Consider the following 278,460-nt stretch of genomic DNA (forward strand, 5'->3'; position numbering starts at 1 on the left):
ATTATTATTAATAACAGAATGTATTTCAGTGCAAACAGTCCATGCTTTTGTGCTCAGCAATCTGTCCCATTCCCTACACTTGTACATACCCATCTGGAGCAGGACCTGGCCAGTCCTTTCCCCTAGAAAGACGCTGCTCAGGTGCCTGCCTACAGCTTCAGAGCCGTGAATGACACACTGGATCATCAGAAACCCCTAGAGCGGCTGTTGCAGCCCACGGGCCCATGAATGCCCCAATTAATTTTTATCCCCCTACTCCCTCAGCCATGAGTCTTATTTCTGCTTTGAACTAGTCCAGCTGCAGCTTGCAGCTGCTGGGCCTTATACACAGACATGGGTCTGGCTGTGCATCCACGTCTGGCTGTGCGTCCAGGTCTGGATGTGTGTCCAGGTCTGGATGTGTGTCCAGCTCTCCACCAGCTCTGGCCCCCATCGATGCAGCCAAAGATCCATCACCCTCCCCAAAACCACAAAGAGGACCCTCCAGCCCCACCCTGAGAAGGTCCCTCAAAAACCAAGGCTGACACCAGCTGTTAAAACACCTATTTGGGTATTTATTACAACACGTTGTTCCAAAATACAAAAGAAAGGAAAAGAAAGTAGAGGGTAGAAAAGCACTGCTGTTTACAGCCTCTGGTAATAAATAAATAAAGACGAGGCAGGGGCAGGGTGGCTCCCTGGCTCCAACGCTGGCACTGGCCGAATGGGCAGCAAGGAAGGGAGTGTGGTAGGGCTGATGGCCAGAGCCTCTCTTCCCTGCTCGGGAGTCCCTAGGTACGCCAGTGTGGGTGCAGACCCCGTCCCCGTGTTGTGCTTGCTGAGGAAGGGCCTGATCCTGCAGGGACAGGGGCAGGAGCTGAGGGGGCTCAGCCCCAGCGTGGCTGGGACCTGCCTGTTCCCTCCCCGTCCATGGCTGCCCCAAAGGCAGGTGAGGTAGGAAGGGTGACGCCGGACCAGGACCCCAACGGGGGTCTGCCAGGGTCCCCTGAGAGAGGGGTGAGACCTGAGCTCTCTGCTCTCCGGTGCGGCCTCAGAGCAACCTCGGAAATGAGTTCAGCAAAGCATGATGAGAAGGACCCCAACCCACGGTGAAGCAAAGTCACAACAGAGACAAGAGACCGTGCCCAGGCCACTCGGAGAAGGATGGTGTTAAACTCCGCAAACTAAAATGACTCCTCATGGGGCTGGCGCAGTACAGAGAGTGTTTCGTACCGCGGTACAGACGGGATTCCTCTTCCCTTCCCCTAATGTCTCCTCCTTCACCTTACAGTCATCTGGAAACCTCCAGGTTATACAAGGAGCCCAAGTGATGGGCGCGAAAAAGCAGCACTGGACTCTGTCCACTTATGACACCCCGATTTATCAGTGTTGGATAAAGGCCGTATCCAGTCCCATGTTGAAAGCCATTCCCAGCCCCTTTCTGAATCCCTCCAGGTACCGGAGGCCGCTCACATCTCTCCTTGCTGCTCTGCCGCTGGTCTTGCTCTAACACTGGCCACGTGTCCTCCCCAGGTGATGCTGTCCCCAGGCAGGGCAACCTCACCGGCATGCGGAGGACACTCAAACCAAGAAAGCCCAGGGCACCTGGCTAAAACGGGGTACCAGTGCATGGGTTTGGCTGAGCAGGGGGAGCTTCGCAAACCACCTGCGATGGCAGAGCAAGAAGCTCCTGTGGGTAAAGGTGCAGCCTGTAGGTGCAGCCAGCAGAAGAAGGTGAGAGGACCACAACCTGGAGGGAGCTGACTCCATGAGCTAGATGCCTGGCCAACATTCCTTAAAGCTGTTACAAAAGCTTTAAGGTTTTGCCATTTAATTTTCCGTTCTTGGTGCCAGTGGGTTTCTGCCTCTTGCAAACATAAGCGGGCACCTGTACAGGAGAGAGGAGCTGCAGAAAGGGAAGGGAAGAGTTAAGAGAGTGGATCTGCCCCAGGTTTGGGTGTCTTTATACCCTTAGGAAGCACCACCCTCCAGCTCCTCTGACAAGGGTTTGCCTCTTGGGGCTTGGGACAGCCAGGAGCTGGGCCAAGCACAGCCTCAGCTGGGCCGCGGGGAGCAGAGAGAAGGTGTGATGGGGCCTTGCGTTTATTCACAACAGAGAAACAAAGAGCAACGTACAAAGAGTAAGAAGCAAAAAAGTACAGAATCATAACCATAATAATCATAATAATAATCATAAATACTCAAATCTATCATTCATAGATTGCAATGACAACACTGATAGCTTATTATCATTAGTATTAAGGGTGGGAGGGGGAAGGGGACAACAGGAGGGGGGTCTGGGGGGCATCATCTCCTAAGGGGCAGATGTAACAGGAATGGACGTCCAAAGAAACAAGCAGACAAAGAGAAGGGCTGGGAAGGCAGCAGGGGCTGGGGATGCTGCTGCCGAGGCTGGGGATGAGCCTGCTCCGACTCAAGCCTCTGGCTCAGTGTTGCTGACCTGATCACTGCCCCCCTGCCGGCTTCGCTCATTCCCCCAAAAGGCAGCCCGGAAGGAGGTGGCTGGGGGGCTCAGCCCCAGGGACAGGCAAGGGCTGGAGGGGAAGGTGCAATGTCCCTTCTAGCCTGAAGAAAAGCTGTGGTTTGCTCTGTCCTTTATGTGGTGGAAAGCTCAGCCATTGCCACCACCGCAACTGTTGGGCACTCAACAGCTTTGTTGGTTCCTCCCTTGAAAGGAGGGAGCTTTCCTCTCCTCTGCTCACATTTCTGCCTCTATAGATCCCTACGAATAAATGCATCCTCATCAGATCAGCATGGAAAGACAATTTTTGGTTCCAGTGAGGCTTTGGGTTGGGTCATCTGGCTGTGAGACCCCATAAAAAGACTTGGCTGACACATGATGGGGAAGGGTACCAGCTGGCACATCCATCCTCATGGTAGCTCACAGTCTCTGATTCATGGACAAAATGGTCTATTAGACAGAGTCTGATTTTTAAAAAATAATTTAAGTTAATTGCAATGCACTCAGTGACCCTGATGGCTTTGGGTCAGCACTGGCAGGAGACACTCAGGCAGGGTTGCTCCATCAAAGCTTATTTTCTGGATGTAGCCTTAAAATATTGCACAAAAGAGGGCTTCTAGCGCACATGCCCAATGTAAAGGGGAAGGATGAATGCAAAGTACATCAAAATAAGGCTGCAGAGATGGGTCATGAATATCTCTTGGCAGTTATGATCTGCTAATCTTAAAATCTACTTCTCTTTGCTCTGGTTTCAGAGGAGAGAGGAGTCCATAGCGCCTAAAGGCTTAAACATGGCTGAGGAGCATCCAGGGGATGGCAGAGTGGAGATGACAAAAAGCAAACCACATATCTGCTTCTTTGCAGACATTCAGAGTCTCATTCACAACACGTGCCCTCTCCTTCCTGACTTACTCCAGCTGCTTTTTGTACTCATAACGCACTGTGTCAGCTAACGAGATGAGTTACACGAGAGCTTGCCAGCACCTTGTCTCATCTCCCCACCTGGCTGTGGCAACCTGTTGTCCTCTTCTTATTAAATCCCTTGGGAATTCATCTAGCCCCCTCTCCATTGCCCAAAGCTACACCTAACCAGCTCCTGCCAGCAACGTGCCTGACCTGAGCTCAGCTGATCTGTGCTGGCACCAACCCTGGAGGACTACGGGATGGGCAGGAACTGAGCAATACGGAGCAGAGATCAGCAGGCAATGACCCCTGGCGTGCTTGGGAAGAGATGCCACTGCTGAGGGCAGCAGGAGGGGAAGAGGGACCAGCAGCGCTGCTTGGGCAGGAGGCAGGCAACACTAACCCTGGGCTTGGGTGGCTTACCGGAGGGAGGATGAAGCCTTTTTCCCTCCCTCCTTGGACTTGATATCAATGCCCATTTAGGAGACCCTGCTGCGAGTGCAGCTCCTGAATAGCTGCCTGCCTCACAGGATGGACCCAAACGCTTATTGGAATCTAAAAAGAGAGCTTAGAAAATAGTGTCTTCATCCTTTCATGGCCAGAAGGGAGAAATGTTCAGGTTGGCAACACTGAGCTGGTTTGAAGTGGTTGCTGGAGACAATGATAGGTGGCGGTGGACTTTTGAGGGATGACTGTGAGATCTCTCGCCCTCATCAAAAGCAATGTGGGGAGAGAGGCAAGTGGTCCCTGGCTCGCCAGCCACCCCCTCCCTCCCCGCCACACCTCGGAGAACCAGGCAGGAGCATGCGGGGGTCCCCAGCATCTCACCGAATGGCCCCATGGAAAATCAGGAAAACTAAAGCTGGCCTGAAGAGAGCAAGGAGCCTCCAGGGAGACTCGCCTCGACTGCGGACACAGAGGTGGTTGAGGAAACAACCAGCTGAAGTGAGCAGCCCCTCCTCACATGATTGCAGCTCCTCATGCCTCTGCTTTGTGTTCAGTTTTAAACCTGAGATCATTTGGTTTTGTCACGTGTAGTTTGATTTAAAGATAGACATGAATGACAAGAGGAGGAACAGGGGAAAAGGAGAGAAACCGTGTGGGCCCAGAAAAGAAAAAAACAATACTCCAAGGATGACACAGGACACAAACATGCACGAACGGAGACCCCTGAGGTATTAGCTTTGCAAACTAGCGCAAGACGAGGGAGAAAGCAAAGACAGCCGCAGGGAGAGATGTGCTTTGCAGCGGAGGCATTTCAGTGCCTACAGCTCCATAAAGCAGCTTCTCAGCAAGCCTGATGTTGGGGTTTGGGGGCAAGAGCTTGGCTCCCCACCGGGATGGGGGGAAGCAGCCAAATGCCTCTGAAAATAAGTCAGTCATGCCCTCCCTGTGCTTACAGAGTTTCGTGTCCGGCTGGCTTATCACCTGCTGGAAGGAGGGGAGCCAGCCCAGAGGGGAACAGGGCCGGGGGAGTCCCAGCACCTGCAAACATGCTCCCCATGAGTTTCTCGGATGTGAAGCAAAGGGTGGGGGAAACCTGAAAAACCATGGAAAATGGTGCCCATACCTCCCAAGCAAGGTGGCTGAGGCAAGGGGGAGCCAAGGGGCTGGGGTGGGTAGGCAAGACACCCCCCGACAAGAAATCCCAACTACCACCAGCCTCCCCTCCCTGCCTCCACTGCAGCAACCTCTGATGCCTTCTCTTTCTCCATGCAGCTGGAGGTGGCACCTGGCACCCTTCCTCTGCTTCAGGTGACTCCCTCCTCACCCTCTCCAGCGAGGATGGGCAGCCCAAGGGGAGGGGAGGGGGGCATGGCTGGGATGGGATGACAGCCAGGATGGGGACAATGGCTGGGATGGGATGATGGCGGGGATGGGGGTGATGGCCAGGATGTGGATGAGGATAATCAGAGACCAAGGGGTGAAGAAGCGGCAGCAGCTTCCAGAAGAGTTTTCTGGCTCAGTTTGTGTTGTAAGAAGGTTTTATGGTTTGCTCGTTCCCTTGTTCGTTTCTAGAAAAAGTGCCCAGAAGAGTCTCCTGTCCCCTTGTCGCTGTGCCCAGAGGGAAGGGGTGGAAAATCTTTGTCATCGACATGAGCTATAGAAGGAGCCACAGGCCTCAGATATTGCTTAGAAACTCGTATTTCAGATTTAAATACCATACACAGTAAAAATAGAGCTGAAAGTACCGCCCCACATTGTCTGCAAATCATTGCCAGAATGAACAGCTTCAATAAATTAAAAACAAAACAAAAAAATTGAAATATTATTTACGTCTCAATAAAAATTGCAGTAAAACCATTTACCTTTTCCTTTGTGTGTGTGTTTTCATTTTTTCTTTCTTTATATTATATATAATATATATTTATATATGTATAGGGCTGCTCCAGTGCAGCATTTTTAGGATACTTAGCCAGAGAAACACAGGGGAGCATGCTTAGTGCTGGGTGAAGGGAAGGGGCAGCCGTGGTCCCCCCCCACAGGCGCTGTGCCCCATCCTCGCAGCCAAAATTGCGACCCCTGCCCCTTCCTGCTCGAATTTTATGCCCAAATTTCGAGCGTGTGTCTCCGAGGGCTGGGACCCCCTGGGGATGGGGGGAAGGACCGGGGTGGGTGCAGGAGGGACACTAAGCATCCGCCGTTATGTTTCCCGACTCTGGAAAGACTCATCCACCTTTCCTTCGGTTTCAGCGCGTGCGCTCCCGAAAATGCACGCGCGGGTATAAATACTCCCCCAAAACCCCGCCACCCCCCTCCCCTCCCCTCTCCCCCCAGCTTAAATATCCCCCCGCCCCATCTCTGTCCCCACTCTCCAGGCGTCCCCGGTGGGTGTCAGGACACCTCGATGATCTCCATGCTGCCCGAAAAGCTGGACTGTTTGCTGATTTTGCCCAGCTCTTCCCGGGCCCTGCCCTCGGACATGGTCTCCTCGAACTCCATCTGGCAGCTCCTCCGCTTGAACTGCTTCTCAGCGCCGGCCTCCTCGTGCCAGCTGTGCCGCCCGTCCCGCGGCTCGGCCCGCACCTTGTCCCTCAGTCTGATCTCACAGCCGCCTGCCACGCTGCCACAGCTGAACGGCGGTGGATACGGGCTGGTGCCAGCAAACAGGCTCCCGCCGCTCCCGCCGGCGCTGCCGGAGTCCGTGCCGAAGTACCAGCCGGCTTCGCCGGAGGGAGTGCTGGGGGACTCCAGGTGCACCCCACTCCAGGCGGCGGCGGCGGCGGCGGTGGTGGCGGTGGTGGTGCCGGGAGCGGTGGCCGGCTGGCTGAGCCGTGGCGGCAGCCCGTCCTCGGCGCCGGGGCTCTTGCGTGTGGCGCAGGCCCCGCCAACGTTGAGGCTGAGCCCGTGGGCGGGCGAGCCCGCCGGGTGCCGGTGCTTCCGCCGCTGCCTCACCTTGGCCTCCAGCAGGAGGTCGGGCCCGCTTGGCCGGTCGGGGCTGTCCACCCCCGGGGAGAAGGGGCCGAGGCCGCCGGGGCCCGAGGGGCTGTCCAGCTTGCAGAGTTTGGGGGCATCCCCGGGGCCAGGGGGTCCGGGGGGGTCCTGCCGCAGGCCGGGGGAGTAGGCGGACTTGATGTCCAGGGAGAAGGAGCGTTTCAGGCGGTTGGTGTCCTGGATGCGCTCGGAGGAGAGGTGCAAGCCGTTGAGCCCCTGCTGCAGGGTGGTGGGCGACAGGACCTTCGGGGTCCCACCTTGCCGCTCGGGGTCGCTGGGGGGGGACACCGAGCCAGTGCCTCTCGGCACCTCCTCGGCCTTCTCTGAGGTAGGTGGTGGGGGATGCCGGCTGCCCTCAGCCGCCTCTGCTGGGTCTTGCTGGGCGTCCCCCTCGCCCCGGTCGCCCTTTGACTTCAGGGCTTTGAGGAGCTTCAGGCTCCTCTCGTACTCCAGGAGCTGGCCCAGGAAGTTGAAGTTGGGCGAGATGGACGGGCGACGGTCCTTAACGAACCTGCCAAGAGGCACAGAAAGCGCCGGTTGGTGCTTGGTCCTTCAGCAGGCCACCCCTACTCTCTCAGCCTCTCTGGGGAGAAGAGGCATTGTCCAGGACCTTCTGACCAGACCTTCCGGAGAAAGGGGTCTTGGGGAACCATGGGGCCTTGGGATGCCCGAGGGGTAGAGCTGGGACTGACTCCTCGCTCCAGTTTACCGCTCCCAGCCACTCCTCACTGCATGCACTTTATGAAGGGAGGTTTGGTTTGGTTTTACCAGGACTCAGTCAAGCCAAGACAGAGCTTCAAGGAGCTCCCACCCTCTCCTTCTGGGCTCAGCCTGCTTTCCTTCCCTGGAGTGAAGCATAGCAGTGTAACTGCTTCCTGCCCTCCAGGGAAAACTCACCTGTAAGCATCATCTGACGACATACCCATGGTCTTCATGATGTAGGCGATGGCGATGGTGGCTGACCGGGAGATCCCGGCCAAGCAGTGCACAATCACCTGGCAGCTGGACACCTTGGCCTTGTCTGGAGCATGGTAGAGGAAACAGAGAGAAAAGCATCAGTGTGGTCAGAGATGGTGAGCAAAATGACTCCAGCCTCCCTCCCCAACCCTCAACCCCTTTGTGTGAAAGGACAAGGGATGCTGGGAGTAAGACCATGAAGGACAGAAGAAGAGTTCAGGTTTTGAAGGCTGGGAACTGAAGGGTCTGCAACCTTTGTAACAAAAGCTCACCAATGAATTCAATTGACTTGTCCAGCCAGGGAAGCAGCTTCTCACAGTAGTTGTCATTGACAGGAATGCGCATGAAGTGACTATCACAGATGAAGTCTGGCTTGGGACAGGAGTTGCTGGCGTTGAGGACATAGCTTATCCCATTCTGCGTCATCAAGTCCTGGTGGGAAAGAAGTGATTGAATGATCGGCTGAGTTCAGCCAGCACTGAGTGCTGAAGATCTGCCTTGCCATGTACTCCCTGCCTTTTCCCATCCCAATATTTTCTCCTGTGGGTCTCCCACTGCTGCCTTGGCCTAGTTGATGGTAGTACAGCAGAGACCAGCTGAGAAGGTTGTGTCAATTTAGTCGACACAGGTTTGAACCTCAGCAGATCTTTACTTTGGTCCAAGTAAAAATAAGCAAGACCAAAGCAAAACCCAAGAACCCCAGTATGAGAGGAATAGGAAAATACAAGAAAGAAAATCAGCAAAAACTCTGGCTGAAAGCTTTGAAAGTATCAGCTAAGGGAGAGAGGAGGCATCTCGCCAACAGAGTGGGGCAAGTCATTGGTAGTACCCTATGTTAACCAATGTCAACCCATGCCTTCTCCCACATCCCTCAGAAACGCAGCAGGAGTTCTCACAGATTTGTTAGTTGTTCATAGTTCTTCACTGTGAACATACACTCTTGTGTTGGGACATAGGCAGGTGGCGAGGGGAACCATCTCTTCCCTCTTTCTGACACTGAAGTGAACCTTCTGTGACTTTTCTGCTTTGGCCACTCAATGCCCATATTTCTGACTCAATAAAATGCAATGGCACGAGGGAGACCTTAGGTAAATAGCGTCAGATGAAAAACTGCAACGAGGGGGGTGAGGTTCGACCCACAGGAACTGGCTTGCTGGGCATGTACTGCTGCATCCACACCAACCTCCATTCCTTCCCTCGCAGCACTACAGCCAGCTTCACCTATATGCGGTGCTGACACCAAATTTATGGCTTGTCTGACCCCTGTCTCTTTCCCTGTCCCATCAGATTAGGTATCACCTGTACAGCTGGGGGCAGGTTGCTTATAAAAAATGGGGGAACATCCGTGCCAGCTGCTGGGTCTCAGTGCCTGGTCTGCACTAATCCAGGGAAGACCCAGAATTAAAAGGGAGGAGAAAACATGGAGATAAAAGAGTCCTTCCACACGTCAGAGTGCATGGAGCTGCCATGTGGGATCTCTCCTCTGCAACATGCTGGAGAAGAGAAGCATCACCCATGCACAGCCTCTGCACTTGACCCCGCTCTGCTGCCTATGAATAGAGCATCTTCTGGCCACATCATGGGGATGGCAGAAAACACAGCTCCAAAAGATGAACAAAACCCTCTGAAGAGGCGGGGAAGGAAGGAAACCATCAATTTCCCTGCCTGACATTGGCTCCTCAGGAGACCGCACCGGGATTTTGGCCCTGGCTTTCCAGCGGCCCGTTCCTGCCCACCCCAGCAGGCTCTGCAGAGCCCGGCCTCGGCTCGGTGGAGCCAGCCCAGCTCCCGGGCTCACATTCTTGGCATTTTTCTCTTTCATTTCCTTCTACTCCCTGTATATAATTTCTCTCTCCCTCCTTTCTGTCTCCAACCCCCCTCCGGTATCGTGGTCCCTCTCCCCCCTTGCCTGCCCTGGGAGAGGACGCCCGTCTGGCTCCCTCCTGCCCGCAGTAGGCAGGCGCCCGGCGGCATTTTAACTGCAATTCCTCTTTCTTTCTTCTCGCAGTTATTTTTCCTTTAAACAAAATTCCTTCCCTGGTGTGACATCACAGCACAGCCCTTCCAGCATCTTTAAAAGGGCACTGTCCCTCTTTTCTCCTCTCCCCCCACAGCCAAACTTTGCTCATTTTGTTCACCTTCTGAACAAGCCCCTGCCCCTGGCCAGAGCTGCCTGTCCCCACACTGCCATGCTGAATACCCCAGCTTGGTCGCACTCTCTCTGGCTCCCAAGGGGATTGCAGGGTTGCTGAAATTGGTGTTATCTGGCAGCCTGGCTGGCAAGGTGGGTGGGAGCAAAGCTGGCTCCTGCCTCACATCTCACTCCAGTTGGGGTAACTGCCCCTCCAAGCCCAGGTGTTTTCCCAGTTGTGCTCCTCCTGCCTCTGAGTTTGCTACAGGCACTTGGGAAGAGTTTGACCACCCCAAAGCTCATCAATATAAGACATCTCATCCTGTGACCACCTTCCCCAGTTCTGCCAGGCTCTGCCTATGCACTCCCTGACTTCAGCCTCCTGGTAGGTTCAGACCAACCAGGCATGGTCCTCCCACTGGACAGGAGAAGAGTCCTTAATGTCCTCACCCTTCTGCACGGCTGGGGTCCCAGATGGGACAGGGCAGACGTGTCCCCTCGACAGGGCCATACCTTGTTTAGAACATCTTTCTGGGAGCCCAGGTAGAGATGCGGCAGGATGCGTGTGGGGCCGACGTTGGCCACGGGCAAGCATGGCTGGGAGATGCTCATCGGCAGGATGGCAGCTGGTTTACCCTCGCAGAGGCCCGGGAAGCAGGACGAGAATGTGGCAAAGCCTCCTGCGGAGAAAATGGGGACACTGAATTCATAGCAGCAAGGTCGAGACCATCAGTACCTGGCACCCTGAGGCCCAGGCTGGGGACAAAGCAGTGATAACCCTCCAGCACTGAGAACAGATCCTTGAGGAGCAAAAAGCCACCAGCCATCGCTAAACACTGCAGATACATTGTGATGACTGTGCCACACACATGGAGAAAGGAATGAAGACCCAGCTCTGATTTTTCCTGCTGCAGCTGGGTCTTAACGCACACGTGAGGCATCCCACACCCCCTCCTGCTCTTTGCAACTTCATTCACACAAACGACAGGAAGACAAAGTCCTTTTCTTGGCTGCCTACTACTCTGAGGACAACCAGGGTCACTTTTAAATAGCAAAACCTGCCAGGGCAGAGTGACGGCAAGCAAGTCCATTGAGGTGCAAATCTCCCCAGGTTGGGGAGGTCAGCCCAAACCTTGCCGCAATGGCTGCACTTACACTTTGCGGTTTCTGTGAGATGCCCCCTCTGCCCAGTCCCACCGAGCCCCTGATTTCCGCCACATCGGACCGGACCAGCACGTCAGTGCCTGCAGGCCATTGCCGTTTTTCGAGCTCTGACCTTACAGAATGTGACAGCAAGCAGCACACAATTTACCGCACCAAGCTGCTGGGCAGTCATACCCAGCTTGAGCATCAAGAAGCCTGATATTAAGAGAAAACCCCTGGGTGGGGCTGTGGCACGTGGCATCTGACAGCCAGAGCTATCGCCACGGTGTCTGGTATGGTCGAAGGCACGGTCGAAAGCACGGTCCAAATGTGAATGAGTCTGCATGAAAGCCAGTCCCCAGTTCAAGCAGCAAGAACACTGACTTGAGCAGGGCAGCAAGTGTTGCCCTGCCTGCATGGTGGCCAGCTCAAGGAGCTGGAAAACCCCCAGTGCTGTCGTACATCCCGCGTGGTTGCATAAGGCCACTGGTGATCCTGATTTGCTCTCGCTCACTGATCCCATTCTCTGGGGTAGAGCTGGGTTTGGCTAGTGGTGGCCCAACATCACTCCCCTCCAGCTGAGGACATCTGGGTGGCAGCTTGGTGCAACAGAGAGGACCTCGGGTCATATCAGCCCAACCAGTCTCCCTTGAGGTTTTCCCAATCATGCAAATGAGCAGATGCAGCTTGACATCACCCAAAGGGCAGAGAATACTTTTGGGCTTGACCGCCTTTAACTGTCAGAGGGACCAGGATGCCCCCACAAGATCCTTCCGAAAGTCCAAGTCTCTGGACTCAGCACCATGGCAATCCCTGGCCCATTTCCACAGCTAAACAAGACCTTTTCATGAGCCTTTGGTAATGACCTTTCCATTCAGTCTCTCTCCCCTTTGGAAGAAGAGCAGCCTTGGCACATTCTCAATTTACCTTCTCCAGCACCTTGCCAGCATTTCTGCTGATCCTCCTGGAGCACCCTCCTAGCTGCTGTTGTGGCACTGAGGCTCTGGTGGAGTATGACTGGTGCTGCAGACAACCCACCTCACGTGTTTGGGAGGTGAAGGTGATGGAGAAGCCAGAGCAGAGGACAAAATCGTGCTCGCACCACCAGGGAACATCCAAGGTCCTCCATCACCCTCCATCTCAGCAGCTCGTGGTGTCAGCTCCCGCTGCCCCAAGACGAAGGTGTCCTCCAACCAACCTCTTTCCTCCTATCTCTTATGTTTTCCTGGCTGGCAGCTAACACAGCTCCCAGCTTCAAAACCCGGCCAAGCCAGGAGGGGTAGAGTTAAAGCACCTTATCTTCTCCAGCACTTCCTTTTCTCTGGCTCCCTCCAAAATGACATCACCTCTCAATTGGGACATTAAATCAGAGAGAAAGCAGGAGGCCCAGTGCAGGTGCAGCACAGATCCAGTTACTGCTCATCCCTGTGTTGTGTCCCCATTGCCAAGGAGTGTAAATCACCAGCCAGAGCCTTGCATGGACAAGTGTGACCTCCCTGCTTTGCCCCGTGCTTGGGCACATGCCGCTGATGCCTGGGGGATGCTTGAGCAGAAACCCTGCGGGAGGGGTTTCCTTCAGCTGCCCCCAGAGAAGCCTGCAGCACGTGGGGTTGAGTGGGGCGCAGATTTGACCCCTGGATTCATGCAAAACAGCATGGGAATTTTTCCAAACGGACCTAGCACATTTTTGGGGAGCAGGGTGCATGCAAGTGCAGGTCCCCAGGTCCCCCACCTCTCGCGCTTCACTCATACCCATCAAGAGCCGCCCGGGGCCGTGTACGACTTGGTATCACTCTTTAAAAGCCGGGAGCGTGGGGTGATCTCATAGCTAAAGCAGGTCAGGGCACGCCGCTCTCTCCCCCTTGCCCGCCTCCGCCGGCACTCGCCCGGCAGCAGATCCTCTGCCAGCCCTGCCCAGGGAAGTCCAGGCAGGGGCAGAGGGGGCTGCGAAGCAGGCGGGGATGTTTGCAGAGAGTGGCAGCAGCATCCTCAGCTGTGGTGCCTACACCAGCACACTGCCAGCAACTGGAGGATGCTGGCACCTGAAATGATGCCCATAGCTCACCCCACTTGTCCCAAGCAAAGCTTCAACCCTGTATCTGGGAGCCCGGGCATGCTCCCATCCCGCCTGTCCTCATTTCCCCCATGCTTGCAGCTGCTGAGGGCAGCCCAGGCTTGGGGGAAACCCTAGAGTTGGGGCCGGGTACCCAATGCCATCCCAACCTTGAAGCGACGCTCACCCCACCCCGTGCCGGCTGCTCTAGCATGCCTTTCATTTTTAGAAAGTGAAGCAGCTCTTCAAAACAATCCCAAAGGCAGTGAATGTCCCTGGCTGGGCTCCAACCGATACCTGGACTTTCCCCATTCTATACCCTGGGCCATGGATCCCAGCTTTTGCTGGGAGAGAGTGGCAGAGCCCCATGGGGTGAGGAGCCAGGGCAGCACTGGGTCTTTCTAGTCTTTCCTCTTTTATTCTCAGTGCTGGTGCCGGGAGTGCCCTTGCCACGTGGGGAATTAAGCTCAGGAAGGATTTGTATCTGACGTGGAGCGAGTGCTTGGGGATCTCTGCTTTCTTCTTGATGCTCCCCTCGAGCCTGGCAAGGGCTTGCTGGGGAGGAGCTGGTCCCTGCCTGGCATGGCCCCATGCGCTGCTCATAGCTCCAGCACTCCTGAGGGCTCTCAAAACCATTCCCTGGAAAACCCAGTGTTTTCCCGCCTCCTACAATTACCTGAGGCAGAGCTGGAGGAGGAGAGGGGGGATGTTTGGGCACAGGGAACCAGGCCAGAAGTGGGGACACCTTCACTGCTCCTGATGAAGATGGAGGAAGGAGGAGCCAAGAACCAGCATCAGGCAGGTCTCTGGGAGGCCTGGGGGGTGAAAATCACCCCCAGCTTTGGGGGGTTCATTCAGCAATGCCCCCAGAGATATAAAAACCCTTAGCAGTGTCCAGCTCAAGGTGGGGCTGGAGAGAAACGCAGCTTTCGTGAGGGAGGGGAGTGCTGTCACCCCCCCAGAGGAAAGAGGGAAACCGAGGCACGGGGTGTTGCAGCAACTTAGTGCCGGAAGAATGCAACAACTGAAACCTCATTTCTTCCCCCATCCTGGGCTTCACTCACGGGGTGCTGACCACCCTTCCACCTTCTGCTGTGCCCTGCAGAGACCCCTCTGGGCCAGCCCCCAGTCCTGCTCTGCATGGCCCTGGCAGCAAACAGAGGAGGGGGAAAAACCCCAGAACTTCTCCCCTACCCCCATCTTCACCAGGCCCTCCCCTGTGCACATTTTCCAGCTGAACATCTATGACAACCTCCCAGAGAAACTGGATTTGTTGGGAGCACAGACACCGCAGAGGGAAGGCGGCCAGCCTGGGAATCCCTCCTGAGCCCATCCATCAGCCCAGGAGGAGATGCCAGTAGCATCTTTGAATAAGCCCCTGTGGTACCAGCACTGCTGCAACTGTTGGGGAGCCCTGCGACTTTTCCCCTTGAGCAGCAAACTGCACAGTGAGAAGCCCCTTTGCCAGTCTCTTTTTGCACCAGTGGCTGTGTAAGACCCTGAGATGGCTATAAAAAAGGAACAAAAAGCTCCAGTGCTGGTGCTGGGCTGATGGGCATGGAAGAAGATGAGAAGATGGAAGGAGAGAGGCATTGGACTTCGAGCTGGGACCCTGCTGCACCTGGGGACCCCTCTGCTGCCTTGGCTGTCAGCTTCAGGTGGACTCTGGGTACATCCAGCTGGTGGCTGGGACTCTGACAACACCTCAGGCATCACCGATCACCTGCAAGTTGCGCTGTTCCACTCTGCCAAGGCAGGGCAGCAGTGGTGGTGCAGGGAGGGTGACGTAGAAGGTGATAAAGTCCTGGCTAGGGACAGGGTTGTGGTGTGGCATCATTTTCCTCCTGGTGGTAAGCCGCAGCTTTGGGTATTTACAATCTGTTGAGCTGCACGGGACCTTAGGGGAGATGCTGCTGGAGATAAAAGGGAGCTGTGGGGCACATTAAGCAGGGCTATCCCAGCTCCCTGCACCGAGGCCATCTTCTGAGGCTGGAGGTGTAAAGTGGAGACAGGGAAATGATGGGACTTGAAAACCCTCTCATGTCTCACTCTGATGGCTGCAGACTGCCCATTCATCTCTGGCCCCATGGACTCACCTCCTTCAGAGTCCCTTGAAACAACCCAGCAGCTCTAGCCTCGATGCTGCGCCCCACTGACTGCAAGAAGCTGTGAAAGGGCTGCCCAGGGCACCTGCCTCACCCCAAAACCACTCTTCGGGAGAGCCACATGCGTCTTGAACACCCCCAGCCCCATGAGTCTCCTACATGCCCCCTCTGGAGACGCACTGAGCAGCAGGGACACGACCTGTTCTCCAGCCTCCCAAGTGCATGGTGGAGCATATCCAACCCAAAGCCCCCCAGCAGGAAACAGGGAGGAAGAGATGATATGTCACCCCGCTGTGCCATCGGTCTGTGGCAGCAAGGAGGAGGAAAACAGGCACAGCCAGAGCTGCAAACCCTCCCTGGGCCAGCAGCCACTGCACCCTACCTCCTCTCCCACCAGGAGCTGGCAGGACACCTACCGGGGGCATTAAAGAGGTGGTTTATAGCCAACCCTCATTGCTCCTATAATGAGTGTCAAAGAGCAGCAGCCAGAGCTGCTCAGAGACCGGTTCCCTGTGCAGGTACTGAAGCTTTTGCGGCAGCCCGTGGCCCCACCAGTGGGTTTTGCACCTGTGCTTGTGCTGGAGACCCTCTGCCCCGCTAAAGCTCCTGGCGGCCGAAGGGACTGAGAGAGGCCAGGCTCTGCCCAGCTCTCATTAAAATGCCTGCGGTGGCTGAGAGCTGCTGCCAGGGCGGCACGTGGTGAGGGGCAGCGGGGCATGCAAGCGAGCACGCGCCTCGGCTGCTGCTGGAGCAGCCGCCGCACCAGCATGGCTCCCCCACTGCTGTGCCGGCTCGGTGGCCAGGATGGTGCCTGGATGCCCGCTCCCCATCACCCCAGTCCCCCGGGGACATGCTGCTCCCAGTGCCCCGACACATCCGTCCCCAATTGTTAAACCACCTTGCTGAATTGAAGCATGGCAGGAGATGACAAGAGCCGGAGGGACCTGCAAAACCCCAGCCCTCGCCTGCATCGTGCTCAGCATTAGCAGGGCAGTGAGCCCAAGCGTTCGGCTGAGCATCTCTGCAGCAGGTTGAATTGAAGGAAGGAAAGTGGAGGGGCCAGGAACGCCAGAGCTGCTGGGAAAACCCCTCTTTGCAAAACACCATCTCCCTGGCTCTCGTGCTGGGTGGGAGCCCGTTGGTGCCGGCAGCTAAGCCGGGCAGCGTGATGAAACACTGCTTACTGCCACCCTTACCCACTGTGCTCCAGGAAGCTCCGGGGCTTTGTCAGCACTTCCTGCTGCCTGGGACATTTCTGAGTTTTTCCCCTGCCTCCATCCTCACTGTTCCCTTCTCAGCACTGCAGCCCCTTTTGCTTTTCCCAGCCCTGCCAGCAATGTCCGATGCGAGCAGCCCACTGGCTTGCATGCCCTTCCCACCCGCCTGGCTGAAATGCCAGTGCTCCGCAGCCTGGCCAACTCTCCCTCTCCTGGCTGATGCTCTTTTACTTCCACCCATTTCTCAGTGCATTGGAGAGAGGTGTCCGGTGCTCGCTTAGTCCCCTGTCCTCCCCCCCCACTCCCCTGCCCAGCCTCTGTGCTCTCCCCCAGCCCGGGTTTCACCCTCCCTTCGCTCGGCACCAGATTTCATCACCCCACTGCCATATCCTTTTTTTTTTCCAAGCAGTGGGGATGAGAAAGCCGATGAATCAGCCCTATTATGGGTTCATGTGAATTCCCCATTTCTCCAATGGTCACCCTGAACAGCCTCTGCCCACCTGCTGCTACATCACCCTGCTGCCTCCCACCCCGTCCCAGCCTCCCCTGGCCTCGCAGGCTGGTCCCAGACCCCCCTCGCATTCTGCCAAATGAGCGGAAAACGTCCTTGAAAAAAAGGAAAAGCAGCAGAAAGGAAGCCCTCCACCCACACAACCATGGACATGCTCCCAGAGCTGCTGGGCTTGATTTTCCTCTGGTGACTGTGCCTGCTTTGGACCAGCCTTACTCGTTCTAAGTAAAGAAAAATGTGTCATTTCCAGGAGTGACTTATTACTAATGACACTATCACTGGGTTATGTGCTTCACGCCACAAAAACCTGTCAAGCACTTTTAGCAGGCTCCCATTTTAACTGGTGATGGAGGGGAAGTTTCTTGATTCAACCCTTTGGTAATCTAGGTCATTCCAGGCTCGGCATATTTTTAAGCTGCTCCAGTTAATAACCCCTTCCTCTGCTCGCCCTTCACCCTGGCACTGGGGGAGGTGGAAACACTGCAAACCCCCTTTCTGAAAGCAATCGCCGAAGATGGGCAGGCAGCAACGGCGCAGGTGAAGTGAAATGGCTCCGTCGGGCAGCTGCCTGGCTGCGGGCAGCAGAGCAGCGGTCTTCAGCCGACAGCTCCTTGCACACCTCGACGCCCTCCCTCGTCCTTTCCCCCCCCGCACGCTCCTTTGCCCGGGGCGCGGACGCGGTGACCCCTCCAAACCGGCACCCGAGGGAGCAGAGATGCTGGCGGCGGAGCCTGCCCTGCCTCCCGCAGCCTTCCTCCTTCCCTCCTCCTCCTCCTCCTCTTCTCCCTCAGCGCCCCCGCCAAGGGGACGGAGAAGGGTTCAGGGGACCCCGGAGCGGTGTCGTCCCTCCCACCCCCTCCCCGGCCAGGCAGCCTCACCGCACCCCGCACCGGGTGGGAAAGCTGCCGAACACCGGGACCGCTGCAGGGGACCCCTGCTCGCTGCAGGCAGCCTCTCACCTGCCTGAAGGAACTGCCCCCTCCGAGCAGCTCCTTTCCCGCTGCTGCCGCCGGCGGGACCAGGCTAGCTGCCTCCGCAAGCCCTTCCTCACGTTGCCGGTCGCTGGGAACTAGCCACCGCTCCCCCTCCGCTCGCCTCCATCTCCCCCCGCTCGCCAGCATCTCCCCCCGCTCGCCAGCTGCCTGCGCTCTTTGTACCGGCAGCCATCCCGCTCCGTTCCCCGCCGGCCGCTCGGCAAAGGCCATTCCCGTCCCCCCGCTCCGGGCAAAGGAGGGCTCGGGCGGAGCAGCCCCCTCTTCCCACTCCGTCCCCATGGGAAAGAAAGGAGCCGGCTGGCTGACAAACCTCTCATGTCCCTGCTCTCCTTCATCCTCCGCACCCTTATTTTCAGCTTCATCTGCCCCTCGCGCATGTCTGTCCAGAACTGGTCCTCGGAGGGAGCAATCATTACATCCACGGGCATCCAGGCAGCTGGGCTGCGGATCGCGGGGGGCGCCTCTTGCCTTAGCAAAACAACAGCCGGCAGACAAACAAAATACTAAAAAAATCCCGAAAAACCCCCAAAGCCCCCCTGCGGCAAAGCACCGCCAGCCTCCCCCCGGCTCCAGCCTTCAGGCTGAAAACATTAAAAAAACCCCAACCAACAACAAAACCCGAGCGGGGGGGGGGGGGGGCCGGCGTAGCCCCCCCTTTTCCCCAGCCGCCCTCCTCCTCTGCTCTCGCTCCCTGCGTGCGCGGCTCCCGCTCCAGCCTGAATGAGCTCAGCCCCTGAGCAGCAGCCCTGCTGAGCCATCCGCCGCCGCGCTCCCAGCGCTCATAGCTAACGGGTCAGGCATGCGACCGCATTCCTTACTCAGCACACAGACACGCAGGAGAACGCCGGGCCTGACATATGCTTCGCTCCCTGCTTAAAGGCGCAACCGCGATTTTCTCGCCCGCCCAAAGCATCCCCCCCCCGACACACGTCGCAGCGAGCAGCCGCGGCGGGAGATGGATGGCTGCACCACATCGGATTTGGCCCCGCGGAGTTAATCTGGGGATAGGGAATTGGAGGGAGGAAGCTAATGTCCACACCTCGTTTTAGTACCAGCCAGGGCGGTGTGTGATCAAAGCCCCACGCCGAAGGGGATGCGGCAGCGCTCTCCATCCCTCCTCCCTGCTGCCCCCCGCCGTCCGGTGACGGGCACCCCACGGCTGCACCCCATCCTGCCCCCTCCCCACAGCTGCTCCTGGCAGGACAGACGTGCATCCCCTGGGGGATGTTTAACCCTGAACCCCAGCGCCAGGAAGGGCAATGCCCCGATCTCAGGGGAAACTGAGGCACAAAAGATTCAATAGCTTCTCCGGGGTTCTCTGCTGCAGGGCAGAGCTGGGGACCAAACAGCAGGTCCCTAACCACCAGCTCATCTTTTCTCTTGGTGTCTCCACCGAGAGCACCACCCAGGAGGGATGCTCATCCTGGAGTGGTTTCAAACAGCTGCAGGCGAATGGGCCCCAACAGCTGGTGGGGAAATGGGCCGGCGCTAGGCTGCTCACACCTGCACACGGCCGCATTGGATGGAGTTATCTGCCCAGGCCCAGCGGAGCAGGACCGTGGCCTGGAGGAGACGCACCCTCCGCCAAAGCCTTCTCACGTGCAAAAGTCCAGCAAGAGGGGACATGTAGGAATGGGCTTTCCCAGTCCCGCTGGGGTCTATCGATCAGCGGTGGCTTCCGAAGCAGGTGGGGGTGGATGTGTTTTCTTCTTTGCATTTGTCCCGGGGGAGAGAATTACTTGTCCCCCCCTTCCCACCCGTGGGACTCCTTAATATATCTCCACATAGCTCCTCACAAGTTTATTGGTCTGAGCCCAGGCCTCCAGAAAATCATTCAGGATTATAGTAAGCAGAGGAGCAAGGGGGGGGCATGTATTGTGCCTTTGAAAATCTGAAGCTTTACGGGCTGAAAAACCCCAGGCTGAGCCATATGTGAGTGACTTCAGTGTTTTTCCTTTGAATGACATCACATGAGATGAGGTCATTGGCATTAACTAAGTGCTCTCCCCTCCCCCCCCCCCAGTGGAGCCAGCCTCCTAACGAGCCTTGTTGTTGTAACAAATATGGTTTGATTATTATCAGATGTGGGTCAGAGGTTGGATAAAATTCAAAGCGTGCTCCAACTAGGCTGGAAGAGGAGAGAGGAGCAGCCTTCCCCCAAGAGCCACGCTTGGGAAGCGGCTTCCACAGCAGCTCCCCAGGGGCTCCATGGTCCCCCACATTTGCCACCTCCTTCCCTACAGGGGAGGGCACACGGTGCTAGTGGCCAGCACCAATGGTTCCTGGCAATGGAGATGCCTCCATCTCCCACTGCCGCTGTGCCAGTAGTGCTCTACCCATGCTGGTGGGCAATTCGGTTGTGACCTGCTCTGTCGGCTGTGGTTGGGGCTCTGCTGGGGTGGAAACCAACACTGGGTCGTGCCAGGGCAGTGGCTGGCCAGCTGCTCTGTGCTAACCGAGGGGGATGCTGCAGGAAGCACGTGGTGAATTAGGGGGTGCAATCATCAACCTGCCCCCAACCCAGTGGTGCACAAGCATGCATCTGCCTTCCCTCTCCGCCCTCTGGTTGCCTGATTCCCTCAGGCTTGCAAGAGCCCTCAGCACAAGTTATTTTGGTACTGGCAAGTTCCTTCAGGATGTGTTTGGACCAAGTTTTCAGTTCAGGGCTGCTGGGAGCCCCAGCTGGGGGCTGGGCACCACACCACCAAGCAGCCCTCGATGCAGGAGGCTCACCGGTGTCCCACGTCTCTCTGCCCCCCAGCAAAAGACGAGCGAGCACAGGTAGTCAGCAACGCCCTTCCTCCACCAGTGTGAGGTCCAGCCACATGGAGATGCTACCTGCAGCCACCATTCCCCAGGCAGCACCCTCCTCCCCGCTCCTTCCTCATCTTCTTCACCCCTTTGCCAGGACCAGGGTAGGGGTTGGGAGCTAGTGCTGGGGCAGGGAGGAGCTGGCAAGTAGAGAGATGAAAAGCAATATCCACAGTGCAGAACTACATCCCACGTATCAGCTGCTGCCCCTTGGCCCCTTTCCCCAGGTGCTCCTCCTGGCCAGGCTGTCGCCCATTCACCCCTATTTAGGAGACAGAGGTGCATCATCCCAGGGAGAGATGGCCAACCTCGCCAGCCCCACTTTGCTCTCATTGCCACAGCACTCACTGGAAAAACATCTGCTGCAATGGGTCGGAGAGACTCTTGCAACACGCCTGCAAGAGCAGGGTGCAGAACGAGCCCCTGTTCAGCACCTACATACCCGTCGTGACAGTACCTATAGCCTGGCACGTGCCCAGCTGGGCAGTGGCCAGCGGTTCCTCTCTCCACCCAGTGCTGGGATGTTATAATCACTGCCAGCACCAACCTTTTGCAAGTGTGCGGCGCAGGCCCAGGGAAAAGGGGAGGTGGATGAGGGGAGGCAGGTTTCTCAAAAGGAAGGAAACCATAACTGGGCACTGGCTCCTGCCCATCGGGATCTCTTACTGGGGAAGTTGCCTTCCTCCCGTCGGCTTTCCAGAAATGAGAAATGAAATTACACGGCGGTTTTGTAAGTCTTGGCACCCAGACGGCTGCTCTTCCTTAGGCCCCTTCTCCTCCATCCTTCTCTGCCTTCGGCCCTTTCACTCGCCTTTTCTGGGTCCGATGGTTAAAAACGCGGCTGGAGGGGGAGGGGAAGCTCCTCGGGGTAATTATAGAATCGGGAAAACAAGTTGTCTGACGACAGTGTTGCTAAACAGGGAGGTTTAGAGCATAGGTCTGGAATACAATCAGCTCACACATACGTGACCTGGCTTAACCCCTCCCAGGGATGCAGCCACCGGTCCCGCTGGGGCCAAAACCTTCCCAGGCATCTCCTGGTTGTGGCGGAGGGTGAGAAGGGGGCACCTTACCCCGATGTCACGCCTCAGGCTGTGCAGACTGGGAGCACTCCCTAGGGCCAGCGCCAGGCTGAGTGGCTGTGGTTGGATGCTACTGGGTGGGGGTTGGAGGGCTAGAAAACACGGTCCTGCCCTGGCCAAAGTGGTCCCAGACAGCTTTGCTGCAGGAGAGAAACCAACTCCTCTGGTGCCGTGGACCCAGTGATGTTTTGTGTGAGAGGGAGGGAGGTTTGGAGAGTTATCTAAACCTCCAGGGCTGTAAAAATCACAAATCTTGGTGTTACCATTTGATTTTTAAAGCAGCACCTCTCCCACTAGGCTGGCAATAGCACCCTACCTCCAGCCCTCTGGACAATCAAAAGAAAAGCATCACTGCAGGTAATCTCCCTGTGCCCCCCCACCTATGGCCTGAGAAAAGCTGGGCAGAACCCCCTCCACAGCACTTCTTACCCTTCTTCCATTCCCGAGCATCACACGGGCAGTTTGTAGACGAATAACAACCAAGGATTCCCATTCACATTATTTGCAAAGCTGGTTCTTCAAAACTCCCAAACCTGGGAGAAGCAAGAAATTGCCCACGTGAGCACTCTTTCCCATTTCATCCCAGCCCTGCACCCTCCTTATTCATACCCACACTCCTGCCAGCCCAGAATCTGCTTCTTTTGGTTCATCATGGTACGCTATGGGATGGAGATGTCCCTGGGTGGGCAGAGGTGCTTGTGGAAGGTTCAGAGGCAGTAGACCACTAGTGCTCCCAGACCTTGCAGTCTGAGGGTACCTGAAATAGCCCTAATGCTTGACCTACGCGTGCGTCTTCAGGCCCGTGTACTGAGCAGAGGCTCTGCTGGAGTCCGAGGACAAAGTCCACCAGCTAGTGCATCCTGCACATGCTATGTCCCAGGAGACACACTCACATACCAAAGTCATCAGATGAAATTGTGATGCTGTCCAGAGCAGGCGATGAGAATGGTGACCATCAAATAAGCAGCTGCAGTGGGGTCCTGCTTCCCTACTCCCATCAGACAGCTTCTGACTGACGACCAAAGTGCGGGTGTTTGGGGTATTTTCTTTCTTAGGTTTTTTCTTTTTCTTACATTGGGTTTGTAAGGACGCCTCAATCCTGGCTCTGGATCCTGCTAAGCTTCTAGCTTCAGCATCAGCCATGACAAGCTTTGCAGATTTCATTTGCATTTTTCCCGCCTTTCGGATGCACATGCCATCTCCAGCCCCTGGGACTCTGACTAAAAGCAAGCCCCCTCTGCTCTGCCCTGCCTGTGTGCTACTTTTGCACCTGTCTAGCTCGGCTTTTTTCATTCATCTTCTCTTTTCCTCTAAAACAGCCCCAGCCCAACGTGTTTCAAGGGGAGCAGACAGCATGGGAGATGTGACGCTGGCACATGGCTTCTTACTGACATGACACGCAAAAGCATCACGGTATTTTCAGCCAAGGATAAGCAAAGTCACATTCAGCTGCCCTGATGTTTAACCTCCTTTTAGGACTGTCCCTGTGCAGAAAAAAAAAAAAAAAGTGCTTTTCCTTTTTTTTTATTAAAATCATCTGTCCCTGAGTCCTTGTTTCTAAAGTAATTCCAGCCAGTGCTGAACCCACTCACGCCTGGGCAGCCCAAGTCAGCTCCTGCAATGGAAATCCCCTTTCCTTTTTCACTACTTCATTTTGTCCGCTCTGAAGTCACCTGCCTTTGGTAGATTCCCCCAAAATCCCCCAAATCTCAGCCCCCTCTGGATCACCGTCGCCGCGCAATTACAAGTCTCCCCGGCCGCGCCGGCTGGTCATGGCAGCTCCGGGATGGAGAGGACCTGGGTCACGGCCAGCGCTGCCGAGGCCAGCCTGCTCGCTGAGGAGGATGGCGAGTGGAGGCCTGGGAGGGATTTCTCACTGATGATATTGTTACATTCTTTCCGAATCCTGGGAGTAAACAGACGCTCCAAATTTAGAAAGAACAGGACTGGAAAATTTAAACATTCCTTGAAGAATTGGTACAAAAAGGGAGAGGGGGGAGGCTGAAGATGATCTCACACGCGCTCCCGAGCCAGATGAAAAGCTCATGACTTGAGTTCAGAAAGCAAGCGAGGGGCCTGTTTCAGGTCTGAGCGCGATATCACGATGATAAAACTCCCCCAGCGCATGAAACTGCAACAAAAAGAGCTGCTGCCATGCAAGGGGGGGGTCCCAACCTCAGCAGCTGGGGCTGTGGGTACCAGCCGCTGCTGGCCACACTGCCACCCTGGTTTCGTCTCCGGCTGGCATATGGCTTTGGGCGCAGGAGAGAGGAACCTGGCGCTTGACCCAAGGACCAGGATGGGTGCCTGAGCATCATCTGGACAAACATCCCAAGCCCTCTCGGCTGTCGCTTTTAGCTGCTGAATGGGAGCAAAGGAAGATCTCCCCACCCTCTGCTGCAGCTGGACAAACGGAGAGGAGCTGGTGAAGCTCAGCACCCAGCAGCTCAGCACCACGCTATGGCTCTGGCCGGGCTCCAGTACAAGAGCTGGCATGCGGGAGCCATCAGGGAGCGATGGAGCCAGACCGCTGCTGCTGCTGCTTCATAAAGAGATAAAGGCTGTTAATAAAAACCAAGCAGGAGTTTGCAAAGGGGAAGAAGAAGGGGGAAAAAAAAGCAAAGTGGAAAAAAAAAAAAGGCAAAAAAAGGCAAAAAAAGGGCAAAAAATAGCAAAAAAAAAGCAAAAAAGCAAGAGTTTGTGCTGAAGTAAACAAAGGTTAAAGAACAGTCAGGCTCCTGCAGGAATAGCAGAGCTGGGCCGAGAGGGAGGGAGGGGGCATTACGTAATGCAGGAAAAATGTTGGCTCCATTCAGTTTTCCACCACTTCATGTGATGTCAGGAAAACCATATAAATCAACAGGCCTTCTGCTCCCACGGATGGAGGGCAGCAAGCAGCACTATTTATACTTACACAATTAAAAAAAAAAAAAAAGGGGAAAAAAGAAGAGAAGCTGATGATTTCCAAGACTGGGAATAATTGACTCAGATTCCTCCTTCCCAGCCCCACTGGAATTGCTGCTTCTGGGCTGTTAACCCTTGAAGTGTCCCTGTTGTTGCTCTTGCCACCCCCGGCTCCCCTGTCCTTGCCCACCAGCCTCCATCAGCTGCTTCAAGGGACGGAAGGACGATGGGCTGCATGCAAGCAAGAATGGCCGAGCACGGTGTTTGCGTGACATGGGGACACCAAGGCACGGACGCGTGTCACATCTGTTGGGGCTGAGGAGAGCTGGAGAGCACGGAGGGGCTGCGTCGGGCTGCCACACCAGATTGCGGACCCTCAGGACAGGGTTCCCTGGGGTGCTGGCATCCATTTAGGGACAGGCTGAGATTTCAGGACAGGACCCTGAGATTTCAGCAGCCCTCGTCAGCCCAACTCCCTGCTGGGGTCACAAGCCACCTCCAGGGAGGACCCAGGCTCCTCTTCTGGGACACAAGATGGGTTGGGGCAGGACAACGTGCCTAAGCCCGGAGCGGACAGACCAAGGGGTTAAAGCCCTCCAGGGTGAGGGGTCAGAATCAGGCCCGACCCGCACATCCCATCCCAGACCTCACAAGTCCTGCGGAGCTGCCTCTAAATCAACCCGGCTGCTCTCCACACTGCAGGCAGGAGGAAGCTGCGCCTGTCGGCAAGCGTGCCCAGCCTCCCCCGGACACTCTCTGCAGCTGCTTCCAGTCACGATTTCCATGTAAAACACCACTGCCATGACCCAGTGTTCTACGTTTTGGTTCTCGTTTTTTCCACCCGCTGGTGGCCTGCGTTCCACATCAGGCTGCGGCCCTGCGGCGCTTTTAATTAGGGAGGTTTAAGCTTTCCTTGGCACCTAGCACAGCCATGCTCCCGCTTGGGGGTGTGGACTCCAGCAGCCCAGGGGGATGGAAATGGCCGCCCTGAAGATGGAAGATGCGTGTGCCCAAGCGGGGTGCAGGTTTGCTCACGGGGGGGCTTGGTGGTGGCAATGCTGATGGCCGGGGAGGGTGGCATGCCACCGGTGCTCACCCAGCATTGGGGTGCACTGGTACTATGGGGGTCCCCCAAGCCTCCCCTCACTTTCCAAGGTGCCCCTTGCCCAGCCCTGGGAAGGTGGCAGTGGGTTGGGGGGTGCTGGGGTCACACCGCGAAGGGTGTTTCCTGACCCATCCCGGTGACTAAGCAGGTTCCTTCCCAGATGCGACTGAATCCACCTTCTCTTTCTCCTGCACCATGTGCCAAGCCGTGCCCTTGTTTATGCCGCGATGACCTTGGAGCCGCAGGCACGGCTGCTGGGGCGGGCCAGGGGCTGCCGTAGCAAGCTCATGGTTGCATCCTCCAGCTCTGGCATCAGCAAAGCTCCTGCAACCCGGGCCACGTTAATTAGCTTTAACATGATTTTGTGTAGTCCTTGCTTGCTTTTGAAACCCTTGAACCAGGGGGTTTATTCCTGCTGTTTCTCTGCTCTATTCTCCCCATCACAATGCAGCTGCACTAATCCAACAGCACGTACCCATGCCTTGCGTGGGCAACGCCCCCTGAATGCCACTTGCTTGTGCCACCTTCCCCATCACAACTACCCCTTCGCAGGGTCTGTCATGCTGCTGGATTTGCAGGGACGGCTGCTCCCTCCATCCCTGCAATGCCTCGGGGACACAGAGGTCGGTACCCTCCACCTCAGCCCCAGAGCAGTACCCAGTCGCTGCAGGATGAGGATGGGCTTGGGGAACAGATGATTCCCATCTCTCTGCTTTCGGCACTATCTAGGGGCCTGGCTGAGCTCAGCGGGACCATGGGGCTGCGTGGGGCAGCCCCTGCCCACCCCTCTGAAGGCAGAAAGCTCGAAGGTGGGCAGCCAGCCAGGCAGACACCCGGCTGTCCCAGCCATGGGGAATTAAAGGCAGCTTTAACTCTCCCTTCGGCAGCTCACTGCCTCTTCCTCTCTTCTGGGTCGGAGCATTTCATTCATCGGTCACCTGCCTCCCATTTTGCTCTGCAGGACTGTAATTAGGGCAGCCTATGCCTCCTCCTGCCTGCGTGCTCATGCTTGGACAGCATCATCTCCAGCAGACCCTGACTCACCCAGTAATGACCCTCTGCCCCTGCTCTCCTTCCCCTTCCCCTTCCCAGCACATCCATGGATTTCCTCTCCTGCCCTCCCTTTAACAGCAGCGAGAGGGAGCAGAGCACTCGAACCAGGTCTGGCCCTTGGCACGTTCACCGGGGATGAAGCAGCACAGGGATGGGGGAACGAAGGGCAGCTTTTGGGTGGCTGGATCCATGCCACTGCAACCCCTCCATACCCTCCTCTCTCATTCACCCTGGCTGGTCGGCGCAGCAGTGGGGAGCTGGACGGTGCAAGGAACAAATGCACGGGGAGGACCCAGTGATGCCAGCGTGGGTCAATCCTTCTCGGTCTGTGCGCAGGGCTGCCCTCTGCCACCACAGCCACCGGTGGCCAGGAAAGCGGGTGCAGATGGACACGTGGGGCCACAGCTCCGTAACTCCAGACTAAAGGCACGAACACCAGGTGAAGTGGTAACCCAGGGCTCTCCTACCTGTGAGGATGGAGACGCTGTGGAAACAGCTGTCCAGCTTGCCCAGGAGGATGGAGAGGAAGCTGTCAGCGGCCAAGCCAGTCACGTCCCGTGTGCTCTGGTCATAGACCACCACGTCCTGGTGCTCCTCCGCCTCCACCTGCAGGGGAACGGCGAAAATCCGGTGTCAGAGAAATAGGCTGAGCACTGAGGATGCTGCTGCCCATACCACCATGGGAAGCAAAGCTGAATTTCGCAGTCACACAAGTGGGAGAGCCCAGCTCCATGCTGTCCCCACGAGCTGGCTTTGCTCACCAAAGGAAGGGTCCAGCCAGGCTGGGGGTCTGCTCCACGGCTACAAGCAAGTGTGTCAGTACAGATGCCTGTTGCAGCAGCCCCACCAACTGCGAGTTCTTTTGAGCATCCTACCCGCAATAGGGTCACTCCTCCCCATCGCCCACCCTCAGCCTGCCATTACTTAACTGCATCCCAGAAGTCGCCGCGACTTCTTCCACCGCTTCCTTCCCACACAACCTTTGCCCTCAGATACTCCTCTGCAGGCTGGCTGGTGTCACAGGGATTTGGGGGTGGTTCTAGAGGCAGGGGTGCTCCCAGTACAGCCCTTGTGCTGTGGCTGGAGTGAGCGGGGCTGGAGAAACAGCTCTTCAGGGCTCAGCCTGGAGACACCGTGCTCAGCACAGTAACACCTCTGTAGGTACTACGCCTCTGGAAGATCAACCCAAACCTGCACATCAGTCCTGAGGGCTGAAGGAGAGGGAAGGAGATGTTCAGGGGGGTGCTCTTTCTTCTTTTTGTAATGCGTGGCGGGGCTTGCACACTGCAGAGATGTGCTGGGGAGAGGGAAAGGAGCTCCCGGCCTGCTTTCACATGACTTCATGTGCCACAAACAGCACCCAGCCCTGTTGCCCACTGCTGCAGGGTCTCCGGGGTGGGTGAGATGGTGGGGTATCCTGCAGGCAGGCAGCTGCCTGCAGGCAAGAGTCCTCCCATGCCTGGTGATGGCTAGATTGCAGCCAGAGCACTCAAGGTGCAGCCAGCCATTCCTACACCTACCTGAAGGTCCATGCATTAAAAGAAAATAAAAATCCTCGCACAGGCACAGCTCAGCGCATCTGCTGAATAGCCGGGCAGATGGCATACGCCTGCCTTGTGAGCACCTGCCCTCCCAGCCAGCAGGGTAAGGCACGTTGTGGGAGGAGAAGGATGCAGCGGCAGGCAGGGAAGAAGGGTCTGCGCCCCCGAGCCGCTCTTGCCTCTGGCTTGTGTTGGAGCTGCCCAACGCCCAGTCCCTGCCTGGCCCTCTCCAAAATCTCTTTAGGAGACCACTTGAACTAGGAACCACTCGTGGGCACCTGGCTCTTTTTGCTGTCTCACTGCCATGCCCTATCTTACCACCAGAGCAGATTTGCTTGGGGTTGCTGTTGATATTAATGCTGCTTTCACACCCTGCTGCAGGTGCTTCCCTGCTTGGCAACGTGAGCACCATCCAAATAAAACTGCAGGGTGCACTGATTTAGCTGAGCTCATCACGTCTCCTCCCCGCAGCAGAAGGATGACCCTGCACTGACAGAAATCCTTGCCGGGACACCACATGCAGCTCTGCACTAGGAAGGGGGGGCTCAAAGGAGCTGCCTGTCCCCAGCCCAGCACCAGGCACTGGAGAGCAAAACTTGCCCCACAGGTCAGCAGGATGACAGGAGGGATGAAAAGGCCGTGGCAGGATGAGAGGGAAGAGAAAAGGACACGGGAATTTTAAAATAAGACACTGAAAAATGACGGAAGCCACCTGGGGGTAAGCCAGCTAAGGATCTACCCCAGCATCTCTTCCTTGGCCATCCCTGAAGCAGGACTTTTATGGGAGGCCATCCCAAGCACAGCTGGAGGGAAACATGGTGGCTGCTGAGCCAGCTCGGAGCCAGGAGCCTGCCAGTCCTTAGCAGGGCCACTATCCTTTCAAACCCCCCTAGCACATTCCAAAATCCCAGTCCTCAGCCTGAAGCCCCATGCCAGCGAAAGCTTCTTCCCCAAAAGCACGGTGAGGCAGGCACCAAGCTGCGGCAGGGCAGGGGCTCGTCCTGGCTGCGTGGTCCAGGCTGGGATGTCTGCATGGGAGATACCAGCTCTGGCCGAGCAGAATTATCCCACAATAGGATTTAGTGTTCCCTCTGCACGGGTAGGCTTTGTTTGGGCCATTACTGCAGGGTTGCTGAGCAACGGCAGAGATGTGCGACACGGTTTACATCTTATTGAAGTTATAAGGTTTCACTCAATGTAAATGCCAAACAAGCACTGGCCTCGCATGGCCTGGCTGCAGAAAATAAATGCCCGGCTTGCCTGCCTTGAGGATGCCTGCAGGATGGTCCTGAGGAGCCTTCGTGGAGCACACAAGGAGCCTGCACCGGCATCCCAGCTCCTCGACACAAAGGGAAACGAGAGGGAGATGTTTAATCAGGTCTGTGCGTCTCCCATTAACCTCCCGCACTCCTGATACGCAGGGGAAGGCACAGCCCCATCTCTGGCCTTAAATGTACGGAGGTTAAAAGCTAACTGGGGCACAAAAGGAGGGTAAAGCTGAAGAGATGCTTGGGGCCAGATTCCTGCCTCTGCCAGGTGCTGGCATAGGGCAGGGGCACGGCTAGCAGCAGAGGAGTCCCTCTGAGGAGCAGCACCTCCACAGTGGGAGCTCTCCCATGGGGGTTGCCCATCACCCCAAGACTGCTGAAGTAACCAGATCCCCAGGCATCGCCCTCCAGAAAGGGTCCCCAAATCCAGCCGGCAAGGGACAGCAGGGGGGACCAAGGCGCAGCAAGTCTTTTGGCCACAAGCAGATGTTGAGTGGGGCTTGCAAACCTGTGCATGCCTTTGAAAAGCTGCTGGCCCACCCCAGTGCTGGAGGTGCCCCAGGGCATCTGTCCAGGGACAAACCTCCTCCCTGCCAGCATCTCAGCTGTGGGGGATGGCCAGCTTGGAGCAGGGACCACCCGGACAACAGCTTTAACCAAATCCCAGCTGAGATCATCCATTGCCTTCGTGCCAAGCCCAGTGCTCCCCATCACCCTCCCCAGCTCTGGCTGGAGGTAACTCCCTTATGGATATTTGGTCCCAGGCACTGGGTGGTTCAGCGCAGTCCGGGTCCCTGCTCCGCCTCTCCCTGGCTGCCAAGCAAGGATGAAGATGCTCTACAGGTGATCCGGGCTAAGATAAAAAGCGAGCTATTCTTATTATCCCAATTACTACCGACACCTCAGTCACATATTGTTTCAAAACACAGTGAATCACCCCACTGAAATAACAGGGCTTCCATCAACATAAAGAGCAGCCAGGCACACAGCTCAAAAATAAGTCCCGGCTTTCCCTCAAGCAAAACAGCTGCTTGCAGAGCCGTGCTCCTAACACAAATAAATAAATATTCCCATTGCCCGAAGAGACCCTTGTCATGCCTCAAACCGTGGCTATAGCTGGTTTAATATAGCTACATTTCAGGAAGCGAGAAAAGGTCGAGAGGTGGAAAGACTTTCCAGGGGGATCTTGAAGAAGTGAAATTTTCAACATTTCCCTCAAGAAATGCTAGTGAAAACCCCAAGCAGGAATTTCCCATAACCTCTGCTCCCGAAACTGCACCAAGGAGCTGAATTATTCCAGTTGTTATTGGAATTTATTATTGGGAGAATTTATTATTGTTAGTATTGGGAGAAGGGTTCAAAACAAAAACAGAGCAATATATTGGTACCATTTTTGTGTGGAGGGAGACTATTGCTAATTAGGAAATGAATTGCTGCTGCAGTTTTTCCCAGCTCAGGCACCACAGGAAGATAGTGCACAAGGGGGCTCGGGGAGCAGTAGCTTAGCTATGCCCACGATCGTAGGCATATTTAATTGAAAAAAGAAAGGGATTTTTATTTTCCCCATTTCTTCTTTCCTACCAAATGGTCCTTTCCTTTCTTTGCCCCAAAAAAGCCACGAGCTGCTGTTATCCCACAGCATTGCTCCAAACCACAGCATCCAGAAGCATTGTTAATGGTACCCTTCCTTAACAGTGGTATGGAAAAGAGGGGTGCGAGCACTGGGAAAAGCAAATTATACAAATGCTCTCATTCCCCGTGCCTGCACACAGGTGGGAGGAGGGGAGGGGAGACCCAGGTGGGGTTGCCCAAAAGCTTTGCTCTGTATCAGCCCCTGCCTCCTTCCCCAAAAGGCAGTCGCCACCCGGGGCATCGTGGAACTGGGATGCGCAGGTCGAGTTCTCTTTGCACTGGGCAGGCGAGGAGGAGCGGGATGAGGTGGGGGCTCAGGGCTGCCCTTCTTCTGCCCGGGCAGCCCCACGTCGCTGCCGGCCGCCTTTGTCTTGGCAGCCCAGGCCGGCCAGGAGCAGGAAACAGGAGGAGGGCGGGAGGCCCGTCAGGAGGAATAATGGGGCCGGACAATCGCGCCACTGATGTCACCCTTCCTGCCATCTGCTCTCAACACCAGCCGTGCCCCCCTCGTGCCCCCCCCCACTTCGCCCCACTGCCTCCCCCAGCCCTGGTGCGGGGAGCCAGGGGCAGAGCAGGGCCGGGGCAGGGGGGTTGGCCAGTAATGGCAGATGGAGACAGGGAAACGATACGGGGGTAACAGAGGTCTAAACCAGCTTTCAGCATCCCCCTCTGAGGGTCTGTGCACCTCGAGGCAGCAGACCATACTGATTTCTGGAGGTCCCAAAATACATCCACGACCCAAGTGGCTGAAATCGGAGGCGTGGGGGAAGGAGAAACGGGGAGAGGACAGTTCATCACCCCAAAATGCAAGCTTGCAGGTGCATGCACAAAAAGGCTTGGACAACCCGAGCCATGGCCACCACCCCTGCTTTATGTCAGATGAGGATACGGCTGTGACCCCCCCGGCCTCCCCCATCCAGCTTCCCAGGGCAAGTGGCTTATCCTCACATGGGTACCCTGAAGCTTAATTAATTCCTGGGCTGTATGCACTGGGAAAGCCACCATGCAAGTGGCGAGGACGGCAGGGGCTGCACAGAGTGGCAGTGGGGGCACGCTGCCTCCTGCCCGGGATGCACCGGGTGAGATTTCAGGAGAGGAGAGGAGATTAAAAAAAGAGGAGAGGAGAGGAGAGGAGAGGAGAGAAGGGGAGAAAGGAGAAGAGAAGGGGAGAAAGGAGAAGAGAAGAGAAGGGGAGAAACGAGAAGAGAAGGGGAGAAACGAGAAGAGCCGCGAATTAAAGACGGTGGCAACGCCTCTCCTCCGCCCCCCCTAGCATCCCCGGTTATAATCACGTCCCCAGCCGGTACCTGGACCATTACGCAACGATCCAGGAGCGGGGAGGAGGCGATTGCTCCTTCTATGGGGACAGAGCAGGGACCGCCAGGACGGACCGGCCCCCCCGCCCCCCCTTTGGGAGCCACCGCTCCTCTGCGGCCGACCGACGAGCTGCAGGTTTGCGGGCGGACGGCGTCAGCTGACGTTAACTCTTCCATGCTTCCCCCCCCTCCTCTTTCCCCATCGCCCTCCTCTTCTTCCTCCCCTTTGCGCATCGCTTTTGCCGCTGCCGCCGCTCCACGTGACGGCGGCCACCGCAGAGGTGATCCTCGCCGGGAGGAGGCTTGCGAACCCCCCCCCCCCAAACCCTGATTATTCTGCTTTATTCTCCAGGGGATTTCAGAGCAGCTAAAGCCGTTCAGGAATCAAGTCTCCGCAATCCCCTCCAAATCGCCCAGCCCGCGGCGTCACCGCAGCTGATTGGCGCGAGGCCGCCCCCCCCGCGCGCCGCCAGTCCCCTTGATCCCGGCGGGGTGATGTCACCGGCAGCCAATGCGGACAGCGGCGGCTTCGCGGGGGGGGACGACACCGCGACACGCCGCAGATGGCTCCAGCTGGGCCCAGCATTTGATTAATCGCCTGAATTACCCTCGCTTTGCCATAAAATGACAAGACGGGGGGGGGGGGGGGGACGCGCCGGTAAAAGCGAGCCGGCGGGGGGGCCGTGACGGCAAACCAGCCCCCCCCGGCCCGGCCCGGCCCGGCCCGGCCCGCAGCCCGGCAGCCACCGGCGCTGCCCCCCAGCAACCCCCCCCCCCCCCCCCCCCCGGCAGGCCTATGGCACGGCGGGGGGCACCGGGGCTCCGGCCCAGCTCCGTGGCTCAGAGCCACCTCTGTTATTTAACCAGGAGTGATAGAGAGAGGAGCCTGGGAGAGATAATATGCCATGACACCGGATAAGAGCTGCTGGCGTCACAGGGGAGGAGGATTACATGTCCCTGAATGGAGTTAGAGATGACGGAGGGGAGGGGAAGAGTTTTTAGCAAGGGATTAAGTTTACAGCTCCAGGAAGGCTTTGGGGGGTTGTTCGCTGGCGTCAGACAAGCCCTGAGGCTGATATACCTGTTAGACTTGCCTGGGGAGGGCTCCTGGAGCAGGGAGCCACGTCACTGGGGTGGCGGCAACAAACAGGTCCCCAAGGACAGCCCTGTGGCCGCGTGAGCTCACGCTCCAGCTCTCCAAAGGGTGCCAGAGAGATGCCGGCAGATACTGGGGTCAAGGGATGGACGAGAAGGTTGCACATACCAGGCATAGACCGGCTCTTAGGCCAGTCTGCATCCCACCCCTTTCTACTGGGGCAGAGGGTGTGAACATCCACCAAGAAAGGTGAGGGCCAGATCCCCTACCTTCATCTTGGAGGCAGGCTGGATGAGCTCCGTGATGGAGACCTTGTCCTGCTGGAGCCTCCTCTTGACAAGCTTGGAACAGCAGATGTTGACGGAGCTGAGGACGTGCCAGGAGTTGTACTCCACGAAGGAGCGGCTGTCGATGACCAGGGTGCCCTCTGCTCCGTTCCTCAAGAGGCTGGCCAGCTTCTTTGGGTCCATCACCTTGCGTGGGAGCCTGTCCCCAGCCATAACGGGCCCGTCCCCTCTAGAGTCAGTAGGGGGAAAGGGGCAGAAGGGCAGGGCAGGGACGCCAGCACCCGTCTCCCCGAGGGGAACGAGCAGGGGGGTAAGGGGTGAGCACGGCAGCACCCGTCCTGGACTCCTCACGCTGCTAACACCCAGGATGCCAACTCATTGTGCTGAACCTGGAAAGAGAGGAAAGGAGAAGATGACCGGTCAGCTGGGCAGGACACGACATTCACCTTGGGCCAAGTCCCCAAGGGCTTGGCCTTCAGAAGAGTGTAAGAGTGCAACAAGCCACACTTTCTAGGTACGTTTGGCCAGCCCACGGGCATCTGTGGCTCCAGAGCTGCCCAAGCCAGAGGTTTTCTCTTGGTATTTAATAGCCCTCAGCAGAGCTTTCTTCCATGAATTTGCCTAATAGCTTTTTGAAGCCATGTCAGCTTTTAACAGGCACAGTGGCCGGTGGCAGGGAGCAGAACAGTTTGCCAGCTACAGTGAAGAAGTCCTTCCCCTGGTTTACTCCAAATCTGCTAACCGATGGCTCCTCCGGCTGACCCTTACTAGTTGCACTGGAAGAGGCCATGCATGTCCCTTCCCTAATCACCTTCCCCACGGTTCTCACCACATTTAGACATCGTTTAGGAGCCTTTCAGGTCAGAGCATCTACATAGCCACCTGTTGTACGGATGCCTTTTGCCACCCTGGCCAGCCCCAACACACCATGTTTGAGAGGCAGGCACACTGGGGACCTGCATGGGGCAAGATGTCTCCTCCGTTCCGTGTTCCCAGCCCAACAGCTCCTCACACTCAATTTGCTTTTTCTGACCCCTGCCGAGCACAGAGCTAATGGTTTCACGGAAGCAGCTTAGCTCAGCTCTAAGGTTTTGCTGCCGCATGGTAATAGCTAGTTCAGGGCCCATCAGACACATCACCAAATCAGGTTTGCTCACCCAAGTCCATCACTTCACATTGGATTTCACCTGCCTTTTTATCAAAGCCTGCTCACAGGTATCTTACCAGCTTGCCTCCTGGCAAGTCAAGAGAAGATGACCTCTCTTGGAAGCCAAGAAGTCAAGCTGACCTTCACTCCTGCCTTCGAGAAACAAACCAGGCATTAGGGCAGAGCAGAGGCCCTGGGAAGCTGTACTTGGACTGAGATGGCCCCGAAGTGGCTACTGCTTTCCAGCATCTAACTTGCACAGACTTTGAAAGGGGGTTCATATACAGGGGTACATATCTGGGCTCCATCTTAGGAGCTGAGGAGGGTCGAGCCTGGTGCTCTCTGAAGTGCTACCAGAAGAACAAACTTCCTCCACGCCCCTGGGGTCTGCAAGAGCAATAGGCAGGCTGGGGGACATTCAGCTCAGGGTGTCGTCTTAGGTTTTAATGGCACACATCATTGCAAGCATGTTTTAATGGCATTAGGTTTTAATGCTGCTGCAGTCATTCAGAAAATAAGCCTGGGCTACTATCAGGCTCCTCTTGTTCCTGCCAGACAGTGTTTTAGAGGGAACCCACAAGCTGTTCCATGGAAGCTCTAATGCATCTGAATTAGGAGGACTATGAATACCATGCCTGAAAAGGCCAGTGTAAAGATTTTCATTGACTGCTGCAGGGCCAGGATTTGGTCCATGGACTAGAGGAGGCTTATGAGTCACCATGATCCGAGTAAGCCAGCAGTTCTTGGAAGCTCCTACGCTTGAAGCCCCTGTGATGCGGGCACCTACTGCAATGGTAGCTCAAGACATAAAAGGGATGCTTGAGTAGGACACACTACTGGGTAAAATGACAGGGACCTCAGTTACCAGTCACCAAACCTGGAGGACACAAGCAGCTCGCAGGAAAAGGATGGAAAGCCACAGAATATGAGGATGGGGTGGGGGTTCCAGCATTTTCTCTGGCTCATGACTCCAGCATTAACAGCCCCAGCTTCCCTGGGCTATCAGACCTGCCTCACAAAGCAAGTAGTAGATGTCCCAGGCTTCAGCCTCAGGATCCAAGCTCCCAATATGAGGCCACAATAAGATGTGCAATCCTCCCCTGCCCCTGTATCACACTCCTGCTACCTCTGCCAATGTGTTAGTTTAAATTAGTGTGGGGGGAAAAAATCCCTTAAAAGCTGCAATAGTGATGGTTTCTCCTGGCACAAAGCATTTTTGGCAGCCCTGCGGCACTATGGCATCGCTGTTCCCAGCCCCACGGCGAGCTTGTATCGCTCTGTGGCTCCTCGCAATGACTCCAATTAGAGCTGCCCCCTCGGCAGGCGGCTGGCGGTCCCCCTGCTGCAGGAACCCAGCTCTCCCCGCCTCTCCCCAGCACTCCTCCAGGGGGGCTTAAAAATTGAAACAGTTCTAATTAGGGGGTCTGAGGGGGAGCGAGGCTGGCTCCTGCTGGGATATGACACACCTCATTACGTCGCTACCGCCTTGCCAGAAGACCCCCTGCTGTACCTTGGCTATAAAGCCAGGGCACTCAGAAAGGATGCAAATTAGCCAGCTTTTCCCCTTCGTCTTCCTTTCACACCCCACTCCCCAAATCACTTTCTGCCTCCCTTCCCCATCAGGACACCAGGCTGCGAATTCTTCTCGGCTCTTTCAATTACATCCAAGAAATAAAAAGGCGATGGAGAGAGTCGACAGACAAAAAAGATGGGGATAATACCATGGCAGAGGGATGAGAATGAAAGACTGAAGTGGGAGGAAGGAGTGATCCAACATGCGGGGACATATTGCACAGTACCTCTGGAGATAACATGGTATCTGCTCTCCAGATAATGAGCAAGGGGTAAACTTTGGGTGTCTCAGACACAAATAGAGGGGTCTGGGAAAGATAACAGATCCTTGATCACCTAACTGCTCTGAGAGAAACCCACTCAGAAGAGGCCTTCCACGCCTGAAGCTCTGGCAGATGACTGGGAACTTGGGTGGAAGAGATTGGAGAAGACAGACGAGGAGGTTTCCCAGCTCAGCTAATAGCTGCCCTCCTGCGGGACAACCAGATAAACGTCTGCTTCAGCACGTCCAGGTGAACCTACCTGGTGGCAGACATGTGTGACACATCAGCCAGGTGCCACTCCCAGCTCCACCTGAAAGATGTAGGAGAAGGCAGGGCAAGTTTTGTTCATTCTGCCCCTCTTTCCAGGAGCCTTTACGGGGGATGGAGATGACCGACCGAGCGCAGTCATAGGGAGCTGTAACCTTGGCATTAGACCCAAGACAGAGGGACTTGTCTAAGAGTATGTCCAGCCAGGTCAAAGGCAACGAGCCACTTCTCTGCCAGCAACCACAGGACATTTTGAAGCCAGACTGAGGGGTGGTGGGTTCATCCCCAGCTAACAGGTGCCCAGGTACCAGCAGAGGCTACGAGACCTTCACAATACCTCACAAGCTGTGTGTGAGATGGTCTCTGAGAAGAACAAGCTCTAACACCTCCGTACCTGGGAAGGCTACCAGAGAAGGAAGGAAGATGTCTTTCTGCTTCTGCTCAGATGGGTCAAAAGGAAAACTGAAGCAACAGGCATAGCCATGGAGCACTGCTGAAGTAAGAGATCTTCTCACCATGGTGACAAGAGACTGGGGAAAAGGTTAACCTGGAACCTAAATTAGGGTTTCAGAAACATAGCTGTGTCCCTCTCTTATCAGTTTATTAAAGCCATCATAATCTTCTTGAGTGTTCCTGAAGAACATTACCATAATCCTTTAATCCCACCTCTCCCTGGAGTGCCTGTAATGAGGAGATGGGCACATGGCTTAGCTGAATGGGAACAGCCAAGCAGGAGAGGCCACAGTGCAGCCAAGGGACAGAAAGACAGGCAGACCTTAGCACACAGGCTGGGCCAACTGCCTGCTCATCGGGACTCTGTCCCCGGCGTCACCTCCACGGACGTGCGTCAGGTGAGGGGTGCTGGCCACAAAAGTCATGAGCGTGACAGAGATGGACGCAGCAAGCCGGGCTGAGGGCAAGTGGTCAACCTGGCTGTGACCGACCCTCTTCTGGTCAGGCTAGGCAAGAGAGCAAGAAAATGCAAAACACGCCCTAGCCTGAGTCTGTGTGGCACAACGGATGACGGGAACTCATCCCTGTGCTAGCCCCACACAGGTCACCAATGTGGAGGCCACTTCCCTAAATTTCTTGTCCTGCACAAGGCCCCCAGCTGAGAGACGTGGTAGAGGAAGGGCACTGATCCGGTTTCTCTTGTACTGGAGACATCAACTGGGAGGCCAGCATGTCTCTGTAGCAACTATAAACCTCAGTAACTGGCATGTCCACTCTTTGCACCAAGATAGTAGTTGTGTCCTGGAGAGCTCTACCCTCCACACACGGTCCAGTTGAGGAGATGCTCCCCTCACTGCTTCGGGCAGGCCAGCTTTGGTGCAGGAAGCAGCTCTGACCCCATGAATACATTTCCATCATATAAGTGAGACTGGATCTACAGCACACTCCCTGTGATGCTCAACCCAGGAGCATGCTCTTCTGGTGGCATCTCCAACTTGAATTTACCAAGGGATAAGAGCACCACAGAGAAATGCCAGCTCATTTGTCCCCCGTAACCCATGAAAGCAGCCGTTCCCAAAGAACTGCCATCTCCATCAGGGACCCAGCACCACTGAGCTAAGCGATCTGGCTTTTCCCCTCGCAGTCCATCAGGGGAAATATCCACGTCCTCCGAGCACTGCAGTGAGATGCTGCCTGGCCAGGGCTCCTCCATCCATCCAGGTCAGCCTTGCCACCAGCCCCAGGCTTACCACTGGGACACTGGCAGGACCCCAATGGCCCTTAGCTCTCCAGACACTTATTAAGATGTAAAATGCAGCACTTTAGCCAAGCCCTCCACTTTTTTTTCTTCCCCATCCCCTCATTTCTTTCAAGTGCTTCGGCACTTAGCAAACTCCCCTCAGCAGGCTCATGCTGTTTGAGGGATTCCTAAATCACAGGCCTATTACTAATTTTTATTATTTTGCAGCAGCAATCAGGGACGCGGGCTCATTAACAAGTTAGCACCTCTGGTTTCCCTGGAAACCCGCAGCTGCCAGGCAACGGCTGCGTCTCCGGCCCCAGGCGATGCTACTGCAGCGCCTTCGGCTCACTCCCGGAGAGATGCTCGGGTCCTGCACGGGCTGATGAACCCGGCTTAGCAAACGGGATGGGGTTAGGAATCTCCAGGATCTGTCCCTCCGCTCTACCCCATCTGCTGTGAACCTCAGCCCATCTACTGATACCCTTCGGCCACTCACAGCACCATAAACTGCGTGGCGGCTTCTCCCTCCCAGCGAGAGATGCAGGCTTTCTCCAAGGGCAAGGAATTTTGAGCACTAATGATCCCCCAGGGTGGGAGTGGGACAAAGCTGTCAGGTGCCTGCAGTAGCCGCTTTGGAGGTGATGTAACTGCTGATGATTTCTCAGCAGCTACTCAAGGTCCCTTTAAAAGGCAGCACAAAAGGTTTCTCTGCTTGACGATGGAAAAATGGAGTGTTTTTTTCTTTTGCTCCTTAAAACGAGGCTGGGAAACATCACTAACCACATCCACTAACCCACATGCAAAGTCTGCTTGTCCACCTTTCCCCAGTGAATCTCAAGGGCGGGGAGGAACTACATCTCCCAAGCCCCAGCAGCATGAAGATGTAGCGGAGATGGCAATGCAGTCTGCTGCCTGCTCTAAACCCCCCAACACCCCCAGGGGGTTCTCCCAGGGCAGACAGAGGAGTCCTCCCCAGCCTCATCCATGCTGATCTCATATCCCCATCTCGACTCCCTACACACTGCAGGCATCCTTCCACCCCGGGACAGAGACTCTGCGCACCCCCTCCATGCAGGGAGGGCTTCAGGAAGGGGGGGGAAGGGGCAGCCTCCCCTTCTTCCCACAGCACATCACCGGGAGGCAACCATTGCACCTTTGCCAGGGTTTCAGGCCCAGCTGCTTGCTGATCTCACGATTTTTTAATTTTTTTTTCCCCTCCTCCTTTCTGTGCCACAGTCTCCTTTCAATTCCCGTAGGCTAGAAGCAGCACGGTGAGGAGCCCTGCAAGGAGCTGCACGCACCCGAGCAGCACCAGCTCGCCTCCCCATGCCTCTCATTTCACCTCTGCACCTGCAGTCCTTGGGCCAGAAGGTGATTTCCACTGGAAGATGTGGTTGAAGGACCAGGACGTCCTTCAGCAAAGAGCCAGATGGTGCATTCACACTGGATGAGGGACATGGTGTGGATGCATGTGGCAGTGCTAGCATGGGGGTGGTAAGCCTCAGGTACGTGGCTGGGGGCATGGGGCAGCTCGGGGGCTGCTCACGCTCGAGCCACAGACAGAAACACAGGGATGAAAGGAAAGAGGACAAGTCATAGCCAGCAAGGGAGTCTTTCCCATGCACCCGTCACCCTGAAAGGCAGACTGGCCCTTCTGGTTGCAGCTGAGCCAAGCAAAGGGGTCCCTCATCCCCTCCCACCACCTGATGTTGTGCCAGCAGCTTTGGATGGGCTATAACTGCAAATGCAATCGCCTCCTAGCCCGCTTCCACCAAAGTCACCCAGGTGTAGTTAAGGATTTGCAGACTGGCTGTTCTCAGAAAAATTTCTGACTGCAGCCGCGGTGGTCAGTCTGGAGATCCAGTCAGGAAAAGCCAACAGGAACAGCAGGGAAGGGAATGTACCCAGAGTCTGGATGACAAGGCCAGTATCTCCTCCTCTTAGACTTGTGCTTTTAACATGATTTGTATGGTTTTCCCCTTTCGTATAAAAACAAGCTTTCATTTTAAAGCCTACAAAATCTAAGACCAAAGGTTATCCATGACCAGCCAGCCATTTAATCGCTGCCTTTGCCTGCGCTGAGGATGGAGCTCCCAAGCACGCTGCTTTCTAATACCAAAGCTATCCCATTTCCATCCTCATCCTGCCAAGCCAAGAGCTGGCCAGGCTCTCATCTCAGAGCTGAAAGCACCTTCTGCTTTGAGCAGCTTGGCACACATCACAGAGGACATGTCACACTGGAGAAGGGAAATCTAGTCTTATTGATGCTTCAAGGGTTCTTGCTGCCCACTGCCTGATATCCCCATCATTTGCTGCATAACCCCATGAGCCCAGCAGGCTTATCTTGGGGATCTCCATTAGCTTGTTTGCTTTTTTGCAACAAGGGCAGACAGAGGCAGCCCAGAAAGGTATGCGGTTAGATACTTCTGCAGGGCTGGTCTGGCTCTCTCGTCCTGGGACACCAGACACCGTAAATAACTGCTGAGTGCATTTGCAGTCTCCTGCAGAAAGGGTCTCCAGGACACATGTACTATTTTCCCACAACGCCTACACACTAAGTGAAAGAAAGCACAGGATTAAGCTGTGGTTCTTCAAGGCTGCAGATAAATACGCCAGCATTTCACTTCTTAAGGACAATCCCAAGCGACATGAGTTTGTCCATCTCAGTAGAATGCCAGGGACAGTCATGGGTGAGGCCAAGGCTGGTGAAGCAAGCACCTAGCAAACACAGGGGCAGCCTGCTGGCACCTGCCCAGCACAGTGTCATTAGCCCCCACATATTTAAATGACAAATAGGACCCCTGGCCTCACTGAAGAACAACGTTGTTGCTGCCTCCTGGCAGGTTTTATGCAGGTTCTGACAATAACCGGTGCAAAGTGAGGTGCAGATCCCAGCACAGGTTCCCAGCCAGCAGAGGCTAATGTCCACAGTTATGCCACCATACGCCCACTGAAACTCTGGCCCTCCTTAGGAGACCCAGAATTCAACCCAAATGCAAGGGGCTATGCTGGTTTTCCATGGGATGAGACACTCCCCAGGGCAGTAAATATGTTTTGCAAGACTTTTCCGACCTGGTTCAAGGCTTGCTGAATTTCCTGTATCCACACAATAGCCACATTGCTTACAGGTTTGGGATGAATTAGCACTTGTCAGCTCAGGCTCTACCTCTTACCACAGCCCCAGTGAGGAGGCACCAACTCTGGGTTTCATAGGACTACCTTTATCTAGAGAAAACACACAAGTCAGGCAAAGCCCAAGCTGATGTTCCTGCCCTGCTCTCTCCTTTTCCCTTGGGGGCTGTCATTCATTACCAGCTTGTTTTGTCCTGTTAATCTGAGATGACACGGGGGTCAAACAAAGTGTTTTGCAGGTCTTCCTCCATCCTCACCACCCTGGACAAGCATGTGCCCATTGACCACACCAAGCCACGGCTTGCTGGTCAGATGCCATAGCTCTTCATCTACGAAATCCTACAGCCTGGCCTCTTTACTGAGAGCTGGGTATTGCAGCATTTTGTAACATGGGCCTTCTCTCTTAATCCGTCTCATCATTGCTATTGTGGGTGGCAAACTAGATGAACTCCTTCACTGGGGGAAACGAGCAGCAATATTCCCCTCACCAACTCCAGGCAGACATTGAAGCATGATATATATTTTTTTTTCAAAAATTTTCAAAAAAAACCCTAGAGATATATCATGACATCCACCCAGAGCTTCAACACCCTCCAACTCATTTCCGTGCCAGCAGGTCTCACTCATCCCTGCTTCTGACCACGCAACAGAAAACATGGGTGATCACACCAAGCCTTGCCCCTTTAGGGTTGCTGGTTGACCCCCAGCTAAGATCAGTTCAGTCCTCCTCACCTTCCGGCCTGTCCTGCTAGACTGAACAGAGCTCACACTTTTCTTTGTATCAGTTACTGCTGAATGAACCTTGCTCAGGTGCCAGACAAAGAGGCAGCCAAGCTCAAAGCAGAAGGGATTGCGAGGATGACACAGAATTACAGGCATCAGCATTCAGCAAGCAAGCGGAGAACGCGCTGATCTATTTTTAATGGTACAATGCAAGTGCTTTACAAAAGGATGTGTCTGGGGAGATTCTGCCCAGTCAGAGATTTGCATTCGGGTTTTTTGCAGCAGTCAACTTCCCTTGGTGTGCGGGAGGCATTTTGTCCCTTCACCGCCCCACAGAATAATTCAGAGAGCCCTGGCTCAGTTTCGGCTGGAGGCTTGTCCCTCTGGGTCACCTTCCTGCCCTGCCACATCCTTCTGACTTACCACCAGAAGAGCCGAATCTGAGGTGAGCAGCAGTTAAGGTGTAAAGGAGAGCTCCAGGCTTGCTTGGCTTCTGGGTCTCAGCCCTGCCGAGCTAGCAAAGCTGCCGGTGGACAGAACATCTCTGCAAGGTCCACCGACAGCAGCAAAGCGGTTAACGTGGTTTTTCACAGGCTAGCTCACAAGTCAGCAGTGCTGGCACCCTCTCCGCACCAGCCCTCTACTCAACAGCCTCAAGTGCCAAGTGAGGCTCAGGCTGTGCCCGCCCGCTCCCCATGCAGGGCTGCCGGCCAAGGCAGATGAAGATGGCATGAATAACTCCACTCAAGCTACAGCTCAAGGAGGACCAGGCTGCCATCGCAAGCGTGGAAATGAGGGTTGTTAGAGGCAACGCAAAAACAATCGGATGCTGTAGATACTTCTTGGTTGCTTCTTTTCAACAGCACAACCCAGAGACTGATGGACCCTCTTTGTTTGGAGCAGATTGCCTGGCGTTACCCAGGAGGGGCTGGATTTCAATGGGAGATGTGTGATCTAAGCAGATGCAGGTTTAATGTGTGGGAAGGGCTTGACTCGCTTGACAAAAAAACCCCTGCAATCACCTAATAAATGGACTGAAATTTCTACCAGAGCTTCTGCTGCATCAGCTGAATTACCAAGTGCTAGCTTTAGACAGCCGCACTCCTCAAAGAACTAAATCCCCTATTAAAAAGAAGAAAAAAGGCAAGATGAAAAGCTGTGGATGCGGGCACACCGCACACCTACATGCCGGATGAGTAACGCGGGTCGGCAGAGATGAACCGGAAAGACGCACTGCATCATTAGCAGGGCTGGAGGACGCGTGCTGTGGAGGGGAGGATGCCAGGGTCATGCTGTCATTGGAATCTCCATACGGGATCAAAGTAGTGGTCCACCTTGTTTCACATCCCCTCACCATCACTGCCTAATAACAGGTATTTTACGAAAGCCTGGGAGAAGCAAGGCAACCAATAATTTAGGTTGAAAGGGACCTCAGGAGCTCATCTGGTCCAACTCCTCTCTCCCTTAAAGGAGAGCTAATGTCAACACCAGAACAGGTTGTCTTGTCCTTCTGGTCACCAGATGACTTGTTCCCAGTCATCAGCAGGCTCAGAAATTATGCTCCCCATAACTCAGCATGCAGAAATGCTACACAGAGACCCTCTTTTGCAAATTGCTAGAGCACCCTGAAGGGCTCTGGAGAAATTCCTGAAGAACACAAGGTCTCTGCCCCAAGAGACCCGAAGGCTTGGTTTAAAAAAGGTACAATGAAGTCAGACAAGTCATTCATGCACACATCGGGGTGGGCAAGCAGGAACCATGAGGGCTTTCCATGCACAGCAAACAACATGGAAAAAGGCATAAGAGGAGTGGGAAGAGAAGAGGGAATCAAGGAAGGATTTCCAGCCCCAGATAGGTTGCTGGGATGCTCTTAATTTAAGTCAGTGCAAAATGCATCACTTATTTCACCTTTATGCAACACAGTCCCTGCATTTCTGTGCTGTTATTGCTCCCTGTTTGCACTAGGAGACTCTTCATGTACTGGACCAGTTTCCAGTGAGCACCTCCAGGTTCTCCTCTGATCCCAGCCTGGGCTACCACTGGACCTATCTTCTAAAATACTGATCCTTCCAAGGCACCATGCAAACAAGCACTACTTGTCGCTTTTGGAAACTGGAGGTCCAGAGCAGCAAAAAAACCCACAGAAGCTCTGGGCAAAGCAAAGGAAGAAGCCCCCTGCACACCAACCTAGATTACCTTGTCCAGCTGGGTCTAGAAAACCTCAGAGGAAAAGCCAAATAGCAGAGAGATGGAGCAAGCTGTCCTACAGGAGCCATGGCAATCTGCAGCGTAGGCTGGGCAGGGCTCTGTGCTGGGCACAGCCCCCCAACATGGCCCTCCTTTACTCTTACTGTCCTTGCTCGATGTGGAGATGGTTGAGAGCCAAAGGAGCCTCTCGGATAGCATTGACCCAAAGGCTTGCGGTAGAAAGTCTGCAGACATCTCTTGGAAGAGGAAGAGATAAGACCCTGTTTTCCTTTCTGTGACCTCATGCTAAAGAAGAGACAGGGTGACCAAGGCACCCGCCGTGGCCAGAGCTTGTTCCACCATAGTCTCAGTTTCTGGCCCGATTCTGGCAGACCATCTCTCCCATGGGGATGTGATGCATGCCATGGTCTCACCCTCCATCAGAGGAGCAGGCGAAGCCATCAGGCCATCGCCAGGGTGCAATACACCACCCGTCGTCCCCGCAGGAACTGCACTGCCGCTAATCACTGCTGCTTTGAGGGCAGCCCCTGATGCCATTTGTGCAGAGCATCTTGGCACGGTCAGTTTTTACCCCCCTCACGATCCCCTGGCTGTGTTACAATCCTGCAGGAAGTAGGCCCAGGTCTCCTGAGCAAGCTTGAGAAAATCTTGAGCTGAGAGCTCGTTTAGCTTCTTATCTGATGAATGCTCCCAGGCCACTCACCTCCCTTCCCCAAGCCTGCCCGTAATTACGTCAGGTGCCTCCTTCCCACTCGGCATCAGGCGGGACAGGTGTATCTTCAGAGAAGAAACGTAAAGCTTGAAAAACAGGTTTTAAAACCCAGAGGGCATGGGGATGCAGAGGAGCACGTTGAAGCTTTCCCCACAGGATGACTGCATCGTCACTCTGGCTGCAGGAGTTTCTCTGCATAGCAGCAAGGAAAAGAGCAGGGTGAGACCCAGCGGCTGCGTTTGGAGGAGCGGGAGCACCCGGGTGTTTCTGCAGCCATCTCCCCCTTAACACTGCCATTAAACCTATGGCAGAGGGCAGAAAGGTCTACAAACTCTCCTAGTGCAATCTCCTAGCTGTCCTACCAGGCAGAGAGGAGTCAGCATCTTCAAGCTCCTTTTCTTTCTCGCCTCCTTCTCTACAAGACTCAGTCTGCCAGAACTGTTTCAGGACTGCAGTGTCCTATAAGCCTGCACCATAAATCAAGGCTGCCAAGCACTGGAGTACCTCCTTTTCCTCCTTCCATCCCTGACAGAGTTAACATGCTCTGCACCTGCCTGTGTCCAGGGCTTCAGGAGCCGAGCTGTGCACCGGAGCAGCTAACCTCTGATCCCTGAGAACAGCCTCGCTTAAAGGCAACGAAGCAAATCCAAAGAGGAAAAGCACCTATAATGCACTCCCTATCTCTTACGTAAATTAAAGCAGCTGATGCAGAGGTAAGGGGTAGGGATGGAGTGGGTACTCGCTCATATTCATGCCAAGAGAAGTAATTTCAGAAATCCAGAGCCACAACAGGTTTCCAGCCTTTGGGGAGGTCTTTTTAGGGGGGACGTGGCTGCAGGGGGAGAATGTAGATTTCTCCCACCTCCCAAGATCCAGTTTGGCGGTATGGGACAGACACTACTGCAAAGTCCTACCCAGCCCTCGGGGGTGTTTTGGTAGTAATAGTAGTGTTGCACTTAATTTTAGGTGAATTTAAGCTCTCCAAAGGCAGGCACCTCAGTGGCTTTCTCAGCAAGGTGCCTGGCACCCAGCAAAAACACGCTCCACAGACAAGCACAGTGCAGTATTTGCAAGAATAATTTCCATGCAAAGCCCCCCGTGAACGCTCCTAAGGACTCTGGCCACTTGCTCAGCTCTCACTAGCGTAGCTGAGGCTAGATTTTAAACGGCAATGCTAGATCCAAGTTTTCCTTCACGACTCCCTACCTTGCGTCAAGGCAGGGACAACTGAAAGCCATGGGGGGTAAATCTGTTGGGTTAAAAGCCTTTTGGTGTGAGATGCTGCCATCTCGGCTTGGAGACCCTCCAGCCCGACGTTTGTGCTGCTTGAGCGTGTTGCCGATGGGCTGAGGGCAGGAATTTCTGCTTACTGCCATAGCAAAGAGGGGTTTGGGCATCCATCTGCTGCTCATGCGCCTAACTGTCCTCTACGGTCCCAGCCATTCGGACAGTCCTACACGTCCAGGTTCTGCCAGTATGGCTGTGCCAGGCAAAACTGGGGACAAGTCACCTGCAAAGCCCTTGCAGGCATTTAAAAATCCCCAATACCTCCAGCTACGGCCAGGAGGGTTTTCTCAGTGCTGCAGCTTATTTTGTTTTGGGAACCGTTACAAGCAAAACCAAAGCAAGCACAGGAACCCCCAGCCAGAACCGAAACCCCAACAAACCTCTTCCGCAGAGAGAGTCCTCCCGGCACGGACACCCTCCGACAGCACCAGCAAACCCCGTCTGACAGAGGCAAGGCCAAACCCATAAGCGCCAATTCCCATGCATCGAGTCCTTCCGAAAACAAAGCTCTCCGCAGCCACGTTTGGGCGCGTAGGCAGCCGTGCCCCGAGCCTTTTGCCTTAGCGCAGGAGGATGAGACAATGCAAGTGAACGTTAAACACCGCTCCACGGGCAAGCTGCTTTCAAGGTTAACATGGCCCCTGGATTGCCAGGCGCAATCCTCATCGCTACCTGTTCAGGGCTTCTTGGATATCCTGACCATCTCCTTGAGGGGGGTCCTGCCTTTATACCCCAAATTAGAGGGAGATTGAAACCTCCAGCAACTATTCCCAATGCATTTGTCATCACTAGCTGCTTGGGACGGGGACGGTCTCTTCCACACATGCTTATGCAGCACCCAGTTCCCACCAGGGAGCTGTTGATAACTACCGCAATATGAAGGATAAACGCATCCGTGCCTAGAAAAATCCAAATATCCTTAACAGAACAGCACCGCACCGCGTCCTTCCTTCTAACGAAACCGCAAATTACTGACCTGTGCACAGAGCTCCCCCAATGCAAGCTGAAGCACTGACATCAGCTTTTGCTGTTGCTCAGGAATTTAATTCTGGGGGAGGAGAAAAGGGAGGGGGGGAGCAGGAAGGAAAAGGAACTTATTTATCAATAAGGGAAATAACCAGGAATCTTTAAAGACCAATGCTCAGCACAGAAAGCAACATTTATCACTATATAATAACTGGAGGGGGGGTGTGGGGGGGTGTGATCAATCGGTCCATGCACATTAGGGGAGGTGGAGGGAATTATTTTAAACAGGCAGCTTAACTCATTAATCGCTAGCAGCGCCTTTGGAGCCGCAGCAGCAAAGTGTTGCGTGAAAACCCCCGCTGCCGAACACATGCCGGCTTCGTTTAAACGCCAAGGACACGGGGCGACACTCCAACCTCTTTCATCATCAGAAAAACCACAGCTCTGTTAACACGGCTTCCTCAAACCCCAGCTCTCAGCCCCCAAGAGACACCCCCCCCCCCCCATACGCGACGCCCGGCCCGGCAGGACAGCGGCTATTCCCCGGACCTTCCCAAACCCCCTTCTCACCTGCACCACCACCGCCCGGCAACCGCACACCGCGAAGGCACGGTGGGATTTTCAACGCGCCCCCCCCCCCCCCGAAAACAAGCGCAGCGTCCCCGACATGCGCTGCCGCGGAGCTCCAGCCCCCCCCCCCCATCCCCGCGGCGCAGCCCGCTGCAGGGCTGCTCCTTCCCCAGCCCCAGCATCCCCCCCCTTTTTTTTTCCTTCCACCAGAATAATTCCAATCCCGCCTTGAAGCCCCCCCCAAGCCCTGTATCTACATATACATATATACACGTACATATATAGGTATATGTCTTCGCGCTGTCCACCGTCGCTGGGCGCGATACCGGCTCCGCTCCGCACATGCGGACGCGCCGCCCCCAGCCCGTCCCCCCCGTCCCCCCCCCGCGGGGCGCACAGACCCGGCGCCTATAGACATCTATAGGGGGATGCACTGACCCGGCGCGGCGGGCGCGGACGGCCGCGCCGCTCCGCGGGCTGTCCGCTGGCGCGGCCGCTGCCGGCACCGCAGGGCCCGCATGCCGCGGCGGGCGGGGGGGAACCGGGGGGGGGACGGGGTCGGAGGCGGGGACGGGGGCGGGGGGGGGAGGGAATCGGTCCGCTCCGCGCTGCTCCGCGCCGCTCCGCGCGCCGCCGGGAATGCGCTGGCGATGAGGTCATGCCTCGGGAATGGGGGGGGGGAGGAAAAAAAAAGGGGGGGGAAGACAGCGTTGACGTCACCCGCAGCCAATCATCGCGGGCGGCGCAGGGGCAGGGTGACGTCAGCCCCGCGGGCGCGGAGCGGCGCGGAGGGAGCGGGCGCTGCTCCTCCCTCCCCTCCCCTCCCCTTCCCGCCCGGCCCGGCTGGGCGGTGCGGAGCTCCGCGGGACTTACGCGGCCCCGGCGCAGCGCCGCGCAGCGCCGCTGCCCGCCCCCCCCAACCCCCCCGGGGCCCGCGCTGCCTGCGCGCATCCCGGGCAGCCCCCGGCCCTGCCCGGCCGCTGGGCTGCGTGGGGTCTCCCACGCCCGGTGGTTTTGGGTGATGCCCACCCCGCGGAGAGCGCGGCCTTGAGCAGCGAAGGGCTTTTCTGGGGGGTGACCCTCCTGGCCCCCTTGAAGTTCCCAGGGGACACCTCCAGTGCCGCGCTGCTCGCGGCAAAAACCCCACGCTTTCATGTAATTTTGGTTCATAGATGGTTCCCGGGCTGCCCTTCTGGCCTGATGCAGGCAGCGGCGAGGCCGGAGCTCTCCCGCAGGTAGAGCCACCCCTCCTGCCTGGCAGTGCACCCTGCCTGCAGTCCAGGTGCCGGCTCTGCCCCCCTCAGACACCCCGTTGCCGAACTTGGAGCAACAGGGTGGCTGCCGGGATGGCCTCACAGGACTCGCTCGCTCTGAAGCGTCCAAGCTGGGGAAGGACAGACGTAAACGCAGCGCAGTCTTGGAGGCTGGCATGGCAAAGAGCGGCCTAAAAACTGGGGGTTTAGGGGGAGCCTGGCCCACGGGTCGGCTCCTGGCTGGACGGGGTGGGCTCACCTCCATCCTGCTGCAATGGCACCAAAGAGCCACGCGGCTGGTTTGGCTAATGCAGGAGGGGTTGTTCTCTGTCCTTGGCCCTGGCCTGGCAGCTCCAGCTTAGAGAGGGATTAAGGTTGAGCAGCTTAGGTTTTGCTGGCGCTTAGGAAATCAAGGGAACCTTCCTCCCCGCCGATACGGATGCCGGATGTTTTAAAATTAACTCTCCTCTCTCCGGACACACAGCCGGCAGCTTGCTCAAGAAGGGTGTTGAGCTACCACAGTTACTGGCGGCAAAAGCTTTCGCAGAAAGGTAATTTCTTGTAGAACACCAAAGATATAAACCCCTGGGATGCTAAAAAATCTCACTCTCCCCGTTGCATAAGCAGTGTGGAGTTCATACCCTCTCCTACAGCAGAAAATCAGCCATCAGCAGGGAAACTTCTGCAAAACAAGGGCTACTCTACCTAAACACCATGGATTTCGGCCCAGTTACCATAATCGGTGGCAAGATGCTGGGGTAGCACGGGCGCTCACTCCTCAAGTGGCTCTAGAGCACTTGGTCCTGGTGGGAGTGGGAGCAGGAGCACGCCCAGCGTGGCTGGAACGAAGCTGGCGCCCTTCTTTCATTCTGCCTTTCCTGCTGGTTTTCCTGCCCAGCTCCGTCCTCGCAGCCATGCGGAGCACCCTGGCTGGGGAAAAACTGAGAAAGACTTGTCTTGTTTCAGCTGAGGACTGTTTCCTCCCCTACCCAACACCCCTTTTCAGGGGTAAAATAGAAAATAAAAGAAGGGGAAAGGAATGAGTTTGAAAAATCCCAAAGCTTCCCCGTAAAAGCTATTATCTAGGCAGAGAGCCACGAGCTCACAAAGCCTGCTGAAGGAAGAGGATTTCAATGGTTTCTTTCCAAACCCCTGTTAAAATCAGTGTTTCCAACTCTGGGCCTGGCATGCCGCTGCCAGATGAGCATCCCAGATTGGCTGTCGGGGAAGATCGCTCCCTGGCCGGCCGGTGGCACCGCGCAAGGGAGGAGTGCAAGGAAGGAGATGGGAGAAGGATGCTGGGCTGGCAGGAGGCAAGGGATGGGGAGGTGATGAGGAAGAAGCAGAGGATGGGGTGTCCCGAAGGACTGCCAGACACCTGCCTTGGGCTGTTCATTCCAGCAAGAGGCTGAGCTGAGCTCCCTCTTGAGCTTCCATCTCTGACAACCTCTCCTCAGCCACGCCACAGACCCCCTGGTACATCCCTGGGTGATGGGACACGGGACATTTGACCCATACAAAATCCATAATGGCAGCAAACAAGAGGAGATGCTCCAGCAGGGCCAGGGACCAGTGGGACACCGGTTCTCACAGCCAGCAGGAGAGGCTCCAGCCCATGAGCCGTGCATCTCTCCCACGCCCACTGCTTCTGCTGCAGCCAGGCGCCTGGTGGGGAGAAACCAAAACAAATGATTCACTGCTGTTAAACTGCTCCCGGGATCGCAGGGGCTGGGAGCAGGCGGCGACGGAGGCTTGCAAAACCTCACCTGCGTCCCAAAGCCGGGAGCTAACTCTATTGGGATCCCAATCCCGTTCAACCTGAAATTCTGGCATTCGGGTGTGGACCTCTTGGCTACGTGGAAGAGGGCAGTCAGCCTGAGGGAAGGCAGCACTACAAGCACACCCGCTCGGTTCTGGGTGGCTCGGGCGTGCTGACCGGGCGAGCAGCATCCCTATTTTCCCCGGGGGAAATTAAGCAGGGAGAGCTGGGGCAATGCTGTTATGGTCAGGCAGGCAGAACAAAGCAGCCTCACGCTCTAAGCTCCCATTTACCAGATGCGAATCTATTGTCTCATCCCCCCTCCTCATCACAACCATCATGAACCCAGCAAAAATTATGCAGCAAGTTGCTTATTGCTAAAGGAAAGTGCTTTATTTCAGGTAAAGCACATAAAAATAATTTGCCCCACTCTGTTTTTTCCTCTTTCCCAGGTTTCAGGCGCATCCGAAGATGGATTGCATCCCAGCTACGTGTTTTGAATGCGAGTTACGCTTGTACACGTAATAGTTCTTGCTAAAACGTTTTCCAGGCCCCCTAATTGCCATGGCAAGCCAAGTGCAGAAGAGTGCAGTGGAGCCTCCTGCATCCTACAGGGATTAAAATCACAACCTGATCATGAAGGAAAGTCAAACTAGGAAAAAGAAATTGCTGCCAAACCAACTTTCTTATCCATCAAAAAGGAGAGACTTTTTGCCAACCTGCAATTACTTTAAATGGACGAATAATATTTTTTAACCTTGCCTGGCGTTCAGATGCAGTTCCTTGTGCCAACGGCCAAGCCAGCCTCCCGTTACCCTTGAGCTGGCAGCGCTGGCTGCGGTGCAGGGCACTGTATTCCCACTGCAGGGTGTATTGGCACCTTGAAACTGCTGATGGCTGAAGCCGGAGTCGAAACCTTGGGCTGACATGGCTTCCCTTCTACCGAGAATGGTTGTTTCTGCCACGCGCGTGCCTGTCGCCCTCACCGTGCTGTCCCAGAGTGGGGCACGCCAAGGTGCTGGAGGAAGGGGTTTGCCAGGCTCCGTATCACCCCATTTTGTAAAGAAACATATTGACTGCAGTGAACTGTGCATCCCACCGTGGGAAGGACATCACTCTCCTCTTTGGCTCCTGCCCATGTGCTCCCTGGGAGCCAGGTCTCCAGCTCTCCTACCCCAAGGCTGGGATGGAGCCCAGCAGATTCCCAGTTAATCCCAGCACGCTGCCTTCCTTCTGCAAAGCTCAAAATGGTGTCACTCCATTAGCGAAGAGAGCTGATGTGCTTGAGCAGGCAAAAGACACTTGCAGCATCACCAGGCAGCTGTGTTTCTCACGCAAGAGGCTGCCCCGGATCTGTCTCCATTTTCCTGATAGAAATATCTGCCCGTGCGCAGTGGCTCAGTACTTGCAGGGCACGGAGCTGCGCGTGCATGTCGCAAAAACAGCTACTGAGCAATTAATTGCAGAAGTAGCAGGCTGGAGGGCTGCGTGCTGTGCCATTCAGCTCAGCGCATGCTGCAGAAGCATTCATTCTGCGGCTCCGACTGTGCCATGAGGCGCTCCTGCCAAAGGGAAACAGGAAAAAAACCCCCATCATACATTGAATAAATTCCCTCTGATTCCCTCCACCCCAGACGTGTCTGAGAAAAACTGGGCAGGAGCATGGAAATGTGCCAGACGCAGGGCACAGTTGCTGAGTACCAGCATGATGGGTCAAAGTCAGGGGATGGGAGGGACAGAGGAGCAGGACCTTTGCACTGGCATGAAGCTATCACGCTGGAGGAGCTGAGGCCGGTGGCAGCAGCTAAGCCACGTGGAGGCTTTGCAGTAACACCCCCCAGGTGCAAGAAGTGTGCCTGCTCCTTCGCCCCCAGTGCTGAGACAGCATGCCATGTTGGCATGCATGCAGGTTTGCTCTGGGCAGCGAGGGTAGGTGAGTGGTTTTGGTGTGCCTAGAAGCCGTCTGAGGTAATATTCACTCCTCTGAAGGCAGTGGGAGGGGGACAAGAGAGAGGACAGGGATGGGGAAGGGGAGAGGCACCAAACGGTTTTGTTTCAGTATATCCAAGTCTTAAAAAATAATCACTGCCTAGGGCTCCAGGACAAGGCGAGGTTTTTCTTCTCCGTATGAATTGGGGATGGGAAAAACATTACCCTGGGCCAGAAGGCAGCACGGAGTGCAAGGGGCCGTTGGGTCTAGACCCTTTTTCTCTACCCCTGTGCTGGTTTTTGTTAGGCTGCTCACCAGTTGCTAGGGTTTTTTTGTTTTGTGTTTTGCTTCAATCATTTTCACTGATGATAGCATCTGCTGCCATCTGTGCCTCCCCCTCCTCCCCCCAGCAGGGCTGTGCACCGCCACAATCTGCCTGCAGAGCCGGGTGCTCTTCCCTGTCCAACCTGCCGCACATACCCTGCACAGGCCTGCCAGCGTCCAGGGATGGAGAGGAGGGAAGAGGCAGCTCCGTCGGCACCCTGCTCTTCCCCCTGTATCCGCCAGCTGTATCTGGGCACTGCTGCAATTGCACCGGTCGTAGGACGCCTGTGGTACCAAGGTCCCAAGCAAGCCCCGGACCTGGTGGCACTAAGCAAGGCTGCAGTTCCTCCTCTGAGAAGCCAACAACCGATGAGAGAGTGTGGGAGGGGAAAACACAGAGGTGAAGGGACTTTGGTGAGGTCACCCAGGACATCAGCACATGGCTGCGAAGAGAGGCCAGAGCTGCCACTTGCTTCCCACGGAGCACCTGGGAAGCAGGGTTATGATGCTACAGCTCAGTGTCGGGCTTTGCTGGTGGCTTACACACCTCACAGAAGAATAGAGGTTGCCTTTTGCGTCTCTCTCTGACTGTTAATTTGGGTATCCAGGCCGAGGCCTGCTCCAGCCCTGACTCACTGTGCTTTGCCTGCACGCCTGGCAGCTCACCCCCGGCGTGGGAACGGGCGAATGCCGGTGCGGGGCTGGAAGGTCATTACCTGAATTAGCTCCAGCTCGCCATGTTTATTACTGCCAGCCCCTAGATGTAGGAGAGCTGTGGGGTCGTGTTTACTGACCAAACCCAAACCGGTTCACCCCAGCCGGGATTCGATGTGCCATTGTCTGCAAACTGGCTGGGCGGCATTTGCACAGGGGTGGCATCACTGGGCCCTGCGTGGCAGCCAAGGCAGAGCCCCGAGTGAGTGGGGAGGCTTGTGTATCCGCGGCGGACCCCTGACACCCGCCCCTGGCACTGCTTGGCCCCCAGCCACGTCTCCCTGCCAGCGTGGGGGGTAAATGTGTAACGGCGCCCGGGTTCTCGCGTGTGACGCACGCATCCCGGCTGGCACGAAGGGTTACATCCCTGCGGGGGGCTGGGGCTGTTGCCTCACCTCCACCCGCTCCTGGCTGGTTTTAGGGCACAGGAGCTGCCCTCACCCCACATCTGCTTCTTGCACAAGCCAAGCGCTTGCCCTGCCTTGGGGCTCGCATCTCCCCGGCGGTGGGGCGTGGGCGGGGGGGGAGTCCCGGCTGCTCGGGATGAGCAGAGATGGATCCCTACCGCCTGCGAGGGGCAAAGGGCCCGAAGCCTCCCGGCCCGCCCAGAGGCCGCGGAGATGGGCGGCGAGCTGCGGTGGCGCGGTGTAAGGTCGCCCTCTGCCTGCCTCCTGCCGCACGGCTCCTCGCTCGGCTCCGGCATCCCACTCCCTTCCTCCGTGACCTCCTAGGTGCTGGGGCTGCCGTCAGGTTCGTGTGTCGTCGTCCGCCCCCGAAGCCATTTCATCGTCCGCCTGAACGAGCCCCGTTCCCGCAGCACCTCCTCCCCGGGCAAGCGTGCCTTTCCCCGCCCTCACCCCAAACGCCTTCCATGTACCAGGGGCACAAACCCAGCAGCAGTATTTTAAGCACAATCTCACAATGTCGACTAAAAGGGAACCGTCACACCCCCCTTCCCCATTTCTTCCCTCGAGCTAAAGAAAAAAGCAAAAAGAAATCCTCATCAAGCTGTCAAGCTCAGTTTCCTGAAGGAATACAATTAAATCTCTATATGGCAACGCGACCGTCAGTTCTTCTCCGTCTCAAAAGATGCTTCTCAAGCAGCATTCGGCTGTTCCGCTCTTCTACCCCCTCCTCTCAGTTTTCCTTCCCTCTGCTGAGTGCAACAGAGGCTGCAGCTTCGCAGCCAAAAAAAGGTGCGATTTGGAGAGTGCAACGCGACGCTGTGAGTGGCAGAAGTGAAAAGGCAGAGAAGCAACCCTCGAAAGCCTGCCTTCTGCTGCATCGGGTGTCAGCCCTGGCAAAACCTGAACTTCCAGAATTTTCTTGCAAAATTAAAAAAAACCCAACAAACAATTAGAGGACCTGTCAGATTTGGCTGCTGCTTTTCTTTCCCTTGTTCCCTCAAAATGAAAAAAAGTTCTTTCTTTTGCTTAACAGCACAGTCGGTGCACTCTGGGATGTACCTGCCTGCCAGTATATGGGGATGCAGTTTTGCAATCTCAGTTTGGAGTTCCCCGACACTGACAAGATGAAATGAATGCTAAGTACCTTGATGCTACTGTGCTTGGAAGACCTCTGCATGAATAAATGACTTTTTTTCCTAAGCAAGCCTGGAAATCTATGTCTCCCGCTCATTTTCCCCATTTGGGGGGTGCTTTCCTACTGCTGTGAGTTTGGAGGGGCTCCATTAAAATGAAGGGGGGGCACTACAAGAGAGGAGGGGAGTGCTGCTCCCAGCCCAGAGGCTCCCAGGTCCCAGGGCTGTCGTGGAGCTGAGCACCTGCTTGGGGTTGACCATCCCTTCCTCCAGCCACGGTGTTACTGCATCCTCCTCCGCTACCCTGTTCTTGTCCGAGGCAGGTCTGGGTGGACCTCCAACCTGCTGCAGCACAGCGATTTCAGTGTTCACACCTCCTACAACCTGGGCAACAAATAATAAATATGATGGTTCCTAATAATAGCCCACCCTCTCCATCCCTGATGGTTTATGCATGCAAAAATGCTGCAGAGTCAGTTCACTATTCCCCCCGGTTCATTAAACCAGCATCTATTCTCCTGCAGATAAGACAATCCGTCAGGGGAAGGGATGATGGTAACTCATTTGTCACACTTGTTAAATGTAGGAAAGGCTGGCTTTGGGTCACTTCCAATTTTATGTCAGCTCTGCCTTTATCTGAGCAGCCCCATGCCTGCATGCCAAGCAGGGCGGCTCTCTCCTGTGTGGCACAGGAGATGGGGACGTTGGCACTGTCCCCGCAAGATTTTGCGGAGTTGGGGGGTTGTGTCCAAGTGCAAAAGCACTTCCAGTAAGGCTTCAATGAGTCCCAATGAGTTATTGCAAGACGTGCCAGGCACATTGGTCCCACAGTGACCTAAATCTGTGGCTTCGAGCCCCTGGCACTGCAAGCAGTGTCACCCTGCATGAGTTATCCCCTGAGCCCATCCTGCTGGGCTTGTGTTTGGACTGCAAAGCTTGAGAGGTACGATGGGTACCCAGATGATGAAGGATATTGAGCCAAGACCTTGAGAACAGCCAATGTGAGCTCAGTGCAGGTACATGGAGAGGGAAAAGGTGATGTAACCTCATCTCTGCGCTCCTCCTAACCCTAGGAGGATTTTGGGGTGACTACTCCAGGTCATGTCTAAACTAGCACCATCCCAGCAGGCTTTAATTTGCTCCTATTATCAGGGTAGCTGCAATGTGAGTCATTTTGTCTGCACCTTCTTTGGAGGCATTGCCATTGTGACAGGCCACCTCCTTCCTCTACCAGGGACAAAGACTGGATACAGCCCCTAGATATGTTAGGATAGAAATGCCAATGGCTATGACTCCCCAGATCTTGCTTCAGGGAAGGGAGCAAGAAGTAACCAAGAGAGGTTGAGAAGAGTCTTGACCTCTGGATGAGTGATCATAGAGCAGTTCATGGCCGAGACACTTCCCAGGGCACCATGTACTGCACTGCTAGTGGAAACTTCAGTGCAAACAGACCTTTGATCTAATCTGGTGGGGAAATGCCCTCCAGCGAGTGGGGACCAGGTAGGATTGCAGGGCCTTCTGCCTGTAGCTTCCCCCATAAATGAAGCCCAGGCAGGGGTGAAGGCATGGGGACCTGGGCAGGAAGGAGGTGACATCTCATGAGGCTTTCAGGGAAGCATCCTCATAGTCTGTCCCCATGGCTCATTATGGCACAGCCCTCACTGAGCACAGCCCAGAGAGAGCACATTGATTTAACCACGCACTCAGCAGCGTGTCCCACGACAGCCTGTCTGCATTCCCCATCTCTTGCTGCACCTTCCCTTTCGTGGTGGATGCTGTTGCCTCCTCCTGGCTCCACAGCTGGTCTACAGCGACCAGTCTCCCTTGGCATGAGGTCACCTTACAGCTGGAAAAAGATGAGGCAGCTGTGGCATATGAGATGAGATGAAGGGTCAGAGGGACTGAAAAGCTGTATTTTAGTCCTGGTCTTGTCATTCATCGGTGCTGTTTTCAAGTCAGGGTGTGTTGATTTGCAGCACCGCAGGCAGCTGCAGGCAGCTATCGGGAAGGGCTCCGAGCTCCTGCCTCATTCAGCAGCAAACACGCGGCGTCTCCGAAATCTGGCTCTCAGTAACGACCCTGGGAAGTGCAGCGGTAGCAGCAGGTTCAGACTGCGGCGATTTATTTCTGTCTTCAACGTTGGTCCTAGCAGAGGAGGGGGGACCTGCCCACTTGGCTGCCTTTGCCTGCTTCCCATTGATCGACCATCACAGGCGTCACTGAGGTCTCTGCTCTTAAATCTGGATCTGCGCCCTCCTTCACAGCTGCATGCTGCCCCAACCTGCAGCAGCATCCCTCACTCCTGATTTAAATCTCTCCCAAGCAGCTGCTGGTGACATGAGCTTTTTCTCTTGCCAGCCCGTAGGGACCAGGAGCCCAGCCCTCCTAAGGAAGGAATTAACCCAGCAGCATCCGATATCAGAGGTATCTTTTATTGACCGTTTACAGAAATACAGTAGCACTCGGTTTAGGGGGCTTGGGAGAGTTCTCCAGAAGGTGCCTTCCCTGTCAGCATTGCCAGGAGATCCCGAGGAGAAACCTGCTCTTTAATGCTTTGGGGTTTCTCTGGAGGCTTTGGGGCTCCCTAGCATGAACTTCCTAACACCCTCAGCTCTCCAGGGGTTGGGAGTTGTTTGAACCAGTGGATGAAATTCAAGAGAGGAAAAGAATAAGAAACCCCCATACATTGGGGGGTGGTGGGGTGGTCTGAACACACCTGATATGTTGTGAGCCAGCCCTGCTGTGGTCCCCATCCGTCACTGCACGTGCCTTCCACTCGGCAGGACCCCACTGCTCCCCAGAGCTCAGCTGTCTGCCGCTAGGCGTGTGTTGCTCTGGGCTTTGCATGCTCTTGTCACATGGCTTATTGGCCAGAAAATAAATATTTCTTGGTCTATTTTTCTCCTTGTGCATGTATATAAGAGTGAGACCCTTTCCTACAGCAGTTCACATACTCTTTGGGGGCAGGAAGGGTATGCTCAGCTGGGCTGATAAACTAATTTAATTTTTTATGTATGTATTTAACTGGCTTTTTATTTTTTGCAATCAAGGTGTAGGGTTTTTTTTTTTTTTGCGTCCTTGCTACAAGAAACGACTGCAGACACTTCTGGCATAGAGGCATTTTGGCGGCGGCTGCTGCTGTTGGCCTCACTCTAGTAGTCAGTGAGGGGGTATCGCAGGAAGATGAAGATAAGGATAATACAGAAGGTGGCAAGGGCTGAGCTGGTGATGTTAAAAAGCCGGGCTGTCTTGGCATCTTCAACTGCTCCATTTAAGTCATTGAGGAGTTTCTTATCCCGGACCTGAGACCCAAAAAAATAATTAAATAAAATGACTGGGAGATGTATAAAAGATATAACTTGTTTCAAGCAACACCCACAAAACCCAACGCACTTGTAGGGTATGTGTACAGTGGATGAGGGCTGGGCTGTGCCTCTTTGCATTTGAATGCTTGGGGTGCCATAAAACACCCCGAGGTGAGATTTGCACCCCAGCTCTGCAATGGGTTGAGCTTGTGAAGCCAAGCCCTGTAATACCTGTAGGCTGGAAGCCCCTGGGAGCAGAGAAGACCTGGAAGAGTGATCCGTTGCTGTTACCAACCAGGCAAACCAGGTCCCTGTGGCCTCTGGAGTGGGGCAGTGTCATTCTGAGCCAGAGGGTGCACAAGGGAACTAAGGTGCCATTGTGCATCCCGTGCCTGTGGGCACTAAAGCATCCTTCCCACCATGTCATAGCCCCCTGGCCCTGCAGCACTGGGCTTTGGCTCACCCGGCCCACAAACAAGAAGGCTGGCTGCGGTTTTGGTGTGCATCCCCATGCCTCTGTCTGCGTTGAGGGGCTGAACGGGTGAAACCTGGTACGGCATCCTACTGCAGCTCCGGGGCTGCGCACGAGCCTCCAGCATATTAAGCAGTCCTGGGTTAATGAGTTCCTTTTGCAGGTCTTATGCGGCTTGTGTAGCATCTCTGCCACCGGCAGTTTTCAATCCTGACAGCGTGGTCTGCTCTCTTTATCCTGCGGGCTGGGACTTTCATGGGCTTGCTTTGGGACAGCTCTGCAGTGGGTAAGGATTGTGCATGTCCGTGTCAGTGGCATGTCCCCACCTCCTCCAGGCTGCCAGGCAGCAATGGTACCAGCAGGCAGTGGATGGCACAGCTACGCAGCGGATGGCACTGCAAAGCAGCGATGCCACTAGCAGGCAGCAGTGGCATGACCAGGCAGCGGATGGCACTGCCACGTAGCAGATGGCACAGCCAGGCAGTGCATGGCACTGCAAGGCAGTGATGGCATTGCAAGGCAGCAGATGGCACAGCCAGGCAGCGATGCCGCTAGCAGGCCGGCATGGCACTACGAGGCAGTGGATGGCACAGCCAGGCAGTGCGTGGCACTACCAGAAAACAGATGGCATCGCCAGGCAGCAAATACCACTAGCGGGCAGTAATAGCACTGCCAGGCAGCAATGGCATCATCAGGCAGCAGATGGCACAGCCAGGCAGGTGATGGCATTGACCGCCAGCAGCAGCTCTGCAGTTTGAGCCCAGGGTGTGTCCCAGTCCCCAAACTGTCCCTTCAGCCAGCACTCAGCAGACCCAGGCATCTGGAACCACGAGGATATGGGATGAAAGGACCAGGAGAATTTACCCCTCTTCCCTTTCCCGTATCCGAGCGGGGTACCCAGGGGCTGGCACGGCATGGCAGCGCCTGCTTGGCTGCCCGCTTTGGGGCTGGCGGCTTGCAGGCCACGGGGCCGTGTGTCCTGCGCAGCCTGCCTTCGCTGCCGGCGGCATGAGCCCTGCCAGGGCACTGCCGGCTCAACGCTAGATGTCGGTGGCAGGCTGCGAGAACCAGCCCCAGAGTCCTACCTAGAAATGTTAATACGGCTTTCATCGACCAGGAGCTTTCTGAAAAGACTCTGTGATGGATTCAGACCACGTCTTAGTGACTTTTTCTCTCTCCCTCCTGCAGTGCTTACCCACGGGGCTGTCCTGAAAGTCTTCTGCGACTTGCTCAATATGGGGAAGGGTTGCTGGATCCCTCATTTCCACTGAGCCACGCTGGTTCACGGGGCCTCCAAAACCACATCTCAGACACTCAAGCAATGTCCTCTCCTCCGTCACACCAGTGAGGACTTCTCTGCACAAGCACCACCTGCTCTTCATTAATCCTGGACCGTGCCTAGGGAGGCTGCTTCTGGCATGAGGCCCACGGGAGCCGGCACTGGCAGGCACATAGGCAAGAATGAGAGCTGTTTTCCTCTTCGTATTAAACCGTGCCATGCCATGTCCTCAGCCTCTGTTGTGCCCCGCTCCTGGAAGCCTGCAGCTGGAGCTGGGGCTATCGACCCATCACCTTGCTGCTGAGCGCTCGGCAGCTACAGGGCATCCTTCTGGGAGCAGGGACGGGGGACAGTCACAAATCACACATGGCTCTCTGGCATGCTTGGCTGGTGCTCCCAGCAGCGGAGATGACATCTGGGAAGGCGGCAAGCTGGCAGCCTGGGAACCTGCACGCCTTTTTGTGTCAGCAGCATGTCCGGGATGACTCACCTTTGAAATTATTTGGCAAGTTTAGCATCCTCCCCAAAACCCCTGGGTGCAGCAGCAGCCGGCACCTCCTCACCCACTGGTGAGAAGCTGGAAGGTCCCAGGTCCTTGCAGCCAGAGCCCCAGGGGCGCTGCATTCGAGCCAGAAATACCACTGGCTGCTCCGGGTAGGCTCTTTGAAGCTTTCATGCGAGGCAAACCCTGTGTAGAGCAAATGCCTTTTGCCCCTTCCTCCACTGTAACCCAGCCGCGGCTGGGAGAGGTTGCTCTCTGCCGCAGGCAAGCTGGTGTTTGCCATCAGGGTTTGCCAGGCAGACAGCGGTTTCTCCAGCAGACCGGCGTGGCCGGCACACCAAGCTCTGCAACCCTCCCACAGCTGAGCTGCTTGCTTTGCCTTTGTGGGGCCAGTTCCTCTTGGCCCCAGGACCTCTCTCCCACTCTCCTCCTGCTCCTCCTGTCCCCGGGGCACCCTGCCACCCTTATTTCTGTGCCCAGCCCTCTCCAGTGCTCCCAGCAGCCTCTCCCACCTGACACCAGCTCACACTCATGACTGGTGCTTCAGCTCTTCCCACGGTGCACTTCAGCAGCGCCTGTCCTTGACTTCCCCATGGCTCTCCCTTTGGCCCTGCTCCAGTCCTGCCGCTGCTGAGCATCTCCAGTGAGGGGCACCCAGGACTGCCCTCTCACCAGTGCCACCATTTCCTCCCAGTTCCTTTTTTGTCCTTCCCATCTCTTCTCTTTCCTGCTGTTTGGGCCCAAACCATGGTACGACAGCCACCTTTGACTCCTGCCAAAGGGGCATCCAGCTGCCTCCTCTCCCTGCCCCTCTGGCCAGTTCCACGCCCCCATCTCCTGCCAACCCCTGTGGCACACGGAGCTCTGCCTGCATCCCCTGTCTCTGGCAGTCCCCTGCCCTTTCCCTTCCCTAGCGCTCCCCCAGCTCTCTTCTGGCTGCTCTGGCCTTGGTCACCTGGATCCCTCATCCTCGATGAGTCCTTGGTCCCCTTTCTCTCCTCCCTTATTATTTCCCCATACACTCTATGGCTTCAGCAGTCACCCTCATGCAAATCATCCTTTATTGTCCATTATAATTTATATTGCAACAGAGCCTCTAAGAGCCAGACAAGTGCCAGGGCCTCTGTGGCACGCAAGTGCAATGAAAAGGAGTTTCTCCTTCCAAACCACTCGCAGCCCTGGCCTCCTGCATCTCTCCAGGGCGGCCTCGCCTCCTCCTGCCTGGCCTTGCACCCCCAGATGCTTCCAGATGTCTCCCTTTAATGTCCTGCTGCGGCATCTGAGCCAGGCTCTGGAGGAGGAGCTCTCCTGGAGAGCAGATAAGTGTTTCAGCTCCTTCCCCGCTTTGTCCTTAAGGAGATGCCGGTGTCTTTCTCATAGCCCAGCCTCAGCTTTTCCTATTTTCATGCTCCTGTAGCCACCACCACCATAATGTGCTGGCAGCTGATGCATGAGCTTCTGGGAGCCCTGGAAGCTGCTTCCTTCCACAGCCGAAGAGGTAAAGCACAGTGAGGGACAGGTCCCTAAGGTCACAAGGCTGAACACCACCCAGACCCAGGTGTAGTGTTTCCTTAGCCACAGACTCTTTTCTCATCATCATTTTGACCCTTCTCACCTTGCCTAAAATTAGATGGGATTTTTGGCCCTGCTTTGCACTGAGATGACTGGTGTGTAAGGATAATTACATCTGCTGACTGTGGGGTTTCCCCAGGCACTCCAAAGCACTGTGTGGTGGCCCCTTGGGAGATCCCACCCTGGACAAGGCAGAGGTCACCTCTGGTCCATCTTGGCACCTTATATGGTTCCTTTCCTCTTCCATGCCTGGCCTTCCATGAAAGACAGCCCGCTTTTGTGCTTTAACGTGCCACCTGTCACCTCCCTGCTGCTCACCTTGTTCTCCACCATCTCCATCTCACCTTGTCCTCCAACATCTCCAGCGTGTGGGTGCCCAAGGGCTCTTTCTCTCCTCCCTCTGACCACTGTCCCATGCCCTTCCTCCCCTTGGGGTTTTGCCTTCAGCTTCCTCTCCAAGCGCTCCCCTTGACTCCTACCACCCTGCTCCTTCCCGGTCCCTTCCCCAGCAGCCACCTCCCCTCTCCCTGCTCATTTCTGGGAGCAGGGAACTTGCTGCATGAGTATGAAGTGCTGCCTCAGCTTGCAGGAGGAGACGAATGGTTTATTGATAATGAGCCTAATGAGGCTGTATTTAAGGCAGCCCGGCTTTTAGCATGCAGCCCACAGCTGGTTGTCTGTAAACCCATTTCTGTGCAGAGCTCTGCATCCCTACACATAAGGAGCTCTGGATGGGGTCCTTGGATTTATTTGCTCTGTGATTTGGTCAAGAGCTCTCCAGCCCACGTACCTCCACCACATTGGCACTGGTGTCATGGGGCTTTCGCCCCTGCGTTTCACCCACCTCCAGAAACTGTTGCTCCTCCCAAAAAACAGGCTGAGAGCCTGCCTGAGAGGTTGGGTGCCGCAGCCTCTCTGGTTCTCAGGGTTAATAAATAGCAATGAATTTGTGCTGGTCTGCTTCCACTTGAAACAGGGAAGATCAACAAGTGGTGAGAGGAGAAGGCAAACAGCCGTGCCCGGAGCTGTGTGCTAAGGGCTGGGCAGAGAGCGAGCAGGAGAGCTCAGGTCTCCTGGGGTGCTATCACACCGCATATTTTGGTGGCCTCGAGGGGCAAGAAAACTCTGCAAGCAACCCCACGGGCTGCTGCTTGAGCTTAAAAAGCCAGCAGGGCTTCTTGCCATTTTCGTCTCTATACAGCCACAACAAGGCATCCGTGCCGCGGCTTGTCTCACATCTCAGCTCCTCTGATCTACCGCCTCACGGCATAATGGGTACTGAGAAGGACTTGGCTCGCCCTGGCAGTCTCCGGAGACAGACCTCCTAACGACTGAAGCAAGATCTCCTGCCACCAGGCACTGATGTATCATTCATTACTGCTTGGAGCTGGGAAAGAGGGAGGGAGGGAGCTGCCGAATATCAGGCCACGGCATTTGCTCCTGATCAAACCCAACTGAATCCAAAGCATTGCTGTTGGAGCAATCCTCGCATCTGTGCTGGTCTGGGGTTAAGGTTACTTTAGGGTTTCTAGCTTCCCTGATCCTGCTGTTTATCTCTTCTTCCCCAGCACCAGCACACACTTACAGGTACATGTGAGTGCCTTGCTTGCGCTCTGGGAGGCTGACCTTGAGAAGCCTGAGATGCTAGAAATAACCCCCCGAGGGATACATGAGCCCGTGTGACTCCGTTGCAGCCCAGCAAGCTGTGTCTGCTGAGGATCTGGCCCGCTACGGGTGTAAATAAAGATAAGGCGTGCCATCACACTCGTATTCAGAGCCCTTGGCTAGGATGTCCGTCACACAGAGTACTTGGCTTGGATGTCACGGTCTCCAGCCTCACCTGACTTGATGTCTTTCTTTGAATAAGAGCATAAATTCTTTGGGGCTGGGGTGTTTTTTTGGCATTTTTTGGTAAATGGTGGTCACCATGAAATAACATTTCCCTGCAGAAAGAAATCTAGAAGGCTGTAGCTCATGTGCAAAAGGCTAGGCAGACATGGAGGTAGTTTTCCCAGCTGTGGCTGAAACCAATAAAAGTGGGCATGGGGAAGGAGACAGCTTTATGGTAATATTCAAGTGTACGTAGGCATACATCTGGCTTCCAGTGTGGGCATTATGCTGCTGAAACCAGTGGAAATACTAGGATGAGCTAAGATATATAATGAAACATCTCATGGACTTGGGGCACGAAGGAGCTACTGCTTTATTAACAGTATGAATCTGGCAAAAGCAGATGACATTTATGGCAGGGTATTGAAAATGCTATTTCTGATAATGAAAACGATGATTTCTGAGGTTGCTAGATGTTTCAGTTATTTAAAGGAAATGTAAAAACTTTAACCCAGGAACCGTTTAATGCCATCAGTGTGCTGATGGCCCTTCAGCCAGGAAACCTGTGCTCCACTGGCTGAGGGCTCTGTCATCAGAGGTCCCAGAAGGGGCTCAGGGAGGGGAAGATGTTGCTCCCCTCCTCTCCCTCCCACAGCACCTTACTCAGCCTCTGCAGAGCACAGACGTCCTAGAAAGGCTGGGATTTAAGTATCTCCTGCTCAATTGTCCTTACATTTAATTGCAGAGGAACAAGAGAATTCTGTTTAAAGGGGCATCTGTCCTCAGGGCATTTCTTGCTTCTTCTTTCTCTGAACTTCTGGGAAAAACCTTATTGACTGTAAAAGAAATGAAAATAATAGGCTTCTGGAGAAATAAGCCTAACATCTAGCCTGGCTGGGATGTTGTGAAGGTCTCTGCAGTAGCTGTGAGTGAGGAAGGATCCCGTCTGTCTTAATGTCCCTGTGGTCTTCCCCAGGACAGACCTTCTGCTACTGCCCTACCATCCCCATTGCTTCCCACCACCCATCCCAGCAGCAGCCTGCAAGGGCACTCGCCATCCCTTCAGCCACTTGCTAGCTCTGTCCTGTGCCTCTGAGGGACAGTTTGTTTCTATTTTCCCCTGCCACAGAGTCACAGCCACTGGGGAGCTCCAAGACCAGAGCAGGGTTATTTCTACCCCCTCCACGTCTGTTTGGGCACCACCATTACATCCGATCAGCTACCGCCTCCGCAGTCCAAAAGCGCAGGCTGGTTTTTGCCAGCCATCTTCTATTTTCCTTTCCCTGATTTGGATCAAATTTGCCCTTGTAACTACTGGGCTTTGCCCTTCCTTCCACCTCATGTCAAGGATAGTGAAGGTCCAGCCTTTAAAAACCTTGTAGATGGCAGACCCTACTCCATCCTGTCCCCTAGGGATGGGTCTGCCTGGTCCTCAGGCTGTCCTGCCTGCTGCTGGCTGCAGAGGGACCACATCTACCCAGCTACCCACTGTAGCTACCATTGTGTCCCGGTGACGTGACACCCTTTCTTAGCCCGCTGTAACCATGCCTCTTGCACAGGAAAGACACTGATCATTAAAGGCAAACTCAGACAAGCAAAGGCATAAAAAATAAGGAGGAAGCCAGTTTCTTCCCTCGCTGGCTAAAAGAGTGGGGGGTGTTAAGGGACTCCCTCCCCCCACTCGTGTTAGCTTGCTGCTGCCTGGCTTTGCCCTTGGGGCAGTCCCGCTTGTGATGATGCTCAGCCTTGGCACGATTTAACCTATTAAGTGCCTTGCCCAGGCAGCAGCGAAGCCTGCTGCATGGGTGGTGGATGGGTGCTCATCTCCCATCTCGGGTAAGGGGAAACTGAGGCAGACACCACGGTGCCAGTGCTGGGTGAGCTCAGGGCACAGGTCTGCGGACTTGTCCCAGAGCCTTTCTGCCAGAGACCCTGACGGGCACAGGAGCAGCCTCCTTGCAGTGCTGGGCACTCGCAGTCCAGCTCACGGGAGCTGGATGGGGTTAATTGATTTGTTTCTGTGACGAAGCCCATCTGCGCCCTGGCCTTCCTCTAAATGCTGCCTGCCAAAACAAATCAGCTAGCTCCTCTCCGGGGCCACCCAGCCGCCCCGGGCTCTCTGCACATCCATTCAGTTAGTTTTGCATCTGGCGGGCAGGGAAGGGGAGGGCAGCCCAGGCCCATCTCTCCCAGCCTTGCCGGGCTACTCCCCCCTGCAGCTACCAGGAGTAACCTGGTCCCATTCCCATCACGGGCTGTGCTCCACGCCATCGCCCTCTCCATCAACACGGCTCTATTTCCCCCCCAGCCCCGACACTGTGTGAAGCCCCCCTGCACTCTCTTCCACCTCCTCGGCTACTCGGGGCTCGTTCCCACAACGCTGGCTGGTCTCCAGGACTTGCCTTGGGATTTATAGGGCTTGGGGCAGCGGGGGTGGGAGCTGGCCACCAGCTCTAGTGTTAGGGAGAGGGCAAGAAGGAAACAGGCAGGATTGCCCTGCACCTTGGCAGCCTCTCCCACACTGCAACTTGCCAGGTGTCGGCTGATCCCGGCCGGTTGCTTCTTACTGCTTCTGCCCAACCACCCGACGCTGCTGGATCCTACCCTGACGATCTCTAACCGATAGGATCCCGAAGAAGGGGCAGAGTGCTGGGGTGCCTGAGGGCGCAGCATGAGCCAAGCCAGCTCTGTGTTGCCTGCCCATCACCCTGCCGCCACGGTACAGCGGAGGCTCCGAGGGTACCGGAGCAAGTGAAAGCGCCTCCTCCCCACCAGAAGCAACATCCAAATCACACCTCGGCTCTCCCCATGCCCAGAGGCTACAACCTCTCATTTGGGTGGCAAAGATGTGATTTACCCTCAAATGTTCCCCCCCTCTCTGGTCACCCCTTACCCCGTGCCTCACGCTCAGTACTCACTTTCAATGAATAGGCCAAGGCGATGAAGCCGAGGCAGCAGAAGTTGAGGTATACAAAGTTGAAGATGGACCAGAGATAGTAGTCGTTCACCTCGGTGGTGTCCGGGTAGATTTCGATGACGGTGGTGGGGTTGGTCATCGTCTTCTTCTCTACCGAGTGCTTGCACGGGACTGCTGGCCGCAGGCTGTCCCCTTTGCAGCTCTTGCTCTCCATGAGATAAACGGCAGAAGAAGGAGACAGGATGGGCGAAGCTTGCCGGACAGCCGGGGGCTTGGCGATGCAGGCGAAGCAGCCCTGCGGGGGTCCCTGGGGGGGTCTCGGGGTCCAGGCCACCCCCTCGAAGGGGCACGGTGGGCCCAGGGGGGGGTCCTGTGTCCTCTCCGTGGTGGCTGCCGCGGCGTCACCGCGCTCTGCCCTGGCAAAGCAAAAGGCCCCCTGTGAAAAATGGGGGTGAGGGGATGGAGAGGCCGGGGAGGGGGGGGCTGGAGAAGAAAAAGGGGGGGGAAGGAGCCAAAAAGGAGAGACGTGGGGGGAAGGCAGGAGAGAGAGAGGGACCGGGAGAGAGAGGAGAGAGCAGGGAGAGGAGTGAGGGAGTGGGCAGAGGAGAGAGGGAGGGGAGGAGGGCAGGCAGGAGGGGGAGGAGGAGGGAGAACCGCTACACCCGGGGACCACGAAGCCGCCGCCTCGGCGCGGAGCTGCCGCCGGGTCCGGCCCCGCGGCGGGGGGCAGAGGAGCGGGCAGCAGCGGGCAGCAGTGGGCAGCATCCCTCCCCCTCTTCCTCGTCCACCCCCCCCGCTGCCCGCTGTCCTGCGTGACCCGCGCCCGAGGCACGAGAGGGGAAATAAATAAAAAAAAAAAAAAAAGAAGGAAACAAATAAAAGCAGAATGAAACACTTGGGAGGAGCCGGGGGGGGGGTTCGGGGGAGTTGCCAGCCAGCCGCGCTGCATTCCCCCCTCCCGCAGCTCTCCCTGCCCGCCTGTCGGTCTGTCTGTCTGTCTGTCTGTCGGGGCCTTCCGCTTTCTGTCCCATGCCGGGATGGGAGCGGGTCGCTCGGCTGCGGAGCGGCGGGCGGAGCGGCTCTCCCGGTGCGGCAGAGCAGCCCAGCCCCTCGTCCTCCCTCCCTCCCTCCTGGGGGTTTTATTTTTTTGGGTTGGTTTTTTTTTTTTTTTTGGCTGAGTCCTTGTCTCTGCGGGATTCCAGATGGGATTGCATTTCCCAATTCCTTCCACCTGCCAGCAGGTTACCCCCCCGCCCCCCCCCCCCCCCCGTTTGGGGGGGAGAATATCGTCGCCGGAGAGGAGGAGGAGGAGGAGGGGCAAGAGGGGATGAAGACAGGGGATGGCGAAGGGGATGTAGGAAGAGGTTCCCCCCTACCCCGGCTTTGCAAATAGAGGAGACTAGTCCACCTCTGGCTGCCCGTCCGTCCGTCCATCCGTCTCCTCCGAAGGCATCAGGAGGAGCGAGGGATACTCACAAGGAGGGATGCGGGGAGTCGCTGCATATCCGGCTCAGCACTGCCTCCGGCTCGGCTTCCTCGGCGCTGGAGTTGCGGGAGGAGGGGAGGGCAAGGGGGGGGGGAGCACCCATGGGCTAGGGGTGGGCAAGGGGGGAGTTAGGGGATCGGAAAGTCAACCTGCAGCCCCCCCCCCCTCCGAACAGGAATGCTCCTCCGTGTCCCAGCCCTTCTCCTCGTGTCCCCCCCCCCCGGGGACGTCACCTCCTGCTTGGAGCATCCTGGTAGCACCCCGCTGGAGAAGGGCATCTCCTGGGCCCCGGCCGAGAGGCTTCCCCGGCCATCCGGAGGGGATGCTCAGCCCGACTCTCTCCAGCATCACCCAGAGAGACCTTGGCAGCGGGGACTCGCTGCAGCCTGGGTTGTGGGTTCGCTCCCATGGGCCTGGGCAAAAACCTAAAGTGAGCGTGGCAGGGGTGTGTGGGGACGATTGGGACTGCGTGGCAAGGGGAGGTGGCGGCGATGCAGCGCCGTGGGGAAAAAAAGTGCTCCGGTCGTGGGGGATGAATGGAAAGGGGATAAATCCTGCATGCAGGGCGATAAATCCTGCCGGCACTGAGCAAATCCCAGTGCGGGCAGGGGCAGGAGCACCCCAGCAGCAGGATGCAGGGCATGTAGCTGCTTTACGGGAGGGAGGTGGCGATGCCACAAAGGATGGACAAGCCTGGGAGGACTTGGCTGTGCCCGGGCTTGGCACAGGATCAGGGAAATGCTTGCTGCCTCCTGTTGCCAACTGCCCTGGGAGCTGCATGGAAACGCAATTTTGGGGTGCTGCAGTAGCACACCCCCCCCCCAGGGACGCGATGCTGGAGAGCAGCTGGTGCCGCGCAGGGACAGCTTGCAGGTCATTCGGGAGGATGCAGCTGTGGCATGGGGAGGGTGAGGACATGAGGATATGCCGTGTCACCCCGCAGTGGCAGAGCCCGGCCCGGCGCAGGTGGCTTTGAGGCAGCAGCCAATTTGGCTGGGGCGCTGGGGAAGGGGAGCAGAGAAATCCCAGAGTACTGGAAACAGGCTGGGTAAAACAAAAGTTTGTGCAAGCAGTACCTGCAAGGGAAGGGAAATCCTCTGGAAATGCCTTAAGCCTAGCCACAAAGTGCTGAGCTAAGAAATAAGGATGGTAATTCACTCGACTGTTCACAGGCAGGTTTGGCTCCTGTGTAGGGGCACCCACCCCGTGTTCATCCCTGTGGGTCAGTGTGATGAGAGGGGACTTCTTGCACAGCCACAGCGCTCCCAGGCAAGAGGAGTGTCCACTTTCCACGAGGCTGGTTTAATGCTTCTGAAAGTGCCTGTGCTGGTTAAAAAAGGACAAATTGCCCTCTCGTTTGGGATTTATCACTGCTGGAGTGGTGTTCGGTCCTGCCAAAGTAAAGAGAGTTTTATTAGTGCTACTGCTGCCTGTGACGAGACCCAGGTCTCTCTCCAAGAAGCTGCTAAGAAGCAGAAGCAGCGCTGGGGTGAGAGTGATGTTCCTGCGGGATTAAGATGTTTGCAGGAGAGGCAGAGCTGCGGTCAGCTGTCGTCAGCTTTTCTGAAGGGCTTGGACAAACGTGGGCAACCCACAGCTGTGCAGAGCATCCTTCCCAGAGGCTCAGGAGGAGCAATGAAACTCCTTGGATGCAGATTGCTGCCTGCCGTGGGAGCTACTGATGAGCCTGCTGTTCATTTGTCTGGGGCAAGTTGTGTAGGTAGGGCTGCTCCTCTTCTTAACATCAGGCAGGGATGGAGGGTGAGCAGAGAAAAAGATCAAAGAGGGGGTCTGGAGGTGGCAAAAGGAGGCAGCAGGGTGGTGGAGGGGAATGTGGGATCAAAAGACGTGGGCACATTCCCTGGTGTGAATAGGGTTGAAAAGTCAGGGACGTTGGATGGCTGCTTTTTCTCTTCTCCAGGTACCAGGTCAATCCTACAGTTTGCAGAGCACTTTTTGGTCTTTGGGTTGGTCATTCATCATCTTTCTCAATGCTAAGTGTGAGCGGTGAGAGGTTTATTACTGTCGAGCACAATGGCATATATGCAGCATCACCAGTTCAAAAACCATTCATGTGACCCTTCAAAATTAGGGAACTGGCTTAAAAAGTAATGACACAAGGAATAAAAAACCTCAATACTCTGCATTATTTTAATCCTCCTCCAATTTTCTGGGGTTCTTTAAAGGTCATGTGTGCATGACCTCAACCATAAGGTCTAGGACCACCTTTCTTTCAAATAAAAGCTGGGGTGAGTATGAATAATTGCCTGTATTACTGTGGCATCAAGGCCTGCATCCCCTTGTGCTAAGCATGGGACAAACAGAACAGGAAGATGTTTCCTGCCCCAAAGCAATTCTCCTGTAATTGTGTTAGAGACATGTGGGCTGTAGCATAATCAAGCGCTGTAAGAGCCGTGAGAAAGTCTTCCATCTCAAATCCTACTCCAGCTCTCCAGAAAATCATTAGCAGGACCTGCCCCTGCTTTTTTTCCAAAGGAGAGAGCCCACAGCCTCCTGAATGCTCTTTCTTGTTCCCTATAAAATTCCTCAATGGGTTGTTAAGCCCCATAAGCAGTAAGGTGGCCTGAGGCTTGGGGGGGTAAATCCTATCTCCCCACTCTCCCTTGATCTCTGTCTCCTGTCCTCTAAGCTTTCAGTCTGCACTCCGCTTCTTTTCCCTCCCAAAGGAACCTAAAAAGAAATAAATCCAAGAAAGAGTGGAAAAAGAAAAAGCCACCAGCGCCCAAAACAACGTGCTTAGTCATTCATGATGAGTTAAAAATAGTTTCCCAAACAAGCAAATTGCTGAGCCAACCAGATGAGCGTCATCTCCATAAACAAGGGGTCTCATCCTCCCTCTCCTTGGGCAGGGCCTTGTCTGAATGGGCTTTTGGCAAAGCCCTGAGCAGAGTTGGTTGGAGAAGGCTCAGGCCCATGAAGACAGCCCTGAGGGTCAGGGCCAAGCACCTACTACTCAAGGGGATGTGTAATGAAAAATTTTATCTTCTTTGCATCAGCAGAGACATTTAATAAAGAGTGAGTTATCAAATTGTCATGTGCACGGAGTTCTGCAGAGATGGTGCAGTAACTGGGAGGGTTGCTGTAAACCTGAGGATTTGCTGGGCAAGATAACATGGGGCCGCATGCAGGATGCTCGTGGGATGGGGGGGAGCTCTTCTCCCTGCTAGAAAAGCATGGGTGGACAATCCTGGCTCTTGGGTTCTCCAGCTCTTGGCCAAGATCAAGCCTGTGATTGTTCCCACTGAGACGCAACGTTCAGTACTCACGGCACGTCTAAAGGCTTAGGCACAATCCCCTCAGCAGAAACAACGCCCTCATATTCCAGTCGATAAATATTTGGCAGCAGATGACTTGTTCTTCCCTTGGGCTATTGAGGAATGGTGGGCTGCTTGATCGGTTTTCGGGACCCAGCCAGCTCTTTTGGGTTAAATCCATCTCTTTAACATAGGACAACAGCTGATTGGGCTATTAAGCCATCCTGGGGGAACAGAGGCTCGGGTCATGCCAGTGGGGAAATCAGTTAAGCTCTCTGTGTGCTTAGATCTGCACTCAGAAAATGGGATGGGACTTGGCTGCATCCATCTTGCTTATGTAGATGATGCTTTTTTCAAAGTAAGGATTAGCTCTTATCTTCCACCTGGCACACAGGCCCTTCATTCTGCATTGGAGTCTCCAGCTCCCATACGTACAGCAGCACTAGGACTAAAAGTCACACAGGCAGGCAAGAGGGATGGATTTTTCCTACATTTTTACCCCCCCCCCCCTCTGTTCTTCATCACTGGGCTCTGGGAGCATACACTTCACATCCCAGTGGGTTTTAAGCTGGACTTAGAAACTGGAGTCCCACCTTGGCTACTACAGGACCACTCTGTGTCCCAAGTCAAGCAGGACCTTGTCCTAGCTGGCCCAGAGGACCAGGGGACAACCTGAGTACCCTTGCTGGGTCCAAGGGAGGACTACCCTTGGCAATACTCAGCCAGGGAGATCTGGCTCCAGGAGGCGGCTGTAGGCTAGGAGAGATGCTGGGAGTGCCTGCTGCCCCAGTGGCATTGGGTCAGGCAGGTGACACTGTCATGTCACCCTACAGAGGCTGGGTTATGTTTTAATACATTGAAAACACAAACCCGACAGGCTCCCAGCATGTTTCATTATCAGAAAGAAGGGAAGGAACCCTTCTGAAACATAAGTCCACATCTGGGCGACCAGACGTACTGGGACAACAGGTCAGGGAGACAGTCTCTGGCGACTGAGAAAGAGTTTGGCATCTCAAACTGCTTAAGGAAAGACCACTCTCAGAGTTAAGGGGGGAAATACTGTATTTTCTTTTCAGTTTTCTATGATGAGACAGTAATTCTGACAGCAAATTAGATTAAAAAAAACCAGTCACTCGGTTAGAGTTTGGTTTAAAAATGCAAATAAAAGAACAAGGGGAGGAGGCCCATTCAGGGAAGACTACAATGAACTGCTCCTCCAGCCTCTCCTAAGGTGTGTCACTCGGGGCATCACTTTGGGCTGTGCTCTTTCCCCTGGCTGCAGTCTCCTGCCTGCCTGAGGACAGACATTAGCACAGCCTTGGGTTACCGCGGAGGCTGTAACACAGACGGCATAAGGCATTGCATGCCCAGCAGAACCACGGCCCAATGGCTTGTTCTGGGACTGTGCTGCATGTCCCACTTAAATCTGATGCTGAAGACGTTGAAAACCCACTGCCAGCTCCACGTCAGGCTTCCCCTCCGCATCAGTTCTGATTAGCGGGTACCTGAAGGTCTGTCTCTGTCTCGCTGCGCTGAAGAAATCCTGCAGCTGGGAAATGATGTAGCAGGACTTGGAGGAGCTCTGGGCACTTAATTGGTGTGAAACCGGGGCTCTCCAGAGAAGTGCTGAATATCTGCTGATTTTGGAGTACCTGTTGATGATTATTTTTTTGGTAACATGCTACTGTTCTCTAGCCAGTCTGCAACAGATGTCCTTAGGCGTCCAGATGCAGGATTGCAGGTGAAGATTACTAGCAGGCAGAAGGAAGCTTTGGGAGCAGCATTTGTCACATCTGGGGTTGCAGGGGACAATGCACATGACCCAAGTGCGCCCAGGCCTGTCCCCACCGCCCACGCCAGACCCCTCCAAGAAGTGAGGCATGGTTATAAAGCCAAACTGATCAGCTGTAGCAGGTGGCGACAGGGGATCTGCAGGCTATGCACTCACTGTTCTCCCACAGCTCACCTCAGGACCTCTTCCCCACCTTTGCCTCTGATGCTCGTGGTGAATTCAATATTGGGGATGATGTATATGCATTTCACTGGCCATAACCATCTATTCACCCACTGCCCAAAGACCTTTCTTGGGAACTTCCTTGGCCCCACCAGTACTTCTGGCAGGATTATCAATGAATTTTGGGGTGCCAGGATTTCACTGTCTGTTTTGCCTGGTCTGGGGTCACAGCTGGTGCTTATCTGGTCCTCCTGCCACCCTCAGCTTTGCGCCTCACCTGCTGCCACTCCCTAACTTCAGGACCTGATCCGGTGCACTGGGAAAGCAAAAAGAGTCTTTTACTCCCAGCACAGGCTGGGATTCTTGGCAGATTCTCTTCTGCTTTCCAGTACTGCTTAAAACTCACTTTATCATCCTCCCAGCCCCACCAGTGTTTGCCTACTGACACCAGCCCAGTGAAGCGAGCGGCTCCATATGCGCAGATCTCGGCTCTCCAGGAGGATCTGTGAGCACAGCTAAATCAGTTACAACCTCTCCAAAGCGGGATTGTGCCTCGCACTGTCTGCAACACAGGGCGGACATGAACAGAGCTCTCATCAGCATTAGTAAGGTGGAAAGCAGGTAAGGAGGGTGTTAAAGGCAGTTGGGTTTCAGGACAGCGCAGAAGGGAAAGCGAATGCAAGTCCAGCAGCTGCCACAGCACCCTCCTGCCCAGGAAGCTTGCTGGGTCTGCCAACTGTCTCTTGAGTTTTGGGCAGTTCAAAATGCTGTGAGTAATGTTTCCAAAAGGTCTTATGTGGCTGACAAACACCTACAGATTTTATCAGTGTGATTTCGGCTTGTAGATCACTTAGTTGCTTTAAGAAACATTATTCTCAACTCACTGGCTGCAGATGAAGCTGAGATCTGCGGTTTGGGGAACCTGGGAGAGGTTCACCAAACTTGAGAGAATCCGTGTCAAGTGACTTTGCTCAGCAGAAAGCAGGGCCTTCGTGGCCATGAATTCAAGTGACCTCTATTAAATCCTATCTTGACCCCCTTTATATTCGTACTCCCTGAAGAGTCCCACCGGCTGCAGCCCCCCTACAAATCCCTGTCCTGTTAGGTCAGGCACACGGACATCATGCCTCCAGCTCTCTCGCTAGTGCCATCACTACACAAAAACACACCACCAGAGCCCTTGGGCTCTGAAACTCAACGCTTGGGCACACTACTGCGATTCCCCCATTGCTCCAGCCCAGCACGTGCTCTCCTAGGACCAAGCCAGCACAAACCCACTGAGAAATGACCTAGCAGTCACTGCCTCAACCCATTGTGGAGGGGTGATGAAGATGGACTCTCCCCCATCTCCCACTCCCCCACTTCATCAGTGAAAAAGCAAGAAGTAAATAACGTGCCAGACAGCCTTCCCCATCCCTCTCCCCCAGTGCAGAAGCCCAAACCCAAGACCAGCCACACAGCCTCTCTGCAGGAACAGAGGCGTCAGGGGCTGGATCCAGCCAGCTGGCCCCCCAGGAAGGAGACGAGGGCTGGGAGACGTGAGAGGGCCTTGTTCAGCTCTGAGAATCATTCTTAAAAACAAATACTGGAACACCTAGCAGTAAAGCAAGGGGCTACTCCAGCTGGAGTCGTCAACTAGAGACCTCCCAGCACCACTTACTCAACGGAGGGAAAAAAGTAGCTAGCAGGGCACTAATGACTATTTTCCATGTAATTTTAAATCTAGTTCCATTTCTTTTTCTTTTTTTTTTTTCCTTTCCACTCACTGGGTTTCTAACCCTGGTAATCTTTCTCTATGGCTCCTGTGTGTGTGTGTAAGTGTGTGTGTGGCAGAGGCAGTGGGGGTCAGGCGCTTAGGCACATTTGGCAAAGCCAACAGAGTCGTTATCACGGTCAAAGACGGTGTAGTAGGGACCGATGAAGACATCTCCCAGGATCCAGAGTGGGCCCCCGGGGGGTGGGACGTCCAGGCCTGAAAAGCCGCTCAGGCAGATGGTCTCTCCTTGTACAGAAACCTAGACAGAAAAGTGAGAGCTTCAATCCGAGGAGGTCCTCCCTTCCCTCAACCTCGCAAGCTGGGCAATAACACCTGCCAATGCTGGCTGCGCTTCAGCCTCTCCCAGCCTGAGATCCACAGCTTGCAAAAGTAACTCCCAACCCACTGCTCCCATGGCTCCAAACTCAGCTCCCCCTCCTAGAGCCCTTATGCAGCAAATCATCAAGCAAAGCCACACACCCCCATAAACCTCCCAGCCCACGCAGCTCTGAATTAGAGCCATTATTGAAATTCTGCACAAGATGGTCCTTGCAAGTTGACTCTGATGGCTCAAATGCCAGGCTGGTGGCCTCTGCTATGGTAAGGCTTCATGGCACCAGAATCCATCAGGAAAGGGCAAAATGTTTGTAGAAAATGATGCAACAGCCTGCCTGCCCTTCCTCTCCCATACTGCTATCCCTCATGAGCATCATGCAGGGGGTCTCATTTCCCCAGGACTTTGGTGAGGTTGCCTGGGTCTATCATCAGTGCCACCAGCCCGTCACCCCAACCTTTCAGACTTTTTCCCAAGTGCCAGCTCCAGTCTTGCTTTTGCTGCTCTTGCATTTTGTGTTTCATGGTTGAGATTTGAGTGGAGGAGGCAAAAGTTAGGCCCTGGGGGAGAAGCATAGGGCTGGCAAAAGCTGCCTGGACATACCTTGAAGACATACTGCTCTCCAGTGAGCTGGTAGGGCTTCCCTCCTAGTGTTAGCGTGACGACAGGCAGAGATGACACCTTATCACAGGGGATCACGTACTGAAACAGCAACAGTAAAGGCTTTAGATGGCAGCTGCCACACCGTCAGGAAAGGGCACGGTCTCTCCCGGGCACAATCATGTCTTTGTTGTGGTTTTCCCCAAAACCAGCTCATCTCAGGGTGCAGAAAAGGCTTGTGCTGGGGTAAGTAGGCTGCTCCCTGCCCAGGGCTGCAAGCTGAGGGCCCAGAGGGTTTTAGGGATAGGGCCAAAACTTTTGGCTCTGCTGAGCCCCAGGGCCCAGCACCCGATGCAGCAGGGCTGGAGGTCTTTCCTCTTCCACAGGAGGGGGAGACGTGGCTCAGTACAGCCTAGAGACACAGACAGGGACTCGCAGTGTGATGAACAGACAAAGCTGGTTTAATTAACACTGGCAAGTCTTGGGGAGGGTGGCAGGTCTAAGTCAGCTGTTGCTGCAGCATGGGGTCTCCGACACTGCAGAAAAGGCCTACAAGCATTCATGGCTCTGTGATTTGGGAGGGGTTTCAGAGCAGAGCATCCTTCCCAGAGGGTCCTTATAATACCTGTTGCTCCACAGTTTCAGGGAGGAGAGGTGACCTTGTGAGATTAACTACGATGGTTAAAAACTTGGCAGGGGAGAGTTGTCATTTGCATTAAATATATTTGTATTAAAGTGCCTCTGAACTCACATTAACGTGAATCCTTGGCCTCAGCTGCAACTCATACCCCTTCTCCTCCACCTCCCAGAGATGGGTGGCAGAAGTGACCCAAAGCTTCCTGAAGTTCATGGGACCTGGCCCTCTACTGAGAGCATAAGCAGGGCGGTGAACACTACCCGGGGTCAAAAAACAGAGGCGTCCCTGCTATGTCAGGGGCTTTTCCAGGAGCAAAAGCTGGGAATAGAGAGCAGAGGGAGCAGAAGACCGGGGTCTCTAGAAGCATCTGGGTGCCGCAATGGCCACGGACTCCCACTTTCCCAGCCTGGCCTCACCTGGCCTTTGATGAGTGGTTTTGCACCAATGGCTGTCTGCAGCTCCTTCACTTCCTTGGTGGGGCCAGTGATGAGTGAGGTTCCTGTGTCCACGATGGCCTCGCAGCCCCCTTTGCACAGAGTCAGCCCGTTGGCAACGTCCACCCTGGGGAGAGATGTCCAGACATAGACAACTCTTAGAGGCCTCCCAGCGAAGGCTGCAAGAAGCAGCAGGCAAAGAGTTGAAGATGGCTGAGCCTGGGCAGTATGCAGGCATGCAAGGGAGGGCCGCAACAGACACCCAGGAAGGACAGATGCTCAGAAATACTGATGCAGCACTGACTTAGTGCACAGACCCCCCGGCTCCCTCTTGCCTGCTCCTGATTGAGCGGGTGTCTTGAGGTGTTACGGCATTTCTGCAGAGAGCCTGGACTGCTGCCTGCGTACCCTGCCTGCTACCTGCACTCCAGAGCAAGTACTGCAGCTAATGGGCATGTGAGTGAGCCAAGGGCAATGCATTAGGGACTCGTATGACCTGTGCTACTGCAAAAAGCAAAGGATTAAAGGGGTGGTGTGACAGCTGAGAGGGTCATGGGCAAGGGAAGGGTTTGTGTACATTGAAGAGGCAAGACAGGAGCTGCTTGGCTTCCTCACCCACATCACGTTTCACAGCAGCGTGGACAGATAAAGCCTTCCAGCTAAGGGTCTGCCACACTTTGCCAACGCAGCAGGGCTGGGGGAAGATGAGAACTAAAACCCTGCGCTGGGGAGGGATGCAATCCCTAGGAAAAGAACACACTCTGATCACAGGCCGCTTTTAAGTTCCCATCACGTGGGAGAGCTCAGAATAGACTGGGGGGCTGACGGCCGGCAGCTCAGCCCGCTCTCCTCCCCTCTGCCTCCAACAATGCGCGCTGATTGCCACGCCGTGCCCTTCAGTCAAGGGCTGGCTTCCTGGGGCCTCATCCTGCTCCTCCGGAGCTGCGTGCAAGTGAGCCACGCAGCTTAGGCCTCACTGAGAGCTGAGCAAAGCCTCAGCAGGGCTCGCCCTGCCTGCAAGAAGGACATGCTGCTGTTTTTCCCTGCTTTGCAAGGGTGCAGCAGGCGTTTTCAAGGGCCAAGCTGTAAACAAGAGGTAAAGATTTTGCAGAACATCTCCTGCTGTTTTCTGCCTCTCCTCCCCTTCCAGCAACAAACAATCCAGCCTTAGGGCGGGATTTTAATCTGCTTTTTTTTTGGTGTGGATGTGTTGCAGGGATAGAGATGATTCCTTTTCGGGGAGGGTCTCAGCCCAGCCCGAGGCGTGAGCTGTCTGCACACATGTCCCCATGCATATAGTCAGGTGGAGGGGGGGACTTACGCATCCATGTGGACCTGCCAGTAGGCCTTGCGCGTGACGTTGACCCAGCTGAAGTCGCCACTGTAATACTTGGGGTCCGTCCCTCCCAGGAGCAGCTCGCCACCAGGCTGAGCTGTGGGGTCTCTGAAAAAAAAAAAACCAATCCAAACGCGTGAACATCAGAGGCAGGGCGGAACAAACCCCTCCATGTGCCCCCAAAATACATGCCGGGGTGCTTGGGGGTAAAGCACAGCATTAGCAGCATTGGAGACAGATGACTGACTTACATCATGCTATAATATGTCAATATAAGGACAGATACTGTGAGATAGGCTGGGGTGGGGACATCGGAATGTTTTGGCCCAGCCAAAGCATCTTGCAGTTTTTTGCCTGGTGCTTTCTCACGGCCACCTGGAGAAACTCACTGCAGAGAAGGAGGATGGCAAAGGGGAACTGAGCACTGACACAGGGGCCCCCCAAATAATCAGCTTGTAACAAACACCCGTGCAGGGTTGGACATGGCTGATGCAGCATTAGGTTATCTGCACTCGACTCCGCACCAGCCAGCAGCCTCAGAGCCGAATCCTCAAGGTTACCGTCAGATAAAAGCTCGCTGCTGAGCAGATGGAAAGAAATATGGTGATGGGGGAGGGCTGACGCTTGAATGGCCAGCAGCAGCCCTCTCTGCCCTCCCTGCTCCTGGCGTGCTACTTTTGGGCTGAAGTAGTTCAGAGTCCCCCTTTGGTGCCAGGAGGGTGATGGGGTGTCCTGTGGGGAGGATCAGTGGGTGTGAAGGCACTGGGAGCTGCAGAGGAGGATTTCCTGGGGGGTGAGGGAACGTTAGCCCCATCATTAGTGACAACCTGTGGGGGACATGCCTGCCTGGGAGGTGACATGGTGGTGGCTACGTGGCTCATGGATTTTGGCAACAGGCTGGGGCTGTGTTTACTCCCCTCACCGGGACTGCACTAGCAGCTTGCAATCTCATGATCACAACCCTGTTTATTTTTATTTCTCTTTCCTCTGGAAACATCCTCTGTCTCTTAATCAGTTAAGAAATCCAGTAGTAGATCTACCCAGCTTTTTATCAGTAAAATGGCTGCATTTCTGCTTCCCTTCTTAATTCAAAGCAGTAAACAGAAGAGATTTTGGCCTGACTGCTCCAGAAAGGAGACCTTGCTGAGACCTCCCCAACAGTGCTGGCCAGGGTGTAAACCAGCACACAGCACGAGGTGCTACCAGGAGACATAGAGAAATGCCCAGCTGGGCTTGCCCTTGCAATGAGAGGTGCGGCACCAAACCCAACATTACCTGTTCAGGTAGAATGAGAAGATGTTTTTCTCGATCAGCTTCTGTTGCATGATGTTATCGAAGAAAGGGGTGACCTTGTCCACAGAGATCCTTGGGAATGCCATGCCCAGGATGCCATCAAACTTGGCAGCGATGAATGTGATGCCTGGCTGCTTCACGGCCTCCCCGAAGATCTGGTTCTTGATTTTCAAGTTACCGAGCTGAGGGGAGATGGGGAGGGAAGGGAAAAGCAGATCATAAAGAACACTGGCTTGGGGGACCAGGGCGGAAATGGGATCTCACTGAACACAGGCTGTAGCGTGTCCCTCAATACACTGCCACGCTTCTGCCTCCTTTTACCCTTGCATTTGTAGGCAGCTGCAGAAACCCTGGTGCCACTCTCCTCGGAGTGAGGGGTACAGGGCACTCTGGCCACATAGTGGCAACTCCTGAGTCCCTGCAAAGCCCAGCGCACCCCTAAGGGCAGGAGCCCCCCACTGCTCTTTGCTCACCTCACTCAGCCTTTCAGACTTTTGCTGGGTCCCAGCACTGGCCATGCCATTTTGCAGCTCCTCCTCTTTGCACAGAGGGCCCTATATCACTTTGTCCTCCCTACATCCCTTCCCCTGTCGCCTACTTCATCCTTTCCTCCCAGTCTGAAAAGCTCTTGTGCTGCACCTTTAATCCTCCTCCCCACTCTGGACAACTTCTAAGTCATGTCTATGTCCTACCTCCTCGGGTGCTGCACCCGTGCCCCGGTTGGGAGCACAAATCCCTCTCACCTCTGCCAATGACCCCTGCGATCTCCCCTGCATAAGAAACATCCCTAGGATACTGCTGTGTCTCCCAGAAGAGCCACCAGCCTGCAGAGAGCTCCTGTGGGAGGGGAGAAGACCCAGCCAAGAAAGTGAGGTTGAGCCCGAAGCACAAAAATAGCAAGCAGAGTACTGTGAAAGCAAAGGTCACCTCTCTTGCCAGCCATGAGAAGGACTGGTGTTCCCCGCTGGAAAGCTGAAACGCTTCGCAAGGGCAGATCCCCGGAAAGAAGGAGATCACGGAAAGCAAGATAGCTCTGCTGACGGGGAGCAGGATGTATCTGCTGGCTCCTGGCTGTAGCAGTTCAGGAGGTTTCTGAGCTTCTGGCTGACGACAGGCAATTTTAGAATCCGTGCTAGGACAATTTCAGCCTCTCAGCCTGCAGCTAGCAGCCCGGTAGTGAACCAGGCTGGACTGAAAAGCTGGCCTCTCCTACCTGATGGCAGATAACGATCCCTGTAAATTACTAATATCTCCCCAGGGTTAGACAGTGCAAGGCTAGGTCGGGCGGTGCTGGCTTTAATGGTATCAGAGACTTGCACTAGGAAAGGGCAATCGAGCCTTGCAAAAGCTAAAAGCCACAGGACAGGATGTGGGGCGAAACAGCTCACAGCAACACATCCGCTCGCCGGCGCGTGGCAAGTGCCCCCGTTGTATGCCACAGGTTTACAAAAGCCACCACTCCACCACTTGGCACAGCTGGTCCTGCAGCAGCTCAGAAAGTTCAAAAAAGCTTCCACTCAAAAAAAAGTAAAATGCAATGGACTGATAAAACTGAGCGCCAGGTTTGTTGAATATTGTCCTGCTTGCACATCCCAAGAGGGAGGCAGATATCTGCTTGGTGGTGGGGTCTCAGCAGACCCTGCCCACACTTGGTCCTCAGCGGGACTGAAAGCCAAGAGCATCTTTAGCAGAGCACTGGTGCCAGGTGACAGATCCTTTGTCTCTGTCCCTTGGCTGGCTCTCGTCCAGACACAGAGAGACCAAAACTCATTACTAGTGGATGGCTGTGCGGTGGCTGCCCTTCAGCGCTTTGCAGACAGGTGTCGGCACCCTGCAGCTCACTTGGCCTCCCTGTTAGTGGCCTCAGCCAAGCGGGCAAGCGCCGGATGGCAAAGGCAGACTAGAGGCGAGGGCCTCCGTGGCACGGTTTGGCACCAGGGCTTGGGGCTCCCCTCTGCAGAGGCACAGGGGAGAGGCGAGGAGGGGCATCTCCTGTGTGGCATATCTGCACTGCAGCCCTAGGAGAGATGGGGCCACATCGCCATGTGCCCCACAGGCAGTGATGTCTCCTCTGCTGTCCTTGAAGGACATCCCAAGGTCAGACTGCAATAAAGGGATGAGATGCCTGAGCAGCAGAGGGCTGGCTGAACCCGCTGCTCTTCGGAGAGCGAGCAGCACTGGGGAGTATGGTGCTTCAGGGCATCATTCCTCCACAGAAGGAGGCAGGATGTTCGACATGAGCTCGTCACTCTCTCCAAAAAAAATTCAGGGCTGAGGGACTCTGGACCACCTGCCAGGCAGCACCTTTTGGTCAGATGCCAGTGCTTACCACAGGCTGCTGTGGCTGCTTCCACCCATCGAGATGGCTGGAGCCGAGAGGGTCACCCTGAAGGCTGTTTCAATGTCTTGTCTTTCCAGACTACACCCAACTGGGAGCTTGCCTATGGGATGTTGTGCATCAGAGGAAGCATCTTGGCGTCCAAGCTGAAGGTCCCTGACCCTCTGAGTTGGCCCTGCTCCTCCTGTGTACTGCAAGCGTGACACTGCTCAGGCTCCACGCAAAAGGTTTCTCTTGCTTCTGCCCAGACAGAAACCAAATGCTACAAGCTGTGCCAGCTGCCAAGAGCCATCCCCACTTCCCGAACAAGCTCAGGAACAAAATCCTACCTCTGAGTTGCGGGGAAGTGGAGAGCTAATTAGCAAGCAGGCATTAGGGTGATAATTACAAACGAAAATAAAAAAAGAAAAAGCTGCAATTTTCCTTCTGACTCACTTCAGCCCCTGCATTAAGCCGGAAAGCGCCTAAACCAGCCCACACTTTCACAGGACAATGAAGTTCACTGTTTGCCTTGCTGCCCTGCTCTATTACTGGGACAAATGCAGATGCCTCCACCTCCATCTGTATTTTGCAAATGTAATGTAAGAGAAACCATTAATGCTATGTACATGGTGCCTTCATTTGGTGAGAGCTGTGGGAAGGCTCAGATGGGTGGCTTTTTTTGCAGCAGGGTGATTCTAAGTGAACCGAGGGATGTGGGAAATAAATGGCATGAAACAAAACTGAAATGGTCCCGAAGCTTGGTGGGCTGCAGGAGGCAGAGAGCAAAACCAGAGGTGCAAAGCTGCTGGCAGCCCCTGTAGCTCTCCCTCACAGCCTTGTCTGCACTGATTTTCAGGGTTCACGGAGCCCATCAAAAGCCCTCTCCCCCAAAGAGGGTCCTGCACCCAGCCTGAGCTGCTGGCGTCTTTGGATGCAGCACAGAGGCAACGGCTAGCCTGAAATTTTCCTGCTATAAGGATGGGCTAAAGAGTGCTCCTTGCGTAAGCCACCCACTTCAGGCTCCTCTTGGATATTTTTCTTTTGATCCTGATGAAATTGGTAAGCCAATACTTTTCAGCTGAACCTAACATGGAAAACCCCAAATCCCTAGATTTATGTGCTTATTCAACACTTTTGCTTTGTCTCACCCCTGCAAAGCAAACATATGCTCTTATCCCTGCCAGGAGACCAAGTAATCTGGGAGCACGTGTGCCGCTGACCTTTGGCAGCTGGCAAACGCTCATGAGCATCTGTACCTGGGAGGCAGTCGTAAAAGGCACCCGCCATTCACAGGACAGAAAGCTCAGCCTTTGCTCACTGAAAAGGCAATGATGGAAAGCACCCACCAGCAACCCGGCTACCTCAAGTTGGGCCCTGAATGCTGCTGGGGAACCCCCCCCCAGGTGTTACACAGCCTTTGCAAACATAAGCACCATTTCTTGACACGAGACCAGGACGGGGCAGTGAAGAGCCCATTTCTGGCCAGTATTTGGGCAGCTTCCCATGTGGACATCCACTACCGCATGGATATTGGCCTGGAACAAGCTGGGCACCACCAGCAGCCTGTGCAGAGGTGCTGGCATGCACTTGGGCTAGGAAATTTCTGGGGTCAGGAGGAAAAGGGTTGGAGGGATTGGCCAGAGACCATGTTTGCAGGGCACCACGTGTGCAGTCCATGCTCCTAGCCGGCTGACCTGCTGACTAATACCTTCCCCCTTCTCTGCCTGCCTTGGTCATTGTCAACTCCTCACATCATCATCACCACCTCATTTCAAAGCAATTGGAAACATGGCGCTGAAGCATGCTTTATACAAGTAGGACACTTAAGAAGGGAGACCTGTTGAAATCAAATGGCTTCGAGCACTCTGCTGAAAGCAGGCTGGGGCAGCTCGGGGCAAGGGCAGTTGTTACTCACTGTGACGGTGTCCTGACTGAGGTACCCAGAGAGGCTCCCCGTCCCGTAGTGGATGGCGAACTCGGTGCCGTTCTCCACATAGGTGCTGGATTTAGAGGCATCGTACTTGTGGTGCAGCACTGCAGCCAGGGAGAGGGACACAGGGGGACATACAACATTAGTGCTCCATGATACCTAGGGCTCACCGATACCTAACCCCACACCACCTGGCTCATCAGGACAAATGGACACTCAGCAATGTTAAGGTGGGCCCGAACCCAGCATTTGCCAAGCCCAGACTGCTTAACAAAGCATTTCCGACGTCTGGGGAATTAGGTGGGCAGATCCAATTTGGCTGTTAAATCGGATTTGGCCAAGGGGTATTAAAAGCCTAGAGCCTATGTGGCCGGTGTGTCAGGGTGTGTTAAGACAGCAGAGTGAAACGTCTCCCCGTGCCACGGAAAACCAGGGTGGCTTTAGATATAGCCTGCTCTGGGCACGAACATTTTTAATGGATTTATCTGTTTCTTTTGCTAAGACTAGGTGGAAATTTTTTTACATGGTGACTCTTTTTTGCGCAGAGAGGGCTCAAAATATTCTTTTATTTGCAGAGGAGAAGGGCTTTCCCCTAGTCTAAGCTGCTTTTCCTCTTGGAAGGGTTGGGAACTGTAAGATATCCCTGGTTTTATGGCCAGGCAGACACCTCCTCCGCAGATTCCTCCCGAGTCACGAGTTGGGCAGCGGCCTGTGGCAAGCTCGGCCAGCCCAGCTCCACAACTGCTTGCTGAGCGGGGCAGACAGCGGCGGAGGACGAACCAGCCGAGCCCTATGGAAACCGACACACTATACAGGGACTTCCCCAGCTGGGCCGTCTGGATCCCAGTCTGGCAGAAGGTTAGGCTCATTGCATACTCATAAAACAAGCCTTTGGTCCCAGCACCTCCCGCGCCACTGCCTTGGGAAACCAGCTCCCTGCTACAGAACAAGAACCCCAAGACAGACTAGGTCTGGACCTCACCACCCTACTAGCGTTCTAGATCTCATTTCACGCATGCAAAAAGAAGGTCCGTCTCCCCTCTGGGCGCTACAGGACCATACAAGAAGTCCAAATCTCCTCCCTATCCTCATTGAGCACTGTGGGTTGCCTTTCACGGTTGCATTTGTTGTCTCCACAGGTTTCTCTGCTCTGCTTAAGCAGCACAGACAGTGGCTTTTAAATGGCATTTTGCCATAGCCGGGTTTGACACCTTCAACTGTGGAGGTTTATTGTGTAGGAACGCCACAGAGCAAAAAAACTTGTAGTCCCTAAGACGTTCTCACCTCATCGTGCCTCCCTGGCTTTTGTTAATTATAAATCCATAAACATGCATGCACATGCTCCATGCGGCAATAAAGCAGAAACTAGGACAGTTTGTATCAGATCTGGCAAGAGGCTGATTTTTTTTCACCAGCCTTGCGCAATGGGGCAACAGCAGTGTCGGTCTATAATTTGGGGAGAAACATCACAACCTGTGATGCTGCTCCCTGGCTGCAGGGCCGAGGCTGTTGGGGAAGGTTTGAAGCAGTGTGTGGGTGACGCAGAGGGGAAAAAACAGGAAGGGAGTAATGAAGGATTGATGTGGGAGGTTGGGATCCTATTTCCAGCTCTGACTCTAAAGACCCCATCAGCCTCTGGCAAGCCCTTTCATGCTGCTGCCTCAGTTTCTCCTCTTGCAATGCCAGGATCTGCATTTTGCAGGGAAGAAGAAGCTGTTGAGCCGTGGCTGCCGCCAGCGACACTTACGGCAAGCGATGTCCAGCAGGTGACAGTGCACAGATGGCACCCAGAGGTTGGAGGAGCCAGTGTCGAAGACCACAGTGAACTTCTGGGGGGGGGTTCCGATGCCGATCTCGCCGTAATACTGGGCCTGCAAAGGAGGAGAAGGGAGCCATGAGCTGAGGCAGCCAGCTGAAAACAGGGATTAAAGACCAAAAAAATCTCTTAGGATTGAAAAAGGGACCAGTTTATTATCTAGACACTGCCCTCCTCTTGTTTTTTGGCAGTAATGGGCTCCTAGCCTTCCTCCTCTGGAAGGGAGGCTCCCCTTCACTGTTCACACCTCATTACAGCGGGTGTGAAAAGGATAAATTGGGGAGGAGAAGTGGGATGGGTGCTTGTGGGGGAGGACTTTTGGGGCAGGGAGACAGGGCAGAAGACAAGGGGGAAGGTCTGCAGGCTGGCATGCAGTTCACTATACGGAAGAGAAAAAAGATGGGAGAAAGCCAAGCAAGACACCTGCGTTATTGAAAAGCTGAAACTGGCTGGGAAGCTGCTTTGCTGGCGAGTTTGCAGAGGAACTGTGGGTTGCAGCGAGCAGCAGCTCTGCCTGCGATGGGTGGAGGTACTGCTGCTGGGGCTTTTGGTGTGTGCTGGTGAGCCCCTGGGGTGGGGAGGAATAAACAAATGCTAAGTCGTGGGCATCGCAAGACTTTGGAGGAGCTGGAGGGAGAAAAGGGCATCAGCAGCACCGCCAGAGAGGGATTTAGGGCTGCGGGGTAAGAGTTTGGGAGAAGTCCCTGTAAGCGCAGGTATCTGACGGATACCCCTCTGCTCTTCATGCATCTCTGCTGGGATTGGAAGAAACCTGAGTGGCTGAGGTGTTTGCAGGGCATCCCTCTATCCAGAGGGGAGAGGATGAATGGGGAATGCTTGGCAGGTCCTGGACGGGCCCTTTCTTCCCCAGCCCTCCCAAAGAGGCAGAGAGCCATGTCATGCTTGGAGAGCAGCTGGATCAGGGCCCTGGAGAGAAGGCTGAGAGCAAGGGAAGTCAACCTGTGGCCTTTCCAAACCCGCCATGTACTTAATTAAGGGGGGAGGGGAGAAAACAGGATTATCAAAGCTGCTCACCTCCTGTGCGCTTAGTTTGCAAGGGTTGCTCACTGAGTAATTAATAATCCATTGCAATTAGCTGTAATGGGGAGGCAGCACTTGCTGCCAGTGATTCTGTAATTATTGCTGGGCCTTGAAAATTAACCCCCGGTATAGGGGCCCCGTACATCATATACACAGACCCGTGAGGGGTCCCAGGGGCTGGTGGGGACCATACAGGGTGGTCTAGGGAAAGCTGTGCCTTTCATCCCAACAGCTCCTCTGGCAGCAAGAGCATTTTTGGCCGGGCTGGGAGGGGTCCAGAGGTCCCTTATCTCCCACTGCAGGTTGCGCTAGTCCCCCTGGGACAAGTGAGTGGAGTCCTTCCCCAAGTGGCAGCCTGAGCTGCAGTTGCAAGAGACAATGCCGTGGCGCAACCGCTAGCGCCCTGGCTTTCAACACCGCTGATTAAAACACCGGCGGCCCTTCCCAGCACAGGCCTGGCAGGATGGTGCTGGCTGGGTGACAAGAGCCCCTGGGGAAGGGGAGCAGAGGGGAATATCCTGAATTAACACCCAAATACCTGGCGCCAGCTTTATTCTGCTGGCCAGTGCTCACATCCCACCCCCCAAGAGCCACGAGGTTACCTGGTGGGGAACCCAGAAAGAGGAAACCCCACACATGTCTGGCAGCTGGGCAAGGGCAAACCTCACATCCTTTACCTAGCTTCTCCTTTTATCGCTGCTTCCACCACAAAGGTCCCTTTGCTCCTTAAGCCGCCGAGAAGAAGGCGGAGGTACAGGGTGGCTTTTCCCAAGGCCGTGCAAAAGATGAAGGATAGCAAGAGGAAGCATCCTGCATCCCCAGTCCCATAGCAAGCTGGTGCCCAGTCTGAGCCCTCTTTTCCTACCCCATGCTCATTCTTTTATGCCCCAATGCCACAAGGAGTGGAGCATGCTTTTTATGCCCGTCTTGCAGAAAGTGGAGCCCAAAGGGGCCAGAAAATGCTAGGAAGGACCGCAAGTGAGCAGGCCCCTATTTACGATCATTACTTAGTGACAAAGGGGAAAGGAAATAGGTCACAGAAGCTGCAAAGCTCCCACTTGGGTGGCAGTGGGTTGTTTATTATTGTTATTTTAATTATTAGTATTAGTATTTTTAGTTTATCAACTTTTGGCAACCACCCACCAAGCTGCAGGGGTGCATGAATCTCTCCTACAGGATCAACATCTCTCCCTCTTCCACTTTCCTGGCTGTGGTGGGACGGCAAGGCTGGCATGTCCCACCACCCCCCTGGGATGGGTACCCCCAGAAGTGACAGCCAGGCGACTGGCATCACGCTGGGGTCCGCTGCAGTTGGGGGGTGGTCGGCAGAGGGGCTGTTACTCACATCCATGTAGTTCTTCAGGATCTCTGGAGTGGGCTCAGCCAGGTCAGCGAAGCCCAGTTTGAACTTGAGGAGCTGGGTGAGGGCGTTCATGTCCGGGATCTCGCTGCCCACCTCGTTCAGGACGCGCCGCATGGAGGGGAACTTGGTCAGGGGGATCCTGCAAGGGGAGGGCGAAACGCCCACGTGTTAATGGGAGTGTGTGTGTGGAGGGGTCACCCCGGGGAGGGGGGCCACATGGCTCCACCGAAACCAGGGGACCCGCCAGCATGGAGTGGGCGAGGTTTGGGCTCCTGCCAGCCCCCCCCCCGTGCTGGATGTCCCGTGCTCGGTGCTTTTCCCAAAGCTGGAAGATGGGGGGAGGGAGGGCAGCGGCGAGTGGCTACCAAAGGTCACCGGGAATAGGGGAAGTCGGAGCGAGACCCCTCCATAGGCAGGGCATCAGCCCTGAACCCCCATCTGGGGGGGTCCCAGCCCTTCTCCCCTCTGCTTTAACGGTGGGAGAACAGCACCGGGGCGGGGGGGGGTGGTGGTGCCTGCGAGAGGAGCCCGGAGGCCACCATTGCACCAGCACCTGGGGTGCCTGTCCCACGCCCCCCCCCCATCCCCACCAGACCCTGAGGGACCCCTCACGGCTCACCTGATGAGGGCCACGCAGGGCCCCGCCAGGGTGAGCAGCAGGAGCAGGCCGCGGGGCCCCATGGCGGCGATGGCGGTGGCGGTGGCGGTGGTGCTGGCGGTGGTGGTGGTGGCTGGGGGGGGCACCGAGGCCGGAGGGTCCCGCTGCTGGCAGGCCGCGACGCCGCCGTGCCCGGCTGCCTTCCCTGTTTTTGTAGGAGCGGCGGCCCCTCTCCAGGGATTTTTCGAGTCAGCTGACGGTCTAAAATTGCAACCAGCGGCGTCACGTGAGGGCGGGCCGGGGCGGGGGCTCCCGCGTGGGGTGCGGGGCCGTGGGTGCTGCCTCACGCCCCCCCCCCCCCAAGTCCCCAGGCCTGACCCCCGGTGCCTCGGCCCATGACTCAGCCTCCGGGAAAAGGGGAATAAACACCATTAAAAAAATCACGAGGCGCCCCGCCGGCCGCGCGTGCTCGCTTTTGTTCTGTCTGTAACTTCCTTTTTTTTGGCTTTATTTTTGTTCTTTCCAGGTTTTCTGGCTTTTCTCTCTTCCCTGGGGAGAGGGGCACCCCCCCCAGGCCAGCAGCCCCCCGAAGCCCTGCTGAGCGCAGCCCCCAGCCCCAGCCTGGCACGGCGAGGGCTCAGCCTGCCAGAAGCCCACAGCTGCTCAGGGACCTCAGCCACGCACCCACTGTCACCAGTGGGGTTTAATTTTGCAGCCAGGCTCACCGGGACATCTGCACCCCCCCGGCCAGGGGGGCCGTGGCAGCCCCCCGGCCCCATGCTTCTCCCTGGCCCCAGGATACCCCCAGTTTGGGGGGATTCATCCCTCCATGCTGGGGTTTTTTGGGGGGAGATGGGCATATCCTGGACCATAGCTTGTTTGGGAGGGGCTGGGGGGGAGGTTGCCAAGCTAGATGTGCCCCCCCTCGAAATGCCACCGTGGCAGTACTGGGCCGCTTAACAGCCATCGAGGATGATGCTGGTGCCGGGCGGGAGCACTGGAATGGGCTCTTTTCTACCTCCTGACTCAGAGGTGCCACCCTGCCAGCTTGGGAGGTGGCGGATGGAGCTAATCTCTGCCCAGTTTGCCCTGACCGAGCTCTTACAGAGCCACGAGACCAGCTGGAAAAAAAAATACAAATAAAATCGGATTTACAGACACTTTCCCTTCCAAGTCCTGAGGGCTAGGGGTGTTTGTTTTCTGCTCCTGCTTGTGCCCAGCCTCGGGGATGGGAGAGCAGCAGCCCATGGGAAGAGCTGGGCACTGCTGGAGTAGGGGACCCCTGGCTTCATGACGGGGTCCCTGTCCCTTGCCCGCCTCCTTCATCTTCATGCAACTTCTGGAAAATCACTGGGTCATGTTGCTAGCACCTTGCTTGCACCATCTCCTCCCCACCCTCCCTGCCTGAGTCTCTTCCATCTTCCCACAGCCTCACGCAGCATCCCGCTGCCCCAGGTCTGTGCCTCCCGACCCTCAACTGTGGTCTGTGCCGAGTGTTTTTAGGGGGTATTCCTGCCCTGGGCTGTGGCTTGTCCCACTAGCTCTCCAAATTGCTGTGCCTCAGTCAAGTGGGGGGTATTGGGAAACCTGCCGCCTCCCTGGGGGACATGGCACCCATTGGGATGCGGTTTTCCAGAGCGATGGCTGGAGGCATTGCTGAGTCTGCCAGCTCCCGTTATTTCGGCCAGCCCCCGCTTCCCTCCTGCCCCGCGGGCGTGTGGTCAAGGCGAGTGCCACTGACCCTGAGTCAGCAAAACCCAGCGCCTTCCTGGCCCCGCGGCACTACGTGACTCAGCAAAACCCTGCGTGGCTCTTTTTGGGAAAGGGACCAAGGCGTGGCATGTCCCCAGCATCTGTAGCCCAAGCCCAGAGGCATCGCTGCTGCCGCGGGCTCCAGCTTGGGGGTATCCTACTCTTGTCCCCCTGGCTACCAGCAGCCCTGGCACTGAGTGCCCATGGGTGGGAGTGGGTCAGACATAAACTAACCCAACCGTGGTCCCACTCAAGCAAACCCGCCCTCCCCAAGGGCTCTAAACCCCTTTGCAAATACGCTTTGCAGACAAAAAGGATAGTCCTGATGCTGGGCCTGGGGCTTCCCTACACCCTTTCAGGCTCTCCCGGAGCCTGCGGTGGAGCTGGGGAGGTACCAGCCCTCCTCCCTCCTCTTTGAAGTGGTTGGGAAACCATAGCTGGCCAGGCAATGTGCACCTGGCCCCCGGGCTGGGGCACCTACGGCACCTCCTCTGTGAGCATTTCCAGTCCAGCCAGTCTCTCCCAGCATCTCGTGGCTACAGAGCGGGCTCTGGCGTGCAGGGATGGGCTGGTGAGGACAGCACACCATGCCAGCCCTGTACCATCACACGGTGCAGAGCAAAGTCCTTCAGCAGGGTCAAGCAGTCTGGACCCAGTCTGTGTCTGTTTTTTTAATTCTAAGGGATTAAGGGCAAGCTTTGCTGTTAGCAAAGTTGTTATGAACAAGCCTTAGCTTGGGCTTCGTGGTAGCAGGGCTTGTGTCTGCATCCAGAGCTGCTCTCATACCAACACAAGAGAATCGCTGCTTTTAGACATACTTCTCTAAGCAACTTACGTGTCCATCGCACCGGTCAGCCCAGACGCTTCCCAATGGTTTATTGGGAAAAAGGGAGGACGGGGCTGTGTCAGGGAATGTTACGATACTGATCCTTTCCTGAATGCTCACAGGCTGGGAAAAGGATGGGGGGCTTATCTCCAGGGTGTTTAATTTGGCTCCAGCCCTTGGCACCAGTGGTTTTGGAGCTGACATCACTGTGCTTGCGTGCTGGGGGACCAGTGGGCCCAGCAAGGAGCCAGGATTTCTGCATTTGGGCTCCCTCAACACCTCTGTGGGATGTTTGCCCTGATGTCAAAGCCTTGAGAGGTACAGCGGGGATGTTTAACCAGGAGGTGGGAGCACGTCTGGGTATTTATAGGCTGGGACCATGAGAGTTGCACCATGTTATCTTCAAAAGATAGACTGGCATGAGCCTGGCCTTAGGGGTTTTTACACATTTTTCCTTGCTTGTGGAGCAAGAACCTGAGTGCCGCAGCTGAGGTGTCTGGAGCAGGCAGGGATGTGCAAGAGATGGTCAAGGGACCTGTCCCTCCTTGCTGCCATTTTCAGCACGGTGGATGAACCCCTTTCCTTCAGGTCTGTCTCCCTGGCCCCCCGTATCTCCCCAGCTCTGGTGGGTGAGCCAGAACGCTGTACCCCGTGGCCATGGCCCTGGGTGTGGGGGGACGCGCTCCTAAGAGTGGGTCACGCTTTCGCAACCTCAATCCCTGCCAGAGAGGATTCCCAAAGGTGGGGGGGGGCTCGAATGACTCAGCCCCAGCGGCTCCCGCGGGGAGGAGGACCCTGGCCCCAGGAGATTGGGGTCCTCTCCGCGGGTGATGCCAGGCTGTCCCACCTGTGCTTTGCCACACGGCCACGGACCTGATGCTGCTTAGTTTCAAACTCTTTATTTTTGAGGGGGCTCTAGCAGCTCCCCCACCTGCAGTCTGGCAGCACTCTGTCAAGGATGCTATGGTGGCGTCTTTCTCCTTACACATGGCTGTGCGTTTGCCTTCACCCTTTCCTTGATTTTTTTTTTTTAAATTTATTTATCACAGTGGTAGCCAATGCCCTGAACTGCAATGACATAATGGGCAAGGAAAGCTTCGGTTCAGAAATGCCGATTATTTTTTGGCCAAGAGGTGTCAAATGCAAAGCTGCAGGTGGGATTTCTAGAGGACAAACATCTTCTTTAAATTCAGAAAAACGGGTTCAGGATTTTGCAGCTTGTTGCTAAAGGATAAAAGAGAATTATTCCTTGGTTTGAACTGAGCAGAGCCTACAGGTGCACAAGCCTGGGCAGGTCTGGTTGCAAACACCCTGACTCCAACTCAAGGTCCTGGCGCCAGTGTGAGCTGCTGGATGCAGCTAATCAGCAGAGCCTGATTCACCAGCCCTGGGCCCCCGAGCGAAGCGGTGGTAACTTTTTCCTGGTGCAGTGCCAGGACCTCACCCACTCCCAATGCCATTTCCTAAACTGATGCACAATTTGCAAGGTGAGGGTACGTTTTCCAGTGGCACCGGCACATCCCAAATTATGTCCTTTTTCTGGGTGACACCCGCAAAAGCAAACCTGAAGGTGCTTTAGTAGCAGCTCCGGCTGATGGGAAACCTGGGAGCAGGGGAGGGGTTGCACTGAGCATGGCAAAGGGACTCATCCAGGCCGTGGCCACCATGTCCTAGCACTGTGGGCACTGGGGGAGGTGTCCTGGGCATCACGGGCAGTGACAATTCCCAGCCCATCGGTGCTGGCTGGCTGGGGCTGGTTTGGAGGCAGAGCTGGCCAGCAGCCTGCTTAAACATTTTTTGGCTTCCAGCATGGGCTGCAGTGACCTTGGGGAGATGCTAAGTGGAGTTGCAAAAGGCTTAGGCTGGGTGGTAATTGTTCCCTTGGTGTCTCTGACATAGCAAATCCTGATCCCGGTGGCGGGTGAGGGTGGCTTGCTGGCAGCTGGGTGGCATGGCTGGCTGTCACGATGGGCAGGAGCCCTGAGCATGGCTCCATCTCCATCAGGGCCGTTTGTAGCAGCCTGTGAGCATGGGGTGCTTTCACGCCAGTGGACCTTCTTCATCAGATCCTGCTCTTCCAGCCTTTCCCCTAGCTATTTAACAAAAAGAAAGGCTTTATGCAGCAAAATGCTTATGGTCTTTAAGCCTGTGAGCTGCCCTGGTGTCTTCACTAGGGCTTACCTGTACACCGCCTTGCCTCGCTGGGCTGCTGCCAAACTCGACATCGCCCGTCCCCATGCCCCACGCCCTCCGTGGCCCTGCCCAAATCCCCGCCGCCCCCACACCACCTGCGCGCACCTGACCCCGCTCGGCGTCGGACGTCCTTCCGCATCCCCCGGCCTTCCTCCCCCGCGGCCGGGGACACGCCTAGGACCCACCTCGGGGAGGATGGGACCTGCCTCACTCCGGCTGTCGGCCCCGTCCTCTCCTCGGGGCAGGGATCTCGTGGTGTTTGCCTCACCGGAGTTATTTTGCAGCAGGCTGAAATTGCCGGGGATGGGCAACAACAACCCCGGCAGGCGCTGGCAGCAGGCAGCGTGACCGGCGGCTGACGGGATGGGGTGGTAAGTGGCAACGATGGCATCAATTCATCGCCTCCCACGCCAGGATGTGATGGGGAGCACTGAGACCCGGCTCACCTCATCGCCCGCCTTGAGCAATCCCTGCTGCGTTCCCTGGGGCTGCACGAGCTTGACTTGGGGCAGGGGGGCTATCGGCTCGCCGGTGGGGTTTCCGTACACAATGCAAAGATGTGCCTCCAGCCACATACAAGCACGCCATCCATCTCATTTTCTTTGCCAGCACTAGATGTCATTTAATTATTTCCTTTAATTTCCAGCTGAAGCTGCCCTGAGAAGACCATCATTTATACAATCACATCTCCTCCATGTGACAAAGTACTGAAGCATTTGAGCCTTCTGGTCCTGGGAGAAGGGTGGGCTCAGAAAGGCGAGGGTCAACACCCCATGGTGACCCAAAGATTGGCTTAAAATTGCAATGTGTTTCCTTGGAGGGGGAGCAACCACCCAGCTTCCACTGGTGATTTGGTGAATCAATCCTGACCTCCTGGGGCGGTTGTTGCTGTATGAGTATGTCCATAAGGCTCTTAATTCCTACCTATTTATCGTTGCCTTTCTCCTAAGCTCCAGCTTCACTTGCTGCCGCAGCCAGCATTTTCCAACGTGCCTGCCTAGGGTTAAGATCTTGAACCCACGTTTAAGCACCTTGGCAAACGCAGTCTGTGGCTTTGCACACCCTCTCTTTGAGCTTCTGCACACAAAATACCCTGTTAATAATTATTTGCAGCGTGGGACTTGGTATGTCAGTCTCTCTGGCTGTGAACCCCTGAGTGTTTCCCAAGGAGCTCTGCCACCAGGGTGGCTTAGGGTTAAGGTTATGGTCAAAAATGTGAAGATGCTTTGCCCCGTGCTCGTGGCCAAAGGCACTTGTAGGTTATGGGTGGAGGGAGGTGTGGGAGCATCCCTGGCGGACACGGCAGCTGTGCCCGGGTCCTGCAGCCTCCAGCATCCTCTCCCACTGCAGCCAGGAGTCAATAAAGCTGAACTGCTTGGACACTGCCAATGCAGATGTCTGTTAGCAGCTAAATACCTGCCAATCTTCCCTCCCTGCAGCACCACCATTTCATAAAAAATTTTTTTCCCTCTCATAATGCTAAGTTGTTTTTTCTTCAGCATTGCAACCCTAAATTGGCTGGTGCAGTGAGTGGGGGATTAAGGGCACGCTCCTGGGCAAAGGTTTCCTGCAAACTCCTCAGGGCTGGCTGGCTGCAGCCTCTGATCCCTGGGGTCACGTGCCCCCCCCCCAAAAAAACCAAGGGCTGCTTGTTCGGCACCACTGGCAGGGCTGGGCTCAGTGGAAGAGGCAGCCAGCCTGCCTGTGGCTGAGCAGAGTGGGGGCATTGCCCGCTTCCCTCCCTGCACCGGGAGGGTGTCCTGGGATTGTCCCAAGCAGTGGTGGGTCAGCACCAGGGGGGACCCCGACACCAGGCAGCTTTGGCTGGGACAGCATGGGGTTGCTGGAAAGCAATGGTCAGAATCAAGTGGAGGTCCTCAGAGCCCCCTTTGCACCCATTCATTTTTTTTCCTGGAGTGGAAAGGTGTGAAACTCAGCAGTGCTCAAAGGGAGCCTGTCCCTGTGGGTGGCATGGCAGTGTGACCTGCTCTTGCCTTGCCCTGGCCTGCAAAATCTGAGATGGATATCAGAGAAGCATCCCATGACCAGCCCCAGCAGCTAAACCCCCTTTGGGCTGTAACAGCAGCAGGAGACCCCTGGGCACCAGCAACCCCTTGAAGGAGGGAGATTAAAATGCCTCAAAAAGCCAAGACCTGAGGAGTATCCACATCATTAATGAACTTATTACAGATGCCTCTAAGACAGAAACAACAAGTTTGCCCTTGCAGCAGGGGGTGGAAGTGGCAGTATTCCTTGCCAGAGGGTGGTTTTGATGCTCCATCTTCAGAACAGGGCAGAAAAGGGCAGGTTTTGATGCCACATCTTTGGAGTAGGAAAATAAAGGGCAGTTTTGATGCTATACGTTTAAGCCATGGCCTGAAGCAGCTGCCCTTGGCCCCATAGGATGCAACCCCACAAACCCTGAGTTTCCTTCCTTTTTTCCCATTTTGGGCATGTTTTGCCCTGTCATCCCCCACTGTGCTGACAGTGCTGGAGGAAGGCACGCGGCGCCTTCCCCCTGCCTCAGCAGCTCGTGCCCTGCGACGGCTCATGTGGGCCTGTCCGCACCACCCTTGACTCAGCTAATTCCCCCTCGCCCGAGGCATTGACCAAGCTCCTGCTGGCGCCATCCAGGCATTAGCAAAAGCGATGGGTTGGAGCGGCAGAGGATGTCCAGGTCCACCATCACTACCACCACTGGGTCCATGTCCCCACCACCAGTGGCCACCGAAGCATCTGCCCATGCATGGTGAGCAGGGCTGGAGATGGGTGCTTGGATCCCCGCACTGAGCCTGGTGGTATCTGACCTGCATAAAAGTGTGATGAACATCTGTACCTGCTTACCAGGCATGTTTTGTGCATCCCGTAATTAATGTTTGCTCAGCGATCAAGGCTGAGGGGTGCTTAGCGTTATTAGCAGATGATGAGTAGCTGACGTTGTTGATGTTGGTACCTCGAAACATCTAATTTCAGCATCTGGACTGAGCAAAAGGGCCAGAGGCCAGACTGCTGGTGCCAAGACCCTACTGGGCTTTGCGTCTTTGGAGGTGGCTTCCTACCACAGCCCTGCACATGGGCATCCCTGCCCTGCCCTGGCAGCCTCGAGTTTGGACCCACATGATGGCCACGGTGGCAGGGACAGGACCTGTGCTGGTGGCACAGTGCGGCCAGCAGCTCCTCTTGCTAGGGTGAGATGCGCAGAGCCCCCAAGCCCGGGGTAGCGAGAGCAGGCTTGGGGACACAGATGCAACTTCTTGCATGTTCAGGGGCCTAATCCAAAGCCCACAGATGGTTTCTTGTATATTTAACCCATCTTGATGCATGTGTATAAGACTGGATAAAAGAACTGAATGTCCGTAAAGGAGCACTGAATTATCCCAGCCCTCCTCCCACACTGCTGAGCACAGGCATGAGGGACAAGCACTCACACGGGGATGCTCATTTATTTATTTATTGGGGAGAAAAAATCATTGGTGAGAGCAATGCTTGTGAAGACTTTAAAAAAAATTACTTTCTGATTACACTGAGATTAAAAAAACTAAGCCACTGTCATCTTTATCTCCTCTGTCCATATTCCTGCTACCACCCAGCAGGCACTGCCCTGAGCAGCCAGTTTGTATTTTTTTATGAGGCTGTTCTGGGGAGCTCCCAGAGATTTGGGGTGCCGTGTCCCCAGGTGGCACAGTGGCCTCTAGTGGCAAATGCTCCCATCCAGCCCTGGGGAAAGAAACCTGCAAATGAATCTTGGGGGGCTGCTTGCTCTTCAGGAGAATTAGGAGCAGAGCCCAAATTGCCAGAGGAGAGGCAGCCCTGCACAGGGAGGTGGCTTGGTGCCAGGCAGGGTCCTGAGCACACCCTTGGACCCCATCTGCCCTAAGCAGCCACACCTGGGACCCCCACCCATGGCCCTGGAGACCCATTTAAGCTCAGGTCTGGGCACACAGTCCTGCCCTGGCCTCTGTGGTGCTGGCCTGCAGTCCTGGCCCCTTGATGGGTTGTGCTGTAGGCAGCCCAGCTCCGGTGCCCTCTCCTGGTGGGACGTTGGAGCTATGTGGCAGCTCTGTCTTCTGGCCGGACTTCAGAGCTGGGTTGCAGCCTTGTCCCTGTTCCATCTCCTGCAGCTCCAGAAGCTGAGTGTCCTATAAGTCTGAGTCTCCTAAGGGCACTCTGTGAGCAGCCTGCATGCCTAAGGAAAGGTGATTTGTGCTATAATCTCTTCTATAAGGGGGAATAGCTTGGGCTTTCTTTCTTCAACCTTGTCACCCATTTCTAAAAAGTTTGTAGGTCCTTTACAGCTTTGAAATCTTTTTTCCTCTGCTGAGTTTGGCTGGAGCTGCCTGAAGGACTTGCTGGCACATCAGCCTCCTCAGGAAACCAAGCTGAGTGTGTCTGGTGAGGCAGGGTCTTGAGGGCTTCCTTTGGGCAGAGGTCCTGGGAATAAATCTTGGAGCCTGTCTGAGCACAGCCAAAGCTAGCATTTTTAGTGCTTTGTTTCATGCTTCCTTTAGCTCATGTGTGGGGCAATAGTGTAATTTATTTCTTTGCAGAAAAGTCCCCAGGTCCTACAGGGCAGGTAGGTGTTAGTCCTCAGTGTCACAGCAAAGGTGTCCTTCCTTGCTGAAGCAGTTGCATCTTTTGGCTTTATCCTAAGACCTAAAGGACCTTGTATCAGGAGCAGAAATGAGCATCAAGTCTTGCCTGGTAGTCCGTGCCCTCATGCAATGCTCTCACCCCCTTTTCCTGAGGTTTGTTTGCTGCAGGTTAGGAAATCCTTCCCTTTCCACCAGAAGGTTTGCCTTCAACTGGCCCAGTCCCCTGTGCTGCTGGGAGAGAGGACTGCTGGCCTGCAGCCCATCAGCAGCAGGAGGGCACCCAGGCAGAGGGTACACCCACATTTTGAGCACCCTGGATGTTATGAAGCCCATCGTCAAAGAAAATGTGGGGCTGGATCTGGGCGAGGATGGGGCCCTTTGGAGCCCCGTCCATGAAGAAAGCCTCGTCGATGGCCAGACCCCATTCTCGGAGCGTCTTGATGGCTCGGATGCCCATGTCCCGGCCGCTGCGGGCAGTCACCAGGTAGGTGCGGATAGGGGATTTTTCCTGGCTGAACTTCTTGCGTATCTTCCCAAGGTGCATGGCAAAAGCCTTCAGGGGACCCTGAAAGCACAGCAAGACACTTGGGAGCGGGTGGGAAATAAAGACATCTACTCTGCTTGTACAAGCCACTTGTTCCTCTTTCAGGGTTTCTCAGGGATCTGCAGAGCACAGGGACACCTGTGGGGTGCAGGATTGGGCAATGCTGGGGCTGGTGCTGTGCACTGGGGTGCCTGGGAGGAAGATGAGCATTGTGGTGCTCATCCTAATCCCAAAATGACCAGGAAGGTACATTCCAGTGAGCAGTGCCTCTGGGTCTGAGTCCTGCAGGGATTTGCACAGCAAGAGGTCCCAGCCTGCAAAAGGTGATGTTGGGGGTAACCACAACCCTGGATATTTGGGAGCTGATGCTCACTTATAGGAGACAGGCCAGATCCATCTCCAGTGGGACGCCAGATCAGGCCCACACCAGGGACTGAGTGGTGGATGCAAAGGGAACCTTTAAGGATTTGAGCTTTTTTGGCTACTTGTGGAAAAGCCCTAGAGGGAGAGATGCTCATGGTAGGTGCAGAGCTTGTGGGTGCCCATGAAAAGTGAGGTGGCTTGCTCACCTCTCCCATGGGCACGGCCTCCATCGCCCTCTCATACTGCATTGCGCCCTCCAGCCCCTGCTCCCGGAAGACCTTGTCCGTCTCATCAGAGAAGAGCACAGCATCCCCGTCGAACACTACGCGGAGTGGGGTGCTGGGTGCCTGCACCTCCTGCTGGAAGATGAGTGCTGCGGAGACCCCTGCGAGACAGAACGAGGTGAGGCTCAGAAGGGACAAACCCTCCTGGGGGCATCTCGTGCATGGCCAGCTCCTCCCCGTGCCCTGTCCCACACTGCGGTGTCGGGGTCTCCAAGTCAGGGGGCTTTCTGTGGGGGTCAGCACCTTTCTAGGGCTGTGTTATCCCCCAATGGGACTGGACAAGAAAGCGCTGCTGATCAGAGACTGATGTCTGGAGAGATACCGAGGTCTGCTAAGAGGTGATGGGTGGTTGTGTAGGCATGAGCAGCCCTCCTCCTGGTGCTCGCTCACCCTGCCAAGCCTGGCTATAACGCCCAGTTTTAGCACTCCGTGCTGTGAGTAATAGGGACTGGCATCTCCGCTTGATTGGGGTAATTGGCTTAATTACAGGTCTCTTCCTACAAGTTGCTCCCTGCCCGCCCTCGTCTGTGGACCCAGGCCCCTGGATGAGAGACGCTTGTCAGAGCAATGATGCCCTTCAAGAAGGCTCCAGGAATGTGCTGCGTAGCAAAGGAAAGCCTAGGCTGCAGATGGCTTGCTCCTGAGCTTGAAGGGCCTTGGCCAGCTGATGTGCTCATACTGGCGCAAATTAATAAGGAGGTGATTAACCCCATTAAAGCTGTTGGGCAGACTGCACTCCCTCCAATCCAGGTCAAGCATGTGCTTACACCTATCACTGAGCACATAGTAACTCTGCATGTACCAAGAAAGCAAATTTCTATAGCATCCTCACAAAGCCCTGGGAATCGTCAGTGCTCTCTCATTGATCCAGGGAGCAGCCATGGGCAGCATCTTTGGTTAGAAAGGCTTAAATGTCAGGCAGGGAATGACCAGCCCATGGTAGAAGTACAGCCAGAATTATGCATAAAGCACTCAGTGACTTGTGAAGGCATCTGAGAAACCCTGGTGTGTTTGCAGGCTACTCGTGGGGACAGAAGAGGAGATTGAACTGTTCAGGACTGTACTGGCAATCAATGTGCCATTCACTCCCTTGCCATTCACCTGTGAGTGCATGGGCTCTGGCACTGCCTCTTGGTACTGAGCTGCTTGGGAAAAGTGTGGTGGGTTTGTGGATGTGAGATGGAGGGGAGAACTCACCTCTCCGGAGGGCATTGCAGACATCTGTCCTGTCAGCTGAGAGGAAGAGCTTGACCCCGTGGGACTTGAGGTACTGTGTGGAGTCCTCGTCGCTGACGAAGCAGAACTTGGAGATCTCCAGGCCTTTGGGTCAAGGGATGTGAGCAAAGTCTGTTATGGGGCAACATCCTCCTCGCAGCACCCCCCTTCACTCCCTGGGTCTCGGCATGCTTTGCTGCAGAGCTCAGGGCAATTAATTTCCCAGTGCTGTGTGGGGAACCCACCTATGTTCTTGCTGCATCTTCTTGCCCTGTTGTTCCTACAAAACTGCAGAGTGCAGTTAAATATTCCCTTCATACCACCCTTAAATGAGCCTTCCTGAAAGCCCTCTGGGATTTATTTATTTATTAAGAACTCTGTTTCTTTAGTAGTTGCCCGAGGATGCCCAGGCTGTGCAAAATGCTGCCAGACCCTCTGATGCAAAGGGAGCTGGGCTCTGCCAAGGAACCTGTACCCTGGGTGTGCTCCAGCATACTGGGCAAGCTGCATGGGGCTGGCAGGATTTGGGCTTGTTTCCAAAATAACCCCTTCCCCTTCTATCCCCTGGGTCTGTATTTGCCAGTGATGCTCCACTGTGGTGCCTTATCTGCTTCACAGTCTCCCAGGGTAAAGTGTGCACCCCCTGGGATGGGTTCCCCTTACCGTAGTGTTTGGTGCTGTTGATGATGCGCACACCGCTCTCTGGGCTGTTGTTGGAGAGCACCAGGATGTCAAAGAGGTCCTTCTCTGCTGGGGTGCTCTCCAGGATCTTCTCATTCACATACTGCACTGCCTGCCAGGAGAAGAGGAGACTCTTTTGGAGGGGCATGACTGCAATGGCTTTGCCAGGTGTCTTTTGCAGTTAAGGTTTGTCATTTGTGCTGCATCTGTCAGCTATGGCAAGGCTAGCATGTTATGGAGAGCCAGAGCAAGCAACCATCCTGCAAAAGCCACTGCCAAGAGGGCAGGGAGCAGGATACCCCACCAAGGGGGAGGTGGACATGTGGGACTGGTGAGGAGCACAGATCTCGATGCCCTGCAATGAGGCCAAGAAGCCAGGCCAGGCATATCTGCACCACGTGATGGGAGTTGAGACCTAAAGCTGGAAAAGCTGAAGTTTCACCCCATCCTGTGAGTGTCTGCATGTGCCCCTGGCCAAGTGTGGGCCTCACCTGGATGAAGGCAAAGGCCGTGCCTGGTGGCAGGGGCTTGTCCTGGTTGGCCTGCTGGTGCCTTATGTATTCCTCCTTGCCCTTCTCCAGGTAGAGCTTGTGCTCCTCCTCCAGGTTGAAGATGGCTCTGGTGGTCACTGCAATGACCAGTGCCTTGCTGGGGTCTTTCTGCAGGACAAGGAAGTAAGAGGGGTTGGGGGACAGCAAAGCAGGAGCTTGGGGAGGGGGGTGAGCAGGGGGACATGGGGGTCTACTGACCCGGGTGGTGGGGTTGGGTGTTGGAGGCATCACCCATGCGTCACAGTTCCTGATGCCAGAGGACCTTTGGAGAAGAGGTACCAAGCACAGTCTTCATCTTCAGGCCACCAAGGATGGGGCAGGCAGTTGTGAAACCCTAACCTGTCTGGTAAGTGCCATATGCTCTGAGGACAGCTCACACCAGAGGGGATTGCTTCATAATTTTGCTGTTTGTGGGCACAGCACAGCCGTAGTAATCTGTTTGTGCTGAGCTGGGCACTGCTGGGTTTCTCCGCACATACTGGTGGTTTTATTCTTCATTTGTGTCTGTTCTGGGGAGTCTAATAAAGACTCTACGTATGAATGGAAGCTGCTGCTTTCTCCCTGGCAGCTCCAAAATTTAAGTGTGAGTGAATGCACCTGTCCTGTCCATGCAAGTGGACGTTCAGCCCTGCAACCTCTTCCCATGTGGAAATCACACAGACCTCACTGGTACCAGTGTCCAGCAGCCCTGGGACAGGCCACTTCTGCTGAAACCTAGGCAGAAGCAATTCAGGCCACCACAGCTCTGATTTGTGGTGTGTCCTCTCCTGTGGTGGCATTTCAAAACTTGCTTTAGAAATAATAGGATGCACGTTTTGTAATGAACATTTTACCTGTTTCACATTGGTGTTTATGACTGTGCTTTCAGGCTCCGCCATCTTCAACTTTCAGCTTCAAAGAGAAAATATACAATTAAACTGATACTTTATAATATAGCCGATCTAGAGGGGGAAAGAGTGGAAAAGAGATGGGGGACATCCTGCCCACCAAGTGGAGCAGCCCAAATGAACCAGCTTCTGCTGACAACAGCTCTGCTTTTAGAAAACCTGGTCTAATAGTTCCAATTAAATATGATGGAAAAGTGGGTTTTCAACCACAGATCACTGCTTCCCCCCAAGAGTATTTTTCTCTGGGGAGAACTGTTGAAAGCAGTTGGAGAGCTCTTTTCCCAGAAAAATAAATCTGTCTTTAAAAGCCAAAATACGTCAGGTGTTATGGGTAGGCTTCTAGTGCCTTATTGCCTTTCTTGCTACTTTTGCTTGAATGGTGAATTTGTATCCACAAATAAGCAAGCTGACTGCATGAGCAGCTCATTTGCAGCTGTAAAAGGCCTGAGTAAGAGATGTGTGGTGAGGGCTTGGGTGCAGGATGGGATCCCCCTGATGGGACTGGTCTGCCCCTCCACAGTGCTGTGAGCCAGCCAGCCCCTATGCTGAAGGTCTAGGTGCAGGCTGTGCTAACCCAGGTCTGGCAGATGAAAGTCTTGGGGGGGGGGGGGGGGGGGCGTGTTACATGGTCTGCCTGTGCCTAGCAGCTGAATCATAAATCTCATTTATATTTGTGCACCCAGGTCCTGTGGTTTCTGTAACCACCATGCTATACGCTTCACTTCTATGCACCAGTCAGTGTCAGAAGTGGACCTTCAGGATTCAGCCTGTGGGATGGGAACAGTTCCCATTCCCGCCAAGGGGGATTCCATGGGGGTTATTTCTACCCAGCAGCTCCTACAAGTATGCTGCGGGGTTTCTCTGGAGAGCTGAGGCACCAATGACTGCTCTACACAGATGTGCTGGGCATGGCAAGGGCATTAAAACCTCATTTATCAGTTCATGCCCTACCTGATTACTGGGTTGGGGGGTGGTGTAAGCATAGACCAAAGTCAGCATGCAGTATAAAGGGCAAGTCGGGGTCTCCAGGGGGACCTTTCTTTTGCCCCAATTTTCTTGTAATTAATTTTTATTATTCAGGGACTGCAAAGCGTTGCCTGGGCTGGTAGGAAATGCACTTGGCTGATGCCAGCCCTGACAGCCAGAGCCCTGCCATGTGGGGTTCGATGCTTGCATATGCACTCCCTGACTGCCCTCGGGGTGGAAAGCCATGCTGGCAGGGCTGCTTTCCCCAGCTGCTGTGTGCCTGGAAAGCCAGGAGATGCTGAACATCCCTCTGCTTCCTCTACCCATACCCCATGCTGGAAAGGAGTCTCTTCCCAGAGAGCAGGGAAGAGGGTGGCAACCTCCAGCCCAGCTGAGCAGGGAGAAGCTTTCCTCTGATAGAATTTCAGCCAAGTACTTTTCTGCAAGTGAAAGTTAAATGAGAGGAGGCAAGGGAGCTGAGCAGCCCTTCCTGGAGGGAGAACACCACCTCTAATTTCTGCTCTATTCTTCCAAGTGCTGCAAACCAAGCCTGACTTCTCCTTTCCATCTACCTGCCTCTAATAACTGCAGTATTGTTTAGATACAGATATGCATATATGCACACGCACACATCTCTGCTGCGAGCACCCCCCATGCACACAATGTCAGACTCATAGGAAAGCGTTTCAGGCAGATGCTTGCTGGTCCCCGTAACTCATCCTACAGCTGTGCAACATGGAGCAGATATTACCCCCACTGCACACAGCCAGGATTTTGCTAGAGACCAAAGCCCAAACTCACCGTGAGTGCTGCCTCTGCTCCCCGGCGCAGCCTGTCCAGCAGCAGCATCGAAACTTTGCCCAAGATGCTGCTGTTTATATTTCCCCCTCCCCGTGCTGGCAGGAAGCAGACAGGAGCCAGGATGGGGTGCAGCTCCGCTCCCCGGCGTGCTGGGATTTGTAGGCAGCTGCGTGGGTTGGCGACGTGCCCGGGCCAGACTGCATTTCCCAGCCGGCACAGCACAGGCGGCTCACGGTCACCCAGGCCTGGCCTTAGCCATGGCCACGGCCACGCTCTGGGGAAGGGGCTCAACCCTGGTCCTGCTTTTTGGGCTCTCTTGGAGCTTGTGCTCAGTCGCTGCTCGCTGCCCTCAAGTGCTGCAGCGATGTCTATTTTTGTAGCCAGGGTATTTATAGTGTGCCTCCAGACCTCTCATTTCCCAGCCCTTGAATGCATAATGGTTGTGGTTTTGACCGAAAATATAGGGGTACCTGTTCAAGAGCAGCTTGCAGCATGTCCAGGCAGATGCAGGGAGCTGGGCCAGGGAGAAAGGCTGGTGCAGAGGGTGGCAGGGTGCAGCAGGGGCTCACCACATTTGCAATTTTACTGTCACGTTTTTGGGTCCCTTTTCCCTTCTTTTCTGAAAGCTGCCTCTTACACACCACCCTGAGCAGGGGTGATTTTGGGGCTGGGATCTTGCTTTTTCAGGTGGGCTGTGCAGCACCCAGCCCTGCAAGGCTCATGCTGCTGGGGTATTTCAACATCCTCTTTCTGCCCAAGAGTGAGATTGGGGGTGGGGGGCTGACACAGAGGAGCGGCTGCCATCCTGCAGCTTTTCCCTTGCCCAGCCAGGGCATGTCCCTGCCCCGCCGCTGGAAGATGGCCCAGAGCAGCAGCCTCCCCCAGCCTGGCTCCTGCCCAAGGAGACCAAACTCACTTGCATTAAGGCCAAGCAGCTGTCCCCCCGAGCGGCACCAGATTATTACCAGCATCACCAAATCTCCTTCCAAAGTGTGGGCTGCAGCTGGGGTCCTGTGCAGCTTGGCTTCTCTAAGATGCTTGTCTCTAGCAAACAGCCTGTCGAAAAGGCTACTGATATGCTCAGCTTTCAGCATGCATATGCAGCCCCCCTTTTCCTGACTGATTTTATTGGGCATGTTCCCTTTCCCCTGTGCCCCTTATGCATTTCTCCTGTGCATCCTCCGGGACTGCCAGCTTAGAGCAAAAAGTGTTTGGCATCTATGTTTCCCCCCTCTAGAGGTTTCCTGCAGCACCATTCCCACAGCACCTCCTGTTCCTGGAGATGGTGCTTCTCTGGGCGGCAGGAGTGCAGGGTGCTTGTGAGTGGGGCCATGTTTCGGGTGGCCGAGGGGCAGCCCCAGTACCTCTCCTGTGGCCAGATGCTCGGTGTAGCAACGCCTCAGTGGCCATGTGAAAATCTGGCAGGACCGGTGAGCCAGGGTGGCCAGGCAGAGCTGGGACGGGTCTGGTTTCCGCGGCCTCTCCCCCCATGTCTGTGTCAGCCGTCGGGCACCGGCGGTACCGCTCCCTGCTTCCGGCACCGCCCCAAATTTCCACAGTAACCAGGCACGTTTTGGGCTGACTTGCTGAATTGGCAGCAAGAGAAGAAGTGTGCAAGCATAAATTTAATGCGACAGGGATGCCGGTGAAATCGCTCCTGGCTGTGTGCCTGGTGCTGCTCCCGTTGACACTGAGGGATGGAACCACCCAAGCAATATCCCCTCGCCCTGCCTGTCCTCCCTGCCGCTTTGGAGCGGAGCATCCCCGTTCATCCCCATTGCCGCACGCACTTCCCGGGCCCTCGCATGGTGCAATAAACCACGGTACGCCCCTCTGGGCCAACAAGCTGGGCTCCCCAAGTGCAGGGCTCACCAGGGATGGATGCAGCCGTGCACCCGTCCCCTTGCAAGCATCTGTCCCCTCGCACTAAGTGCCTGCAGCCACGCTGTCCAGCCCAGCATCGCTGCAGGGATAACTTGGAGAAGTGAATTTGCGGGGGCACAGAGCCAGGCAGCGATGCCCACTGGCTTCTCGCAGGCAGGAGGGCAGGTTTTGCTTCCTGGTCTGGCAGGGAGTTCCCCGCTGGCTTTTCACCTGCACGAGCACCGCTTGGGTCAGTGGCGAGGTGGGGCTGACGGAGCTGCTGGGGCTGCCTGGTTCCTGGGCTGGCAAAGCAGACTTTCCTGTTTCGGCTGTGCTGTGCAGCCACCATCCCTGCTGCACCCTCAGCTCCGTGTCCAGCAGGGTCCTGTCTCACCCTGCAGCGTGCCCCTGCCACGTGTGGCAGCTGGACCCGGAGCCCGCACAGCAGGGAAGAGAGACTGAGGCTGGGAAGGAGGCGCGTCGGTAAGTCTGGTTTCGGGAGCCCAGTCAGCACAGGGTGGAAGCAAGAAGCAGGGCTCCCCCAGCCCCTTTTCCAGGAGCAGGGATGCTCGATGCTCCCTGCAAAGCCCACCAAGGCTGTGCTGCCTCTCCCAGACTGCAGCAGGGCTGTTCCCCTCATCCCCAAAACAGCGACTCAGGTCACCCCATGGGGCTGGGGTGAGCTTTTATTTTAAACCAGGGCCAATGTCAGACCAACGTGACACAGCCTGCGTGGGTCTGGCAGGGAAAAAGCGCTGAGACACCTAATTTTGTGCTGGGTGGGTGCCTGCTTGCCTGTGCTGTTGTGTCCACCCACCGCCATAGCCCGAAGCCGCAGTCCGGTGCCTCCTAAATATCACAGGCATGTCACCAGACACTGATTTCTGTGTGTGGGGACAGGAGAAACCGATAGGATAGGACAAAGGATAATGGCTTTAAACTGAAAGAGAGTAGATTTAGATTATATGTAAGGAAGGAGTTCTTTTCTGTGAGGGTGGGGAGGCACTGGGACAGGTTGCCCAGAGACGTTGTGGATGCCCCATCCCTGGCAGTGTTCGAGGCCAGGCTGGATGGGGCTTTGAGCAGCCTGGTCTAGTGGAAGGTGTCCCTGCCCATGGCAGGGGGGGTTGGAACGAGATGATCTTTAATGTCCCTTCCAACCCAAACCATTCTATGAATCTATGATCATTAAAGCTGCTGGTGGTGAGGCTGCCAGCAGAGATCATGTGTCCAATGGTACAGACATCCCAGGTGGCCCCGGTCACCTGGCAAGTCACTTAACCTGCACCTCACTGCACCAGCAATGATGCTGCAGGGATGACAACAATTCCCACGTCCCTCCAGCCCTATGCCCCTGTGCGGCAAAGCCCACTGTTGGAAAAATTAAAGGCTTTTGCTGGCTTTGCAGGTGCAGTGGAGGGAAGCGCAGAGGTGATTTCTCCCCAGGAGGATCCCCGAGCAAGGAACCATGGCCCTGCGGGGTGGGCAGAGTGCAGGCAGAGCAAGGTGGTGTTGGCTGCTTGAGCAGGGACCTGCTCGGACAAGGGGCAGGCGGCTGGGGCAGCCAAGGCAAACAGGCACATACCTGCCAGCCTTGGTCACGGCACTGGGACCAGGTGCCACCAGTGCCATGATGGCTGCAGACCCACTCGCTGCACAGCTCCCAGCTCCTGCTGCCGCTCCTCACCTGAAAGGAGGCAAGAAGGAAGTTTTGGCTACAAGGAAGCAGTCATGCTAGAATAAGAGCCTTGCTATGGGGAGGGCAGTAGTGAAAAACCATTCTGCTTTAAATTTGAAGCCTTCCCTTAAGCTGCGTCAGCATTGCCATGTGCACTGGTTGGGCTTACGCAAATTTTCCGAGCCTGTGTGACCCCAGCCTGGTGGTACCACTGCCACCTGCAACACAGGCACCAGCCCCACTGCAAGCCCAGGAGCAAACCCTCCCGCTCTTCAGCCCTGTGAGAAGGGGGAAAATAGCCAAAAAAGGGTGTTAGCTAATGGTGGGTCTTGCCTGGGGCTGAGCAAACCCTTCAGCTCATGCTGCCTGGCCAGGCAGGAGCCAGCATAAAACAGCTCTTGGGTTTTTTTTTCCCCTACAGCCAGGTGATTCCTCTTCTCACAAACAAAGGAAAACTCCCTAATCCACACCCCACTCCCTCCCCATTCCGAAGGCAGGTTTGCAAGGATATAAATGAGAAGGCTGTAGGCTACTCCCTGAGTAGGCTGCCCACAGCTCTTCCCACTCCATTTCACACATCCTTGCCAAAGTGGCCAAGCCCCAAAAGCCTGGTTCTATGTTTTAATTGTTTGCTCTCATTAGAGCCCTGGGCCACCGGCAGCACACGGGCTACTGGAGAGGAAATCCCCACCCTGTTAATTTTGCTTGTGTTGCCAGGTCAGCCCAGCTTAGCTGTGGCAGTGGCAGCCAGGAAAGGCATGGTGATGGCCTCCCCGTTCACCAGTAGCCCGGTGACCATCCTCACCACAGCTCGGCCAGGCTTCCTGGGCGGCTGGCTGAACCGGATCCCATGTGAGTACAGCGGTGCTTGCCCTGCTCTCTCAGGCAGCGTTATCTGGCGGGGTTCCTGGAATCTGAGGCTGTGTAACCACTTCTCCCTCCCTCTAAAATCCCTTTTTCCAGTGGGGTCCATCAGGGTGGGGATGCTGCAGAGTGGTACCGTGCTGCTTGAGGAGCGCAGGGCATCCTTGCTGCCCATTTGGGGAATAGTCTCCAGCCTCAGCCTCCCTGCATGGGGCCTGTCCGGGATTATAAGGGCAATTTTGAAAGTACAACTTCTTAATGCTGAAGCACCAGGAAGGGGTTTAAATGCACTCTATATGTTTTTGCTTGGTTTTAACTCTTCTGTTCATCTCTGCTCCCCGAACATCGCACCAGTACCCAAATGGGTGCTCATCGCCGTGGCTGTGGCAGTGGGAGTTCTTCTCCTCCCCTTCCTCATCTGCATTGTCAGGTGCTGCTGTGGCAAGAAGAAGCCCAAGAAGAAGGAGAGAGTCAGCATGTGTGCCGTCAGCAGCTCCACCACAGCCAGCCTCGTGCGTCTTGCTTTCCCCTCTCCACCACCTCCCTCCTCTCTGAGAAGTTTGCTGCCATGCTGCCTGGTCCTGGGGGTGGTGGGAGCACGGCATGGCTGGGGATGTGGTGGAGCATGTCCTGAGGGTAGTGCTACTCTGCCACAGGTCCAGCCCGAGATGGAGGACCTGGAGCGGGGCACAGAGCAGATGGGGCGAGGAAAGCTGCAGTACTCCCTAGAGTACAACTTCCGTGCGCAGGAGGTGGGGATGCTCGCGGCCGCGTCCCAGCAGGGAAAGAAGGCTTTGCTCTTGCATGGTCCCTCTTTGCTACCCACTGAGGTGGACCATACCCTCTTGCACCTCTCCACCTGCCTGCAGCCTGCTGGCTCTCGTGCCCGCATGGCGTGGAGGCATCCTCCCTGCTGCACTCGCTTCTCACTGAGCCCCCAGTCATCTGACCCCATCCTCCTCCACCTGGTGACCTTGTGCATCACTCCTTTTAAGTTGAAAGTCGGAGTGAAGCAGGCAGCCAAGCTGAAGGCCATGGACAGCGGAGGCACATCCGATCCATATGTGATCATCTACCTAACGTCTGATACAAAGAAGAGGTACGAGACCAAGGTTTACCGCAAGACCCTGAACCCGGTCTTCAATGAGAGCTTCACTTTCCAGGTAGGAACTATATCTGATGATGTTTTTTTGGTCCCATCAGGAGTATTGCATGGGCCCTGTTCCCTGGGAAAAGGCATCTCCAGGCAGGGAGATGCCTTTGCAACCAGGATGGGGCAGCGTCAGAAAGACTTGTTGTCGCATCCGCCGCCCCATCCCATGGGGCAGGGCTGCCACCGAGGAGTGAGCCCAGGCTTTCGGGTCCTCCCCTGCAGGTACCCCAGGCGGAGGTGCCTGAGTCCACGCTGGTGATGCAGATCTATGACTTCAACCGCTTTGCCAAGCACGACATCATCGGCGAGGTCCGGCTGCCCCTGGCCAGTGTCAGCCTGCAGCATGTCATCGAGCAGTGGAGCGACCTGGCAGCGGCCGGTAAAGTGGAGGTTGGTCTTGGAGAGTGGGAAACTCTGCCAGGAGGGATGTGCCTTTGCTTCGGTTGCCACCACCCTAAGAAGCAGGCCCTTAGGGCCAAGCATGAGGAGGGGGGAGACCCAGGAAACCTGGGGCCAGCCTGGTGCTCCAGCCCCAGGTGAGCCGGCTCCTCTGCCCAGTGCTTATCGCTGGCATCTCTCCATCAGGAAGAGCAGCTGGGCGAGATCTGCTTCTCGCTGCGCTACGTCCCCAGCACCGGCAAGCTGACTGTGCTCATCCTGGAAGCCAAGAAACTGAAGCGGATGAACTCCCATGGGCTCTCAGGTCAGCAGGGGCTGCCTGTGCTCAGATCCCCCTACTCCTGCCCAGGCCTTAATGATGCCACCAAGAGCTGCAAAGCATTGAAAGCTCTCGGTGCTGAGACCTGCTTCCTGCTGCCACCAACATACCCAGCCCTTGGCCAGCTCCCAGCCTTCCCCAGCACAGATACTTCAGCTTTGGGCAGAGCTGGAGGTATCTACCCGGAGATGTCATGGCTGGATGGTTCGGGGAGCTTGTGGCAGGAGGTGGTGAGCTCTGAGGTGGCTGGCAAAGGGAAGAGGGGTGGATGCTCCCACGAGGAGTAACAAGTGGGATGGTGTGCTCTGCTTGGGAATGGCTCAGGGAAGCTGTTTTGTGGTTGAGCTCCTCAGTCAAAAATTGTCACTTGTGCCAGCTGTGTCCTCTCTCTCCTCAGATCCTTTTGTCAAGGTGCATCTCATCCTGAACAGGAGGAAATGGAAGAAGAAAATGACAAGTGTGAAGAAAAACACCTTAAGACCTTACTTCAATGAGGTGTTTGTTTTTGAGGTGCCTTTCAATCAGATCAAGGTGGGTTCCCCTGCAGCACCCAGGGTTGAGCAGGTCCCTGCTGCGGTGAGTCCCTCCCACTGACGCTCTTTCTTTTGTTCCCCCTTCCAGAATGTGGACGTGGTCATCTCCGTCTGGGATCACGACAAAGTGACCAAGAACGAGCCCATCGGCAAACTCTTCCTGGGCTGCCGAGCCACAGGCAACCAGCTGCGGCACTGGTCTGACATGCTGTCCAACCCACGCCGGCCCCTCACCCAGTGGCACAGCCTGCAGCCCCCAGATGTGGTCGACAAAGCCCTGGGGCTAAAGTCCCACCTCAAGCTGCCCCTGCCCCCCAGATAGTGGGGAGTCTCCTCCTCCACCCAGGGGGAAGGATGGAGGGCTTGTGGAGGGATGAGGGGCTTCTGCTCAGCAACATCTAGACATGTTGGTCCCTGCTCAGTGTCAGCAGAGGGGAATGGGAGCGCTTTTTGGCTAAGAGATGATCTGGCTGCTGGTGCAGCTCATGCCCTGTGTAATGCCCAGAGCGGGGCAGCTCGGCAGCCCAGGGCAAGGCTGGATGTGGAGAATACTAGAGGGGATGGCATGGGCACAGGAGCTGGCTCATCCCAGCTGCTCGCAGGCTGGGGGGACAAATACACAGAGCTTCAAGCTCATGCAAAAACACCGAGTCCATTGATATTTTTAAAGCAGAGGATTAATGTGCCAGGAGCCTGGGGTGGGCAGTTTCTTTAGTTGTGAATAACTCCACAAGAGGCAAGTTCTTGGGAAGGCTTTATGTGTCCTGTGAAGGCTTTTAAACAAGACCAAGATCTTGAAGCACCCTAAGAGGCTTGAGAAGAGAGAAAGAGGACAGGCTGATGAGGAAGGTGTTGGAGATACAGGACTAGCTCTTTAGTGCCTCTGTGATAAGCATGCTCTGTGTCCTGGCTAGAGGCTAAATGAGACAGCAAAATCAGCCACTGGTTGTCCACATGGCTTTACTCTTAGCCTATTCCCAGCTCGTGCTGACTCGTGCACGCCAAGATGTGACTCAGGTTATGGGACTCACCAGTGACCATCCCCGTGGACCACGCAGATGAGGATGCACAGTGTCAGCTCCATCCACCCTGCATGGTCCTAGCGCAGCAAGATTTGCACCTCCAGCACCTAGAGGTGCTGCCAAGGTGGAGGGCCTGAGGGTCTTGTTTGCATATCATGATCATACTACCCTGTTGAAGGCTGGGTTGCAGCCCTCACTTCTGGGCAGGTTTCATGTAATCTGGGAGGTTTTTGTGGCCAGATGTCCTGCCCTGCCCTGCTTCATGGGGCCTTGGGGTGGGGGCTATGTAAGTAAAGATCACTTCTAGAAGGATGAGGGCATTGGAGAGCTGCCACCATCCCTACCCAACCTTGAGTACTCTGCACTTTGTGGTGGCTTGAGAACAGCTCCTCTGAACCATCTGCAGGAGGAAGCTCACTGCATTGGGCTGGAGGAGGGACTCGCCCTTGCTCCAGAATACTTCTGCTAAAAAGCAGCCATAGCGCACAGAAGATCTGGGCTCATATGATGGAATTTCAGCCCAAAAGACAGAAGTAATTTGCACCGTGGGGAGCTGCGGGCACAATGCTAATCGCTATCGCCTGGGCTCTGGCGGGGGAGGGAGCCTGGCGCATTAATGAAGAGCCATTAATATTGAAAAGCAGTTAATCTGCAATTACCCGGAGCTCCATGGAGCGACCATCTGAGAGTTAAACAAACACAGTGAAGCTGAGGAAGATTGTGAAAACTCTCGGTAGAGATTAATGACCTGAGCTTAACCATAAAAAGCTACTGCATCTGCTTCTTGATAAATATTCTCCAGGCTTCACCATGGCCGTGAGAAGGGAAGAAATGACAGGGTGGTTTTGAGATAGCTGTAACCAAGTGGAGTGTGGCTTCTGCTGGGGAAACAGCATCTGCTGGCAGCCGCTAATGAGATGGAGGAGGAAATCAGTCACCTGAGAAAGACTTGTAAAGGGATGCTTTAAAGCCTCAACCTTCAGTCTCAGCCTTAAATCAGGCTGGAATGGGCTGTGCAGAAGGGAACATCTCTGAATTGGGTTTGGGGTCCCAAATCCATCACCAGGTTGGTTTTTGGTGATGTTCTGTGGTGATTTAGGGTCATGCAGGACCCAGAAGAGCTTTTGGAGGTGTTGGGAACAGGCATTTCTTATTTGTGCATGTGTGTGTGTGTGTGCTTTTTCCAGCCCTCTTTTTTGAAGTCATGGCCTTGAGGTTCACTGCATAATTTATGGGCCGGGCATAAAAGCACATACATATTAGTCCCAAAACAGACACACTTGGAGAAGGTGCAGGGACATCCCCTCCTTGAGAAACATTACCCCCAATACCAATGCCTGCTGCTCCTCTCTCCAGCTTTGGCCCCACTCAGAGCCTGAACTGCTGGCGCAGTCCCAGGTGAGCAAAGCTGGCAAGGGAAGCCCATGGTGCTTTTAGGGGGAAGCCAGGGAACCTGGGAACAAGTGCCCAGCTGGGCTGGCTTTGGGCAGCCTGGGGTGAGCCTTGGTGCAGTAATACTCAGCAAACTGATTTGTTTGCTCAAGAGGGAAAGGTGAGCGGGTGGGGATGATCTCCACCCAGCTCCAGTTTTTAATGTACTGCCGAGGCTGCTTTCTTCCTCCACCATTGCTTTTCCTTCTCAGTCTGCTTTTGCTCTTACAACGAGGCTTTGAGTGCTCTCCTCCTCTGGCAGGATCCTCTTAGTATCTGCTGGCAGCTGTTTGAAGCAGGGCTGGTGGAGCTGGGCTTCGTTTTGTGGCTTATTTGACCCAAAGTGAACACGGCCTGCTTGGGAGCCTGTTCACAGGAAGGCGGACATTGTCTTGCATGCAAGCATCTCCTTTTCACCTCCCTGTGGCCTTGGCAAGGCTAGTTGTCCCTCATTCACCGAGGCCAAATGTCTGAGCATCTTCTGCCTGTCCAGTGCTCCTCGTGTACTTGGGAGGGCCTAGAACAGGAGGATTCCCCAGTGGAAGATGCAACAAAAGAGAAGTTAAAGGAGGGGGGAAACCAACTCCTCCTCAGCTTGTGTCTGTGCTGGATTCCCACGTCCGCATCTAGAGGGCAGGGCAGGTACGTGCTCTGAACTGGCTCTCTCTATCTTCTGGTCTGTGACCCCCGTTAGAGCCTCACCAGCCAAGATTTCTTCTTCTGGAGATGGAGCATGTAGGCGAGAGGGAGAAAAAGCTATGATGCTGTGGTGCAAGCCCCTTCCCATTGCTGCAGAGCCATGCGGCAGTGCTGGGGTGTCCAGGTGGCTTTTTCTAGGAGGCAGGAGCCAGCCCTTGCCTGATCCTGCACCACAGGGGCAAAGGGGATTTTGCTGGTGGGTTAAGAGGGGGCAAAAGCAAGTATCCAAAGCCAGTCTGCACTGTGCAGGGTGCCCGGGTGGTGGGTGGGGGGATTTGTTTCTCTGCTTCACACAAGGGACAGTCCCCCTGCATTTAATTAGCAGATTTGCACGTTGGTGGCAAGGTGAAAAGCAGGACTTGGGCCAGGCAGAAATCTGTTAAAGGAGACAGGAAGTACTGAAAATTGAGGTGTTTGCTATTAAGATTTATAATCTCAATTATTTACATCCAGATCCAAGATTTCTGGCCCCTAGAAGTCCCTCCCAAAGCAAATTATTCCCTTGTTTAGTGATTTTTATGATATTTGTCCCTGCACTTCAGGAAATCAAACGGGAGAGCTGCACCAGGAGAAGGCTGAGCCTTATACGTGCTTGTCACCAGTCGTCTGCCATGAGATAAAAATTATTATGGGCTGTCATCGTTCAGCCTGAGTATGGGCTGGCTGTCCTCCAGCCACAGATTTTTTGGCTAGTCTCACAGTTTTTGAGAGCTGGAGAGTATCTAAGCTTTTCTCACCAGGAGCAAGCGTGCCTGTTTTATAAATATTCGTTAGCTAGCATCATTATGTCTTGCAATTTTATGGGCAAAACGTGTACTTTGCCATGCATGGGTCTCTTTTTTAAAAGCTCCAGCTCCTGGATTTGTGGGGTCTTATGCAGGTTTGCAGCTTTTTCTTTTAAAGCACATTTTTATCCTTTGTGTTTGCGGGGAGCGGGGCAGAAATATATGAGGATGCCTCCCGGCTCAAAACCGAGAGGATGGTTGGCTTTTGATTGAGGCTCTTGCAAAGTAGCAGGGGTCCCGGCAGCTGCCCGGACATGCTGCAAGCCCGGGGTTTGCCGTGGAAGGCTGGCAGTGCGTGATGGCAGAGGGAGGCCCTGTGCAAGGGTTGCTGGCCACGCTGGGGTTTGCAAGGTGGGTGGGAGGAAAGCCGGTACCCCTCGGCAGGAGCAGAGGAAGGGAGGTGAGGCGGTGTGGGCTGCAGCCAGCCTCCCCAACCCGGAGCCCTGCTGTGTGCTACTCACCCTCAGGGGGGCCTGGCAGCCCCGAAACTACTTCTCCCAGGCTGCCTGGCATGCTGCCCTGCTGCCGGCTCTCCAGGGAGGGCTGCTTGGGGGAGATGGGGGGGTAGCCTCTGGCCCCCCCAGCACCCACCGGCCCTGGCATCCTGCCCTTGCCTACAGTAAAGCACTGTGGTGGCGGGGGGAAAATTTGCTGAAGGGTCCTGCGTGACATGGGGCGGGAGGGATGGCTGCTGTTGGCCAAGTGGCCTCTGGGAAACTCCAGTGGGAAAGGGGGGTGCTGGGAAGGGGTGCTGGGAGACCCCCCCCGCCAGGTGCCGGTGGGAAAGGGGTGGAGGGGAGAGGTCATGCCTGGGTGCTGGGGTCTCTGGGGGGGGGCACACGGGAGGGAGGGGACGGGGGCTTTGTGTTGAAGCTGGGAGCAGGGGGCAGGGGAGAGGAGAGCAGGAGGGGGGCGGTGGGATGGTGTGCTGCTGCCTTTCAGGGTAATTGCTTCCTCCTCTGTCCTGACCAAGTCTGCTGTGGATGTGACTTTCAGTTTCTCAGATAGAGGCAAGGAGCCCTGCCCTTATCCCTACCCTTATCCTTACTCCTTTCCCTATCCCATTTTTCCTACCCTTTTCTCCCTTTTTCCTGCCACTTTCCCCTGCCCCGACTGCTGCTGGGGCTCTTACATCTTCCTGCCCCAGACTGGGCTTGTTTTGCTTCTGAATCAATCTGGTGACACGGAGGTATTTTTAGGACCACTTTACATCCCAGTGTACCTTCCACTTCCATGGCAGGAATGGAGGAGGGTTTCCCTCGGGGGGGTAGCAGCCTCCAGCCCCAAACAGCCCAGTGCAAGGAACAGGACTGATAACAGGTACGTGGAGATGCTCCCCAATGGCTCCTTCCATTTGAACTTTGTGGGCAGACCTAAAAAACCTAAACCTCCCATTTCTCCATATTTCAAGTCTCGGCAGGAAGAAGCCAGGGGAGAAGCAGCACAAGAACTTCATAGCTTTCATGTTGCTGGCCAAAAAATGCCCCCCCAAGATGATCGGCATTACGGGTGAGTGGGTACCCATCAGTGATGACTTGTTGCACATCAACAAGATGGGAATTTCTCAACCAGCCTTGCTAGCTTCATGTAGAGGTGATGAAACCCCTGCGGGCATTTATTGCAGCTCAGTTTGAGCAGAAACACAAAGTCAATTAGGAATAGGAGTTCAGCTGGGCTGAAATGAGGCCTTGACCTGCAAACAACCTGACCCATATCTTATTTTAAGTCCTGTCAGCAGTGTCAGGAACGATGGTAGGTTTGCAAACAAGTGTTTCATCACCCTGCTCATAAACACGGACATTGCAGATGTCCCTGTCTGAGCCACTTATCTAGGGGCAACAAGCCCTCTGTGGGAAATGGGCACTTTGAGTCATTGCTTAGGACAAGAAAAATTGCACCCTTGGAAGAGCCAGTGAAGAGCCCGTTGCCTGTGAAGGAGGTGGCTGGTTCAGGTGGAGACTTCTGCCCAGTTGGCATCTGGGTTTGCCCTGGATGGAGAGCATTTTCCTCTTAACTTACATAAACATCAAAGCAGTTTAGACATAGGAGCCTGAATTTTGGCACGAAGGGTGTCACTTAAGACAGCCCAATTAAAACACTTGGCCTTGGTGTTATAAAAAGCTGGTGGAGAATGTCACTCTGGATCTGACAGAAGACATGTTCACATCTGCAAAGGCCTCCTCTGAAGGTTTCTCTGCTTTGGTTGCACTCAACCCACACCACCCCTGACTTTTGTGCATGTGCTAAACTCAGGTCTGGCTCCACAGGGGAAAATTCATGTCTCAGATACTGCCCGAATTAAGCAGCATCAGGGATGTTCTTGAAAGATGCTTGGTGGGGTTGGGTGTTGAGTTTTCCTGGCTCAGCCCTCTCCTAGTCTGAGCTCATGTCCTTCCTTCCCAGGCCTGATTGCAAAGCACCTCCAGAAGACCTTCCAAAGGCCCATCTCCTTGCAGCTGTCTTCTCCCATGGCTCGCTCTGTGTTGTGCAGGTAGGTGAGGCTGCCAAGGGTCTTCGCAGCTGCCAGCTTTTTTATAAAATGTGGTGTCTAGGTGCACAGCACTTGCAAAAAGCCAGTGAGCTTGAAACGGGTAATTTCTGCAGAATCGTTGCCTACATGGCCACTGGTTTGTAGGCAGTTGCTGACCTTGGGGAGAGAAGAGCTTTGTGATTTATCACTCTGTTTCTTGGGCTCTATGGACACTTTTTTTTTTTTCCTACTAACACAATATTGTCGCTGCTGCTTTGTTTTGGCACAGAGAGCCTGAAAGACCTTTTGAGAGCAGAGACATGTTGCAGCCATACTCATTTGAGCACACAGAGGTCTCAGCCTGTTCTCCAGACATGTTCTGGGTCACGTCCTGGTCTTTAGCAGGCTTTGAGGATGTGCAGACACACAGAGGATTGTGATCAGGTGTCAGGTCACTGCAGTAATACTATCCAGGGGCAGGCTCGGTGGGAATGCCAGAGGGATCACCTCCCGGACACATCAGCTGCTGAAGGTCTGGGCATGGACCAGTGTTGGGCAGAGATGTTGGCTTTCCAGAGGGCCTGCCAACTCAGGCTGAGACTGCAGAGAAAGGGCCACACTGTGGTAGCGTCCAAGGCACCTTCTGGTCCAAGTGTCCTGGGTGGAAATGGGAAAAGCTCCTGCGAGGTGTGAGGTGTGTGCCTGTAGCTGAGCTGGGAACCAAGCGATCCTAACCCTGGCTATGAACACAGCCTCTCCATCGCTACAGACTGAAGCCCCCGGGTGCTACTGTGGTCAGAAGGGGCTTCATCTAGAGGGGTTTTCTGTTATTTGCCCTCTCCCTGCAGCTGCTCTTTACCCCTTTGTGTTTTCAGTTTGAAACGCTGTCCTTCTTCCTGGCTCCAGCTTGCAATGAGTTGCAAACCCCTCCAGCAGCTCACACCGAAGAGTATCCCTCTGGAGTAGAAGGAATCATTAAAATGCCTTGTTTCTCTTCAAGGCCAGTGTTTATATCGAAAGCACCTGCGTGTGAGTACTTGTGCATGTCCATATGGAGTTGTTCTGTTCCCACAGGCTCTTGTCCAAACTTGGTGATGAGTAAAAGTGAAGCGTGTGAAGAGAAGGGTGGGAATGTGGTGTCTGTAGCCCTGCAACCTGGCAGGACACAGTAGTCACTCTGCTTAGTGCCATCAGCAGGAGGGGACGACCGCTCCAGCAAGCCGGCACCCCAGGACTGGCAGAGCAGTCTGCAGGTACAGGTGAGCCTTTATGGTGTGCTCATGCCTGTCCCAGGAGAACAGGATGGCTGGATATTTGGGCTGGTTATGTGCAAGGTCTTCAGGGCCTCTGGTGTCTCCTAGTGCTGCTGTGGGCAAAGCCAGCTGCCAGCTCATGTCTCCTTGCTCATGCAGCTGGAGAGCCACGTTTCTGTAGTCTCACCAGCCCTTTCCTTTTTCTTGCAGATGGAAGAGGCTGAGAGCAGAGGGGCAGCCCACAGCACTGGTGCAGGCATACCTTTCTTGTGCCCACGGATCCAGTCCCACCCCCGGTCCTCCCCTGCCTTGTCCAGCAGACTCCCCTTCTAAGGCCAAGCTCTCCAGCCACTTCTCCCTCTTCTCACCACTGTCACAGGGCTCTGAGCCCAATTCCAGCCCCCTGCCCCAGGCCAGCTCCAAAAAATTCCTCAGGGGGAGCTGGAAGAAAAACCCACAACCTAAGGAGCCCACTGGCCCAAAACCAGGGGAGCCTGCATGCTCCCCCTTCACAGGACCCATCATTGCTCAGATAACCGACTGCACCTACCTGGGGAATCTCAACGCTGCCTACAGCGGGCAGGCGCTGTGCACAAACAGCATTTACAGCATCATCGACATGAGCAGCCTGCCCAGTGACTGCAGCCTGAGTGTCATCCCCTGCACCTGCCAACAGGGAGGATTCAGGCACAGCTGGTCACGCCTCAAGGTTGACATCCAGGCTCCGCTCCATGGGGATCGTCATGAAATGGGGCAACCCTGCTTCCAGGACATCAAGTGCATCAAAGCCTCACTGGAGAAAGGGAATTGTGTCATTATCCACTGCAGGGATGGTTACTCTCTAGGTCCTCCTTGCATCATTCGGTACCTGACAGGTACTGTGAGGGCACAGTACTCGCTGAACATCCATGAGTGTTATCAGGTCCTGCTGGTGGGTTTGGGGATGTCCCTGCAGCCTGAGGGCATCAACATCACGTGCCTGAAGTACTCCCTGTCAAGGAAGATGGCATGGAACTAAATGGACAGGGTGGCTGTGGTGTTTGGCAGCGGCCCTGAAAAGGAGAAGCCAAAAGCCTTAACTCCACCTCATGGGTGCATGAAGTGACTGTAGCTGTGGGGTATGTAGGACAGCACTAGCACAAGATGCAAAGGTGATGGCCTTCCTTTGTAGCAGTTCCTAGAGACTGGTGTAGGGAGCACTGCATGGGGAGCTCTTTCAGAGATACACTGGAGGGAGAGGGAATGTCCTGGGCAGGATGGGAGCCATGCACTTTGCTTTGGTCTGATGTGATTTTGGGAAAGCAAAGGGCAGTCAGACATTGGTTTCCTCAGTGGTCCTGCCTGAGCTTTTACCATGAGAACAATTGCTGCTGAGCAGAAGACTTGGTTTTTTGCTAACAGTGTCATCCTTGGAAATAAGACATAGTGTCATCTGGTGTCATGTCACTCCATAGTGCCTGCCCACTTGATGCTTGTAGGATGTTGAAGAAGAGGCAAGGTGTAAGGGTGTGGGAGATGGCCATGAGGGACAGGGTACATGGATCCATCAGCCTAGTCCTTCCAACACATGGTGGTTCCCTGGACGAGCCTGGCCCAGAAGTGCCACACCTGAGTCTCTCTAAAGCATAGGGCAGAACATCCTGCATGTGCCAGGTCTTCCCTCTGTCTGGCCTTGGAGGTTGGTGAAAGTGCTCTGGGAATGGTGGACCATACCCATGATGCATTCCTCTAGTATGAGTGGAGGGGACCGAGGGAAGGGAACGAGGTCATCTGCTCCACAGGAAAGGTACCCAAGTGTGAATGGTGCATCCGTTCCTGGCACCTGTGCAATACCCTCACTCGTGCTTCATATTCACAGAGCCGAGAACCTCTGTGAAGGGCTGCCTAGAACTTCCTTATGTCTTCCTTGAGTTTTTCTGCAATAAGCTTGTTCATTCATCACTCAAACACTTTCACTACTTCCCTTGGAAACCTCTGTCTTTCTTAATGTTAACCATAGCTCCTAACTTCGGGATGGTTTTGTTTTTCTGTTCTTCCTGGTCCTTACTGTGTTTCTTCCTCCTGACATTTTAGGTCTGGGGCCTCTTTTTTTTTTCTGGGAGAGCTGCCCTACAGCTTAACCTCTGTGCAAGGTTAATTCTAGGGAGAGCCTTATGCAGATTCAGAGGCTCAACCTTCTGCTCACCCTATTACCACACCTCACCATCCACTCCTTTCATATCCTACAAACACATCTGTATCTGTTGTGAGATGGACCCAAAACAAAATTTTGCTCATGGGAGTTCTTTCTTTCAACTGCTTTGTTTAACTATTTCAGGCCAACACTTCCCTATCACAAGGTGATAACCAAAACCTTGAACTCAGGACAAATTTCTTTTGCTGTGCTGCAAGCCTGGACTCCAGGAGGTTCAGAAAGCCTTCATTTTACAGGGCTGAAGGAATCTCCCCGGGTGTGGGGAATTTTTTAATAGAGAACTCCACCAGTTTGGATCCCTCCACCAAGAGCTGAGCTGCTCTCTGGAGGACCAGTGGGCCAGCAGTGGCTGGAATGTGTGTAGCTCCATAGGAGCTAAAGAAAATGGCTGTAGAGACTTTGGAAAGAAAAATAGTTGGTTTAACTCTAGAGTCAAACATGGCTTATGGAGTTGGCATGGAGAGGTGAAGCGGCTAAGATGTCCCTGAATGGGGTGATTTCGGCTGTTGGCTGTTGAGGGTGGCTGCTGTCTGTCTGAAAATGTGCTTGCTTTGGTCTCTGTTTTTTCATTTTCTGAGAAACTGGCTTTAGCTGGGACAAGCAGACATTCCTCCTGCCAAACTGTCTGTTTTTTGCTGAAGTCCAGATGGGAGATGGGTGCTGGGTACAGTGATGCCTCTACCAATGAGTCTTCCTCAGTTGCCACAGTGAGGTATGCTCCTGAGGGCTGCTGGAGGTTAACCTCCGTGTTTTCTAGGTCTGCCTGGAGCTGAAGACCCCTGTCTCCATTAGAGCTTCCCATCTGGGGGAAATGAATGTGCAGGAGGTGGGTGAGGAGAAGGGTTGGATCGGGCTGATCCTCGTTAAAGCTCTTCCCAAGCCCAGCTCTTTCACTAGGTGCTGACCCACAGCCATTGCATGGGAGCCCAGATGAGGGCAAAAGCAGCCAAAACCTCTGCTGAACTGCATCTTTGCTGTGTGTTTTCAGGAGTCTCACGGTGGATTTGCAAAGGGGGTAGCTCAGATCTACAGGCCAGCATACACTGACACCAAGATGTTCACTACCCAAACCATCTACCTCTTGATGTTTCAGAGGGACAAATCCTGAAGGGACCCAGCCTTGCCCACACTAGGGGTTTCTCCCTCTTCTACCTGTTATGGGGGAAAACCCTTGCAAGACACCAGCCCCGTCTCAAGGACTTGCTCTTCCTTCACCGGCATCTGCAGCATTACTTGCATGATGCTGAAAGTGGTGAAACAGGAAGCCTGCATCAGCAGATTTGCCACTATCTGTATGATGTCTGAGAGGTGCCTGGAAAATATTGTCAGGCCTGTGTCTGAATCAGCCTAAAAAACCCCAGCTGAAAGGGGAGGGAGTGTCTGGGCGGGTGGAGGAGGGTAGGAGCTGTTTGGGCTCCTGTCTCCATGGGATCCCCTAAACACACACACTACTTGTGCTGTGACCAGGGCTGGTGAATATTTCCAGCTACATTTCCACCTGCCTCTCCTTTGGAGATATGGGTCTGGGTCATCCCACGGCAGGGATTACCTTTCTTGCTGGTAGTGTGGGGCTGCTCCCCCATGCTCTGCTGCCTCTCCCCAGCCCCCGCGCTGCAATGAACCTTGGGGCTGCCCGCAGCAGCTCCACAGGTTTGTTTTTTAAAAGACCTTAGCTGTGTTGAAATATTTCACATGGGGAGGAGCTGCAAATGTTTCCCATGTGGTAAGTGAGGTTAAAAGAGTGTGCTAGAGATGGGTGGCTTGCTCAGGGATTGCTCTTGCACATACTATCAGTGGTAGATTGTGGAGATTGCTCTTGCACATACTATCAGTGGTAGATTGTGGAGTGCAGCCTTTTTCCCCTCTTCATTCCTGAAGGTCAGAGCTGTTCCCAAGCCGTTGGAGGCTAATGGAGCCATGCCCTTGTCCATGGATAAGCCACACTGTCTCCAAAGGGAAATTTTATTAGTGGCCTTGCAGGTGGATGACTGTGTGCAGGGAGCCCAGGCTCCCCACAACCTTGAAACCATATCTAGTGTGGCTGGTTGGTGGGAGGAAGAGGGAGAGGAAGGCTCCCTCCTTGGTACTCCCAAGGAAAAGCACCTCCCTGGCTCCTCCGGGGTTGCTCCGCTTGCCCACCCCACGGGTAGAAGGTGTCCTCCCCCTCCCCACCCCTCCATCCCCGGTGGCTGCCCTCTCCTCTGGGGCTGCCTGCCTAGCCTGCCCCAGCCAAGGGAGGTGCACAAGGGACTCTTGCACATCATTGGTCTGAGAAGGTCTCCATGCCCTTAAAGAGAAGGTGGATTTTCTGCTGAGCCACCCGAGAAGCCCTTTTATACCTCCTTATTCAGTCAGCTGTCTGCAGCTCTCCAGTCCGTCCTGTCTGGCCAGTGGGACTCTGATTTTCTCCTCCAGATTTGGGTGAGCCATTTTGCATGTCTCTTAATGACCCAGCTTGCTCTTATGGGGTGATGGGGGAGCAGATTCACTCACCTGAGTTTTGGGGAGATAAATACCAGGTGGGAGTGACCTGCTGGGAGAAATGGGGGATGCTATAAAACCTTCTCTACCCATTGTCTGTTGGAGAGGGTCTGTGCATTGGAAAGTCTCCCTCTGACTTTTCCAGTGACCTTCTTTCTCTTTGGTTTCATGCCTTCCCCTCCCTTAGTTGGTTCTGCTCTGCAGCTTGAGTGGCAAGGGAGCTGCAGGCTGCCTAACGCTGACCTTCCTAGGGCCACAGGACACGGGGATTGTTGCCTGTGGTAACTTGGCAATGCTACCTACTTACACCCCTTTCTCCAGCTTCCAACCCGGTCTTTGCAGTGCCTTCCTCCCCCAAAACACCCTCAGACAGGGACTGACATCAAATTTACCATGTCCCCCCCTAGAACAGGTGATTTAAAGCCCATGTTACAGGCAGCAAGCTGCAGCCTGGTGTTGTCCCCTCGCTTTCTCGGCATCGCTGTCGCCAAAGTGGGTGCGTGCACGCGCGGGGCAGGGATATAAGTAAAAATAGCTGGCGTTCCTCAGCCGCCCCGTCCCTCAGCTGTAGCCCAGCCACCTGCGGCGGCTTTTGCTTTGCATCGCCCCGACCTCCCTGAGTCACGGGGGCTGGCATCGGGGAAAGGCTGCTGTCCGAGGAGACAGCTGCAGCTCCTTCTGCAGCTCCCTGACCATTTTTAGAAGCACTTTTCCTCCCTCCTCCCTAAAGTAATGTGATGGGCCTGCACATTTTCCAGGATAAAGTTTCCTTGGCCCTGCAAGCTGTGCCTCCTCCCTCGGGCATGAGCCCCCATTAACACTTCACCTCCTGACAGAGCCTCCCAGGTCTGCAGATAGCTGTGTTTTGGGGGCTTGCCTACTCTGCAAAGGACTAGCTTAGTTTGGGCTCAGCTGACACTCCTGCATCCTTCCATTAGGAGATACAAGCAGGAAATATTGCTCTGCTAGAAAAGTAAAATTCTATTTACAGGGAAATAATTTACAGCAATAATTCCCTAATACTCTGCATTGTACCTGTGAAATTTCCACTTAAAGGAAATGCAAGGAATCATCTGAGGAAACTATGCCTTTACCAAGTTAACGACAACTTTCAACCCCGTTCTACGTCATCTGTGCTGAGGTTGTTGCAACACACTCCGCTGCCCCATACAATGGGTGCATATACTGGCAGCAGCATCCTCTGAAGTCCTTCCTTGTCACCTGGGGTCACTGCCAACCCTCCGCAGGCTTTGGGGTATTTCTTGTTCACGAAGTGGGGCAAGACAGCATGGCAAAGTGAAGCAGTAAACTGAAAATAGCTTCTTCCTCTTCTTTGTTGCATAAAATGGTTTCCTGGGCGTCAAACAAGAGACATACCTGCAGGAATTACTGTCGCAAATTTCTCTTTTTCTGGCCCAGTGCCATTTGGTCTGGTCCAGAAGTCCCCCAGTGCTGAGGTTTGTGTGGCTGTGAGTAGGCATGTGTTTGGCTCTCATCCACAAACTGCAGCCTAGTTCCCTATGTGATGAAAATTTGGAGAAGTTGGGAAATAAGAGCAAACCTGTTCCTCTTTTTTTTTTTTTTTTCTAGAGGAATCTTGCTTTGTTTTTAAACCCAAGAAAGTCACCAGCAGCATGAATAATTGTGAACCTTTTTTCTTGGTTTTCATTGCAGGCTCACAACCATCTAAAGCAAGATGTCTGAGTAAGTTCCCATTTTTCTGTCTCTAATATGTTGTTGGCATTTAAAAACTTTTGTTCAACTCCCAACTTTCTGCGCTTGTTAAGATTCCTCTGCTTGTTTCCAGTTCGGATGCTAACTGCCTTTTTTTCCTCTTTCCCATTTCTCTTCCTTCCCTTCCTTGTCCATCTGCTCTTCCTGAACAGTGATGAGGTAAGTGTGTCTTGCTGGGTTTTTTCCTATAGCGATGCTCGTGGCTTCAATCCTGGCTTCACTGTTCCTCCTTAGGAAAAGCAGCTGCTGGGTGGGGAGGGTGGAAGAATGGTTCATGGCAAGGCTTTCTTGCTGACTCCTCCTGGTAAAGATGGGAAGGAGAAGAAAAATCCCTTTTGAAGGTCTTTTCTGCCTCCTGGTTTGGAGTTAGGCGGTTTTTTCCCTCTTTTCCTGCTTCCCCAGCAGGCCACAAGATGGTGCTGGGAAGGCGGTGGTCCAGAGCCGCCTCTCCTCTACCACCCACCCTCCACCCAGCCCTTGGCCTAGCATCGTCTCCTCCCTCCCCACACCTAGCCCCTCATCTTCTGCCCACCGAGCACTGCCAAATCGCTTCTCATAAGGCGATCCAGGGGAGACCTGGATCCAGGGGAGCGTGAGCAGAGTGGAGGTTGCATCCTTAGCAAGTTTTCCCTGGCTTCTGGCAGAGCTGGAGCCAGGCTGGGCTTGAAGCTTGGGGGTAGCTGGGGAAAGGCAGGGGAAGGTGTGGGAGGGTTGTGCGTGGCTTTGTCACTCTACATCTCCTCTTTGCAAGTTGCTCCATCCTTCATCTCTGCTTGGCATCTTCCCATATGTCCAAAAGACCACAAGCTTGAGCTTGTCCTCACTGAGAGAAAAGAGGGTTTCAGGGACACATAGAAACTCCACAATATGGTGCTGATGTCCAACAGGTGCTTTTATTCCCCATCAAACCCAGTGCCCCTAGAAAAGGCTGGGAGGGCACTCTTTGCTAAGGTACCAGTTTTTAGGTGGAGAATAAGCCCTGGGCTAACAGTGCTCAAGGGCTATATGCTCTGTCATGGCCTGGATTCATATAAGTAGAATCCTGGCGGTTAATGGCACACCGCATCTCTGAGCTGGATGCCTTTTCTCTGTAGAGCCCTCCAGTCCTGTCAGGAGGGCCTTAGCACCATTTGCGTAGGCAAAACCCGTCAGATTTTGTTACATTTTGCTCTGCAGATCCTTATCCACTTCCTCCTCTATGCAGCACAGACTCACACCCAAATGCTGCTTTCTACTCCCCCACCACGGCATATCAGATGTCAGGGTGCATTTCCCCTGCCCCAGACACACTCAGCCTTGCTTGGTCTTCTGGGCAAAATGCTAAGGAAACAGGCGCAATGCAGCGGCACATCAAAGTTGTGGCTTCTTTTATAAATAGGAGACCTGTTGCTGCTGTTCCAGTGCATCATGGGAACAGAAGGGCAGGCTTGGTCTTCCAGGCTCCCCATATTATTTCTTACCTGGCATCCCAGGGAAGAGGGAGCTGGCTTGTGTCTTGCAGCCGCAGCCTCGTGGCCCTCCACCTCTCCTGGCCAGACTAGCCTCCAGGCCTGTAGACCCTGTAGTCGTGTCTGTCCTCCAGCTGTGATGAACCCCCTTCAGTGTCACTTGCACTGGGTCTTTTCAGCTCCAAGAAATTATGCAGCCTTCATGTTTTCACCTGCCTGTCTGTCCTTCTCACCAGGTGTGCCATGGACCACTCAGAAAGACATCCCACAGCTCCCGCGTGCCCAGGGGCATCACTGCTGTTAGCTTGAGTGCAAAGCAAAACACATGTCTGAGTGAAGAGGAAATTAGAGAAAACACTAAAAGTCCCAAGAAGCCAAGTTTGAAGTTATATTTTATATGCTTATCTTCAAGTTTGTCACCCTCATTATCTTTTCCTGAGGCACTTTGTAGGTTTTAGCTACCTGAGGCTGGCAAAGCTGGGTTCAGCAGGAAGCCTCTTCTTTGAGTGCCACTGGTTTGGGGACCAACTGTGTGTCAAGCTGTCCGTCCTGGCTGGAGCCAGATCCCTGCCAGGGCTGCAGGTCCTTAGTGGACTGGCAGGGCTGCATGGGGGAAGGGGACGGGAAGGAACACTTGGTAACCTGCTTTTCTCTCATTCCTCCCACTTGCAGAAAAAAAGGAGGGCAGCCACTGCCCGTCGGCAGCACCTGAAGGTACGTGGCACTGCTGGGGCTGGGCGAGGTGTGTCCCGACCATCCCATCTCCCACCCTGGGCCAGCCAGTTCTCAGCAGTCTCCCTTCTGGAAGAGACCGTGATGCACAATGTTGGGGCCGCTCACCCCACTCCTTACTGGGTCCCCCCCAGTATCCTTTGGTTGGAGATGCTGATATTGATGGGGAGCTCCCCAAGCTGCCTCTCCATCAGAGCTCTCCCTCCCTTCCCAACCCCCCTGCCCTCCTCCCTTGCCTCTACCCGGTGTTGACCATCCTCCTGCTGCCTTCCAGAGTGCTATGCTCCAGCTTGCTGCCACTGAAATAGAAAGAGAAGCAGCTGCTAAAGAAGTGGAAAAGCAAAACTACCTGGCAGAGCATTGCCCTCCTCTGTCACTCCCAGGATCCATGCAGGAACTTCAGGTAAAGACTTCTTTAACCCTTTCACTGTGCCAGAGCAGAAAGGATTTGGCTCCATCAGTCAGCCTGCTGGATCTCAAATGGCTTTCCCATCTTGACCCCCTTCTCGCCTGTGGGTGCCCTGGAGCTGGCTGGATGTGGAACTGGCTTGAGAAGCAGCTGGAGTCTCTCTGCAAAAAACAGGGGCCTGGCTGGCAGGAAAGCTGCGTTTCTAACGATGTGTTGAGGCAGCACTTGCATGAAGCCAGTAGCATGGAGACTAGGAGCTGGCCTGCAAGCCACTCTTTGCCATCTGGTCTTGACCCCATCTAGTCTTCTGGACTGAGGTCTTTCAGAGCCAGAGTGGTCAGGAGAGAGGAACCACATGTGTGGGTCCTAGCAGTCAACATCCCTCTCTGCTTTTCCTCCCAGGAGCTGTGCAAAAAGCTTCATGCCAAGATAGAGTCAGTGGATGAGGAGAGGTATGACACAGAAGTGAAGCTACAGAAGACTAACAAGGAGGTGAGTTTTCCCCAGAGCCATCCTTCAGGGGAGTCTCCAACCCATCCTTCATGCCTCCCCACACCACTTGGGTCCATCTCACAAAATCCACACCTTGCTCTCTCTCTCTCTGCTCCCCCTCATTTAATCCCCCTGCAGCTGGAAGACTTGAGCCAGAAGCTCTTTGACCTGCGGGGCAAGTTCAAGAGGCCGCCCCTGCGCAGGGTGCGCATGTCCGCTGATGCAATGCTGCGGGCCCTGCTGGGCTCCAAGCACAAGGTCTGCATGGACCTCCGAGCCAACCTGAAGCAAGTCAAGAAGGAGGACACCGAGAAGGTACTCCCTCCCTCTCCCCTGTGCCCATGCAGGAGTTGGCACCTGTTTTTTGGGACTCATGCCTCCCTGTGTGATAGACAGGGTTGAGCGTTAGCCTTTCTCTGTAATGTTCTTCCTGCTCAATATTTTCTCCTCTGGAACCCATGATGTTGAAAAAGGAGGGTGCAGCCCAAAAAGGTGTACAGCATGGGTGGAATTGGGTTCCTCTAGCTGACATGAGGTTTTCCATGGGTGGACATGGCCCTGCCTGGGTGGGTTCTCACCCCGGGGGGCACCGCTCTCACCCATGTGCCCATCCCTCCCCCAGGAGAAGGACCTCCGTGATGTTGGTGACTGGAGGAAGAACATTGAGGAGAAGTCTGGCATGGAGGGCAGAAAGAAGATGTTTGAGGCTGGCGAGTCTTAAGCACCTGCCTCTCCACACCCATCCTCCGCTCTCTCCTGTCCTCACCTTCACCCTGGGCTCAAGGGCACTGACTGGGTGCCGTTTTTCTCTGGTTTTGCGAAGAGCTGCATCCTGGCAGCAGCAGTGTAAATAAAGCTTTGGCAGGAGAGGCGGGTGTTGCCTGCCTGGGGGGCCAGACCCCGACCCATGCCATGGTGCCAGCAGGGTCTGCCCCTGCCGTGGGGATCCTGGTGGGGACGGGAGGCTTTGGCGGGGGCCGTGCTGTGGGGATGGGGATGGGGGACCTCTCTGATGTTGGTCCCCTCCAAAGCTGGAGATGCTCATTGCCCTTGTTGCGGGGAGAAAAGGCTGAGGCCCTGCCACCGTGCTCTGCTGGCATCCTCCTGCCAGGCTGTACCACCAGCTCCTGGACATGTCCTTCACTAGTGGCGAAGAGACAAAAAGATAAGAGGCTAAGCCCCAGGAGGTGTTGCAGAACCTCCACCCACGGTAGCAACAGCAGGAAGCCGTGGGGTAGGAGCCGAGGTGGGAAGGGAGGTGAGGGGTGACGGCCGCAGGGTAGAAGCAGACTCTTCAGCTCCAGCGGGCTTTGAGAGATGCAAAGGTGGGACAAGCTCGGCAGCCTCTGTGGCAGCATCCTGGTACTGGTGCACTGTAGGGTGCTGCGGTTTAGAGATGCTGGCTGTCCCCAAAGCTGAGGGAGCAGCGGGTCACTCCTTTCCTTGCCATGGGGGGATGTCCATGCCCCCGGCTTTCCCTTTGGGTTAGCCCAGCACTTCCTGATTTCAAGCTGCTGGCAGAGGCAAAGCATTAAAATAGTCCCAACAGTTTTAAAAAAACCAAAAAAACCCCCCAAATTTGCCTTCTGTCTGCCCTCTCCCATCCCCCCAAACCCTCAGCCCATGAAGTTTCCGGCACAGCTCACTTCTGCTGAGCACAGGAAAAGCAAAACGGTGGCAGCACCCTCGTGCCAGAGCTGTCCGCCGGGCTGCCGTGCCACCCGGGGGAGAAGATGTCGGACTCGGAGGGGTGCCAGAAGGGTGCGGAAGGTGTGAACCAAGTGGGAGATGAATCCCCCGGGGAGAGTGAGAGGTGAGGCCTGGGGACCCGGTACCCCAACACCACAGCCGCCTTCCAGTCCCGGGAAACTGGGAGGCTGGGAAACGGGGGGGGGGGGTGATGGTGGGAAAGGAGGATGCACAGCCAAAACGATGATGACTCGTGAGGCTGAAATGGGTCAGATGCTCTGGCCGGCTTTTGACAAGCTCCTCCAGCTAGGGAGAGACTTAGGCTTCCTAAAGGTCTCATCTCCTTTGAACTTCAAAGCCCTTGGGAGGGGGTTGATCAAGTGGGGAACGGCAGCTCCAGCAGTGGGCAAGCTCAACGAGGGGTCTGGCGACCTGGACCTGCTCCACAGCTGAAATCAGCCCCATCTTTCAGATCAGTGGGTGGAGATCAGCTGCTTGCTTTCCTTGCAGGAAACGCTGGGCACATCTGATTTCTTGCTGTCCCCTATGTCTCTAACCAAATTAACCTAGCAATGTTTCAGGCTAGTTGCTGTAAGGTTATACATCTCCCTGTGCCTCCGCTCTGCTTTGTTGCTTTATCAGCAGAGATTGTAAAGTTTGGAGTCTGTTCGCTCCAATGCAGTAAGCTTTCCATGGGGGTTAAAAGAAGACAGATCAGTAGCGGAGACCACATCTGCCTGTGATGGAGGCAGACAGAGATAAGCTCAGCTGAGGTATATCACCCAGAAGTACTCAGATTTGGACTGGATTCAGGCTGAGCATCCAGGGAGTTGGGGGGTTGCCTGATTTTTTGCCTCCAGCTTCAAAGCTTACATTAGCATTTCTCCCCAAGGCTTCTGAAAGCCAGCGCAGTTAATGTTGATGGAAGAAAAACCCCCTTGAGTGACAATGAGAGGAGAAAGGTGTGTCATCTCTTGTCGCTAATGGTTGCAGTAAGTGTTTTGGCTGACACCTGACAGCAATTGGCCTTGGCTGAGGACTTGACTGGAAGCTTCAAAAGGTGTTGGAAGGCTCCATGCATGATTCTCTGCTGAAACAAGGGGGAAGCCTTGGCTGCTGGGGGAGCACAGGGGTTTCTCAGCATGATCTATGCAATTCCCAGCATTGCTCCAGCCTGGCTGTGCCTCCGCCACAGGCTCAGTTCACCTTGCAGGAGCAAGGAGCAGATGCTGGGGGTGGCCCAAGGCAATCGTGCAGCAGCAGGCGCAGGTATGCCAGCACAGCCAGGGCCAGCAGCAGGGGCTGCTGGTGGGGCAGGGTCAGCTTGTTCCCTTCTCTGTTTCCTGCTAGAGTTTCAGCTAAATAAGAGGCTGTCTGGAGGGGTCTGTTCTGTAGCACTCCAAATCTTGCAGCCTTTCGAAACATGTTTAAAAAGTGTGTATGTGAATACTGATGGCAGGGTGGCACATCCCTTCCTCCCTAGCTGCATTTTAGAATTTTAATGAAATATGAAACTTGATGGCAAAAGTAGCGAGCAAAAATAACTTCCTTTTTGTTTTTAAAATATGGAGAATTACTTTTCCTCTCAATTTGTGTAATAGTTTCATGTGCAACTCTAAACTTCTCCTGCTTTTACTCGCACTATTTAAATGCTTGCTAGGCTCTGGTGATTTCCACTCCCAAAATGGAGGAAGGAAGCATTTACTTGTTGTTTGGGGCTACCTTTTCTCACCCTGTGGCTAGCTCAGCTCTCTTATCTCCTCTCCTTGAGGACAAAGCTCTTTTCAAGCTGACCTGTGTATGGATGGAGTCAGGACAGTGCTCCTAAGACAGCTTAAAGCATGCTGGAGGTGTGAGCAGTGAGTCTTGTGATGGAGCTGCCAGGAGAGTAAATCCCAATGCTTCCTGGTATAAATGCACAGTGAGGAGATACGGGGAGAAAAAAGGTGCTGGGTTTGCTTAAACAGTGACTCTTATCTATTTAGCTGTGCCCAGTGTATATAGAAGAGGCGCTCACATTAGAAAATAGCTTATTCTGTTTCCCCATACAAATGGGGATATGCTGGCAAAGTCTTGCTGACACCAGTGTAACACCACCTAAACCAAACTGGTGTTATGCTCTCTTCCATGAACTGGAATTGCTACATAGGAAACTACTGCTGTGTAAGCCTGATGTGAAAAGAAGTGAGAAGCTGTGGGTTGCTCTGGAGAGGTGGCTGCTTGGGTTGTCCTGCCCTGATGGGACACCATAATGGAGGATGAAGGAGCCAACCCTCCTGCCTTGACAGCAAGAGGTTGGGAGCCTGAGGTGTGGGAGAAGCCTGCATTGCACCAGGGCTAGATAACCTGATATGTATTGGGTCTGTTACTCAGAGCAGTCTCCATAAAGCTCTGGAGGCATCAGGTAGCCCTTGACCTTAGTTGCTACACCCACGGCTGTGCCCATCCCTACAGCTTGGGCTGTACTCTGCAGGATACTCTCACCTGAGTGGCAGCACAGCTCATGAGGCAGGCTTCTCTTGTCTATGGGGTCTGAGATGAGAGACTGGCTTCTCCCAAATTCCCCTGTCTTCTTCCTTCTGGGGTTTCCCACCCCATGAGCTGCAGGGAGCCCTTGGCAGCCCATGTATGGTCACTGCCTGGGAAGAGGCTCTGCTGTGCTAGCAAGCCCCAGGCTTTTCTTTGCCTTGTCTATTCCCAGCTGTCTTGAATTCTCCAGATCCTTAGAGGAGTCTCAAGGGTCCTTACTAGGATGACTGCTGTTGCTAAGTATACCCGTGGCTGGAGGGAGGTTGCCTGGGAAAACTGATATGTGGAGAGTCTTTGGACCCCTCGGTGCACCAGATTCCTCGGGGGAGGGATGGAGGGATGTCTGATCCCTGCTCAGGAGTAAGTGGTCACAGTTTGACCCAGCTGGGCTCATTAAACTGGAAAAATAGTAGGGAAATTAACAGGGGACGGCCAGATGGATAATTTAATGAAGCTGGGCAATACTTTAGTGTTTCCAAATTGGATATAGGTGCTCTGGCAGTGGCATCAGGCATAAAGAACTGTCTCTAATTATAGGGAGGTATCAGGTGCCTTCACTGCCCCTTTCTCCTTGGGTTTAAAAAAAAAAAGCCTGACTTGCCTTGCCTTGACTCTGAGCTTATTTTGCAATGTAAAGCTATGGGTTTGGAGGTGTGTGTGTTAAAGTAGGGGATCGCCCAGCAGCTTTTATTTGAATTTAACTTTTTTTAAACCGCAGAAGACTGGAGGGCTGGCTGTTTTAAAACTCTTGGGGTGAAGTCTGGCTCTGAAGCTTGGGGGGGATCCTTTGCTCCTGGATTTTGGAGAGACCTGGCTGTGGGGAAGGGTGGGCTGGCTGTCCCAGGAAGCATCCTGGGGGCTGATAGGAGGAGGTTTTGCCAGACCAGCATTGCTGGGGTGGGGGGTGGTGCTGGGGCTCCTGCTCCTCTGGAGGAAGGGGGGCAGAGGCACAACCCAGCCTGCACCCCTGTGGTACCCAACCCCTCTGGCTGTGGGAGCCCAGGCATCCTTTGACCCAATGACGGGGTGAGCTCTGATTGGCCTGATTTGTCCGACAGCACCAATAAATCTGCAGCAATGAGGAAAGCAGAGATGTCCAGGCAGAGTTTTGGGGCATGGCAGGGTTTTACCACTTCCATGGAGCAGCCAGGCATCCCCCAAGGTGGAAACGTCCCCAAGGGAGAGCTGCCGTCAGGGGATATGATGGCACTTTGGGATGGGGGGGGTCCTGGCCTTGGGACAGCTCAGGGTCTGTTTGCAGCTGTGCTGCCCACATGGGCTAAGCTGCGTAGGCTGTCCCAGGTTTGTTGCAGCTGAAACAGGAGGACTTCTGCTCCATGGGCACGGCTGAGTTTAGCCTAGAGATGTGCGGAGGGCTGCTTTGGGAAGGTGGGAGGAAAGAGGGATTTTCTTCTACCCCCCCTAGTCTGGGCATCTTCCCCAGACACATGGGTTTTTTTATGGTGTGCTGCTTCAGAGGGCTTCAGGCCTTTCCCAGAATCTGAAAGCCCTTTTCCTAGCAGTAACTGGAGGGATAGAAGGTATCATGGCTGGCTCCGCAGCAGCGATGTGGTTAACCTCGGCATGCCCTGGGGATCCTGGGCCCCTCTGCTCTGACCCGCACTGACCCCGCTAACCTGGCCCTGGCCAATGCTCTGCCTGCATCCCCTCTTCACATCCATCACCCCTGTGACCCACGTGCCTGGCTTTGGGGTCTGTGCGGTGGCTGGGCAGGCTCCTTGCTGCCTTGGTGCTCTCCCCAGAGCTGGGCTTGCTCCCAGCTAGGCACTCATCCAGCCTGGCTGCTGCCTCCATTGGGACACTGACTTGCCTCTGGGCAGACCGCCTGGCCAGGAAGTGCTCTGAGGCCTTCTTGGTGCCATGGTTTCATTAGGAACAGCTTTTTCTTTGGGGGGGTGAGAGTCCTGGCTTGAAGAAAGTTGTTGCCCAGGCTCCAGGGGGATTGGTGGCTGCCAGGCTCCTGGGACTCTAATCTGGCTCCGACTGACAGTGCCAACCTGCTGTGATCTTCAGGGGCTCAGAGAAAAAGCCACAAGGATTTGGTGCTCTCACTTCATCCTCCACATGCAGCCCTCCCAGTACAGTCCAGCTATGCGAACCTGCCTGGGAATGACAGTGCCTGCTCACCCAGCGCAGGCGAGGAAGGGCTCTGCTCTGCCCAAGGCAACACCCAGCTTGCACAGCAGCTCTGACCTCCCATATCTGCAGTTCCTGTTCCCTTAATATGAGTCCAACAAGCTCCTCATCAGGCTGAGTCTTTGGGCTCACTGAGGAGGTGCTTTGGCATCTTTTGAAGCCAAATGCATGGGAAATTGGCTCTCATGGGGTGGTCCTGTTCTCCTCAAGCCCTTCACAAGGAGAAACCTTGAGGTTTTACATTAATGAAAGGAAGACACAGGGGTGTACTTGTGTGATAGGGACTCAGGGGTCTCTTTACCCACGTTGTGTTCTGGATCATGGTCATCTGGTGTATGGGTCAAAAATCTGTCCTAGGAGCTGCTGCGCATGCTGGGAAGTCAGCTGTCCTGCATGGCATGACTGCAGTATGATCGGTACTAGAGCAGAACCTACAGTGCCCAACCAAGGTCAGGGTGTCACCATGGTGGTTGCTCTGTGGCTATCCCAATGGCCTACTGCCTCAGGGCAAAGAGGACAGGTTATCTCTACTGCAAGGCCAGACTGCTGAGGTTGAGATGTTTAGGAAGGGGAAGAGATGCCCTAACTGTAGGACTTGCCCACTGTGGGCTGGGTACCCAGAAGAACTGGTTTCTTATTGGACCCATGTGACATCTGTCAGGCCTTGGCAGGTGTCTTAGATAACCCAAGACATCCTCAGTGGCACTTGACACCTATGTTTAGGCACCTGAATTGCTCCCTGATTTCCCAATGTCACCTAGGAAGCACAGGCCACTGCTGAGGTTTGAGCTGAGCTCTCCCAAGGCTTGGCCAGTTATCTTGCAGTCCTCAGGCTTTCCGGGTGCTCCACAGAGGCTCAGTCACGAATGGGTTAACCAGCCCCGCTTGGAGCCTGTGTGTGTTTTCCTTGCCAGTGTATCCGTCCTAACACACACCAGATGTGTGAGGCAGCCGCTGGAGTGTCTTAATCCCAGGTTTTGGCACTTGGAGTTGTCTTTCTCACGGGCAGGTCTGCAGTGGCTTTCTGGGGGCTCCACCGCTGCTCGTGCAATGCCTGAGCAGGGAGGCTGGCAGCCCCCATCCTCTGCAGGAGAATTTGCAGCAAGGCAGGATGAAATATCTTCTGTTATTTGCTGCTTTAAACAAGTCACTCCTGGGATGGGCTGCTGGGGCTGGCAAGCAGAGCCAATGCCAAGAGCTCCATCTTGAGCCATATGGGGTGAGTGTTAAACCCAGGAACTACTTGGGTTCACCCTATCTCAAAGGAGCAGTGGTGGTTCGTACCAGCCTGGTGTGTCTGATAACTGTCCAGGGAATACATGGGTAAAGAGGAAAATACATGAGCAAACCCAGGTGGATTTATTAATGAATGGAAAGGCAGTCAGTGGGCTTCTATTATTATCTTGACTGATGACCTGCACCCAGTGGTCTAAAAACTTGGAGCCACCTGGGAGCAATGGGTCTGAGATGTGCAAGACTTGGTTTATTTGGAGCTCAGTTTATTTGGATTTCTCTTGTTATTGCACAGACATGTAGGCCCAAATGCTTTTGCTAGTGTACCTCAGCACCATCCCACTGTCTGCCATAAAGCTGTGCCAGTTTCCATCAGTTGGAAGTCTTTGGTTCTTTCGCCTACATGCTCATTTTGAAAATAGATCCTTTGCGAGGGATTAATTCTGCGTTACCGAGAAGGTGCTCTCCCAGCTCTAGGTATCTGTTGCTTGCTGCAGCTAAATAGACAGTATGTGCAATGCCTTTTATCAAGCCCTTGCCAGACAGTTTGGAAAATATGATCTCTTCTTCTGTGCTCGTGCATGCATGTGCTTTTCTGCTGCAAAAGCGGTTTCCTTCCAGTGAAAGCTTGCTCCGGAGCCATTAGCATTGACAAACCCTGAACTATTGACAGACCCCAAACAATCATGACTGCCAGCTGCTTGGGAGGGGCAAAGTTCTCCCCCAGTAAAATTGTTGGCAGTAATTATTTCCTCTTAAAATAAGTGCCTCCTTGCAGTTGTGTCTTAACTTCACGTAACAAGAGCTGACAGCAGTGTGTCTGAGCTGTCTTGAAGGACAGACGAATGTGATATACAGGCTGTGCACCCTGCTCTGGTGGGGCTTCTCCTTCCTTGGGGTGGCATTTGTCTCTTCTGCTACTTCTCCACTCCAGTTGCCATCTTCCTGCATACAGCCTTAGCTACCCCTTGTGCAGAAAGGCTCATCTTATCTTTTCGTTGGGCCTCACTTCGGAGCATTAATGACTATCCTCCGCCTTGATGGAGGCACGTGTTGGTCTTCAGGCTTTTTGGATACATGATGATACTTTTGCCTGCCCTTTCATGACAGCTCCCATCTTTTGCCCAGCTTGGTAAGAGAGGCATGGGTGGATACTGGCAAGCTGAGACTAGATGCCTTTCCCCAGGACAAGGTGCAGCTTGAAGTGAGCGTATGGCTTGGAAGCAGTAACTGTCAGATGATGCTTGGGGGTTCCTTCTTATCCATTAGTCTACCCTGACCCCAGCTGGAGTAACGAGCCCGGCAGTGTGAGGCAGGGATTAATGGTTGCTAAAACTGCTTGTGTTGCACAATCGGTGCTACATCAGAGCCTTGAGCCAGCTGCAGATGAGCTAATAAGTTTATATCGGGCAGAAGCTGTATTTCACTTCTTGAAAGCTGTGCTGTGCTGGTCAGCTGAGCAGCATGGCTTGGGCACAGGGCTGTACTCCCGCAGTGGTACTATCCTACAAGCCTAGCAACAAAATGTGTTGCTTGGCTTTGGGTGATGCTTGAACACATCAGACAGGTGCCACTTGGTGAAAGAAGGTGGTGCCTCTATTACAGGTTGCGCCCCTCTTACACTAAACATAGGAGATATCTGAAGGCATCTTCAGCTGCCCAGTGTCCATCTAATCCATGTAGCCAAAGCAAACGCCACTCCATCTATTTTAAATGGACATCCAAAGTTCAAATTCATTCAGCGGCTTTCCAAACTTTGGTGAGCAGATTAGAGACAAGGCAATGTGATGCTGTAAGAAGGCCTTTTTTAGACATTTCCTACAGTGTCTGCTGGTGGGGGGGACAACTCTTGGCAGTAGTCACCTATGGCTTATTCATCCCGGCTGGAGTCCTTTGTCCTGCTTCTTGGCCCTGCGGTGGTGAGGCATCCCAAGGAGGTGGAGCTGGTCTCCTCCAGGCCAGTAGTTCTCCTCTTGTCCTGTAATGACCCTACCCTCCTGCGTGGACTGGGAGTGTCTTATCTGCAGCCATTGTTTTGTCTTCCTGTCTCTTTCCCAATGGCTTTGTTGATTTAACCTAATATATAGATATGGTGCACGCTGCCGTAACCATGCTGGCTCGATGTGCTGGACCAGCTGTGCTCCTCCAGGGCTTGGCTGAGTCACTTGGCCTTGGCCCTGGTCTGTAAAACCTGGATGGTAGCTCACTGCAGTGGTTATCTCTCCCTGTTTGCACAGCACCTAGTGCATCAGAGGCTCTGATCTCCTTTAACCACGCTGGGCTGCCTGGTTAATGCTTATACCATCTCTCTTTGCTTCCCTCCTCCCCCTTTTTTAAATCCAGCTTTCAGATGTTCCTTTTAGCTCCTTCTCCCTTGGTCCCCTCATCCTTTGTCCTTGTTTGTATCACCCCTGGAGCAAAACCATCTTCTCTTACAGGGCTTGTAAACTTGTGTCTTCTCCTCTCACTGGCAGATGAAGCAAACTCTTGGGATTTTAGGTTTATAGAGGTACCCATGAAATGCCCCGCAGGGAGAGTGCCTCCTCCATTCTGTGTGAGGGTGAGGTAGAGGAAGAGGGATGTTCCTTCTAGACCTGGCTTCCTCTCCCTCTCATTTCTGCCTCTTTGGGTGTCATAGGAAAAAAGTCATTATTGATCCCAAGCCAAGTACTTCAGACTTAGTATGACACGTTGTTTGTTGACTCTTTGGACCCAGCCCACAATTATACCTGTTCTTCATGGTGCTCCTCTGAACCTGTGGGCCAGGCAAAAGCTCTGAGTCAAGACAGCTCCCGCCTATGGCACCCCCTCCCTGAACACCCATGGGGTCATGCGTTCGCTTGAGAATGTCCCCTTCTGACTCATGGCCAGGGCAGAGGAAGGCTTGCTGGGGAGCATCATTGGGACTGGACTCCTTCCCCTGCACCCTGAGATTATTGCACAGATGAGATGCCCTGCCCTCCTGACAGCACACTTCTGGAGTTTGTAACGAGCTGTTCTGGTGTGAAGGAGACAACGTGCTGCTTTTGGCTGCTGGACACCCTGTTTCCTTGGGATTATCTCTGGCTGCCTGTTTTGGCCTCTGTATTTGGCTGCCCAAAAGTGAGTGCTGGCAGAGCACGCTCAACTGAGCAAACTGGGAATTAGGGCTGAAGGTGAGATGAGCAAACCCTATCCATCAGGCTAATGTCTAAACCACACCATCTACACAGCTGACGTACCAACTGGTGTGCCCCTTTCACTGAACTGGGCCTCCCAGGGGGCTAGGCAAGTGCTGATGTCTGCCAGGCTAGTTTCAAAGTGGGGGTTGCACGTGCATGGTGAAGAGAGGTTGGGGAGGTGTCGGGATAGGGAGAGAGGTTTGGGTTGGCAGAGGGAAGGATGCATCACTTAAAAGGCAAAACAAGAGAGACCTCATCTACTCCATCGTCCTGGGGGGCTGCTGGTGGAAGTGCAGGGTGTCCAGCTGAGACAGGGCTGCTTAGTTCTTGCTGAAGAGGTGAGGCTGTTTCTGTGAGAACATCTTCTCTGGGTGGGATCCCACCACTGACATGCAAGCATAGACCTCTGGAAACCATGCTGGCAGCTGATGGCGCCTGCAGAGGAGTGGCCCTCAAAGCAACTGTACGTTGGGGCTTATGCTGACAGTGCTCTGCATCCCAGCAATATCAGAGAAAATTGGGCTGCATTTCTTTGCTAGCAGGACAAGAGTCTTTTTCTTTTTGTTTCTTTTTTTCCTAGACCATGTGTTAGCCTCCAACTGATTTTGCAACTAGTCCTACATAGCAGAGTGATTGTGTAATTAACAGGAACTGGTGCGGCCCTATCTCTCTGGGACTCCCGCCCTCCTTCCCGCAGCGATGGAGACAGACTGGCTCCCTCCCGGCATCTCACCTTCTCTGCTTCCCCTGCTGCTGGGAAGAGCTCTGGGAAGCTCTCTGGTGCCCTGCAGCATGTTTCTGGGTGCTTCAGGCATCCCTGCTCCTGTAGCGGGGTACAGTTTCGCTGCAGAGATTTATGGTGGTTCTCCTAGCTTAAACTGTGCCAAAACGTAACAGATGAATTAATTCTTTGTTTTTCTTCCCGTGTCTGCTGTACTCCTACCCGCTTCCTGGTGGGACCAGGAGGTTTGTTTCTGTGAAAGGATACGAGCAGCTGTGGGACTGATGCTGACCTTACTGTTCTTGGATACATGGTGTGACTCAGACTGATGCACCTGGGCTTGGCAGCAAGCGAGGGAGAAGAGGGGACAGAAGGAGCCTCTGTTCTGCAGGGTGATGGTGTGGGATTTCTCCTGCACCGCTCTTTCTCTGTGGTCCCTTAGGCCCATCCTTTGTGCTTTTGAACAGTGGGTTTAAATGCTCCCTGCCCCACAGATACAGGGGATAGTGACTCTGTCCATGTGTCAGTGCACAGTTGCCTCCCTTCTTGCAAGCTCTGAGTTTAGAAAGAGGGTCCTGCTCTGCTCTTCTCTCCCTGTGGTCCTGCAGGACCCTGCTGATGCTGGAGGAAGGATGAGTTTTCTTGCCATATCTGATGTCTTTCTCAAAGATGAAAGCCAGGGAGAAGGGCAGGAAACCTTCCCCAGAGGTCGAGTAGCACAGCCACCTTGTGAAGGCAGGAGGATTTTCCAGGTGGAGTTTGGTACCATGAATTTCTCTCCCCAAGAGCAATGCAGAGCTCAGCCTGCTCCCTGTTGCAATGTAGGGACCCCTTTTCTCACTGCTTCGCTTCTGGTGTTTCCAAATGATCTTAGCACCTTAGACCAGTAAGAGCTAATGTCATGACCTCTCTCTGGTCCTGGATTTCATCATCCAAGCATGGTTTTTGTCAGCCCTGTTCATTGAAGGCCCCTGTCTTTGAGAGGCAGTCAGTCCTGGGCTTGGGGTGGAAGTCTGCCAAGTGCTTGCAAGATGAGGAGCTCACGCTGGCATCCTCCAGGAGACAAACCTGGGTGTGGAGGCAAGGCTCTCTTGCTGGGAGAATCAACAGCTTTCCCCTCTACCCATTTACATGGAGGATTTCGCCTCTGGTAAGAAGTGGTGTGCCATTGCCTCTTCCCTTCCCCACACCCAGTAAGCTCCTGCCTTCTCCTGGTGACAGCAGCTGCATTCCTCCTCGCCCCTCCTCAGCTCCCTGCAAATTGCCTGGCATCTCTGCCTGAAACAAGAGTGCTGCTGTGATTTCATCCAGTCCCCAGTTGTTGCTGGCCCATGCCTGCTAGCTACGTCTCTGTCTGCCAGGGCTCCTCCGTCTTGCACCCTTGGCTGGCTCAGACCATAGGAGTCACTGGCAGGTTTGGGCCGATTCTCTCCAAAAAGAAAACCCTGTAGGTGCATACTTCATTTCAACTCTGTGGGCAATTGCGGTGAAGTCAATAGGAGTGTTCACGTGCTTAAACCTAATTACTCCTGTAAGCACTTGCAGGGCTGGGACAGGCTCTTTTTCAGCAACAGAGACCTTTTGTGGTGGATCTCTTGCATCTTCTTACCCAATTTAGAAAGAAAAAAATGCAGTGTGACAGCATCTGAGCAGCCCACAGAGCGAAGCCAGCAGCAATGTCTGTGCTTAGTGGTTTTTGTTGTTCCTGAGCACTTAGGGGCTGCTTAGTAAATACCTGCAGAAAAAAATAAACTGTTTTGAAATGAAGAGACAGTGGGAAGGAGAGCAAGCACTTCCTTCTGATCTGGCTTTAATACACTTCCTTTTTACTGAGATTTCTGGGTATATTTCGTGGATAACTTCCCCATTTCAGTTTACCGGGTGGCAAGAAACCCTTCTGCAGAAGTGATTGAAAGGAAATGTGTAAATGAGAAGGACTGAAAGCAGAAGGAAGGTGAGGGTCTGAGCAGGGTGGTGTCATCATAACTGCTCCCATCTTGGAGACGGCCAGAGGAATATTCTCACTTACCATAGGGGAACATGGGCAGGCCATGCCATGAGCACCATGACGTGCAAGTATAACATGGGGTGGAACTTGCTAGGTACAAGTCCAGGCACCTGTTGGTTTGGTATAGCAGAAAATCTCTTCCCCCCAAAAAGCACATGTGGACTAGGAGATGAAGGTTAGGGGAAAAAAGGCTGTTTTTTTCCAGGACTGCTCCCATAATGAGGTAGCATGAAGAGCAATCCTCTGAATGCACGGCAGATGGGCATTTTGTTTTAGCAGGTGGCAATGTTGTTAGTCCTTCATCAACCACTCATGCCCTTTAATCTCCTGAAATATCAGTGTTTCATGGAGGCAAGCCACATTTTTTTTGCTCTTGCCCATTTTGGTGGCTGGGGAAACTGAGGCACAGGAGAGTTGGTCAATTGAGCAGGTGAGGGGGAGGTTTGAGAGCAGAAGCAGGGTGCGTGCTCCTTGCCTGCCAGTGGCTTCCCCCAAAATCCAGCTGCTATGTCCATCCCAGGAGAACATTTTTCTCCGGTGCAGCGTTTCCCAGCACAAAGCCCCTCTCGCATTAATCTGGGTCTTGGTTTGCCTCCGGGTGTTCGGGGACCGTTTGGAGGTGAGGCCTTCGTGGAAGACTTCTGCTGTGGATGGACCAGGAGTGCTTTACAGCCCACCGAGCGCAAGTTGCTAACCTGGATTTCTGCTCCCAAGTTGCTTTGTGTAATCGGGAAAGCAGCGGTAAAGGTGGAGGAAAAAAAAAAGGGGGGGGGGGGGTTGAATAAGGGAAGGAGGAGGGGGCTGGAGAAGACGAAGGAGGGAGAGAAGCGAGTTAAAGCAGAGAAGGGCGAGGGAGAAGCCCCCCTCGCTGGGGAGCGCCGGGCTTTGTGCTGCGGGACCCGCCGCCGGCTGCGCTCCGGGAGATTCTCCCGTGACACCTCCACGAGGCGGAGGGGGAGGAGGAGGTAGAGGTGGAGGAGACAAGCCGGGGGTGTGGAGCAGGGAAGGGGGGCTAGCAGAAACAAAAGGAAACCAGCTGCAGAACTTCCTGAAGGCGGAGAAGGGGGGGACGCGGGAGCGGGCGGGCAGGCAGACGGGCGGGCAGCTGCCTGCGGTGCTGGGGAAGGGGGCGGCAGGCGGGACCCTGCCCGCGACTCAAGCCGTGGCCACCATGACCAGCGCGATCCTGAGGAGGAATTCCAGTAAGCAGGGCCTGCAGAACCTCATCAGGTGAGAGCCCACCTGCCCGCGGGGGAACCCGGCTCTCCGGCTGGCTGCTGCCCGCGGGTGGGGGGTACCGGGGTGGGAGGGGGGGGAAGAAAGGGAATGAATTCCGGACCGACCATCTTCCTGTCCCTTTAAATCAGCTGAATTTCTTCCTCGAGCCCGGTTCTCCAGCAGACGCGATGCGTTGGAAGGAAGGAAAATAGATACCCCCGCTCCTTCCCCAAAGCAATATGAGAAAAGCAGATTTGAACTTACTGATGGCTTTTCCAGGAGCACACAACTGAAATAACTGAGCACAACTGTACTGTGACACTCACCTGAGCCGGCTAATTTCCCCCCTCCCTCTCTGTGCAAGGGATGTCTCAGTGTGTGTCTTTTTGTGTCCCCTGAGCGCTGAAGGCTTCTGCCTAGAAAAAGGAATTTTTTTTTCGTAGGAAATGTATGTTGTGCATGCTGTGATGTGCATTTTCAATTCAGAGATCTGTAAAGGGCCAGATCCTCCCAGGACTGCAAGCTGACATTGCTCTTTTGATTTAATTAATCGCCATAGTGCTTTGAACCTTTCTCTTGGAATATAATTGCCAGGGCAGGGAGGTGGATGGTTCAGTTAGGTTTATTTCCTTTTGTCAGCCGGGGAGGACGGTTACATTGTCTGCTGGTGCTGGGATTCCCTTCCATGCGGTCACTCTGCTCTTCCCTGGGGGCTGGAAATGCTGCTTTCCTCTGTGGGTCTCTGGGATCCTCCTCTGGCTGATGGTGTGCCATGCTGACGGCTCTGGGCAGAAGAGAGGCACTCCTTGCCTCTTTATATTTGATTGAGCAGCTGGAGGGGTGAGAGATGGAATTAGGGGGTGCTGGACTCGCATCCTGCATCTCAGGCACCTCTTGGCTCCCTTGTGCTCTCCGGTGCCTGCTGGTCTACAGCTGGGAGGTGGAAGATGTCAAGGTGGGGGTTATTTGGACAGGCATTTTCAATTCAATCTGGGATTTCCCTGGCTGGTAATGCAGCCTCTAAACCTCACCTCTTGAATAAGTTTCTGGCCTTGGAAGGGAAACTAGCTCCTACAGCCATCCAGTCCCTCCCGCCTTTTCCTGGGGCCCATTCTGGACCCAGGGGAGTCGGCAGAAAAGCTCCCACTGGTTGCACAGGCCCCTGGGGTAGAAAGCGGGCAGGAGGAGCTGACTCCTCTCTCTTCATCTCCTGTTTGGCCCATTGCACTCTTTCTCTGGTCTCAGCCTAGAGCGACTGGGATCTCGGTTACACATCCCTGTTTCAGAACAGGGCTTGGTCAGGGGCTTGCGAGGGCTATGGAAACTTCTGCGTGGGTGTGCAGCAGGCAGGGATGGGTTCAGATTTGGAGCCAGCTGGTACTGAGGAGGGCCAGGAAATGAACTGGGGTGGGAATCACCTGCTCGCAGCTAGGCGGCAACTTATTTTGCAGGGTGGCAGATGGGGGGCAAGGGGAAGCACATGTGCCTCATACACAGAAAAGGGGTGTCTGAAGAGCTGTCCTTGGCGCAGCCCAAGCCAGGGGTGTTTTCCTGTCCTTAATTGTGTCTCCAAGTTCCTCCTGCTGTGGATAAGGGACTTTTGGTGCCCCAGAGACTCATAGGGGCTTTTACCAGAGAAACTCTGGGATGACATTTGTTCTGAGTGTGGTTATTACGTTTAATCTGGCTGAGGTTTGGCTTTGTGGCTGTGTTTTCCGGTCCTGCTTACAGATGAGGAGGGAGGTGGGGTGTGAAGATGTGTGAGGGATTTCGTCTATGGTTTACACCCAGATAACCCCACTAATGCTCACAGGAGTCAATAGGAGAATAGGCAGGATCTGCTCCATGCACAGCCCAGCCTTTTTAGTAGTTGTATTTTCTCCCAGAGCAGTTTCCCTCCTAAGCCCAGCCATAGATAGGGCTGGCTCTGCAAGGCCTGCTACCTCAGGTGCAGGCACAAGCTCCTTCAGTCAGTGAATGGCTTGAGGCTCCTGGCTTGAAGATATATTGCTGTCGAGATTGCTGTGCTCTGCTTTTATCTGTCCCAAGGTGACTGCAGGCAGAGCAGTTACACTGCATAGGTCCTAGGCTTTTCTGATGTGCCGGAGTGCATCAGTGACCTGGAGCACAAGAGTGAAAAGGGCTGCTCAGAGCCATATTCATGAGCACCAGGGATTTTGGTGTGATGCCAGGGTTTACCTGGCCGCTCCTGCTGCAGAGCATCAGCAGGGATAACTAGGGAATTACCTTCTCTGAGCATTGCTCAGCCAAAGGAGCTGCTTGCCAGGCTGTCCTACAGCTGGGTTAAGGGATCCTGAGCTGAAACCAGTGTAAAAGTTTTGTGGATTTTGGGTTGAAGAGCTGAGTCCCAGTGCTTAAGCATCCAGCCTTGTGCTTGAGACAAAACCCCAGTATTTCAAAGTGGCCTATGCCTACGTGCAGAGCAGGAGCACCTGGCTGTGATCCCCCAAACATCAGTCCCAGGAGCCAAATTTGCAAGAAATGGCTTTTTCACCGACCGTGCTGACAGGTTTAGTGCACGCTGTGCTTCAGGGTGGGTTGCTGTGCTGGAGAGCAGTAGGCCATGTTGGAGGCACAGCAGGCTGAAGCGCCGAGTCAGCACTCTGGGAAACATCCTTCACCTCTTCCCAGCCTGGAGGTGGGTTGGAAAAATTACCCCTCCTTGTTCCTCACTGGCTTTGCGGAAGGTGCAGGCAGGAGCGTGCCATTTACATCTGAAAGGTTGGAGGCTGAAAAGAGCCCTGGGTTATGCCTGGCGACACAGAGCATGAGTGGCTGAGTAATTACCTGGGAAAGGCATGGGGAAGAATGGGCAATGGCAGGGTTATCTACCTCCCCTTCTTTGCCCTGTGTGCCCAGGCACTCCCCTCCTCGGGCATAGTCTCTCTATTGGGATAACCCTAGGGAAAGATTTCTCCCTTTGTAGCACGTAAACAGCGGTGATCCCTCACACGCCTGCAAGACTTTGTATTTTTTAAAGTCCTCTCCAAATGCGAGTTGCTTTATCTTGTTATCGCATTCTATTTTTCCTTATCCTTCTAATGAATTCCTATAAATAAGATAGGGATCCAGTGCCTGTCATGTTGATTCATTCAGTTCGTTATCTGCTCCTGCTGGAATTTTACTCTCCCTCTATTTATCGAGCCTCGAGTGTTTCACAAAAGAATATGGCTGTTTAATTAACCTACAAATCAGCCTCTCTGTATATCAGCTGTGCCGCTCCTCGAAACTGGATTATCGGGCCTCTTGGTTGACACCGCTCCCACTAAGTGCTGCGGTGGCTTGCTGCAGTTGCACCCCCATAGCTGGGCTGTCGGTGCCTGGCTGGGGTGTGCAGCCGTGGGGTGAAGAGTGCGTACAGATGGATGTGCGTTCGAAGCACTACTCTTCTCATCTCAGCTGGTTTGGCTTTTGTCCAGCATGTGGGTGAATCTCGGGTGTCATTAGGAAGTGAGCTGCGATCTGTTCTTGGGGGGGGAAGGATAGTTTTCTTGCACACTGCTTGTATGCTTCCTAGCACAATGGAGGACCTGGCCCAGAAGAGGGGCTCCAAAGCATGGCTGCTGCACAGGCAACAAATAAATGAGTGTCTATAATTACATGTCTTTGCAATGCCATAGAGTCTGAAGTGCAAATAATGCTGTGGGGAAGGGGGACTGAATCTTGAGGATGAAAAAGCTCGGGGAAGAAAATGAGTCAGAAAATTAGGTTGGGTGATAAACCTAATTATTTCCTCTGTAGGGTGGGACTTTTGTGTCTATCTTCTGTGGAGTCATTAACATGGGAAGACAAACTGTGAGATCTGAAATCATGCTTGCATGCCCCTGTGTTTTGGCCCGCCATACATGATGAGACGCTTTCTGCCTCTAGCCGATGCCAGCACTCATGGTCCTGGTGCTGGCAAGGCAGCTGCATGGCCCCTTCTTTCTCCCTGCAACGAGCTGCTGCGTTGTTGAGCAATGCCCTGGTGATGCTCAGAGTCCCCCAGCGTTAGGGGTAGCTTTAAAATTCCCTGAATTCCTTGAATTTTGGTGTATGTCTTGAGTATAAGATTTAGTTTGATGGGGATGCAGGGGCTTTGCCCACCTCTGCGGGATGCCTTCCTTTCAGCCTGCATGCGGTGTTTCCTGGAGCTCGCCAGGATGTGTCTCAGCAGGGAGGATGCTACTCCAATATTTCTGTCTTGACCTCCTGAGCGCTGAGCTGGGAACAAGGAGCTTGAAGTGCTTGGAAGGGCTGGACGGTGCTTCGAAGGGGGAGAACATTTTTTTGGGAGGTGGTTGATGCCAGGACATGGTCTGGGCATGGTTTGTTGCCTGGAAGGTAGCTGCTGCCTCCGGGGGTTATTGCAGCATCTCTTTACTCCACGTCCCTGGTTTGTGGATAGGTAGGGGGAGGGAGGAAAGCTTCCCGTGAAGAAGTGGGGCAGCTCTTTAGGGGGAGACGGGAAAAATGAACGTGCAGAAATGAGCCAGTAGCAGAGCTGCTGCGTGGGGAGAGGAGGGAGGGATGGTGGCATGGGGTTGGTGGGGGACACAGCGCCTTCATCAGTGCAATTCATACTTTGCAATGCTGCCTCAACATTTCACGAGGAGTCTATCGTCCCTGCAGGGCTTACCCACCATGGTGCTCCCGTTCTGGAATCCTCCCTATTTTGATGTTTTTATTAGTGGGCTTTTTTTTTTTTTTTTTTGTTCCTCTGCATCCCACCGCCAGGGCCAGGGCAGAGCTGATGGGCACCTTTGTGACCCCCACAAGTGGAGGGTGGATGGGAAGAGAGAGATGATCAGATGCTGCTGGTGGGGAGGAGAGGCCAGGAGAGCCCTTTGGGCTAGACTGATCGCCTGGTGCCGGTGGGGCATGCCCAGGAGCGATGTCATCGCATTTTGCAAGCCAGGAAGGACCTGGGGCTTTGCAGCCCAGCTGAGCCATGGGGCGGGGTGGGGGTAAGGGGCCAAGCCAATGCATGGCAGGTGCCCCCTCCCTGGGTGCCTTGTGGGATGCCCACCCTCTGCTTTCACTCCAAGGAGGGCAGCTCATCCTTCTCTCTCCAGTTGCAGCAGCTCATCCATCCCCTCTGAGAACCCTGTGGACCCATTCCCAGATTTCTCCAGCCCTGGGGCTTGTTTCTTCAGGAGCACTCCACCTACCATTGACTTTTGCCAGAAGCCAGCTGACGGTCTTTTTTGCTTTAAGCCTCGCTTGTCTCAGACTTCTACCTGCTCTCAAGCCATTGGATATTTAGGGCCTGAGCTTGAGCCCGTGGAAATTTTGGGGAGCAGTAGTGAGCCTCTGAGCCCCTCAGGGCTGCAGCTGCAGGTTATCTGCATCCTCTGGTGGGTGGAGAAGGATCACCACGTGTATCTGAGCGTGGTTCAGCTGGAAAGGGCACTGGATGGGGATGCTGAGGTCTGAGGCTTTGCAGCTGGGTTGGTGTGTAAGAACAAATTTTCAGCTTCCAGACTTTTTTTCCTTCTCCCACCCTTTGTATGACTTAATTCTTTCAATGGAGAACGCCAAAACAGGCACCAAACTTCAGCAGCGCCATCCCTCAGCTCTGTGGCGGGCAGAGAGACAGAGGGCAACCGGGGCTGCCAGGTGCCTCTGTACCACGGCAAGAGGCTGGTATGGCCATGCCCTTAAGCACAGGAGTTGCAATCAGTATTTGGGGCAAAGACTGTTTTTTCTCATGAAGACTCACTGCCTTAGCGCAGCAGGGACCGAGGGCTTGCTGCTGACTCTGGTTCCTGTTGCAGTGCAACTTATCAGCAATGGGCATAAACGAATAGAGACTCAACTCTCCCAGGGAGCGGAGCAGCGCATTCCCACGGCCTCCCTGCTGCCTCCTGCCAGTGCTCGGGTAGCCAACTACCTCCTGCTGCCAGGGTCTGCAGGAGCTGGGGGGGACCGCATCACCCCAAGGGCTGCAAAATGAAGGACTCGCAGCCTAGCCAGCAGTGCTGTAAAGGCAGCATACCTGCTATGAATCTTACCCCTGCTTCAAGCCAGGATTAAAAGTAAGGCTATCGCTTGCCTCCTTAGGCTCAGACTTGTTTTCTAGCATGAGTGTATCAAGAAGGATGCTGGCTGACTGTAGCCAAGACACGGAGGCTATGGAGGCTTGCTTCCCTCTCAGAGGGGGGAAAAATAAACTACAAAAGCTGGGTAAGGCAATCTGAACCTCTCTGACAAGTCTATTTTCTCCTCTGGCGTGCTTCTTCCTTGCAAAAACAGAGCTCAGACTTCTTGCTCTTTAGAAAAAACTGATTTCTTGAACCTTAGGACTGAGATGGAGAGACCGTGAGAAAGGGCTGTGGTTTGAGGTCCTATGCAGCACTGATTTCTCACACCTACTGAATACCGTGGAGCACTGGGAGGGCTTGAACTCCAGGCCTTTCCTCCCCCCCGCCAAATTCCTGACCGGTGATGTTAATACATTACCGCACCAGCCTATCTGTGTGCTAAGCACCCATGGTCCTGGGGGTGCAATCCATCATCTTGTAAAGGATTCAGTGGGATTCTGTCTGCTATGATTAAAACCAATAATAATAAAAAGAAACAGTCTTTCCCATCGGCTGCTTTGTGCCTCTACAAGTGAGCTGTGCGTCACCAACGGCATCTGGAAGTGTGGGCCATGCCCTGTGCCTTTCTGGAGCTGCTGTCCTGTGAGAGGCAGGAGGGGACAGATGAGTCTCGTGATGAAGGACCAGCCCTGCCTGCACACCTCCTCCGAGGTCTACTCCTGCCATTCACCACCAGCTTTCTCAAATGTCTCTCGTTTTGCTTGTGGAAGTGGTAAATTACCAGCTTGGGGCTTTCCCTGCCCGTCATGCCACAGTGACAGGTCAATCTTTGCAGGGAATTTAATTAAGGCTAAACCAGGCAGAGTTTTATACCTGGCACGTGTGGCTGCATGGCTGCACATCTGCACATCCTTCTTTGAACAGAAGTGGGATGTGCTTTTGTGGAGAAAACCCAAGATTCATTTAAAAAAAGAAGAGTTACTTTTGTTTTTAAGGGGGAGATAGGTCTTTGCCATGCTGCATGTGGTTTTTCTTCCATTTCTGCTTGATGAAAGTTTGGGCCGTATCATATTCTATTCAGACGCCTTGGTGTGTCCTTATCACCCCATGCATGATGCCTTTCCACACCCCCCAGCTCCAGTGGGTCAGCGGGTACAGGCTCTGCGCCTGCCCCTGGGTGTGAAGTGGCTCTATCCTGCTGTTCGCATCTTGAAGGCGAGCCGTGATTTATAGGAGAAAAGGGGAGACGTGGCTGAGACTGCACAGCTATGGGTGGGGTGGGGAAGCTTGGTATGAGAAAAAGGTTGAGGGTGAAGCATATATATGCATTTTTTTCCTTGCCCCCCCCGCCCCCCTCTTGTTCAAACTCTGTAGCCTGGACTCTGAATGGAGCAATGCAGCTGAGGAATTACATGAATGTATGGGAGGGAGAGGCTTGTGCAGCATCTCTGGCTGCCTTTGACTGACAAGCTGATCTTTCAGAGCTAGGATAACCATCTCCCTCGAGACTAGGCTGAAATAAACTCCAGGCTGTGACATAATAGTTTTTGATTTTATTTCTTTTCCCAGTCTCCCTGTATCGTACCGCTATCCATACCCCCTTCCTTATCCAATGGGATGATTACCTGGCTGTAGTCTTTGCTATAAAGCCATATTACTCCTAAGCCACAGAAACCCATCCTTCAAGAAGCGTTAACTGTTGCTTGTTCTCTGACTCAGCGATGGCTGTACCGTAGATGCTTTGCCAGCCCGTGTCCCCTGGTAGCAGGGAGCACAGCTGTGGTCACTGGTATTCAGCAGCGGCCTCTTGGCAGAGTATTAATGAGGGGTTGGGATGCCAGCTGGACCTCCGCTCCATACCCTATGTCTTCCTAGCTTCGTGGTGACCTTAGACAAGCCCTTGGGCTTAGGGACAGGTTTCTGAAGGTGTCTTGATAGGTGGAGGTAAACCTGTGTCTTAGAGGGATCTTTGGAAAGGGCTGAGATGCTGAACTCGGATGCCTAACACTGGTGCTTGTGGTGTGAGGCATCCCCTGGGACACTGCTTTGAGCCAGGGCATATGTGATTTGCCTGGATGGAGAGAAACCGAGCCATGGCAGCATGACCGTGTGTTGCATGCAAATGTCCTCAGCCATGACTTCTGCGGTGGCCTGACCCCAGTTGTCCCGAATGACGTGAGTGGAGGTGTTATCTGGGTATTTCAGCATACTGTCACACAGATCCATTATATGCTGTTTATACGAGATTAATAAGTGATTAATTTGTTGGCGGAAGGTCAAGTGGGTAAGGGAGATGCTCCATTGTAGCCTTTTGAAGGTGTCCTCTTCCATTTCATGTGACAGGGTGAGCCGCACATCTCCATACCCCTGCCAATCATGTCTGGGCCCTTTATAAACTGGTGATAAATGCAATATGAAATAAAGCCTGGCAGCTCTGCTTGGCAGCAGACTGAACTTGTTGACAGTCCTAGGCCATATTCTGCACCGATATTGTATCTGGCACTGTGACAAGGCAATGGAGGCTGCAATGGATTACGTGAGAAGGTGAAAGTTCCTTGCATAGGTTTCTGGCATCTCCCTTTCCCCTAACCTCAACAGAGAGGCCAATGGGATGGCTGCTGAGGGATGCAGGGTCACCCTTCCCAGTTCTTCTCTAGTTCATGCAGCCCCATCTCTTGTGGGTGGTATTTTCAGCAGTGGTAGACGCTGTTGCTTTCGCAGGTGATGGGGCAATATATCCTCTGGGAAACAGCAGCCGTCATGCCAGGGGTTGCACATGGCTCCTCCTAAACCTTGTTCCCAAAACCTCTTCCCTCGTGAACCCTGGCTCTGCAGAGGCAGCCTGCCCAACAGAGGCAGCAACCAAAGTCAACACTGTCCTGGCCCAGTACCCTGGCGAGCTCAGGAGACAGGAATGTCCAATGTGCTGGTAGAGGGTTCCTGGGTTTTTCTGGCGCAGGTCTGCAAAGCCGAAAGCCTCTGGGAGGCATTTCATTTTCCTTTCTGGAATTAGCTTTAGTGCTGAACGTTGGATTTGGGCCAGCAAAGCTTCCTTTGAGCCATTGGCCGTGCAAATGACTCCTTGAGTCTGCAGCGTTTCCCTTAAACACAGCTCATCTGGTGCCAGAAATTTCCCTCGCCTGAATATTATAATCTCCTCAAGTGCCGGTGAGGAATTGCCCAAAGGAAACGTGACCTTTCCAGCAAAGCTGGCTTGTCTGGAGCGGGCATTCGTGGCCATGTGGAACAGTGCAACCAGAGCGCGGGTGCTTGTATTGTTCTGCAGGAGGAGGTGTTTTGTAGGGCAAATGGGAATAAAACCTCTCCCTTGGCTGGGGGTCTGGAGAGGGGTGAAGTCAAGAGCTGGATGTGAAATGGGCAGCCAGCCCCAGTCAGAGCAGAAGTCTGAGCATCCCAGACACTTGGCAAGCTGTGACTCCGTGGCCAAAGCTGAACCAAGGTGCATTCCGCCTGTCCTTAGACCTGCCAGATCTCCTCACCTCCTCAGGAAGAGAGAAGCCCCTTCCACAAAGAGTGTCTTGCCCCAAACTAAGACCTCCAAAAGCTGTTGGCAGAGATGTAGGGACTGCATAAGAGAAAAGATAAGGCCCTGTAATGAGGTCTTGGTGGATCAAGCCTTGCCACAGCTCCTGGCTGCTGGGGCAACAAAGTGGTCTCTCTACCCTTCCTCCCTCCCTTCTCCAGTCCCCCTAATGTTTACGTGAGGGGGGGAATTTCCTTTCACCTCACATGAAAATCCCTCTATATAGGCAGGTGACTGGATGCAGGATTGTAGCACGCTGTAGCTCATCTTGCAAGTCTTCAAGCTTCAAGTCTTGCTTTCCATTTCCCCATCCTGTGTTGGGTGAAATGAAGTTGGAGAGCTCTCAGTCCCACCAGCAGCTATGAGCCTGCTTCTTCCCAAAATTTCCCCAGCTTGGGACCGACCTGGGAAAGTGCTGGCTAGAGGTGAAGGCAGGGGTACGTGGTATCAGCCCAATCCTGAAGTGCTGGGTAATTATTTCTAGAAATGGGAAAGGTGGTTGTGCAATACCACTGTGGGCTGAGCACGTTGAGTTACCACATGTGATTGTGAGCAATTAGAGCAAACGGGAGACCACGGCCCCTTCTTAGAAAACGGAACCTTTTGGAAATTAAATCTTTCCACCTTTTTGCTTTGAAAGGCAATTTAACAGCTGACCCCCTCCTCACACTTGGGCTTGTCCAAATTGGAATGGCACATTCTGTCTGCAGTCCAACAAACCCCTATAGCTGACCGAAATGCAAGGGCTTTGGCAAGGTTTAGTTTCTCATTTGTTTGGGGTTTTTTTTGTTTGTTTTTCACTGAAGACAAATATTTGTGTGCTAGGTCAGTCAAAAAGGAATCGTCCTTTTTCCTCTGCTTGTCGGTGTGACTACTGAACCTCAAAGCGTCACTTATTAAACCTTGCTCTGCTGCCAGCCTGTTTGAGCGTGAGAGAGAGCTCTGAATCCGCTAATAAACTGGTTTTAGGTGTTTGCTGGAGGGTGCTGATATTTCTGAACCCAGGGTGAGTGGGGGCTTGCTCTATCAGCTTATTGCTGAGAAGAGCAGGCAGGGAGCTCCCAGCTCCCCACCATGATGCTCAGTGTGTCTGAGCCGCATCCCAGCACGGCGGCGGGCAACTCAGAGGCAGGTTTGCTCTGTGGTAAAGGGAGCTGGGAAAGATGTTTCCCTGCTTTTGCAGAAAAATCCTTCTCCCCAAAACGGTCGCCCTCGGCTCTGTCCTCAGCCTGTTCAGGGTATGCAGGGACAGAATAGCGAGCCGGTGAGGTCATGGGGAGAGAGTTAGTCACATCCAACTGGGAAAGGGAGAGGGCTGCCAACCAATGTTGCTCTCACACCATGGAAAGCTCGCATGGTTCAGAGGGGACAGGAGCCAGGGGTTGGTGCAGCGCTGCCTCTGCAGCGGTTTCCCAAGGAGCTGGAGGAAGGGTTGGAGGAAATAAACTGAAATCTAATTTGTTCTGGCATAAACATGGACCTTGCTTCTTGTAACTGGGGCGATATGGGTGAGAGGGGGTTAAGAGCTTTTCCAAATCGGAGACTATCTGGAGCTGTCACACGAGGGAGGGAGGTCATGGCAGAGTTTAATGAATGACTTCATTTATATATTAAAAAAACCCCAACACAACAACATGGTGGCTTCCTGCCAGGCCCACAGACAAGGGTTTCTATGGGAACCTGCGGGAAAACAATAAATAGGAGTGTGGGATGAGTAGGGAAGGGAGGAGGGGAGCCCGGATTTCGGTCTGGGTCTGCTTTTTTCCCCATGGAGAGCAAGGTGGCAAGGGGCAATGAGAGGGGAGAAGGGGAAAGAGTGGCTGAATTTGCTGCTTGCAAAAAGACCCCACCCAAAATAAGGCAGGCAGTAATTACACTGTGGCAAAGCAGTCTCTTGGCCTAGTCCTGGGATGTGCTTCATTCCCTGCTCCCCCGTGGGCTCAGCAGGGATGGGGGACCTGTCTCCATCTGGCTCTGCATCCTGGCTCTGCTGCCTCAGGGGAGGTGGGTGTTCGGGTGGGCAGGGATGCAGGGTGACCCCCAGCCAGGGTGGTGGTGGGACCACTCCGCAAAGGGATGCTAATGGGGCTAAGCTCGGCAGTCCTGCCAGGACTGCTGAGTAAAATAGGCTCCAAGTGAGTTTCCCCTGGAAAGTTGACAAGGTTCATAGTGTAATTAGAAAAGCCAAATTTTTCTTTAACAAAATGTCTCCATTAATCCCAACTTTTTTTTTTTTTTTCTTTCCTTTGCTGTGAGGGGGGGACATCTGTCGCGACCCTCAAATGAAAACAGCATCTTGGTGAGGCCCTCTCATATGGTTCATAGTCCAGGCTGTGGGCAAAGCTGGGCAGGCTGGCAGAGTGGCACTTCTGGGGTCAGCTGAAACCTGCCCCTTGTTCACTCAAACTGGGCTGAGACAAGTCTCAACTAAGGCATTTTTGTTTTCTTTCTTTCTTTTCCTTTCCACAAGCTCTTTGCCCCAGTCAGAACTGATACTACACCTTATCTCCTACTGATCAGGTTCATCTTATGGGGACTGCAGTCCTCAGGGTGTGCCCGAAGGTGTGGGAGGCGCAGGTCGAGCTGGGTCCTGCTGCTCACAGGAGAACGCCTTCCCAACACCCATGTGCGTGCCTTGCACAAGAGCATTTCTGTAAACACCAGGGGAAACAGCCTTCATGGTCTGTTTCGGACCTGGCCGAGCCAAGCATCTGCCCCAGCATCAGCCCCGGGTACCACGAGTTAGACCTGCCCTGCTCCAGCTGCCATCGCAGGCCCTTTGGGTGAGCGGTGACCATGCTGTGGCGGCGTGTCCCTTTCTGCCTGCATCCCAGCTGGTGCCACCAGCGGTGGAGCGGGAGCCGATCCTGTGTGGGGACCAGCATTATCGCCGGAGGAGGAATATGGCAGCTGCCTTATCACTTCCTTGGGGATGTGAGAGGCCGTTCTGCTGACAGAGGTGTTATTATCCGCTGGCTGAGATGTCTGGGAGAAGCCAGGGCAGGTTTTTCTTCTCTGCAGGGGAGGAAGGAAGCTGGGCAGGACAGAGTGGGACACAGCCGCTGCCCTCCACCACTGTTCCTTCTGCTCCTGGTCAGGCAGGAATGGCTCAACTGCTTAAGAAAACTGACCCCCAGGGTGCAGATCTTGCCCTCCCTGGGCCAAAGCTTGAGGTGGGGGTGTGGGATTTCTTGCAGCACTCCAAGACCCTTTACAAACCCCTCCTGGGGTGCAAAGCTGCTTTGCAGGGAACGGTGCTTCTCAGTGGGCTTCCAGCCCACAGGAAGGTGGCTGGTCTGGGAGGAGGGGGATACGCACCACATCTTCCTCAGGGTTGGGAAAGGCTCTCCTGCACCCCTCTCCCAGTCCGTGTCCCCCACCTTTTCCTTGCACATCAGTCGGTCCTGCTGCAGAGCCATGCTGATGGAGGCAGGCATGCCACTTCGAGGAGCGCTGCTCATGGTGGGAGCGCTCCTCTGCAGGAGCCCCCTGCTTGCCGGGGGGAGCCCAGGCACCTCGGGGGATTATTGCCAGGTTTCACAGGCACTGCCCAACGGCGTTAAGGATGGATTTTCCCTCTGGCTTGGCAGGCTGACAGCGCAGTGGAGCGTGGAAGATGAGGAGGAGGCGGCAAGAGAGCGGCGGCGGCGGGAGCGGGAGAAGCAGTTGAGGTCCCAGGCAGAAGAGGGCTTGAACAGCACTGTCTCCTGCTCAGAGAGCGTGGGTCCGGCACAGGAAAACCAGTAAGAAATACCCATGGATAAATCCTTCAGTGACACACTCTCTCCTTGCAGCAAAACCCTCCTACATCCACAGAGTGGGTGTCTCTGTTGTTCGGGGTGGTCTGGGGAGATGGGGAAGTTCCCTAATAGGTTTGGGTTGGGGCATTTAGCCCAGATTAACAAATAGTGTGTTTCTAGCTTGGGCAGAAAAAGCCAGAATCCCTGCTTTGCTCTTTTTTTTTTGGCTGGGGGCTGGGTGTTCTACTGCCCTGAGAGTTTAAACTAGGACAGCTTGGGTAAGACTGAGCTCAGGCAGGGAGTCCCCATCACCAGGGAATTCAGTGCCGGGTTAAATTTCAGCTTGTGAATCATCCTACGCTGAAACTGATGGAAGTTCCTGATACGTGCGAAGACAGACACGTGCCTGAGGATGTGATGCACAATCCTGGGCAGATCATGGTGCTGGCGGCCAAGCAAGTGATCACCTCTCCTGGCTGGACTCCTCGCTCTTCCCTTGGAGGATGCTGCCCCGGCAGTGGGGAGCATGGAGCAGCTCCTGAGTTGGTGCAGTTCACAGCTCCAAGGGTTAAAGTTTAACTTGATGCTTTAATGGAGCAGGTCCTAAATGGAAGTAGCTCAGGAGGCATTTATGGAGAATCTGAGCTATCTGCTGTCAGTGAGGAAACCCCTGGAGAAGAGACAGGGTGACTAGTCACATCCCCAGCATTCCACCACAGCATCCCACCGCAGCCTCCCTGTGTCCACGGCACAGCAGCCCAGGTGCAGTGCGGCACTGAGGCTGGCACAAAAACCAGCCTGCACTCTGAGTTGCCAAACTCTGTCTTAAAGACCCCGGTCTTCCCACTATTCATGTGTTCAACTTATTTCTAAATATATTAAACACAATGGAAAAGTGGCAGCAGGATTTGGGATTTTGGTCAGAGAGAAGCAGCAGCTTCATTTTACTGGAAAACAGCAAAAGCTGTTTATAAAAATCTATTACTTTCAAAATTATTCAGGACTTTTTTTTTTTTTTTTTGTCTAAAAGTGTTGCAAAGAAGCTTCAGAATTTTTTGTAGAAATACACCCAGTGATATTCTGCAGACAGAACCACTGCAGTCTGCCCTAAAAGCAAACAGAACCTCTAGAAAGTAATAATAATCATTAGCTTTTCCAAACCCCTCTTCACACAGGGGCTGGAAAGTAATTTGTAAAGGTCTTTAAAATGGCAGACAAGATCTCTGGTCTCTGCTTTACTGGGAGATGCTGTGAGTGGCCTTGGGCACAGAGCAGCGTGCAGCAGCCCCAGTAACCTAGCTTGCAGGCTCCGGTCCCGTGGGCATAGGCACAGACATGCTGCTGGCCCCATGGGACCGTTGGCATTGCCGAAATTTAACTGAGTGCTTAAGCATCTGCGAAGGGGGCCATGACAAGCAGAACAACTCCTAAAATGAGGCGTTTTGCTCCCCACTTCACGATGCTTGATCTTGCTGGGCCAGGCTTCACCAGAAGGATGTTTCTTCTCTGGCCATCCCCTGGTTTCTTCTGCAGCTGCTGACGGCCACCTGGGCTTGCTCATGCAGCCAGGGTCAGCCCTGGCTATTAATCTTCCGCAAAGCTTTGCTCTCTCTTGTGTAAACACTGTCCGCCCCTTACCTCAGCTCTTCCCGCGCTGGGACTCATCCCATCCATGTTACTCCTGTTTGTGCAAACCCACCCTCGGCATTTCCTTGCACCAAAGGGACAGAGCGAAGCTCCTCTCCTCCCTTCCCCCCACTAAAAAAAAAGAGAAATAACCTGCAAAACAGCGGGTTTGCAGGAATGACATACGTGGCCTTGGGACCCAGAAGGATGGACATCAGCTTAAGCGGTGCTGATGGGGCTGTGCTGGCTTGGTGCTTCCCCTGGGGCCTTGTTTGCAGAGGGGCACAGGGAAGCGACCAGTTTTCAAACACATTCAGCTGGTCTCTCTTGCTCCCGGGGAGCTTTTCTGATAGCCTGAGCACATGTTTGTGGCCAGGGCCACAAATACTGGAGCAATTCTGCCTTGGGCATCATCAACGCTGCAGCTCACCTGAAGCCTTGACCAGGGACTCAGCAGATCCATAGTCCCATCCTGGCTCCACATCAGATTTCCTGAGTGTTATCCTGGAGCATCCACAAGCTACTGCTACACATGCAGTGGAAAATAACCCAGCCTGGGCTGCAGTGTCCTAGACCTACATGGCATCACTGCTCGGCAGTCTAAGGGGATGCTGAAGTGCGGCAGGAGCTGGGCTGTGCTCAAACTTGTGGCTGAGCAGCCGTTTCTGGTGCACACTGCCTGCTACCCTCCCTGGTGAGCCTGGTGATGGCATGTGTTTTTTGTAAACCCTCAGCTCTTGCAGTCAGTTCAATATGAGACTCCCAAATCTCAGAGAAATGCCCTATATTTCAAGCCACTGGCATCATGGAGGAGGCTAAGCATCTAGTGACACCTCCTAAGAGCCCAGAAAGGTAAAGAAAAGACTCACCCACATTTATTATGTATTTTGATCCTCTGAGTTTTAAACTAATATGTGAGTCCCACATCCTAATTCCCATTCCCAGGTGACGTGACAGCCCTGCGTCCCAAAACCATCCGTGAAGCCACCTCCTCAGGCCAACGCCTGCAACGTGGCTGCCCACCCAGGACCCCCAGCCAGGAGGCTAGTCTCCTTGTGAACGCAAGGAAAGAAATAGGAAAAACCCAACAAGCCCCATGCAAGGCCAGCCCGCATCTGGCACCAGCAGCTGTGTGCTCTGGGAGGGCTGCAGCTCTGTACAGCAGTAGAGTATTCACAGGCAGGGAGCCAGAGTCATGCAAGTGCATGTGACTGGCTCAAAGCTGGATGGGAATGTGATGATCCAACCCAGAACTTGAGCCAGTGTTCTAATCTCTGGGTCTTCATGCCTTCCTCATCCAGCGATCTGTTCAGGCCAGCTCCTGCTGATGTCTTTTCTATGGGGACAAGCAGCAACCGAGTTTGAAACACCTCTGGTCCAAACAAGCTAGGGCCAGCTCCGGTGCAGAAGAAAACCAGGGACTTTTTGATTTTGTTGCGCTGCTTGTCTTTTGCTCGCCTGTGCGTGGTCCCAGAGACCAGGCAGGCAGCAGGGTGCTCCTGCTAGAGACATGGAGCTGCTCCTTCTTCATCTTGCAGTGATGCCCCAAGAGACCCCCTTTGTACAGGGGTGCTCCTAAGCTCATGGCAAAGGTGTCTTTCCTGTAATGGAGAATAAGGCTTCAAGGGGGATTTGGGAGCAGCCGGAAGAAAGAAGATGCAATAGCTGGAGGGAGAGAAGGGCGGTATCAGGCTAGGGCTCTTTCAGGTCAGGTTTGGGGGTTTTTTGCATCTCATTCTAATTTTCCTTCTTGCTGTGTTTCAGCTATGACTTTAAGCCATCCGGGACTTCAGAGCTGGAGGAGGATGAGGGGTTCAGTGACTGGTCCCAGAAGCTCGAGCAGCGCAAACAGAGGTGGGTATGACACAGCCGGACCGAGGGGAGGGGAACCAACATGCCCAACAAAAGGATAGTCCCTGAGGAGGGGTGACCAAGCCTAGGTCAAGCCTAGCATGCATAAGAAAAAGGCCAGAGGCTGGAGCATCAGCAGGACAGTACGGGCCCCGCACGGCTGGGACGGATGCTCTTCACCTGCCATTTGGGCTAGTGGGGAGGAACAGGCTCAGGGACTGCCCCAGGCTTTGGGGATGTTTGGATTGAGCTTTTCACTCCAAGCAATGGCAGCCTGCCAGGACGCCTGGGTTTGGAGGAGTGACAACAGTGGATTTAAGCCACCTGAGCTGCTGCAGGGGTTGAAATGGCCCCTAACATAATCCAGGCCAGCCTAAAAAGCTGTTCTAAGTTATTGCTGCTTCCTGGCTCATGTCAGCATAGTGGGTGTTGTGGCCTCACCCCACCTTGTGCTTGACTCCTCTTTCAGCAGGGGAAAACAGGCAGCAAAAAGTCCCGAGAGGTGCTTGTGTGCCAGCTGTTTAGTCCCCATTCCCATCACTCTCCCCTTGCTGAGCTGAACCAAACTCCTGCCTTAACTACATCCCTTCGATGCCATCAACCTGCATGTGAACTCTGTGACTCAGCTGTCTCGGCAGCTTGATTTTATAGGGAATTTTGCCCCTGTGATGACACAGCCTCTTCTTTACCCCCGAGACAGAAATAATGCCTAAGATTAATATTTACTGATGAACAAATAAATAGAGCTTGCCTTTTTCTTACCTTTTTCCAAACACTGTAGCTAAACCACTCTGTAAGCTGTACCTTTTCAGCCCTGACCCCATAAGCACTGCTCAAGCACCTCACCATGGTGTTGATTATCACATCTGTGGGAGCAATTAGAAATCAGCCCCATCTGCTTCTCAGCATGTTGCCTCTTTTTCTGCCTCCCTTGCAAAGAGCTTGTCCGGAGAGAAAGGCTGCTGCTATTCCCTCCTTGGCCTTCAAAAGAGAATTAGCTGGAAGGGTTGTGTTATCCTCTCTGGGAATTGCTCCTTGGATTTTTTATGTGATGCTTGTGTTTATTCTGTAGTGGGTCAGAAGGGTGCTGAGCAGGGGAGGTGGCATCCATAGCAGGTGAAGCCTATCAGAGAGGGGTGGTGCTTTAAAGGCAGTGGCTGTAGGTGAGCAGGCTTTTAGCTGGAGGCTGGTTGGGAGAGGCAGCTGAAGGTGCTCAGACGCTGTGGGCTTCCTGGGAGAGGGCTTTTTGCAGAAGCTGGGCTTCCTTCCTTCCTAGCAGGTGCCTGTGCCCTATAAAGTCCCTTCAGCAGCTTTGCCCTTAATCATCTGCCTCACCCAAAGGACAGGCTTGGAGTGAGCACAGGTAGGCTGGGTGTCTGTCTGGGATGCCTGATGCTGGAACAAAGCAGTGCTGTGGCCAGGGTTTTCCAACTCCCCTCTCTCCTGCTTAACTGAATATGGAGCAAACCCTGTTTTTTCATGTGAAGGATGTTTAGGTGGTGGCTACAAATGAGGGGACAGGGACAGTTGCTCTCCATTGGATGGTAGCTAAGACAGCTTGTGTGTCCCTGGAGGGCCTTAGTGCTAAGGTGTGTTTTCTTTTTGGTTCTGGTTCCCCACTTTGTGGGGGGAGATCCATGCTATCAGCTGCATGCAAGAGGGTGGGAGCTGTGTCAGACTAGCTGCCTCCCATACAAAATTGCTGGGGTGCAAAAGGCATCCTATAGACTGCATTGTATCTGCTGGCCTTAACTTTTAATATGAGCTTGTACTTTAGCTGGAGGCATTGCTGGCATCCTGGGCAAGAGAAACTAGTCACTTGGGCCCTCGGGGCCCATTTGCTGTTGATGACTGCACTGTTGTAGGAGTATGATTAGTAGCAAGCCAAGCGAGCCAGCAGATGCATCAGCTTTTTCCCCATGTGGTCAGTGAGGAGGGCTGGACGGTGGCTGTCCTGTGAGCTGCCTTCCCAGCAGCAGAGAGGTGGGTGGAAAAGTCTTGTTTGAATTTTTTTTTCATGTTTCGGTGCTGGCTGGTGAGTCAGCCTTGCACTTTGGCAGCTGCCGGCTAGCCAGCTCTCTAGCCTTGCTGTCACAAGCCGGGTGATTTTCTAAGAAATGGGTGGGAGGAGAAAGCTATTCTTTGGCTGGGGAAAGTAAGATGACAATAACATCTTGGTGGATGGCTGTGAGCTAGTGGGAGCTCTGGGGTTACGTGCTCCCACTGACTCTGTGCCCAAAGGCACGGGCTGCTCTGCTTTTGCAAAGCTGATTGCTTAAACAATCTGGGTCTCCTCTCTGCAGCCTCAGAGACCTGGAGGAATCCTCTTGTATAAACCCCATTGTGGCTTTTTAAACCTAAGCCAAGGGGTGACCCTGGCTGCTTTGGGACTCCTTTGTTCTGCTGGGCTGTGACATGACTAAAGGTGTCATTTATTCCAGTGGGCAAAGCTGAGGCTCGGGGTCAGGCGTAGATATAGTGTTGCTTGTGCAGTACTGTGCCTTGGAAACAAAAATACCCCCTGTGTGAGTGGCTGTGTAGGCTTGCCCTGCAGTTTAGCTTCAGCTAGGGAAAAGGGGAATCTTGGGAAGCATGTTCATGTGTTGTTGGTTGGTTCCTTCTCCAGCAAGAGGCTCTGTTAACATGGAAGATGAGTGTAGGCATAGGAAGGCTGCGTTTGGTGCTGGGAACTGTGGGGCAGTATCAGATCTGTGTTGTGCACCAGGACCACAGAGCACACTGGCTCACCTGGGATTTGGGCTGTAGCTGAGCAGAGAATTGAGCCAGCACCACATCACAGCGGTAGTGTCCTCTCTGCCTGGGGTCTGAGTGGAGCTCTGATCTCTGTTTTCCTGTGGGTCTTGCCCGTGGTGAGGCTGGAAACACGCAGATACCTTCAGCTCTGCCACAACTCTTGGTTGAGCTGCGTCTTGGACATTCAAAGAGTGAAAGTGTGATGTGACTGCTGTCACGTCTGGGTGCCTGGAACTGGATGGGACCATGAAGTGGCTGTGAGCCCAGCAAGTTGTAGGCTTGGGGGAGTGATAAATTTGTATTTCTAGAGGTCTGAGGCACCTGATGGCGTCTGTAGGCTCATAACAATGTGTTTTGCTTCTTTGACCTCTCTCTTCCACCTCTAGGTCTCCACGACAGTCATATGAAGACAACGGTGGTGTGAGGGAAGCTGAAGTCAAACTGGAGCAGATCCAGCTGGATCAGGAAAGCCCGGAGGAGGTCCAGGAGGAGAATGTGGTTATCAGGGAGGAAGAGAGGCTGTGCCAGGAGGAAGAACAGCTCCAAGAGCAGGAGGAAGAGGAGAGAGCCGAGCAAGAGGTGGGATCAGGAGGAGCTGACCACCTCCTCTTCCCAGGGCTGGTGGCAGAGCTGGGGCTGGGGGCTGCTCTCCAAGAACTCAGCTCACCATTGCTGCTAACATTGCTGGGTGTTGAGCCCACACAGACATGCTTTCACGGCATAACCAGGGGCTGGTGCCACTCTTGCCTATGTGCATTCTTGGGGTCACTGCCCGCAGCCTCTGCCCTCTTGCAAGGGTGGTGTGTTTGCTCCCAGTGTTTGTGGTTGTTTAGTCGTGTCCCTGCAATACTGAGAAGGAAAGTGCTACCATTTCTCCTGTGGTTTTGTGGGCAGTGAGTAGCTCTTCAGGAAAACTCAAATCTAAACTGTACTGCTTGTTTTTCTCTTCCCAGCCTTCACTGCACCTTTGGAGCACTTTGGCTTGATGCATCTCCAAAACTTGCATTGCTCCCGGCTGAGGTTTTCTTTCTTTGCTTTTCTGACGAGGTGTAATTCCTGGTTAATGAGAGAGACAAAACTCGAACTTGAGTGGTGTGCAAGTCTGTTAGGGTGGCTAAGCTTCAAATATCTGTTGTTGTAAATGGATTTTGACTTGCTGAGGCTAGTATGCTTTTTGCATTTGAACTGTGCGTGTGTCTCTTTCTAGCCCTTTATTCTGAAGGCAGCTGCTCTCTCTCCTTGTGGCCTCTAAATGAGAATTTCATGTTTTCCTATCTCAATAGTGGTAAGAAATCTTTATTAACTGATGCAAGGACCCCTTTCGATACCATTTTGGAACCTTGAATCTGCAAAATTTCTCCGATTCCTCCCCCACCCCCAAATGACACATGAGCTTCTTCCTGTATGTTTCAAAATTAGATGATGTGAACAAAAAAGTTTCTGTGCTCACATGTTTGTCTAGTGTGATGCAGGAAGCCTGGAAAACAGGGGAAAAATCACTTTTGTTGCATAGTAAGCAGTTTGACCAGCTCATTTCCTGGCTTGTTAATTTTCTGCATTCAGGAAAAGAAGAGAAGAAGAAATGAAGAAGAAGAAGAAGAAACACCAGAAAAACGCCAGAAGGCCCCAAGCCCTGCCAGCCTGGAAGAAGAAGAGCTGTGTTCTGACCACACCGCCATGTGCTCCACGAAGGTTTGTGTTCCTCGGGCCCCTCTGGAGGCATGGTAACTATTGCAATAGAGCATCTAATGATGAGGAAAGATGATCCAGGGCTTATGGTAATGTAGGGGGTGAATCCTGTTATCCCACTCCTGCTACAGGCTGGGACAAATCACTTGATCTGTTTCCCTCATCTTCCTTGGTTGTCAACCTCCTCTCCTCCTTCTTTGCCTGCTTGAGCTGTTGGAGGCCGTAACTGTCTCTGTGTATACTTTGCCAATCACCGTAAAAGTCTAAAGTTCATTGAGGACTCCAGAGAATTTTGTAATACTGAGAAAGATGTCTGTGCTTTCAGCTTGTGAATTTGTTCAAAGACTAATCAGAAAATGAAATTTCCCTTACCCCCAAAACTTGAAGCACTGCAATTTCCCTACCTTACTTGGAATAAAATCAGAAAGTATGACTTAAGTTTTTTAAACATACGGGGGTTCCTGATCTCTGAAGCATTGTGTCCTTCCCAATTGCATCTGTCTGCATTAATGCTCTTGTGAAACTTTCATTTTTAACACCACCTGAATTGCATCTCGTGACATCTGTTGCATTTACTACAAATCCTCAGTTCTGTGCATGTGCTTTTAAATACAATAGATACAGATAAGTGATTTCTGTAGTGAATGGCTTTTTGTCTTTGTCAGCCCTAAGCTTGTTGATTATAGCAGTGAGGGAAATGGTGAGGAGCCTGGGTAGACTGTTAATCTGCTGATGGTATTATCTTTGGTTTTTTGCATTTAGATATGTGCTATTTGCTTAGTCAATATTTCCTGGATGGGGAGGATTGTATGAGCACTTCCTCTTGCACCAGTAAATAGATTGTAAGAGGAAGGTTTCATCATCTACAACCATCAGATTCTTGCTCTTTATGGAGAAGCCTTTTTAAAGTCAAATAAAAAGAGGGGAGAAAGGGTGGGTTTGGATGCAGACCACATGCTAATGTTAGGTTTGAAAAGTGGAGTGGGGGTGGCCAAAGCATATCCCTGGAGTGGGACTGGTGGGGAAATATGGGAAATGCTTCCAGTGCCTTTTATGTGCTGAAACTTTTGTCATTACAACCTCAGAACACAAATGGCTTCCTGACCTGAGCTTAACTGCTGCTGCTAGGATTAGCCCAGGGAAAGGCTTAGAAATACAGTCTCTGTGTTTTATAACAGTGATGTCAGAGCTCACCAATACACAAAGCCAAAAGTAAAGCTGTTCAGGAAAAATATGAGCTTGAGATCCTTCCAAAGGAAGGAGGATCTTTACACCCCAGCTAGCAGGGCTTTGTGCAAACACTAAGAATTAAACACATTGACCACCAAGAAGGTGTTTTGGCACAGGATCGCTCAACAGAAACACTGCTTGTAGTGGAAAGATGAGAGCATCTGCAGTGGGTGGTGAGGTCCCCTGCCAGCTGTGGCTGGTGGAGGCCAGGTACACATCTGGGGCAGGCAGATATTGGATTGCAGTGTGATGGGGTGTTTGGGGTTCAGAGCACCAGTGTGCCTGGGGGCTGAAATAGATGTGAGGTGGCAGGGAGGAATCTTCATACCAGCCCTGTTTTGTCCCAGGCTTCTTGTGAGCTCTGAGTTTTGAGGTTGGCTGAGTGAGGAACTGTGGTTTCTTCTGGCCTTCAGAAAGCACTTTGGACCAGAGAAATGCCCGACTCTCACTGCAAGGAATTGCCCTACTGGGCAGGGGGCGGTGGTCTCCAAATAGCTTAGGGAAAGTTTGTTCCCACCTAGACCATCATGCTGAGATCCGCTGTCACCTACAGCCTTTTCTAGGCCCCTCTGTGTTTAACTTGATGCTCATTTATGACCTTTTGGAAGCACCTGTGGGTGGTTTGCATCTGCACAGCATCTCTCTGGCAGGGTTGGCAAGGTTTTTTTGTATTGATATCTTATCTACTTGTGATTGAGAAGCTGATGTATAGGCAGGGATCTACCAGATTCCCCTTTCAGGTGCTGTTATGCCCCATGAGGTGCCAGCCTGCCCATCAATGTCCCAGAGGGATGAGCAACCCAATCTCTGAAGTCCCGCCTTGGAGGCAAGCATTGATTCCTGCAGCACCGAGCAAAGGAGTGAGCTGGCAGCAGGCAGACAGCCTGCCCAGCAGAAAAAGCTGGCTGGTGGGATATCTGTCACGCTGCTGTGTTGGGACCATGCAGAGTGACTCTCCCTAGCACATCTCTATTAGCCAGGGTTGCACCATTTGGTGGTTGTGCTCTTCCCTAATGAGCCTTGTGCTCTTGGGCACTGCTGTTAAATGTGGCCTCTCTGTGATGCTGTCTTGTCTTCTGCTTAGCTAAAATTTAGCACCAGCATCCTGAAAGCATCTTAAAATGAGCACTTAGTGCTGCTTTTTATCTGCTAACTTGATAGGTGTTGTTTCCCATGGCACAGGCAGCAGTTATACAGGGAGAGAAGGCTCCTTGTTACTTGGTTGCTGCTCCTTGGCTCTGTAGGAGCTGGTGTTAAAAGCGAGCCTCCTCTTTGGCTTGAAAGTGATTTTTCTCTCTGTGTTCTTGTTTTCCGGGGCACGAAGGAGCTGTGAGGTTTAGCAACATTTCAGCTTTCATTTATTCAGTGGTTGTGAAGTGTTTGCTTGCCTTCCTGTCTCAGCCAAAGAGTTCTTGCACAGAAGCCTCTTGTGCAAAACTCTTCCCTAATGGCTTGACGTGAAGGGCTGCCTTGCAGGTGGCTCCACGTGCTGACTTGCCCTGTCTTTGTGCTTCTCTGGTGTGGATAAGTCGATGTAATTCATGCCTGTGCTGCTCTTGTGCTTGGCTTCTCTTCTGCAGACATGGCTGGCAGTGCCCCTAGTTTTCCCCCTTGTCTTTCCACACTTGCCACTTCCTCTGTTGTCTGGCTAGGAAACCAAGTGTCTGAGAGATACCTAGTCCTTGAGCAGAGGGAGTAGAGAAAATGGCCTTGGTTTCTGTTTCAGCTGTCAGCCCAGCTGCATGCTGTTGGTTTGCCCTGAAACTGGTTGGGCTGCTACGGTGCACTGGTGCTTTTGGTTGTGATTCTGTTTACCTGCCTTGGAAAGGGGATGCTCACTGTCTCTCTAACCAGTGTGGGAACATGGGACTGAGGCATTTCTAACCAAAATCTGGGTGAGGGATCAGGGAAGAGAAATGTTTTGCGTTACGGTCAGCTGAGGTGACCTACATCCATCTGAGGTCCATGGACAAAAGTAATGTCTTTGTCTTTTCTCTCCCACTTTAGATCACAGACAGAACTGAGTTGCTGAACCGCTCAATAAAGAAAAGGTATTTCTAGGGTTGACCTCGGGGTAAAGCAGGTCACTTCCTGCAAATGGAGGATGCTGGAGGGCCCTGCTGTGGGGAAGGGCAGGAATGACAGGCTGCCTGTGGCCCTCAAAGTCCTCCCTTCTTCTTGAGGCACCGGGGGATCGCCTTAATCCTCTTCTCTCCTCTGCTCTTCAGTAACAGCATAAAGAAAACTCAGCCTCCCCTCCCTGTGTCGAAGATCGATGACAGGCTGGAGCAGTACACACAGGCTATTGAGGTGGGCTGCTGTGTTGTCTCTGTGTCCCCGCTCCCCAAGGAGCCCTCTTTGCTGGGCGTTGCTCTCCCACCGTGCCTCTTAGTCTTACCATCTGGGAGGTGACAACTGAATCGATTCCCCTTGGGTGGCAGCAACGCTTTCTCTTGTCTCTATCTCCCTCCACAGTATAAAGTAGGTTTCTTTAGCGAGCTGTCCCATCCTTGTTTCCTCATGTTCCTTGCTTAAAGGGTGGAAGTATCTGGCAGGAACTAGCAAGACCCTACAAGTCTCCTTTTACAGCCCCTCATCCCTGAGGACCTCCAATTGGGGGGGGGGGGGGGGGGGGGGGCAGGGCGGTGTGGTGTGGAAAAACCACACACTCCCTGATGGTGATCTTTCTCTGGTTATTTTCCAGACATCCACAAAGGCTCCAAAACCTGTCCGGCAGCCCTCTCTTGACCTTCCCACCACGAGCATGATGGTAGCCAGCACGAAAAGCCTCTGGGAGACTGGAGAGGTGGCAGCTCAGTCTGCCATGAAGTCCCTGCCCTGTAAGGTATGGCATTTGCAGGACTTGCCTTGCTTGTGCAGGGGCGGAAGGGTTGGCCTCTGGGCACAACACGCATTACGTTTACATTAACCTGTTGGTACGGCTCATTGGTGCTGCCCACCAGCTCTAAAGGCATCTATATTAGAGATCCAATCACCTTCATCAGGATGCAAGGTCTACCACGTCAGGGCTTTCCTTTGTCTATGCTAGGGCCCCAAATTGTTTCTTGGTGACACAGCTAGGAAAGCCTCTGATGCTGGTTGAGGCTCTGTTTTGAAATGGAAATAAAATCAGCTGGTGGGGAGAATGTGTGTGTCTTCTGCAGGGGCTAGGACTGAGCACCAGTTGTTGAGCACACAGTTGCAAGATGATAAATTTGTACTTGGAAAATGCAGATTATTATGTATTGCTCTCTTAATAATTTCAGTTTCTGGTCATTGAGAGTGAGGCTGATTCTGTAACACATTGGTTGCAAAACTGTGTTTATGTGAGCAAAATTCCTTCCACATAAGAAAAGCCTTGATGTTAACATGTCTTGAATAGTTGACAAACTTAAGAAAATAAACATCTTGGATCTCTGATGCAGGCTCTTGTTGAAGAGAGTGAGAGGAAAACATAGGATATACTGGGAATAGGAAGAAGTTTTCACAGTCACTGGGTTTAGCTGCAGCTGTCATAGCTCAGATGATGTGATATTATAAATAAAAAAGGACGTCAGATGTGTGGGTTTGAAAGGGATGTGAACAAAGGCATGTTCAGCAGCGTTAGCAGTAAAGGGTAATGAGAACATCATCTCCTCAGGATATCGTGGCTGGAGACATTGTGAGTAAAAGAAGCCTTTGGGAACAGAAGGGCAATCCCAAACCCGAGACCAATATCAAGGTGAGTTAGTATCTGTGTGAGTATGAAAGCACTTGCTCTGCTGTGAAAAAAGAGCTCTTGGCTGGGTTGGAAGTACTGAGAAGATGGTGATGTTCTGTTGGGACAAGGGCTGCCTGTATCTATCAATGCAATGGCATACCTAAGAGCTCTTCCTAACAGTGAGCTGCTATTGCTTCAGCCCTAGTAAAAATGGGGGCAAAAATTGTTTTGTAACCAGTAATACTGAAGGGTCTCATGACTAGCATGTTGTTCTCAGCCCATGAGTTGGGAGCCCCAGCCTTCTAGGCTCAAATTCAACTGCACGTGTGAGTTACTTTGGTCTTGTTATGCTTTTTAATCTTGAGAACAAAGAAAACATGCAAAATTAAGTGGAACTGAACCTAAGACAGTACCAACACTTGCACATGGATCTGAGGTTTTGTGCCTACCGGTACATTTGTGGGAATGCCTATTAAAATGCAGCAAGCGGCTGTTGCTCGAACTGTCCAGGCTGGGAGAGGAAGATCAAAGTATCTTGTCTGTTCCTCAGTCGGTACTGCTGCGAGTATGTGGTAAATGAAACGGGCTCTTGCTATGGGTGAAACCAACCCTGGCTTGGGAGGTCTGGGCTCTTAGATGAGCCCTCCCTCATGAGGCCTGGCGTTGCATCTTCCCTTTCCTATTACACATCCTGTGCTCGCTGTGTTACTTTATGCTTATAGAAAGCAGTGGTCAGTCTGTGCAAAGAGTTTACGTGGAAGGGGCAAGAAGGGAGTACAGAGTAGGCTGACTCCAAGCCCTCTGGGATTAGACAACCATACTGCATACTCCTCTGGCTTCAGTTATTTGATCTTGACTGCCTAATTGAGGGAGAAAAATGCTGACTTTGGCTCTTTCTTTCTCTCCTGTTCAGTCTACTCCTTCTGGCAAAAAGTATAAATTTGTTGCAACAGGCCATGGCCAGTACAAGAAGGTGTTGATAGATGATGCTGCAGAGCAATAGCATGCCTGGAGAACTCATTAACCGGGTAGGTGGAGTATAACCTTGTGCTGTGTAACAAACTCCTGGTGGTGTTCTGGCAAGATGTTGGGGTTATTTCTGCCAGCTACACTTTGGGCAAGTTGGAAGGTACTGTATGGTAACACCTGGAGCCTTGCTACTGGGCAAACGCCTGACTTTGAGCTGGAAGGGACTGGGTATACAGCAGGGGTTTGTTTTGGTTTCTGACTTTCTGACGCTGCTACGAAGCTGGATACCTGTGTTTAATCTGCAGAGTAAGTCCCTTAGCTACTGCTGTTAGGGTGAAGATGTATTTGCCTTTGCTAGTTCAAAGGAACAGTGTCTAATTGCCTGTTTTTCTTATGCTCTTATGTTGCAAGGAGAAGTAGATAGCTAGAGGTCGTTCTCTCGGAGCGTAGCGGCTGATGTACTCCTGAAATTCAGATGCTTCTGGGGTCTAATTCCCAGATTTACTGAATTAATCAGGGGAAAAACTTTTTAATGATTTCAGTAACCTCTTGGAACCAGTCCTTAATAGGGTTGAGTGGGGAGGACATGAACATCTGCTGTGCTGGGTAGACCAACAGAGCAGAAAGGACTGTTCTCTGATGTGCAGCAAAGGGGGAGGCAGAGCTGGGTTGCTGTTTCTGCCCTCTTGAAACAGTCTTTGGATCTCATGCTCATATTGTGTTTATGTTAATAGATATCCTGGTGTTATCTTGAGTGGATGATAGTAGAGGGCTGTGGCAACAAGGAGGAAGGGTGTAGAGGGAGGTGATAACTGGCTGGATCCAACCAGGCAGCATCTGGCACAGTCAGAGGAGAGGAAGTTGTCAGGGGTGAAAACAAGCTCATTCTCTTTTTTCCTACTATAAAAAGAAGCTTTATTTCATAGCCAAGCTTATAAATAGCTCTGTCTGCTACAAAACACCTTTTGTTTCTGAATTCTTCTGAGGGCTGTGTTCCTTCTTCCCCCCCCCCCCCCCCAAGGAGATGACTTTTGAGTGCAGCATGTTGTTTTGGTTTTTTTTGCTTTTGTGGTGTCGATTTAGAAGAGAAGGTCTCTCGAATGCCACTTTGAGGTGGGCAGCAGTACAAACCCAAGCCTGCCCAAACTATGTTTTTAGATGTAAAGAAGGAGGAGACCGCAGGAGTTGTATCCTCAACTTGCTTCTCTGCCTGTGGCTTTCAGAAACCTATTTTAAGCTCTCCTTTTTGATCAGTCCTCTTTTTTCCTGAAGTCTGTTTCAATGCACTGGGTGGGATCCTACTGGACTTAAATTCTTTATAGCAAACAGGTTTTGCTAGGCTGTCAGCAAACAGGACTTGTTTGCCCTACTTCAGCTTCTGCAAGGAGCTCAAAGGAAAGTGCCCTTGGCTCTGGTCTTTTTCCAGCATCCTTTCTTGAAAGGCCAGTGACTGTCACAGGATGTCCTCTAGGATCCACCCAGTACTCCAAACAGCCATGGCACAACACTGTTGCCCTGTGGGCTCATTCATAAGGAAGGGTTTTTGACTGTGAATAGCAAAATGACTGTGATAGCTGAAGGATCTTGGCTTTTTTATCATCTTAAGTTTTTAGCTGGCTGTTTTGTGTGCTGTGAGATCCCCACTCCCCAGCTCCTCTCAACCCCCCTGAACTATATTCATCCTTTTTCCCTGCTGCCAGATCCCTTCGTTGTTGCCTTTTTGCTTCCAAACCCTTCTGGCTCACCCCTGTGTCGCTTGCTCAACACCACCTTATCACCTTTCTAGTTCCTTAAGCACAGGTACGGTTTTTCTTCCTCCTCCCCCTTCCTGAGCTGCAGGACCTCTGAGCAGGCTGTGGAGCAAGAGGTGTTCTGTAAGTGGCAATTTGGGTCTTAGCAACTGCCTGAGGCTGTTTGACACTGAAAAACAACCAAACTCCGTGCCCAGCAGTGTTCCCCTTCCCTTGCTCAGCATAGCACATCAGGCTGGGACATGCTGCAATGGCTCCCAATGCAGAGCGACTGGTGGAAATCTGTTGTCTCCAGGCATCTATTCTCTCCTCTGTGATGCTCTCGTGCCAGGGTCTGTCTCTGCAGGACTTGCCATGCCTGCTGTATGCCTCTGGTCTTCGCTCTTGGGGCAAAAGGGCTAAACCATGTAGCCATACCTGCCTTCCTCTGCTTCCCACTGTGAGAATTGCTCTCCCCACTTGTGATTTTCTGTCCTCCATCCCTGTGCAGTTGGGGCTGAGTTGCGGACACAGCCTGATGGGAAGCCCAGCAGATGCAAAACATAAACCTTATGTGAGAGTCACTGGTTTGTTCTGGGTGGTCATCCTCGCTGCAGGACACAGTGGATTGAAGCACAATTGCTTCTGAAACCATCTTCTATGGCCAGATTCACATAGTCTCCCAAGTGTAATCAATATTGGCTGTTCTGCTTCATGCTAATGCTGTGGATCTTGTGAATGCAAACTCTTGTGCATAGGCATCCATTTAGCTGTGCTACAGTAAAGTGCTATTTTATCACTGTGTGGTAAGGTCATCCTGACCTGCATGAGGCATTCTACATGTTTTACGCTGCACTCTTTGATTTTTTTGATTTTGTGTTGCTGTGTGGATCTCTCTCTATGGCCTTCTCTTGCAGCATGTTGAATTATCCTGCAGAGGCTTACCTGGGATCCACTCGTGATTACTGGCACATTTCTAACCTACCTCTTTTCAGCTTTTTCTTGGAAAACTGGGGGGTTGGTGAAATCCAAACTTTAGATACTTGGGTTATTCCTACTTCCCCCCCCCCCCCCCCTTTTTTCTTTTTCCTCCTTAGAATAGGCAAGGGGTTACAAAACAGAGAGGATAAGACCAGCAAAGGGAAAAGTTCAGAGAAGGTTTGATGATAACTAAGCTCTTCTTATAGCATCATTGCAAAATTGGAAGACTTCAGAAAAGCAAAAGGGGCTTTTGGTTTTGTTTCTATGTCTGGTTGCAGTTTGGCTTGGGGAAATTTTGGTCAGCTCCATATCCTCTGTGCATGAAGAGAATGTAAAGAGCTGTGTATTGAGTTTCCTGTTTGGACTAAACATAGCAATCCTATATTAGCTGTGTAGGAACATCCCAGCATATGACAAAGTCCCTTGTGAAACAGAAGTAGCTGATCTCCAGATGTCATGCTCATAAGCCTGGTGGCAATGGAGATGCAAAGGGTGACTGTAATGGTGGAAAGCACAGTTGTCTCTGTGGATGGACAGAGTTGGGGATTTTGTTTTAAATACCCTTTTTTTCAGGACATCAGGCACCAGTAGGTATGCAACTATCACGATGATCCCCCTGAAAACAAGACTACATGCGGTTAGCAGAACCTCCTGGAAAACAGCACCTTGTTAAATACAGAGTTGGATACCCACATGCTGAAGCAGGCTCTTGTTGGTTATTATGAAAACACCAGTCCCCAGCTGTACTTAAAAAAGCATGGTAAAATACCTAACAGAACCTGATTACTGCAACAAAGTTAGTCTTCTCTGTGCTATGATTTAGTAGACTGACCTAAGAGGACATCAAGTGATGATGCCCATTTTTTTAGGCAGGGGAGCTGCTGTGTGTGAGAGCAGGATGGATATTTTATTCTGTCCCTTGTCTGTGCCATGGGTGAAAGGATGAATTTCCACCTTGTTCTCAGTGAATGAGTGTGGGGTGCACTTTTGGTGGAGAAGCTAGAGAGATGATGTGTACCCTCTTTGACTTCAGTTTCTAAAACTCCCTAGAGGAGATGTGGAGCAACCCAGATTCCTTCATGTTGCCTCACCTGCAATTGCTTCTGTTTCTAGGATTTATTTTGGTCTTAAACACAACAAAATAAACTCAGATTTCATCTTCCTCCTCTAAACTGGGCTGCTTCTACAGGCAATTTGTCCTCTTCACTGTGTGCCTCCCCACTCTTCCCCATGTTACTGCACTCAGTGCTTGTTGTTGGCTCTTAAAACAAGTGCATGTTTGTTTTCCTGGCTCATGACCTGTGGATGCGGTGTGTTATGCTTTTAAGCTTATATACATATGGAGAGTAACCCTTAAACCCACAGCATGAGGCTGCTGGCTTGGAGGGATTTAATTTTATTTTTGCCTTACACTTGGCTCTGTTGGGCAGTAAACTTAGTCATAGGTGCTTTCTTGCTTGGTGCCCTGTAGGAACCTCCAGAGATTTGGGCCTGGTGGAGAAGTCTGGCTTCAGTTGACTGACCATCCTGATGCTGTTCTGTTAAAGCTCTTGCTGTGCTCCTCAGCCGCTTTGGGTCTAAACCGGCTCACCTCAAACACAGTGGTGATCTTTGTCATGGGTTTGGCAGCCAGTTCCTTCAGTTTCCGGGCATCGAAGCGTGGCTTATGTAGAAGGATGGGTAAGCGGCGGGGAAGAAAGTTTCTTTCTTCCTTCTGCAGCTTCTTCTCTTCTGCTTGCTGCTTCCTCTCCTTGTTGACTGACATCTGGTATAAAATAGCATCCCACATCCTTGTGGCCCTTGATTTAAACAGCCTGCACTCTTGACCGATGGTTGGTTGAGAGCCGTCCTTCTCCTTGTTCCCTTCCTCCTGTCCCAGCTTTTCCGGCTCGGACTCTGGGAAGTTGGGTGCTTCTGGCTGCACCATCAACTGCTTCCTGAGGTGATGCCAGCCACTGGCATTGGCTCCAGGCGGTCTTGCTTCTTCTACAGGTGATAGTGCTGGCTCAGCTTTGAGGGGAGGGCTGGTGTTTGGTAAGCTGGGGGTCAACTGAGGTTGAACGATACGTTCTGCCTCGGTGTCTGTGGAGGTGGCCACAGTACTGTCAGCTTGTGCTGGGGTTGCTGTTGCTGGGTGTGCTTGCCTCCAGGGAGTGCTGGGCGTCAATGATTTTAGGATGTCGCCATCTTGCTTGGGTAATTCAGGAGCTATCTCTGATCCAGATATTTCGGTGTTGCTTCCATGGGTCATAGGCTGATCGGTGTGGGCATCGGAGGGGCTGGGCTTGGGTGAAGGGGCCTTGATGGACTCTTCAGTAGGAGCAGGCCTGGGAGCTTCATTAGGAGGCTCTGTCTCTGCAGCAGAAAGGAGGGGAGGCTCCAGTGCAGGAGCCATGGCCTTGCTGTCATCAAGCAGGGTGGGTATCTGCCCTGGAGGTGGTTCAGAGTACCTTGTTTCAGGTGCTGGAGAAGAAGGCCTTTTGTCTTCATGGCTGACAGTTTCTTGGGTCTGATTAGATGTGGATGTCTTAGCCCTGGGTGGCTTGACGCTGTGGAAATAAGCATGCACCTTGGTGACATAGGTAACCTCTGGTGCCCTTTCTTTACTGGGTGTACTGGAAGGAGGCGGCTGGGGAAAAACAGATATTGAAGGGTCATGTGGAGAGGGAAGGTGGGTGTCTGTGCCTTCAGGCTGCTGTGGAGTCTTGGGAGCTCCTGGCTTGTGTAGCAGGGGCATGGCCGGGGAGGTCGTGAGCATGAGGTGTTCGGCAATGCGCCTCTGCTCAGTGACCTTCAGTGTGAAAGGCTTGCTCTTTCGGAAAGGGGAGGGGATGCGGTGGGTGATGGGCTTGATGGAGAGGCGGGCTGGGAGGCTGGCAGAGGCAGCTGCTGTGGTTTCGGGGGTCTCTGCTGGGGGAGTGCTCTCATTGTGCTCTAGGTCAGGGCTGGCCTCATTCACGGGTGAGAGGCTGGACCGAAAGGACTTGGCTTGCTCCGAAGCTAGGATGGCATTCTTCTTGGCTGCCTTCTTCAGTAGCCGCTGCAGCCGCAGGTTGTCCTTCCCAGGCTTTGGTAGAGTGGGAGGGGGAGAAAGGTGGTGGTGGATGGGAGCAGGCTGGACGGAGGATGATACCGTTATCAGCATTGTCATCTCCTGGAAGAAAACACAAAGCTTAGAGTTGGTGTGGGCTTAGCCCTGGACTAGACTCTGAAATACTCATACATAAGGCAGCCTCTTCCTCTCTCCAAAAGCTATGAGTATGGAGTCAGTATTGTAGGAGAAGAGCATCAGTCTTGGTTTCCTTAGTCTCTCAAGTAGTCTCAGCCAGTCTTGAGGGTGGTGTGGCAGGGCAAGAGATGTACTGGGGGAAGCTGTATTGCTAAACCTGGAGCCCTCCTGCTCCTGGCGATAGCGCAAAACCCAGTGAGAGCTCCTTGGGACCACAGACGTTCGTGTCTTGGCAAGTCCTAAAGGGATTTGGAAGGAAATGTCAAGAGAAACAGAGCAGTTCTGAAATTCTGAAGCTTTGAAACATTCTCCAGAGGCACAAATCAGGAATGTGTCATAGCTTTCCAAATTCCAGTTATTAATACTCTGATACAATGTTATGTACAACAGAACAGCCATAAACTACACGTGTCATTTGAGTCAAAGTCAACACTGGCCTTGATTGATTTCAGCTGGCAGAAAGACATCCCTGTGAAATGCAGGACCTTAAAAAAAGCTGTGTTTAACTGGTGAGAAAGTGCTTTGTCACAATGCTAACTCTAACTAGTCTTTCCTTGCTGTGTCAAGTACAGTGGCCACCTTCTCCTGCACTCAATTTAAGATGAAGCCAAGTTTTCTCTTTCCCTTGGGAGCATTGCCACTGTCCTGGTTGTATCACTGATTCTTCAGTGAAACAGAAATAGGTTGTGTTCTGGGTCAGGTCTTATCCCCAGTGGCAACTGCAGCTGGACCCCCCTTTGGCCAACAGTGCTGCTCCTGGGGGGATGCATGGCTCTTTTCCCTGCTCTCTTTCACTAACTCACCACCATCTCCTCTTCTTTTTGGTGAGCACCAGTCAGATTTCCTGCACAGTGGAGCTAAGGGTCTGTGTTGGGGATAGAAAGATAAAACTAATCTCAGTTCTCTTTCTCTTCCTGAGCAAGGCTGGGGAACACCAAAAACTCAGCCTCTGACCTGCAATGACCTTTGGCAGCCCCCAGAAAGAAATCTGACTCAACCCTGCCTCTCAGCACAGAGTTGCTGAATTTTGCTATGAAAGGAGGCATAAATCACTGAGCCCCTTAATCCCCAGTGCTGGATGCAACTGAACATCCTGAAACAAGGAAGAGGTGGTGGGCTGATGTCAGGGTTGCCCAGAGGGGCTATTGCATGTGCTCTGCTTGGTTCTTGGTGGCTCTCCAACTGGCTCTGGTTAGTGTGGGTGTGTAGCATGATACCTACCGTGTGGGAAAACTATCCTGAATAAAACTCTCAAAAGCACAGAACAGCTATTTGTGCTTGAGTGCCCAGTGTTGCCTTTAGGCTTGCAGTGCTGCTGTCAGCACTGGGCTGAGAAGTTGATCTGTACCAAGCAAGCAGGTGGTGTATCTGCCAAAACTGGTTGTGGATGGGGGGGGGGAAGAAGGATGACTCTTCTTTAAAGAAGAAAAATAATAAAAAAAAATGCAGCAGCAAATGAAAGCACTGAAGAGGTGGCATGCAGGGCATAAAGCCTTCAAGGTCAAGCCCTCCCCATGGTAGATGAGCTGTCCTCCAGAGCAGAGGCTGTGGTGGGCAGGGCCTGGGCAGTGTCTAGTAAGTGGTGCACTACTACCAACCGATTTCCTCAGTACAGGAAAGACACAGACCTGTTGGAGCGGCTCCAGAGGAGGGTCACAAAAATGATCAGAGGGCTGGAACACATCTCCTGTGAGGAGAGGCTGAGAGGGTTGGGGTTGTTCAGCCTGGAGAAGAGAAGGCTCTGGGGAGACCTTATTGTGGCCTTTCAGTACTTAAAGGGAGTTTATAAGAAAGATGGGGACAGACTTTTTAGCAGGGCCTGTAGCAACAGGACAAGGGGTAATGGTTTTAAACTAAAAGAGGGTGGATTCAGACTAGAGATAAGGAAGAAATTTTTTATGATGAGGGTGGTGAAACACTGAAAGAGGTTGCCCAGAGAGGTGGTAGATGCCCCATCCCTGGAAACATTCAAGGTCAGGTTGGATGGGGGTCTGAGCAGCAACCTGATCTAGTTGAAGATGTCCCTGCTCATTGCGGGGAGGGGGGGGGGTGTTGGGCTAGATGACCTTTAAAGGTCCCTTCCAACCCAAACTATTCTATGATTTATTTCAGCTGCAGACATGAGAAACCTCCTGCTGTTTTGGCGAGGGGGCTTGGAGGGGATTTGTGCCAGCTGGGGGTGACAACTGTTGGGCATTCCCAATGGCTTATCAGCCTCATGCCTTAGGCATAAGGCTGGGGCTCTGTTTCAAAAGCTACTCTTAGAAGTAAGTCTGCACTGGCCTGAAAAAAGGCTGAGAGCCCATTCCTTCATCATATACCTGCTCTCCTCCCCAGCCTTGTGGACATTCTAGATTCTTCTGGGTCAGAAAGCCAAAATGCCTCAGTTGGAGAGATGCATACTTGCTTTTGTGCAACACTACTCTGCTTCTGTTTGTATAGGAATTGGTAGTTGCTTGTGTGATTTGTCTGCTGCAAGGTGAGCTAGTACACGCATCTGATGTTAGGATTGATTGTGGAATGATTTCATCTGCTCCTGTTTAATGTCTTCCCACAGACAGCCTCTACTACAGGATGAGCTGTGGTCTAGCAGCACTGATAAAGCAAAATTATAAGGTTGACCTGCTTCAAGCTTGTGCTGGGAATACTAAAGAGGCAGGGCAGTGAACTTCCCAACTACTGATCAGCTCTTTGAGTGTTTTCCTTGTCCTACAGACTGCTGCACCCCAGAAAGATGCAGCTTCCGACATGGGTCAGAGCAGGATCTTGTCTGGGATTTGCTGTGAACTGCCAGATGCTACTGAGGAGGGCATGGGGGTTCTTGGAGTGGGAAGTTTAGATATAATCTGCATGCACCGGGAAAACTTTCCCTCTGTTCCCAAAGTAAGAGGCTGCTTTGTGCCCTATAATCTCAAGATCTGTGGACTCTTACAATAGTCTGTGCTCTTAAAATCACTCTCGCTACTCTCTCAGCACCCCAACTGACTTGAAACCTGCTGTGCTGTGGGTCTTGGAGACGTGAGTGGTAACTTCCATGGCATGTGACTGTACTGGAGTCTGTGTGTTTGACTAGTGAGGCAGAGAGATGCTAAGAGACAGCAAAAGGAAATCAGCTGTTAATTTATTTGCCTTCCCTGTCATGCTTGGCTTTGTTTGATGACTCTCCTTCAGAGCTTTGTGTTCTCAGGAGAAATTCTGCAACAAGCAAGATTTGTGAGCGTCTTCCCCCCCTTGCTGTGTAATGAAGCAAAAGCAAAAGGACAGATGGACTTGCTTTATTGCCAGCAGAAAGGCCAGAGCTGAAAACCCAGGGACAATGGGGAAAATACTGCCTGAGAAACTTGGGTGGGTTTGTGCTAAGTTGGAAGGAAATGGAGCTAGAACCTGAGTCAAGAGGCTTTCAAAGGGTTAAGTTTCCCTGCTGCTGGTTGAGTGCTTGTGGGTGGAGGGGAGGTCACCCACACTTGGACCCCAACTGTTCTCCTGAACTCTGCTCCATCTGCAGGCAACTCCAAACTGGGAGAGTGTCAGCATGGAGGAGTCATTTATCATGTGATGGAAAAGTCATTTGTGTGCGGGAGTCCCTCAGCTGCACCAGCTGTCGCGTGCGGAGCAGATAGAGAGCTGCAGGAACCCGATACGGCTGCAGATGGTCCCAAGTAGAGAGCTGCGGCTGTCGGGGGCTGTAGGAACATGCTCTCCACTTTAGCGGCTTTCTCAGGCTTGGAAGGAAACCTGCTAATCTCCTCCTTCTCAGGAGATGGCTGGGCAGGAGCACATCCTTCCCTCTGCCTGGGCAGCTGTGACCTCTGCCGGGCATGCAGCCCTTGGCATCTACTCTGCCATGGGCACGTAGCATGGTTGACTCTCCTGCAGTGCTGAATCTTTATGGGCTGATTCACAGGGCTTTGTGGAAATGGGTGGGAGAAAACTACCTGTAATTGCTAGACAAGATGCAGCCTCTGTACAGCCCAGGGTATTGCTCGTGGCAGGCCAAATGGTATGCATAAACTTCTTGTTTTCTTGTCTTGCAGCTGAGCTTGGTGCAACCCTCAATGCCACTATTTCCTCTGCTCCACAGAAGACAATTGAAGGATGTTTCTCTTCTCCTGCCTGATGTCAGTGTGCTTTGGTACAGCCTGACTCCTCTCGGGGTGTAAGCAATACCCCATGCTGCCTCCGGTTGGACGAAAGGAACTAGATCAGCTGGCAAAACTGTCCCTGTTTTAATGTTCTATGTGACTCTCTGGCTTTTTTTTTTTTTTTTTTTTAAATCTGATTCTGGTATGGAGATGGGAGGCTGTGGTTCTGTTCCCTCTACTCCCTCTCTTCTTTCTCAAGTGTTGGAAGAGGGGAATCTGCTGCCCTGCTGAGCTGGCAGGGCTTTTGCTGTGTGATGAAGAATTTCTGGTTTTGTGGCTCTTGGTGGCTGGGTGGTGGGAGAGAGGCATCTCAAAAGAAACCTGGTAAAAGAATCAGTGTTTGAAAGGAGGGCAATGGGCAGATCCTGAGCATGAGGAGACTGCAAGGACCACTTGTCACCCTGTTGGTGCCAGCTGTGGGTAAACTCTTCCACTGTTTACAATGCAGCCTCTGACCCTCTACATTATCTGCTTTGAGGGACTTCCATCTACTTGTCTCTGTGTACATCAAATCACATTCAACTTAGTCCTGTTTTTTTCTTTAGTTCCCAGATCATCCTCTAATCACAGTTACATACCCATGCCAAAATGTTCCTGCCACTTTTCCGTCTCAACAGTGGCAATAGCAGCTTTGTTTCAAGTAGCTGCTGCCTTCCTCTCCCTGTCTAACACGGATTGGAGGTCTCCTTTCCCAGATGAGGAGTGCTGACCACTGGTATTATCTCTCTTCTCTGGGAAAGGGATTTGCTTGTTCTCTAACCTGTGGGCTCCAGTGCCAGTGATTGAAACACTTCTTCTGAATGTCAGATGTGGTGGGTATGTTGATAACCTGCCTGCTACATTCCTGGAGGTGGACAGGTTATCTGAGAAACGGCTGCTGCTCTTATGCTGGAAGCTGCATGGTGAAAGGGCATCCTAGTGAGTTGTTTGGGGAGGTCAGGGCTTGCTGTGAACATGGGGAAACTGAGTCCCTAAAGAGTGGCACTCTGGCCTTGGGCCTGAAGTCTGTTAATCAGCTCCCAGGGCTGTTTCTGAGCTCTCCCACGTCTTCATACTTCATGGTGTTAGCATGTCCCCCATCCCCTCTTAAAAGTCTTATTCCTACCCTCTTCCCATGTCAACATCATTTTGTGATTTGTTTCTGCCCTCCTGGAGGGGAGGGCAGCTTCTCTCTCCTCCTTCATCAGTGTGCTTTCTGCTTAAATTTACTGCAGCCTGGATTTTTTTTTTTGTAAGCATTTAATAAAATTTGAGGAAGATGTTGTAACAATGGCAACTCTGAGGATTTTGTTGATGTAGGAGTTCCTGCAGCAAAGCTGTTTTCCAAGACCTTGTAACTCTCTACTTGAGCAGGAAGTGAAGGAGAAGAAGCATCAGGCTGAGTGACAAGAAAAGGACCTTGATGTATGCAAGAAAAGGGCTTTCTGTGTGCCTGCCCCATTTAGAAGATCCTTGTCATCTCACTGCATTCTTCATTGTTATTGGGGGTAATTGACTGTAAAATGGGAATGAGCGGTGTTTGGGCGAGAGATGGAGCAGCATGCAGAAGAATTTGCATGAAGTGATCAGCTAGGAAAAGCACAGAACTTAGGTCCCCAGCTGACAGACCTCAGCAACATCACAGGCTTCAACAAAAATCACTGGTGATGTCAGCTAAAAAAAAAAAAAATCCTCTATAGCCCGCTTATACAGCTTAGATAAGACCAATATAGCTGTCTGTACGGGAACCCAGAGCTCTAATGAGCTGACTACCCTATCTGGAACCATCTAATGAAAAACCTTTTTTTATGGAGCTGACCTTCTGAGTAATAACACTTCTGTGGTGTAGAGGCAGCAAATAGTTTGTGCTTTCCTTACCTATGCTTTCCTAAAGTATTAGGAAGAGGAAAGTTAATCAGGTATTGCTTCTAGCTGTCATCTTTCTGCTTATTGGTACCCTAGTCCTCTCCATCTTCTGCTTCAGCTCCTCCTGGAGGTAGGAATTCAAGGAGTTGGTGTTCCTTAGAGAGCACTGGGGAGCATGGACACCATCTGGCCCCATCTTCCTCCCTTCAGCCCTTCCTCTGCCATGGTGGGATTTTCAAGCAAGGCCAGAGCAGTAGCAAGGGGTGTATAGAGATGTCCTGGCTTGAGGAGAAAGCAGTGGTATTGTGCCCTTGCATGCATGCAAACTGGTTGCACCAATTTGTTTCAACTCTGTTCTGCAGTTGGCTGGTGGAGAGGATGGCCACAAACTCCTGTTACTATTCCTGTGCCCGGCCAGCATGGAGAGCGCAGAAAAGGCCACAAAGGCTGCTTGTGTGAGATTCCTTCTCTAAGGAGGGTTAATTTGCAGGGCATATTGTCCCCACTTAAAGCCTGTGTGGACGTAGATGTGGTTTCAACAGAAACAACTGCTGTAATTCAGGTTCTGGTCACAGCACAGATGTGAGCAGGTTACATGGAAACTCTCTGGTGAGACCAGAGTGCACTGGTGGTGGTGAGAAACCAGGGAAAAGACCTGGCTTAGAGCAGATGCATACAGCTCTTTATGAGGTACCTATACCTGCCAGGGGAAATTTTTCCACAATTAAATTAACTTTATGACATGGTGTTTCTCCTCCCAAAGTAACGTGGTGTACACATGGTGGTGGGAGTGGCAGTGGGGTTACCAGAATGGTGAAACTCCCCCCCCCCCCCCCAAAAAAAAAGGGATGCTGCAGCCCAGGTGCTCTGGATGTGCATCTTGGGGAATGCTAAGAGGGGATGAAAGCTCATTTCTCCCCTCAGCAGCAAGCACAGGGCATTGGGGCTGATTTTGTTGTTCACTTCAGAAGAAAATGCGGCATCTGTGAAGTGCTTCTGCTCATCTCTTGCTAAAATGGAAAGCTTCTGCAGGTGAATTTGCTGTGGAGAAACCACTGCGTGTGGTGGTGAAGTTATGCTGCAACCTTTGCAAAGCAGCCTGCTTCCAGCTTTCCTGTGCGTCTCTGTGTGTCACTGGGACCTCTGCTCTCCTAGGGATGTGAAGAGTGCTCCTGGGGACTCATCCTGCTTCTGTGAGTAAAGGAGAGCAGGCTGTGCCTCTCTGTAGCAGTTACTGGTCTGATTTCGTTCAGCAGCTGACTGCTCCATCTTTCCTACATTCATTTTTCGCAATATTGTATTTTTTGCAGCATTGGCATCTCTCAGGCTTTCATTGTAAGACCATAGCTCTATCTTTTACTGGGACTGTTGCATTTTGAGCATAACAAGGACAAACTGAGGCACTGAGTGAGACTTTCTTGCAGGATTAAGTTTACCCTCAAAGCCTGGTGGAGAAGAGCGATGCTTTCCTGGTCCCTGTATCTGTTGGCTGCCCGTGTTTCCTGTGCTGCCAGGCTATCCCAAATTACCATCCCCTTGGCAGGTCGATGATGCCCAAAGAGAGGGGCTGGAACCCCTATGTGGGCTCTCAGTGCTCTGACCTTGAGGCACACCTCAAGGTGGTGCTTCTCTCCAATTTTCTTCTTTCCCCATCCTGTCTGTTTAGATTATGCAGAAGGGGAATGTCCTTTTGTACAGTATCCACTCTTAATAAATCTGTGGGGCCTACAGTAATACTGAGATGTGCTGTTTGTCCTGTAGCAGGCTTCAGGGCTGGTTTTCTTCCAACAAGGTTTAACAGGTGATTCTATGCAAGCATATGCGAGACAGAATTGAAAAACACGGTCCACGACCATTGCAATGCCTGTTTCTTGCAGGCCATAAACCAGTGTTGTTTAAACTTGGGGAAAGGTTAGCTGATGGAAAACTCAAGTCTGTTTTGAATGTTATGTCTTTATATAGCACTTTTTCTGCATCAAGACTGGGGGCTAGACTTCATCTGGTTCTCTTTCCAGGTATAAAATAATTATAGGTTCATTTTTATGACCATCCTTATGTATATGTGCTGGCTAATTAACAGATCTCTGCTCAGCCCTTGCTTGCAGCTCTGCACTGGGCCTCCAGTGAGGTGGTGAACGAGTCTAGAGTCTCCAAATGACTTTATTCCTTGAAATGTGTCTGCAGTTTCTGCTCTTTGAAGGAAAGGTCAGGCTCGGACACACCTGGGTCTGAATGTCAGAGCTTCCCCTCCTGCCACCACCACCTTAGGGAAGGAAAATAAACAAGCTCAAAGAGCGGGGTGGCTATAAATAATGAGGTGGCAGCTGATATGCTGCTGAACAAGGCTGTGTGGTTGGTCTACTGGTAACTATTGCCAGCTCAACACACTTTCCCTAATGCTGCATGATATATGTATATATGGGTGTATACATACATATATTTCAAAGCAGGTAAAGAATGGATCTGACAGTGGCAAGAAGTGCAATCGGAGCTAGCATTTGCTTCAGAAACGATGGAACCGTTACAAGGATCCTGATAATGAGACAGACCATAGGTGATTTCCCTGTGATTTTTGCTTTGGGTGCCTTGAGGGTTTTGGTTGCTGTGGAACAATTTGATTTAGATCAAATTTCAAAAAGGTGCTTAATCTCTTCACGAAAACTCTAAGTAATAGTGGTTTAACAATGCTAAAGACACATACTCTTCATCCTTCAAATCAATAGAAAAAAGTGTCATGGGCTTAGGGCTTTTGAAGGTGATGGGAAGAACAGGCCAGAGAGGGTGAAGCATAGTAAGGGGAAAATATCATTGGAATTTATATGAGCAAGCACTTTAAAGCATGAAAGCAGCAAACTGCAAGTGTAATTACTGAATCAGATGTGCTTGGTTGGGTAGGTAGTCCTTCCACAAGGTTGTGGATGGTTGCTGTGAGCACCTTGGCTGTTCTCCTGCCTCGCTCACCTCCTCTGGGGACAGCCCAAAACAGCAGCTCTAGGCACTGGTCCTGGCTCCCATCCTGCTGCTCAGTCTTTGTCCTCACTGTCTGACTGTTTCATCCATTTAGGTGTAAATAGCCTGAGGATGAGACCCAGGCTATGTCTTGAATGGTCCAGCCTGATTCCTTATCTTCAGAGAGACATCTAGCCTAGATCTAGCATGTCCAAGGAGGATCTCCAGAATCCCACAGGGATTGCACCTTAGATGTCTAAAGCAGATGGAGCAAGCACATCTCCCAAAGCAAACAACTGAGTGATGGAGCAACAGCCTACCAGAAAAATCAGGAATCGATATTAGCTGAAGAAAGATGAAATTCAGTACTTACTGATGTGTAACTTGTTTCCATCTGCAATCACTTGCATGTTGGGTGCATCGTGTTACTTGGTTTGGTTCACAAAATTAACAGGTCATTGGTTCCTTCGGGATCATTTCTGGTGCTTTTTTCTGGTGATTTTTAGAGCCCTGTAGGTAAGTTCAAAACATCGGATGGAAAAAAGTATTTACAGTAGCCAGTAAGTACAAGAGGTTTCTCAGGAATAAAGTGACTTCTTTTTGAAAGCATGAAAAGTTCTGTCACCTAAAATTAGTGTGAAGAAGGGCTATCGAGTAACACCATTGCATGCTCCCAACTTTGGCCCTGCAAAGTTTGGCATCTAAAGTACTGGAAAGATGAAGGGCAGATGATGGTGATGTTGCCAGGACAGATATTCTAGCAGAGTAGCTCCAGGCTATGAAACTAGTTGGAGGCTTTTCAAGTTTGCTGGTCAGATCTACTGTTTTGCAAAAATCAGGGTTGCAAAATGCAAATTTGGAGCTGTGCTTTGATTGCTACTATCCCTGGAGAGGAAGAGCGCAAATTCTGGCTCTGTCTCTGCTTGTTCCTGGTGAGGGATGTGCTGTATGCGGAGGGTGCAAGCATGGAAGAAGCTGCACCGGGAGCAGAGGGGGTTAGGAGTTGATTGGTTCGGTGAATTTTGTTTGGGGGTTTGTGTGCAGTTTGACTCGAAGATCAGGGCTGAGACTGCTAAAGTGAGCTGGTAAGGATGGCACCAATACCTGCCTTTGCCCTGGCCAAACGTGTGAGCTGCCCAAATGCCACGCAGTTATTCACTGCCTCTTGGCCCCGGGGCGTTTCATCCCCTTTTCTAGCTGTCATCCTGGTTTGGGCTTTGCTTTTTCGCAGCCTTTCAGGAGACTTTCAGTGTGCGTGCCAAGGCAGCTGGTAGGTTAAATGTGCTCACAGGGAGATGGGGACATGTGAGAGCAGTTTCTTTGGAGGTCTACAAAGCAGCTGTACACCCGGGTTAAGCTTGGTCTGTTCCATCTGGCTTTTGAAAGGCTGATGAGCTATGCCAGCAAGCCAACACTGAAGGCAAATTCTTGCTGCTTCTCCAGTGCCACCCTGCTGAGCCTTGTTGCTTGCTGACCATGTGCACTAATGTATCTCTAATCTGAGTCACTCTGTTGTGGATCAAGGTAGCAAAGCATTTCCCACATCCATCAGAGCTGTGGCCTGTCTGATGAGGCCAGTTCTCATGGAAGGGATGCAGATGCTGGTATTTTTGGGTTGGTGTCAGAGGTGAGCTCTCCATTTGCTTTCTCCCTCTCTGTCTCCCTGATGACTGATGAGATCAGGGCTGGTTCTGCAGGACATGCTGCTCCTTAGAGCAGTGCCGACCCGTGGAAGGATTGGGGGATAGGTGCTCAGTTCTTCATGCAAATACCCTAATGCAATTAATTCCTCTTGGACTGATGACTTCAACATCTCAGAACTGCCATTGTCTTTTAAGAGTGCTAGTGACTTTGTGTGTCTCCAACAGTGAAAATATTGCTGGGAAAAAACCCAAACAATAACAACCAGAGCCAACCCAACTGGAAACTTAGAAAAACCTCAACTACAAATAAAAAAATTTCAACAGAATTTAAAAATGCCCAAGGACACGTTGTACCCTGCTCTGCCACTGTCGCGGCCAAAACCACACCAGCCTAATGAGTGTATCTGCAGCATGCACTGTATGAATGATGCACAAGGCTGGCTTATGTTTGCATCCGATGCTGAAGTAGGAGGTGTGCAGATCCCTCCCTATTTCTTACGCAAAGATGTAGAGTTTCTGCTCTTGCAGGCTAAAAGGGGCTAAGACGGGGCTAGATTCTTCTACTGACTGAGCTTCACAGAAGGGATGACACACTAGAGTCCTCAACAGAAGTGTTGATTGCCTGCCTCCCTCCAGATGCAAGGAGGAGAATACCAGTATCAGGAAGGTGGATGGAGGTGTACATAGGTAATTTGGTCATTAATAAGAGAAAGCTTGTTTGTTGGCCTTTATTCTCCTTTTTATGCCTCTGAACATTTGAGGTGTCATGAAGCCATCATCAGGAGAAGGTGTTGGCACCCTCAGGTTCCCCAGCCATGCTCCAGGATTCAGGTAGGTGAACCCACAACCTGGTGAATACTTGCTCTCTCCTGTATCTGAGCAGCTGCTGCAAGATGTGCATTGCTGTGCATGGCAAGCACTGCACCAGGTCTCTTCTGGCTGGGGGAGGGAGAGACAAACTGAGGACCGAGATCCTGAGCCCAAATGCCAGGCAGGGGTATTAGAGGAGCTGGGGAGGAAGCATGGTCTTTGCTCAGCCCATTTGAGTTGTGTTTCAGATTCCTCAGCATCCCATCATTGCTGGTAAAATGGCAGTGGTCTGCTAATACATAAATAGAGGAGCTGATTTGAAAGTTTAAGGCTATTCTGATCTCTGCTTGACTGGCTGCATAAAACAGGTCATTGGATTTTACTCAGGAACAGAAAATAATTAATTATATATATATTCTGTCCTTCCTCTGAGTGTACTTACTTAGTCACTATCTGATCTGCCTTTTTATTGGCAGCTACTTCAATTAAGTTGGAAAGAATGTTTCAGTGAACGTGGGGCATCTACTCCAACCTTGAACTGCTGATTAAAGCCCACTGCAGAATCCCTTTCTCTGGGATGGGATAAAGAGAAGATAGGAAAGGGAACTGGATAAGGATTTACTTTTCCTTCCCAAATGGCTTTTGTGGTTCCCATTTCCCACCTTCCCTGAGTCATGGTAAAAGGTTTATAATGGGGTGTCACAAAACAGAAAAACACATCCCCACCCTTCCCCAGTCAGCTTAATAAACCTGTTTTCCTGGATAACTTCAAGTGTTTCAGTGCTGATGTCTGTATAAGCGGACAAACACATCAAAACCATTTGTATCATGCAGAACCCCCCCCCACATCAAAACCATTTGTATCATGCAAAAAAATCAAAAGATGTTGTTTTGAAAGCATTCAAATATGACTTTGGGGGGGGAATAAAAGAAACATTCAGAATGTGAATGATGGAACAACTCAAGTAAAACATATTTTCCTTGCAAATAAATTCACTTTGGATAACTTAACTGTTTTTGGATGACAGAAGGTGTCAGTGAAAGTTCGTCTGTAGCTCTAGCACAAAGGTGTAAGTGCAGAGTCATGGGCAAGTTTGGGTGAGGAAGGACCTCAGGAGGTCCTCTGGCCCAACTTGAGGGCCAAAGTAGGATCCGCCTCAATATTAGATCAGTTTGCTCAGTGTTGGTCAGTAGTTGGTGAATAGGGGATAGGTATTGTTTCACTTCAGGAGTTAGATCTCTCCTGGGTTGTGAAAGAGCACCTGCTTTAAAGGAGTGATGTAGCTGATTTTCTTTACAAACTCTGTAGTCTTTAATGAATGTGAAGCTGCAGGTAGGATTTCAGACTTCCAGGGCTGTAGAGCTTTTCAGACGGACTTTTCCAGTGCTTTTTCAGCTTGCTGGCTGAGCGTCATCCAGCCATAAGTAGCAGTGATCCATGGAAATGTTGCCCACTGACTGGTGTGCAATAAGCATGGGGGATGAGGGTAAAAAAAAAAAAGGGGGAAGCATTTGGCCAAAGTGCCTGTCTTTATGCAATTTGTAAAATTATCAGGGCTAATGTGTGTGCACTGTATTTAAAGGCATCTCCCTGCGAGTGCGCTGGCTGCTGCAATAGGTCAGCCAACAGCCAGAAAAGATGAGAAGGGCTGATTACAGCTCCCCTGCAAGTGGCCCTGCTATGCCATATATTGCTGCGGCCCATCTCAAATAACCAGTCTGGGTGCTCCTACCTACTGAAAAGAAATGTGATATTGGGGTAGGTTACCTAGTGGAAACTTCTCTAGATCTGTGCCCCAGCCTTTAGTTCCTATTAAAGGAGGAACACTGGTTTCCTGTATCCTCTCCCAGATGGAGATGCTGTCACTGTAAAAGCATGCCAGACTTTGGCTTGAGGTCAGCAGGTAGCTGGACTTTATGCAGTTTGAGACCCTAGTTCATGTCTGTGACTTGCATGTGTGCTCTCTTTAGCCTTGGTGCTGTCTCCTAACCTGGTAGCTGGTGAGAGGGGCTTCTCCAAAGACAGGTGCTCACTGCGCCCTTGCCTAACAAAATCTTATAGCTCTTGCTAGAAATGTGACTACAGCCGGGATCATCTCTCCCTCATCTGGTGTCTGTGATCAGTATGGAGCACGAGGTAGTTGGTGGTGGTTTGCTTGCTCTCTAGGCTGGCATGGCTGTGCTGCAGCAGCTCAAAGGCGAGTCCAAGTACACCTTGCTGCTGATGCAGGGAGAAGAGCTGATGTCAAGACAGTGCAAAATATATATCCTAGAGGAGGACAATCTGCAGTAGAGAGGCAAAGCTGATGATGAAAATGTCACAGGCTGTGAACGAAACTGCTGTGTGATGGCATCAAGAGGTGAAATAAGGACTAGAATAGGGTATGTGTGAAAAGCATAGGGTATGCGGCTAAGGCATGGAACAAATATTGGAGAGGATTATAGTTACATGCTGAAGCAGATAGAGACCCACAAAGGGAAGAAAGGGCAAACATTAAATGGGCTGTGGGGAATGAGCCTCGGTTGTGAACAGAGCAAACAGAGAATGTGTGCATCAGATAAGCCCTCTTTCCAGAGGGATGGAGCAGATCCCCTCAGTCCTGTGGGAGGAGGGAACTGGATCATGCTGGGACTGGAAACAAGATGCATGACATGGACACCAGTGCTCTGACAGAGGCAGCCCGTAGGATGCACAGACGTCCTTTGGGACAGTACTGAGCAGATGGGCCATGCTCGCAGGAGGTGGCGATGGGCAAGATGGAGCATGGATATGATGCATAATGTAAAGACAGACATTGTCTGGAGCCGTTGCCCAACATGGACAGAGCAGGAACTGAGCTAAGCGCAGACATGAGTGTACAGGAACTAAGGTGATGCTGCAGGCAGCAGTGTTTGCATCTCATCTATTTGAAAATAGAGCTGCAGCAAGTAGAAATGTCTGGTTACCTGTCCCTGCCGTAGCCTGCATCAACATCACATTTGTCAAGATGCTTAGAGAGAAATCTGAGTGATGCAGAGTGCTTCCCTGCCACTGGTGCACAAGCAGCACCGCTCTGGCAGAGGCTGTGCAACCCTGCAAGATGCTCACATTGCTCCTGCCAACTGACTGGCAGAAAATGGGCCAGATGGGACCACGGGAGCATTCAGCCTCACATCTGCTGCGAACTGTCCTGGTGTAAGCCCAGGCTTCACATGCACTTGCACAGACACACTTTCTTTTTAACTGATTGATCCAATCCTTGGTGTAGGAGACCTGAGTGGTGATGCCCTGTCCACAGCGGGGACAGTCTATAATGGGCAGGCAGGCAAAGGAGGCTGGTGAATACCACTGCCAAACCAGGTCCATTGCAAGCATAAAAAGAGAAACAGCTGGGGAACTCCCCTCCCATACATCTCCACTCTGCTGCCAGTTTGGGCAAATACAGTATTTCTTGGAGATGTGCCTGGCTGGTGGAGCGCCTGAGGAAAATGAGCCAGTGGAAGATGACAAAAATGCTCGATGGTGCCGAAAATGCAGCGTGAAAGCTGGTTTGCTGTGTTAGCACTTTTGGCAGAGCTGGGGAGGGGGAGTGGAGGCCACGATACCTGGTCCGGCTGTGCGTCCCCATGCAGGTGCTGCTCTCCTTGGCAGCACTGGATGCCCACCCTGGCTCCCCTACCTGGCAAACTCCCAGCCAAAGCTGGGTCACTGAGGATGGATGCACTGTCCCCCTCCCACCCAACAAGTAACAGAAGCATTGGCTTGAGCTGGGTTGCGGGAGGGAGGAGAGAGGATAAGCTGCTGGACAGCTGAAGAATACAAGCTGGAGAGGGGATTTTTGCTCGTGCATGTTACCTGGTGAATGGAAGGCTGCAGCGCTGTGCTCCTGCTCCACGGCTTTAAATGCTTGTCTTTACATCCTCGGTTGGGGACCCTTTCCTGCAAGTGGCAGGGAAAGAGTGGGCAGGAATCAATCTGTGACCCAGGCCAAAAATATCACCTGCCCTGCAGCTCCTAAATTTTTTCTCTGCTCCTACAGGCTGGGAGAGAGGGGGTGCTGGAGCTGCCAGGCACTCCAGAGGGCATGCTTTGCATCGCTGGGGAGCCCTGCCAAGGGGAGAGGGGTGGGAGGGAGGGGATGGGGAGCTGAAGACTGTGAGGTTTAGTGAAATGGAAACCGTGAGCCAGAGGGTTGTGTGAGGCACTGCAATCCTCTGCTGGCATAGCTGTGCAACTGTGGAGGGTGCTTGGGCAGCAAAACCCCTCCAGACACCTAGGAGATTCTAGGTGGAGTCCAGCCATCTGGGGTTTGCCCTCTCTAAGACATCCTTACTTAAATAATGCTTTTGTATTGTGCTAAGAAAGGCTCTGAGTGTGGCTTGAGGTCAGACAAGCTCTCTTGCTGCATTCCTGCTCTCTTACTTTTTGTTCCAGGTCTCCTTGAGCCCTGATGCGTGGCAGAGCCCTGCTAGTCTTTGCGAGAGGTGTCACACACCACCCATGCATTAACACACATGTGATGTGTGCGCCACATGCTTCTGACTTCTTACACACCCCATGACTGTTCATTTCAAAGAGTGTCGGATGGCAGAAGGTCCCCAAACCCTCCACAGGCTCTAACCCTGCAGTACATCCCAAGCCGTTTACATGTAGAGGGGCAGCAGGGAAGAGCCCCTACCCAGCTGGGAGAGCAGAGGCTGCTGCTGTGTGTTGATACTGCAAAAGCCAGGGTGCCACAACCAGGTTTTAAGCAGCGACCGTGTGCCACGGAGCTGCGGGAGCCCCACAATTTGTTTCCAAGGTGCCTTTGCCTCAGATACCCCTCTTAAAGCTCTGCCTGCCTGGTAGGGTTGTAAATATAGAAACATAAGCCCTGGAGGTTTTTTTTTTTCTCCAAACATGTCCCTCCCATCGTAGCATCATCTGTGCAATTCCTCCAGCTGCTCCTATACATGGTATGACCTTTTTTTCTGCTTCCCTTGCTTCCCCCTCCATCCCCCTCCCACCCTGTCTCTGCTGCCCTTCCCTGCCCAGCGCAGGGAGTCTGGGGCCAATTGGCTCCTCCAGACGATCAAATGTCACTATAAGTTGAGAGCTGCATCACCTTGGGACGCTCGCAGATCCCAGCCCACCCGTCCCCTTCGGCAGGGAGCTCAGCACTTCTCTCTGTTCCTCCCAGGTAAGCAGAAGCCCCTGTGAGAGATGCTGCTGTGGGGGGTAAAACCACAGAGGGGCTGAGCCTTGGTTTGAATGGAGAAGGAGGGAAGGGTTGGGGTCCATAGGATCTGGGATCCAGCACAGGATCCTAAGGAAAAGGCACTTTTCTTTCCTAGCTTTGGCTGGGCATCCCACAAGGCTTGTGTCACCCGCAGAGATTTGGGTGCTCTGAACTCTCAAGGATTGGTGGTGGGAGAAAAGACCCTTCTAAAACCAAGGTGTAGGGCTGGGAATGAAGTGGCATTTCTTGGGGCACTTGGGAAAAATTCTCTTCAGCAGTGGGAAGGAAGCACTGACCTTCCCTGCCCTGTCACCCAGAGAAAGGGACAGCCCAGGCAGGAGGGATGAAGGGCAGGACCATTGGGGAGCTGCTGGCAGGCGAGGATGGCTGTGGGGTGTGGGGCTAGAGGGAGACCTGAGAAACACAAATGTGGTCATGGAAAACTTCCCCCTCGCACAGAAAAGAAGAAAATTAGGAGGCAGGCAGGAGGAGGGGGTTAAATTCAGAGCAGTGATGGGATGCAAGCTTCAAACCCCCTCGCTTTGCTGGCCTGCCCACCTGGTGTGGGTGACTCTCCCCTGCGTGGGGGGCATCTCTCCCATCAGCCTGCAGCTGCCCTGCGGGGCAGAGCTCCTTGCTGTTGAGGGGTGGTGTGTGTGCGTATCCTGCAAAGGCAGGAGTGTCACCAGCACAGGTGGCTCTGATGCCAGCAATTTGGGTGGGAGCTGTGCTGCTGGTGTGGGGGAGCTCAGGCGAGGCCATAGGCTATTGCTGGGGCAGGCATCCGACCCTCGTGGGAAGCGAGACCAGGGAAAAGGCAGGGGATGTAAGCTAAGCATGGTTGTTGTCTTTTAGTCCTCTGTCTCAGTCTTCTTGTTGCTAGCAAATTCCATGCAGGGATCAAACAGATCCTATCACCCCAAAGATGAAGATAAAGGGTACATTTTGGGGCAGGGAATTGGGATTTTGCTATCTGTCGGTGGAGCCTGCAGCAGTGCTTGGGTCCTTCTACCCTGTTTCAGGAGCAGTGTTGCAGTGGGTGCTTTGCTCTCCAGACCCCAGGGAGAGAAACGCTTTCTGCTGGAAAGTACTGAGCAGTTCAGAAACACAGAAGAGGCAAAGGGAAGGAAGAAATATATATTTAAAAAAGTATATGTATATATTTAATAGATATATATAATACATTTTTTTTAAATATATATGTATGTATATAAAAACCCAGATGCAATGGGTTTGCAGTGGCTCCTGCTGGGAAAGCATGGCCATGTGGTGCTTGGTGGATCATACCACTAGTCCTCGCCTGATAGCTGTCCCTGCCAGGTCCCATCACCTGCACATGGCCACTTTTGTCCTCCCCCCTTTCCGTACGGCTCCTGCTACCTTGCCTCCCTTGTATGGCCTGGCTTGGGAGGGGATGATTGACAGGCGGGTTATTTCCAGGGATGGCCTGGAGGTGCAAGGCAGCCCATTCCCCCTCCTGGGTGCATTCTCAGCTGCTAAGAGGCTTCTTGGGATGTGCTGCCTCTGCTCTTTCAGCTGAGGGCAGGAGCATTTGGGGCCAAAAGGGATGGGGCATTCCTGCCCACCTGGAGCTGAGGAGGATTGGGGTATTTGTCCTTCCTGCTGTGACCCGCTTAGCTTGAACAAAATGCAGAACATAACCTTTGCGTTCACCTTTGAGGAGTGGGAACAGGCAGGAAATTTTTGGTCTGCTGAAACTTTCCTATGTGTTTTGATTTCCTTCCAAATGGTGGGCAGTATTTACTAATTGATTTTATTACATCCTTAAACCTCTGTCAAGACCAGTCCCTATTTTTCTGCCACTGTACAAACAAAACCCAATTATTGCCTTAAGGTGCTAACAGCCTTAATCTTAGGCTGTATTTGCTGTGTGTAAAGTGATTTCCACCAAAGGGTAATCCTGAGCCAGCTGGAGACTTTCCATTGCCTTCAGCAAACTTAATCCTAACTGCAAAAAATACTGCTTTTAGCAGATTGCTTGCTTTATGGCCTTTTGGATGTAAATATGGTTTGGTTTTGTTGGCTGCTTTGATGACAGAGTTAGCTACGTGGACAGTGCTGGGCATCAAAGAGCCTTTCTCACCTCAGGTGGCTGTTGCTATGATGGTTTGCATTTTCCCCCTAGCTTTGACGGCCCACATGACTTTTGAATGCCATGAAGTGGACAGACACCTTGCTGTTCTTGAGGCGAGACATTTTCGGCTTTCCAGCCAGGGCAGTGGCAGTCAGCTACAGCCTTAAATGCCAGCTCCTCCCGACAGAATAACAAAACATGGCTGAATGTTTGGCCCTTGCAAGGCTGAAATCTGCATCCCTCTGTGGATTTTTTTGTCCCCCCTGCCCTAGCCTGTGGGGTTTCTGTGTCTGGCTCATCTCTGCAGAGAGTCTGCCAATGCACTTGTTATTAATTCATTTTATCCAGGGCCCAGAAACCCCATCAGGGTTGGGGTCTTACGGTGTCAGGGATGCTGGCATTCTCGCTTGGCTTTTATAGTATGCGGACAGATGTCATGTGAAATCCCATTCGTGTTTGCAGCGCTTGGATTAACAAATATGGAAGGGTGCAGGGGAACAGCCAATGTGACAACTCTCGGCAAGATGTCCTTAGAGCTAAACTGGAGACTAGATGAGCTCATTCCAGTAACTGTTAATGGAAAGCCTGATTGCAAAGACTCCTGTTGACTTCAATTGCCTTGGAAAGAACAGCATGTGCTGCATTACGTGCCTACCCTACATCGAACAGACGTTTGCTCTCTGTATGCATACACAGGGCTCTCGAGCTGATTTCTTCTCCAGCACTGAGCAGTATTACTCTTCTCACTGGAGTGAGAGGGAAGAAGAGTTTAGCCCAAAGTCCTTTAAGTCCTTTTTTCCCCCCCTCCACCTTGGGAGAAGGAAATCTGGGTTTATAAATTAAAAGCAGAATCTGTGGGAGGACTGGCCATTGCCCTGAGTCTTTATAGATCATGCATTTTGGAAGAAGCCAACAGCCGGGCATCTGGCAGGTTCCCTCTATGGGCTTTTGCCAGGAGAAGCTCTACTGTCCTGCTGCATAAACCAACATACTGTCAAGCATTATTACTAATAGCTTGAATAATTTTTGGGGGCTAAAATGAGATTGCAAACCTGCTAGCCACTGTGCAGGTAGCAAGTGGAAGTCTTTATCCTGAAGATTTGATGATCTAGATAAAAAAGACCAGGGGAAAGAGACCAGAGGTGTTGTAGCATCCAAGTTAGTAACAGAAGAAGTAGCAGGAATCAATGCAGCAGAAAAGCCTTTTGCAGAGTTGAAATTCCTCCCAGATTCCTCCTGCCTGGTGGGATTAGAGTCCCCAAAGTACTCCTTGGGATGGCTGTTGCACTTGAGGAGTGGGCAATCACAGCTACCAAAGTAAAAGCAGCCTGGGACCAAGAGATCACTGACCCCAAATCTCATGTGTCCTAGCAGTAGATCACCCTCCCATCCAGCTACTCAGATTGTGTCATAACACAGCCATTGCTGACACTACTTCCAGGGCAATGCTGAATTTCAGAAAGAGGATAAATGAGGAACCAGAAGAAAAAATGCTGGCTGTTTATTGCTGCTTAGAACATGGGGGTTTTAAATCCTGTTGGTGTTAATGTGTGGTGCCCAGGGTCATTGCTGGGGAATGGAGAGAATCCCTTATAGGGCAGGGTTGGAGCCTATGGGATTACTACCTTCCTCTGAAATAGAAAGCTGCCGAGCTGCAGTTGTTCCTTTTGAACCTCAGTCAGCCCACCTGCTCCTTCAAGACATCTCTCATATATCAGCTGAGTAATGAAGTCAGGAAAGTCATGGTTTGGGTTTCCCAATGAGGAGGAGCCTGGCTTTCTAATTTAAGACCCGCTGTGGATTGGGAGAAAGTTTTGGGGGCCCCTTCCCCACCTCCTGCCCTGGCCTCAGGGCAGCTGATGCTTTTAGGTAGAGCCATAGCATTGTATAACTGCCATCACCGAACCCAGCGCAGCGTGCGACATTACCACGATGCTCCCCGAATAGCAGTGCTGCTCCCTCTGATTCCATCTGAGACTCTGATACACACATTTGGGGTCCAGCAAAGATCAGCGGAGTGGCCATATCCATCCCTCGCACTTTCCCAGCTGCAGCGTTCTGCGGGTTGTGGTCTGCAGGCAGCCCTGACTCGGGCTGCGCAGAAATGCAAGCCGTGACAGCACCGTGGATGGGTTCATTTCTGCCCTGCGGTGCGAGGACTGGTTGCAATAAATATACCTGGTTATACTGATATGAATTGCCTAACCAGGCATGTGGCCAGTTTTCTTCTCGAACTAATCAACAGATAATTGTTCATGCATTCACCAGCTGTATAACCCAGACACACTTTTGGGTGCTGACGAATGAGTAGTTATCTCTGGGTATATTGGTAGTTTCAGTTATTTTTTTGTTAGCTCTGACTAATGCTTTGGAGCTGGTGCCTTCCCACTTGTGGTAGTATAAAAGAAGGAAAAATTTCTCTGATCTTGCTGGAGTGATGGAAATGTCAGATGAGTGTGAGAGGACACTCTGGCCTGCGCCCATATCCCTGAGCTCTGGAGGTTTTGTAACTTAAACCCAGGTTCAGCCTTCCCCCCTCGGCCTGCCTGTGGGAAGGAGCTGAGTTGACAGGGCTTGTCTTTCCAGATGATCTTTTCCTCTTCCCCTCTCCTTCTCCTCTGACCTGGCCGGCAAAGGTCTGTGCTGCTCCCAAAATGGCAGTGGTGGTGGGGGATTGGCTGCGGTGTGGGAAAGCAGGTGCCTGGCTTTTTTCGTCCTCAAATGTCAACCCACCTGCTCCTGCCTTGGCATTTTTTAGGAGGCACTCTCACTAGTAACACCTTTTTTTTTTTCCTTCTCTTCATCTTTTGTCTAGAAACTCACTGCCAACATGTCTGATACCGAGGAAGTGTAAGTAGAGTAAAAGCCACCTGCATGTTCGTCTCTTCAGCTTGGCTCCACGCAGCGAAGCGAGGGCATCCCCACGGGGAGGAGGGACTGGGTGCCGCTCTGTGCACAGCCTGAAGCCCCCTGCGGCACTGGGGAAGGGCTGTGTTGGCTTTGGGTGTCAAAGGGTCCGTCAAAGTTCACTTGATACCCTCCCTGTCCAACACAAGATGTCCTCCAAACACCTCCACCCAGCTCAGCCTGTCCTCGGTGGCTGTGGCCCTACACCTGGAGGAGGGGGAATAAACCACACGGTGTGGTGGAGGAGCCACTTTCTGTCCTGATTTAACAAATCTAGAGTAATATGACCAAACCCAATGGGGTTATTTGACATTTATGCATCAATAGGTACAGAGGGGAGATTTAGGGCAATCGTGGGATTAGAGGCATCAGGGACAGACCTGCAGTGCTCACTTTGCCCCCTCCTCTGCTACAAAGCAGGCTCAGCTCAACCTGTGCCATTTTGTCCAGCCTGCTCTTAAAAAAAAATATTTCCAAAGATGTGATTTGCAACCTTTTTCAGGCAATCTCTAACAAACACATCCCTCGTTTAGGGTCTGGCCCCAGGGCTGCTCTGGGGTTTGGGTTCCAAGCAAGGTGATGGTAGAGCAGGAGAAGCTGGCAAGGTGGGGGCAAAGAGCAAGAACAGACTGCAAAACTGGTGTTGCTACAGCCATGGGACAAACATTGAGCAGCATCTGGTTTATGCCAAATTTTTATTAGACAGCCCTAGGGTTCAGGGAGCCTGTAGCACGTCTGGGTTGGCATGGGCCGTTGGCTGCAGGCTGGCTTGAGGTCCAGCTTCATCAGCCCCTGCACAGTGCTCACACGTGGGTATCGTGTTATAGCCCTGTGGTGGTAGGATTATTCCTGGATATGGATCCATAGTCACCTTCAGAATCAGGAACACTATTTAAAATAAAACCCAAACCCAGTCACTTTACTACTCTTAAAACCAAACGGCTCCTGGAAGAGCAGAGGGAGAATGGGGCAAAGAAGAAACAGCAGACTTTAAACAACAGTGCATTGGGTTGCTTTGGTACATGGTTTAAAGCTTGGCGATAATATGGAGTGGAAGACATATTTATCTAGTTTCAATAACCTTTTTTCCTCTCTTGCAGGGAGCAAGGAGAGGGTAAGTCTTAAATCTGTCTCTAATTGCTTCCATGCAAGCCTGCAGCGTTCGCTGGCCGTGTCCGTCTTCTCCTTTCTGCCCATTGTTGAGATGTTAACAAAAAGTGCCGCTACGGTTAGACAAATCTGAGGTTTCTTTTTTGTGCATCTGTCTGTCTGACTGTCACCAGCTTCCGGTGATTTTACACTACTTGTAGCACTTTGGCAGTCTTCGTGCTGCAGGCAGCCCTTAGCGTTTCAGCGCCACATTGATGCCCTGGTTGCAGGGGACGCTGCTAGTTTTTGTAGGGGCACTGCCATCTGCTGGCAATTTGTTTTGAGGCTTTTGTATACGTAATATTTTCTGGTTTAAAACATAAAACCCCACAATATGTATAAGCAATAAACATAAAACATTTTTTTCTTTACTGTTTTTTTCTTATACTCGGAGGCCCTTTCTGCCACCTTTTTCCTTCTGTGTGTGTACACCTGAGTTCCCACTGCCCAAGAAAAAATTCAGTACAATATCGCCTTCCTCCCCTTTTTATACCTCCTCTTTTTTCTCAAAGTAATTTTATTTGTTATTTTACTTGCTGATTTGGAAGCGGCCTCTCAGAGACCATCTTGCCCGGCATGCCTGTGAGCGCAAAGGGCTCTGCCATGGGTAACATCCTACCGATGCATCAAGGCTGATGGTTGATTTGTCTGCTTTTTTTTTTCCCCCTCCCCTACTTCAATGCAGAGGAGTATGAAGAAGAAGGTAACAAAAAAACTTGGAACGTAATTTATCTTTCTTTGATTCTTGGTCCTGCTTTTTCCTTGTCTGTATTTCAGCCTTCTCTTTGGTGCTTGCCGTTAAAGGTGATCTGAAACACTTGATCAGTAAATCAGTCGGAAATCATAAAACAGGCCGATAGGCTGTGAGGTGCAGAGCCTTCGCGTTACGGCGAAATGCAGTATTTCTATGAGCTGTAGGGGATGGTTGTGAAGCTGGGAGCTAACCTGTCCGTAAACTCGGAGCGTTTTAGAGCAGGAACTGGTGCAGAGCCCACGCAATGTATCATCAGTGAAATCCTGCCATTCTCATTTTGGCCATGTCCACGGATTGAGTTTAAATTCTGAAATTGAAAAGAGCAGCAGATTTCCCAGCTCCTGAGGACCACCTGACAGGGTGCTGCCAAGGATGGAAAAGGTGAGGCAGAGAACCGACTGGCAAAGATGAAGTTTTTTAATGCGCCTTTAGCTGGCAAAACGTGATTTGACAAGCTGCGAGAGACAGAGTGCTGATCTGGAAGGGTGGAGCATGAAAAGCCCTTTTCACCCTTGTTTCAGCTTTTGTAGGCAGCAGGGAGAGGAAGATTTTGGAGATGTATTGCTGTCTTTGCTGGGCACTTTTGACACATTGGCTTCAGTTCAGGCGAGCGTAGCTGCCGGTTGTTGTCCTTCATTTTCCCAAGGTGTCTTGGACAGAGATGAGTGCCAAACTCTGGGGCTTTCTCCCAGGATCTGCCCTTAGTGTCCAAGACATCTTCTAAGGGGTCAAGAGCAAAACCTTTACTAGGAGGTGGAATATTTGCATGTGGAAGGTATGAAACCAGCTCTGAGACAGTCTTGCCCCTGTGTAGAAATGTCCATCTTGGGGATTTTATATACAGCTTCCCCCCCCCCCCCCCCCCCCCCCCGGATTCCCCCAAATTGTTGCAACTGGCTAATTCTTATCAGTGGTGGTGGGAACAGAGGTGCAACTGTGGCCATGCTGAGAGTAGTTCCTGCCCTAAGGTACATTATCCTTCTGTCTCTAATTCCCCAACATTGCTTCTGAGGGGATCACAGGCTCAAAAAAAAAAGAAAATAAAGACACCAAATGGGTTGTAGGGCTGCCTTCAGTCATCATCGCGTCTCTAGTCCTGCCTGGAGGGGCAGAGCCAGGGAAGTGAAAGTGCTATTCATGCTCCATCCTTCATGCCTTGTCAAATGTCCAAAGAGTAAGCAAAGGGTGTTGCTCCTACAAGACAAGCCTTCCTTAAAGGCAAGCATTTCTTGCCTTTCTTCTTCCTTTCCTAACTGTCCACTTTTGGGTTTCAAAAATTTAACGATTAATATGAAATTAATAGGCAGGTGACGTCGTACTTTTTTAATCTGCATGACTGTTTCCTCTGAGGTGCATCTTCTCCTTGCTCCCCACTTTTGCTTGGCCTTTGTGTTCTCTTCCAAAGTCATCCATTTCCTTTCCATATAACTTTTCTCCATCACTGTCTAACCACTTTTTTCTCCAGACCTTAGCTCACCCCAATACCAGTTTCTAACAGTTTTCTGTTTTCATTTTCCTGCTTGCTGTTGCTTCTTGTTCCATGACACTTGCCACCTGAAGCTCAGGAAGAAGGTATGTGACATGGTTTCTGCTTTCTTTCTCTCTCAGTGTGGAGGAAGAATATGTGTGAAGAAATCCAGAGCAAATGGTTCACACCCAGTGGCCGGGACTCAGTCCCAAGCCACAGACATCAATGCAGTGATGGACATTGATGTCGCTTATTGAGCTGGTAGGAAATTGGGGCTCGTGTTTTGTTTAAAAAAACCAGACCAAAGCATTTGTGTGTATATATAAAAAAATAAATAAAATACATGCATATATAAAACCCAATGTATATAATATACATGCATATATATGATTTCTATATATACCTATATGTGTATATATGTATACGCATGTATGTATATGGAAGCAAATATATATATATATATTTGTTTTGGTCTACCTTTTTTACTGAACTGTTCGACTTTTTTTTTTTTTTTTTGTCACAACAGCGTCAAGTCCTCTCCTTTGCCTCTAAAAGCTGAGATTTTTAAAAGAGAGGGGGACACCCTGCAAAGTTTATATCCTTCTGTTGAAATTCAAGAATTAAATTCTTGGAAATTTCAAAAATTGATACACGTTGGTGAAAATTTTTCGCCATTTGAGAAGAAGATTTAAAACTAAAGAAATTCAGCAATTTTATTTTTGGTTGAAAATTCACCAAAAGTCAGTTGTAGGAAATTTTAGCCAGCTCTAATAAAGAATAAAATATTGGATGCCTTTTTTATGTGGTTTTCATTTGTGGTCATATTCCCATATTTCAGTAACATTTATAACCCCATAATATGCCCATAAAAATGTTATTTTTAATTCTCTCTCACCCTGTAATTCCATCATTGTGTATTCTTACCCCTAACGGCCTGGGAGCTTGGCAAACCTCAAGAATGTTCCAATAAGATATTTCTCACTTTAATTTCTCTCCTCCTGTTCCCTTTGCCGTGTGATGTTTCCCACCACAGAAGAGGTTCAAGAAGAAGGTACGTAAAACAGCTTCTCAGCCCCCCTTTTTCCTGCAGCAGGGCTTGGTGCTGATGAGCGCCTCAATTTTGCAAGGTGGTAGAAGCAAGCAAGAGGCAAGAGAAAGATGCTGGGACAAACGATCTGCAGGCAGAGGGCTTTTCTTGTCCCTTGCACAAGTTTCACTGAGGGTGCCCCATGTCCTTGAGTATCTGCATGGACACCTCTGCTCCAGTTTTGGGGAGGGAGCAGCATGCGAAATGAGGATACCATCCCTTCATCCAAGCCACAGCAGGCTCTGAGGCTGATTTTTAGCCCTGGGTGTTTTTAACTCCTGCCACGGAACAACTGGTCTGGCTAGAAAGGTTTCTCTCAGGTGTCAACTGGTTTCTCCTATGTAGCTTGGCAGATAATGATCGGATGGATTTTTGAAATAAAAATCCATCTGTGGTAAGGTATGTGTGTAGCCGTACGTTACATAGTACATATTCTATAATATGTAATATTATATATAGTACATTGTATATATTATAAGTTTATAGACTATAATATATCATATTATATATAATATAAATAATAATACTGCAGAATGCAGATCTTATTAATTATATCTATGTAGACGCTGGCAAGTAACCCCAACTGGCTCCCCACACTGCATGCAGCATTTGCAAGGTGGGATAGGCAGGGCAGAAGAGGGGCTGGAACAGAAACTCACCCTTTGCACTTGAGAAGTTTGAGACGTGGTGCTCCAGGTACGAGGAGCCAAAGGGTGTGTTGGTTCCACATTTGCAAAGCTTGGTATATTTGAAACAAGGGTAAACCTGTTTATAATGCCATGGGAGACCCGCTCTGAGCGGTTTGCAGGGTTTTTACAGCATCCAGGTCCTGAAGGTTTTACATTTCTTGTACCTGTGTGTGCTTTGGTTGCCTGTCTCCATTTCATCTTCTCTTCTGTTTCTCTATTTCATACCCCCTGTGGTTTTTTAGACCCCCCCTGTTGCATTCACACACTCTTTAGTCTAACTGTTCTTGTTTTCCATCTTGTTGCTCTTGCTTTCCTCCATGTCCCACTTGACGAAGCTCATGAAGCAGGTATGTGCTGTTGCCTTCCGAATTGCTCCCTCCTGTCTCCTTGGCGGTGGGGGGGGATTCAAGCATGGTGTGAGAGGAGCAGGACCCAGTTACTTTGCCTTATGGCTTCTGTTGTCCTTGCTTTCCACCTCTCCTCCATGACTGGCTCTGCTGCAGGCTAACACGTGGGAATGGTCTCAGTGCAAGGTCCAACAGACGTTGGCTTGGTGGTAACCCAGCCTCTCTGCCCCTCCTGCCATGTGCGGAGCTTCCCATAAAGCCCATCCAGGCAATGGCAGGAGGTTGTTCCTCTAAAATGGGAATTAGAGAGAAATTTCAGCATGTATTTGAGCTTACTGTGAAATTTTCCCTCTCCGATATGTCTTTTGCCTCATGCCCTCACACGGTGAAGTTGTTTCCCAACCACATGTGCCTCAAATTCCTTCCCTTCCTAGCCATTAGTGAGTCCTTTACTGGGATAAAACTTTTCCCTCTGGCTTAACAGAGTTTTCAGCCTGTGTAATATCAGCCCATGTAATAACGTGTTTCTCCTCATGTTCCTTTGCATCCTGTCCTGTGGCTCTCCCCACGTAAAGAAGCTCAGGAGGAAGGTATGTGACAGGACTCCTGAATTCCCGTCTTTCAGAGTAAGCTCTGGTTTAGCCAGTAAGCCGTAAGATGGTAAAAGGAAACAGCAGTTAAAAATAGGCATATTTATATAGAACAAAACTTGCTTCCATTTTGTTTTTTTGTACTCTCTTCCTTCATGTTCTGTCTTGACATTGAATGCACTGGCGATGCTATGTGGTAATTGTTGCATAAAAAAAAGTATCAAAACTGCTGGGAAATGTAAACCTCTTAAAAGGATGAAGGTTGAAAAGCCTTCACTCTGAGACTGGTTGGGTCTCCCTGGGAAGCTTATTTTGGACCCTTCGGGGTGGGTCAGGCCTCTGGCTGATGTGCAGGTGTGCCCATGATTGGTCTGCTGCTACAGCAGCTGCCGATGCTGCAGCTGCGGAGAGGATTTGCACTCCTTTACCGGGCTGGCATTCTTACGATAGCCTTTCCACATGTCCTTTTTTCAGTTTAAACTCTGTTGTATAAAGCAACTGGTAATAATTTTGGTGCTTTAGCTTTGCAGATGATTAAAGATGGTTTTCTTCTTCATGCTATGGACTTTCTAGACCACTGTCTCATGGTAGTATGTGCAGCCACGTGCCACCAAAAAGCTGCTGGCGTCAGGTTGTAAATCCACTTGGGAGAGCATCAAAGTTGTGAAACAGCATGCTGCTCTGGCGTTTATGCAGGACTCCAGGAATGTGCATATAAGAGAAATGTCATCTGATGCAGAGACTTAAATCAGCTTTATGTTTTTAATCTCTCAGACCATTTGTACCCTTATTTCCAGTAGTGCTTTTCATATCCATATTTGTTTTATTTCCTTGCAATATATTCTCAGGCTTTCCCTCCCTCTCCATTTTGTATGCGTGAAAAGTTATTCTGATGTTTCTAACGCTCTTGTCTTCCTTTGCATTTTGCTCTGTGACTCTTCCCACCTGCTAAAGCTCATGAGGAAGGTATGTGCCATGACTTGTGAATTCCTCTGTTTCTGTCTGGAGTGGTAACACGTGCAGGAATTCTGGAGGTGGTTGAAGAGGAGACAATGCAAAAATATCCTCTGCATGCTCACTGACGGCTGCTTCGCTCTCATAGGATAAGCAGTGTGATGAGTAATAAGTACTAATTGCTGTTTTGAAAAAAATGCCCGAAGCACAGGCTGGGCATTGCTTACGTATTCTCCAGCACCCTGATGTCTCTAACCATGCTATCCGTATGGATACCAGTTGGTACAGGGACAGTGCTCCCAAAAGCATTTCCTCTATGCCATGCACCGGGGCTGGAGGTGGGACAGCCGTGCCCTGTGGCAATGCTACATTGCTTGGTCAAGCGTACCTCTTCCTCCTGTCCCCCTGCCACTGTGCAGAGAAAAAACTCACCTTTGCAGCAATGTATGCTGATGTGGAGAGACTTACATCTGAAGTCATGAGCAACAAGTGACACTGTGTCATACCTAGTTTTCTGTTGGGCTAAGGATTGGACCAAGTGGCATTGTTTTGGTTGCAGCGTATTTGCAGAAAATGCCAATTCAGAGAAAAGATGTAGTTGCATGCTTTTTCCATAACTATTGGGTGTGTTTCTGGGTTAATGTGCATTATGCAAAAATGTGGGGTAGCAGGGTTGCATTTTTTGCTTGATTTTATAATGTGAATTAAAGTCCAGATCTGGTAAGACAATCTGTGTGATCAGCAAAATAGTAGGTCATGCTTATTAAAGCATCAGCCTGCCAGCCCAAACCCATTTACCTTTCAATTGCCCTTCTGCCTCCCCCTCTCTGCGTGTCCAGCTAGGCTTTCATCGGATACTTTATCCTGCAGGTCGGAGAGCAGTAACATGCTCATACTTACCTTCCCACATTGGTGTGCGGTTCTACATACCAGTGGTGAAATCCTGGGCACTAAGGAAATCAATGCCAGCTCCTCCGAGCCCACTGATTTCTGCAGAGGCTGGGATTTCTATGCACATGAATAAGAACAGGTTGTTTATAGCCTTTTTCCACATTCAAACCTATGGGTAATGGACTTGATTTAAATACAAGCAAATATTTTTGTCAACTAAAGGCTACCAATGGCACTTGATTTATAACATTATGAATAATGTTAGTCATCTGTATGTCTTATCTCCCAACATCCTCTGTCTTTCCTCTCCATCATTTTCTAATTGACATCCATATGTGCCCTCTATTTCTCTTTTAATCTTATTAATGGTTTTTATCCCTCTAATCCCTCCACCCTGTCTAAAAAAAGTGTAAGGTTTTTTTAATCATCCTCTGTTTCTTGCTCTAATTCTCTTATCTTTCTTTGCATCTCCTTCCCCGCTACTTCCCTCTTAAAGAAGTCCATGAACCAGGTATGTGACTTCTGAATTCCTCTGCGTCAATCTGAAGGGTTATTGTGTGCTGGAAATTAAGTTGCGCTTGGCAATTTCACAATTGGGTCATGTTCTGAATTGGGACAAACTGGAAACTTTTCAAACAACAACAAAAAAAGGAAGAACACCTTGTTTGGCAGCTATTGAAAATTATTTTTTTTATTTAGTTGAAACAAAACATTTTGTTCCAACATTTTTTTTTCTCTTTCCTCTATGGAAAATTTCCAAATTTTGAAATGAAAATTCTATTTTAGATGCTTCTGAAGCATTGACTTTATGGATAATGTGGCGTATATATAGTGTAACGCAAGAACAAATCTGGAATGAGAGATTTTCACAAGGCAAAAAATGAAAAGGTTTTTTCTGGAGATGTTAATATCTATGCAACCTTTTATGGTTGTGAAACTTTCTTTTTTTTTAACCAAAATCTTAGCTAAATCTACATGAGTTTTGAAATATTGAAATTTAATTGAAACTATGATTTCTGTTGGAAAATGATACCAGCAACTCTAATATTATACTCAGGAATTCAAAGATGGTGGAAGAAAACAGATAAAAATCAAATATTAATGATAAACTGTAACTTGCAGCTTCCTTACACCTTCCACCAGTAATAATTTCCTCTGCTCTGTGATGCGTAATAATGAGGATAAAGGCTAACTGTTGCATGAAAAATGTAATAACATTTTTGTAAACAAGTATCTCTCTGTATAAGCTGTAATAACAGCCACTGACTGGACTCAGACCCATCCTGACACTGTGTATGGGAACATTATAATGTTTACTCTCTGGAAAAGCAGCCATTGAACTTGGAGTGTCCTCTAAAGTGTTTGTGAAAATTATTCTGTGCCATTTGGAGTAGCTTTATTAAAGTAGTCACACCTCAACAGCCGCCCATCCCAGCTATTTCACTCCGCTGTCCGCAGAGGGAGACCAGCCTCTTAGTTTAGATGAGATCAGTACTTTTGCCAGGGTTGAAGTGCCAATTGATTTTTGCATGACTTAACACTTCAACATTCATCTGTGAGCTGCTTCTCATTTCCCCCGTTCTCGACGCTTCTTGGTTCATGTCCTTTTCTTCTCCTTTTAACCATATTCATTCTTGTCTGTTAGCTGCTCCTAAGGTTTTTCTGACCTTGGTTTGCACAAGTTAAAGGTCATTGCTACCATCCCAGCTGCTTTCCCTGCCTCTGTACCTCTTTTCCCTGGTATTTATTGAACTGCCATTCACTACTTGAGTGTCGGTCTTAAGCTTTGACATACATATGAGCTTGAAATTTGTGCAAAACACCAGGTATTAACAGAATCTGATTAACAATAAAGCCATACCTACAGCCTCCCCATGTTTTCTTTCCCCTCTGTAACATGAAGCATAACAAAAAGGAAAGTTTATAAAGAAGATGTAAATATAACAAGCTTAAAAGAAAACTTCTATGTCAGAGGGAGACTGTCCCAGCTTTTCATATCACTGTATGATTATTTAGTTTCTCTGTTATTAATGCTGTCTTTGTCTAACACATCTTCTAAGTCATAGCTGTGGCCCGCACAAGTTCAGAGTTATTGCTGTTGTGCAGTTCTTGCTCTAATTCCTTTATTTTTCTTTGCTGACACTTTCCACCTAACCAAGCGCATGTGTATGACATCTAAATTCCTATGTATTAATCTGAAGCATTCCTGTACATAGGAATTTGAAGTTGTTGAAGAAAACCAGTCATGAAGAATCAATCCATTCTTAAGATTCCCTAAAATTTATTTTCCCTATAGGAAAGTATAATTATTGTTTGTAACTGAAGAGTCACTTTCTAAGAAGCTTAGAAGAAACACTTTAGTGCCCCTGAAACCATTTAGGGCTGTGACTATACTGCAGCTGGGTCAGTGAGCAGGTACCTGAGCTGCAGAAGCACAAGCTGCTTGCACTCACAGGTATTGCCTGCAGCAGGATCCTGGCACGCAGGCTTGAGCAGTTTCTACTCCTTTGCAGCAGAGACAAGCCCTGTGTAGACCTGAATATTTCCAGTTCTGCAGAGCTAAGCCCCAAATCTGCCAGTGGAGGTTCTTAGATGGTGGAGCTTCAGGTGCAAGCAGAGATACATCCAAAGCAGTACTTCCTTACAGTAACTCTCATATCCCCGTACTGCTCTGACAGCTAAAAGGGCATGTGCATAGCAGAAACATAGGTTCCACTGCACACTTGTAAAATGACCTTCTTGGGTATGTTTTCTTTCAAATTTAAGGATCACCAGTGTTACTACAATTGCCCACTGTTTATATAGTTGCATGATTTAAACCATTGCAATTCATCAACATTCAAATTCCCTTTATCTTTCATTTCTATGGCATCTCCTCCATGTCTACTTCACATTCCACTGTAATTACTCTCCTTTTCCACTCTTATTAACACCCTATCCCTATAACCTAGTCTGCAAATGATACCCTTCAACCCTGTCTCACCAAAGTTTGAGGTGATCCCCTCCTGAATAACTTATTTCTAATTCTTTTATCTTCCTTTCCTATGATTTTCCCCTGACACTTCCTACTAAATGAAGCCCCCCCTCCAGGTATGTGATTTAACTTCTAAACTCCCCAGTGTCTGTCTGCTGGGACGGTGTGTGTGGGAAGTGAATACAACGTGACAGGAGATAACAACCTATCTGTTAATGCTAGCTTGTAACTTGCATGCCTTTGGGGTGGTTGCTATTTTTTAGTTTAATTTTTTATTTTCCTCAGTAAAGTGTAATCAGCAGTAAGGAGGAGGAAGCTTACCTGTTGCATGAAAATTTTACTAAAAACTAGGGCAACACATATACGATTGTGAAAGAGTAGCTCAGCAAAAAGTGTCCTTGTGGAATGGGTTAAATTCTGCACTGTGATATGAGAATGAATGTTTCTTCCTATAGGGAAAGCTTTGTTTCAAATCTTGGGGCAGAATTTGACCCATTAACTGTACACAAGCAATATAAATGCTGTGAGATTTTGCATTATTTTTATGCCTGCTTTGCAAAATATTCAGTGGTGTGTATACGGCTGAAAAGCAAAATCTGCCCTGCAAATGCACATTGCTGATCGATTCTTGCTTCGCCAAAAAAACTAGAAGAATGAAAAGTAGACCTGCACAGACTTTTAATGAACCTTTTCTTCCTATGAAGTAATCTGTTCATAATTCTACATTGCAAATGGATGTGAAGAACAGCAGTAGATTTACATAGACATCAAAGTTGTCTTCAAGGAAGAAAATGGCCTAAGCCATAGATCTAGAAAAGAGAACTGAGCTTCTTTGGAAGTTAGCTGAACGTTGATGATGAGTTACAGCAGGTATTTCAGTAGGTTTCCAAACCACACTGTGTTTATTTCAAATGACTGAAATATTGCTGTAGAAAAGGATGGATCCAACAGTGCTTTGAGAGTGCTGACTATGTTCATGTGCATATTTCAAATCAAGGTAAACCTTGGTACACTGTGCTGTCAGGTTGTGCTTTATGTCATGTAATACTCAGGTTTTTTTAAGCATCGTACTATTATCGTAAATCTGCCTGTTTCAGCTGACTGAATTCCTTTCCTGTCCTGTGACTTCTGTTTATATGCTATTTATTTCAAGTGTAATTAATTTATTTTACCTCAGGTTTACTTCTTAACTTTGCTTCCCTCTTCCTCTCTGCCCCTCTTCCCCTTTGGCTCAAAAGCTCTTTTGGTGTGTGAAATAACAGGTTTCTCGTTCTCATTCTCTTATTTTCCATCGCATCTTGTTCCATGACACTTCACACCTGAAGTTCATGAGCCAGGTATGTGACATGACTTCTGATTTACTCCACCTAGTTGCAACACAAGAGTGTGTGTGTGTGACAGAGAGAACAGGAGTCCTGGGTTGGTAGAAGAGAACAAAACAAGAGAAACAAATATTAACCATGATGATCACTTGCAGCCCTTTTCTCCTTTAATCTCCATGCTTACTACTACTTTAATCTTACAGCATCTTTAACTCTTGACAGCCTCTCCAGATACCTTTTCTCCCTGCCTTAATTCACTAATTCCTTTATTTTCTTTTCCTCCTTTATCCCCCTCCCCCCCTTCATGCATTCCCTGGTCTGTTTCTCAGGCTTCCAAGAGCTTTAAATATCTGTTCTGTTTTTGTTTTTGTTTTTGTTTTCTATTTCCTGTCTTTCCATCACTGCTTGCACCATGACACCAGCAGAGGAAGCCCCTGAAGAAGGTATGTGATGCATCTACAGACTCTCACCTTTTTTCTCTTTCAGCCCTGAGGAAACAGTGTTAAAAACACTGACCTTGTTCAAGAGCAAAGAGAGCACAGGAGGGAAAAAGGTCTCTCTGGATAGCTTTGGATGAACATGGAGAAAAGGGCTGTATGTTTGCCAAATCGAATCACCAAAAAGGTGTTTTTTTCTTCTTGTTTGATCTCTGGAGAGTCCAAGGTTCCCAGCGTAGAAGGAGGGAGTGGGGACAGTTGCTCTTAGGAGAACAATGCTGGTTGTGGATTGACTACTGTGTTGCTTCTCTTTTGCTTTTATCCTTCAACCTACAGCTGATGAAGGCGGCGAATACTATGATGGTAGCTTGGTGTTGTCTTAGGACAACAAAGTCACCTTTCTAACATCTCACCCTTTTTTCCGTATTTGTTTTTGTCCCTCACTTGATTTTAAACTCAGGAACTGGGCCAAAACATCTCTGCTGCAAAGAATTGCTCACTGTGCATATCCAATCACCCTTGGGGAGTCACTGTTGCATTGAGAAGCCTGTACATCCTCATTAGGATAGTAGATGGTGAAAACCAAGCTCTAGAAGCTTGCTCTGGACTTGTCTTTTAGCTAGAACCTATCGTGTCATAGGTTTCATCAGCAAACCTTCTCTATCCTCCCAAAAATCAGGAAAGTATCTCCTAAGTCATAGTGGCATGCTTGAAAATGGAGCTGAGCCCTGCATAAACATGCCTTTCTCACCCAGCCTTAGAAGGTCATGGTCTCCAGGCCTGAATCTACAGATATTTAAACTTCTGCTCCAGCCATGCACTTAAAATTGTGCTAAACATCAAGCATGTGAATAAATTTATTCAGACTGGTAGGGCAGGCCATGGGCTTAAGATAGTGTGTTCATAATACTTGGTTGAGTGGGTGCTGGAGCACATAGGTGGGGACAAGGCTAATGTGAAAGGACCGAATCTAAATGTTTGCAGGGTCAGTTTTGCTCTTGTATGTGGGTAAGATAACTTAGGGCCCCTGGGCCAAATTCAAAACCAGTTTAAATGTATAGACTGACTCACAGGCTTTTACAGGCCTTTGAAGTAGCTTGGTTGTGTTCTGACTGCCCCAATCCCTAAAACACCTGGCCAGCTGTTTTGAAAGACAAAGCCCAATGCTACTTGAAAGCACCCTGCATTGTCTCTGTTTCCTTGTTTTGTTTTGTAAATTTGTTGTTGTTGGTGGTGGTTTGTTTTAATTTTCTTGCTCGCTTTTCAGGCTTTTTCCTTATTTAGGGAAATATGCTGAGGACCTTTCTGAGCCCCTTTCTCTCCTTTTTCTCTTTCTTTCCTTTTATTTTTAATAGCATATTAATTTTTTTTCCACCGAAGGACATGGTGTGAGTTAGATATGTTGCTTCTGAGAAGTGGGATTAAGGGAGGGTGTTTAGGGATTTCTGAATGAAGTAAAGACAGTTCAGATGGATTCACACAGAAGGGGAGCACTGTGTGAATACCTCATAGATTGCGCAGGAGAAAGCAAGGTTGTATTTATCGTGGTGTGTACTCTCCCTGTGCTAAACCTTTTGGAAACCAGAAACTCAGAAACTGTCTAACCACCAGGGCAGTGAACTTGGATTTCCAGTGGCTCTTGCCTTCTTTTGGCAGGGTTGTATGTGGGCATTTTGTCACGGTCCCATGGTTCATTGGCAGAATAACCAGAATGTCAGTCAAAATCTGCCATAGGAACAGGAATTTGCTATGACAATTCCTGCTTGTCAACCAATTTTTGCCCAGTTCCTTGACTCAGTGTCTTGAAAGAAGGGGCATTTCAAAATAAATCACAACCATGGGCTGCTTTTGGTGCATACAGTATGGACCAATGCTGGGTCATGCACTGCAAAGGACAGATTTATTACTGTTTGTTTTTTAATAAAGGCTCCTATTTCTTTGTTATCCCCTTTTCTGGTTTTCTGGAGGTACCTTTAAATATTCTAACTACAATTTCTTATTTCAAGACCAACTAACCTTAATTTTTCTTTTTATTTTTACAATTGTTTGTTGGTTTAATTAAGTTTAAAGTGCTGATTTGGTGGCAGCTGAAACCAAATTTGCAGTTATTGACAGACAGATGTTGATCCTGGCAACCAAGGTCAACAAACAAAACCAGTCATTTCCTATCTACTTTTTTTTCCCCCTCTCTCTGAAGTGTTGCTAACTGGCAGCTTTAAGCTAAACAGGAACGTTTCTGAAAATTATCTGGGTATGTCACGAGGGAAGGGAATCCTGTGTGAATAACATCCCTGATAGACTGGTTAATCATCATTACTTTTCCTCTCTCCAGATTAAAAAAACAATTTAACTAATGTGTTAAGAAGCTCACTGGCTATTTGAAAAGCAAAACAATTTAAAAAATAACTGGAGAAATATAGAAGTATGCTGTTGGCTAATAGTATTTTTCTTCAGGAGCAATTTGTGGCTTCCTTTATACGAGTGCTCTAAAACACTTTTCTAATTACATGCTGTTTATTTTATTAGCATTTCTTTAGCATCTAGAGGCCACAACTGAGATTTGTTTTGGTAGGCAGTGTTCTTGAAGTAAATGAGAAAAGTCTACCCCCCAAAATTTCATTACTGAAATTAGTATGGGAAAGTGTGAGAGAAAGGAAAGGTTGGTTTCTGATCTCTTTTACATATCTCTCATGTCTTTTCTCTTAATTATCTCAATAACCCATTTCCCGCCACCTTCTCAATTTTTTATTATCCAACATCCTTGCAACTGATGTCTCTAAATATTTTCCAGTATCAGTTTTTGCTATTTTTTCCTCTTATAATGTTTCATTTTATTTTATTCTATTCTGTGTCATTTGCTATTCCCAATTTCCTCCATCAGTCCCAAAATAGCTGGATGCAAATAAGCATTTGAAAAAATATAATAGCTTTCTGTATCATGATATGGATAGCAGGGCTTGTGCACCCAATCCTGAGGGGAGGCTGTTTTTACTTTTACTTTACAAAGCTGTTTTTTTTTTAAACAGATTCAATAGACTGTGAGCTTTTTACTTCAGTTCCACCCACTGAACCAACACAGGGAGAGTCTCGTACCACAGAATCCAGCAGCATCCCTGGAAGTTCAAACATAGTGTGTGGTTATGAAAGTCAACCTGGGTCCCTGTGAGACTGGGTTTAATTTACTTCTGTTTGTGAGAATAACAGTGCTGAACTTACTGGCATTACACTGGAGTTAATAACTAAAGTTTAAAAAGCATAGCAGGGAGGGGAATTGAGCACAAGCACAAATGTTAAGCAAGTAACTCGCAAGACAGCACATTTCTGAGAGCCAGGGAAAGGTCACTTGTTGCATGGGAGCACTTCTGACTGCCAGAGGGCCCAAGCTGACGGTCTCTGTGATGGTTTAGCCTGCCTATCAGGGCATTATACCTCTCCTGGAGATGCAATATGCGAATTTTGCATGTACCTCAGCAGGAGAGGATGCTTGCTAAGAGAGGATGGCCTTTTCAAGCTGGGTTTGAGGAGCACCACACAGTGCAGAACAATAAGCATCTTCCCCATGGCACCAAGGTATCTCAGGGACATGTGCCCTAAGCTATCTTGGGAGTCAATGAACCTGGAGAAAATGTGTGTCAGGAAGCTTTTTGCCTCCTGGCCTCCATGTGGGGCATTTGAGCAAAACTGGCAAAGCCTAGTTATCATTGACATTACTGTCAATTCAGGTTAACTTTAGTGAAAGAAGTGCTGATTGAAAAAGGCAACATTTTCTTCTACCCTCCAGCCCAGCTGTCCTCCTTAGAGCTTTGGTAAGGATGGTTTGAGAAAAATAAATTTGCATTTACATGAAACCATTGCTTTCCAGATGCTACGTTTGGGACTTTTACACAGTCTCTTGATTCTTTTCTGCCAAATTCTGTTTCAAGGGTAAAAACAGATTCACTCCTAGCAAAAGGGGTTTGTGAGTGTGTGTATTTCTTTTGGAAGTCCTTGAGAATTAACCAGTTTCTCTGGGATATTTCCCCCAGGATTAAATCTCCCTTCCCTCCTTTTACTTTAGCAGCTGGCATGATCTCTGTCATTCTAACTGTTCTCCCTCTTTTTCCCTTCCTGTTTTGCTCCATGTTTCCAAATACAGAGGAGAAGCCTAGAATAAAGTAAGTATGAGGGGCAGGGAGTTTCAAAACTCTGGCATCATTTTTCTGATCTAGCAGAAGCTGTTAAGATTGTCTATTAGGCAAATGGCCACTAGAAGCTTTTATCCAACCCTCCCTCATGCAACATCCAGCTGTTCCTGCATGCCTTTCCAGGATGTCTGCTTCTGCCAGAGGATGCCTTAAGCAGTAGTTACCGGCCAGGGTCTTAAGGCCAGTCCCTGATAAAGTCAGAGGACTCGTGAACTGTCCAAGATACAGTGGTCTCACAGTACCCCAAGATATAGGCAGCTCAACAGTAAATCCTCTGTAAATCCCCCTGGCTGGGAAACTACCCATCCATCCAGGACTGCTGACAGTAGGAAGGGTGGCAAATGTTGGGCTTGGCTGACTTGAACTTAACTAAGGTTTCCTATGGACCTATGGCTCTGGGTCCCAGCACCTTACCTTCCCACTCTGCCAGCTGCCCAGAACGGAGTGTGCAGCGCTGCACCAACAGCCTCGTGGACCAATGTCTTCCCATGTGACAGGGAATGACCATAGGCTTTGGGAATGAAAAGGGTTTTTAGGGGTAGCTCCCTGCCCTGTGTGACCTTCCAGGAAGGACAATGGTCCTTAGTGCTATTCTGGAGTAGTTTTCCATGGACTTGCTGTTTCACCACTCTGTACCTCCATCAACATTCCTCCTTGTCAGCATCGTTCCTGAGGGCAGGTCAGGTCAGGATGTGCTATTTAAAAAGCTGCCTGTTCTTTAAGATGAAAATCCTTTTTTTGTTGTTTGTTTGTTTTGTTTCTTTTTTCTTTTTTTTTTTTTTTTTGCAGACTAACTGCTCCTAAAATACCAGAGGGTGAGAAAGTAGATTTTGATGTAAGTATTCCTGAAATTGGCTGTGTTTGTCTGTCTGTACCTGAGCCATACACACGTGTGCAAACCCACATAACTCCTCCTGTATTGGATAGTGCTGAGGATAAAGTAAAGGACAAAAGTATGGATGCTTTGCTGCCCGTTTTCAGTGAAAGGCTACTCTCTGCTCCCTGAAACTCTCTGGATGCATTCCTTGATAATGTGACTAAGCTAAAATGATGTATTTCTTTTTTTTCTCCTTGAATCTTTGAAGCCAATATATGAAGAAAGGAGAAAGTAAGTGTTCTAGAAGATCTCAGATCCCCTGTCCCATTGTTGTAAATGGTTTGAAAGTTGCAGGTTGAAATAAAACAGGCCTATATGCATCTGTTGCTGAGAAACACTACCTAAAATGACAATATAATTTTAATAATAAACAGAGATCCAAATATCTTCCTAGAAAGTTGATAGAAAAAAGAAGCAGGTCTGGTGTTGAAAATCTCCACAAAAATATCTGCTTTGCCCAAAAATGCAGGAACATTTTCTAGGTAAGATTCATATCCCAAAGCAAAGAGGCGGCAGCTAAGTATATGCAAATATAGGCAGCTAAGCAAAGCCAGGGCTAAAATATGGTGTAGGGGAATGGGAGATGTGGATTCTGTTCCCTTCTGGGCTCCTGACTGTCACCTGGATGAGTCTCTGTCTCTGTCCTGCATCAACAGCCATTTAAGCTAATGCCATAGATTTCTACAGATATCTGCAGACATTTTCTGCTTTTGCTTCTCTGTATAGGCAGGGTGCTGGGAATGTCGAGGGCATGTTCCTAGAGCAATAAGGGCTTACTTAATGCATTTGCCTGCTCTTCTAGGACATCCAAAAGAAAAGGCAGAACAAAGACCTGATTGAACTGCAGGCCTTGATTGACAGCCACTTTGAAGCCAGGAGAAAGGAAGAAGAAGAGCTGGTTGCCCTCAAGGAGAGGATTGTGAGTCCTTGTACTGCCATTTCCCTGTACTAGATTGAGAGATCCTCTGTAGACGGGAATTTGAATCCATTAGTCCACTGTCAGACTTTGGCAGAAAGCTCTATTGCCATGTACAGAAGCGACTGCTCATTCACCACCAAATGGCTTCTCCCCACATCTGTCCCCTCTCTCAGCCTCTTGTTTTACACCTGAGAATTGCATGAGACCTTTCTGCATGTTCTGGCAAGGGAGTAGGTAGCTCACTCTCTACGAACCAAAGCTCTTGGTGGTAGGGCGTAATACTGGAGGTAGATAAAGCCACAATGATGACTCAATGCCTCTGCCACTACTTCTTGCAGGAGAAGCGCAGAGCTGAAAGAGCAGAGCAACAGAGAATCCGGGCTGAGAAGGAGAAGGAGCGTCAGGCAAGGCTTGCAGTAAGTGTCTTTGCAACTCTTTCCTTGTCTCAGCATCAAATTGGAGGAGATCTCTAGAGACAGAAAAAAACTACAGGTTCTGCCTCTCAGTGCGAAGAAGTGACCACCCTCTTAAAGCAAGGGCAGGAAACAGGAGTTGCCAATTCTCATCAACATGTCTGTCTGATCACATTCCCTGCAGTGACACTGACTGTTGGCGAAGCTGTCAGTCTCCCCTAGAGTAACTTGCTTCTGTTTGTTGCACTCCACAGGAAGAAAAGGCAAGGAGAGAGGAAGAAGATGCCAAGAGAAAAGCTGAGGATGATCTCAAGAAGAAGAAAGCTCTGTCCTCCATGGGTGCCACATACAGCAGCTATCTGGCTAAGGTAAAAAGCATGGATTGGTGGATGAAATATTAAATGTTAAACCACGGGGTTGACTGGGAACAGTGTGTATTACAGGTTGAGAAAACAGCTCAACTTTCCTTCTTCTGGATCCCTAGCAGCTTGTCTTATATGCTCTGTCACTGAAATCGTTTCATTCAGCCTGAATTTCTGCAGTCTAATGTTAATTAATGTTCTAAAAATAGGCTGATCAGAAGAGAGGAAAGAAGCAAACAGCTAGAGAGACAAAGAAGAAGGTCCTGGCAGAGAGGCGCAAGCCCTTGAACATCGACCACCTTAATGAAGACAAGCTGAGGTAACATGCTTATGCTAACTTACTGGATGTAATCCACTGAAATTTGGTCTTACTCTCCTGGAATCTTTGCTGGTAAAAAAATGAGGTAGAGGAGAGGGCCTTCCTTGAAATTCATCACAGGACAATGTTAAGTTGTGCCCTTCCTTGATCTGGAGAATGGAGGGGAAATGGGGATGGGGAGAATTGTTGAAATGGTTTGGTAGCCATCTAGCCATGCTCCTGGCATAGCTCCATTAGCCTCTCCTGCTAATTAGGATTAGTCATTTACAGGACTAGGTACAAACTTTAAACCCAGCTCTGACATTAGTTGAACAAGCCTAGAGATTGGTATCTGTACCATTCCCAGGGGTGAGTTAGAGCTGCTAAGGTATGAGTTTGGATCTCCACTGAGGCTGGAGGCTTGGAAGCTGAGTGCTCAGGTGCAGAGCAGTCATCAGATGATCGTCTGGACTCCACACGTTGCAGTTTACACATGATTGAAAGATGAGGTTGGCTCACCTCAGCCCTGAAACAGATGAGATTGCACAATGGCAGCTGCTCTGCTTGCTTGGGTGGCCTTCAGAGTCCTCCTTCCTTCTCATCTGATTCCCCTGGAACCCTTCATTAAGAGTTAGGGGGAAAACAAATCTATAGGAAATACGTTAGTGTGTGACACATGCAAGAGTGCAAGTCTTAAAGGTTCTCAGGTGAGAAGGTGAGAAGAATGTGACCTTGAAAATGGTCAGTAGCTTTCAGAGAACGGAAAGGGTTTGCAGGAAGATGTGTGAACTGCATTAAATAAAACACAAAAAGCCTTATTGCTAGTGATGTGAAAATCATAGAAAATATATGATGTGGTGTGTTTCTCCCATTTTGCTTTCCCCATAAACACACAGGGACAAGGCTAAGGAACTGTGGGACTGGTTATACCAGCTGGAGACTGAAAAGTATGACTTTACAGAGCAGATCAAGAGGAAAAAATACGAGGTGAGTTGAGAAGCCATTTTACTAATGGCACCAGGTCCAATATGTAAAAATCTCTGTGACTCCTCTGGCAAAAGCCATGTGGCGATGTCATTTGGGTCTCCAATGCCAATTGCAATATTTAAGCAGCAAGACACCTGCGACCGCATTCCCCTAACATACATACTTGGACTGGATTTCATATTTTAGGCTGAAATTGAATAGACTGCTCTCAAGGTTTTCAGTGCCCCATGGAAAGGCAATCCCAATGGAAAATGGACTCCCCACTCTCTGCTCAAACACATCTTGTTCATTCTTATTTATCTATAGGTAACTGTGGCCTGAAAATTCCGTAATTCTTAATTCACTCATCTCCATTGCAAAGTAATATTTCTAAATCCATCTTTGATTTCACACTTGAACATTGTAAGTTTATTCCCATCCGAGACAGATTCCCTGTGGACTGAGCTCTCTGGGGTCACTGAAAACTGTCTCCAGACAGGAGCGTCTGGCTGAAGTGTCATATGGTAACAGAAAGTGGATATGTTTCCTTCAGTCACAGGACAGGGCTGCACTCTTCTACATCAGGTTTCAGTGGCTGAGAAATCCTACTGGATCTCTCTTCTTCTCGCTCTCCTTTTAATTCCCAATCACACAGACACATCCTGACAGGGAATGAGCAACACCAATGTAACTATCTCAATCTCTCTTAGATTTTAACACTGCGTTGCAGGGTGCAGGAGCTTTCCAAGTTGTAAGTACAATGAACTTGCCTGTATAACAGCAGAAGCAAAGGCTACCAAATGCATGAGCCTGCTGCATGGTCAGAGGCCAGGTGCCAGACAGAAACTGGCACTTGGCTCCAACTGCAGAGAGAAAAGAGAAAACTGGATCTTGTGTCTCTCCCTTCACTTCCTTTTTCTCTCCCCTTCCATTCTTTGAAAAGAGATGAAGCAGTAATTTAGGAAAAGAGTCGGGGTCCAACAGGGATGTGGCTAAAGACCTGAGCATGCAACCCACTCAGACCATCTTGAAAATAATTCCCTATCCAAAACTCTAGCATTGCGTGTGTGTGTGAGTCACCCTGATGCACCTGGGATACATACAGAAGCTTAGGGATGCATGTGTAATAGGTCGAACTTCACAAAAAACAATGGTATGGGGTTTGGAAAGATTCTCCACCTTGTGGCACGTGCTTACCCGGATCCAGAATACTGGAGAGGCTAGCTTAAGGTTAACAGGTCAACTGGGTTTGGAAAAACAGGAATTAAGGCAGTGCCAGGGGACACGTACATGCTACGTAACAAAACCTCTGCATAAACAAAGGATGGGTGGCTGCTGATGAAAAGCAAGGAGAGAAAGTACAAAGAATGAGCAAAGTAGAAGGAAAATACACAGCTGAGATGGGAGAAGAAAAGTGGAAGAACAAAGGGAAGATGATAGCAGGAAAAAAGTGAGAAGAAAGGTAAGTACAAACAGCAAAGGGAATGAAGGAGACACAAGCAAGGATGCAAGGGAGAGAAAAAGGAAGGAACTGGGATACACAAGAGTGGAGCTCTTTAGCTCTAATGTCTGTTGCTCTTTGGTGCTTCATTGGAAAGTGAGTGTTATAGTCACTATCACGAGGTTATCATTGAAGGTAAGTCTTAAGTCCTTGGGTCAAACTGAAGACAGCTGATTCTCCTCCACTCTTGGGAAAAATATTCGGTTGCAAAAAATAATTTGAACTGCTGCAGCAGATATTAAAACTTCCATGAGTAAGTACAAAAGCAGGTGATTTGCTGATCTTTCCTTTCTTGTGTTGTCCTGTTCCTGCTAACGTTTCAGTCTCTTATTTTGCTTCTGTTTGCCACGGAAAGACAAGAGCCAGGAAATACCAGTTGTTGGGCCAACTTGAATGTATGACTTTTGTTTTTCTTGTTTTGCATGCGGGGAATGTCAAGTCCTGCTTTAAATATTCAAATGTTGGGTCATCAGTTCTTGGACCTGCACAGCCAGTGGAGGACATCGCCTCTGCTTTTGGTGTAATTCAAAGCATATGTCTTGGCAAGTGCATTTTTCCACGCCAGCAAAACTAGGTAGAACCCTGACTTGGTTACAAATGAGAAGGTGAAGGGGCAAAAGAGGGCTCTATCACACCCTAGCTCTTGTGGGCTTTTCCAGTACCTGAGCCGGAAGAGTCCTAGGATTTCAGTAGCAAGTCCAGGGCTATGGGCCAGGACTGAGGTGTTAAGTCAGGCCATAAGGTGTTCATCCTATGCAAGGTAGGTGTTTGCTTTCCCACGCATCAGGTTGAAATATGCAGTTTACCCATGGATAAACAAAGAGACACTCCGTCTTGTAGGACAGACTCTCTAGTGGCTTGAAGGTCTTCAGAGCCCCCACTTCAACCTTTTCCTCTGTGGCTGCTGAAGCTCTCCTTGAATATTTTCTTCTTCAGCCCCTTTAAAAGTCATCTTCTCTTATTAGGTGAGTGGCTGGGAAGGTGGTGACTGCTGCAAGCTCCTCACCTCCTGCTCTGCCAGCCAGCAAAGGTACTCCAGCAGAATCTTCCATTCTTGAGGTTCCCATCCAAAGACCACTGAAGCTCTTTGAGCTTACACACTTCCTAATGTGTAGGAGTAGGGGGAAGAGTGAGAAGGTGAGGTTGACACATACAGGTGATGGAGCCATCCAAGAGCTTTCCAGCTAGCCAGGGTGACACTCATTCTGGTTCACTTGCCTGCAGTTTGACATGTGAGTTCATAGGAAATTAATTTGTATACATAGGAATTCTTCTAATAAGGGCTATAAAATTCTAGCTCTTCTTTCCCTTGACGTGTGAAATTGGCTTGCAGATTTATTGCCAAGGAGCAACATTTCTGTCGTTCAAGCAAGGGTGAGCTTTTATTTCAAAGGAAGTATGAACCCCTACCATAGGCACCTCTTTCCAGCACTTCAGCAGATAAAACTCCCCTCTCTGTGAGGGAACAAGGTTTATCACTAAAAACCCTGGTCATGTATGTTGTTTGCAGATTGTCACCCTCAGGAACCGGATCGATCAGGCTCAGAAGCAGTAAGTACCTATATCCCCTTCCTAGCTCCTGGCTTGGGGATATCTTCTCAGTGTTCAAAATAGTCACTTCAGCCTCAACACCAACATTTTCTTATTGCAATGAAATGAGGCTAGAGATTGAAGGGCAACTCCCATCCTGCCTCACATTGAGAAAATGAATAGGAAACTGAAGTGAATGTAACAGCTAACAAGAAAAAATCATGTTTCTTCACACCATGTCTGCAAAATTTCCATCTGTTTATTGCTGGGGTTTTCAAACACCTGACTGAGGTGCTTTGAATACTTGAGGGAATACAACCATTGTTTACGAAGGGTAAACAAGTGGTTGCTAAGATTATAAGGAATGGTGTGTAACAAGACTAACATCATGTGATTACTGTTGTGAGTTCTTTTCACTTATCATCTCTCTCCCACTTGCCTTCCCACAAGACTTCTACTTAATTAGATTTTTTGAGTCTTACATCTTTAACTGTTCTAGGTGTTTACAGTGAACTTATGACAGATCAGGGCTAGACAAAGCCTGGGGGCCAGGGCATGTAGAAAACTAACAGACACAGGGAAGGAACTGCGGGGAAGTAAGGGAGGAGAGCTCTCCAGTGGTGGGATTTGATCTTCACTGTGCTTCTATATCTTAGCAAAGCCATGCCAGGAATGAAGTGGTGGTGTTTGGTGATATCTTTGGATGATAGGAGTGACCAGACACTGCCTTCCCACTTCCCCAAGCCACCGTGCTTTATCAGATGAATGTAACACTGGGGGCTCTGTTGTCTGTAGATGCCAAACATAAGGCTTGACCTTCCTGTGGTATTTTCTGTACAGAGCTGTAGGCTGATAAATCTCAGCAGAATGTGCAGCTGCAGAAGGATGCCATGGTTTGTCTGGGTGTTGCTGCTCTTCTGAGGGGCACCACCACACCACCCACAACAGGCTGTACCATTACTGCATGCTTGGTCCCCCAAAAGACATGATACTCTCTCAGGACATCATTTGAAAAGGTTGCACTGAGGCCCACAGCTCATGAGATCTCTGTGTACTTAAATTTCTATGCACACTAGACTGTATCATTCCAAAGCAATGCCCGCTAATGTGTTATACAAGGATCAAATGAACCTTTTGCTTCAGACTTTATTAAGTCTCCTTAAGCACACTCTAAAGGTTAGGCATAACATCAAACATCACAGGCGCTTGTGGAGATAAAAGGACTCTGCCTTCGTTTGAGGAGCTATGCAGTTTCTATACTGGGTTTTGAACCTGCGGAAAGACTGGCAAAAGGGACACTGAGATGAACTTAAGATAAGCAGAAAACGCTTTGCGCTCTCTCTCATATAGAAGGTCAATTTTTCGAATAGACCAAGTCTAACTTGGTCAAAAGGTAAAGTATCCACTATGTGTACGTCTGTGTCACTGTGCTACATCCTTCTGTAAATATGGCTAGCGCTCTTGAACCAATCCATGGGGCAGCACCACAAAAATCTCCCCAGATGTGTTGTCCACATTTTTTTCTGCTCCCTGGAGGAATCAATGGTTCTGAAGAAGGCCTCTCTGTTGATAGCAAGGCCCCATCATCTTGTGCTTGGCCTCCAACCCCATTATCTGCTATGTCAAACAGCTGCCCCCAGTTTGCATGTGCTTTGGTTCAAGAAGCAGCCTCATCACCGTATGTGTGAGATGGAAAGGTTTGGTGGTGTGCCAAGCCCCCAAAGCCAAGGTGCTGCCTATGGGAGCCGGTGCAGAATCTAACTCGACTAACTTCACGCCTGGCCCCTCTCTGACTCCAGGCGTGCGTGCTTCTCAGTCAGAAGGTAAGTGGCTTGCATGTAGGATTGCCCTTCTGTGTGCAAGAAGATACTATTTGGAGAGATTTTGCCTCAGGTGTTTTGCGTGGGGAGTGTAGCTGGACTGCTCCCACACACACCACGAGCAAGATGAGGATGCTGATATGAGGGGAGGCCTAAAAAGTTGTTTGGACTGTTTTGGAGTCTCTTGCTCTTGTGATATAAGGAAGAAGCCACTCTGGCTTTGCTAGAGCAAAGCAGTTATTAGTTGTATTTAAATTATTGCTCAGCTTTTTGCCTCCACTACTAGATGACTATATCATCTGGGGAATTTGACCAGAGCTCCCTGATAATGAGGAATTTTTGTCCAGAAACAGCTCTAAATCCTAAAAGCCAGATCATAGCAGATTTGAATTCAGGAAACATCTAGTCTGCGGCTGGATAGGCCTGTCATTTAGATTTAGGACCACCTGGACTTCTGTCCTGATAATGCAGGAAGCTGGACAGGTCCACCTCTTTCAGGCATGCACATCCTGGCCTTTCACTAAGAGCCTGAGGAGGAATCTCTTTCCACAATATCGACAATATTTTTCTCAGGATGTGCTCTATGGCAGGTGTGCCCAACATGTGAGAAATGAAAGCAGGTCAAACATAATCTAGGCACCAGAAACGCGCAGTGGTCACAGAGCCCCACCGCTTCCATCGTGCTGACATGTTTTTCTTTCCTTTTGTATTGTAGCAGCAAGAAGGCAGGAGCCAAGGGCAAGGTTGGCGGGCGCTGGAAGTAAAGAACAAGGCAGGATGGCCCTTAGTGGCATGCCGAAACCCTGCTGGTCTCCTCTTTCTTCCTTCATGAATCACTTGTGTTCCCACGCCTCAATGATAACAAAAATTGCAACATCAGCCTGGGTTGGCTATTGCTGCTGCTTTTCTTCTTTTTCTTTCTGGAGGGGTCTGGCGGCTTCCTCAGCCAAAAGGAAGGAGGTTCCCTGTGGAACTGAGATGACTTCTTGCTGGCATCTTCAATTCCTGCTGAGCATGTCCTTTATCCTCCTGACACCAGCCCTATGCTGTCCTGTAGATTGCTGTCTACAAATCTCTTGATTTTGTAAATAAAGCATGACCAGTACCTACTCCAATGACAGCCCTCTGGAATGGTGTTTCGTACTTTATTTAATAGCATCCCATTTTGCAAGGATTTGGGAGTTGGTCCAAATTCTTACTTACTACTGTTTGATCCAGCTCTACAACTAGGAATGAGGCTCACTATCATCAACAAAGACCCAAGACTGGGGGCCTGTTTTACAGCCGCCATCCAGGCAGATAACAAAAGCTGACTGTTCTGGCCAAGCTCATAATCTGGATGCCAAATGCAGTTAAAATTGACTTAAAAGTTTGAGTGATGAAGGGAATCGTAGTATCAGGAACAAAGGAACAAATCCATAGAAGTAGTTTTCAGCACACAGCATTTCTTAAATGCAGACAAGTCACAGTGCAATATAGAGAATGATTCATTCAAATACTACATTACAATGTTTATTGAGGCAGTTAACCTACTTATAATACTAAAGCCCAATACTGAAGTGTGAATTACTTGGTTAATTCACTGTAGATGTCAAAACACAAGTGGCTGTTATTAAATTTGGGATGTGAGCTATTCTGTAGGGCCTTTTGTCTCTGCCAACCTTTGAAACGCCCTGTTGGAGGGAAGTCCACCAGGGATGGTAGTTCTCTCCTGTGTTTCCAAACTTCTGGCTGTTTCTAGTGCCTACGTTCACACTCTGGCTCTCTGTTAGCACATGCTGTGGCGTCATAGATTTGTGAGAGTCATTTAGGTGGGAAGGGACCTTCAAAGATCATCTAGTCCAACCCCTGTGCCGTAGGCAGGGACATCTATCACTAGATGAGATTGCTCAAAGCCCTGTCCAACCAGACCTTGAACACTTCCAGCGTGATGGGCCATCCACAGCTTCTCTGGGCAACCCGGTCCAGTTTCCCACCACCCTCACGGTAAAAAGTTTCTCCCTTATATCCAATCTAAACCTACCCTCTTTCAGTTTAAAACTGTTGCCCCTTGTCCTGTCATCGCAGGCCTTGGTAAAAAGTCTCTCTCTGTCTTTCTTATAAGCCCCCTCTATATATTGAAAGGCCACAGTAAGGTCTCCCCGGAGCCTTCTCTTCTTCAGGCTGAACAACCCCAGCTCCCTCTGCCTTTCCTCACAGGGCAGGTGTCCCACCCCTCCCACCATTTCTGTGGGCCTCCTCTGGACCCGCTCTAACAGGCCCATGTCTGTCCTGTGCTGGGGACCCCCGAGCTGGAGGCAGCACCCCTCCTGGGGTCTCACCAGAGCGACGAAGAGGAGAAGAGCTGCCTCCCTCCTCTAACCATGAGGAAAAGACCGTGTTAAACTCAGCGAGCGCTGCAAAGCAGGTGCCGTTTTGCAGGCGCTTCCCCCTGCCTCCCCAAGCCTTGTGGATCCTCTGGGGAACCCTTCCCGAACCTAAGGCTGTGTGTCCCCCCCGAGTGGGCCCAGGGGCCGGCCGAGCCCCGGGCGGGTTGTGGGGGCAGCTGTGAGGAGGGGGGGCCGCCAGGGTGAGGGGGGTCAGAGCCCGCCGGCCTCCCTCACAGCCCCCGCCCTGCCCCGTGGCGCTCCTCCGCTCCAGCAGGGGGCGAGAGCTGCCGTCTCTGCCCCGCCGGGAGCCGCTCTCGCGCCGCGCTGCTTCCGGGCCGGGCCTCGGCCATGGCGACGGGCGCCAAGAAGGCCGTGTGAGCGGGCCGGGCCGGGCCGCGCTGGGCCGCGGCGGGGGGCGGAGGTCGGGCGGGTTCGTGGGCGGCGGTGTGGGGGTGTCGGTCGGTCGGTCGGTCAGTCAGTCAGTCAGTCAGTCAGTCAGTCAGTCAGTGTCGTCGTCGTCTCCCCGCAGGTACCCGCTGTTCCAGCTGGGCGGCCCGCAGCTGCGGATCTTCCGGCCTAACTTCTTCATGCTGGCGGTGCGGCCCGGCGTGCCGCAGCCCGAGGACACCGTCCAGTTCCGCGTCTCCATGGAGTGAGTGCGGGGACGGCGGGGGACGGGGCACGGCATTGCTTACCACCCCGCAGCGGGAGCCGTCGCGGGTCTGGGCCTGCCGCGGAAAGGGCCCAGCGCCGCTGCGGAGGTGCAGAGGGACCCCCGCCGCTTCTAGAGCACACACCCAGTGCCACAGGTCCCGGCACACTGCCTCTTGTCGCCTTCTTCTGGGCTGCAGTTTGCCTTGTTAGCTGAGGGGTGGGAAGGCGAAGTGCCAGATAGCACCCTTTGGGCTGGGAGATAGAGCTTCTGCATCAGGGAGACCTTTTAGAGGGCTGCAAGGGCACTCATTTAAGTACGAGCTTTGTTTGATTCCTGTTTCTGAGTGTTAGTGAGGCTCAGCTTTCCCAGGGATGGCCTTCGGAAGAAGGAAGTGCTTATGAAAATGATCCAGAGGAAACAAGGTGATGTCGGGGTATTTGTCAGGGCTCTTTCAACCTGACCAGTCTGGTTGGACATGCTAAAGCCCACAAGCCTGTGGCAGGTCCTGAAAAGATTAGAAACTGCTCTTCAGAAGATTGGAAAGGGTTCTCGGCTCGGGCAGTGAGAAAGCCTACCCACTCTTGCTGAATACACAATATATCTGGCGCTTTGACTGTTGAGGCTACAGAAGATAGAATATTTGTCATTATTACAGTTTATGGATAATGAATTGCTGTAGCAGTGCGTGATCTATGTTGAGTTTATGCTTTTGTGTAGTAAAGCTACCTTGGTTAAAAGGAGAAGACGTACTTACTCCAGAGTATCAACCAGTCTATAAATACTCTGGCTCTGTTTTATTTTATTTAAATATTTATACTTTTCCTTCTTTCTTTACCCAAAATGTTTTTGCATTGCCTAGAATGACAAAAGTGGATATCAAAAATTACCTTGAAAAAATATACAATGTGCCGGTAGCTGCTGTGAGGACCAGGATACAGTATGGTAAGTGCAGTTGAGTAATCCAAAGGGGTGAACATACCATCCCTGCACAGCCAGAATAGACTTTTCCTATCAGAAGGTCCATTAGATTTCAACAAACTTTGGTTCCAGGTGCTTAGCTGGTGACATCTATCAGCTCAGTTGTTTATTTGTCCCTTCAAATGAATATGCACCACTTCATATTTGAATGCTTTGATTAGATTATGACATAAGTTTAGTTTTAAGAAGAAAAATCTGAATTTAAAAAGCCTTTTCATCTTGACAGTTATCTAGCTTGTGCTCTATGCTTTAGTAGTTGGTACTATTTCTCTTTGAAGACCCGTGGGTGTCTCACTTCAGAAGGAACTGCTTCATGTGTTTTAATAAAATTAGTAATTAAACTTAATTTCAGCCATAGCCTTTTTTTAAAAAAATATGTGAGTTGACATTACCTGGCATGCACAGAGAGGAGGTGATGTGGTCTAACAAAAGGCAAAGTTTGTAGAGCAAAGAAAAGTATTCTATTAGACCAGTAGGTAATAGCAGTAAAACATCTTGACAGACTTTCAGTTTTTCATCACCTGTCGTTACCACATTTCTGCTACAGACTTGTATGCTTCCACTGATGGTATTTCTCCCCTGTGCCACTCCTACAAAAAAAACCCCAAAACCCAAGACCACCAAAAAACCAACATAAAACCAACCCAATAGAAAAAGAAAAAATGTTCCTAGTTTAAGTTATGCTGAACTCTGACTTGGAGCAGAGAGACCTATCTCTAACTGAAATAAGCTAAGTTTATATAATGTCACCTTTACATTTGAATGCTTCCTTCCCTAGAGCTTCTCTGACTGCAGTTTGGATGCAGTGCAAAGCCAGGAATATAATTTTCATGTTATTTACTTTTTTGATCACCAGGCAGTGCATTAATCAAATGGAGAGTGACTTGGTTAGGACATCTTTGATGGCTGGGGTTTTATTTTTTCATGCAGTGACTCTAGCAAAGGAATTGATTGATGTGTTTACAATGGTAAGAGTAGGGTTGATTTTAAAAAAGGGATAGGAAAAAAGAGCTGCAATAGTGAAAAATGGAGAATGACAGAAAAATCTTCAAAATAAGGTTGTAAAACTCAGAACATAGAAGAAGAAGAAGGAAAGATCATCTGTCATATGCTTATGTGAAAACCAGAATTAAATAAAGTCTTAAATACCAAACACATGCAGTTCCAAGCAGCACTGAAAAACATTGATGCTTGTCCTTAGAACCATTTTGTCCCCCACTGCTAATGGAAGTGATAGTAGAATGTATATATTCTGGGGTAAAAGAGGAAAGGGGGTTAGAATGTCTAATAATTTTAAAGCTTTAATGTCTGCCTAACATGTAGGGAATAAATTGAACTTCCCACTCAGCTGTGACCAGCATACTTGCAGAAGGTTGAGGTGCTTTGGGTTTTTTGGATGTGGAGTGTAATTTCCTCTTGTATAAACAGTAGATCCAGCTCATTAGCTGGGTAGTAAAAATTGAAAAGTTGAAGCTGTTTAATGGTCATTTCCTCCTTGTCTTCCTGAAGCTGTTGATGTTGGGAGGACAGTTTATCACTCCTGGCCCCCTACTCAGGAGACTTATCTCCTTGCTTTTTTGCAAACTTTTATGTGTGACGTGAAAGCACAAAGGCTGTCAGCAGCCTGAGGCTGGTGATGCTTCTGTTCCCTACTTGTAAACGAGGAGAGTAGTGTCTACCAATTTCAGTACATTTTAGTAATTGTGATGCTGTGCTGGTACTGGAGAAAGAGTATTCTTCTTAACAATAAATCAGAACTAGTGAACTCCCCTCTTCAGGTTGGCCTTGCTTTGGGGAACTTGAAGTCCTGGGAAGTAAAAAGTGGGACTCTCTTCATTTTTGCAGGTGCAAACAACAAGAGGAATCACAGGAATCAGAGAGTGAAGAAGCCGGATTACAAGGTTGCCTATGTACAGCTGGTGAGTTAACGTGGATGCTTGTGGGGAAAGAGGAGGGGACTGTTAACCAGCCGAGCTACAAGTAATGTTCAGTGAATTGTCCGGTTGGCTGAGTATTTCTGCCAATACTCTAATAATGATATTTTCTTTAATACATTCCAGAATGTAGAGAGATTTAAATGACTCAGTCAAAAATGAAATTCAAACAAATGGTTAGTTTTCAAGTCCCGTATTTGTTTGAGGTCTGTATGTAAGTTATGGTCTGATGTCATATGGTGCTGCTTTGCCAGTGAGTTTCATGCTGACCCTGTACTCTGTGTGCTGGAAGGTTCATGACTTGTGTGGTTGATTGCTGAAATGTCCAGTAAGTGAAAGAATATATTGTAAGAGTAGGGAACTTCTTATTGAAGTTTTGGATTTCAGAGAAGACTAAGGCGTATTCCTTGGAGAGCTTTTAGTCATGTCTAACAAGCGTGCTTTGTGGCTAAACCGGGTTCTGAAACGTATGTTGGTTGCCCAGTGGAAAAGGATCTTCATGTTCTTAGGAGTTTCTTTCATAACAGGAGCATATTATAGTTTAGACTTCTCTTGGGCTTACCTATGTAAAAAAGAAATGCAACCAGTGACAGAAAACCCCTTCACATACCAAAATTACATTAAAGGAATGCTATTTATGGTTGTAAAACCATAAGCTCAAAATTACTGTTGGCAACACACCCTCAGTGTTACTCCATCCTGGGACAAGGATTCAGTGTGGGGGGAACACTGTGTGATCTTAAAGACTGCATAAGACTTTGTATGGACTTGGGGTCAAACTAAAGAGGCACAGACAATGGGAAATCTGATGTTTTTTTTAATTTTTCAAAGTTTAAATGTGCTTAAATGTTTTTCTCTAAGACCCTTCTGGGAAGGGGAGTGGAAAGAAAAATGAGGAGAGAGTGTTTTTCTAGACAGCCCTTACCTTTAAAAGAACAGTCTAAAGTACAATGTTAATAGGAAGTAACAGAGTTGTATTTAGATGACTAACATTGATTTACTGTGCTGAAGGTAAAGGCAACCTCATCTCTGTGAGGATTTTGCATTACAATGACTAAAAAACACCTTCCTTTTTCAAGGAGGAGTCTCTGCTTTGGTGGGCAAATTCTCCCTCCTGGATTGTCTGTTCTAGGTTTTTGTCTGTGAGCGATCAGGTATGAACAATTCATTAAGAACACAGCTGAGGAATTGAATGCCAGGAGTGATGTTGTATCTTACAAGTTGCTTTCTCTGAGTGTTGTTCCTTAGTAGGTAATTGCAGGCACTTTGTCACGGCCTCTTGCTAGTGACTTCTTTGCTTTTAGAAACTCATTTCCCAAGATTGAAGCAGACATGGATCTTTAGCAAACTGTGGTCAGTTCTCCAATTTTATTTCACTGTATTTAACGTAGTCTAGTTTTGTTTGTCTGCTGAGTTGAGAAGGAGGTAGTCTGCAACCCATAGATACTCAGGGGGAAGGAGTGGGAAGCAAAATGCTGCTGCTCTGTGGAGCAAGCCACTCATTTAACGCAGTGCCTTTGTGCATTTATTTCATGGCAAACTTCTGAACCTAGAGTAGTTGCTATTACCTTAAGGGTAGCTCCGCGGTGGAGTGGGGAATTATCCAGACTAGCTTGGTACTGGAGGCAGTTGCACAGCGGTAACTGTGGTCATTCCTCCAGCCTGTCATTTTGTTTGCTGGGCAACGCACAGAGCCCTGCTGCACTGTGGCTGAGGACTACTCTTGGTACCTGAGACAGCAAGTGTCCCGTACCGCTTTGCCTTATACTATAGTACCACCATAAGTTTTTAAAGAATGCCATTTTTTTCTGTCTGTCCCATTAACAGGATCAGGGGACCACCTTTTGGTGTTGTATTTCATCTCAGGTGACAGAATCCTGACCATTTACTGAACTCTTGTCTGTGAAGCTTGGTCTGTGTATTTTCCCCTCACCTCATTCCTGGTCTCTTTGCTCTCTTTTTTTCTATTGTTGTTCGTGTCTGTTAATTCCTTTAACATTTAGGTTTGCCTGTCCTCCCCCCCGCCCCTTCCTTTCTCTTTTTCCTTTTGTTCTTTGCTTTTCATCACTAGCTCTGGTGTCTCAGACAATGAGCTCCCAGTTCTGTGTTCACACCAGCTTTAAACAGTGGGTGAGGCCAGAAACCCAGTATCATTTCTGAAACTGAAGGTTTTGCCTTCATTCTCATTCATGGTGTGATTCAGGCCATAACAGGCCCCATGCAGTCCATTGTTAATATCTGCCTAATTTAGAAAAGTCTTTGGTAACCACTGTAAAATCCTTATTTTCATGAGAATTAGTTTGCATCTGCCCTGAGTCAGAGTAGCTGGGCTTTCCCACCATTTTTACCAGCTGTGTTTTCTCTCATTAATCCAGTTTCAAGTTAAAACTGCTTATGACTGGAAAAATAAGGATGTGTTTTTGGAAGGTCTTGGGTTGATCTTTCTGTTGCCCACTAGGTGGAAGTATTGCTCTTTCCAGCATGACTTGGTAGCAGCTGTGGTGTGGTTTACCTGAATGAAATTGAGTATATTCACATGACCAGTTACGCTTCCCTGCTTCATAAAACATCGCCTCATGTGTCCCAGCGCAACATACATGTCCATTAACTTACTGCAAGTGTCTCAAAGGTGGAAAGTGTATGAAGTCATAGTCAACATACCCTTAGGTGTCAGATTAGTGCCCCAGCTGTTCCACATGTAAGAATTGTTGTCCTTTCTTTTCCAAATACTATTTCTTGGAGATTCAGAGCTGTTTACTTTATTCTCAGGCTGTAACTGGACAAATACATGATCTGTCCAAGCATAATATTTTCACACTAAAAAAATACCTCAGATCATAGAAGGCTGTGGTTCAACAATATCTTGCCATTCCAGAGCCTGCCTGCCTTTTTTCCCCTTTTGGAATGTGGTGAGGAGGGTTTAAGTTAGAGACTTACGGCCCTGGGTATCAAATGCTGCTTTTTTTACACTGTTCTATTTTTTTAATTAAAAACAAAGCTATATATCTTTGCAGAGTAGATAAAATTAATGTAATACAGCAACTTTCTCCTTACTCCAATACAGTTATAATTATTCTACTGTTATTAAAAAAAAAAAAAGCCAGTGGGAAACTTTACAGTTGCATCAACATCAGGGAAATTAAAAAAAAACAACATCCCCTCCTCCTCCTTCAGTATTCTCACTGGTTTAGCTCAACAGGTGTTAGCACCCGTGGGAGCACAACTGTAGACAAGCCTCTGGAATCCAGACCTATTTTTAATTAAACCTGTTTTGAGAAATCTGATGGAGATGGCTGTAAAAAGGAGTCTGACCTTGTCAACATTAGGACTAACACCTATTTAGCTGTATGAATGATGGCACTGGTGGGAACATTTTTGCAAATGCTTTCTCCTCAAACCCCATTTAGAGTGTCCGGTACATTCATAGTAATTAACTCATTTGCACATCAGATGTGACAGCAGTTTTCTTATGACATGTAGTGAATTCAGAGGAAACTTGGGTGCTCCGTATGCTGTGTCATTCCTGTGTGGATTTATGAAGTTGCTTTCTGTGCTGTTTTGCCATACGTTTTAACATCAGATGTTACCACTGCAATAGTAGGAGAATTGTTCAGATGCACTGGATTATTAAACTTAGCTGCATTTGCTGCTGCTGCTGGACTGAATCCCGTGCTGTTGGGAGTCCAACTTTTTTTTTTAGTTAACGATACTATAAACATCACTTTTCTCCTAATTCTGAAGGACAGTAGTAAGTGCTTCAATTATCTAAATAATCAGAAGATCTCACAGTTGTTTACATGAACAGTGTTTGCTGCGTCATTCCTACACAATAATATCTGTGCTGACCTTCCATTCCTAAACTTTCCAAGGGACGCAAAGGTCAGAGAAGTATAAGTGAGTTTGTGCCTGATAATCCTTCCAGCAATTTTCTGACATGAGGCTCAGCGGTGGAAGGGCTAACACTTGACTTCATCGGCCTAATTATGGTCACTTAACCTCTCATTAAAATGAATGGAGGTAATTTGTACCACTCGATGTGATAACTCCTTCTACAGACTTGGAGAACAAGGTGTGTTTTCACCCTTTCTAACTCCTTCTACAGACTCGGAGAACAAGGTGTGTTTTCACCCTTTCTAACGCAAAGGCTTGAAATCCAAGGGAAAAATACCTGTTTGATGCTTAGATCACTTTTTATCTAAGGATGTTAGCATTTAACAAATGAATCTTTATAAAGCCTTGTATATAAATCAGTTTAACATTTGGGTAATGCTGAAGTGAGAATTAGAGTTGTGCAGGAGTAGAAGTTTAATGGCTCCCATTTCTGTTATCTAAACAGTGGACCACACATCTCACTTTGTACATAACCTTAGAATTTGTAGGAAAAAGGAAGGTCTCTGGGAAGACCCTAAATTGAGAATAGCACTTCATAAAATCATCATGTTGCTTTTATTTTTCAGGTGTTTCAGTACCGCCTCTCTGACTTGTTTTGGTTTTTTCTTCTTTTTTTTAACATTGTAAGGGCTCACTTAGGTATAAGGGCATGTGGTGGTAGAGTTTATCCTAACAAATTCCAGAGTATCAGTGCATCACCTCACATTGGTGAAAAAGTTCTTTTGCTGGCAGTGCAGTATCCACTTCCAAGACAGACTAAATTATCTGAGCAAAATTACTTTTTTGCCGGTGTCTGTCTTTTTTAGAGGATTTTCTTTTAGCACAGTTACATCAGGTAGGAAGATGTTCTTATTTTCTACCCCTTTCTCTGTGCTTCTAAGTTAATTATGCTGGCAGAAGTTCTAAAGGAGGACCAAGCCCTAGCCTTTTTAGAGCTTATTTCAGCTTATGTGAATTTCAGTAATTCAGTAATTAAAAGGATGGCCTTGGTTAAATGGCTTGCAAAAGCTAAAACAGTGAACAAATGAAAGGTTTATGAATAAGCCAAAATTTTGCTTTCTGGTTGAATATGCCAACATTTCATGTTCTAGCAGTTTGTAAACCAGATAAAAGCCTGATGAACTTGGTAGAAATTTAGTTGTTTGCTTTATTTCATTTAGGATTTCATTCTGAGGATGCATTTATCATATGGTTGTCAAATGGTTGCTGTATAGAAGGGAAAACTTTTACAAATAACAAGCATAAGAAAAAGCAGCACTGCGTAAAGGAGTGACGATCCCTCCTTTCCTTTGGTAGGCATTTTTTTGAGAAAGTGGCATAGGAACTTGAATCTAAGTAGCCTCTGGCATCGTGTGGAAGATGCACTGAATGTAAATATGCCTGGACAGACTCACAATCCTTTATGTAAGTTGATGCCTTTTGGTATTTTTGAAATTTTGAAATACCCAAGATACAGGCTTCTTCTGAAAACTAGCTACTGAGCATGCACAACAGCTATTTTTCATACAGCTTTCATCACTCCAAAGTCTTACAGTGCAGTATTACTGCATAGTATTGTTACTTAAGATTTATCAACCTTCAGTTCTCAGGGTGTAATGTCTTGGCTGTTTCAGATTGTGTCTGGCTGCCAGCCAAAATCAGAATTTCTTCACAAAACAAGAGCTAGAAAGAGCCAACTTGTCTATGCTGATTTTGATTTATTAAAAGACTCTAGATACAGATTGACATTTTCAGCTCAATATTTGACTTTCACCAGCCTTGAAATGGGAACTGTGAGCACTTTGATAAACAGCTGAAAGGTTTGTCTGGTTTTGCTACAGCCTCTGTGCATACCTTTTTTGTTTGTTTTTTTTTCCCTCCTTTTAAAATAATAACTGTTTTGCAATGCTTAGTGAATTACCATGGATGTTGTTAGTATGCTTTAGGGACAGCTTTCCTTCATTCTCCAATAAGGGAAGTGCATTGGTCCTGGAAGCATACCAGAATGGAAGTGCTGCATAACAAGAACAGTCCCTTACTACACCGTTACCAATATAAATAGTTCTCAAATTTTCAGTGTAGGTGGTATGCCTACCATGTCAGCCTGAACTGTTTTCTGACTTGTTTAACTAAAATGGCTTCCTCTCCAGGGCAGATGAGTCCTTAGAATCGGCCCTATCTGTTCTATAGGTACCAGGGGCCTGAACGACTCACCCACAGTGCAGTTAAAACAGTGATTTTTTGTAATATGAACAAATTCTTTTCCAAATGGTTCACTGTGCTAAAATCCCGGGCAGCGCGTGGCCTCAAGGGTGCTTGCTGCTGATCCTACTACAGGAAGAGTTTCGGTAGGCTGCAGCTTTGGGATTGTTCAAGGACATTGATAAGGCCAGTTTCTGTGCCTCAAAATGGAGCTATGCTTTAATTGTCATAGAACAGCTATTATAAGCATACCTGTTGGTAATTTAAAGGTACAAAAGAGTTGAAACCCCAGAGTATACACTGTGGAAAGGAAAACCTTGATTTGTTCCAGTTGATCTTATCCAGGCTAGAATCAGGGAAAGAGCAATGTACACAGCAGCTCCCTTGTTGTTTTTGTAGTATGGTCAGGCTTTTAGGAAACCCCCAAGAAGTATGCACTACAAAAACAACTGGAGCATTGCTGGGTATGAGTTGATATTTCCTAGATTCTAGTCTGGATAAGCTCAACTGGGATAAGTCATGCTTTTTCTTTCCAAAGTGTATGCTTGAGGTTTAAATTCTTTCACACCTGTAAATTACCAGGTTGAGTGTATATGGCTAAATGAAACATAGCCCACATTCACCTGGGTCAGGGACATGGTGACGGGGGTTTTTTTGATTTAAGTATGTCACATTTCTGATCCCAAAATGTAGTATAGGTAGCTGTGTTGTGGAAGGTTGCTTTCATGTCCTTTGTGGAACCATTTCATAACTGGGCCTCTTGTTTGATTATATTTATTGCACAAATGTAAAGAATGGCTGATCTGAAAAAAAAAAACAAAACAACCCAACTGTTTTCACCTGAAGCAATTAAATGCTTTTGTTGAGATTTCTGTATGTGGCATTCTGCCAAAGAAGTTAATGTATGGTAATGTTTGTAAGTATTTTGGAGAGTAATTTTAGAGTTATGAGCTATCAGTTAAGAGTTTTATTATGCAAAGTCCCATACAGAATGGAAGGGCTAATATTGTTGGGTTTAATGAAGTTGTGCTTAGTGCAAACACCACACGTAAGTAAGTAGGTAATGTTAATGGGATACAACATTTCCACAGAATAATGGTTTCCTGCTGTTAGATAAAAACCAGAGACCAAGCAAATGTTTATTTTCCAAGTGGGAGACATAGATCTGATGATGATGTTTCATTAAAATGACTTGTCTGTTAGGCAGAATGACTGATGCAGATGTAATCACTTTAATCTCATTAGTGATGTATGAGACAGATTGTTCCCACTGTAATTGTTTTACACTACAGTCTTTATTCCTGTTGATAAGAGACCACTAATATCTGTTATTCTGTATTCCCACATTACACCCTACAATAACAGCTGCTAGGACTGTTCTCTCTTACCCTTACCTGAGATCTAAACAGCTATAACCACTAGTCATATCTTGAGTGTTAACATAATGAGTGCCTACTCCACCATATATTTCCCTGGTAGTGTTACTTTAGCAAAATCACTTATTTTGCTCATCTTGCTTTTAGCATGTGACTCATACAATATCTCTGAGCTGGATCAAAGTCTTTGAAGAGGTGTCCATCTGCTGACCATTCATCTGTAAAACAAAGATGTCAGTGCCTTAATTAGCACACAAAAGATGAGAGGCTGAATGTTAGCTTTTGGGGGGGGTGGGAGGATATATGTCTTGGGGAGAGGGGTGGAAAGAGATCTTGGGAAGTTAAGAAGTACCATTTTGCACTAGCTGAAACTTCAGTGTGGTCTTTCATTGTAAGTATATGCATCATAGCTACTGCAGAAAGGCTGGAATGTCTCTGACCATTTGTTTTCTCTTCAGGGCCAAGGACAAACCTTTCAGTTTCCCAACCTATTTCCAGAGAAAGAACAAGACACAGAAACTCGCTCTTTTGATGACTTCAAGAATAAATATATGGAGAGAGAGAAGCAGAGGCAGAAAGGTGACCCCAGACGAGGTGGAGTCCCTGATTGGTTTGGACTTTGATGCAACAAGCCAGCTGCCTTTCTTTAGGCTCAGAGGGATTTTGATCAGCAGAACTTGTACTCTTCCCTTGTAATGACTGAATGTTTATTCTTGAGCAGCCCTTGCTAGCGTGTCTTTTTTCCTGGCTTTTTGTGCACGACTACAACAAAATGGCCCTAAAGAAATAAAAAGGTAAAATAAATCTTACTGCATCAGGTCTTTCCTGTGAACTTGCGGACTATTTCTAAAATGTGGAATTGCTTGTTGTTGTTTCTGACTATGGGAGTGTCATTGTGCTTACCACCTTCTTGTTTCTACGGTTTGTTTTGAGTAGGAGGCATTTAATTTCCCAGGATAAGTGTAGTTTGCATTGAATAGAATGTATAAAAGTCAAGATAGGTCAGTCAGAGGTGGACATGAAGGTGTAGATAAGTGAACTATAGGCTCAGGACATAGGGTCCCCTTATTGTCAGTTATTGTGTCCTGCTATCCTGTGCATTGCCTTCCTTGCAAAGCGACCCCTCCTTTCCTGGAGATGTGCGCGTGATCTGATTGCACTCCTTTAATGGTTGTGTGGCATTTTGGAGACAGGGTTTATAGGATAGGCTTGTGACCGGGCACGTGTGGATTTGATCCCCAGAAGCATCAAGGAACAGACAAACACAGTGCACAGTCTCTGCTTGCTGTTGTGCAGTGCATGTAGTTCCCTTCCGTGGCCAGCCTGCCCCAGGAATGCTCACTGGCACGCTTGTGCTACTATTCCTTTCCCTGTCTGCAGCTACCTTGCAGTGCTGGCAAGAGTCCTGTGTGGACACAGTTGTATTGGCATAGAAATGCTTCTGCTAGTGTAGGCTGTTTTGTGCTCAGGATTAATAAAAAGACTCTTTTTACTTTTTCTGGTGCAACTCCCTCTACTTCCAAGTTGCTGATGCCAGGGCAGTGGTAGAACTTTTCTAGGCCTTCAGGGCTGCCATGTTCAGGTTTTTCATTTCTTGGCTCTGCGGCTGTTTCTCCTTTCTCTGATGAGAATATTTCCTCTATTCCTTTGTCAAGTAACGTGCTCTGCTGTTGTGTCAGAAATGGCAGAGGAAAAGGAGGGCTAGGAAGGACTTCACCACAGATCAAGAAGGATGTGTTTCTGCAGGTCATTGGCTGTAACACCAGCACATGCAGGGTTAAACGTATGGCTAATGTTTCCCTGGCTTTTGAATTCTGCCACTTGGAGCAATTGGCAGGGTAGTGAATGAGCCCATGCCTTGAATGCTTCTACCCGAGTGCTCTCCTTTATTGTTCTGTGTCTGAACTTCTTGTTTGGACAGCTAGCAAGATGTTTATAAGGAAACAGCTGTTCCCCAGAGAGGCAATCCAAGTAGGATTTTACGCACCCCCTTCTATTCATTAGTCACCTCTTTCCCCCTGCTACTTCCCTTCTGCACGACAGTCCATCTCCTTCTGTGGTTTGTTGCTTACAACCCCAGTGACTCTCCCACCCCCCTCTTTGTCCAGTTTCCAAGGGGGATTGTGCATGATGATCCAAGTTAGCCAGTGCTTAAACAGAGAGGTGCTCTCAGAGAGGAGGGAGATAAGGGAGGATTTGCTACTCCCAGCCTGCCAGCAGAGTTACAATAGTAGATGTGGAAAAATACTGACTTCACTGAAAACAGTTTATATGTTTGGCATATCTGCAAAGCCAACACTTCCAGAGTTTTGTAGTGACATGTGACACTCCAGGTTAAACCAGGAGCTGGCCTGCACTTTTAAAGTAGGATGACTGAATTTGTCTAGACACAAGGGTTTCCTCTGCTGTACACAGCATCCCCTCTGGCCCTTTTTAAAATTTTTTTTTTTTTTAAAGGAGCTGTTTTTCAGACTCCCAGCTCAGTGTGGAGCTCATCCATATTGGGGCTGGGGCTTTGTTCCTACGATGTAATACAGAATTTGCTATTTTTCTTCACTTTCCTTTGTAGTCACCTCCAATATAGGTAACTCCATCTTCTTCACCGTGGTGAAGATAAAATGAAAAGAATTCATCTAGTGCTGCCATATATCTTCCTAACTGGTTGGTCAGCCTTGAGCAGCCAAACAGTCAGGTATGTGATAGTTCTGGGTAAATGAGGCCATATTCCATGTGTTAGGTGTAACAGCAAGACATATATTAACCATCAGCCTCTCTGCCTTCCCTGTTATGGTCCTCAGGAGAGGTTGGAGTCACCAGCTTCTGTACTGGCATTGAAGACCCAAGCTGAGAGGAGTTTATTTGCAGTCCCAAATATGCTCTAGGCTAAGTGAGTATCAAAAGCCCCTGGGCAGGTCTACCATGCTTTGCTACTCTGTGATTTCTCTGTGGGTGATTAATTTCTAGCTCATGTTCAAGACGGGTTTCTGTCTGGAGTGGCACAAAAGGGAAGAAATAGAGACACGAGTGTACCCATATGTCTATGAAGTTGCTGCAACCAAATTCTGGCAGATACTCAAGCTGCTTGAGAGCAATGTTACCAGCTACCTCTAAAATAGTATTCCTGTGAAATTAAGGTAAGATTAAAAAAAGAAAATTCAAAGCCCCTGACCCACCATTATTTTGCTTTAATGCTCCTGATCGCCATGGAAGTGGGATTAAAAAGATCTCGAGTCTTTCCCCAGTCCCTTGTTGGCCAGTGTTTCTGAGGAGGTGCCAGTGTTTAATATGATCTGGTGCTTCACTGCTTCACAAATCCCATCCCCAGACTATACAGGTAGGCTAGAAGATAACGGAGATGACACTTGAATATTAAGGCAGAGATTGTATCTGTACCAGAGAGAAGTACAGCGAATGAGTGGTGAAACTAGGACAAGGACTCAGAATTATGTAGTCTTGTTTGCTAAATTGTGCTCCTTCCAGCACATCCTGATGTTTATTTGGGGTGATGCAAGGGATCAGCAGATCTTACGAGGTCCCATTTAGTCCTGCTATCAGAGGTGTTGATCTGTCCTTGGCTATGTCAGCAGCCATACCTGTGGGCCAAGGACTTGGATATATATGTGAATAACTTCTCCAAGGACCAAAGTAATGACTTGGTTGAAGAGGCTGATGTTCACTGTGGTGCAGGAGAAGCCACGTCCTGCACTTGGCGTGCACAGCTCTGCAGCTGCTGGCTTCTCTGACGTGCAAGGGAGACGTTGAACGCAGTTTCTTTCCCCTCTGAATGTGTGCGACCCCCCAAAGAGAGTGATGTGCTGGAACAGTCAGTGGATGCGCAATTGACTGCGTAGGCCACTCTGGTAGAGAAAAGCATCCAGCTATGATGAGTGTTGTCCCAGCAATACCAGTACACTTCAGAGGGAACACGCAATTGCTTTTTTGTTTGGTTGTATTTACTGCTTTTTTAAAACAAACCAGAATGTATTGCAGAGACAGTGAAGTGACTGTGTAAGTAGCTCTTCTAACATTACAGCTTTGAAATGAGTTTTGTGTTCTAGGTCATGCTTGGTTGGGTGCTAGGGACAGGTTCCTTGTTGGTTGAAGTGGATCGCATAAGAATGGGTGTCTGCAGGCGACAAAATTACTGTTTCTTGTGACCACTTGTCACCTGAGCCTTGCTATGTGACCTCAGAGGGTGCAAATGTTTGTCTTCACAGTTCCCTTGAAGTAGGAAGGCATATAGTGCAGCTCAGCTGTGGTTGGACACAAAACTGTGGTAGCTTCATCTTCCGTGTGAGCGCCACACTATGTCAAAGATTAAGTGTGGCCTTCATGTCAGTGGCCAGTTTTACGGTCCTGTACATTGTTCCCTGTTCGTCAGGCTACTGGTGGTTAAAAGAGAAAAGGCTAAATAAATTACAGGAAGGAAGGAAGGAAGTACAACCTTGTGGTGGATTCCAGAAAAGGTATATGCTAATCCACTTAGCAAATATTCCTGCTCTGTGCAAAGGAAAGCCAAGTCACAGGATAGCTCGCTTTCATGGCTGAACATGCTTAAGAATGGGTAATCCAGAGTTTCTGATACCTGCTCCCATTCTGGGACCCCCAAATTATGCATCTGGTGACAGAGGTATTCAAGGAGTTGATCTACTGTTGACCCACTGTCGTTAGCACTTCTGAATGAATGAAATGGTAGGAAAATTTTGCTTACTTTATCCAAGGCTATCTTGCTGTGGAAAATGTCTTCATGGCTGGGGAATTCCCACTCCATCCAGGTTATCCCAATTACGTCAAAGTTGGTTTGGTTTTTTGTTTTGTTTTGTTTTTTCAGGAAAATTATTTTACTTATTTGAAGTTTCAGGTTATAGGACAGACTACTTCTTAAGCTCTGGTGTGTTTGTGGAATGGCTTGCAGAGAGTGGTAAGGGTTGGATAGAGGGCGTCTGCTTAGTGTGTGAAACAGGGCAAGGTACACAAAGCAAGCACTATTTTTGCTAGGAGGACTGAAAGCTGTAAAACCGTTATCTTCACAATGCTGCTTTCTCCTGAAGTAGAGTTCAAGGACTGCTCAGAGTCCAATTTAAAACAGTTGTCTGAGAATGGCTTTCCAGGATGGCTTATATGCCAAGGCTTATAGGTACCATGCCTAAAAAGGAACATTGTGATAATCCCTTTTGACCTCCTGAATAACACAGACCATAAAATTTCATGCCATAGTTTCTGTGTATAGGCCAGAAGCTTGTGGTTGAGTGTTACCTGGAATGGATTTCAAGGCTTGAACTTGCAGGACGAAGTAAGTTTCCTTGAATAAGCTGGGCCCAAACAGCATGAAAGTCAGCAACATGTTGTCATCTGTCCTGTGAATTTCTTAAAGTGATTGTAATGGGGAGGACTGAGCGTTGCTGTTTAGGAATTTGTGTGTTTGTAGAGAAGAGAGGTAATTTTTATAAATATTATTTTCTTTAAATGCAAAAGGTTTTAGACTAGCTAAGATGACATCCTGGCTGAGCCATTTCTTTTAGAGTGATTTATGGCTGTTTAGACAGAATTTAGCTCTTTGTGTATAGTATGGATTATCAAAGTGTGCGCTGCTGTTGTGTACACACCCAGCTTGCAGAATTCAGGAGATGTACCACAGTCAGTTATTCTGTGGCCTGAGAACACAGTAACGAGGGCCTGGTGCAAAACTAATTGTTTGTAATTACAAACCAGGACTAATTATCAGTCTCTTAACCTTTCCTGCCTTCAGCTGTTAGTAAATGCTGCAAATGAAAAGTGATTAAAATTTTGGAGAATTTGTGCAGTGCAGAATTAGGCACTGCATTTTCTTCTGTGGTGACTGGGACTTTAGAGAGCATCTTGAGGCCACACACGGTATTCTAGGTAGGTAGGTCTTGCTTGGGATCTAGCCCTTAGTGCTATCTTATGTTTCATTTTCCAAAGTTCTTGGTTTAGGAGTCAGACCAATGTTAGTGATTCAAGGCTTGGAAAACTTCCTTTCCTAAAAAAAGGCTTGGGAAACTCCTTCTGTTGAATCAGTGTGGTTTAGAGGTATTTTGACTGTTGCCTGTCTGTATGTACCTGGAAAAGTAAAGTTTCTCAGAGGCAGAGTATAGTTTCGTGTAGCTAAGCAAGTGAAATGAGCCGACTAGAAAGGGAATGGCTGTGGGGTGGGCAGGTGATATTCTCGTAAGTGGAGGGAGAGGCCAGGGAGTTGTTCTGCATCACGTGGCACATTTCCCATGAGCCTGTGCTGAAAACAGAGCTGGAGAAGGCCTCTTAGGTCATGTAGCCCATCTTCTCAAATGAAGAGAGCCTGCTGCAGATCGAGCTGTGCCAGTGCTTGCACACATGGCAAACCCAGTGTGTGGTGTGTCACAAATGCTGTCAAAGACTGGTTGTCATACCCAGAGTCTCTAAACATCCTGTTTATCCTTGCAAGGAGGAACACTTGATTGAAAGATAAATAAAAAAAAAAACAAACCCAAACCAACCCCAAAACTGGTGCTAGGAACAACATTTGCCCTTGGGCTAACAAACCTGAAAACAAAAGAAAATAAACATAGAATGGAGGCAAACACATTTCCACACAAGGCCAGATTCTAAAAGGGATTTAGGAGCTTAGCTTCTTTTGGCATGCTTGAAAAAGAAAAAGCCGTCTGAGTGCCAGGATTCTTAGGGCTCTGTGTGTGTGCGTGTGCATCAGGGAAGAGCATGGGGAAAGATGGGGTGTCTGTGGTGATGTGAGGGGGGAACGGAGGACGTCGGAGCTGCAGAAAGCTTTGTGCAGGGTCACCCTTGGGGCATAGCTTGCACATTTTAATCTATTGGAAAAATTAAACATGCTGAAAAAAAAGAAATCTCCAAGTTGGCAGTGAGATTTTTAAATTTTTTTTCTCCCTTCCCCCTCTGTTGTTCATTTGTCGCTGCACGGGAGGTCTGTTTACTTTGCTCAAGAGAATGAGGGACCCAAGAGACGCTGCTCTGCATGCAAAGCTTTTATGGAAGGGGCTAGGGGAAGAGAAGGGGAGGAACTTCCAAGCCTTTTGAAACAGAGCTGAAAGAGTTTGTGGGATATTTCTTTTGCTTCTTTGCCCAATGCATGTTGGGTCTGATGTTGCTACTGCTTATGCAGACATAGCTGGGCCATGGACTTCAAAGATGGGTCCTGCTGTTAAGGGCTGATCAGGCAAATCTCTACAGAGTGAGCATGGGGAGGCCTGAGAAACCCTAAGACTTGATGTTGAAGCTCTGAGTAGCTGTCAACACCGCAGTGCCCCCCACTCTGCCTGTGGGATCGCTGCTGGTAGGTTGCTTTCAAACTGGAGGTCGTACTGCTGTCTCCCACCACCTCCCTGTTAACCCTTCTGAATGAACTGGCCCTGAAGTTTGGGGTGAATCCATCCATGCCATTAAGATGTTCCCATGGATGAGCCAATGCAGCCCTTCATTCCAGGGATTTAGTGTTTAAAGGAGACTTTTCCAGAGCTGTGTGGCAGCCTGCCGCTGCTGATCTTTGTTGCTTTAGATGACTCAGTCAACTTCTGAATGCTTCCATTTCCCCAGCTGGGCTTAATAGTGGTTGCAACCTGACTGGGGATCCAGGAGAAGGAAGGGGAGATCTGCATTACTTTTGCTTGCTGGCATCTCAGTGGATGCGGCAGCTTTGTCCAGCTGGATTTTCCTCATGTCTTACGATGCTGAAACAACTAGAAAAGGACAGTGGGCAGAAAACTAAGGCTGCTGCGCAAGGCGGGATGAATGTCTTTACAGTAACAGATGGGCACATCTCTGGGGATACTTCTTTCAAGTGCATTCTTCTAGGTTCTGGGCCCTGAGAGCGGTGGCATGTGGCAGGCAGCTTACTGCAGTGTGAGGGAGGTGAAGGGAATGGCTGATGAAAGCAATGAGTATTCAGCTGGAGCAGACTTTGGAGTTATGCGGTGTTCTGCCATTTGGAGTTTTCTTATCCTTTTTGACTGGTGAGAGAGGACAGGATCTGATGGGTCTGCCTATATAGCCTCAGTCGTGTGTTCAAAGTGGGTATTTTCTAACCCAAGTCAGTTCTTCTGTACTGCCCTAATGCATACCAGAACAGAGAAATTTCAATTGGCAGAGGGAGTTGACACCTTTTATCTCCATGTTTCCTGTTTTAACTGACAGGAAAGCTGCTCGGCAATTCCGGGATGTCTTTCTGTGTTGTAAAGGATCCCTTAAATACTGGGACACACCATGTTGTTTTGGCCACTTTGTCTCCGAGAGGATGGGGAGTTCAGGAGCCAGCTGTGATTGTAGTTAAGGAAACAAAAAAAGGCCTCTTGTGAAAAGGGATTGAAAAGCCTGTAAATACTAATTCTAGAGGAGAGAGGAGTGAGAGGCAACATGATCAGAGATGGGCTATCTAGAAGTACCACCCTTTACGATATATGTGAGTGGGGACTGTTGGTGAAACAAAAAAGAGGGCAAGATAGAAACCGACACAGAAATATTTTCACTTGAGGTTGGGTTAGATTAGTGTTGTGCAATTCTTTGCCGCAAAGTATCAGGGCCAAGAACTTTGCTGGATGCAGACACACTCTGGCTGTTTCTGTGGATAACCAAGATATCAAAGAGCTAATGGTAATGTTAAAAGAACAAGAGTTTTGGGAAGTTGTCACTGCCACATTGCATCAAGGCACAAGCTGACTCCAGCAGATGGAGGTGGGGATAGGAAGAGACTTAATTCCTTAGGAAGCGAAATAGCCTGCGAGCTGTCTTTTACAGGGTTTCTTTTTCTGACCTCTGGATCAGCCTGTCGTGTTGCAGAATCCGAGCCAAGATGGAACTTGGGAAAGATGGCAAGTTTGGCAGCTGTCTTGGCTACACTAAGTCTAGTTGTGTGTTAGACCCTGTGGGAAGGTAGACCACCTTTTGCATTCTTCAGCTGTCAGTTGTGAATGCCTTGATTTCCCACCCCAAAAGAAAGGTCATTTCTGTGGCCTGGGAATCAGAAGAGTGAACTGAACTTCCAGATTGTACCTAGCTGAGCTTGGATCAATTCCTTAACCTCTCTTTCTGCCTTTGTTTTGTGTCATAGAAATTATCTAGGGATGATCACTCTCCTCTGGCCCGCACTTGTCTTTCTGGCTAATATCTAGGAGTCCTTAGTGAAAAGTGCCCCCTTCATTCCCTCTATGGTTGAGTATGATACACTACACAAAATATTGATATACTGAGGTTGAAGGCTGGTTTCATAATTTGCTCTTTTTTTAATCACTCTTTTAACTATCTGGAAAAAGTAATATGGGAGCTTTGAACACCTTAGCTGTAGAGCCATGCCATTCAGTAACAACTCCTCAGTAAAAGAGCTGGTTTTTTTAATTGTATTTTCTTTTCACTGCTTTTAATAGTTATAAACAACCACTATGTGGAGCATGTCTTGAAACTTGTGACCATCTGGGTGAGGGGCCTTTGTATCAGTTTCAAGCCTGTGGAGAGGAGAGCATAACAGGTCCCTGACTGCTCCAGCCACTTCCTGCCTGCCAAGGAATGCTGGAAACAGAGGTCGTTATTGCACAAGTAATTAAAGGTTCATCAGCCCTACCTCTCTGATTGCTTAAGGCCATTGTAGTAAGGGACAAATACTCCTGCTTGCCCACTGTTATTTGTTTTCTGCTTGCTCTGTTTTTCTTGGCTTGAGAAGAGGAATTATGAAGACTCTTGAGTAGAATCTGGGAGTGCTGCGGTCTAATGCATTTGGCTGTGGCCCTGGGTATGTTGTGGAACACTCTAGTACTGAGAAATGAAGTGTCTTCAGGGCCCCCTCTCTTCCTGCTTCTCCCCCAAATCCAGACACCAGAGAGATTGTTCTCAAAAAGCAGGTCCAAGTTGCCCAGGCCCTGGCACAGGGGGAGCAAAGAAGCCAGGTTTGGGGATGTCTGTAGAGCTGTGCCTCTAAATGGCTGAAGTGCCTCCTGCCCTCGCATTAGCAGATACAGGGATTTTCCTCCAGCTGAGCTGGACTCCAAAAATGTGATATTGGCTTATAATGGGAGGGTTTCCTATGGATTTTCTTAAAGGGATTCTTTTCTCTTTCTGTGGTTTGAACTCTGAAGTTCAGATTTTTGTGTGTTTTCTCTCCATTACAGTATGCAAGAAATTACTTTCTTTGTCTTTTAAATAGATGCTGAGTCTCACATATGGGCAGGGGCCTCAAAAAAAAAAAAAAAGTAAGTACCAAATATTGTGAGTCTGACAGAATCACAAGAGCAGGGCAGACTGAGCCATCCACCCTTTAACCATCTGTCCCTTGAGATCTGGAGAGTCTTTTATCTCAGGGGAGCACAGCCCACAGACATGGGAAGTCATGTTGCTGTCCAGTTTTTCCTTCTGTGAGTAAGTGATCATCACCACCACCACCACGAAAGAAATAAGCCCCCATTGCACTGAGTCTCTTTGTGCTTCGAAAGCAGTGGAAGAAAAACCCGAGAAGGAAAAGAGAGCTGGCTTTCAGCCCTGTTGGTCCAGTAACATCGTGAGTGAGCCTCACAGTATGGCTGGTACAGTGTGGGCATTTCCCTCCCTCCTGCGAGTATAAAAGGGGACTGAGCTTGGACTGTGGTGCTGCCTGCACCCTGAAAGCCTCCTTGTTGCTGAAGATGTTTTGCCCCGGAGAGCCTGGCTGCAGGGCCTTGGCTGTAGCTCAGGAACAGCTTGAAGGGCACATGTTGGGTAGGCAGATGGAGCGAGTGATGGAGATGATCTTTTGAAGAAGGGGAAGTGTGGAGTGAGAAGGGGAACGATAAAAGGGCAGCCGCGTGGGCGATCCTGTGGGAGCAAAGGAGGGCATAACTTATCTCAAAAGGAGTGAGGGGCCAGCGGTGAAATTGCCTGGAATAAGCGGCTGAGGCAGAAAAGGGCTGGTGGAATGATTAGGTCTGGCAGACCTGAGGTTATTCTGTGTGTGCATCTGCAGGGGAGTCGAATAACTTCTTGGTCAGCCTGCAGAGGCTGTCTAATCAATGGCCCCAGTGCTGGTCGCAGCCCAGGATGCTCCAAGGTAACACTAACCCCGCTGCAGAGCAAGAGGGGTGTCTCCAGAGGTCCCAGGGGCACTGCATCTTGACACGTGAAGGCAGCCCCCAGCGCGGCAGCCTTACAACAGACACTGTGTAATGGCCTGTTTTGAATTTGTATTTCATTTGCCTCCCATATGGGATCAGTTTTTCCCTTTTCTTTATTTTTTTTTAATAGCGTTTTTCCTAGTCATAATAATCAGCATTTCCCTGCCTTCCTCCCCCTTCATTTTTCACAGCTGGCTTTGATTGGTTTCAGTCCTGCAGATGCTCCTTCGGACCAAGGAGAAGGGGCAAAGGTTCCCTTCCTTTTCAGCACGAGGCAGAGAACCTTGCCAGAGGGGTGGGGGAGGCCGGCATGCTCCCCGACTAGCTGACTCTTCGCTGTGGCCCCAGCCGGCCTCTTGTGCATCTGGTGAGGTTTGCCAAATTGCGATGTAATTTCTCTGCTGAAGGCCTGGAGAAGATCACAAGTTGTTGATGGCGTGCGTGCCCCTTCTCTTGCGCTGTTCAAAAACAACCATTCTTGCGAGTGAGAGGGGCAGGATCCCTAAATGCCTTGTGCTCGCAGGCTGTGGGTACAAAGGGCCAGAGTGCATCTGTGGTCTGCAAAGAGTGCACCGGGACTGACTCAGGTTTCTGTGTCTGTGTGCCATCAGGCTTATGGCAACTGCAGCCCCATGTGTCTGACTCTGCAAGGCACGCGGTCCTCCATACAGGGCACGATTAACCTGTGCAGTAGCACGCTACCAAAAGGAACTGGCAAATACGCGAGTGGAAAGCACTCTGAGTGCATGAATTGGCATGGGAAAAAAATAATTATCAGATGGACAGGCAGACTTTCCTGATTTTTAGGGCATGAGTCAAACATGAATCGCATGGCAGAAAGGAGAAACTTCTGTCAGAGGCAACCTAATCCACAATTGCCCGATGTGGGGTTTCTAGCAACTTCCTTCGAAGCAGCTTGTGCTGGTCACTGTCGGAGACGGACGGTTGAATCGACAGTCGCTTGGCTGATGTGTTATGGCTATTCCTGCATTCCAGGCACCATCCAAGAGAATGAGACATAGCATTGCACAAGACCAAAAGAAAGTAAATGTTTACAGGCACAATGCACATTTCAGCTTGTTACATGTTCCTGAGCAGTGAAAGAAATGAAACAATAATTAAAACAGGTCCCCAGTCTCAGTGTGTATCTTGGCTCGCAGCGCAGTCCTCTTGGAGCACTGCCTCTGCCTCTCTCTGATCCCAGCCTGAGCAGTACCACTGGGCCGTTGCATCCAGGTCAAGGTCTTTCCAGTTACTCCAAGTACATCATCTTTCTGAGAACTGCAAAAGCCTTTTGATGAGGTGGCTTTATGGCTTGCAATGGAATTGGGTGCTTGATGTTTTCCCCTCATGTGGCATCAGTCATGCAGGAATCTCCCCAGGTGACTAGGAGGTATTTGTCTTGGGTATCCAAAACGTCAGTGTGGGGGAAATTATAGATGGATTTATCCCCATGGGAGGAGGATGGAGAAAGAACAGAAGTGGACATTTAAATAATTTCTTCCCTGAATTATCCCTTTTTAATGGTCTAGCTTGTCTCTGTGTGCATTCAGGGAAGCAATTAGGGTGTGATGAAGCAGATGTAATGACGGGCTGTGCTGGCATACCTGACAGCTGTGCCAGGAAGCAAGCATGAACAGCTACCTCTGCTCTCCTGCTCTGAGCACAAGGTTGGTCACAGCACAGCTTGAAGGCTGGGATGTCTCCCTGCAGTGAGCCAGGTGGGTGGCGGAGAGAAGAGGGTCTCTACTCTGGCTGTGCTGCCCCCTCTTTTTCCAAGGACAGAAGTGGAGGGATGTGGTGGGAGGAGTTGTTTTGCATGAAAGGATGAAGCAATGGAGTCTCTCTCCTTAGGATAAGGAACTAGGGAGAGAGTGGAGAGGTGACTGAAACACCCTCTTCCCAGAGATGCTCTGTGGGTGATGGTACCTCCTCCCAAGCTGTGAAGCTCTTGTAGCATTTTCTTGGCCTTCACACCGAGAGGAGAACTTATGTCACCCTGAAGGTTAGTCCTTGGCAAGGAGAAAGGCCTTTTTAGTAACAATCAGCCCACTATGCACATGGCACAGGAAGACAGACCTCCACACATGTGTTACACTGGTCTCAGGCGTAAACTTAATATCCACTTATGAGCAATAGCCCTAGCTGCTGATTCACTTGCATCACTTTTCTTGGTTCTCTCGCTTGAACGGTGAGCTGGCCAGATATTATTCATTTCATTTGAAATAATAACAGAGATGTCTACTGAAGGTATAAATGTCTAGGCTTCCTGTAAGGAACAGAGCGAAATCCAAAAAGCATACAGTAACCTGTGCAACAGACTGTCTCTGAGAGCACACCTACAGCACTGGCTAGTGCCCATATATCAGGCAGGACAAACGTCCACAGCCATTGCTGAGTCTGCAAGTAGGTTGGATTTGTTGTTTAATTTGTAATATAAAGGGTACTTTTAAGAGGTGGCATCTACATGGCCTCTTGTCTTATGTGACTGAGTTATTTAAAGATAAAATTGTTACGGAGAAATGCTGACTGTTCTACAAGGCAAGTTGCAACCTGCTTCTATGCGGTGTTCTGTTACAGCTTTTCTCTATCCTTGGGAAAACCAGGTTTGATTTGAGACTTGCTAGACTATTCTGAAAGCAAATGATAACGTTTGAATGAAGTCAGGGGAGGAAAAAATTGGCCAGTGTGCTTGTCAGTCACTAAGTTACAAAAAATTATTTTCATTTAAGAATTTGATATTTGTGTTCCTTCTGGTCAGAAACAACTTATCACCGGCTCTGCAAAGTTTTTGTGTAGTTGAATCTCCTTAATAACTTGGATAGCGGCTATTGTTGAGGAAAATACAAAAAACCTGAGCACCATTATAGAACAGTTATTGTTGTAGAGCGTACAGGGAGTCTAGCCTGGGAGTTAAGGTCCCAAACCTAGTCCTGTCACCAATGATGGGAAGTTGTTTTGTCCTCTGTTTTCCATTGATGTTTCTGTGGATATAGTACATAGCAAAACAGATGGGCATGATGACATTTCTCTAACTGAGAACTATCAAATAGCTTCCTGTAAAGATTATCTGCTTTGGTCTTATTGGGGTAGTAAAGGCTTGTGTTTGTAAAGCAGAAGAGCCAGCTTTTCAGAAGTCTGTTTTTTTACAGAATGCTTGACATGAAAGTCACAATTCTGGGATTTTGGTTCCCTTGTTAAGTCCTCATGCTTTCAAATTCTTGGAGCTAATTTTCATTGACAATAGGAACATTCCTTGAAAAATGCTGATGTAATGAAGTACGTGCTACTTGAGATTAAAAGATTTATTCAGTGACTCCTTTTTGAAACTTTTGCGAAGTGTCTTAACATTTTTATGTTTCTCCAACTGCCAACAAAATCACATTGCACCACACAGTTTGCAACATTAGTCAGATTTTGACACTGGCTCACGCAAGAGGCAGTTTTCACAGTCAGGAATCATAAAACGTTAAAGAAATTGCCATTATTTGAAAACTAGACACAGTTCAGTGAAGCAGATGGACTTGCTAACAGTGACTTAGGAGGTCTGTAACACAGCTGTGTTGACACGGATTATAGACAGTCAAAATTGTATATAAAGTGCATGCCATAGTTTTAGTTTTAAGCATATTGCTAACATTTAATGAAGTATGTAACCTTATATGGTTTATGTATTTTTGTACCGTAGCTGCAAGTTATGCTAAGGCCTTGACTAAACCTTCCCAGAAACCTCTATTGCTATTTGTAATGCAGGCACACAGAGTGAGAGTGCCAATAAGCCTGTGATTGAATCTTGATTAATATAAATATGTTAAGCCTGTAGGTGCCATTCCAGCCTAGGGAGCTTCTTACAGCTTTTAACCATGTCCACATCAGAGTTAGAGCCCCTTTGCTTCAGATAATTTCCAAAGACCAACTGGAGAATGTTTGGACTCACTTGTGAAGGATCAGGGATAGAGACGTTTCCTGAAGCCCCTGGCTGGCTTGTTTGCAACACCATCCCAATAAAAATTAAGCCTTCAGACACAAACTTAGGAAAGGAAAGAAGAAAACAGAATTCTGACATGTTTCACAACTGTACTCTCTGATCCCAGGAGAAAGGTTGGGTAAGAAATGCTGTGATCTTTCTTACATGTCTGTCTGTCTGCAAAGTTTTCAGTTAGTTCTCTTTTACTAGTCAGGTCTCTTGGGTTAGGTGAACAAGTTGCCTAATTGTTTCAGTGCATTGCTTTAACTAATTGGTTCCTCATCTAAGCAAGCAGAGAGGGGATGTAGGAGCACAGTGTATAACCAAGCAGAAAATGAGATGTGTGGTGGGGGAAGGAAGGCATCATGAAGCGTGGTACGTTGCAGTGGGATCTAGATGGGTGAGATGGATCAAAGCACCGAGTTCTCCTCCTGACTCTCGTGCACGGTAACATCTGGTGCCTTGTACCTGTTTTGGTGGCAAAATTTGCAGACCTTAGTTTGCCAAGGAAATGTGCTGAACATGCATAACTACTTCTGTGTGTGGAATGGGAGAAGGCAACTCCAGCATGGGGACTAGCTTATTTCAAAGTAAATCTTTGTGGGAATAACTCTCCGGATCTACATCGCTGCCAGCACTTGCTAGGAATTCTGCCACTGAGCAAACAGTAACTGCAAAGGCACATGACGAGAAAGGAGGAATAACAAAAAGAAAACATCCAACGGCTTTTGTCCTTCCTGCTGTGGTAATGGTCTGCAGGGTCTTCTCCTTGTAAATGGCTTCTTCAGTGTAAAGATAGTGGACATAATTCTGCAGGTTGGATCTATATGCAAAATAAATTACTTGTATCCACTCCCACACCTTTCTGTCTAGACTCTATATGTTACAGATAACCATAGGCTAGTTCTACTGCTGCTACCACGAGTCTGCTCTTACTTACCATGAAGGGGAGGATTTTAATCTGTCATTCCCTGATTTTACCTGTGGACAATTCCACCTCTTAATGTAGTGTCTTGTGAGGTGTTAATAGTAAAGAGCTTCTTTCCAACCCACTCAAGCTTGCCCTTTCCCCAATATAGTTCATATCTTTCTTCGGTGAGCTTCATCAGAGCTTTTCATCTCCTTTTGCCTGTTGGCTGCTGTATCTGAATACCACCATGGGTCTTGGTACTTCCTTTGGCTCGGGTGTCTTTGCACAGCAGCAACAGAGAATGGGGGCTGATATCCTGGCTTGTATTTCAGGCTGGCAGGCATTTGGGTCCTGCTGCAGCTCAGCTTTTGGTGGACCTCTTGTCCTCCTTGTCCAAACTCTATGCATGCAGGCATTTTCCAAAGCCACATGCTGTTCTGCGAATGTCTGATCTTTTCCACCTCCTGCCTGCTCCAGGTGTTGTTTCGGTGGCCTCTGGCTTAGCATTCCCTGTGCCTTTCTCTATGGCATATTTTGGATTTTCTATCATTTCAGCAGTGTCTGAGCATTGTCCATCTGCCACAAAGTTTGTGCTGGGCTGGCTGACAGCTAACTGCTTTACCAGGGTGCTTTTCTCTGACTGCTCCAGGTGCCAGTCGTAGTCTGGACTCTTCTCAGAGGCTTAAGCTTCACTATTGCAAGCCGAGTGGTTTAAAGCCCTGACTTCCTCTTGATTTGCACAAATGGGCAGATCCTCAGGAAAGCCTTGTCTAAACCTCTGTTTTTCCAGAAGGCTGCTTTTTTTTTTTTATTTGCTCCAGTCTTCCCTTCCGTATATCTTAGTTTTGTTTCAGCTGTCCTATCACATGTTGTTCGGTGTTGCTTGGAGCCCAGGAGCCACAGAGAGCCTACTTCACTGCTTGACTTATCCAGAACTTCAGAACAGGCCTGTGCAACATGAGCCTCTCTGTTTTTAATGGGGCCTGTCCAAGGTATGGTTTCCTATCGTCATCTAGCCTAACTGGGTCACTGTTACACCTACTGGTATAACAGTGCTGCAAACACTTGTAGACTGATGCCATTACTGCGTGATGACATTTCTCTGGCTGTCCAAATATTTCCTCTGACTTGTATTTTCTGTAACATCATTTTTTTCCTGTTTTCTATGGCTTACTGTACATTTCTCTACTTTCTTTTTCTTTTTTTCCTATACTCCAGCTATTCTTGCAGCACACACAAAAAAGTGCACAACTGTCAAATATTATTGTAGGACTCGTTGTGACTACCTATCCATTTTGCTGCAAATATGATAGTTCTCTTCACTTGCCTTTTCAAAACAAAACTATTTAATTGAAGAAATCTTATTAAAAAAAGTAGTCCTGTCAGCCTTTAAAACACGCAGTGCCTTGATTTGTGGTTCCCATAAAATTGTGTGTCTTCAGCCAAAGTTGAGATGAATTGTTGCCTTAAGTGGCAGCAGAAATGAAAAATGGTGGAACCTTGTCTCCCTCTAACGCATGTGTTCTGGGGGTCACAAGTGATGTCATACCTGTGGCTGTGTCCCTGTGGTCCCAGCTCTTTAAGCAGAAATATTATTTCCTAATCTCAGTAAAACAATCCAGACAAGTGCATTGTGGGGTAATTACTGTATCTTTCCCTTGGCTGCAGTTGCTGGCGTTCTGGCTCTGCACATTGGAGGAGCATCTTGATTGTTTTACACTTGCGTGGTTACGGTTTGCTCGTTGATCTGCTGCGTCATCACAGAGAGACGGCTTGTCGTGTTGCCTGTGGAGGATGATGTATGCATATTTGCATACTGATGCTAATGCAGGTGTGTCTATTTTATTTTGGAGGGAGAAAAAAGGCACATATACCAACAGCTGTAGACTATTGCAAAGCTGATGCTGCTGCAGCTGGAGAGGTATCTGATCATACTTGGCCTAATAGCCTAGCAGAGTTTGCTCAACATGCCCCAGCTCCTCCCAAAGATTTACTCCATGGCATAGTGTAGGACAGGCAACAGTGCTTTTGAAGCCCTCCTGTGCAGTAGCATTGCAGCCTGTACCAGGGATACTTAATGAGTAGTCGTCTCTGGATCAGGTACATTAGAATGATAACACACAAATTAGCAGAGTGTTGGTGAACTGAATTGTCCTGCATGTGATCTGTTCTTTGCCTTTTCTGCCCCGTTCAGTGTAACTTGAGAATTTGATCTGGTCTCCTCTGTGGCCTATAAAATCATAATAAGAGCTTTAGTGACGCCTCTCTAATTAAAGTTGAATTGAATTTTGCACTTCAAGCGTGACTTAAACATTTATTACTCATAAAAAATTATACCATATCCTCCCCAACTTACGCCAAGCATTCTTTAAGTACCAAACGATATTTCTGTGAGACGTTTTTTGTTGTTGCTTTTGCAAGTAGGAATTAAAAAGGGATCTGCTATGCAATCCATGCATGCAGACACAAATTTTAAAGACAGTTTGCTTTAAGCCACTAAGAAGATGCATCTCTAAACCTCCTCTCACTGTGGTATCTGTCCACTTCCTGGATTTAATTCAAAGCTTATTGCCTGTGATGGGAAGACTCCCAGTTATTCCCCTAACTTTTGGTTAGGAATTCTTTTGCTTTGTCCTTCTAGCATTCAGCTTTCCTTTGCTGAAAGTAATCAAAAAATATTGATATGAAAGGAACTACTCTCATTTCCTAGACAAAGTCCAACTTTTGTCTTCAGTTTAGATTGAAATTGCTGTGTAAGCAGTTACTCATGAGAAGTACCCAATGGGAGGCTTGGAGAACCAGGCTGTTTGATTCAGAGGTGAACAGTGGTAGGGCTGGCAATGGACACAAGTTCCAAAAAGGGCAATTCCTCTTAGATATTAGGAAAAGAAAACCACTTTGAGGATTGTGGAACACATGAGTAGGGGCCCACGGGTGTTGTGGGATTGATATCCTTGGAGATATTCAGAACTTGAATGGACAATGTCCAGAGCAACCTGCTCTGAGTTGGCCCTGCTTTGAGCAGGGGGTGGGACTAGATGATTTCCAGAGATCCTTTGTGACTTGAAATAGTCTCTGATACTAAGGTGTACCAATTTTTGAGGTGTAGGGGGAGAATGTGATGAGACTGAAAATAGTAGTTAATTGGAAAGTTATACAAGGTTCAGAGATAGTTGACAATCACAATGAATAGGATTAAATTGCTTGAGTGCTGGAAGGATGTGAGGGAGAGGAACTAGATAAGCAGTTTTTGACCTATGTTTGAAAAACCTACAGTCTAGGGGTGAAAGGTTGATAAGAAAAGTAAAGATATTGTCTGTATTTACTGCGCAGAAGGTGTGTCTACTGGAAGAACCTTTGCAGTCAAAAAGGACTGAAACATATAGTAGGACTCCTCAGGATGGGAAATGGTGAGCATAGCGGCCCAAATGACCCTGGTAAAGTGACGTGGGGGTGGCTGTTCTTATACACAGAAGAGAGAAGGTCCTTTTTTTCCCCATGAACGTGTCTCTCCATGGTAAGTCTGTGGTTTGACTATGGGGACAGGCAGTGGAGATGAAAGAGTGGAAGGTATGATCTTGGCTGGAACCATTAAACCCATGAAGACTGCTCAGGGCTGTTTATCGTATAGGTGAGGCTCTTCCCTGTTTCTTATTATTTATCTTATTGGTGTTTCTGTGTTTCTGTTCAGGTTTCACCTTATCAGTGGGGAAGCATGAAGGGAACTTCCCTCGCAGGGCCAGGTGGGCCTGGAAGCAGAAGAGAACTAAATTATTAAAATATACGTGAATTGAGCATGGCTGAGAAAATGCAGGGTTAATCTGCAAACCTGAAGGATTAATTTCTTCCCATTATTTCAGTTTTTTCACTTTATTCGCATTGTGTGCCTTTCTTGCATTTGGTCTCTCCTTTGAAAAAAATCTTGTAAATTTTTCTACTGATCTGGAAGATTCTTTTTTTTTTTTTCCTTTAAAGAAAATAGTCTGCAGAATAATCTCCTCTCCTAGGCAAATAAATTTATTCTTCAGAATAAAACATGCATACACAAGAAAATTCCATTGAAGGGGGGAAAAAAAGCATACTTGGCTTGGGCCCCTCTCGGCATTATCTGATATACAGTATTGTGTTATCCTTAGATGGTCGGTTATTGTCTTCCTCCTCCTAAGCAACATGCCAGCAACCATATGTGTGCAAGTGGCTTAAACTGTATATTGAACTCTCCGCTGGCAGACTGACAGTGTGGTCAAGTAGACAGCAGGCTCGGGCTGGGCAAAGTACTTGGCTCTGTGGCTGACCAGCTGTGTAACCTCAGGCAAGTGACTCCATGTCTCTCTTCCCTTTCCTGTCCTCTGTCTGTTAGACTGTGATCCCTCTGAGCACTTCTACCCCGTGTGATGCAGCGCCCTGTGGAGATGCCCAAAGTAGCTCCGGTGCTTGGAGGGATGTAGTCGTGTCAGTGTGATACCTCAGCTAAGCCAAGCACCTTGGGAGGCTGGCTGGGCTTGCCTGTGGGCCATGCTGATGTGGCTCTTCTGGCTCTTCAGAATAATCTAGTCTCTCTGTACGGGCCTCCATCACACTGGCTGGATGTCCCAGCTTGTTTGGAGTCAGCTCAGGGAATCTCTGTGAGGAATTGTTGCTCCTGTGAGCTGAGCAGCTTCTGCTGGCCAGAAGGTGGTAGGTAATTCTCCTGGGCTGTGCATTTCTCGGCTCAGTCTTCCAGATGTGTGCATGTGCTAGACTTGATGCACCTGGGCTTGTCTTCGCCACATCTGCATAGCAGAGAGTAACATCAGAAGGGAGTGTCAATTCCCTTTACACTCACGATAACCATAAATCATACCTGAACATTCTCTGTGTGCCTACCTTGAAAACTTTGGTCAAATCTAGGGCAGCTACTTGCATAGGATACAGACAGCTACCTAAAAACATTGGCCTGTATTGATGGCTAGTGGAGATCAGCACCAAAGATGGTGGAACACCACAAATTGGTCCTAGCCAGACATTTGGTAAAATGCATGTGTTAAGTCGTGATTGGAAGAAGCATAGCTACTGTCACCTAAAATCTCCTAAAAATGATTTTGCCTCTATTTCCATGATATCCGTGCCAGACAATTAATAGACAAGCAGGAGTGTTTAGTGTTTTGTGTTGAGCCTGTGTCTTTATCCCTCAGAAGCCATTCCTTTTACTGATACCAAATTGTAACAGTGGGACTTTGCAAACACTGTGTGTGCATATAAAATGCTTGACCGGGAAATGATCTCTTTGAAGTAGACCCTTGGCTGTGCAGTGTACAGCAGAGCTTCCTCACCTTCAGCTACCCAAGGACTTGTGTGGAGTTGCATTTATGAGTGTACTTGCTTCTTCATGGACTCCCATAGACTGCCAGCAAGATACAGCCAAGCCTCTCATTCTGATGAGGTCTTTCCTTCATTGCTGCAGCTCTGAACCCGCAAAGGCCTCGTTGGTCTTCCCCAGATACTTCTGTTAGTTTCCCACTTCAGAGCAGGCCTAAGGCACGGGCCCAGTAAGATCTCTGCTGATTAGTCAGCAATTAAAATGTACTAGATTTTATGCTAGCAAATTAACTGGAAAGACAATTCGGCATTTTTAACAAATGGCAAAAAAGCCTTGGGTGCTGGATTGCTTTTATTGGCCTGGCTTGAATGCAGCATTTTCCGGAAAACAAATCAGTGCCACTGTTGCATGGTTGTCTTGGTTCAGGAGTAACCGCTGGCCTCTGCTTTCAGGGAAAGGTCTGAGAGTTTGTGCAAAAAAGTTATAGCACTCTGTTTGGGCTCCTGCTTTTAAAGCAATATAACTTCTTGTCATGATTAACACCAGTATCTCACTGAGAGTATAGACGTGGTCTGTGCATGCCCAAGATGCCATCTTTATACTAGGAACACATCTACACCAGGGTATGCAACATACAGAAATCTTTCCAGTCCAGAACAAAGCACTGGTTAGAATTGACCTATACACAAACTTGCATTTGTTAAGTGGAAATTATTGTTAAAGAACTCAGTTCTGCGTAATATTCTGTGGGTGAATCAGGAAGTGGCTCAGGCCGAACTAACCCCGTTCAGATAGATCTTTGCCCTGATGTAACTGAATCAATGTAAAATTCTGCATTAAGTCATATTTAAATTGATGGCTAGACCAGAAAATGTGTGACCAGGTTTGAACCTGCCTGGAAAAATAATGGAGATAACAAAGTACTATATGAAATTTTGAAGGTTTTTGACCCATTCAGTTTTGTACCTGTGTTGTCCCTTCATCGTGCTGGGACTCCAGTGTGGTTGGCTTTGCTTTGGAGCAAGGGAGGTGGTTAAAAGTTTGTCTGCAATATGTGTGTTGGAGCTGTGAGGTTTAGCATTCCCCATGGATGAGAGCTGCCAGATGGAGCTGAGAGCAGAGTTGCCCAGTTCAGTGAGGACAGAGATGATCTGGGCAGGGGAGGTGACCGTTCTTGGTATGCCGGGAATGTGAGGGAAGAGCCCTCTGTGGCACAACTCCATCTGCTTTTACTTATTTCTCCCTTTCATATTCCATGGGGTTTTGGTTGCTGTTTGTTGTTCTTGTCATCTGGACCTTCCTCTAGGCTTTGTAAGCACCAGAGACACCCCTCCCTCAGTGTTTGGAGACACTTCTCTCCCTCCAGCTGGGAGCATGGCACGCTCCATCCATTGCGACTGGGGATGGGAACCCACAGCTGTGCTGGGGACAGGCATTTCATCCTTTTCCCAGGAGAGCAGCCATGTCGCCTCCACATTTTGGTGTGTCTGGGGAGGGGAGATCACTCCCAAACCCAGAAAGCAATGCAGCTTCACCTTGCTGTGCCTTCTGCATGATTCCAGTCCAGTGTAATGCTCCTCCACTTGTATTTCAGGGTTTTCCCCCTACTCTCAAATCCGATGGGTCACTTGTGGAAGCCGTGGGTTCCTCATGTTTTGTTATCATTGCTTTGGGGTCCTGTTCAGGTCCCACTGAAACCAGTGGAGTGCTTTCCATCAATGGAAGCCTTTTCCATTGACAGCGACAGGAGTTGAGTCAGGCGTTCGAGCAGCAGTGCCAGAGCCAATCAAGGGACAGCTGGTGGGTGCTCTGAAAAATAAGATTGTCCTCATGCTTTGGTGAAGTGAGGAGAGACCAATGAGAGGGCGGAAACATTTTTGTAATGAATACTAAAGGTCTTCCCCAGACACCAGCTCCCTCATCTGGGATGAGGAGACCATCTAGGAATGAGGAAGTTCTCACACATCGCCAGAAGCAGAGCTGAAATGTGAAGAGCAGCCTGTTTCCAATCAAGGTCTCACACGCACTCCGGCCCGCTCTTGCAGGATGCAGAGACTGCTTTCCATTGGATGTCTTTTGGGTGCGCTGTTGGAGGCAAAGGGCTCTTTGTGAGCAGCGGCCAAAAGTTCTTGCTTACACCATGGTCTCCACTGGACCACCCTCAATCATGCAGCGTACTTTCCTAAAGCACTTACTGATTACCTGCTTCATGTTTCCAAGGTGGATGTTGTCTGGTACCTGGGCTTAGAAAGGCAGCTGAGACTTCCATGAGTCTGAAGACTCTTGTGTTCTGTCTCCTGATGCATTTCTCTTTTATGATGGACAATACCAGTTTGTTCAAAGCTCTCCTTTGAGATTGAGGTTTTTCTTAAACCTTTGATTGTTCCTGTTTCTTTCCTCCAGACCGTTTCCAGTTGGTGCACATCCTTTCTGAAGTTCGCTGTCCCGAGACTAGACAGGATGCTCTGGCTAAGGCCTTGCCATGGTGACCAGAGCAGAAGGGTTACTCCACGTGGTTTACAGGCTGGACACATGTTTGTACAACCCAGGACAACATTTGTTCTTTGTTTGTAGCAGTGAGACGTAGCTGACTCATGTTCAGCTTGCAGTCCACCTTAACTCCCTCCATAATTTTCTGAGGAATTGTGGACAGTTTTTCCCCATCCTTATCTCAACTGAATGGGATCCAGGTTTTTTTTCAGATGTTTTCCTCACTGCCAAGATCGGAATTCAAACCTGTCTTCAGGCAGTCCTTCCCAGCTACATAGCAGCTGCGTATTTTACAAGCGTGCAATCTATCTCATGGCCCAGGTTGTTAGAGAAAACTTTGAAGAAAGCTGGACTCACAACAAACACAACACAACTCTGCTGGGTTAATCCCTCCATTTGGACAGTGACCCATTGATAGTTAGCATCCAAGTATCGTATTTCCAGTCACTTTTGCATCTGCTGTGTGAAAGTTTATTTGAGACCATTTATTTGATGTCTTAGGAGGATGTTATGAATCTGAAGCTTTACAAGTCAAGGCATGTAACGTCAACAGCCTCTCTGCTATCCACACAGCCTGTCATAGAGGGCAATTAGCTTGGTTGGATGCAATTTATTTCTGATTAAATCCATATTAGCCTAAGACTTTGCTTTATTATCTTCTGTGCTTACGAATAGTTTGTGGTATTTATTAATTATTTATTTATGTTTCAGACTTTTTTCTGGGAATTGTAGCTAACCTGATTTTTCCTTCTTTGCAATTTACAAGCTTACTTAATTCAGGGCATGAAGTTTGCTTTGTTCTCTCTGTTGTGCACCTTGGCCATGCTGGACAAGAGATGTATAGGTAGTTGCTAATTGTTTCAGCCAGTTTGCTAAATGCTGTGAGTTAAAGTTCATCAGGTCCTGCTCCTTTCCCATTTTAGGTTGAGGTACTACACCTCTGCCATTGTTTTTGGCTGTGCTTCTTGTATCCATTTAGTGGTAAGTGCTGCTAGAAGTCCATTCAGTGTCTCACGGATGCAGCACGGGGAGACAGTTGCATGAAAAGTAGCATAGAGATGGTGCAGTGCAACTCCTTGTCACAGTGTAGAAGTCAGGCAACAGTAACAGACTGAAAAGCCTCTCTTGGAGCAAAGTGTATATAAACAGGGAGTAGCAGCTTCTTCTTCGAGGCTGGAACGCAATAAGTAAACAAGGGAAATGCAGGTTGAAGGGAGAACCTGTAGTAACCTTTTAGCTGAAGGTGCTTACACATAGTAATGACCCATGAGGCTCTCTAGGGCTCTTACTCCAGTCCAGAGAGGGAAGTTGAGGCCTGAGAGTCCAGACTGGTGGATCGACAAACAGAGGTGACCTGTGTCTCTTGAAGTAAAGTGGTCCTGGCTTTTCTGAAACTTTCCCCAAGGGAAAGATTGTCCCTAGTTTTGCTCTGCCTGGGCGCTTTTCTGATTGCTGCAGTGATCGGAGGTCCTATCTAGCCTGGAGGTCTTGATTGGAGCCCTTGGTCAGAAGGGGTTGTTAACCACTGGGGCAGCAAAGAGCACCTCCTTTGACTTGTCTTGCTGTCTGAAGTGGTCTGCAGTTCCCCACCTCCTTTGTTATCCAGGTCATGGTAGCTGGAGCCAGATCTTTTATTCAACAAGGGATATTTGCAGGGCCAAATACTGGATTTAAAAGAGATGAAGAGACATCTACAGAGCTCCAGCTCAAAAGGTTGTCTGGGGGTTTGTACCACACCCTCCCTTTTAGGAACTGGAATAATATACAACCTGGCAGGCTGTAAATCAAAGCCCTGCACAGAGAGAATCCTACCATGTGCTGCCTATTTCTTTTTGTAGATGCAAGGACTTTTGGCCTCTTTCTTGCCTTCTTGCACTTCCTTACTCTTTCGTGCTGCTGGTGATTTCTGGCTCTCCTCTTTCCCTCCACTGCCACGTCCCAAAGCCATCACTACCTTTGCTGCGGCCAAGCGGAGAATGGCTCCAGTGGTAAGATGTAGAGTGGCCTTTCTGGCTGAGGTCTCACAAGCCCTTCTTGTGGGTTTGAGACCCATCCCCAACCTCAATTCCAGTTTTTGGCCTGGCTCCAAAGCCCATGGGGAGGGGTCAGAAATGGAGTTGTTGCAAAGCTCTGGGCCAGATAAGCCAAATAAAGAGATAACTATTTAGGAAAAAAATAAATAGAAAACAACTCAGTCCCCTGATTAATTTTGCTCTGGGAATCCCCACAGTCTTAGGTTTCTAGGCCTGGCCTTGTTTCCACTTCATCCTCCCTCTCTGAAGAGCCTTTTTGTCCTTAATTGCAACTATAAATAAATCATCGTAGCCAGAAGTAGTATTTTTCCAAGTCTACAACTCTAGTGTCCAAACCCTTCAGTTTCCAGGAATTTGCTTCGTCTTGCCCAGAACTTGGGACAAAGAAGTGAAAACCGCATTCAGCCTTTACAGTGCTAGGCTAGAGAAGTTTTCCTCCAGGTATTTCTGTCCTAGATCCGGACCGGACCTGCAAAATAGGATGAAGACTAGTGCATTAGCACCTGCCTGTCTCCCTGGACCAGCTGCTCCCAAACCTCTCCCAGGCAGCCCTGTGAGTGTGTTCAGGTCTCTCTGCACCTCTTCCCTGTGGGCATACCCTCAGGAAGCAAACAAACATTGACCATGGGGGACAGACCTCAACAAATCAACTCAGCTGAGGAAGGACCCTGCCCTTACACTACCTGTGAGCACATCGGCTTCTGGTAAATTTAGTTTCTCACCTGCTGTTAATTAAGCTGATAACAGGGGAAGCAGTGACAGAGAGAGAGCGTGCAGTCACAGCCCAGATGCAAAAATCTCCAGGTGGCCTTGAACATGTCCTGCGTAGCACATGCTGGTCTACACTGCTCTTGTTATCTGTACTGGCTAAGGTGAGTCAAAATTTGTAAGCGAGTTCTTCACTTGGCAGTGCAGGGTGCTCTGGGCTGTTGCAGAAGTCAGCCAACCTCAAGGAGCTTGTCCCAGAGGGGACAAACTGCCTTCCCTTGGGACTGAGTCAAAAAAGAGTTTTGTTGGAGCTCATAGTGCAATCTTCGGTTCATGAAGGTCAGTTAAGAGATCCAAGACCTGCCCTTGCAGTGCTGCTGAAGCTCTGCTCTTAGGTTAGCCTTTCGCAGCCCAGAGGAGAGTGGTGGGTATGTATTGAGGGCCAGATACAGCCCAGCTGTGCTGGGAGCCAGGGAGGGGACTGAAACCTTTTTGTGTGTGGTAGGTGAGTGTTAGGGTATCCCCAGGACATGGAATAAGCTGGGCTGATACCGGTCATAAGTTTATAATGTGCTTTCTTTTCTGCTGGTGAAATACTTCAACTTCATTGATACATGAAGTTTGCCTGCTTGTGCAAGTAAGTCTTTAAGTAAAGGGGGGGAGCAAACTGGGACTGAAAACTGCCTTGTAAGGATAGCGTATTAGTCTTTGTTTCAGCCTAATTCCCTCATTGTCACAGGAACATGTGTGATGGTGGTAGTCATCCTTGCGGATTGTCCTCTTGTTCTTCAAAGATCATTAAAGACAATTACAGGAAAAGAGATCTTTGTTTCTGAGCAACACTCAGCTTTTATATAAGTGTTCCACATTTTCTTCAAAATGCTTTACCAATTGTAGCTAATTTTAACCGTTTGGTTGGCATGAATATAAGCTAGCCCTTTTCTACTGATTCTCATTTGTTTTCATGGGAGTCGAGTGTCTGGAACCTTAAGTCACCTTTAAATATGCCAGCCTCAGATCGCATTTGCTTCATATGGCTTTCTTGCTGCTTTGTGTCTTGGGATGAAAAACCTCCCATTTTGGATAGTGATGGTAAATTCCTAGGGGCCTCTGTGAGTGCTGAATTTCACATGTCTAAATGGAGAGACGCTCTGTATTAATGAAACCCATCTTCTTTCCCCAGCTTTGCTGCTGGTCTCCTAGTTGATTGTGGACAAGTAGTTGCTCCTCCGTGGACCTCAGCTGGCCCCTGTGTGAAGGGGACTGGGACTGCCTTCCTTTGCTAAGGGGCTTTTGGAGCCAAGGGGGAGATGTGTTTTGGGAAGGACTGGGCTTGGAAAATAGGGAATTTCAGAGAAAGGGAAGAAAATAGGGAGTTTCAGAGCCAGCGGCAGAAGGAGGCACGGTCTGGGCAGGGTCAGCAGCAGCTGAGGTCTAACTCATATTTGGCCCTGCAGCTTACGTATGTCAAGGCATGGACCTGCTGCCTGTATTTGTTTGTAAAGGACCTTTCTGATCAATGGGGTTTTAGTGACAGTAGTATTGTCCAACAAAGGCCTCTGTTTAGAAGATGCAGGCTTTCTAAGCTAGTAGAGGCTATGAAAAAACAATAATGAAAAGGTATTAAAAACTTAGTAAGGCAAAGAGAGGCAAGGCAGAACTGGTTGGAAAGTGGAAAGTATTTCCCATGATGAATTACAAATGAAAAGAAGTGTGTTCCTGTGCTTTGAAATTTCTGCAGCATTTTTCCCCCCATCAGAAATGCTGAAACCTAAAAGAGTTTAAGTTAAACAGAAATAAATAAGATCTTAAGCAGCTCCTCCCTCCAGGAAATGAGCTCCTCCATCTCCCTTTTCTATGAAAATGTGTATTTAGAAAATAAACTGTTTTTCTGTTTGAAAATAAAACAAACTATCAAATATAAAAGGTTGACCAGCTCTAGGAAAGTCTGGTCTTGCGCTTAAGGCACTGATTTTTGGATCGAGAGACTTGGGTTTAATTTCCACTTCTGCTACAAACTTTTCCTGCGTGACCTTGGGCTAATCCTTTAATCTTGCTTTGCCTCTGTTCCTCATCTGTCGGATGAGGCTATGACTTCCCCACCTCACAGGGGTGTTATGAGAGTAAACACATCCTCTGTGCCCTGCGCCTCACCTTCCATCCTGCTCCGTTCCTGGGGCAGGGGGAAGGGAGGGGTATGGTCTGCACTTTGGGAGCTGCTGAGTTCGCTCCCTCCATGGCGATCGGATAGACTGGTGAAGGCAAGGGTGAGTAGGACCCCCAGCAGGTTCTAAGTGTCCTTGAGGAGCGAGGAACGAGGGAAGAGAAATGCTAAGCACATGTGAACCATGGGAAGGAGAGGTTTGTTGTCTTTCTGTCTTGTTTTGGTTTTTTTTTTCCCTAAGATTTCCCTGTGCTTTTTTCCACCCCTCAACCCAGCGCTCATGAATTGTCCGTAGCGCTCTAACAGCACAAGAACCAGCCCTGTGCTGGGCTGGCTGCTTCCTGAATTAGTCTCCATTTGCAGCAATTACCTTCTTTCCTTTCTAGCCAAATGTTTCTCTGAGCCTGAGGCCCAGCTAATTTTTTTTTGTCAGCTCTGGTTGCGCTGGGCGGCCCTCCCTTCCATACGGGAAATATAGAGATGCCATTCAGGCACCTCTAATCCTGCTTTCACTGCTGCAGTCATTAAAACATTCCTTTATTTATTTTAATTTTATTCTCTCCTCCCCACCACCTTTTCTAAACAACCACTTGTATTATGCTTTTAATTGCCTTTAGATTTCCCTTGTGTAACTTCTCCGGCGTCCGCATAGCCGTAGGCAGAGCGCACAGCGCTGGGAGCCTCGCACATGGTCTGTGGGCTCACTATTGAGTCAGTGGCGTGCTGTGAATGAGTCAAAGATCCGTGGGGATCGCTGGGGGTGGACAAAAGGGCGGGAGGATCGAAAGCAGGGGCGGAGGGGGGTGAGAGGGAAAAGCCAGCGAGACAAATACGCTCCGCTGTCCCTATGTGTTGGCGGAGCATCTTCTCTCGGCACAAGGCGAACAACTTGAGCCGGGGACTGTGAAGCCGGACTGCCCTGCCAGGGTTGGGGGGCAGCGATGTCTGCATCATGGCTCCGTGAGCACGAGCCATAATATGGCATTATACAGGCATGACTTCATCTGTTTCCATAAGATTGCTTTCTCCCTCTCCCTTTCTTTGGCCGGTAATTGAGAAACGCATGAGCTCACCTCCTAGGAGCGGGAAATGAGAACCGCAAGAGGAAACGAGCTGGAAAATATACATGGGGCCGGAAAAAAAATATAGATTAGGTGGCAGGGGGGAGAGTCAGAGATGGTATGGAGAAGAAAAGGGATTCCTCTTGTGTGGGGTCATCACTGTGCAGGGCTCTCAGCACTTTCCTCTGCATTGCAGGTGAGGGCAGGGCTGGGGCAGCCCTGTTGACATCTGTGTGACCGTGATTCAGCCTTGAAGGTATTCCCTGGGCACAAAGGGCCCATAGCCAGGGTGAAAGGCTGGTATAACATGATGGTGGTATCTCATCTGCAGTTTCTTGGTGAAAACACAACCCATCTCTTCTTATGGGTGCAGCTTATGGGACTTGCTGGTGAGGAGGATTGTAGCCCAGGTGTAAATGGGAGCAGAGGATGAACCCACCCAGGTGGTGGGGCTTTAAACGGCTGGGGGGGTGGGGCAGAAGGAGTGGTGTTTTAAGTGGAGTTAATCCCCTGACTGAGGTCTCCCCTAAGCGGGCAGATCTCATGGTGAGGGCTGCAGGTTGCTGGTGGTGGGAGAGCTGCTTGGTCAAGCCATGCTCTCTGCCCTTGAATCTTGTTCACAGGCAGGTAAGCAGCATCTATTGCCAGGCCCCCATCTCTTTGTTTCGTGTCTCTGTTTTTACCTAAACCTTTAGGATGAGGAGAAAGAAAATGCCTCTGGAGGTAGGTTATTCTCAGTTTGGCTTCCACGTGCTTTCTTGGCTTTTGAAGTGGAGATGTGTGACAGAGGATATGGTTTAATGTGATTAGATTGGTGAGGAGAGCCTTGTTCCTGCAGTGCCTTAAGTTTCTTCCCTGCTTGTTTTTACTCCTTGCCTTAAGGATGTCTCACATCTTTCCCCGCTGCTGCTTTTGAGGTGCAGTTTGGGAAGAGACCAGCTGTCTCCTCAGATAGGGTTAGCTTTTGAACCTGAAGGCCTTATTCATTGGCTGATGGGCACTGATACAATGTCACCTATCTGAGGAAGGGCCCCCCAATTTGTTAGTTGTCACCCAAACACAAATTACTGTGACCAAGGCACAACAGAGTAAAGAGGGCTGTAAAATGAACGATGCTAATTACCTCCAGAAAGCTGGGCTGTTGGGAGTCCTACATGCAGCCAAGTGCAGCTGAGGGATGGAGAGCTAACGAACCAGAGCACTGGTCTCTCTGTGGAGAGTTTGCAGCATGTCATGTTGATGCAGAGGGCTGCTGCGATTCACCCAAGGTGGTCTAAGGGGCTTGGAACTTTGCAAATTAGCTGTCGATTCTTGATCTACATGACCTTGATTTCAAAGTCTAAATGAAGACAGGTCACGGTTTAGGACCGGCTGTCCTTGACATGTGTATCCATCTCTTGATCTCTTCCACTTCTGTATGGTGATTCAGGACTTCTTTATTTTTTTAATTATTTTAAAGGAACTTCTAGCTGAAGGGGAGCCTGTGCAATGTGTTAGGGCTTAGAAGGTCTATGCTGGCACAAGTGGGTGCCCCATATATGTTATATGCTATTTATGTTTCCATTGGATTTTTTTCCCCTTCTCTTCACTTTTTTTTTTTTCACAGTTTTTCCGAAGTGAAACACCAATGCAGCAATGTTCAAACCCACAATGTTTGAATGGCCTCTAAATTAGGCAAAACAAGCTTGCCCAACCCTAGTTGAACAGACTGGACTCATTTTCTAATTCATAAACACTCTGTTCATTTTGCCCTAATAAATACATTTCTGTCCTAGATGAGGAGCGCTGGGGGACCTTGGAAAGTTTGACATTAGCAGAAGAGGGGCAGGTGAGCAGGGGAGAAGAGGAGAGACTGGATCAGTATCCATGATACATCTAGATGCCTAATAGGAAAGGCCATATATCCCAAACAGGTGTTGCATTCAAAGAAGCCCATGTTGGAGATTCAGTAAGAACCAAGTTCCTTGGATGTCTCTCTTGTTTTTTTAAGGACTTGTCTTTCACTGGAGAAACCCAGAAAGTACTGCAACTACAGCTAATGAGCAGCAGAGCAGTCTGGTGCAGTTTCTGAGGACTCATTGAAGATGGGCTGGGTTTTGACCAGGTCTTAGAGCACAGGTCTAGTTTGCATTGGACCTGGTTGCTTTTATTCTTAATGCAGAGTATCTAAACACCAGCAAACTTGTTCCCTGCAGTGCAGGTCGCTCTTCCTGCAAGGACTGAATGGTTTTTAAGTGGAGTTTCTTGGGACTCTGAAAAGGATGGAAGTATATGGACTGCTGTTACTTACTTCTGAATATGGGCACAGCTGTAGTAAGGCTTGTAGCTGTGGCTTGCAGCCATGGCTGATCTTAAAAGAGGTTCATGTCCCTGACAGAGCTTGGCATTGGTGTCCCTGTGTATGTGTACCTAAACTGACGTATGGATGCCACTAGAGCTTTTTGTATTTGCCATTCTGCTTCATGCAGGTTGCTTGGAGTTTGGGAAGGTCTGTGGCCCAGACCTTGCAGTCCTCTTTCCCGCTGTTAACTTGGGAGTGGGCCATGAAAAAGACAAATGATTCTGGCAGTGGGAGATCCCTTCTGACTGACATCTATTCCAGGGAGAGAGCAGACGATGCATCTGGCGTGTTATGGAAGTGCTGTGAGTTCACATACACACCAAGGGACCTGACTGTGTAGTGTATTCAATCGTGTTACAAAGCCACGGAGGGGATGTGGTATGTACCAGTTTTCTGCCATGGGGAGAAATTATACACTTCACCTAACCTGAAGGGTTCAGCCCGGATCACAAGTGTTTTTTAGGGCTCGGGTGCTTTAATTCTAGATATCCAGTCCTCTGAGAAGGAAACTAAAGGGCTCCGTCTCCCTTGACTTGGAAAGTTAACACCGGTCAGTTGTTGCTGTGCAGCTTTTCATCCAGTGGTGGCTTGTTTGTGGGACTCTTGCTGGAGACAGTAGGTTGGCATGTCCTCAATGCTGGTCAGGAAAAGTAGTTTCACTCTGGAGCTGTTTTCTCCAGTGGCCTCCTGAGGAAGCAAACACAGCTTTAGAGTAGGGTACAGGTCTGTGGTGTAGTCACTGCTTCGTGTTACCAGGTCTAGACCAATGATGAACCTATTTGCTTCTGTCTGGGCTCATAGCGAACATTCAACCTTTTCCGTGAAGCACATCAAATGATAGGATGGCTTAAAATAAATATTTATTTCTGCCTTCTGTGCCTCTTCAACCTGCCTTTCTGCCTTCAGGCCATAGGGTATGAATCAGAATCTGTTTGCCTGGCATTTTAAGTCTTTGCTTTTCCAACCAATGTCTCAATACCTTTGCTTTTGCTCTGCTTTTCTCTTCTTCCCAGCCCGGCACGTCTCCTTTTTTTTGTCAGGCCCTTTGCCTGGAAAAAGCAGGCTGTGCCTTCTCCCTTACGCACCTGCCCTCATCTGCGTTGGCCACTCTGGTATTTTAATTTCTTTTTCATTGGTCCATTGCATGCATGTTGATTGGCTTTGCAGCTGAGGTCAAGGAATTTCCATGTCGTACTTGGAGAGAGGGTTTCCCCTTCACAGCCTCTGCCTCAACCAGGCACTAGTTCATGTAGAAATAGCTTGGCTGCTCTTGGAAATAGGTCTGTGTGAAATAATATTGTCTTTTTGAGGTCAGGAAAAAAAAAAAGTCCTTTTATACACTCATGCATACACTCTTAAAAAGAATTCCACAAAGCTTGGTCTGTTCCCCCCTCTCACACCCTCCTCCTGCCCTACCTTTTTCCTAAAACACTGGAGGATTCAGCCTTGGAGTCTGACGGCACCGAGCATACAGCATGTACTGTGCCTTTTGAAATGCTGGCTGCACATAAAAGCCTTGTTAACACTGGACTCTGTTGCTTTATTATGTTGTGTGCACAGTATGTTGGTGGTGGGGTTCCCCACTTGCAGACCCGTGGTGGGGAAGAAGGGTTTAGGAGTAGGTGTGGAGAAGAGCAGCTTGGGCAATGGGCGATAAGTGCTGTGGGTCGCTCCGCTTCCCAGGCTGGGAGGGGAAGCCAGGAGCAGGCAGCTTGATGTCAAAGGTTGTGCGAGTAGCCGTGGGGTTGTTTGGGGGTTTTGTGTCGTTATTGTTTGTTTTTCTTCTGGTTGTGATGCTGTGTGCTTCCAGGGAGAAGGGTATGTGGAGGTGAACACATGGGAGGGGAAGGAGGAAAAAAGGTCTTGCTGTCCTGGGACCATAGAGCAAGTTCTTACCCACCTGCTGTTTCCAAGGGGAAAAATTGACAAGAGCCACACCTTTGGGGATGGATGGTCTCATTCAAGGACCAGGACTGCCGCTCAATGTGCGCGTGCTTGTAAATCCACTATGATGCATCTGTGTGATGGCTTGCCTGGTGACACGTTTCCAGTTCAGGTCTGTGGTGGTGTGCCTGGGTGGGCATCCACACCACCAGGCATGCACAGTGGAGCAAAAAAGCCCACTGCCAGGCCTGCATAGGCACATTGATGGACAGAGGAGCAGGCGGCCTTGTGCTCTGTAATACATGTGGGCAGGGTGGTTGGGGTTAAGTACTGTGTGGTGTCATGCTTTAATGCTTCCTGTGTGTTCACAGTATCACCCCAACCGCTCATGTTACTGCAGCTGGGGAGAACTTGGGGGAAATCACTGAACACAAAGGAAAAATTGCTCTATTTCAGTGGCCATACGGGTGTTTCTGCCATCCTTGCCCATACACTCATTCTTGAAAAGGAAGTCAGAGCCATGTGCAGCTCAGACTGACCCTTATAGCACACACACAGCCCATTCTCTGAAGGGGTTTGTTGACCCTTGTAGTTAGGTAACTGCTAGGATTGTGCACAGTGATGTGCAAGCTTTGCCCTAACGGGCTTAGTTGCAGGCACCTGATGCTGCTCTGTGCTGTCATAGGTCCCTGCATGGTGGAGGGAAACCCTGCTCTCTACCTATCAAAGGCCATGAGGCTCTTGGATGGTGGAGCTGGAGGCTTTGTGGGTAACCTAGAAAAAATGGGTTTTCCACATGCTGCTCAAAATGTGTACCACTGCTGCTGGCTAGCCCTTCTTGCTGGCCAAGCGCTGAAGCTGGTTTCTCTACGTCAGCCTAAATCAAACCATAGACTGAAAATACGCGACAGTGCCTGAAATTTCCCCATCTGCAGGATATTCAGATGTTGCCTGTTTATCTTGGAGGTTTGAACAGTGAACCGGGATGCAAAGGCTATGCGGTGCCAGGGGATGGACCGGGATGCTGGTGTTTGGAGTGTGGCACAGCAGTGTTGAATGGGGCAGCTCTGTCATGGCTTGGCTGGTCTGGTCACAGTGCAACTGGCTGCGGTTGTAAACATTCACCTGTGGCCAGCATTTGCTGTCTCTTCTTTTATCCAGAGGACTGGGGTACATGCTCTGACACAGCCTAGCAGCGTCTTAATTTCCCCTCTTGCACATGGAGAGTAGAGGAGGAAACCCTGCAAAACACCTCCCTCACCATTTCCAGATTGTTACAAGTTTTTTATCTCCCGTTTTCTTCGCCAGGTTCCTTTTTCTCCTTCAACCTCTCCCTGCAGTCCTGCCAGTATCGAGTTCCTCCCTGGGTTTCTTCATTGTCTTTGGTTATTCTATGTCTCTTCCTAGCCCCAGCAGCTCAGCGCCTGCCCAGGCACGTGAGCCAGCAGGCATGTATGTATTGTATACATTTCATTCATTCTCGTGTGATGGCAGTGTAGTGAGAGATGGCAGATCCCTCTCAATACCGGCTTAACTCTCAGCCTGGCACCTTGTGGCAGCAAGTTCCATGTATTAACTGGGCAACCTACAAAACGTTGTAATAATATTTTTGGAGTGTTTTAGGTGGCCATTATTTCTTTAGTATAAGAAAGGGCAAATGGGAAAACTTTCACTGTCTCACTCATCATTTTATATACTTCTAGACCAAGCTATTTTGAACCATTTGGACCTTAATCTCTCCTCCTGACGACCCTGGAAACCTTTCTGTGCCTCTAACGATTTTTTGGCATCCTTCTCTGGCCTCTGTTCCTGCTGTCCCTGCACTGAAATGGGGCGAGCAGACTTCAGCTCACTTCTCAAAGTGTGAATGTGTCATTGATTTATGTGGTGGCATTTATAACATTTTTGGTATTGTTCTTTATCCTATTCAACCTAATATTTTTTGGTTTTTTTTTAAATTTTTTTTTATTTTGATGGCCTCTGTGCGTGGAGCAGATGTTTTCATTGAGCTGTCCGCAGTGACGCCTAGATCTTTTTCCTGAGTGGTTACAGTTAATTTAAAACCCATCAGTGTATTACCTCAGCAATCCCTTGATGTCACTGGTTAGAAGATCCCAGCTGGCTGCTGCTCTTAATTCTATTGCCTGTCTGTTTCCTATTATTTTTTATTATGCTTACGTTTACTTGCATGCTGTGCCAGTTTTTAAAGCGAGGTGGGCACAGTCATTTACAAGTGGCTAACACAGGCTCTCAAATTCTTCTGTTCATGTACATAAAAGTAATGTTTGTGCTTAGGTGTTTTCACAGAATATAAGCGCTTTTCCTGTAGCAGATACTACTGAGTAATCCCAGTACAAGAAAACAAACAAATGTGGCATATGTTTGCACATGCCCATCTTTGAAAGCTCACCTCACTCACTGCAGAGAAATGTGGATCCCTGCATGAAAGAGCAGCTTATATAGCATGCCATTCTGGATCGTGCCAACAAGCAACCCGTGCTGGGCAGCCCTGAATATTTGGCGCTACGCTCTTTCACGTAAAATTGTGTGGCTTCAATGAACTAACAGGGAAGGGGAGGAGTCCTGGATCCATGGCAGGTTGAAAGCCGTCAGCACAGGCTTAGGCAACATAACGATGCCCTTTGAGATCTCTGCATATGTGTGGTTTCATTGTTTATCTGTTGGATGGTTTTGAAGACCTTTACAATATTGCACGATGCTTTCCGATGTGTGAAATAACCTAAATAATGCACCAAGTCCTACGGTGCTAAAAGCAGGACACTGAGGGGGTGCTGTGGTCTGCCGTGGTCTCCGGTGAAGTCACGCAGCCTGGAATAGGGCAAGCAGGGACATTGCACTGGGTTTGCATTAGAAAGCTACATCCTCCATCCTGGAAGCCAGTGAAATTTCACTCTTGACTCCCAGAAGAGCAGTAGTAAACCAGTGTTAATGAGAGATACTAGGAGACTGCAGGAAGGAGCCAAATGCTGTAACTCTGCTTAATGATTTGGAAACTTTGTGAAGGCCCCTCTTGCTTTGAACGGCTTTGCAAACAACCTTTGGCAACAGCCATTTTATCTCCTGTTTTGGAAGCCATGTGCCTCAGCTACTCTGCCACTGAGGACAGAGTTGCAGGAAGATGGGACGGTTTAAACAGGAAAACAGAAAGACAGCTGCAGTATGGCCAATTTCCTACTGTGAGGAAGATGAAACCAGTCTAATTTTGCTGAACTATGACTCAGTTCAGTCCATAGATTCCAATACCATGCAGTAAATGTTATAAGCTCGTTTGAGGGAGGGAAAAAAACCCCTCCGATTCAAAGGCATGGGGAGGAAGTGCCCAGCAAGAGACAGAGATGAAATTGCCAGTAATGATGGATGAAGAAAGCCCAGTAGGGTACTGCTGAGCAGGACCTGAGAGCAAAAGAGATGAATGGCTCTCGGTGACCAGGCTCCGCTGAAGTCTGTGTGATGTGGGTAAGAACAAAAGCCAGCCACACTCGGCTCCGCGTTGCGGGGAGGGGATGATGACGTGCTGTTGCCTCACTCCGCAGAGCTCCTGGGTGGGTGATGGATGGTGTTCTCGAAGGACGAAGCTGCAATTGATTCTTTGGTTCCTGAAAGCAAATCTCAGCTGGTCCCTCTCTGCGAAGGACAGGCGGCTTGTCTGGCTACATTGGTGCAGCTCATGCCAAAAATGATTGTGAGCAGTGTGCTATGCCCATTAACCTCAGTGGAGAATTGCTACCATTAATCTTAAGGTAGAGCAAGAGCAACACATCTGATAGGCCAGCGTGCAGAAGAGATGAGCTGACTGAATGCATATGCGTAATCCCAAAGAAATGCCATATCAGAGCTGTGTGTTGCAGCTGAGGTTTTGAACGTGATTGGGCTAAGCAGTCCGGGAACAGAAACAGATGCAAAGGTTTTTTGCAAGCACTTCAGTCCTTGATGTGCTCCAGCACATTGTTGGTGATCATGGCAAGTTTTGCTGATTCATAATAGCAACCCAGAAGAGTGGGAAATGCTTTCCCAATGCACTTAATGTTGATAAACCTGACAAGCAGGTCTATGGTGGATGCGGTGAGGACATACAGAAACCTATTGCTTGAGCCAGGTCTTGGACGCCAAATAGCTGGAAGTGGAAGCAAGGGAATACCTCCTGCTACAAAGGGTATAGGATTGCAAGGAGGGGGTAAAAGAGGTCAAGGTATTCTGAAGCATTACTGATGTGGCAAGAATGTCACTGAAGAGCCATGTGTTACAGAGGTTGAAATACCCTGGTCTTCTGCAATGAAGGAACAAGAGTGAATGCCTAGCAGGTAAAAGAAGGAGGAGGCCTGACTGGCAGCAAATAGGTGGGCCAAAGAGCACAGGAACAGTCAGAAGAAATCCTCTTGCTCTTCTTTACAATCACATTTCCAACTTTTTTGCTGCCCAAGGAAAACTAGGCTGAGGCTGCAGTGGCCTGAGCCAGCCAGGCTGTCCGTCAACAGGGACAGGGAAGGAACAGATATGCAATAAGGCCAACTGTATATTGAAGATAAAAGGCAGTGCAGAAACTTGGAGGCAGTGCTGGCTTGTAACTGCACTGGAGGGAATAAATTGGCTTCCTTGCAGAAAAAACGCCTATAGCAGACCAAGCAAACCTATGCAAGAGATGTCAGACCAGCCCTGGCAATGATGAGGCTGAACTATGTGGACTAAAAAAGCAGCTGAAACTCTCACACAGGCCTAGAGTGTGCGCTGGGAAGCACTCTGCTCAATTCCAGCCTGAAGTCTCTGTTGTTACTGGAATAAATAGTCCTTTATCAGCTTCCTTTTCCCATAGACATAACTGATTTTGCTGGGGCAGTTGTTTTGCAGATATTACTCTACCTCAGCACGGTTTCCAGTTCCTTCTATTAAAACACAGGCTCATTTCTCTGCGAATCAGCTCTTTGCTAACTTCTTTGTAAACTGCAACAGAGCAGAATCTTCCTAGTGTAGGGCCAGACTCCTCGCACAGTTTTCTGGCTGATGACCAAATTCAGAGGCTATTGCTTTCTGCAGCAACCAATGTCCGTGACGCCGTGGTACTTATTGCTGTTTTCTTGTTGGGGAACTGCTCGCTGGTATGTTCTGGGATGGCAGCAGCCATTTTCAGCCTGCCTCAGAAAGGTAACATAGTAAAAGGCTTGCTGCGCTGCTTGTTGATGCAGTTTGCCTTTTTAGGATTTCTTTGTGAGCCCAAATCCACAGGATCCTCTCTTTCTTCCACACCTTTGTCTGCCTACTTGGTAGAAGCCCTCAACCGCAGAACTGCATGTGTGTGTATGTGTGCGCGCGCTTAGCAAATGAGGACTTACAGATGCAATACCACAGGGAATGATGTGAACCAGGAATGTACTAAAGCCAGAGGCATTGTAACCTAGAGCCGTGCTGAACAATGTGGAAGAAATGCTGTCAAATCTGTGTCTGTGTGAGCTGTTATATCCCCAGCTAGCCCCCCTCCAAAAGTTTGCTCAGCATGCTGACTTTCCAGGAGCTTTCTTAGTGCTTGGAACAAGTTAGCTATCTCCTGCCAGAATCGAGAGAGGAACACCACTGGCTGACAAATACCATATGTTCCAGGCTGGCCAAAGGAAACCTAATTGTATTTTGTTTAGCTTGTCTACTTAACTGCGTTTCTGTAACAAGACTGAGTTGGTTGGGTTTGGTTTTTTTTGGGGGGGGGGTTGCTTTGGGTTTTTTTGGGGTGGTGGTAGTGTTTGGGGTTTTGGTTCTGTAGGGGGTTTTTTTGTTTGGTTTTGGGTTTGGTTTTTGGGGGGGTTGGGTTTTTGTTTTGTTTTTTTTGGTTTTTTGGGTTTTTTTTTTTTTTTTTTTTCAGATAAATGGGCTGATCCCTTCTACACAGGAACTGTCCTGGGACAGTTCTGTATTTTGCCCTGGAAACGTGGAGCACAGCCTTCTGCCACTTCCCTAACGGAAAAGATCAGGGGAGAGCCGAGTAAAAGGAAAGGCAGTTGCCAATAGAAGCAATCAGAAATTGGAGGGCTAAAATCTCATTTTAGTCAAGGAACATCCAGTTCTGAGAATGCAACAAAAATGCTTATGCTGACCAAAAGATTCCCCCTCTTTTTTTACTGGTTGTTAGTCCATCAGAATGGGAAAAGTGTGTGTTTGTGACCTGGGAGTGGGAGCACAGACTGTGAATGTCTGATATCTAAATGTAGATTTGCTCTGTTTAAAGTGGCTTAAAATTAGAGCTGCATCAGGCTGCAGAATCTACAGACTGATCTCTGTTTTGAGAACACCAGGACAGAGTAATGCCCCTAAAGGGCACAGATCGGAGTTTGCAGAAGTTGAGGTTGAACTGATGTGGAGCAAGGTTCCGTTCCTAGAGACACCAGGCCCTGGGTGGAGCTAGAAGAGGACTTTTTCCCTCTTGTCCCCTCTACTCCACCATACTACCTCACTT

General features: G+C 50.7%; 10 protein-coding genes and 2 long non-coding RNA genes across 26 annotated transcripts; 7 read left to right on the forward strand and 5 right to left on the reverse strand.

Annotated features, from left to right (window-relative positions):
• Nucleotides 1-533: 533 nt before the first annotated feature.
• Nucleotides 534-49,114, reverse strand: DUSP8 (dual specificity phosphatase 8). 6 transcript variants are annotated; one of them, XM_052811757.1, is made up of 7 exons: nucleotides 48,988-49,114; nucleotides 33,989-34,395; nucleotides 27,334-27,472; nucleotides 10,401-10,567; nucleotides 8,029-8,188; nucleotides 7,697-7,820; nucleotides 534-7,310 (listed from the first exon to the last, which is right to left on the reverse strand). In XM_052811757.1, the coding sequence occupies exons 2-7, from the start codon at nucleotides 34,217-34,219 to the stop codon at nucleotides 6,200-6,202; spliced, it is 1,932 nt and encodes a 643-aa protein (XP_052667717.1). In that variant the 5' UTR covers nucleotides 34,220-34,395; nucleotides 48,988-49,114; the 3' UTR covers nucleotides 534-6,199. The 6 variants fall into 6 exon arrangements, with proteins under 6 accessions (XP_052667717.1, XP_052667720.1, XP_052667721.1 ...); XM_052811760.1 differs by lacking the exon at nucleotides 48,988-49,114 and adding an exon at nucleotides 48,827-48,934; XM_052811761.1 differs by lacking the exon at nucleotides 48,988-49,114 and adding an exon at nucleotides 48,550-48,572.
• Nucleotides 49,115-58,480: 9,366 nt separating this feature from the next.
• On the reverse strand, nucleotides 58,481-73,625 carry IFITM10 (interferon induced transmembrane protein 10). Of its 4 annotated transcripts, none has more exons than XM_052811770.1 (3): nucleotides 70,636-73,625; nucleotides 67,948-68,362; nucleotides 58,481-59,371 (listed from the first exon to the last, which is right to left on the reverse strand). In XM_052811770.1, the coding sequence occupies exons 1-3, from the start codon at nucleotides 70,644-70,646 to the stop codon at nucleotides 59,222-59,224; spliced, it is 576 nt and encodes a 191-aa protein (XP_052667730.1). In that variant the 5' UTR covers nucleotides 70,647-73,625; the 3' UTR covers nucleotides 58,481-59,221. The 4 variants fall into 4 exon arrangements, with proteins under 4 accessions (XP_052667730.1, XP_052667727.1, XP_052667728.1 ...); XM_052811767.1 differs by lacking the exon at nucleotides 70,636-73,625 and adding an exon at nucleotides 69,423-69,633; XM_052811768.1 differs by lacking the exon at nucleotides 70,636-73,625 and adding an exon at nucleotides 69,355-69,448.
• A 126-nt stretch (nucleotides 73,626-73,751) lies between these two features.
• CTSD (cathepsin D) lies at nucleotides 73,752-90,531 on the reverse strand. The gene is given in 10 exon segments (XM_052811764.1): nucleotides 73,752-76,676; nucleotides 77,355-77,453; nucleotides 78,405-78,549; nucleotides 79,744-79,866; nucleotides 81,034-81,233; nucleotides 85,287-85,405; nucleotides 87,049-87,172; nucleotides 89,504-89,660; nucleotides 90,141-90,477; nucleotides 90,480-90,531. Coding segments are annotated over 10 exon segments (1,503 nt in total). The 5' UTR covers nucleotides 90,517-90,531; the 3' UTR covers nucleotides 73,752-76,514.
• Nucleotides 90,532-98,314: 7,783 nt separating this feature from the next.
• Nucleotides 98,315-106,087, reverse strand: LOC128152973 (cytosolic 5'-nucleotidase 1A-like). Of its 2 annotated transcripts, XM_052811765.1 has the most exons (7): nucleotides 105,775-106,087; nucleotides 103,954-104,011; nucleotides 103,061-103,228; nucleotides 102,552-102,681; nucleotides 101,871-101,993; nucleotides 100,596-100,774; nucleotides 98,315-100,047 (listed from the first exon to the last, which is right to left on the reverse strand). In XM_052811765.1, exons 2-7 carry the CDS (start codon nucleotides 103,996-103,998, stop codon nucleotides 99,745-99,747), a joined length of 948 nt encoding a protein of 315 aa, XP_052667725.1. In that variant the 5' UTR covers nucleotides 103,999-104,011; nucleotides 105,775-106,087; the 3' UTR covers nucleotides 98,315-99,744. The 2 variants fall into 2 exon arrangements, with proteins under 2 accessions (XP_052667725.1, XP_052667726.1); XM_052811766.1 differs by lacking the exons at nucleotides 103,954-104,011; nucleotides 105,775-106,087 and adding an exon at nucleotides 103,319-103,528.
• A 1,938-nt stretch (nucleotides 106,088-108,025) lies between these two features.
• On the forward strand, nucleotides 108,026-113,186 carry SYT8 (synaptotagmin 8). The gene is made up of 9 exons (XM_052811351.1): nucleotides 108,026-108,120; nucleotides 110,033-110,167; nucleotides 110,534-110,691; nucleotides 110,836-110,931; nucleotides 111,175-111,342; nucleotides 111,555-111,722; nucleotides 111,918-112,035; nucleotides 112,448-112,581; nucleotides 112,672-113,186. Exons 2-9 carry the CDS (start codon nucleotides 110,074-110,076, stop codon nucleotides 112,903-112,905), a joined length of 1,170 nt encoding a protein of 389 aa, XP_052667311.1. The 5' UTR covers nucleotides 108,026-108,120; nucleotides 110,033-110,073; the 3' UTR covers nucleotides 112,906-113,186.
• Nucleotides 113,187-124,600: 11,414 nt separating this feature from the next.
• On the forward strand, nucleotides 124,601-126,823 carry LOC128152539 (uncharacterized). Of its 2 annotated transcripts, XR_008238683.1 has the most exons (3): nucleotides 124,630-124,858; nucleotides 126,593-126,622; nucleotides 126,805-126,823. It is a non-coding gene; the product is annotated as an uncharacterized LOC128152539 (long non-coding RNA). The 2 variants fall into 2 exon arrangements; XR_008238684.1 differs by lacking the exon at nucleotides 126,805-126,823 and having other exon boundaries at nucleotides 124,601-124,858; nucleotides 126,593-126,627.
• A 1,661-nt stretch (nucleotides 126,824-128,484) lies between these two features.
• Nucleotides 128,485-130,637, forward strand: TNNI2 (troponin I2, fast skeletal type; the record flags this gene model as incomplete). The annotated part of the gene is made up of 5 exons (XM_052810630.1): nucleotides 128,485-128,814; nucleotides 129,107-129,235; nucleotides 129,644-129,733; nucleotides 129,872-130,048; nucleotides 130,356-130,637. Coding segments are annotated over 5 exons (825 nt in total), but the record flags the coding sequence as incomplete, so codon positions are not given.
• Nucleotides 130,638-131,362: 725 nt separating this feature from the next.
• Nucleotides 131,363-181,581, forward strand: LSP1 (lymphocyte specific protein 1). Of its 2 annotated transcripts, none has more exons than XM_052810896.1 (11): nucleotides 131,363-131,546; nucleotides 157,628-157,780; nucleotides 161,168-161,257; nucleotides 164,395-164,587; nucleotides 165,572-165,700; nucleotides 168,935-168,978; nucleotides 169,156-169,237; nucleotides 169,632-169,772; nucleotides 170,568-170,648; nucleotides 171,541-171,655; nucleotides 181,571-181,581. In XM_052810896.1, the coding sequence occupies exons 1-10, from the start codon at nucleotides 131,467-131,469 to the stop codon at nucleotides 171,628-171,630; spliced, it is 1,083 nt and encodes a 360-aa protein (XP_052666856.1). In that variant the 5' UTR covers nucleotides 131,363-131,466; the 3' UTR covers nucleotides 171,631-171,655; nucleotides 181,571-181,581. The 2 variants fall into 2 exon arrangements, with proteins under 2 accessions (XP_052666856.1, XP_052666857.1); XM_052810897.1 differs by lacking the exon at nucleotides 131,363-131,546 and adding an exon at nucleotides 144,089-144,461.
• On the reverse strand, nucleotides 175,688-192,904 carry PRR33 (proline rich 33). Its single transcript, XM_052810895.1, has 3 exons — nucleotides 192,761-192,904; nucleotides 186,846-186,982; nucleotides 175,688-177,461 (listed from the first exon to the last, which is right to left on the reverse strand). The coding sequence occupies exons 2-3, from the start codon at nucleotides 186,864-186,866 to the stop codon at nucleotides 175,818-175,820; spliced, it is 1,665 nt and encodes a 554-aa protein (XP_052666855.1). The 5' UTR covers nucleotides 186,867-186,982; nucleotides 192,761-192,904; the 3' UTR covers nucleotides 175,688-175,817.
• Nucleotides 192,905-193,855: 951 nt separating this feature from the next.
• On the forward strand, nucleotides 193,856-201,864 carry LOC128153056 (uncharacterized). The gene is made up of 3 exons (XR_008238831.1): nucleotides 193,856-194,084; nucleotides 199,034-199,068; nucleotides 200,226-201,864. It is a non-coding gene; the product is annotated as an uncharacterized LOC128153056 (long non-coding RNA).
• Nucleotides 201,865-203,513: 1,649 nt separating this feature from the next.
• TNNT3 (troponin T3, fast skeletal type) lies at nucleotides 203,514-225,772 on the forward strand. Its single transcript, XM_052810631.1, has 12 exons — nucleotides 203,514-203,547; nucleotides 207,551-207,565; nucleotides 211,773-211,793; nucleotides 215,923-215,941; nucleotides 216,761-216,806; nucleotides 217,651-217,767; nucleotides 218,106-218,183; nucleotides 218,435-218,548; nucleotides 218,752-218,861; nucleotides 219,737-219,827; nucleotides 222,818-222,858; nucleotides 225,373-225,772. The coding sequence occupies exons 1-12, from the start codon at nucleotides 203,514-203,516 to the stop codon at nucleotides 225,419-225,421; spliced, it is 735 nt and encodes a 244-aa protein (XP_052666591.1). The 3' UTR covers nucleotides 225,422-225,772.
• Nucleotides 225,773-227,280: 1,508 nt separating this feature from the next.
• On the forward strand, nucleotides 227,281-238,845 carry MRPL23 (mitochondrial ribosomal protein L23). Of its 4 annotated transcripts, XR_008238759.1 has the most exons (7): nucleotides 227,281-227,400; nucleotides 227,556-227,678; nucleotides 228,541-228,623; nucleotides 230,505-230,578; nucleotides 231,673-231,747; nucleotides 235,781-235,888; nucleotides 238,500-238,635. XR_008238759.1 is itself a non-coding variant. In XM_052811423.1 (6 exons), exons 1-6 carry the CDS (start codon nucleotides 227,375-227,377, stop codon nucleotides 238,662-238,664), a joined length of 546 nt encoding a protein of 181 aa, XP_052667383.1. In that variant the 5' UTR covers nucleotides 227,281-227,374; the 3' UTR covers nucleotides 238,665-238,845. The 4 variants fall into 4 exon arrangements, 3 of the variants coding, with proteins under 3 accessions (XP_052667383.1, XP_052667385.1, XP_052667384.1); XM_052811423.1 differs by lacking the exon at nucleotides 235,781-235,888 and having other exon boundaries at nucleotides 238,500-238,845; XM_052811425.1 differs by lacking the exons at nucleotides 235,781-235,888; nucleotides 238,500-238,635 and adding an exon at nucleotides 232,421-232,489.
• Nucleotides 238,846-278,460: the final 39,615 nt, after the last annotated feature.

This window comes from Harpia harpyja, chromosome 16 (genome assembly GCF_026419915.1).
Source record: "Harpia harpyja isolate bHarHar1 chromosome 16, bHarHar1 primary haplotype, whole genome shotgun sequence".
In the NCBI taxonomy this organism is placed as follows: Eukaryota; Metazoa; Chordata; class Aves; order Accipitriformes; family Accipitridae; genus Harpia; species Harpia harpyja.

Bases quoted from the DNA above. Each gene is read 5' to 3' on its own strand.
- MRPL23 (XM_052811423.1), top strand. From the start codon at position 227,375: ATGGCGACGGGCGCCAAGAAGGCCGT. The intron at 227,401-227,555 runs GTGAGCGGGCCG...GTCTCCCCGCAG, and splicing joins ACGGGCGCCAAGAAGGCCGT to GTACCCGCTGTTCCAGCTGG. The intron at 227,679-228,540 runs GTGAGTGCGGGG...TGCATTGCCTAG, and splicing joins CAGTTCCGCGTCTCCATGGA to AATGACAAAAGTGGATATCA.
- PRR33 (XM_052810895.1), bottom strand. From the start codon at position 186,866: ATGGAAACAAGTTACACATCA. The intron at 177,462-186,845 runs GTAAGTACTGAA...GTTTTCTTCCAG, and splicing joins TGGAAACAAGTTACACATCA to GAGATGACAATGCTGATAAC.
- TNNT3 (XM_052810631.1), top strand. From the start codon at position 203,514: ATGTTTCCCACCACAGAAGAGGTTCAAGAAGAAG. The intron at 216,807-217,650 runs GTAAGTATTCCT...CTGCTCTTCTAG, and splicing joins GTGAGAAAGTAGATTTTGAT to GACATCCAAAAGAAAAGGCA. The intron at 218,862-219,736 runs GTAACATGCTTA...ATAAACACACAG, and splicing joins CTTAATGAAGACAAGCTGAG to GGACAAGGCTAAGGAACTGT.
- SYT8 (XM_052811351.1), top strand. From the start codon at position 110,074: ATGGTGATGGCCTCCCCGTTCACCAGTAGCCCGGTGACCATCCTCACC. The intron at 110,932-111,174 runs GTGGGGATGCTC...ACTCCTTTTAAG, and splicing joins ACAACTTCCGTGCGCAGGAG to TTGAAAGTCGGAGTGAAGCA. The intron at 112,582-112,671 runs GTGGGTTCCCCT...TCCCCCTTCCAG, and splicing joins TGCCTTTCAATCAGATCAAG to AATGTGGACGTGGTCATCTC.
- LOC128152973 (XM_052811765.1), bottom strand. From the start codon at position 103,998: ATGGCGGAGCCTGAAAGCACAGTCATAAACACCAATGTGAAACAG. The intron at 101,994-102,551 runs GTAAGGGGAACC...CTTGACCCAAAG, and splicing joins CAACAGCACCAAACACTACG to GCCTGGAGATCTCCAAGTTC. The intron at 100,775-101,870 runs GTGAGTTCTCCC...TCTGTCTCGCAG, and splicing joins CTGCAATGCCCTCCGGAGAG to GGGTCTCCGCAGCACTCATC.
- IFITM10 (XM_052811767.1), bottom strand. From the start codon at position 69,535: ATGGGTGCTCCCCCCCCCCTTGCCCTCCCCTCCTCCCGCAACTCCAGC. The intron at 68,363-69,422 runs GTGAGTATCCCT...TTGCTTTGCCAG, and splicing joins GACTCCCCGCATCCCTCCTT to GGCAGAGCGCGGTGACGCCG. The intron at 59,372-67,947 runs GTGAGTACTGAG...TTTGGGTCTCAG, and splicing joins CCTTGGCCTATTCATTGAAA to GTCCGGGATAAGAAACTCCT.
- LSP1 (XM_052810896.1), top strand. From the start codon at position 131,467: ATGTCGGACTCGGAGGGGTGCCAGAAGGGTGCGGAAGGTGTGAACCAA. The intron at 131,547-157,627 runs GTGAGGCCTGGG...CTGGCTTGGCAG, and splicing joins TCCCCCGGGGAGAGTGAGAG to GCTGACAGCGCAGTGGAGCG. The intron at 169,773-170,567 runs GTATGGCATTTG...TCATCTCCTCAG, and splicing joins TGAAGTCCCTGCCCTGTAAG to GATATCGTGGCTGGAGACAT.
- DUSP8 (XM_052811757.1), bottom strand. From the start codon at position 34,219: ATGGCTGGGGACAGGCTCCCACGCAAGGTGATGGACCCAAAGAAGCTG. The intron at 8,189-10,400 runs GTATGGCCCTGT...CTTTCCCACCAG, and splicing joins AGAAAGATGTTCTAAACAAG to GACTTGATGACGCAGAATGG. The intron at 7,311-7,696 runs GTGAGTTTTCCC...GCCTCTTGGCAG, and splicing joins TCGTCAGATGATGCTTACAG to GTTCGTTAAGGACCGTCGCC.